At 44.0% G+C, this 233,399-nt stretch overlaps 8 protein-coding genes across 9 annotated transcripts; 7 read left to right on the top strand and 1 right to left on the bottom strand.

The window, feature by feature from the left end:
- The first annotated feature begins 9,352 nt into the window (after positions 1 to 9,352).
- Positions 9,353 to 141,140, top strand: slc8a3 (solute carrier family 8 member 3). Of its 2 annotated transcripts, none has more exons than XM_080480482.1 (7): positions 9,353 to 10,150; positions 16,630 to 18,496; positions 84,724 to 84,830; positions 134,731 to 134,855; positions 135,223 to 135,322; positions 138,133 to 138,402; positions 140,387 to 141,140. In XM_080480482.1, the coding sequence occupies exons 2-7, from the start codon at positions 16,716 to 16,718 to the stop codon at positions 140,761 to 140,763; spliced, it is 2,760 nt and encodes a 919-aa protein (XP_080336608.1). In that variant the 5' UTR covers positions 9,353 to 10,150; positions 16,630 to 16,715; the 3' UTR covers positions 140,764 to 141,140. The 2 variants fall into 2 exon arrangements, with proteins under 2 accessions (XP_080336608.1, XP_080336607.1); XM_080480481.1 differs by having other exon boundaries at positions 138,130 to 138,402.
- A 6,681-nt stretch (positions 141,141 to 147,821) lies between these two features.
- On the top strand, positions 147,822 to 161,198 carry map3k9 (mitogen-activated protein kinase kinase kinase 9; the record flags this gene model as incomplete). The annotated part of the gene is made up of 11 exons (XM_080479340.1): positions 147,822 to 148,224; positions 149,357 to 149,770; positions 153,633 to 153,813; positions 155,961 to 156,109; positions 156,357 to 156,532; positions 156,618 to 156,858; positions 157,964 to 158,086; positions 158,188 to 158,329; positions 158,401 to 158,513; positions 159,425 to 160,183; positions 160,735 to 161,198. 11 exons carry the CDS (start codon positions 147,822 to 147,824, stop codon positions 161,196 to 161,198), a joined length of 3,165 nt encoding a protein of 1,054 aa, XP_080335466.1.
- Positions 161,199 to 166,530: 5,332 nt separating this feature from the next.
- ttc9 (tetratricopeptide repeat domain 9) lies at positions 166,531 to 169,301 on the bottom strand (the record flags this gene model as incomplete). The annotated part of the gene is made up of 3 exons (XM_080480223.1): positions 166,531 to 166,642; positions 168,298 to 168,480; positions 168,806 to 169,301. 3 exons carry the CDS (start codon positions 169,299 to 169,301, stop codon positions 166,560 to 166,562), a joined length of 762 nt encoding a protein of 253 aa, XP_080336349.1. The 3' UTR covers positions 166,531 to 166,559.
- Positions 169,302 to 171,549: 2,248 nt separating this feature from the next.
- On the top strand, positions 171,550 to 174,885 carry med6 (mediator complex subunit 6). Its single transcript, XM_080480224.1, has 8 exons — positions 171,550 to 171,604; positions 172,995 to 173,154; positions 173,242 to 173,333; positions 173,501 to 173,583; positions 173,668 to 173,776; positions 173,914 to 174,029; positions 174,157 to 174,184; positions 174,379 to 174,885. The coding sequence occupies exons 1-8, from the start codon at positions 171,580 to 171,582 to the stop codon at positions 174,507 to 174,509; spliced, it is 744 nt and encodes a 247-aa protein (XP_080336350.1). The 5' UTR covers positions 171,550 to 171,579; the 3' UTR covers positions 174,510 to 174,885.
- A 2,485-nt stretch (positions 174,886 to 177,370) lies between these two features.
- Positions 177,371 to 180,534, top strand: LOC308119670 (pecanex-like protein 1; the record flags this gene model as incomplete). The annotated part of the gene is made up of 2 exons (XM_080479818.1): positions 177,371 to 177,606; positions 180,316 to 180,534. The coding sequence occupies exons 1-2, from the start codon at positions 177,454 to 177,456 to the stop codon at positions 180,532 to 180,534; spliced, it is 372 nt and encodes a 123-aa protein (XP_080335944.1). The 5' UTR covers positions 177,371 to 177,453.
- Positions 180,535 to 182,113: 1,579 nt separating this feature from the next.
- pcnx1 (pecanex 1) lies at positions 182,114 to 213,205 on the top strand (the record flags this gene model as incomplete). The annotated part of the gene is made up of 35 exons (XM_080479817.1): positions 182,114 to 182,217; positions 182,937 to 183,042; positions 184,496 to 184,523; positions 185,290 to 185,355; positions 185,451 to 187,169; positions 189,575 to 189,704; positions 191,153 to 191,346; positions 192,435 to 192,528; positions 193,774 to 193,831; positions 195,008 to 195,231; positions 195,882 to 196,035; positions 196,727 to 196,759; positions 198,985 to 199,156; positions 200,523 to 200,633; positions 200,776 to 200,867; positions 200,988 to 201,097; positions 201,957 to 202,062; positions 202,198 to 202,290; positions 202,893 to 203,043; positions 203,133 to 203,274; positions 203,945 to 204,122; positions 205,294 to 205,402; positions 205,656 to 205,785; positions 205,886 to 205,944; positions 206,490 to 206,705; positions 207,254 to 207,507; positions 207,586 to 207,816; positions 209,029 to 209,129; positions 209,447 to 209,597; positions 209,704 to 209,934; positions 210,550 to 210,824; positions 210,893 to 211,071; positions 211,164 to 211,597; positions 211,912 to 212,052; positions 212,180 to 213,205. 35 exons carry the CDS (start codon positions 182,114 to 182,116, stop codon positions 212,318 to 212,320), a joined length of 6,717 nt encoding a protein of 2,238 aa, XP_080335943.1. The 3' UTR covers positions 212,321 to 213,205.
- Positions 213,206 to 214,655: 1,450 nt separating this feature from the next.
- On the top strand, positions 214,656 to 225,064 carry lgmn (legumain). Its single transcript, XM_080480213.1, has 14 exons — positions 214,656 to 214,779; positions 214,959 to 215,188; positions 215,400 to 215,497; positions 218,839 to 218,920; positions 220,022 to 220,104; positions 220,192 to 220,267; positions 221,319 to 221,381; positions 221,458 to 221,524; positions 222,176 to 222,294; positions 223,325 to 223,414; positions 223,556 to 223,765; positions 223,866 to 224,036; positions 224,201 to 224,268; positions 224,592 to 225,064. Exons 2-14 carry the CDS (start codon positions 215,039 to 215,041, stop codon positions 224,635 to 224,637), a joined length of 1,323 nt encoding a protein of 440 aa, XP_080336339.1. The 5' UTR covers positions 214,656 to 214,779; positions 214,959 to 215,038; the 3' UTR covers positions 224,638 to 225,064.
- A 2,095-nt stretch (positions 225,065 to 227,159) lies between these two features.
- Positions 227,160 to 233,165, top strand: chp1 (calcineurin-like EF-hand protein 1). The gene is made up of 7 exons (XM_080480227.1): positions 227,160 to 227,532; positions 227,810 to 227,882; positions 229,145 to 229,225; positions 229,664 to 229,791; positions 229,898 to 229,959; positions 231,557 to 231,679; positions 232,359 to 233,165. The coding sequence occupies exons 1-7, from the start codon at positions 227,466 to 227,468 to the stop codon at positions 232,410 to 232,412; spliced, it is 588 nt and encodes a 195-aa protein (XP_080336353.1). The 5' UTR covers positions 227,160 to 227,465; the 3' UTR covers positions 232,413 to 233,165.
- The last annotated feature ends 234 nt before the right edge of the window (positions 233,166 to 233,399 follow it).

Here is a 233,399-nt window from a genome sequence, read left to right as displayed (position 1 = left end):
CTTTTTTAAGTAAACATCCCACTTAGCCTGTTCTCTTTATTTTTGCCCTTCAGTGTGCGTCACATTTTATTCGTCCCCCGCCGTGTGTGCTGAACCGTCCTGAACCTCTCTAATTGCACGAGGCCAGGCAGCGTCTCTGCCGAGCCCCTCGGAGGAGAGAAGAGAGGCAAACGGCATGTTACAGCCCACTCCACTCCTATTCTGGAGATGAGAGATTACACTGGAGGGGGGAGGGGGGTCAGTCATCGGAGGCTGAAATGGGTCAGCCTGGAGGGGCTCGCCGTCGTAAGCGAGCCGTCAGGAGCGATCTGCGAGGCCTAATTTGAAAAAAGAAAAAAGAAGATCCGCCCCTTCACGTGCTGTTCAATTTTTCATCTGAGAAAGCAAGAAAACCTAATTAAAGATTTATTCGGCGAGGCTAAGAAAAGAGGGGAAGTCAAATTCAATATTTACCATGTCGTTTTATGAGCGGGCGAACTAATGAAGTCTGCGGAACAAGAATCATGTAGCCCGATGAAATTCTGGGCGCCAACTGTGAGCTCTGCAACAGTAAATAATCCCGAGCATCTTCCAGCAGCAGCATCCAGCCCCCGTATCACTTAAACACCCCCACCCCACCCCCCCACCACCACCACTTAATCTGCAGCCCTGAGAGTTTGGGTTTCAATGAATCAAATCAAACAGGCTTGTGCCAGATCGCCGCCGCTCTGATGTGGAAACACTGAGCAGAAGCAAGTCACTTCTCAGTCCTTCTGGCTCGTGATGAATGAATAGCCCCCCCCCCCCCCCCCTCCTCAAACTCAACATGATGATGATTAATTACCACTGGTATTATCTCACCAGAAGACATTTCTTCAAAAGATTACAGGCGTGATCGTTCAGCTCCTCCAGAGAAATACAAAGTAAAGTATCTCGTTCTCTCTGGGGGGGTTGGGGGGGGGATTCCCTGGCTAATCCTCAAACCAGGCAGGCGTCCCAACTTCTGCTTTCCCCCGAGGGATGAAACCACAGAGAGCCACCAAATACACTTCTGTAGAGGAATATCTAATACTTCTACTGATACTACATCTACCACAACAGCTTCTACGGCCTCTGTTCCATCACTACTCAACTACTCTGATTCCTGCTGTTAGTACTACTCTTACTGCTCCTGCTTTCACTTCAACTGCTAATAATACTTCTCCTGTACTCCTACTGCAATAACTGACCCCGGTACTTTTGTTGCTACTGCTACTACTATAGTGTGACTATTAGTGGTGCTGTTACTAATACTACTATTGCTACTTTTAAAATGACTACTACCATCATTATTACCTTCGTCAATGGAAGTTCTGTTTTTGTCTGCGTGTATTTATTTATTAATTTGTATGTATTTTACCAACTTTTCGCAAAAACTATTAACCTGAATTGCACAAAACTTTCAGGACCGTTTCTTAATAAATCCCCCAAAACATGGCTAAAACTGATTTTTTTTTTTTAAATCACAAAGTAGCCTAAAATGAAAAAAAACAACGAGCAAAGAGGCTTTGTCAAACAGCTTAAACCCCACTGAATAAACAACAACAAAAAATTGTCTGATGCTCTAAATTATAGTCCTGAAACATCAGACATGTTTCTGGAACACTGCTACTGCACATGGGCGCCACATCCGTAGTAAATGGTTCTTCTGCACATGCTCAGTAGATGGACAGTCAAGACTTGGTAGTTTTATGTTGACAGTCACCGTAATAACAAGTCAACTTTGTCGTCTGTACATAAGAATGTCCGCGTTCTCCCATTGTTAAAGTTTACAGCATGTTGTTCTCTCAACGGCACCCACTAGTGTCCCGACATGAAAACTACATCGTTTTCAACGTTTCTATCAGTTTCTAATTGTTTTGATTGAACATTACGACTGCTGATACTGCTTATTGTACTACTACATTTACTGTTACTACCATTAGTACTTCTACTATCGTCACTATTATATTACTGTGGCTGCTGCTAATGCTAAAATGATTTATACTCTTAGCAATGCCACCGTTAATGCTCAGGTAACTTTGGTTAGTTACAGGGTAAGACTATCCTCTTGCACGACCTCCTGAAATGAGGATATTTTTAGAAACCCTGAAGTCAGATTGAGAAAGTATTCCTTCGTTTCTGTCATGAGATCTGAGGAAAGTAAAGCTTTAATGCATCTGCATGTGAAATGGATGAAGGAGTGATGCGGGCCGACGTGCAGCGTTTTATTGCGCTTTGAACGTCCCCCAGCGGTGCCTGGAGTCCACCTCCACTCCACCTCCACTCCACCTCCACTCCACCTGGGGAAGGTGGATGTTTTGGTTCCAAGCTGCCTGCTGGAGGGCCGGTGTGCTCGCCGCTCCACGCCGGACCGAGCGGCTCGCGGCAGTGCGCTCTGCCGGTGGACGCTCTGCCGGTGGACGCTCTGCCGGTCGACGCTCTCCTCTTCCGATGCTACAACTCCGAGCTGTCACAGTCAGAACCGCTCAGACGAGGCAGGCAGCGTAGCAGAGTTGACAGCGGATTACATAAACACACTTTCTTTTTTTTTCTTTTTTTCATTTTTTCCCCTCATAAGGATCCTTTCAGTTTGCTTTTTCAAGAGACGTGTCGAGGAGGATTTTATCACACCCGGAAAAGAAATTACTGAACTTCTCACCGAGGACACAAGACTGACACGTCTTATTTTGACAGTATTTTAATCGCTCACATCATCCAGCTTTTCAAAAAACTTTCCCTTGGTCTGGTCGGTCCAGAAACCTTCAGTATTCAAAGTTTGAATATTGGATCATAGGAGCTGCATTCAGAATCTGCTGTGTCTCTGTGAGCTGGACTGGCTCCGCCCACACATGCCCGTCTTGGGAAGAGGAGGAAGTACTTCCACTCGTGGTGCCATGTGCCAGAGCAGAGCTGCCTAATTGTGGGAGGAGTCAAAGGGAGGTCCTCCCTTGATTGGGATTGGCTAAACCCCCGATGACACTGCATAGGGTTTGATTTCTGATTGGCTGCTTGGAGCAATGGGGACAATTATTATGGTTGGAAAACCAGTAGAAAGTGAATTTTGCACAATATGATCCCTTGAATTACATGCTTGTTCACTTCACCTACGTATCCCGGTTAAAACATGGTCAAACTGGGAAATTCCCACTGTGACAGTTGGAATTTTCACCAGAATGCATTTGATGCTTCTCAACACGGTTTTGATGAAAGTTGAAAATGGTCAATTATTCTGTTATTAGTTATTGGAGATGTTTGAAAGTGTTTCCCTCAGATACAGTGATAACCGACAGGATGTGTTAAAAAAGAATCTGATTACATTAGAGGAGGAGAAACAATCCATAGAAAAACATAATTGATCATCTATTCAACTGTAATCAAAAGACCCTAATGAGGTGAATTAGAAATAATTAGAACCGGTCAACTCGTCCCAAAAACATGATTCTGAATAAAGTTGGTTACTTTGATAGTTTCAGAGATAAAACTTCTTTTTCCAGATCTGCAGTCCTCACAACACTTCAACCTTCATTTGTTCCTCCTAAATTTGGATTTTATGTTGTTCAGTCTGCTGTTGTCTTCCCATTAAAGCAGCAGGTAAACGGAAACAGGTCCGACTCATAAAAGTTACATAAAAACAGAACTTTTTCATTAGTTCTCTGCGTTAACATCCGTCTTCCCAACAACTGGACGGATTCAATCCTAAAGTGTGAAAATCACTTGGAAAAGACGAATCTGTTGCATATTAGTCGGTGAAATTCATACAAACAGATTAAACGACGATCCGGAGTCTAAATGGTTGTTATCCCCCAATTACTTCGGTTTTTTTCCTCTCAATTAGAACAATAGATATTTTTTTATTCATTTTTTATTTAAATGCTGTTTTAAAACGATTCTCACTTTAAAACAAAGAGTTAATAAAGAATGAAACAATTAAAAAAAAAAAAGTATAATGGTTTTTTTTTTGTATTTACTGTATGGATTAACAGGGCTCATAATTCTGTGTTTACAGGTATTATTATGGGATGGAGATCTTCTAAATGAAAAAGTATCTTTAATTTCAAACGATCTCGTCACTGGAGAAGTGAGAGAGGATTTGGTAGTTTCTTCATTTCTCACACTGATTTGGGGATATTGGATCTTTCATTCATTCATAGCAGAATGTGAATCATTGAATGATTTTATTGTTTTATCCCAAAACACATGAACGTCTTCTTCAGGGTTTCGTCCCTTTTTCTTTTCTTTTCTCTCGTTGTAAACATGATAGTGAATCCAGTGAGCGCTCACGACTGACTCACTGATATGTCACTAAAAAAAAAAAAAGAAAGGAGAAATGGTCCCTGTGCTTATTTTATTTAGTCTCTCTCTCTCTCTCTCTCTCTCTCTCTCTCTCTCTCGTTCATTTCATTTCTATAAATAGACGGAGGCTTGGCAGCTGAGGGGGAGTCCACGCAGAACAAATGCCCCCCCCGGCTGTTTCACTTCATTCCCCACATAATGAGCCAGACAGAGAGCGCACAGACCGCCGCCGTCACTTCCACTCTCGCCGTGTCCGAGGCCGGGGCCACACGTTGCCATGGAGACGTGGCTCCTGGGCAGGAGGTGGACGGGGGTGGGGGGGGGGTGGAGGGGTGGAGGGTCTCACCCAGGCTTCTTCCACCTTCATCTCCCTGTCCAGTGTCCCGCACCTCCTCTGAGGGGATGGAGTCAGTGTGGGTATCCCCCCATTCTCTCTCCTTTCTCTCCTCTGTTCTCTCTGTCCTCTCTCTGTCCTCTCTCTGTCCTCTCATCCCTCTATTTCATCTCTCTCTCTCTCCTCCCTTCCTTTTCCCTCTCTCCTTCATCTCTTTCTCTCTCTCTCTTTCACCCATCTTCCACTATAAATGTCTTCCATACCAGTGAGCGCTGAATGTTCTCTCTCTCTCTCTCTCTCTCTCTCTCTCTCTCTCTCTCTCTCTCTCTCTCTCTCTCTCCACTAAATGTGTTCAAACAGGAAGTCTCACTGGGTTCTATTTGAGTTGAAGGTACATACATTGTGAAAGCTCACAGCTGCCTGCTGGGGTTTTATTTGAGGAGGGGATTTATGAGTGCGGGGTTATGTTTATGTCACATGAAAAGCAAAGGGATCTTCCTCTGATTTTAATTGTTTGTCCCGGTCTGGTCAGTCCGGTCAGTCCGGTCCATGAGGGCCTGTGTGAGGAAGCGACTCCAGTTCAACAGTTTCAGTAAAATGTGCATCACCTGCTTTTCTCTGCAGCTAATACAGGTTGAGTTTCGGGAAAAACTTCTGCATGCAAATTCTTCATCCTGTATATTGTTGTTGCGATGACCTTTGGCCACTGGACGTCAAAGGTCATGCCTTAGGTTCACTGAGCTCCAGGCACAGAGGTGTATCATCAGTCCAGGACGGACAGCGTTGATGCTCAGCTTCATATCTTCTCTTGAAGTTGAGTGAGAGGATCTGAGGCGACCGAGCCTTCCCAGGCCTTCCCAGGCCTTCCCAGGCCTTCCTCCATGTGTCCCCCCCCCCCCCCACCCCCGTCTTCACGCCACTCTGCAAACGCACCCAGTGACGGGGAAGAAGCCCCCCAGCTCGCTGGATCCTGATGTGAGGCGACTCCTTACCTTTCTCATTTCACAACTTCACTATTCATTACTGACCGTCGTAAGTGGACGTCACCCGCGGTGGACGTCGGTGTTAACTCCCGATGACCCCTCCCTCCCTCCCTCCCTCCCTCCCTTCCTACCAGTTTCTCACCCCCCCTCAGTGTGACTGCCGGAGACTCTCTATTTTCCCCCCGCTGAAGTTGTTGAAACTCCAAAGTGATCATCGTGTGCGGAGTGCCGAGCGCAGCATGAAGGGAGCGAAAATACAAATGGCAAAAAGCAATGCAGCAGTATTGGTGCTGTGCTGAAACCTTCCTGCTCCACATTCGCCGCCGCCGCACTCTAATGAAAGTGATCCAGGGCAAGAACAAGAGGAGAAGATGGGCTGGAGTTGCTTTCCCTCGGAGGATCGATGCCACTAGTCGCCGTCAAGCCGCCCGCTCCTCACAAAACGCCGCTCCCCTCAGGAGGAGGCCTGCTGTGTCGATCACCAGTATAATCCATTAATCATCAGTGAATGCATGACGGGGCTTTGGTGAGCGCGGCGAGGAGCCACCATTGAATTCCAATCACGGGACGCAAGGCTGGCTGCAGGTACGCTCAAACAGTCCAGCTCCGCGTCCGACGTGTTCCCAGCCTCCGCCTTCCTCTTCTCCTGCAGATAAGGAAACTTCATTAAAAAGCCCGCCATATTCTCCATACTAATTACAGCATTACATGGAGGGGAGCAGAGGACGGCTGCTGCCGCTGCTGCTGCCCAACATCCATTTGGGAAGTGATTGTTTTGGAGTCTTATATTTGAATTTAACAGGCACGGAAATCTGAACAGGCTAATAAGATTCTGCGCCACAGAGCCGGACTATGTAATTAAAAATCGGATCCAATTGATTTTGCCTGCTTTGCATACAGGGCTCGGTCCCAGCAGAGCGGGATGCTGCACGCTGAGGCGGGACGGCCGCTCCACGACGCCTCCGCACCGATTCATGATTATTCATTATTGATTAACTGCTAATTATTTTTAAAAGACTTTAAAAGTCTTAATTAATTTTACATAGGGTTTCGGTTCGCTGTGGGAGATTTGGGACTCTCCCCTCGGTGCTCTGGGGCCTGAGCGAGGCTGTAATTAGAGCTGGTGGTGGTGTCAACACCCCCCTCCACCCCCTCCCCCACCTCGTCTTCTCTGGGGCTTCTCCTGTCTCGTCAGCAGGCTGATTTCTGCTGCATCGAGCTTTGTGCGATCAGCCGAGCTCACACCGGCTCCCTAACGCTTCTGACTGGAGATGGAAGATCACTGAGTCGTGCAACGATTGGCACAGAGAAGCACCAGAGGTGATGAGGAGGGTGGGCGGACTCGGAGCACATGAGCAGAAAGTCGGGGGTCAGGACGCGTCGAGATGGGGAATTGAACCTTTCATTTATGAAGTGCCTCCATTCTGGAAAACAGGTATCTCTCCTTTCTGCCTGGAGTCTGGAAGCTGTTGGTCAAATTCTCATTTCCATGAAGCTAAAAATACTCCGAATAACAAACTAACGGTTCGTCGAAAAACATTTTATTCTAAGTTTCTTAGGATCATAGGATCATAGGAGCTGCATTCAGAATCTGCTGTGTCTGTGTGAGCTGGACTGGCTCCGCCCACACATGCCCATCTTGGCAAGAGGAGGAAATACTTCCTCTCGTGGTGCCATGTGCCAGAGCAGAGCTGCTTAATTGTGGGAGGAGTCAAAGGGAGGAGCCTACCTTGATTGGGATTGGCTAAACCCCCGATGACACTATATAGGGTTTGATTTCTGATTGGCTGGTTGGAGCAACACACTTTTTAAAACCTGAAACAAGCCAGGGAGAGAGAGGACAGACTGTCTTCACTTCTGGGGCGTCAGTCCAGGTATGGGGACGATTAGTACTGCTGGAAAAAAACAATAGAAAGTGAATTTTACAGAATATGACCCCTTTAAACACGTATGTAGTTCGACGTCACCTACGTGTCCCGGTTAAAACATGATGAAACTCGGTTTGATGTTTCTCAACATGGTTTTGATGAAAGTTGGAAACGGTCAAACTGATCCTGTTTTTGGTTATTAGAGATGTTTGAAAGTGTTTGGAATCCCTCAGATACAGTGATAACCGACGGGATGTGTTCAAAAATAATCTGGCTAAATCTGACCCGAAATGGACCTAAAACACAAAAGTTTTCAGTTTCAGACAGTTTCAGACCATTTCTCTGCTTTCTGTATGCAACTAATCTCTACTGTGAAGCTTTTTTCTTTTTGGAGACAGTTTCCATGCTTCATCAGTTATACACAGTCGCACCGGAGGGTTTTCTGTGGTAGCAGCATTCTGTTGTCACACAGTGACACCTAGTGGTCACAGGTGGTTCGTATCTGTATTTTAACGTTGTTTCTAAAATATCACACCACGTGAGTTGCAGCTTGTTAAAACAGTTCTGACAACTATGCCCACCTTTTAAGTTTTTCTACAGTTTCATTCTTTTCTTTCCCTACATGGGACTTTATTCATGTGAACTGAAGTTATTTTGTTTTCATAAGATGAACGAGCAGCAAAACAACTAAAAAACGTGTATATATAGTGAGATTCCTAATTATCCCATGGTGCCATTAATCTTGCTCATAATATATTTCAAAAAAATTGTTAATTTCACGTAAATATTTGTATTTTCTTGCTCTATAGGCTACATTTGTTTCCTCCATCTTCTGTGATGCTTAATCCACCTGAAGGTTGCAGTTTTTATTTATTTTTTTTTTTTGCCAGAGGTTAAAATGATACTGAAACTTGATTATTACAATTAAAACCATCAATGTGGTAGCGTTAAAGAGACCAAATAGAGTTTAAATAATCCCACTTTTGTGCATTAGAGGGCAATGTTGAGTCACTTTAATGCCAGTGTTCTTTTCCTGACAGTTTTCTTATGATTGATATTTGCTTTGTCTTGAGGGGAAAGTTTTTTTTTTTGAGTATTTTGGAAACAAGCGTTTACGCCTCACAGTTAGCGGATGAAACCGGCTTAGTGTCGTCTTGCTCAAACAGGCGGAAGTGTAACTGCTTGTAATGTAGTAAAAAACCTTTAGCCCTCATTGTAGAGATTCTTCCATCTTCTTTGAATGACTCAATGCACCATCTTGTGGATTGAACTCGAATTGCATTTCGATAACTTGATTGACTTACCAGCAGCAAATCTCAAACTCATCTTTATGACAACATCTTATTAGTCTGATTAGTTTTGATTCCATTGATCCTCTTAAAGGAGAAAATGTTCCATATTGTACCACTTGAAGCTGAAATGCGCTGCTGGGCCACAGCTCATTAAAGATGCGCATAAATTGTCATGAGATTAGTGTCCTGCACTGTCTCCATCTCCACATCTGCTGAGCCTCCAGCATCGTCTCCTCCTGATATTTGTGGCATGTGGCCAGATTAAATGTCAATGACTCACTGAGTGATCGTCTTCCTGCTGTCACTTGTTTTAGTGACTGGTTGAGCAGCATCTGGGCTTTGTGCACGTTTGTGATTTCTTAATCATAATAACGATCCTCTCTCTCTCTCTCTCTCTCTCTCTCTCTCTCTCTCTCTCTCTCTCTCTCTCTCTCTCTCTCTCTCTCTCTGTCTTTTTACCCCCCCCCCCCCACCCCCCCCCCCCGCGCTCGGTTCGGAGCAGCAGTGGATGAGATTCATGGTTTGTGTTGCAGGTTTTCTTCTCTCAGCTGATGGTGGTGACGTCGTCGCGCGCGTTAACACACAGTCGGTCTGTGACTTTTAGAAACGGGGGTGCGCGTGCAGGGCGCAACCATTTCACACCTCCACCGCGTGGGAGTGCAGGCCTAATATTAATATTGCATTAATAGTCATCATCCGAGGGTGGCGGATCTGATGGAAGCTCTTCTCCAGGAGTCGAGGAGAAACTGAGAGTGGAGATAAATCGCGGCGATGCTGCGTAAAGTCCGTCTGTCGGCAACTTCAATGGAAAACGGCGTTTAATCTCAACTGCAGTGGAAGATTGGACTCCGAGGGTTAATTTAATGATAATAATAATAAAAACCTGCGGATCCGATTCAAGAAGAGCGACATCATAGATTTGCTGCGGAGGGAGGAAGAGGAGGAGGAGGAGGAGGAGAGCGCTGATTCACGGCTTGCAGGAGGAGGGAGAGCCGCCGTGCGGACGCGCTCAGGAGATCCATCTCTCCACAAGCTTAAAATACTGACCCCCTCCTCTTCCTCCCTCCCTCCTCCTCCTCCCTCGTCATTGACAGCTTTGCGACCCGGTCAATCCGTCAGACGGGGAGGATCTGGGGAGGAGGGCGCCGAGGCAGGAGAGGACGAGAGGCGATCACCTCTGGCCGGTTTGATCCAATCGCCAATACGGAGCCGGCTGGAGACCGGAGGACGACGCGGCAGCCTCGGCCACACTCCGGAGAGCCACGTTATTCCGAGACTGTTGGCAGGTTCATCCGCTCGGAGAAACAATAATAAAGGGGGCGGACGGGAGCTGTTTCGCAGTCTTGACATAAAAAAAACTCTCCGGAATACAAAATCCAGGTAAGCGGCTGAAGCATGACGCAAATTCACGGATCACGGAGAACAAACGTGGCACACATTTTGCCATGTGTAACGATATATATATATGCGTGAGGAGTGGGATGAGGGTGAAGGATGTGAATCCAGCCGGTGACTGAGAGCTGGATCTGGTCCACCACTCCGGACCACTTCCAGAATCTGCTCCGGTTCTTTCTCTCATCACAGATATGCAGAAATGATCCATCGCAAAAGGCTCGCAGTGGATTCGTGATACCGTCTAATGGGTGTGCCATTAGAATAATTGGCGTCTGTCAACGCAAGTAACGGATCCCGGTTGTTCCAGCCTGCCGAGCCCGTCTCGCTCCTGATTGGCTGAACACCTGGATTCCCAGTTACCCACCGATGGAGCGTTTCCTTCGGCTGTCGGTCGTTTCCCTGCTCGGCCTGGGAGTTGATTCGGGACTCCGGTGCCCCCTGGGGTCAGCCGGGTTTCTGAATCCGTGGAAACGCACGGGACAAGCGGGTTTGCGTTGCAGTTTGTGGTGCGTGCGGGCCTGCGTGCGCTCCAGCAGGGATTCCCCTCTCAGGTAGCTCCGGTCCGGCTCTGCCGGAGCGAGCCGAGCGGCCCTGCGATGATTAATCAGCGACAGCTGAGGCTCTGCGGCCGTGTGGCTGCTGAGTCCATGTTTACGCGCATCTCAAATAGCCTCCTTAAACCAGATCGTCCTCCCGAAATAGGGAAAGTGAAAGAGATCTGAGGGCAGAGCCTCGAGGATCTCCACCGCTGGAGGTGGAGGAGGGAGTGCGCACTGCTCTCTGGAGACTCCCACTTCACCCCATCCACTTATATATTGTTTGAGTCGTGAAATCAGGGGTGTTTCTAGACCACCAAAAGAAAACCACTAAATGCTCCTTTAGAGGCTCCTTTCCTTTTCAATGGCTTCAACTTTCAAGTGTTTCACAGCAGCAAGTGGCAAGCAGGGGGCCCCATGAGGGAGATTCTCCACATGTCACTGCACCTTAAGGGGGACTGAATGTCAGTATTTCTAGACACAGTGATATCTAGTAAGGGGCCCTATGAGGGGGGTTCTCCGACATGCTGTTCTTCATATTGTCATTGGTCGGATCAAGGATTCAAGGAGGTTCATTTGTCATTACTAGAATGAAAACTTGGTGGCTTTTTAGCAACAAAATCCCTGCAAGTCATTTATAATAATTAGTCCCATTGCCTCGTTATTCCTAAACAGTGTGTATTGCTTGTTTTATCTAACCGACACATCAGATCACATGAGAGTAAATAAAAGAAAAAGAAGTACTCCAGCTGACACGCTCACTTTCTCCATCATCACGCGCTGCAGTGTCTCAGGCTTCCTCCAGATCAGAGATATCAAACTCATTTGAGTCCAGGAGCCACGTGCAGACCAGTTTTAGCTTGAATGTCCCCAACCGGTAAAATAGTACTATAATAACCTTTAAATTTAAACTTTAAAAGTCTTTCTTTGTTGTGGCGCAGAGTATAACCAAATAATTACTACCGCGTGGAAACATAAAGACAATTTTAATGAAATCTTCTGCTGCATAAATACAGTGTAATATCCTTAAGTGTTGATTTATTTATGCCTTTTTAACAAACTCACCTTGACAGCACAGCTTTGAGGCTAATTTGATAGCAACGAGGTAGATTTATTAAAAAAAAAAATAAAATACCCTCATTGTTTTCTTAGAAATTTGCTTTATGGTTTGTCGGCCGGATAGAAGCCTCTAGTTGGTCAGTTCTGTTCCACAGGCCTCATGTTTGTATCAGTTCTACTCAAGATAACCAGTATAAATGATATTAACCTGAATTAGATTGAAAAAGTATGACAGAGTGTTTTAAAAGGCATCAAATCATCACGTTATTTGTTATATATTTAACACAGAACCATGAGCGAAGGACAGTTTGACATGAATCAAATGACATTTTCTTAACTTTTATCACCTTTTAGTATCCATATTTAATCAAAAGTAAATCCATACTTATTGATTTCCCAAGTTTAAGGTCAATGTTCACGACGGTCCCCTTTCGTCTGATGTTCAACCTGATAAGTATCAGTCACGTTGTCTTTTCTGGTGGGAGAAACGTGTAAAACGAGCTGAAGTGCTTTCACTCTCCACCATCTGTGGTTGTCATTGTTGTTGGACTTAATGGAAACATGTCAGAGCTGAACTTCACCTTGAATTTACTGACGTCAGGTGCATTCCGGGCTCAGTTTTCTTTTTTTTTGTCTCCTGGGTTAATTTCAGTACTTTCTCTGTGGCTTTCCGGGCCGTCTCCATTAAACGCGCTCGCGTTCACATTGCAAAAGTCAGATCCTTAAAACGGTAATTAGTATGCAAATTGTTTTGTGCCGCTCCTAAACCAGGGGGTCATGGTTCTTAACAGTGATGCGCGTAGAGGAGCGGGGCCCGGCTGCACCCCGATGTAATTTGCGCGGTGATGGAAAATCAATATTTCAAATACATAATGCCGGTGAGGTGACATACCTGAACGGCCGGTCTTAATGTGCTTAATGTAATTACTATAACGAACTACACCATGTGGGATTATGTATCTCCCAAATGGATTCTCAGTGGGTGAATCAGCCGATCGATCAATACTTTTACACAAAGACTTCAGCAAATACTGGAGTTTATAGTTTACGATCAGAAAATAAAGTATGTGTGCATGATTTTATTCAGTGTGATGGGATAATGCAGGAGGTCGTAACCTAACAGTCTGTCCTGGCTGTTATCGTGTGGCCTTCCATCTTTTAAAAGCCCTCTCTCAGCCCCGTTAGTTTGCTCGTGGATTCAGGGGTATTTGGCTTGTTTGCCATCTTGTTTTACCTCCTGTTTATTCCAGGCATGGCTGACTAAACAGCGTTTTATTTATTTTTTTATCACTTTGCCTTCGTCACGTTCGGAGCCATGAGCGTCTCCCACTGTGTTCAAAGCAAAGCTGCTTATTCAGATCCATCATTTATTATTTATTATTTACCATCGGGACTATTTTCACAAGTGGTGATGACCTGTGTTGGATTACAGGTGGACTCAGGGTAGGGAAAGTTAGTTAGCTGGAAGAAGATGCTCATCAATCTACATGTTAGTAGAGGAAGATGCTCTATAATCTGCATGTTAGTTGGTGGAAATTTGAATTAAAGACAACACAAGTTACATGAGTACAGGGTTTATCAAGACTTTAGCAGGCAGCAGATTAATAAAACAGCAGATTCCCCAGCTGGACTCCACATGGGAGGTAAACAAAGTTATCACGTATTATAATGTAGTGACTTGAAAAGTCTGATCTTTTATGAGTAGATTTTGATGCCTTGGATTTAACCTGCTGCTCCTCCACTATATCACCTAACAATTAAATGACCGTTGATTTAATCGCTCTCATCCCCGGGCCATAACATACCGAGAGGCCGTCCCCAGACTTTAAATCCTGGATGCCTCATTGCAGTTCCTCCATCCACCCCACCTTGCAATAAAAGAGACGGAGGGAAGCGAGCAGGTCAGCAGTGCTGATTTAACTCCAAACCACAAGAAGCTCCTCATCTTTCCTCCCTGCGTCTTCAACTCTATTTATTCCTTCAGCCATTATTTCAGTCGCTTCTAATCTAAAGTATATGGAATAAATACATGCTAATAAAGCTTTATGGCTTCACCTTGAGCAGAGCACACGTTTCTCCCATTTCTTTAAGTGGACTCATGTAAATGAGTCGCTGCATTACATTTAGTGAAAAAAAAAAAAAAATCCTCCTTTTCTAAAATCAGCTTTTCTGCCATTAAGATACAACTTTGTCACTCCATTATTTCCCGGTTGTTTTTGTTTGTGCTCAGCGCTGCCAGTTCTCGCAGGGATTGCATAGCTGGCCACCGTCCACAGAAACGGCTCTGCTGATTCAGTTAAATTCAAGTTCCTTGTCTCCAGCTTTTGCTGCCGTTTGCTGTCAACCCAGTTTCTCTCCTGCAGATCAGCGCGCCGCGCTGCAATCTTCTTTCATTCCGAGCTGAAATATCCTCCATCTCTGCTATTTGATCAGCTTCAAACGGCACTGCAGAGTCTGTGAATGTTACTGAGGTTATGATCTCTCTACAGACAAGATAATAGAGCCAGTGATGTAATTATTTGTACCTATGAACCATTAAATTAGAAATATTAAGGATAATTTATTCCAGAATAGATTAATTGGTTTTGTTACACTGACAGAAACTTTGCCAGCTTTTAAGTGTTGACCCAGCTCAGGTCCTGGAGAAAATGTTTGGCTTTTAAATTGGTGTGAATACTTCAAATATGCCACCTCCTGTTTGACTGTTCACACTTCCACTGAAGCTTCTGTCAGTTTTCCAGACTGGACAGTTCTCCACCTGTGTGATAGATATGGAGAAATAAAAATTAAAACAAAATTGTGAATATTGAAACACCCTTCAGATGTGATGTACTCAGTAAGAGTTAAATCAAATAAGACATCTGCATTACACAGCAGAACATATGCCATTTAATAGATGCTTTTATCCAGAGTGCTTGAAGTGCCATGAGCGTATGCTGAGCGTACATCTCTGCGAACGTCGGAGATATCAGGATAGACACTTTTAGAAATAATACCAGGGGTGTCTAACATAAGGCCGAGTGGCCAAACCTGGCACACAAGAGGCTCCGATGTGGCCCGTGAAGCCAACAAAAATATTGTCAAAGATTTAAAGAAAACAATTTTTTAAAATGCATTTCTTAAGAGTAACAGACACAACACAACACTGAGGTCCTGTCCACACGAGCCAGAATAAGTTTATCTTCCCGTCATTCTCTTTTTTTTTTCATGACTCAAAATGAAGTAGTAGATATGCCAGGCCTATAGAGGGCGGCGTAAATCTGCTGCCATAAAAATACACCAAAAACGGTGTAGAGCATGCAAAAATCCACGTATTGAAGAAATCTAACACGTCGCCATTTTAAACTAAACAGAATCAGTAGCTTCTGCAGCAGATCTGGAACATGTACTCCACCATTGTTGTTGTTTTTAAGCAACAAGAGGCGGGGCCATGGCATCATTATTTTTTATCAAATGTGTGCTTTTCCCATCCACATGTCAAAACAGAGGTGGCGTTTTTAAGTTTCTCCCCATCCCCCTCCCCAAACAAAAAACGCTGCGTCGTGTGGCTGATCGGCCAAAAACGGTTGCATGAATCAGCGTTGTCGTGTGGGCGGGGCTTCAATTGCCGGTCCGGCGCACTCAAGCTGAAATTGGGCTAAATGTGACCCCTGAGCTAAAATATGTTTGACACCCCTGAAGTAGATGGAGTAGCACTGTACTCAGCTCAACGAAAACAAAGGCAAACAGTGTCGGTCAAAGAAAAAAAAGAAAGAAAGCAATACGCCGGTGAATTCAGGGAGGAATGATTAACTCGCACAGTCTGTATTTCTCTGAAGAGATCATTTTAATTCAGAATAAACTGCTCGGAATCTTCAAGGCCCCGCAGGTGCTGTGCAGGATGCAGAGAGGCCCTGGCCTGGATTCTCCACTCGGAGGGCGCTTTTAGACGAAAGCCCTTGTGTTATATGGTCTAAGTTCGGGGTTGATGGTGCCTCTGCTGCCTCCAGCTTCCGCTCCCAGCATCAAAAGTATCGTCAAGCCCGATCTCGTAACGGCCAAAGAGGTGCGTGCGATGCTCTGCCCGAGCTTTCATGAATCTGCTCAGCGTCATTATTGTAACGTTGCTCTCTTGTGGAAGTCATAAGTGTGTGTTTAGAGTCGACTATGTAATGAATTTGGATGGGACATCTGTACCCTTTGTTCCAGTTTGCCTCTTGACAGCCTCCTGACTCCCGTCTGCTGTTTTTTTTTTTTTTTTTTTGCCAATGCAACATTTTGGACAGTGCTTAGTTTGGCAACATTGCACGCCTGCTGAGCGAGCTGTTTAGTTCAGAGCTGTGTATTACCCCCGAGATCTCCAACAATCACACTGAAGCCCACATTACTGGGCGGACGTATCCACATCTTCACTGAAAATAAGCTTCACGATTGGAAATGAGCCCACAGGCTATCCCCCTTATTCAACTAATGTTATCAAAATTGCTCACATAGTGGTTTAGTGACTAGAAAGGCTCATGAATTTGTAAGCGTGGGGATATGTTCTCCAGCCTGTCTTTCATAGATAGTGAAGGAGGAGGAGGAGGACGGCAGTGTTTGAGTCCTACTCAAGAAAAGATTTTAAGGTTTGAGAAAAATCACATTTTTCCTCCTGACAGTTTCAATGACGACCTCTCTAACACAAGCATTTTTAGAATCCTCTGAGGCCGGATATGCGTTCTATCACGTTCTATTCAAACAACCCTTCATTCATCTCAACATTGATCTGTCCAGTAAGAATCCAACATCACGACACTCTCTATCTTGCTGTGGTTGACAAGAGTCTTTTAATAAATGTTTGATCTCATTTAACGGTATTAACTCTGTTTGGTTTCTGTGTGGTGTGTTTAGGTGGTGGGCGGAGCAAAGCAGAGCTCAGTGCTGGATCCCAGAGGGACCGTCAGTGTGGTAAGGACCCTTGAGACGAAGAAGGGTGCATGGAGGGCTCCAGGCCTGTGAAGCCAGGGTGGTCGCCCTGCCTCTGGTTGGGGTTGGTGTCTGTGGCTGTAGCCTTCCTTTGCGCCGAGGCCCGGACCACCCCGAGCCCCTCGCTCAGCCCCAGCAATGCCACCTGCAGGGGGAACTCAAAGTGTCACACGGGGATCATCCTGCCCATCTGGTATCCCGAAGATCCCTCAATGGGTGACAAGATCGCCCGGGTCATCGTCTATTTTGTGGCGATGATCTACATGTTCCTCGGAGTTTCAATCATTGCCGATCGCTTCATGGCAGCCATCGAGGTCATCACATCCCAAGAGAAAGAAATTGTCATCAAGAGGCCCAATGGGGAAACAACCACGACCACGATCCGGGTGTGGAACGAAACGGTCTCCAATCTCACCCTCATGGCCTTGGGCTCGTCGGCCCCCGAGATCCTGCTCTCTGTGATCGAAGTTTGTGGACACGAGTTCAAATCTGGCGAACTTGGGCCCGCCACAATTGTCGGAAGTGCGGCCTTCAACATGTTTGTCATCATTGGCCTCTGCGTGTCCGTCATTCCCCAAGGAGAGGTCCGCAAAGTCAAGCACCTCCGGGTGTTCTTCGTCACGGCGGGCTGGAGTATCTTTGCCTACATCTGGCTCTACATGATCCTGGCTGTCTTCTCCCCGAATGAAGTCCAGGTCTGGGAAGGTTTGGTCACGCTGGCCTTCTTCCCCATATGTGTGATCCTCGCCTGGGTGGCGGACAGAAGACTGCTGTTCTACAAGTTCATGCACAAGAAGTATCGCACCGACAAACACAGGGGCGTCATGATTGAGACGGAGACCGAACGCTCCAAGGGAATCGAGATGGATGGCAAGATGGTCAACTCTCACTTCATGGATGGAGGCGCGTCAAGCAATCTGATTGGTTTGATCGAGAGTAAAGAGGTGGACGAGTCCAGGCGTGACATGATCCGCATCTTGAAAGACCTGAAGCAGAAGCATCCGGAGAAAGAGCTGGACCAGCTAGTGGAGATGGCGAACTACTACGCCCTCTCGCACCAGCAAAAGAGCCGTGCCTTTTATCGCATTCAGGCCACACGCATGATGACGGGCGCCGGAAACATCCTGAAGAAGCATGTGGCGGAGCAGGCGAAGAAGAGTGCCAGCGTGCAGGAAGTGCACGTGGAGGAACCGGAAGAGTACGTTTCCCGGATCGCATTTGACCCCGCTGTTTACCAGTGCCTGGAGAACTGCGGCGCCGCCATTCTGACCATCACCAGAAAGGGCGGCGACATCAACAAGACCATCTACGTGGATTATAAGACGGAGGACGGTTCGGCAAACGCCGGAGCCGATTATGAGTTCACGGAGGGCACCGTGGTGTTCAAACCGGGAGAGATGATCAAGGAAATAAGCATCGGCATCATCGACGACGACATCTTTGAAGAGGACGAGCACTTCTTTGTGCGCCTCAACAATCTGCGCGTCCTGGAAACGGAGGACGAGGTGCTGTCCCCCAACAGCCTCCCGTACCCGAAGGCCATGCTGGGATTCCCCACCGTTGCCACGGTGACCATCCTGGACGACGATCACTCGGGAATCTTCACCTTCGAGAGCGGCTCGGCCCACGTCAGCGAGAGCATTCGTATCATGGAGGTGAAAGTGCTGAGGACTTCTGGAGCAAGGGGGACGGTCATTGTGCCTTATCGCACCGTGGAGGGCCTGGCCAAGGGCGGCGGCGAGGACTTCGAAGACACCTACGGAGAACTTGAGTTCAAAAACGACGAGACCTGGTAGGGCTGCAGTTTTTCTCCTCTCACGCTTGTTTTCTTGACGGCTTCAGTTTGTTTGTGTGATTCTTCGTGTGCTAAGCCTCAAAGTGATCGTCACGAATAAGGGATTTTCTTTGTGTCGCGTGTTTGTTGTTGTTTCCTGTCGAGTTTAACACTATCAAACTTAGAATTCAAAAACAACCATATGGATGTGACACGAGCTTTTAAAGCTGCTCGGCAGCAAACCTCGTCATTCAGCGTTTGCTTGTGATATAAAGATGTTGTCATCCTTGCATACTTTGCAACACATCACTTTGTGAACTTTACACACTTTTTCTTTACGGGATTAGACGGCGTGAACTCGATATCCCCTTGTTTCCCTGTCAGGAGATTTTGCTCTCATCACGGCGCTTTGGAAGCAATCCTGTGTGTGTGTGTGTGTGTGTGTGTGTGTGTGTGTGTGTGTGTGTGTGTGTGTGTGTGTGTGTGTGTGTGTGTGTGTGTGTGTGTGTGTGTGTTGCATGCAGTAGGGATTCAACTTTGGGATTCGTCACACAGCCGTGGAAACAGGAAGTCCTTAAGTAACCCTTCCCCTTGCTTCTCTAATCCCCGCTGCTTTTGTTTTGTCAAACTCTGGATACTTGCTCTGTTGCTTCTTTTTGTGTCGTCTTCGAAGCAAGAGGGAAGGAAAGAAACAGATATTAACAAAGGTCAGAGGGCTGACCTTATGTCAGTCCGAGGACTGAAGGTACCGAGCGGCAATGTGGATGAGACAATGTTTGTAAGCCTCTGTGAGTAATGTCTTATGTGAATTGTGTATGTGATGATGTGTAGCTTTGTCAGCTGTGCCATCTGTGTACGATTCTGCACAAAAAAAAAAAAAAGAGCCCACACATATTCTTTCAACTGAGTGGGCATGCCTGGCAGTGTTGCAATAGCAGCGGCGTACTACGCTGGAGTACAAATAGTATCCGAGGCTATAGATCGACTGACGCGGTTGCACTTTGTCGATTGCATTGCGATTCTCTGGTATCCAGGCATGTACACAAAACAGGACCTGCTGAGGAATATTGATTTGTTTACTACACGGCTTGCATCTGCTTGCATCTTACACAGCGGTCTGCAGGCGCTGAATCGAAGTGACATGTGCTTGTGACACCCCCCCACCCCCACCCCTCCCCCAGCCATCTGACTGGCAGGGTCTGTTGTTTCCTAAAGGGGCTGAGGAAGCCCGGGAGACTGGCGGTGGGGGAATGAGAGTCGGAGTGATCAGCGAGCTCTTGGGGCCCGTCGAGCTCTCTGGTTTTTTTTTGGGTCGGACCCCGAAGGCTGCTTGGTAGAAGAGAGGAGAGAGAGGCGTGGAGGAATGGCGACCGGGCCGGCGTCATGTTGTTGGCGGTGCGAGACTGTTAGCGCATCGATCCGCTCGGCGTGGTGCAGCGGGTTAGCCTTTCTCGAGGCGCTACGAGTGCACGATCCGTCACGCTGTAAATTGATGAATCTCAGTGATCCGAGAAAAAAAAGCCATCAGATTGTTATCAATTAACTAACATTTCAATAAAACAGCTGGAATCCGTGTGAGAAGGACACAAATCTTAATCGTGTGCGTTTTGTAATGTCGTATTTTAGAGATGCAGCGTCTAAGATGATTTGATCTTGTTGCAGAAAAACCTTTGAACGTAAACAGGCGAACCAGTGAACCACAGTGTGATCAGGTTTCAACCGATCAAACAACAGAAGCAGCCACAGTCAATGTAGGAAACGGCAATCAATAGCTACTTTGACTTTAAATGACAGTGACTCACTACTGCTGCCAAGTGGATAAACATGACATTACTTAAAACCTGCATGCTGTACACTTTAAAGGAGATGAGCTCCAGAAGCAAAGTCGATTCTAAATACCAGAAATGCCAAAGTTTGATTGAAGCGCAGTGGTGTCAAATGGTGTCACACCCTCGGAAACCTGCGGCTTTGACAAACGGGTTAACGAGCGTCATTCCGCCAATACAGCGGTGATGCGTTCAGGTGCATCACGTAACTCCGACCTTTCTTTTTTTTCTTTTCTTTCTTTTTCGATTTCGTGGCTGCGGCTTACATTCAGGTGTGCTCAATAATCTGAAAATTACTGTATTATCCCCACACACTAAATTCAGTCCCTGTTCATATGACAACTACAGGAAATAACATTGACATCTTAGGTTTAACACCCCTTGTGTAAACAAACAACCAAACAACCAAAACACAAAGATATTTGGCAGTTTTAACATAAAAATGTTGTATTAACAAGCTCTAGCTCCAGTGGCCAAAAGGCACAAAGTTCCTGTGATTGCTCCTGCTACTCATTTGGGGACGAGTCCTGTTGTCAGACTGCAGCGACAGATAATATAATACTATGGAACTAGTGGAATTTAGTGTTTGGCCATTATCTTTGAACAGATACAATAATGGAGATATATTATGTGGATCTGTAAGCTAGACTTTTGTAAATAATTTTTATAGTAAATTAACGTATCCTCCCCATGTGCTTTATCTAATGTTCATATAGCAGATTCTTTTTTGAAGTACATTGTGTACTTCATTTGTGTATTTTCTCCACATGCAGCAGGGATGAGCAGATTTCTAATTCAATTAAAACGATGTACGTCAATGAATCGTCAGGTTGAAGTTTAAAGGTGGTGGAGTTCAACCTTTGATCCCTTCTGCAATAACTAAATTCATGCAGTGGCTCTTGGACCGCTTGTAAATGTAAACTGTGACATTTACAATGACAATGAAGAGAACAGGCCGTCCTGTATGTAGAAAGAATTAATATGACGTCTGGCATCTGGTGACGCCCCCCCCCCCCTTCCCCCCGACTGTGGAATAAATGTCACATACATTTATGTTTGTGTATTCGTGTAGAAAATATTGTGAATATCCGCACTGATACAGAGGAAACACAGTAGGATATGACGTTTATGTGTCGATGCTGGTTAATGCAGTTAATAGAAAGTGGTGATGGATGTGATGTGATGTACTGAAAACACACACACTACATTATTCAGCCGAAACAACGAAAGTGGTTCGTATGCACGAACACGCTTGCCCATTAAAATGAAAATCTTTGCCGCCGCCTTCAGAGACTTCTGGATCTTTTGTAGGAATGGCAGTCGGCGCTTAGCGGAGTCCCAACAAATCTCCAGAAATTTCCATAATTACTCTGGGATTGTGATGAATTAGATTCTGTGTGCATCTATAAAGAAAGACGGAGATGAGCGGTGGAAGTGACGGCTTCATCCAGGAACACACTGGAAGATTCATGAGGACATTTCCAGACACAAAACAAAAGGGAGGAATGTCTGGAATATTCACTCAAAGCATAATTACAATGATGCTTCTTCTGCTGGCCTGAAAGCCCTCCCCGGGGTCGTTCCCGCCATCACGACATGAGAAACTACTGAATTTATTTGCCTCCAGTGTTTTCACATTTATATTTGACAATGGAGAAGTTCTGTTTACTTCCACGGCGAAGGAGGATTCCCTGTTTAAAACAGACGAGTGAATGAGGGCGCTTCATGTCTAAAGAGCAGGCTGCTTTTGATGACCTTCAGGACAATTAGAAAGAAAAATATTTCCTCTCTCGTTCTATTTATTTATTTATTTTCGTCTGCTGACATTCTTTCCTCACATTTTTCTCAATTATTAATTTTATTATTATTATTATTAAATCCCAAAGATCATTAGCAGCTTTCGTGTCTTTTACTGTCACTTAGATTTAAAAAAAAAAAATTATTTAAGGAAAATACCTGTACTTCAATCACTACCACAAAGTAGAGAAATACAGTTTTGCATATATTTACTAGTCCTTCCAGCTTCTCCATGGACTTCTACAGTTCCACTGAGAAGACTTTATCTTTACTGTAAAACCCGTCAATCTCGTCATTAGACAGTTAAAATAAGAGGATGTATAGATTTTAGATCAAATGTTTTTCCGTTAAAGACCCAAAGTAAGAATTTCTTGGCTTCCCGGCACAAAGATTTCCATATAAACTCTGAATTTAAAATGTATATTAAAACAATTCATGACAACTAAAGTGTTTTCAAGTGAAAACGCAAAACTTCTGTTTTGTTTTTAGTGGGATTAGGTGCTCGGACCCACTGAAAAGGCAGTGTTTTGAAAACTGCACCCAAGGCAGAACTTTTCAAAAACGCCCGGGCTCTGTCTCCTTGTAAACGGCGGAAACGCTGCTACTGCGTCTGCATGCCGCGGCCGTAGTAAATAGTTCTCCTGCACACGAGTAGATGAACAGTAACAACAACGTTTGCCTCCAGAGTGACGCCCAGTTAATGTTTACTGCCACTGTGTGAGTGATTTCGTTACAAAAACAACCAACAGCACCACCTCATGGACCAACATGCAAACTACATAGTTTTCATAATGTTGCCGTGTAAACGCCAAACTTTCCCGTTTCAAATATTCTCGTTTCAAATATCTTTTATTGGGAAGTAGAAACAGGTCCAGTGCAGAATCAACAAATTGTTCAAAACAAGGCTTCCTTAAGTTTTTCTATTGAACAAAATAACAGATCTAGTGTATTTACAGGATAACAATACTGTAATCTACAATAGACTGAACGAAAAATAAAAGAGACAAAACAAAGCACAACAAACAAAAGGTGAAGAAAAGCTGCTCAGTAGGAATAAATTCTGTATGAGCGACAATCAATTTACTTTCCCTTTTAAAAAGCGATCATTGCCCACCGGATCGCCAAACTTTTCCGAAAGGAAAACGCCAAAAAAACGACACGTTTTCAGTTGAAATGCTGTCGCGGAAACGGTGCCTTGTAGAACTAAACCTTTTCCACAATATAGATCGGAATGAATTTCTCCTTCGTAGTTTTCACAAAAAGAAAAATATAGCAAATTCCACGTAGATGCAGCAGTGAATCAGAAGTGATTTTAATCTTTGTAACCCCTCATATTAATCTCAGATGGTACCTCCCAGGTGGGGGGGGGGGTGGAAGGAAAAGGTTCATGTCGCCTCTGACCCAGAGAAGCTTCTGGCAGCTGCGAGGTGGAGGACCTCCGTCCCCGGAGAGCCCATGTTTAACAAGGCGCTGATGGATTCATAAACAAACGAGTGGCTTGCAGCGGCTCATGCTTGTAAACCTGTCTTATATTTTTATATAAACAGCTTCGCTCCCTGCTTTGTGATAAAATGCACACATTCGTCCCTTTTTTTTTTTTTTTTTTTCCATTTCCCCCCTCGTCTTGCGGCAGAGGCCTCGTCCAGCCTTCTCCCTGCAGGAATGTGTCGCCGTCGCCCCTCCGGGGGTCGTGACTGACAGAACACATGTCCTCGCTGATCCTCATCCTGCTGACCACTCAGCTTCTGTCCCCGCCAGCACTTTTGCAGAGGCCCTGGAATAGACCCACGAGGTTTACCTTACCGCGCTCACACGGCCGGGGCCGTCCTCAGGCCGCCAATCCCGTCCACCGCCACGCCCTCCTCTTCTTTTATTCACACACTCTCTCTGTTCCCTCAATTACTGGAACGTGTGCTCGTATTCTTTATGCCAGCTCGGGGGGCAATATTACTTTGTTTCCTTTGGTAATTGTGTGTTGTTTTTTTTCCTTCATATATGCAGTTAATATTGAGTAAAAATTGTAGCAGGGTTTTTAAACAAACATCACACAAATGTACAAATATACAAAAATATATAAGGTGTATTATTATAAAATGCAGAACATTGTGATATGAAGTCAAACATTAGTCACAAAATATATTCACTCATAAAGAAATGTAGATAATAAACAGAATAATTAATAAACATTATGGCTACAATATTGAAAATGAAAAGGTTTGAATCTTAATTAAAACTTTGGGTATACTTGATAGTTACTCATGATTTTAAAAAGTGTAATGTCGTTCTTGGGTCGATATGAAATACAAGTAGAAGAAACAATATTTATGCAATAATGGGATCATTTTCACAATTTCTATGAATCTTATATAAAAAAAATGCCGCAATGCTTCAACATATAAACACTGTGTTTTACAGTCTGTTTCCTCTTCAAAAGAAACAACCTGCCGTCTGCTCCCAGCTGGATTGATGCTGTAAACTTTGAATAAATCCTGTTTCAGTTGTTGGGAGTGCTCGCTGGACAAAATGTTAATACTTTCCCGGATCCTCCGGAGACTCAGAACGCTGCATTTCAAACATCTCAGGTTTACACAGTGTGCATCGGCACTTAAAGGCATTAAAAATGAAATGTTTCAATAATTCAGCCGCATTAGTAGAATGTTTATTTACCTCAAGGTAACCTTTAGTTATGAATTATTTGCATCAGCTACGTACTTTTCGAGGAAAGTAAGACTGAAGTTCAAGACAGGGGATCAGGTCACCAGAATGAACTGAAAGAAAGGCAAGATCAGTGTTGTAGGTTCAGCTGAGTTGATTACTGCATATTTTGTGTATAAAACAACTTCACTAAGGGGGGGGTGGAAGCACTGTAGATAGCAGTGTGTAGTTGATTTCAGACATCGCTTCCAAAACGTTCCCGTGTAAATGCAAAACATTTCCGTGTCGTGAAAACGGGGCCTCAGTTGAGATGCCGGATTCTTATGGGAATGTTTGAGAAAACACTGAGCATCAGTGTTTGTTGTATAAAGGGAACAAAAAAACACAATATTAAGCAGATGGTCCTAATGTTATGGCTGATTATTGTATGTGAAATATTCCACCATTACAGATTTCTCATAATCATACATAACATCTAGAAAAATCTGAAAAAGAAGCAGAAACATACATTTTTTTGTACATTTCCTGACTATTCTGCCGCCATGAAGTCAAAAATAAAGCCAATAAATCGAGCAGTGAAAATGTTACACCCTCAGCTTCCGTGTAAATTTTGATGGATTTTGTTATTTGCTGGAAGTTTTTCCCTCTGAAAGCGCGAAGCCGCAACAACAGCTTCACAGCTGAGAGGTCACAGTGAACAACCCTGGGATCCGAGTGACATTTGAAACAATACAATGGACCTTAAAGTGGCGTCCAGTTTTGCTCACAGCTCACGCTGACATTTGTGACGGCCGGCTCGGGGACGCGATGATGGACGGCGGTCTCCACGCGAATCCTGGGACCAAACTTTCACAACTTTCACCGCGACGCTCTGCTCGCTGCAGGTGGTGTGAGAAAGTTCAGTCTATTACAGCTGGGAGCTGGAAAAGCACTTCAATTAAAATTAATAAGAACTACAGCTACACTCGGTTGAGCGCAGTTATTCGCCAACGCCACTTTTTTTGCGGAACCAAGTTAGCATCGCTAGTATGCTAGCTAGTATCATAAATTCTTTTGGAACTTTTGTGTGAAATGTGAACGCTTCTCAGCTCCAGTGTTTCTGTTCTGTCTAATGTTGCTGTGAGATTTCTATTGTCTGCGAGCTGAAACCTGCTGCCATCGGCTATTTTAACGTGAAAACCTTTTACACGAAAATGCGTTTTCATTTCTGAAAAGTTTTGAAAACACAAAAATGGCAGAAAAGCTGAATATGATGTAGTTAACATGCCGCCGGGCCATAAACAATGGAGAGTACACGGATGTTACGGGTGTTTGGAAAAAAAATTGCGTTTTCCTCCCGTTTCCATGGAGACGGAGCATTTTCAAAAAGTTTTCTGCGACTCTGAGTACCGTTGTCATGTAAACAAACTCTCAAAATGCTACGAAGGTTTCACTCTTTCACTTGTCGTGGCGTCAACGGGGCCTGATTGTAGTTCTCAGTGTTGTTTTATATGTTGATCTATTAAAACAGTGTAACTCCTAGTGGGCACATTTGGAACTGCAGGTCCACGTCCTCTGGTTTTGTTTTGAAAACCTGCTGGCAAACTTCAATATCCTCCACTTTCTAATGTAAAACACGAGCAAAACACAACCCCCCTGAAAACTTGGCGCGTGACACGGCTCACTCTGCGTGTTCACGTCCTGCGCTGCCCGAAACCCGAGAGCGCCGCGCTACTAGATATGTTTCTTTAATTAGTGCGAGCTGGTTTGTGAGTCGACGGCCGCGGTACTCTGATGCTGCCCTCAGTCATATCAGACCGGGGCCGTAAATAGGAACTGCCTGCTGGGAAAAACATTTCATGTGAGGTGACTGGGAGGATCTGCCGGAGCTTCTGATTGGCCGAGATGAATAGTTAAATATGGGGAGATTTCAGAGATCAGGTCATGATGTCAGCGGTGACTTAAAAAGGACAAAATAAAATGAAATGAAAAGTAAGAATGTTTGATCATCGCTCACTCTGAATGTAGAAATCACAAAATAGATTTAATGTAAGATATTTTCTTTGTTATTTTCTATGTCATCTTGGTCTCATTATGGATCAAACAGTTGTGATTTTTTATTAGAGAACAAGAAGTTGTTCTAAAAGCAGTGAAACATTGAACAGTTTTAGGTTTATCCTGAAATTTCACCAAGAAAGACGAATAATAAAGTTTCATGCAGGAGAAACCGTGTTGTTTGGTCTGCAGGTGTGAAATAGTCCTGATGGTCGTGGTTCGGTCTGGTTAAGTTAAGTTAAGTTGGCTCTAGGTAACTTAACTTAACTTAACTTAACTTTTAACTAGAAGATTTTCTAGTTTGAATCCCTCTTTGGTTTCTTTCCTGTTTGTTTCCCCGCAAAATCCAGTCCGCTTCGCAGGATGTCCCGTTTCATAGCAGCATCTTCACTATGTCCTTATGACATCATATAAAATGAAAAAATTTAAAGTGATGGTCATCCGCCAATCGCGACCCGAACATGAAAAAAAAGACTCGTCACCTGCAAACGTGTCTCGTTCTACTGGACTTCCTGACTGATAAATTGATGTGAGCTGCAATAAATCCAAACGTGTTATTCCCTCTTTATGTCCAGACCGGAGGCGTCTGCAGGCTGAGCTTCTTCCTCAGTAGTTTGCAGACGCAGCGTTGTGCTACTTGATACAGGTTCTTCCTCGCATTTCATTCCCTGCCTGCCGAGGTGCCGAGGTGACGACGGCGTACGATGCCAGTGGAGATGCCCCCCCCCCCCCCCCCCCCCCACCCCCCCAATGCCCCCTGCACCCTCTTCTTGCATCTGCATACTTTGATAAAGGTCAGTCCGGCTCCTCGGCATCTTCCTTGCTTCACGGCGCCGCGGCATGGCGGCGAGAAATCGATCGGGCTCACGCCGAGAGGAGCGAAGGTTGCAGGAGATGAGAGAAGCTGTCGGCTTTGAGGCTTTGAGATGTTTTATTCTTTCTCTCTCTCTCTCTCTCTCTGTTTTTTTTTTTTTTTTTTTTTTTTTACATCCCCGCAACAATAATAGAAAAGCATATGAAAGTGCGTGATGTGTTTGTAAATTTGGAAACGCAGGAAGGTGATTTGAATGTGCGAACTCGGCTTCCGGCTTCCCGGGTGTCTGACCAATATACAAAACGCTCCAGTGAGCAACCTTGAAGGCAGATGAGAGCCAGTAAAGCCGAATGTATGAATTCAAATGAGGATCAGTTTTCTCTTTTCTTTTTTTTTGTTTCTTTTGTTTTTACAAAACTCTTCTGAACCCCTTTATATCTTTTCCATAAAATAATAATCTGCCTCTCGTCCTTATCGCTCACACATGGCAGCTCCTCTGCTGCTGATCGCTGCAGCTTTTGGTTAAATTATTATTTTTTTGCTTCCTATATGTTGAATGTTCCAGATGTGCCGTCACATCTTTCAGTTTTTAAGTTTCTCTTTGTGGCAGCCCCCCCCCCCCCTCTGTTTAAATATGCAGCCAGTGAAGGATTCATTGAACAACTCTGAGTAAATATGAACACATTTGCTCTTTTGAGCCATGAAACAAATTGCGGCTTCACTTTTAATGCAAACATAGTTATTATACTATGTTTGCATTAAAATACTTTCACTATGCTGTTTGCATTTTGCACGTAATTCCCGATCCTCGGCAGATCGTGACGTCATGAAACGTTAATGAGCAGATGAATTTCTTGACGACAATGTGTAGAGAAACTGAGATACGTTTGTCTTTTTACAACACTTCTTTCTTTTCCAACTGTTAATGGGTTAAAAATTTAATTTACATGATGAATGGAGTTGGCTTCACAATAGATCGAACCCATCCATCCATCCACCCACCCATCCATCCCTACTAATTTTGTTGCATAAAAAGAAACAATATCATATATTGTGAAAGGAAAATGCAAAAACGATACGTTCTGACTCAAACTTGTGAAAATGGGTTGTGATTTAGTGAAACCCTCTCCTCACCGAGGTTTCCCATCTCAATAGTGACACATGAAGTAGATCTAGAATACATGTATTTTTTCCCCCACAGATTAAATGTCCATTAAACAAAATGCCGATTTACTGATTTTAATAAATTCTATCATCAAAAGGAGTTTTCCTTCCACCAGTGGCCGACGTTAATGTTCCTGTAGTGAAGGTTCTTTTCTGCCCCTTCCTGTCCGTCACTGCTGCAGCCGGTCGGTGAAAAGCCTCAGCTGCCTCCTGCTCTCGCTCTCTGACCCTCAGCGAGAGAGGAGTCCAGGCGATGCCCTGCTGCGTTTAGGGAAGCCCACATGGTGGACGAGAGAGAAACTCTGTTTGTCTGTACGGTTTTAGTATTTCCCAAAAAAAAGAAAAAGGAGTCCTTTTTTTTTTTTTTTTTGTATTTGTATGCAATTAAAAAGGTTACTCCACAGTCCCCCCCCCCCCCCCCCCCCCCCCCGCCGCCGCCGTGTGGCGGACCGAACCGGACCGGTCCAGGTCGCTCAGGGGATTTCCTTTTAGGAGGGGGAAACTCGCCTCTCCATAAAATTCCCCCGATGCTGCAGCAGAAAATGCGCCAGAGTGCATCAGTGCTGCCTCTCTGCTCTTGCCTTACCCCCCCCCCCCCCCCCCCCCCCCCCCCCCACACACACACACACACACCCCCACCCCATCCCCCCACCAACTCTTCCTCTCCTCTTCATCCTCCGTGGTGCAAAAGCAGACATGACCTCAACAGTCTCCTATCAGCTGGTTTTTTTTTCGAGAGAAAAAATGCTTGATTTGTGTTTCAAAACTAAAAACAAAAAAAAAAAAAGTTGGCAGTGTTTTGCAGAGCCAGCAGCATTTTTTTCTTTTTCCAGGCTTCTTTTATTTGCCTCCTATATTTAGATTGAAAAGCTGCGCACATGGATTCCTACTAAAAATATCTATTTTGGTTATTTGAACTGGACGTGTCGCGTTTCTGCTCTCATTTATGATGTTTAAACATCATTTCAGCTCAAAATGACGAACTTATAAGATTCATTTCATTACATATACACGTATAAAAACTAATAGCAATTTCAGAAATGTGTGCTTTTCATAGTTTACGCCACTTATTGATAATTAGCTTTGCTTTTGAAGATGAAACCGTTTCTTTCTTTTCATTGGAAGGGGAATCATTTCTTACCATGACACTGATAAATCTCATAGTGGAGTAAATCCTTGAGCGCGAAGAATAACTAAATCGGCGTGTAGGTTTTATGAGTCAATCCAGTGAATTAAATACATGAAGGTTCAAGGTATTTCGTGGTACGTGAGGACTGTTGTAAATCAGCTCCTGGGAGCAGGAGGAAGTTCCAGCGTCTCTTTGACTAATACAAGCAGGTGTATGAAGTTATGGAGCTAAATGTCAGGCGACTGTCTCTTCCTGTGACTCATCCATCCATCTTGTTCACTGCTTTATCCCGCCGAGGGTCGCCGGGCGGCGGAGATAATCCCAGCTGAGAGAAGTCGAGAGCATGACGTATCCGTATAGGGAGAACATGCAGTCTCTGCAAAGAAAGCAGAGTGTATACTCTTACTATGAAAGAAACAGAATGAAGCGTCTTTATATGCGTAATACACAAGAACAGTGTATTTCAAGTTAGTCTAGTGTATAAAAAAATAACTAATTCAAACTGTTGCAATGCATAGCTCCGACCATGGCTGCACAATATATCCCAAATGTATTATTGTGACGGCAATAATGTGGAATAAATATTGTTTCTATGCGCTGTGCATTCATGCTCCGAAAATTAAATCTGACACCATGTTAATGTAAAGTAATTAATGCAAATTAATTGAACAGATTTGTTTGATTAACTACAATGGGGGAAACAAACTGGAGGATTGGCGGGCCTGATGAGTTCATACCTGATGGCCACAGGGAAGGAATCAAAAGAAATAAATTTAAAATTTCCCCAAAAACAACAAACTGCTGATGGGGCCTGCAGACACACCTGATGGGAAATCAGGTCACGAGACAGAGCACTGGTGTGGGACGAAGAAATCTCAAACATTCTCAAATATTTACCCAGTATTGCTCTGAGCAACTTTAACTTATAGATCCACAGTAATACTCAAATCTTGAGTTTAATGAAATCTCTGCGGCCGGCTGGGAGCCTTTCTTCTACTTTATTTGATGTTTCTGTTCGGTGCTTCAGTAAAACGTTATAAAAAAAAAACACCACGCAGGACTTCCGTATGAGGCGTCGTAGCAACTTCAATCACCGGCCAACTGCTTGGCAATTAAAAAGGAGTAAATAAGCCGAGGGAGAAAAGCAAACAGCGGCTGCACGGTTCAGTCGCTTTCTTATCAGGGCCTGATTGAGTTTGTTGTGCGTCGTCGTCGTCGTCGTCGTCGTCTGTCCAAACATCCAAGCCGCCGATTTGGAGCCACTCGTCCTGTTTGTGCCGGTCGGACAGATGATTTGCAGGGAAAAGTGGGAAATCAGTGGCGGGGAAAGAAAAGACGAAAAAAAAAAAAGGCAATCCTTCATTTTGTATTACTTCCTCCCCCTGGAGGAGTGCGATCCCGGAGGCACGCCAAACCCCAGACTGGACGCTCGACACATATTAGACGCCTCTGAGCCATTTTTCCCCCCGGTGCATCTGCGCCGTTGGGCGGAAAGCGAACGGAAACGGATCTTGTGTTCCTCCTAATCCTCCTCGTTGGCACTTGAGTGGCAGACTTATTAGGCAACATATGCTCTCCACCGGGGGGGGGGGGGGGGGGGGCTGCTCTCCGGCTCTCCTCCGTGATCGTACTCGCGTCAAAGCAAAAGATAAAGGGAAAGGTACTTTATTGCCGAGTGCGCCGCGTCCCTGAAGAAATGAATGTGGTTTACGGCGAGGCGGTCCCGCCCACTTACGCTCACAATGGGGTGGGGGGAGGGGACGCTGTCTGATAACTCCGAGCCCCGAGGAGTTTTGGCAGGCGGCACAATACGAACGATGACAGAGGAAGTCGAGCGCAGGATGACGGCGGTGGCGTTTTGACAGGAGAGACGTAAGCGGAGGCCGCGGGGCGGCGTAAACAAGCCAAAGTTAAAGGTTACGTCCCACAAAACTCTGCAGAACAGAAGGAGGACGTCCAAACCCCGGCGACGTCGGGTCTTTGCTCTTTCTGAGCCCCTTCATCTTTTATCAATACTTTTTGCGGGCTGAGCTTGTATAGAGTTTTTATTTTAGTCTTGTTTTCGTCTCTCCCCGACTGAGCTGCTTTTTTTGTGATTCCTGCTAGGGATCTTTGGTTTTTTTTCTTCTCCAGTCTTACCTGTGGAGTTTATATTTATGTTTTTTTTGTTTTATGTGTTTTTAGCCTCCATTCATGAAAAAAAAAAAAAAAAAGCTTTTCCAGCTTTATCTCCTTCACCTGCCCTCGGTATCAGGCGTCTGCGTTCCGATGTGCTTTGGTGAGAGCAGACGTCTTCAGGTCTTCACTCAGCAGCACTTCAGTGTCTACAGAGATAAACTCTCCGTTTGTTCCTCCGTCTGCGCCGCCTCTTGACTCCTGATGTGTTTGTCATTTGTTTGCCACCTCTGTTTTCAGTCTATTCTCTTCTGGGATGTTGTTGTTGTCGCCGTCGTCTCTTCTGCTGTTTGTAGTCTCTGGGTTTTAGTTTAGACGGAGAGTTTGTTTCTCTTTTCCTCTCTCGTGTTTCATGTCAGAATTGAAGCGTTTGACAAGCTTGATTCACGTGTTTACAGAATTAAATGAAAGTTCATCATTCAAAAACAAACTCTTAGAGATCTTCTAAGTAGTTTATTGACTTATGCAATCTTTGTGCTAAAAACCAGCAATATCGTCAGTTTTTGTCAACAGTGTTGTCGCACCTTTACTCTTATTGTTTAAAGCTGCGCGAGTCAATATTGAAGCACAGCTAACACGAGTGAAAATGCAAAAATTTCTCAGTGTGAGCGGACAAAACACTGCTACTGCACATGTGCACCACGGCCGCAGTAAACATTTGTTCTGCACATGCTCAGGAGATGGACAGTAAGAACAATGGCGTCTCCCAGAGTGTCGTGACTCCCGGTCCCTCCCGGTCCCTCCCGGTCCCTCCCGGTCCATATTCTCCTGGGACTTGGTAGTTTTATTTTGACAGTCACCGTAATAACAATCCGACTTGGTCGTCTCTCAATACGAATGTTTGTGTTTTTAATGTTTATAACGTGTTGTTCTCTGCTTCGTCTGCGTGTGGTTTCATCACAAAAACAAACAACAGCCCCCCCCCCCCCCCCCAGTGGCCCAACATGAAAACTACATCAGTTTTTTGCGTTTCTTCAACTTTTGTGAAAATGAACATCGTTTTCAAAATATGTAAACACAGAACTCTCTGAAACGAAAATGCAAAAACGATGCGTTTTCCTTTGACACTAGCATTTTATCCACGCACAAGTCGCCATTTAACTGTCGTGAACTCGAACTCCACTCTCAAGGACAGAAGACCTCCACATGGCTGGATTCAAAAAGGAATTAAATATACCTCTTGAGAAAATGAATCTTCTTCTCGAAGATGAAACCAAGTCACTTTATCGGCTGTATCGCTAAACAACGGCCGCTAGCTAGCCACGGTAAGGCTAGTTCAACTTCTTTATCTTTACCGCTTCGAGACGAAAACGCAGCAGACCCCACAAGATCTACTTCCACATAACTTACATGAATGTAAGGTCTGCGGAAGTTATTACGTTAAGTCTGAAGATACCGCGCCAGGAATCTGAATGCTAACCTCCAGGATACCGCATGGTGCGTCAGCAGCGCTTAGAATCACATATGATTGTTGAAGACGGTCAATAAAGGGTTCAAATACCTGCTAGTACACACAACACAGTGCTTAAAACGCCTCCGTAGTTTTAATGAAAAGGTCACAGACAAATTGGTGTTTAGTGCATCATCATATCACCTTTAGACTACATGTACCTATATTAGACTGATAGGATTTCATAGTTCTGTCAAGATGGTGAAAAAGTTGAGCTAAAAAGTCGGCGTCAGAGTAAATAAAAAAACCTCAATAAAAATAGATTTTCTCGGTTATTATTTCATCAGTAAATGTCAGGTGCCCGTCTCCGTTCACCTGCTTTAACCCTCAGACCCGGTGAAGCCGGTTTGACGGCGGCGGGCGGCGGGTTTGGAGGGTCAGTTTGGCAAAACGAGCGCGGGCATTGCTTGCCCCTCTGGGGTCCGGAGATGGGCAGAGCTGTCGCGTCGAGGGAGCTGGCGAAAGATGAAGAGGTTACGCTGCTGGGATCACAGCTCTGCCAAAACCCCGCGGGACCTTTTTCCTCTTTACAACACTCGGCCTAATCTCCTCCACTATCTCCCCTTTCATCCCTCTCTCCGTTCCCCTCGTCTCATGTTCCTCTGCCTCTTATCATGTTGGGGGGGCCTTATGCTCTCTTTCCCCTCTTCTTACATTTTCTCTCTTTGGCTTTATCTCCCCAAGCCTATTTTCATGCCACCTCTCTTGGATTTTTCACCCTCGTTTCTATTTTTCTCCCCCATCCTCCTCCCCTCCATCGCTCCGTCTTTAATTTCTTTTCATTTGAACCGCTCTAATTCCATTTCATTTCTTCTCACCCTCCCACTGTTCGTATTTATTATTTAAGCCCTCAGCCGTGCCTCCGTATGTGGCTTCCCCTCTTTATAGATGCTGGCCTACTTCTGTCTCAACCTGTAATTGTGCTGTGGATTGAGAGCCGTTCAGACCGCCGTCCCTCAGAGTGTCACTTCACCGAGGCCCTGGTGTTAAACTTTAGGGGGAAACTAGTCAAGCGCATGAAATCACAATCACATATTTCCTTCATATCCTCATGTAGCTCCTTAAATGAATATCTGACTGGCTGGTTGTGAGGCTCTGGGTTGAATATTCTAGTGTTATCTTTACAATTGGCGTCAAAAAACATCAGAAAACACCAAAAAAAAAAGCTAATTTTAAGGTTCAGAGACGGTTGCTTGTCGTGTCTTTGAGTAAATGTCATGTTTGCAGACTGAACGCAGCAGATAATTGCAAGAAACTTTCACATTAAATCAGCTGAATCCAGAAAACATCTGCCTCAAATAGTGATGAACTCAATCTGGGATGTTAGTTAAGTCAGTGAAGCTCTTTTGTTTTGTTAAGAGAAATATAGTAGAACTGTTAATCAGGATGCTGAAATTTTCATTTGGATGGACATGAATAGATCCGAGGGAGACGTGGATTAACACAAGAGGTGGATTTGATTGTCTTTGGTGTCATTATAATTCACATTATTGCTCAATGGTTCAGCTCAGTGATGAGGCTCAACCCAAATCAAAGAAAGTTTCCAACTATTCAAACTCAGCAAGTGAAACTGAAGAATAGTTTGAAACTTAGGGAGAATACACATTCATTATGCCGACATAAAAGAAATCTAAATTTAATGTTAAACCACAGAGATAAGCGTCTGGAGATGCTACGGAAGGAAGAATTCCCTTTTACGCCTAATTAGCTGCATCTGAAGGAAAACTCTTCAATCCATAACTACGGCCTGTTTTTTAACAGACTGTCAAGGTTTCATGGACGAACATTAAACAAAACGGAGCTGTGATGTAGTTCCAAATGTCTCTTTGGTTTTTCGAGCTTCATGCTTTCATGTTCCAACACCTCAGAGCACAAACACTGAGCTTTTTATCCTGCTTTTCACTCAACATGTTAAAACTCTGAATAAGAAAATGTAAACAAACTGAGTGTTAAATGATGGTAGTCAACTCACATGAGGAATTTTATATATATATTATCTACTGTTAAGTGAGGATTCTACATATTTAACACAGGTAAAAAACCAGTGAGCCAGTTCTTACATTGAGGAATGAACATTTCAGTTTAATAATGTATGTGGCTTATAATAGGCATGTTAATGAATTCAGTTATTTACTGTTTAATGAGGTTTGTCGTCCTAAATACAGGAGGAGAGAGTTTCATATTTAAATGCAACACGACGCGCAGAGGCCCCATTTACACAACAACGTTTTTAAATAAAACCTGAAAAGTTTCGTTGCGTTTTGTTTGTCCGTTTACACAACAATGGTACTTAGATGCAATTTCCAAGGTGGAACTTTTTGAAAACGCTCTGATTCTGTCGTCGTGTAAACGGGGAAAACGTCACTTTCTGGAAACGCCATTAGTTCTTCTGCACATGCTCAGTAGACAATAAGAACAATGTTTGCTTCCAGAGCGTCATGACTCGGTATTCACCTGGGACTTAATACTTTTATTTTGACAGTCACCGTAATAACGATCCAACTTGGTGGTCTGTCCACTAATGTCGGTGCTCTACCATTTTTTATGTTTATAACGTATTTTTCTCTGCGTGTGTGTGTGTGGTTTCATTACAAAAACAAATAACTTGTGTAAACGGATTTGCATGTTCTCCCTGTGCATGCATTGATTTACTCTCCCAATGTCCCAAAACATTCGGCTAAATATTGTGGTTGAAATTACTTTTGTGTAGAAACAAAGTGGAACAATTGAGTACTGAAGCTATATGGTTGAAAGTATATATATTTAATATCTATATTCAGTATTAAGCTGCAATGTAAGCTCAAGTTAACATCAAATCTTCCACCGACCTTCTTGTTTCTACAGTTAAAGACACGAGAGGCACAAACAGCCAAACTTCATACATTTGGGATAATAACAGGAGGAAAACAAACAAACATTTATAACCTTCAGCTCAGTGTCCATGCAAATGAGAGGATGTTGGTCCTGGATGTAAACTTAAAAAATAAATAAATAAATACATTTGCCTCCTTGCGACAGTTGTGGCATCTGTCACGTTCGATCTCGTCCGACCGGGTGCAGCGGCGCTCTGCAACGCGCCGCCAACCGAACAGGACGGGGTGGGGGGAAATGAAACATGCAGGATACCCGAATAAAGAGAGAGCAAGAGAGAGAGAGAGAGAGAGAGAGAGAGAGAGAGAGAGAGAGAGAGAAAATGAGAGAGAGAGAGAAAGAGAGACGAGGCAGGTGCAAAATGATGGTGGAGAAAAGAGAAAGAGACGAGCCGGGAAAAAGCAGTGGACAAGGAGTGTGAGAGAAAATGAGAGCCGAGCTTCTGTCATGTTTCTGCGCCGCCCGTTGGCAGATTTGATGTGGCTTGACCAGGTGTGAGGAAGAGGAGGAGGAGGAGGAAGGCAGGGGCCTGCCTGCTGTAGATGGGATTAAGCATTGATGAGAGGAGGCAGGGCCGAAAATCTCCAGTCGTTAAGGAGATAAAAGAAGGAAGTGAGGGTCGTGTATATGTGTGTGTGTGTGTGTGTGTGTGTGTGTGTGTGTGTGTGTGTGTGTGTGTGTGTGTGTGTGTGTGTGTGTGTGTGTGTGTGTGTGTGCGCATGCGTGCGTGCGTGCGTGCGTTGTTTGGTTGCTCTCAAATGGAGGAAAACAAAGTTTCCTGCTCGCCACATTGATGCTGCGCTTGTTATTTATTCGCCGTTTCAACCTCGGCCGGCGTTTTTTCAGACGGTCGCACGCGAGAGGCCGCCTCCAAGACTAGAACACCTGAGAGAGACGAGGCAACGTGGGCAGCGTTTCTAAGATTTCCCCATCAGCCAGCTTCATACGAACACATCCTACATGCTCGGTATATGTAGAAACACCAAGTGAATTATCTCTATAATCTCCCCTTCTCACAGTTATTAAAGCTGATAAATTAATCTCACATCCTAAGTGGTTGGAAATGGATTAAAAACAAAACAGTGTAATGGCCTAACTTTTCATGAGCTTCTTTTTTTACAACCTGTTCTTGGAAACCGATCTCAGAAGTTGTCACACAGAAGGACAGAAAATATAAAACCGTGCAATAACGTGTTTTTAAATTCCTGTTTTCAAACTGTTGCTGTATAACGAACCATTTTCACATGAAACTTTGTGTAAACAGGCACATTTTAGCACTTCAGCACTCTCAATGCACTTTCATATGATGTTTCACGTTCACCCAGTCTCGCTCACATTCATACACCAACGGTGTTGAATAGTAAGAAGATTTTAGGAAGGCCTGGATGGGATTCAAACCCAGGTACAGATGTTACCCACTGCACCACCAGTGCAGTGGTTGAACGTGTTAGAACGAAAACAGTTTTAAACCTACGGCCAGTGTGCGTCAGGTTGGCTTCCTCTGAATCCGCTCAGTTTCTCGTGTTAATAGGTGCCGCTACCTAAAATCGCAGAACGGCGGGGGGGGGGGGGCGTTTCCCGCCAAACACTCGGGAAGCATGAAACCGGCGGCGCTCCAGAACAGATGTCATCAGCTCGACACTTAAATCCGCGGCGGCGCCCTGCGAGACCAGCGAATTAATTTGCACCACGAGCGGGAAAACGAAGGCCGACGCTCTTCACTGTTGAACTCCGCAGGACGGTGCTAAAGTGGGTGTCGGGAGGGAGCCGGCGCTTTGAAAAGCAGAAATAGACGAGGCAGCACGTATTTGTTCCCCGCTCGTCGTCGGAGAGCTCATAAAGAGAAGGCAGCGAGGCTTCAGACGCGCCTAATTAAAACTTCCAATAGTACGAATTGTCTTTGATCTGGCTGTTGGGTCCCGGCGGACGCGCCTCGCTGTCGCCCTTCCCTCTGTACTCCCGTCCTACAACCCACCGCGTCCTCTTCTTCGACTCCTCCTTCCCCTCTGTTGTCATCATCAGAAAAGCCCCCGTTTCGACCGTTTTCACGGGTGTGCATCACTCCATTCGTGTCTCTGGTTTGCGGGGGTTCTGATCACACCAGCGACTTTCAAAGGACGTACACGAGAGCCACAGAGAGTCAGTCGGGTCCCACACGTGTAAATACTCTTCTTCTATCAACTTCTTCACAGAAGTGCGTCTCCATTCTCCACCAGGAAAAGGACAAGAAAAAGAACCCCCGGGGGGGGGGACGCTCGAAACATCAAAGGACCGATCGTCAGTTAATTTCAGCTTCATCATTTTTCTCTCAGGAAACTTAAAGATCGGCATTGTGGGAAATGTGCCGATTCACAGAGTCAAACCAGAAGATCGTTGTCTGCCAAATAAAGAAATTACATCCAGCAGCTGAGATTTACTCCTCGTCCATTAATACATTAATATATATTCCTCTCTATTTGTGTCACATAAGAGTATTGCAATCCTTTAAAGTCTGTAAATCACTTCAATGGGCTATTCATACAGGATAAAACATGTTGAAAACAATTTAACTGACTTATAGTTCACCATTTCTGACATTCAAAGTCTCATAATTTGACATATTTATTACAGAATTCATTTGTAAGCATGTCTGCAAACTATTGAATCTCACAGTTTTACTGTATAATATACTATTAGCAGAAACAAGTGTAAATATGAATAAAAGCTATGGACATGGAAGTTAAATACATTAAATAGGTTTCATGTTTCAATATTAGTTTAAGATAAATGGCAAACAGATGTCAGCAGATATGCTCACTTCCCCGATACAGAGTTAAATGAAAAACACAACTTTAATTAAAACGATCACCGTACATCAGAGGAGAAAAACAAACACAGCAGGAGGTGATAAACTTTTATCATTTTATCGTATTAATATTACAATCGTACAATTGTTTATCGTCATTTAGGGTTTATATTTGTGTAACTGGACACGTCCCATTTAGTTTCTACAGACCATTACTGATACTGCGAATAAAATAAAATAAAAAAAACAGCTCACATGGCAAAAATAGAACAAAGTTCTGAGTTACGTTGTGAGTAGTAAGCCATTACACGTTAGAATCAATATAATAAGATTTGGGTTCCAGTCGGGTGCGGACTCCAACCTCGTTAAGGAGTGACAGATGGGATGTTTACGCACTTCTTCTTGCATGCTCATTAAAATAATCAATGGCCATGCACGAATCCAGCCGTCGTGACATTAATTCCCAAATGCTCTGTTTGACATGTGCGCGCACACAAAATATCAAATACATCTTTGTTTTCGGTCTCTGATAATGGCGCTCGAGTGAAAAACTGAGAATGACGTTGTTCCTCCAGTGAAGTCGGATCGTAAAACTGCAAAAGTTTCTCTTTGTCTCATGGGTTTTCTGCACTTTTGCAGCTCGTATCATCTTTTTTTTCCTCACCTGTCGCTCCTCCGGCGTCACGTTTTCACAAGCTCTTGGTGCTGATGCTAAAATACACGCTGCTCCCTACATGAGAAAGCAGATTATTTAACACAATAATTCTCTTTGTTGTCTTTACACTATGCAGTGGTGTCAAACGTACGACACGTGGGCCCCAACCTGCACGATAAGTGGAAACATTCAGGTTCCAGATTTTCCCGCCGATACTCGCGCTCCGAGGAAGGAACGGTCAAAATATAGAAAACATACTTCTTAAAATACCAGACAAGTGTTTAAAAACCCAAAGAGCAGAGTCCAGAACAATGAACGTGTTGTAAAATATGTAACTTTTCTCCTCTTTACATAACAAATTATTTCTTAATAGATTGATTGTAATAATTATTATAGAGATTTCAGAGTAGACGATCATTTCTCTCCAAAACTGCAAAGTGAGCCGAGTCCCACCAAACCAAAGTAATGAAGTAATTAGTTTTTACCGACTTATAAATGTGATTTTCTAATTAGATTCCAAACTTTGCATAACAGATCTGAAGGCAAAATCTTTTCTTCCTCTTTCTTCTTCTTCTTCTTCTTCTTCTTCTCTTTTTTTGCGTTTACATGAGCAGTGTCTTTATTGTGTCTGGTTCTTACCTTTCAAATAAGGAAAAAAAAAAGTGCGCATTGTTATTCCAAATAGCAAATTTTTCACGTCTACATCAAAGTGAGCAGAGACGGCGGCATCAGTCGTCCCCTAACATGACACTCGCTCTCGTTCTCCAGACTTTCGTTCCCCGCCCACGTCGTGTGCTTCGCTTTCGGAGACGAACGCTTGAACGTGGTTTGTTTTTTTTGTTTTTTTTAATTCATCTATTCTCTGGTGAAAATCCTCTCTCTGATGTTTTGACATCCTCAAAAATTGCTCTAATTCATTCCAGCACTATTTATGAAACTGTTAATTGAGCAATTACTCCGGTGTTGTTGGGTGGAAATTGCGAGCTGCGGCGCTATGCTTTATATATTCTTATTTTCGCTGCACTTCGTTGAGCTGAGATTGATCTGCTGCTTCAGATGAGGTGATTCGGTGTCGAGATGACACTTTTAATCTGCCGATGATTGAAGTTTGACCTGTTTTCAAGTCGACTGAGATTAAATATTGCATTTGTGTGTTATGTGGTTTTGTCTTTGTGTCTCTGTGGGGCCAAACGTCGGTTCCACACTGGGTAAGTTAAGTTACTGATCCTGTTTCATGAGATGGTTTCTGTGTGTTCGAGCTGCTGGTTGGTTAACCTCACCCGTACGTACAGTGTTGAGCAGTACAATGACCCAGGAGGGAGTTCAGACGCTAAAGGTGAAGACACCTGTTCATCTCACTGGGGCCATTAAATGAACCTGCAGGATAATAATTTTTTTTTCCCAAAATGTTTTCATTTCACAAAGGTCTTGCATTTACACTGCAACGTTTTGAAATTGGCCGAAACGCTGAAAGCGATGGTTAACATGCCAGGCCACTAGTTGGTGCCGTCGGTTGTTTTTGTAATGAAACTACAAACAAATGCATCAGAGAACGACACGCTGTGGACATTCTAGTGGACAGATGACCAAGTTGGATTGTTGTTCTGGTGACTGTCAAAATAAAACTCAGAAATCCCAGGAGAGTAATGGACTGGGAGTCATGACACCACGGAGGCAAACTTTGTTCATCTACTGAGCATGTGCAGGATAATATTGCCATTGTCTTGGTGTGCATGGACAGGAGCAGCATTTCCTGTAAGTTTCAAGAATTTTCTATTTTCCTCTGAGATGCTTTTTTATTTTTTTTTAAATCACGATTATCTTACTAAGAGGTGCATCGGAAAACATTTCAAACTACTGCACTTCTTCTGTCACCAGTGACGTTAAGAGTATTTCAAGGAGCCACTGCATGGGGCCAGGAGCAGCAGGTTGCAGCTCCTCTGGGTCAGACACTGGAGCGTGACGGTCCAGGTGACGGTCGTGGGCTTAGAGAACGCCACACAAACACTCTCAGTGTGTGTGTGTGTGTGTGTGTGTGTGTGTGTGTGTGTGTGTGTGTGTGTGTGTGTGTGTGTGTGTGTGTGTGTGTGTGAGGTGGAGGTGCTCGTCTGTCGACGGGTCCTGGTTAAACACTCGACATGATGGCGGCGGCGGCTAATGGGGAATCTGCTGCCTGTCAACTTGGGCCAACTCATTTCATCAGAATGTCAATAGCGGGGGGGTGGGGGGGGTAGTGTGGAGTTTCTGCAGCCTTTCTGATGAATGCAGCAGCGCCGGCCGGAGCTGAAGCAGAGAACAAATGTGGCGCCCGGAGGGGAGGGAAGGCCACGTCGGACTTGGGGGAGATATAGATTGATGAGGGATTGTTCACTGGGAATGAGATTTCATAAGAAGCTGTAGATTTTCTCCCTGCAGCTGCAGGAATGGAGCAGAGTTGTGTCACAAAGACTAGTATTACAACCTCCCACACACACACACACACACACACACACACACACACACACACACACACACACACACACACACACACACACACACACACACACACACACACACACACACACACACACACACACACACACACACACCATGTTTACCATTCAGCAACAACAGGAGAGTCCGGCTCCGGTTGACTCTCTCATATTTTACCGGCTGTGTGTTTGCAAGCTGATGGGAGCTTTTCTGCATACGAGTGTCTGATGAAAGCCTGTAAGAAGTGCCGCTGAATAATGGAGGCCTTATGTAATGATAATTGCAGCCCATAAATAGGGATTCACCTTTGGCAGCATGTCCCTGCGTCGTGAAGCCGAACAAACGTTTCCAGTCTGACATGGTTTTTTCTTTTTGGCCAGACTCTCCGTCGGCCCTTCATCTCCTCTTTATGTCTCTCAGAAGTTTTTTGTTTTTTTCCTTCCCCCGGTCCGTCTCGGTCTCTGTCGGATACGGACAGACAGAGAAGTGACAGTTTCAAAGCGGCGTCTTGTGGAGGAGCCGGTATTGAACAGGATGCTTTAATTGCTGTCAGAAGCAGGAGGGGCGGCGGCGGTGGCGGCGGCGGCGGCGGCGAGCTTCACCAGCCGAGAGGATTCTAAAAACTCTGCATGCACAAGGTTTAAATAAATATATCCGACTGAAACTGTTGCTGGAACGTGTTTCTCAGCCGGCTTATTTAACATAATCTCTATAAAGAGCCGATTCCAAATGACTCATTTTAAACCCAACCTGTGGTTCTCAGGTACTTTAATACTGCAGCAGGATATTTTATTAAAATACTGAGTCCTCACTGGCTGATTATATTATCTGTAAAATGGCTTAGCGGAGTGGATGACTTCATCTTGTATTCTTCCCTTCTTTAATAAGTGCTGTTTTTAGATACGATTATTACCTGTTTCCCGTCCGTCCGTTCATCTTATAGAGCAACTTTGTTCAGATTACAGTCACTATGAAAACTATCCCGTCACGCTGAGAGGCAGCTCCTGAATAAAGCTGCGTCATGCCAGTTAAACATGCGATATGGTCGAGTTTTATGATTGTCATTGTAAACCCCCCCCCCAATCACATGTCAATCTGCTTTTGTTTTAACACAGTAGAAATGAGAAATGTTCTCTCTAACAGATGCAGCTTTATAAAGAAACATCCCAAAGCAGGCTGTTATCATTATTATTTCCTTTTATTAAGACTGTTTGTTCCATTTGTCTTATTTAGGATTCGCTAGTTTTTAGGGCACGTTGGTGTAGTGGTTCGCACCGTCACTTCACAGTTAGAAAATCTCAAGTTTGATCCTTCTTTTTGGGTTTTCAAGCAGGAAGTGTCAGAAAAGTGACACGGATAAATAATGTCATAACAGGCGTTGATAGCGACGTCACATTTTAAGCTTTGGATCGGACTGACAGGTTCGTTTTACCCGACTGATCATGTGCTTTTGATGGAAAGACCCCGGTTTTCTCCCACCGTCCGAAAATATGAGTTTGAGTTCAGTTTCATGTCTTTAAATTGTCTCCGAATCCCGTCAAACTCTGTGGATCTGCCCTTTAACATGTGGTTTTGTAGTAGCAGCTCCTTTTGGCGGGCGCGTGCGACCGCGGGCCTGACGGGTCACGGGGTCTCTACCCATCATGCCCCACGTCTCTGGCACCGGGATGTTTCCTTCCCTTCCCTCCGCCGTCCTCCCGGCTCTCACCTTCCTGCCAAGAGGAAGACGAGGCGGCGCGTTGATGAATGTCTGGTTCATAACAGTGATGTGACTGAGGGACGGGGGGCGGGGGATAATGATTTAATCATCGGATAATGGATGGAGGACATCATCCGGGCTCGGATTAGTGCAGGTGTTTGCCACCCCAAGAATACGCCGGCTGATGAATCTGGCTGTCAGCGCTGGAAGTGATGGTGTGGTCTCGGTCTTTATGGCGAACTGCAAACACAAGTTATTTTTAAAGTGTCGATGATTCATCTCGGGCAGCAGAAGAAGAATTACATCAGGAGCTTATTGCTTCAGTTTGTCTTTTACGCTTTAATTTCCCTCTACTGCGCACATTGCTGCTTTTCATTATACAGTAATCTGACAGGCTTTGTGTTGATTGGTTGAATATTAGCCTGAAAAGAAATGTGCTTAATATATAGCTTCAGAAATTCTTAATTTCAAACCTGTTAAAAATGTCAATATTTGCATTTGGATGTGCCACTGACAGTGATTATCTGTAATCCAACCACCATTTTCTATGTTTTGAGTGTGTGTGTGTGAGTTAATCATGTGAGTTACTCTAAGTATTTAAGAACATTGATTTGTGTTTTTTCTGCTGGTCAAGTAGCTTTTAACCACTTTGCAGTGAGGACCGATTTAATTCCTTCCTGTAGTTAAAATAATCAATCAGAATCACAGCAAATCACATCCTGGTGATTCCAGTGTTCATATGAGAATGTATTTTTCAAAAAAAGCACTTTTTTGTATAAGAGCAGGAGCTAGAAATACAACGAAATTGCATCTGTTAAACTCTCGGTGAATAGAATGAAATCTCCTCAGGATGTGAGATTATCATGTAGTTCTAAATAGTCTGAAACATCAAAAACACTGAAAATATGATGCCAATGAGAACAATAAACTGTGGAAACTAAAGACAAATGCAGTGAATAAAATATGTTTGTAAACCATCATAAAAGACAACAATAAATAAAAATGACATTTGAAAAAAAAAATTGTTTTAATTTATTCTCAATTTCTAGTTTTCTACAATTTTTTACAGTGGAAATCTAAGAAATTAAAAATCATAAACTATTATTTAAAAATTTTGGCAATTCTCTTTTTTTTTCCAAGAATTCCTTCAAAAAAACAAAAAAACACGAAAAGCTGCATAACAGCAACCTTTCCTTCGTTTTCACACAGTGAAAAAACAAAGAAAAAGAATAAATCCAACATGTGAGAGTTTTATTCGATTCTCGCCGGAGTCGGTTCTGGCGAGAACGAACGGAAAGTGGAAGTGAAGAACGAGCTCTTGGCGACGGAGTCCAGTCTTTGAACGTGGTTATAATTGGAGAGCTTCACAGCGGCGGAGGAGAGCTTGTGGGACTCTCCGGTCTCTTGATCCGGTTCGGAGACGAGCTTTTTGTGACAAGTCCTGGAAACGTGGTGGGAGAGACGGAGGAGGCGAGTGTGAGATGTGGTGGATGCACACCGACGAGTGCAGACGGGGGGGGGGATGAGACCTGCTGGTGGCGTACAAGCTCACTCCGTGTATTTTTAGAGCGTCTGTGAATAAAAATCTGAGCCTTTTATTTTCTTTATTTTTGTCGGGCTGTCATGATGTCAGCCGAGCCGCCTTGTCAGTCGCACACAGCCGGCTGCCTGCGTCGTTCACAAGCTGTGAAGCAGCCTGAATGAGAAGCTTTGTAATGCTAACAGACGTAAAAACAGACGAGTTGCTGTATCGCTACGAGCACCTCGATGGATGGGTGTGTGTGTGTGTGTGTGTGTGTGTGTGTGTGTGTGTGTGTGTGTGTGTGTGTGTGTGTGTGTGTGTGTGTGTGTGTGTGTGTGTGTGTGTGTGTGTGTGTGTGTGTGTGTGTGTGTGTGCATGCCAGCAGTTTACGGACTGGAGAAGGTACTTTGGGATGAGTAGTAAAATGTGTAGATGGCTGGCCTTGTGAGAACACCCATTGGACGACATCCAGGTTTTTTTTTTTTTTTGTATTTTTCCAGAGAGAAATGTGATTCTTATCCAAGGTGAGCTCCACTGCTATAGATGGTGCGACCCTGTGAGAGGAGGAGACGTCTGTTAGTGCCGACAGCGACTCTGACTATGGAGATATCATCTGCATACGTGTGTGTGCCGAAGGGCCTCTTTACACGGCAACGATTTCAAGTGAAAACCTTCTGAAAACGCTCGCGGTTGATGGTCGAACCGCTGCTCCTGCTCAGCATGGCCGTAGTAAATCCTTCTTCTGCTCATGGACCGTTCAAATTCTCACTAAGCTGAGGAAAGGAGGCTCACTGCTTCCTTTAGAACCTCCTTTATCCGAGGAAACACTGATGCTTCCTTTACTAAAGGAGACCAGCTCATGTTCCCCCACAATTACTTAAAGGGACCGGCTCATCGGAGCGTTCAGAGAAACTCACAATGACTCAAAGCAGATCATGTTAAGTCACCAAAGCAATAATCTGCCTTGAACAACTTTAAATAATCTAGAACCCAGATCCCAACTCGGAATGTTCTGGATGTTATTGAACCAACACAGTAACGTTTCGGTGCAGCCTCTTCTCACTCTGATTGGTTCTTTATTCACCTGGCAGCCGTTAACCTTTAGTTCCTCTTTTCCTTTGATTTACAGTCAAACCTTGTGATACTTGAGATTAAATCAGTGGTTAGAGGAAAAGGGGGAAGTGGTAGAAATGCGCTTTTTGTACTCCATTTTCAGAAATTTGTAGTTTTGTCACGACGGCGGACGTCACTAACCTTCACCACCATTGGATTATTATCACGTCACCTAGTGGAAGTGCGGTCCGATTGTCAAAACAACGTGATCGACTTTCCTTAACTCCTTTCGGAAGTCTCCTAACACCTTTCCTTAACCCCATCAGGTAATCCATGGGGTTAGAGAAAAGTGGATAGGAAAGGAGATAGGAGGGACTATTCGAAAGCACCCCTAGTCTCTATTCTAGTTTTATAGACCATATTGGTCATTTTATTTTGATAGTCGCAGTCATAAAAATCCAACTTGGTCGTATGTCCCATTGTTAATGTTTACAGCGCCAACTTGTGGCCTGGCATGCTCACTGCTTTTCAATGTTTCTGCCGTTTTCACGTAAACCGCCGCCGTCCTATTCCCCCACCCCCTCCACTCCCTCCAACCCCCCACCCCCGTCGCCAAACGTCGATGAGTCCAGACTCTGAATTCATGCCAAGGCTTACTCATACCACCCAAGGTTACATTATACACCATGTGGTACGTGAGCAGTGGGCGATGCACGACGACATCGCAGCAGTGCCCCACATTGTCTTCTACATTAGTATGTTTGCTCATGGGAGGCCCTGCCCTAACGGTTCCTCTGGGAGCCATGACAAAGTTCCCCCAGTGGTTGGAAAGGATGTCCGTCTATGTCGGATTGTGTTTCTCAACTGAAGATGTGAAAAAAAGAGGAGAAAATTGTGTTTGACGTGAGTAATCTCAGTGCTGATTTAGCCAAGAGCCGATCACTTTGCTCCTGACACATGTGATCAGATATGATTTGATCATTCTGTCCTGTTAGCCATTTCCCCCCCCAATGAACTGGCCGACTGGTGTATACTTTGTTTTTTAATCGGCATTCCAATGTCGGCTTTTGCAAAAAAAATAACCAGCAAAAGGAAAAGTGTTCTGTGTTTATATTAGGTGTCTCATGAAGGTAAAATTATATGTCCATTTTGGTGTATTGTGGGTGTATAACAAGTGTGCGTTTGAGTGTGTATTGGGTGCACAGCCAATGTGTATAGTGGACATAATGGTTTTACATTGGTATCTGATGGGTTTGGTTGTATTATGAGACTATAATGGATGTATTCCATATATATTTAGTTTACCTCTGGAATACATCCATTATATGATTATGACAGTATAATGTATATTCAGGAAAACATGTTCAGCTCCTGCATATAGAGGTTGTATACAGTGTGTATTGGGTGCATATCACATTTATAAGTGTATAAGTGGTCTCAATCATGCTTATGAGTGTAATAATGTGTATTGGGTGTATAGCAAGTATATAAAGGTAGTATAACCAGTAAATATTGATTGAATAACAAGAGTTGAATGGGTGTATGAAGCAGTAAAATGGATTTATAATGGTCATGTACTGGCTTAATCAGTGTATAATAGGTGTATAGTGGACATATTACACATGTATATAAGGTGTATATGTAGGGTACAGTGAGTATCACATGAGAATGTGTAACAAATGTGTGATGGTACTTACTATAAGACATCTCAATTGTTGGTATAATTTCAATACTGTAGGTGTACTGTATATATAACAGGTATACATTTTATACATAACAGGTTATATTTTGTGTTATAACAGGTTATATTATGGCTGTATAGCAGGTGCATTTTGGGTGTGTAACAACTGTTGTATACTGGATGTATATTTTGGGTGTATATTCGGGCTCGGTGTGTAACAGGTTATTGTTGGGGTTTGTAACACAGGTTTATTTTGGTTTTATAAACAGGTGACTATGCTGGGTGTATAACAGTTGTATATAGGGTGCATAACACGTGTATATTGAGTCTATAAGAGATGTATAACAGTTGTGTATTGGGTATATAACAGGTATATATTGGGTGTCGAAAATGTGTAAATTGGGTTTATAACAGGTTATATTGTGTATATTAGATGTGCAAGAGGTTGATATTGAGTCTATAAGAAGTGTATATTGGGTGTAAAAGACATGGGTAACAGGTGTAAACTGGGTGTATAACAGGTGTATATTGGGTGTATAACAGTTGTATATTGGGTGTATACCAGTATATATAAATAAGGTGATTTTTCTGTGATTCCCTGTGACCTGTACTTTGTCAGTGTGTTTATGTTTAATATTGAAATGTGAGTCTTGTCATTGTCCTCAGTGTAACTGTCTGTTTCTCGTTTCCCTTTTTGTCTTTTCATTATGTTTCCCACTTTAGTTATGTGTCATCGTGGTTTGTTGTGGCCTCTTGTGAAACCAGTGCTGTGCCAGAAATATGCCTCCCTCCGATGTAGACGTGTTTTGTTTTTTTTCTAAGTACATCCACGTCTGCTGCGTTCCTCCACGGTGGCAGCAGTTGTTGCTAGGCACTCTGTGATGTAACGGCGAACCCTCGATAAAGTGTGTGTGTGTGTGTGTGTGTGTGTGTGTGTGTGTGTGTGTGTGTGTGTGTGTGTGTGTGTGTGTGTGTGTGTGTGTGTGTGTGTGTGTGTGTGTGTGTGTGTGTGTGTGTGAATACAGGCTGTGTGTGAGCGCCGGAGTGTGAGGAAAGATCTACTGTACTAGTTTCGCTGTTATTCTGGGGAACACTCGTGCAAAACAGCGTCTGTAGTGTTTTAATTAGTAACCGGGCGGCCGTGTGGAGGCACGTGTTCTCGTTTCAGAGAGCGAGGGGGAAAAAACCATCACCTGAGCTTGGCGATGGAGTTGTGGGTCGCTGCTCTTTTGCCACAGCTCCAAATGTCAGCTGGATGGATCACATGTTTCCAGTAACAGCTCCCTTCAACACTGAGCCTCTGCACACCTCGTTCCCCCCCCGGGCGTTCCTCCTGACGGGAGCTGATGTGATGTGGTCCTCGGCTGCAGGAGAGGCTCTGCTAAAACAGATGAAGCCGGTTTTAAGAGGCCCTCATCTCTCCTCCACACCTCCTGGCAGCTGCTCGCCGAGATGGATTGTGGGGGGGGGGGGGGGGGGGGGGGGCATCGCGGGCAGCACATGAGGAGATTACTGATGAAGCGGTGGACGGGATGAGCCCTCAGCGGCCTCATCCTGGATTCCTCTAGTGGCACAGCAGCTCCGGCCCACCTGGTGCCCGGCGGCGAGCCAGCGAGGCCTCTTCACAGGGCTCATGGGGGGCTTATGAGTGAGAGGGGCATAGGTGGGATCGAAGCAACACACACAGAGGAAAATAAGACAAGAGGAAGGGTTCTCGGGGGGGGAAATTCACACTGATTCAGCGCATTTCCAAAAAGTGTAGCTGGACAGGAAATGAGATCAGATGAACAGTTTTTACACAAACACCACAAGCTCATCGTCTGAAAGAATTCCCCGTGGCATGTTCACCAGTTTTTACCTTCGGCAATGAGCACTGGGGGAAGGTTACGTTTTTGTCTGCGTGGATTTATTGATTTATTTATTTGTATGTATGTATTTTACCAACTTTTCTCAAAAACTATTAACTCAAATCTTCAGGGATGATTTGTCATCATCCAAGGACCAATCATTTAGATTTTGGGATGTTAACGGTTAACCCTTTCCAAATAAATCCCCCAAAACGCTGAAAGAAAATGTCCCATCCAGAGCGGATGGGAGAGGCAAAGGAGCTTGAGATCAATGGAGATCAGCATCTGTTGCCATGGAGACGCTCCCTGCTCAGTGTTTCACGCAGTGATGTTGCTACCTGACTTGATGTTGAGATAGATAGATAGATAGATAGATAGATAGATAGATAGATAGATAGATAGATAGATAGATAGATAGATAGATAGATAAATAGATAGATATTCATCCCCATGAGGAATTTCAAAGAATAAATACATGCAGACAAAAATAAAACTTTCCCGGCCAGCTTTCGGCGACTGTAATGAACAGTAACTGCCAAGTTAAAGTTTATCCAACACAAAAGCTGTAGAACTGCTCTTTGGTTGCACATGTTTTGACATTTCTACAGCAATGGAATCAAAAAATGTCCAGATGAATATGATAACAATCGTCGTATTAGGGTTTGACACCCACTTAAGCAAACAGGCTAAAATAAAATAAATTCATTGTCATTGTAGACAACATGTAAAACACATATAATGGAAACAGCGGCCTGACGGGATGTGCTACAAAAAGGTTCCGCTAACATCTTGGTGCACGACACCACAGCACACCTTCAGAGGACGACTGCAGTCCACTGCCTCGACAAGACCGCAGCATAACGGGGGGCCAACACAGTGTGAGGGGGGGGGTCATAATGTAATGGTTGATCGGCGTAGCGGAGCAGAAGGAAAAGCAGAAGAAAGATCGAGGGCAGAGGGGGATGATGTGATGTGTGCCGGTGGTGGTGGTGGTGGTGGTGGTGGGAGAGCCTTTGCTCCACTCCATCCCTCCAGGAAGTCGTGTAGCTTCTCCTCTCCCGGTTTGAAGGAGGCTACGTCGCCATGGCAACCGGCGAGACTCTGCACCCGTCGTCTCCCGGCTCACCGGGCTGGGCCGTACGTGTGCATGCATGAATGTGTTCTGCGCAAAACACGTCGGCTCGTCGCCGCTCACCCGTGTGTGTGTGTGTGTGTGTGTGTGTGTGTGTGTGTGTGTGTGTGTGTGTGTGTGTGTGTGTGTGTGTGTGTGTGTGTGTGTGTGTGCGCCTCTGTTTGACGCGTGACTGTCGTCGTGTGTGTGTGCGTGTGTGTGTGTGTGTGTGTGTGTGTGTGTGTGTGTGTGTGTGTGTGTGTGTGTGTGTGTGTGTGTGTGTGTGTGTGTTTGTATGCGAGCATCAAGTGCAGGCATGCGTGTGTGAGAGTGGGATACACACATATATACACACACACCGAGCTTCACAATCACAGTTTGTACTGCAGGCTTTATTTTTAGCACGTGGCGCTTATATAATCAGGGTGACACTGGGGGAAAATAAAAGGAAGGGGAAAAAACATCTCCTGTATTTCCTTCACCCTCTGCCCGCTGCTTCTGCTCTCTCATTTTCACTCTTGTTTTCCTTTCCCTCTTTCTTCTCCAGCATTTTTCTTTTCCGTACCCCCCCCCCCCCCCCCCCCTCCTCTCTGGTCTGCCTCCTCTCCCCTCCTCATTATACGTTTGACTCCATGTCCTCTGTGTTTTGCCACTCTTCTCCTCCTGGTTTTCTGTCTGTTTCCCACACCTGTCATCTGCCTCCCTCTCCTCCAGACTCTCCCACATCTCCTCTGCCGTCGCTCTCGACAGCTATTAAAAGAAGGAAATCACAGGGCTTGTGTGCAAGCAGAATTATGTCGTCAAATGCATGTTTCTTGATTTGTGCTGGTGAAATGATATACTTGTCTCTATCAGACCTGTGAATGCCTCCGTCAAGCTGCAGGTTTTTACAAATGTATGTTTGTACTGGCCTGCTGTGACCGATTCATTCATATCGTGTTTTTTTTTTTTTGTCCCCTACCACAGGACTTGCAGGCTCACTCTGCCTCATTAGCTATACAACCTTCATAGCGACCGGCAGCACTGTGTAATAGTGCTCAGTGATTTCAAGCGTACCATGACAGGGACTGGATATTGAAATTGTGTTGTAATTGGTGGCTGATGGGGCCAGTGGTGTCGTGGTTTGCACTTTTGCTTCCCCTGGGGATAATCCCAGTTTGGGCCTTTCCATGAATACTGCAGTTTCACACCGGCTTAGTGTGCATGTGACTTTCTGAGGCCTTTCAACAGTTGGATAGTTTGGGACTCGGTTGGGACGGAGGGGAGCTGAGAATTTTCACACCTTCATTTGGTTCGAGTCAAGCTGCCAGGAAAACATCACGCAGTTACACCAGCTGCTGGTTTGGGGGCGCTATCGCCTGAAACAGACACTGACCAGAGAGGAAGTAAAGAAGAAACACGGCTCATTGATTGGTCCAGACCGAGAGAGGAAGTCCTGCCGCTTTAGCCCGTGGTGGCTAGGCTAGTTAGCTCGTGGCTAATCGGTAGCCACATACAAGCGAGTCTTCAGAGCAGTTATCTCTGAGAGTCTTCCTCTTCCTCTCTACTTCTTCCTCTCTGCTCCACGTCTCTCCACAATCCTTCTGATTCACACGGTTAGCTTTATTTGTTTACTACCCAGAATGCATTGCGCTCTATGTCACATCCTCTCCCCGCGCCCGCTAGAAAGATCGTTTGCAAACAAACAGAGACCGACGTTTTCCACGGGCACCAGCGATCTCTTGGTTGTTCCGGTTCAGAGTTTGTGGGCGTGTTCAGGTCACCCAAACAAAACGTTTCTTCTGGACCAAGCAGGAGAACGTGAACACGCCCGCGGTCTCCATGTTTGAGCTATGATGGACTACAACATGTTCGAGTCCACAAGGTCAGCTGGAATTGACTTGAAATGGGCTTCATGGCTTTTAATAAGTACGTTCCTGTGATTCAGTGCAGACCACAGTGCGTCAACAAATCACTGCAAAAAAAAAAAAAAAGAAGAAGAAGATCCTCCGAAGCTGAGGTGGAGGTGACAATAGAACATTTCCAGCCCTTGTAGCGTCGCTGAAATCTAAGTGTGCAAGCACAAAACGTTTCCACCGCGCACAAATCGTGCTGCTTATGCACACATCTCGCACGCAATCGGAAACTGGAAGACAAGAAAATGAGAAAGGCAGAGTGAGAAATGGGTGTGAAAGTAGAAACGGGAGGGTGGCGGAAAAGATCGTTCACAGCCGGGTTTAACCACGTGGGCTGGAGTCCCGGAGGTAAACGGAGACCGGACAACATTCCGGGGCTCGTGGGTGGTGACGGTGGGAATAACCCCGCTCGTTCAGGAAACTGCGGCTCGCCTCGTAAAACGGCCTCGTCGTGGATTTAACGCCACGGCTGGAGGTGGAAACGGCTGACATTGGCTGTATAGCCGGGGGTTCGTTTGATGTGATCAAGTGCCGCGGAGCCGAATGCCACTTCTGAGGAGTCATCAAAAACTAATGGCGCCTACTGTATGTACGTACAGCATCCTGTTACCGTACCTCTGTGCAGAACTGCTTACACCATCACCTCTAATTACTTCCACTTGACACGCAGTGCTGCCACTATCTCACACAAAGTGATTCAAGCAGGAGTTAGAGAAGCCGTGAGCAGCTGTGATTGTGGCGACATAAAGGACGTGACGGGGCGGCGCTCTGCGGCAACGTGGGTCGAATTCCTCCGAAGAGAGTCCGCTTGTTGATTCTTTCAGCTTTCAGTGTCTTCACGTCACGTTACGGTCACATTAGTGGAGTTTTGGTTGGTGAATTCCCGGACAACCGGCTGTGATAGCCCAGATAGGTTTCAAATTAAATCTTCGTTTGGATACTTAATATTTTCAAGCATAAATACTGTAATAGAATAATATGATAACCATAAGTCTGCATCGCTAATGCAGGAAGATGCTCTAAAATCTGGATGAATATTTCTTGAAGGGAATTACGAGCGCTGATGAATCTCAGGTAACTTATATTAAATGTTGTTAATATCAGAGGTTCTCTTGACACAGTGTCGATGGTACAATGTGACATTTAATAACCTGCTTCGCAACCAGTAAACAAGAGTTTAGCAAAAGAGACAGAAGCTCTAGTTTCATGCATTCCGTTGCTTTAAAAGGCAATGGGCAATATTCCTCACACTGTTGTCTCAATTATTACAAGCGACATGAAGCTGGACTCCACATAGCTGGTGAATTCTGTTTGCACAGTGGTTGTTTATAAAGTGTATCAGCAGTGCCAACATGGCTGCAGCGTGTTGTTTGGTGTGAATCCGGAGCAATTGATTCCAGTTCTGCTGCTCAGTGGTTCCGCGGTTGATCCTGAAGCAAAACACAGCACCTCGCACAAACGCACAACACAGATGTGCCGTTTCCCAAACTTTCTGCGGCCCGCCTAGATTTTCAGATCCACTAATCCGACCGTCTGTTGGCTTAATGCACGGACATGAGCGCGCCATCGATCTCCACATCTCGGCTTCTGGCAGGAACGCAACTGTTCCTATTATTTACTAAACTGTTCTGCTGACGCGAGCCTTTAAAAGGTTCAATCTAAAGTTAGTGCGAAGTCTAAATTTGTTTGTAAAGTGAAAATATTAAAATAAAGTGATGCATAGCCGTCGGTTTCGGATGCATATAAATTACTTTATGGAAATTTAAGGTGCGCCTCCATGTAATACTAAACGTCTTCTGACGTGCAGATCACTGCGAAGACGCTCAGGACGACCGTCCTCGTGCTGACGCGGCATGGAGCAACCTCTGTGTGTGAATGCAGATGTGGATTTCTCTTAAAGGGAAAATAATATATAATAATGATGGATGGATGGATGGATGGATGGATGGATGGATGGATGGGTTAAAGCAGTGGTCACCAAACTTTTTCAAGCCTAGATCACTTTTCATGTCAGACAAAAAGCAAAGATCGACCCTCCATTTTAGATTTACTCCACTACTTGTACATTCTGCAGTTTAGAAAAAGAGAAATCAATCCATGACTCACGCTGTATTGTTTTATTGCCCAAAAAAACATTTTGAGCACACATTTGACAGCTGACGTGTCAAGTAATATCAGAAATTCTCAAACGCTCCGAGTTTGAAGCTCCTCCAGTACAGTGATTGTATTTCTGTGTTCTTGAAAAGCTCATTCCTCATTGTTGTTTTGACCTTATCCAGTGTTAAAACCTTTCGGATCCATACCTCGAGTCTTCTGACCCGATAATATGACGGAGGGGGGGGGGGGGGGGGGGGGGGGGGGGGGGGGGGGGACCTCCAAACATCTCAGGTTAATCAGGAAATTACATCTGGAGCCCGTCCAGGCGTCCTTGTTGATCTTAGACTACAGGACGAGGCAGCGGAGCGATGACCCGTCGCGCCGCTGTTGAAACAGCTTTTCAGTAACGGCGGCTCCCGCTCTCTGGCCTCACAGTTAATTCACGGCGCTCGGTGTTTGTGGGGAGCTGAGGGGAGGCGGCGGTCGCCGCTCGCAGCCTGCCAGCGGGAAACCGAGGCCTCGCGCCTGAGCGAGCAGACAAGCGTGAGTGTGGATGTTTACGTCGGCGTGCAGGTGTGCGGCGGCACGGCTGTGTCCTTTTGGACGACTGACGCCTCCAGTGGGTGTCGTTGTGAGCCTGACGGCTCGGTGACACGTCATTACATATTGCTCCAGGCGGCGCGAGCAGCGGCAAACGCTGACCTTTTAGGATTCTGTAGTTTCCTGCACATACGTACTCACGTATAAGGACTGAGGTGAAAGATTAAATCCTCTGGATGGCTCATGTGCATGTATGTGGGCGCTTGTACTTCATTCCCCCCTTTAATAACGTCTATTTTCTAATCTCATTTCTGAGTTTTGCTCCTACTCTTTGACATTCACGAAGCGGTTTGACTCATCCTAGATTTTTCTTGGCACCTTAAACGCTCGAACCTTTGTGTCCTTTTGAAAAATATAAACACACACAGTGTGTTCTCATGCTTTAAAATATCACAGGGTGATGTTATTTTTAATCTGTTTATTGCCATCTGTCTTCAACACAGAGCAACAATACAAATAAAGAATAAGATAAACTGCAGAAAAATGCAGCTCGTCAGGATTTATACCGACCTTTGCAATAATCTACATACAAATGGGCTTAAATGACAAAAACATCTGAAAAAGCTAAAAACAGCGAAATAAGAAAAAACACCCCCAACATTTAAAAGATTAGAATGCTGCTAAAATTGATCAAAATAGGTTTTAAAAGGTAAAGATCAAACACCAGAAATAGCGACAAGAAAAGAAAAAAAAAAGAAGTAAAATAGCTAAAAAAGGCTTAAGCAGCTTAAACCACTAGAATCATTAATACAGAATAAGGAAATAAAACAAACTATGTAAATTAAAACTGCTTATTTAGTTAAATTAAAATAACTAAAGTCGCTTAAATGGCAAAAAAACCAACAACCCCAAAAGGTTAAATTTGCTAAAGTAGCTTAAACCACAAGAATATTAAATAATATATAATATAAAAAAGGACAAGCAAACTTGAAAAACTATTTCAAAAATTATCGAAACTGCTTCAATAGCAAAAATAGCCGAGCAGCTTGGGAAGATAAGGAATAAGGGGGAAAAATGCTTATTTAGCTAGAATTGATGGATAAATCAACAAAATTTACTGAAAATGGTGGAAAAAAACCACAACAAAAAGATAAAACCATCTAAAAGTGCTAAGACGGCAAATACTGTTGGAAAAAAGCAAACTAACTAAATGTTAATTGAACTTCAACCACAATAGTTAAAAGAGGTACAAAGACAAGCAGATTATATAGCAGATATACCTGAAAGTCAGCTGAGATAACGAGAAAGTTGCACTAAAAGCACATTATAGACATGAAATTAGCAAAAAGTTTAAAGTATTGTGCAGACACACTCATAAACCTTTGGAATAAATACAGAAACAGACATGAAGTTACAGTAAATGTGCTTTAGTAGCTATGAAGATGAGCAAAATGTTGCTGTGAATGTGCAGCCGCAGCCATAAAACGCATAAACAGTGACAGGAAGTGTGCAGGAATAAACAAATAACCACCAGGAAGTCACAGTAAATGTGGAGGCGGGGGATGTAAAATGAGCAAAGAGTTCTCGCTAATGTCCCAAAATATATATGAGCATTGGTGAAACGTACGGCGAAAGTATAAGAATAATTCTAAAAGTTCAAAAGAATGTTTTGTTGCATATTATGTTCAATCTGCAAAATCAGAGGATTCCAGGGCTCAAGTCACTGAGGTTTTGGTTTGTCTTTTCTCTGTAGGAATCCAAATATGTTGAAAATTGTTTTTGGTTCAGTAGGAAAAGAGAGAGAGAGAAAAGAAGAAGAGCTTGTGTAGGAAGCAGAGCGAAGAAGAAGCAAAAACGCAGAAGTGATGCAAAGAAATCTGCAGAACGGAGGATAGCGGCCGGGATAGTGAGATAGATGAGAGGAGGAGGGGAAGGAGGGGAGACCATAGGGAGGATAGAGTGTGTGTGTGTGTGTGTGTGTGTGTGTGTGTGTGTGTGTGTGTGTGTGTGTGTGTGTGTGTGTGTGTGTGTGTGTGTGTGTGTGTGTGTGTGTGTGTGTGTGTGTGTGTGTGTGTGTGTGTGTCACATAGCATCAGACTGGAATCAGGAGAAAGCAAATGAAGTACACGGCATTGCTTCCTGGATCCTGCATTATGCTAATGAGCCTTCTAATACTGCTGCAGCTTCACACACACGAGCATGCAAGTGGGCCAAAGTGTGTGTGTGTGTGTGTGTATACCTGCACGTGTATATGTGCAGATTGAAGCTCTTATATAAGCGTGCATGCACACCTTTCACATGGCTGCACAGAATTCGGTCGGAGTGTCCGCCCCCGCTCTGCTGTTTGGAAAGGCTTCTGATCTTCACGTTTGTTAATGGAAAAGTCACTTGTGATGACATCTTCCTCGTCCTCTTCCTCCTCCTCCTCCTCCTTACCATCTCGCTGTGGGTCACGTGACTCTGTGTCACCCTCTGAGTCAGGATGTGGAGTCCTGAGCCACAGTTGCTGCTGGTCAGATGGAAAAATAAAAGCTCATCTTACTTGGTGTGTAAGATTTATTTATTTATTTATTTATTTTTCCCCTCTATGCGATGACCTACATCACCTCAGCTCGACCGTCCATCTCGTTTCACCCACCTACTTTCTCCTTCTAAATGTTGGTCATTGAAATCCAAATTATTTAACATTTAAATGCGTTTTTAAAGTTTTTATTGTCTTGTTTACATGATGTTTATAAATACAGATGGATTGAATTTGATGGGACTTAATTACCGTAATATCTGAACTAGAGGTCACATCCGTTAACAAATGCACCTTGAAGAGGGAAAAAAACCCATATATAAAAAACACTATTTTATAAGTCACATTCATTTCATCATGCCCGGACATTTAGCCTACAATTAGCGTCTGTGTAGCTTTTTGTTTTTGGAGATAATCTTCTTGCACGGTCAGTGTGATACGGTACGAGTGGAGGCCTTATCCCAGCTGATCATTGCGCCATCTTCCTGTTGCTGTTAGCCAATGAATCTAAACATTAACATCAAGAATTTAGAGCATCTTCACCAAACTGAGCCACACAATGCTGACTCAGCAGTGTTTTACAGCAAGATGCTTGGCATATTTTCAAAATAAAAGCTTCATTCTTTGACCTTTCTGTTTGCATGCACAGGTTTTCCTCCCACGGTCCAAGAAACATGCCTGTTCTGTCGATCTGTGCTTGTAATGTGGGCTGAGTTGCGATGGGGTGTGTTTGGGGTAAAAGCGCCGACTGTTGCGTGCACAGAAGCATCTGGTGCGACTGATACTCTCCTCGACCTCCCCGGGCGCTTCGGAGCGGGCGGCGATGTGGAGGGAAGTGAGGTGAGCTGGTTCTTCATATCAGCTCAAAATACAATGGAAAGGTTCTTTAAAAAAAAAAAAAAAAAAAGTCTTCAAAAGTAATATAGAGCACAGAAGAAGAGCAGCCCCCGACGCCACTCTCCTCCCAGTCAAATTGCAATTTGGGCCATTTTTTTTGCGAGGCGAGCAGGAAAACACAAAAGTAATCTCCTCTTTGTTTTTTTCTTTTCAGTTGTGTCATAAAATGTGCAACTGAAAGAAGGAAATGCAGTTTGGATGATTTAGTATACATTTTATTTATGAGTCAAATGATGCAACCAAAACCTTTTTTTTTCGTGGTTTCTTCTTTGTTTAATTTCTTTGAGCGTTGGGACTCACTGGAACCAGCAGATGGCGGCAGTGCAACTTCACGAATGCCACGTGAAGAAGATAAAAAAGGGAAACAGTCATCAGGGATGAAAACGCTGTGGATAAGAGAGATGGGGAAACAGTCATCAGGGACAAAGAAAACGTGGGAAAGAAACACTGTAGATAGAAAGAACCAGTAGGTGGCAGTAATGCAACTTTATGGATGCAAACTGCCAGAATAAGAAGAGTTTCTGCTTATGCATTTTAATTTTCAAATTTTACATTTCAAATAGAATTATAGTAATTATTTGCTGGAGCATTTTTTTTTTCTCTTTTGCTTTAATTAAGTCACAGAATAAGCCGCATAATTTTATTTATAAGTCAAAAAAATGCAGTTTCATCCTGAAAATGAAAAGACATTTCTGTTTTTGATCCGGATCCTCTTCCATACAACTGTCGGCGCGGTATGAACAGCATCATCTGGGTCAGACTGTTTCCTGTGTGCGGCGGTCGGCCCGCTCAGTTTGTTGGTCATGTGGCCAGCAGTGTTTGTTCAGCTGTGAGAGACGGAGGCTCCCACTGAACGTTCATTCATATCTCATCACTTATATAAACAATTCATGTGGAAGTATTTTTGCGTTCCGGGGCTTTTACATGCATGTATCTAAAGACGATCCAGTCTGACTGCGGCCGCATCCCAGTGAAACAGCTGATATCTGAACGCTGCAAAACACGATCAGCGGGAAAATGTACGACTGATAAATGATCACGACGGAGAGATTAAAACACGCCTGACGATTGTTGTCATTTCCTCTGTTGTGTAATGAGAAGGTGCACCGATGGTTCGCAAATTGAACGATAAAACGAGGGTCTCCGAGTGTAAAAGATAATTTGATGCTTGATTGCGTGTGCTTGATTATATTTTACTTCATAAGGAAAGTAGTTTATACAAATGTGGGGTCTGGACGTGTCAGACGGAGATAACAATTCTTTAATAAAGTATAGAATGAGCTGACTTTTTTTTTTTTTTTTAGAAGCAAACTGTAGAAATGATGACTTCATTCAAGTTTAATTAGGAAACACAGACTGAGGTCTGGGAGGGAAGAATAAAATCCAGTGGGGGGGTTGTTGAAGGACAACGATCGGATGACACTCATTTAAAACATGTCATCCGGCTCCTCCTCCTCCCGTCGGCCATGTTTTTGCCTCCCATGTTCCCCTCTCATTTCTTTCCCCCACCTTGTCACATGTCATCCCCGTTTGTGCCGACTTGCATCAGCCTGTGTCTGGCGGCCTCGCCGCGCCGAGACAGACGGATAAATCTAATGGTAACTAACTAATGGCGTCTGGCTGCGGAAGCCGCCTCGGATCGAATGGGCGAGGGGTGTGATGAGGGCAGGAGGCGAGCGGCGGGCGCATGGCAGACGGGTCCGGCAGGCAGGCGAGTGTGTGCGGACCTCCTGAGCAGATTGGAAGTGGAGGTGGGGGTTTGGATGTGTGAACAGCTGGTGAAGGAGTAAAGAGTGTGGCGGGGATGAGACGGGGCAGGGAGGAAGGGCTGCTGGAGGTTTGATCTCGACGGCTGCAGACTCTAATTCTGGGCTCTGGTTCACCAGAAACCTGTGGACTCCCCAAAGCAGCTCCCGTCTTCTGAAAACTTTTAGAAACCATGACAACTTCGTCTCCGTGGAAACGGGGAGGGTCTTTTTGAAATGCTGCCATAGTAAATAATCCTTCTGCACATGCTCAGTAGATGGACAACAATGTTTTCTCTGTGGTGTCATGACTCCCGCGTGTCATGGTCGTTTTATTTTGACAGTCACCATAATAACAACTTCATTGTCTGTCCACTAGAATGCCCGTGTTGTCCCATTGTCCCATTGTTAAATGTTTACAGCGTATCATTCTCTACGTGTGTGTGTGTGTGTGTGTGTGGATTCATAATAAAAAAACAGCGCCGACTCATGGTCCAACGTGCTGACTCCTGTACATGGTTTCCAGCATTTCTGCCATCGCCATGTGAAACGTTTTCGAAACGTTGTTGTATGAACCGAAGTCTGAAATGAAAAAAATGAGAAAGAAAAGTGCGTGTCATGATTCTGAAGTCGTAGGAACTTGAGAAGTGACTGGTGAGAGCAGCGGCTCTGCAGATTGTCTGTCAGGAATAAAATCTGATCCACACCTTTATTTCCTGTCGGCTCAGCTGCTGACCCCCGTTTGGTGGAGGTCCTCCCCTCCGGCGAGACGTCGCCAGCTGAGCGGCAGGTTTCTCAGCGGGCAGGAGGACACACACTTCCTCCCCTGCTTCACAGCACTCCCTTTCCTCCGTCACACCACTTCCTTCCTCCACCTGCCCTGCCCCGAACAGGCGTTTTCTCCCAGTCGGGGGCCGCAGCCGAGGATGTTGGGAACGAAGCCGGCGTGGAGATGACGGAGATGAAATCAGCTACGCGACATCACGAGGGTCTAAGAATGCCGACGTCAGCGGCGGGGACGGGGACGGGACAATGAAGCGAATGAAAGCAGAAGCATTTTCTGGAGTGGAGGACGTGATGAGGTGGCCTGGAGAGAAGTAGATCTGGGGGCGAAGGTAGAAAACGACCATAACGAGGGAGGAAGCGGGAGAGCAGGCGAGGAGTAAATGAGACGGGTGATGAGGACGGAGACGGAGAAGCTGGCCGGACGGTTTGAAAACCACATCCACCATGATTGTCCCTGCCGTACCTTGTTAAGGCCTCCCGCTGCGTTTTCCCCTCCATCCCATCCCCTCCTCGCTTCCCAGGCACTGACGCTCTGTGTTTCTGACAAACGGGGGGGGGGGTGAGGATGAGGAACAAGGGCCGCAGGAGGCAGCGCCGCATTGTTCAGGCTGAATTACACGGTCACGCAGGGTGGGCAAAGGAAGAAACTCGACATAGAAGAGAAGAAAGGAGGAGACACACACAATACAGAGGGATTAGCTGACGCAGCGGGCGGTTTGGGGGGGTTTGAATATGAAACGGCGTCAGACCTGGGTTACATTACATTTGTAGGAAACTTCTCAGCTTTATCTTCGACTTGCCCGATGGGGTGGAGGCTGCTCAGGCACCGCCAGGATGGATTCATGTGGAAAAGAGCAACCGACCACTGCTGCAACTGAAACAATAAGCTTTTAACTTTTCTTTCCTCGGGAGTTTCTTTCCTGGAACACAGCAACCCTTTTTAGGAACTCCGGAGAAATGTCTGTGTTTCGTGTTGAGATGCAGAGCAGAGCATAGCTGCCAAACTCTGAAAGCTCCCTGTGGGGGGAGGTGGGGGAAGGGGGAGGGGGGGGCTCAGGAAGTGGAGGCCATGTTGGATGCAGCAGAGGTCACTGGTCAGATGCAACTTAAGAAACAGTCATTCCTTCCTTCCTTCCTTCCTTCCTTCCTTCCTTCCTTCCTTCCTTCCTTCCTTCCTTCCTTCCTTCCTTCCGTCCTGCCATCCATCCATCCATCCATGTTTTTGTCCATCCATCCATGTTTTTGTCCATCCATCCATCCATCCATCCATCCATCCATCCATCCATCCATCCATCCATCCATCCATCCATCCATCCATCCATCCATCCATCCATCCATCCATCCATCCATCCATCCATCCATCCACTTATTGAAGAGGCCTTTTAGCTCCAGAGTTCAGTCTCTGGACTTCATTGGCTAGAAAAGATGCAGGAGAGATAAACAGAGATAATTCCGGGACACGGAGATGAAGACGGGGTGCGTCGGGGGAAGAAAGAGAGGGGGATGAGAGCGTGGCATCAGACAGACAACATAATCGAATAGGCATGTACAGCTGTAGCGCCTGTCCTCCGGATGTTTTCAACAAATGTCACAGTGAATGAGGAGAGCGGCGGAGGACAGAATCGATCCTCTTTTTTTTTTTTTTTAAACTTCCCGCTGAGTCTTCTACCTCTCCTACCGTCCCAGCCTTCCCCTCTCTGTGTCCCACCGGCAGCACTGCTCTGCACTTCCTCCTCTGCTTCTTCTACATGGCTGACTGTTTTAGATGCACCGCTGCAAAAATGCTTGATCCGTTATAAAAAAGCAGCAAAGGCGGATTTCCTCATGTGCTGCTGTGGAATTAACAGATAATCTGCATTTAGGTTGAACTAATGTGTCTCCAGCAGGATCCTTACATTTCACGTAGTTCCAGTTTGGTTCCTTTAGAGGTGATGGAGTCACACTTGACGGAGGGTTTTGCCAATGACAACTTTCGTATCTATGATTCTTAGTTGCACAGAAAAGCTCGAAGTGTGTTTAAAGAGTAGAAGCTGACATCTGATTTCCACAAGAAAGTCAATAAACTGTTTGTTTGTTTGTTTGGACTAACAAGTTTGGATTTTACCAAGACTTGTTTAAACCAGCACATATTTATTAATATATCAATGGATATGCCGAGTGAGAATTTCTGTTCAATTTCCCAACTTTTTTCAAACTATAAGTTGTGAAGTATGAAAATTGTACATCAAATCTTCAGTAATAATATTTTGACCACTGTTGGCTAAAGACGTTTAATAGTATTTCAATGCCGGCCTTGTATCTCAGGTTCCTTTGTATTCAGTGTTTTTGGTGGAAATCATTTGTTTAGCTGAAGTGACACTGACATGACCTGGTGAGGAAGGCTCGTGATATGAACAGCTCGTCAAGCGGCTCCTTATTTTTAATCAGCTCAGTTTTTCTTTCTTTCTTTCTTTCTTTCTTTCTTTCTTTCTTTCTTTCTTTCTTTCTTTCTGGCTCCTCCAGTAATGTCTCTCAGCTGCCTTCACCTGCCAACGCTCCGTCCACAAAGAGACACTTCACCAAACAAGGGAAATGACTGAGTTCCACTCATTTCCACTGTGTGTGTTTGAGTGGACAGATTGCACGACTCCTGCGTCTGATCCGGTCTCGGGCGCCGTCGGCTCATGGTAATAATGACTATTCGGGGTGGACGGATGATGGCAACATGCTCCATGGGATAGAATTAGTGCTGAGCGTTTTCTTCTCTCCCTGCGAGGCACTGGCCCTTTTATCCCGTCATTATTGGCAGAGACAATGGTGTGGTTAATCTTTTTAAGACAACACGGCGGAGGTCCGGGGGGGAGGAGGGGCCGTCCAATAATCTCATCAGAGACCGGAGGACGTTCGCTGAGATGGAGAACCGTCCCTCCCTTACATGTTGAATCATCCTCCTCTCCTGGCTCATCTCTCGACGCCGTTACTCCTCCGCCCCCGGCTTCCCTGTCGCTGTGTGTGTGTGTGTGTGTGTGTGTGTGTGTGTGTGTGTGTGTGTGTGTGTGTGTGTGTGTGTGTGTGTGTGTGTGTGTGTGTGTGTGTGTGTGTGTGTGTGTGTGTGTGTGTGTGTGTGTGTGTGTGTGTGTGTGTGTGTGTGTGTGTGTGTGTGTGTGTGAGAATGAATGCAGCACAGAAAGGTGTACCATGCCAAGGGGGCAGTCAAATGGAAAGTGGACACGAAGGCGAACGCATGAAGGGAATTGAAGACGTGTCAGTGACATGTTGGATATGACACGACGGTGTGAAGACAGTGACCTGAAAGTCTGAAAACTTGTCTTCAACCTGCTCATTTTTTTTATAGTAATTACAGAAAAAATAATGCATGGAGAATTTTTTTTATTTATTTTTATTTTATGATGCTTTTTTTTTTCATCCTTCAACACAGAATGTTCCTTCCAGTTTCTGCACACTGTTCATATCGTCGCTACCCTATAATGTTTAATATGTACAGGTTACACGTCCCCCATAAAAAAAATAACACATTTTTTACATCCTGACAGTGTGTACGTCGTTGTAATGTGACTCATTATCCTTCAGCACTTTTGTTTGTTATTCTACTGACTGATTCTCTCATTAAGTTCATCTGAAGGTACATCAGTTAGTTGGAAGTCAAATGCTGCTGCGCTCCCATTATTTTTGGTATGATTACATTAATCGGTCATTTTTGAAGGTCAAATCACCAAGTGAGCGTGCTCCTGCAGGGGAACCTTCAGCAGAGATACTAAACCTGTTGAGAGAAACTCTTTAATAGTCAAACGACAATAATAAGAAGAACTACATCCATGTGGACGGCAGCTTGCTCTTGTAAAGGAGGGGGATTTTATTATTTACCTCACAGTCAACATGTTGTGTTTTCAGGTGAACTTGCAAATCCTTCGTTGACTTGTTTGGCAGCGTCGCTCGGAGCCACTGAAAACGCAACTTTTTGAAAACGGATTTAGTCGTCTGTCCATACGAGTGCCTGTTGACTGTCATTGTCTTGTTCTCTGTGCCTTGTGATGTGGAGAAAATGGTTCAGAAGATGTAGGGCTTCTTGTTGAAGTGGACTGGATGAAAATGTTCCAGCCGCAGCAGCAAATATACAAGAATGTAATTGCATTACACGAGGTGAAACTCCAGTAATGCTCCTGCAGCGCTTCCACTCTCAGGGACAAAAATCAGGACTTTGCAGCCTGGTCTCATCTCTCAGCACCTCCTGGGACAAGCATCTATATATTACAGCAGGGGAGGATTGATTCAGAGAAGGTTAACCTTGCTGTTAACACCCTATCCTTCCACCACAGCCCTCATGCACGCTGACAAAACCTTGCACCTGCTCGCCTCATGGGAGCTGCAGTGCACGCAGTGAACAGTGGGGGGCGCAAATTAACGTCACCCCCAAATCACAACCCGCCGTTTCGGCTTTGTGTTTGAGGCCTTTGACTGCGCTAACTGTGGAAAGACGGTGTTATGTTGATGGTGTGGAACTGAATCGAGCGGTGTTTTCAATCCTCCGCAGGACAGCAGGGATAAAGATGCTCTCTCGAGCTGGTCAATGGAAATTCAGTGGCGGGCGGCGTGACGTTGGTACGCCGCCCAGAGGCCAGTGGAAGACATTCGACAGCATAATTAGGAATCTATCAAGAGACTCATTTCAACATGAGAAGGCGCTGCATTTGGTTGCGAGCCCGGAGGAAACTGTGATGTACTGTAGAGAATCGTAGTGTAAAACCTCGCTATAGGCGTGTGTGTGTGTGTGTGTGTGTGTGTGTGTGTGTGTGTGTGTGTGTGTGTGTGTGTGTGTGTGTGTGTGTGTGTGTGTGTGTGGGAATGACCCCGGGCTGTGAATAGTGATCATAATTTCATGGTGTGTTTTCAAGTGTTTGTGTGTGTGTGTGGCTGTAGTATTACAGAGTGTATGTGTATAGCCTCTGAATGTCAGAGGAGCTGTGGGCTCTGGCTGACAACACACACACACACACACACACACTCACACACACACACACAGTCCTCTCAACCCCCTCTAGAGAAAATCCATGTCCCGGACTATTTTTAGAAGTGTATGCATCCTCCCTGTGCCATCCACTTCTCAATCAGTGTCTGCAGCAAATCAAATGAACCCCACGCTGCCAACCAATCACCACACACACACACTTAAACACTCATTGACATAAACTCCTCCCTGACAGATATTTCCACTTTTTTTCTGCCTCTCCAGTCTATTGATTGTATTTTGTTGAGGATTACAGATTGCACTACATTTAACAACAATAAGACAACGCCGCCGCCATCCTTCTGTCTGTATTTTTTACCAAGGAGCAATATTATCAGACGAGGGCAACCAAACGCGGGTCATAATATCTCTATTTGCACAGAAACTGGAGCCGACGGAGACGGTTGACTCCTTTTGTGTAAACTGTGGTTTTGTTTACATTGTGGCTCTGTGAGAAAGAGCAGAGTATCGCCAGTCAACAAGACTCGGTAATATCTGCTTCTTAATCACTCCAGATGGGGCTGTCATTATAACAGTGTTGTTTTCTAACGACACATCGTCACATTCATCCATTCACACGCCGAAGGCTGAAGCTGCTCAGCCTCCAGTGGGAGGAGTTTGGGGGTTTTGCACCCAGTAGTGTGTGTCAGGATTGTCCATCCTTCCATTGGTGCATCAGATCACCCATCTTGTAAACCTCTTTGTGCAACTCAAACACAGACAGATTTACACTTACAGAACAGGCATTTTAATTAATACTTATTACTTACTTTAATCCAGCTTCATCGTCCGTCCATTAAAACGTCTGTTTACTGCCATTGTTAATGTGTACAGGGTATTGTTTAGGGCTGGGCAATATGACACAGATGTCTCAGAACAAGTTTTTATTCTATTTCATCAAAATTAACAAAACGAACCCCTATTTACCTCCTGGAATCAACGTGCCAGCTGTTGTGGAAAAAAAAGGGATATAAGGCATAGCAAAAGAAGAAAAATAATCAAATTTCTTATTTTTTAAATCATCTGCAACAAAAAACTGGAATTAATCTAAGAAATGGATATATCGCCCAGGCCTAATATTGTTCTTCGTGTGTATGTGTGGTTTCATTACAGAAACAAACAGCGCCACCTTTTGGCCTGGCATACTAACTGCATTGATTTTATGTGATTCTACTATTTACGTGTTAGCAGACTTGATTTTCAAAGCGTTGCCGTGCAAACGGGGATCTCAGACTCACTATTTCACCTCCCAGAAATATGAGGAAGGAAACTGGAGTAACCACACAAAACACACATCCAGGGAGAAGACCCAAACTTCACACAGAATACTGCAATCATGAAGAATATCAACTCAACACAGTTGATATGTTTAAAAATACCCATGTGAATAAAATCCTGATGTGAAAGCATGATATCTTTCATCAGCTGTGTGTTTTCCTCCCGGTTCAAACTCCCATTAAAATTAGTGGCTCGTGCCAAACACTGTATCTGCACACAATCTCACATCTGCTCCGTCCACCGCACAGAAAGACGTCCACTCACAGATATTCATCCTCATAACTGGGCTTTCTGTTGCTTGATTAGGGACCCGCCGAGGCGTGACGGAGTGAAGTGCGTAGTTTGTTTGTTTTTTTTCTTTCCACAGCTCCCTCCTTCATTTCTATTTTTTTTCTTGCAAATGCAGAAATAACGGCAAGAATGCGTAGTAACACAATGAGCGGAGCGGAGCGGAGAGACGGCCGAGTAATGTGTGAACCGTGTGCTGTGGATGGGCGAGCTGCCCGGCCCACGCTGAGGCTGACGTGACGGGACAGGTGTGACGCAGACCTCTCATTTAGACATCGATGGGAGGGGTCGCTGTTTAACATGACGGGCTGAGACTCAGGGTGAAGAACCGGGTTTAAGATGACCATCTAATAAAGAGGAAACACACAACTACCGTAATTACCGGACTTTTGAGTGCACAAGAAAGGGGCGGAGTTACGTGATGCACCTGAACGCATCACCCATGTATTGGCAGCATGAAGCTTGTTCACCTGTAAGAATCCATAAATTCGCCACGTCGTTTTTTTTTCAGCCACATTGTTTAAAGCGTGTGAAAAAAGTAGTGACTTATAGTCTGGAAATTACGGTAATAACACTCCTCTAGTGTGCTGCAGGAGAAATCCTCAATCAAACTGTTGTGTTGTGATTTATTACAGTCGTGTGTCACAAGAATATCCCTGGTTCAAGTCTGGACTCGGTGATCTTCTGTTTTCATGTTCTCCCATGTTCTCGGTACCTTTCAAGACAATTCATGTTCCCAGCTTGAACAATTTAGACCACATTCATTTGCGTAACAAAGTACCACGATTACAACTTTTATATATAATTGATGATGTTCAAACTAATTATAGGAAAAAAAATCTGTCGATGTCATGCAAATGGCTAACATGCTAAAAGCTAACATGCTAACGGCTAACATGACAGTTTTCTGTTGGTTTTTCAGTTTTTCTTATTAGCGTTCACATGATTCCGAAGTGGTTTGACAGTTAGCGACGTCAGCTCCGTTAAAATGTTCCGTTTTGAAAACGTTAACTCTTGGCAATGTGCCAACGGGCCTGCGTTTGTGTAGAAACTCCAGCAGAGGATGTTTGACCTGAACTGGCTGCGGCGTTCGTCCATGTCGGACTCTTTTAAAGTCACGGCCGCTCCCTGTTTGCAACCGGCACAAATTTGTGTGTAAAGAAGTTCACCAGCTGAACTCGGCGCTTCCATTAAAACGAGGATGTGTCACTATGAATTTTCATGCCGGTGCTGCCAGGAGTTATGTATGTATGTATAATTAATTTGATGTGAAAAATTACATCTGTGGTGCAGTTTGACTTTTTTTTTTCTTTTAGTGCATAAATAGAAGCTTATTTAATGTTTCACCACATTTTTCTTCATAAGCAGAGAGATTTTCTCCTCCTGACAGCAGCGATGGAAGACTTTTTGCATCACATACAAAAGTTTTAGGTGTTTAGATTTGATATTTGAATGTCAGGAAGGTATATGTTTTACATCATTATATCAATTTAGAATGATAGATTATGTCACTAAAGCTATTATAATACATGTTTATATATCTCTGACATTTCTGATAGGAAATACAATTTTGAGAGAAATCATTTTTTGACTTCCTGGATTTTCAAGAGAAGTAATGTCATTTCAAACCCTAAACATTCATGGATGTAGTGAAGGATGACATGGAGATGTTTGTTGTAGCAGTAGAGGAGGCAGAGGACAGAGGGATATGAAGGCAGATGATCTGCTGTGGAGTAAAGGCCCATATAAACTTCCTTTATGCATTTCAAATGTCGTCACGCGTCCCTGACGTTGCCGTGGTTGTTAACACATCCAGCAGAGGGCAGTGTACGTCATTGTTTTAATGTGAAACAACAGTTCTAATCAAAACATTGATAAAGCGCGTTCATCATTCGTATTTGTGTCGAAACAGATCCACCGGAGAGCCGGTAAAATCCGACACCGACGGGGTTTCTATTCCTGGAGCTGCTTCGGTTTGCCTCTTTCCTACTACGCCACAAGAAGTGTTACGCGTTATTTTTTCAGCGCGCTACATTTCTAAGATTCACTTTTCCCCAGATGCACGGGGGAGTTTGTCGTTTTCCCAAGTCATTCATATGTGATGGTGTTTGTCATTTGGCTGCGGGCGGTTTGACTCGGCCGGCTCGGTCTCTCCAAGCTGTCACCGACTCACACCCGACACCCAGAATAGCCCTCGTGCATTTCTCGCCCTCAGCCCGGCCATCTCCTTCTCCCCTGCCCTCCCCCTCCCATCCTCCATGAGGAAGCCTCCATGACTTCCCTCTCCTCCTCCTCCTCCTCCTCCTCCTCCTCCTCCCCCTCCCCCTCCCCCTCCCCCTCCCCCTCCCCCTCCCCCTCCCTTGTCGGCCCCTATTAGATACTTCATCTCTGAGTGTTTTATTGCATTGTGTCCTTGTAGAGGAGGACCTTTGGGCCTGCTCCAGACATCCAAAAAAATATAGCTCACGTTCCTTCTTCTACCGCTCGCCTCGCTCTTGCCGCTCTGGTGTTTGACTTGCCCTCCTCGCCAGCCTGTCTTCTCCGTCCTCTCCCTTACTTTTGAGTGTCCTCTTCCCTTTTTCATCTCCTCCTCTCATCTTTTCTCTCCTTCAGCACTGGCAGTCAACATGTTTTTATGGAAGCCGGTGTTGCAGGAGTGCATGACAAGTGAAGCCGCCCGGCTCCACTCCTCTTCCTCCTCTCCCTCCTCTTCCTCCTCTCCCTCCTCTTCCTCCTGCAGCTCTGTTTAGATCACTGACAGTCTCTTGCCTTTCCAGAGAGTACGTTTTATTCTCAGCTATGACCATCGCGTCTTAAGTATTCACACTCACTAATCACTTGTTTCCTATGCTTATAGTCCCAAAGTCTTATTCTACGTTTACACAAGTTGTTCAAGTGAAAATGGAAAAACTTTTGTTGCGTTTTTAGGAATTGTTTACACGACAAGGGTGCAACTCTTTGGCTCCCAAGTTGGAGCTTTTATTCCCACTTGAAGCGTCGCATAAACGGGTTTTAATCTGTGTTTAATCTAAGAGTCCTGAATGAAACTGATTGTATAGATTTTTGAACAGCAACAAAGCACCTCGAATGAACGTCAAACCTCCAGACAGCATCCGTGTACACGAACATCTATGTTTAGATTGCCGCTGTGGTCACAGGGGAAAAAACAACAATGCTCAATGAAGATGAATGAAACACTAAAAATCTGATGACGTGAGGACGAAGGTGCATTTGGAGCATTCGGTTCTGCTCCTGCGTTGGACGATCTGCTCGCTGAATAAGCTGCTGCCCACAGATTCCCATGCTGAAGGATCATCCAGGATTGCACAGATTAACCTTCCTCTCAGCCTGTGTCTCCTGACTGTCCAGGTTTTATCCCACCTTAGAGTCAAGCTTGCTGCGAGAGCGTTGGCTTCACCATTCTTAATGCCAACGTTCTGGACTGGTTGAGGGTGTTGAAGAGTCGTTATAGACCTCAGAAAGCTCATCCTGCTCTGGCCTCTGCAGTGTTGTTATCATGTGGACTTCAGGGTACTTGAATGCATCATGTCCACCTCCTCACAGTTGAGTTGCTTCTGCTCCAAGTTAAATGTTTAATAAAACTAAAGATAGATATAAACACAGCAGATTTATAACTGTTAGTGTGGACGACAAAAGGGAAACTTTAGTTTTTTTTTTTTTAATGTGTTATTTCAAAATCCGATCCGTGCCTGTGGTGTTGCAGTTATACGACACATTCTGAGACGTCATTCCCAACATTGGACAAGATACAGGAAACGATCTTCCACCGTGTCATTGTCTCTTCCTCCAATTGCACGAGTGTGTGCGCGTGTGTGTGTGTGTGTGTGTGCGTGTGCGTGTGCGTGTGCGTGTGTGTGTGTGTGTGTGTGTGTGTGTGTGTGTGTGTGTGTGTGTGTGTGTGTGTGTGTGTGTGTGTGTGTGTGTGCGTGTGTGTTCACGTTGGAGGGGATGAAATAATGGAGTGTGTGTCAGCAGACAGAGGTAAACCTGTTAGGACTCTTTATTCCCTCCAGGGACAGTTTCATTGTGCGTTTCACTTCAGTGCAGCGGCATGAATAGGAATAAATGGAAAAGGTTGAAGTTTTACAGAAAGTGCTCGCGTGTCATGCGCTGCATTTAGAGAGGAGCCCGGCTGGCGAAAAGGGGTTTTGTATCCATGACAACAAGTGAGAGCGAGAGCGGCAAACGAGGGCGGGCCGGGTGCATTAGACATTCGATGCCCCGGCCATGAGAATGTAGGAGATCAACAGGATCAGAGAGGCGCTTTGTCACCGATGGGACACATTTAGGGTCTTTTTCCTAGTTAGGTTTTATTTTTGAAAACATCCACTAGTCATCTCAGGCACTTTCTAATTAAATTACATAGACAATCCTACATAAAGAAGCATATAGAAGAGTAGAGAGGGAAAACACTGTATAGTGGTTAGAGGATAGTATGTGGAGACAAAAACCCAACAAGCAAACAAGTAGAAAACAGACATTATCCACGTATTTAATTGGGATAGAAACTGTAGAACACAAAGTTTTAGAAGATACAGACCTGCAGGAAGGCAGAGAAAGAAGAGAGGTGAGAGCACAGACTGTATGAAAGAGATGGTCAAATTAATGATTTATATATATATATATATATAATGTTGACAGACAAAATGTATGGACAATAGATAGAGGGAAGATCTTCGTGCTTCGATTAGGGTCTCCAGCAGCTTAACTAAGAAAATGGTTCAGGTTTACTGCATCCAGATTTATAACTGTAGGATTTGTCAAATAGAAAAGTGGGAAACCCAATCTCAAAAATGTGTTTACATGTGAAAACGGGAAAAATTGATTATGCGCATCCACAAGTGGAACTTGATCTACTAATGGAATCTACTTCCTGTTCTAAAACATTTCACAGTGAAAACGCTTGGTTTTTGTTTGAGAAAATGTAGAGCTGTAGCAGAGTTTTGTAAAAGATGTCTGTTTACACAGAAACATAGAAATGTTGAAAATGGCGTAGTCAGCATGCCGGGCCACAAGTTGGCGCTGTCGGTTGTTTTTGTGATGAAACCTCACACACACACACACACACACGCTTCAAATATTAACAAATACTGCTCTGGTGCGACTATAAACGATAAAACTACCAGGAGAATATGGCCTGGGAGTCATGACACTCTGGAAAACTTTGTTCTTATTGATCATCTACTGAGCATGTGCAGAACAATGACTTACTACGACTGGTGCTCACGCGCAGTCGCAGCGTTTCAGAAAAGTTGTGTTCTCCACGGACCCTCGAAATACAACAAAAGTTTTAGTGTTTGAACTCATGTAAACATAAGAGCGTTGACACTGCTGACCTGGTGAAAATACACAAAATAAGTGAAATCTATGGAAGAGACAAGATGTTTCCTGCTTCTCCTCTCCTGAATCTTTCACACTGGTCTGACCAGCTGGCCACTCGGGAAGCTGAACGGGAGCTTTACTGTTCCCACGGAGATGGATGTGAGCGTCGAGGAAGCCGAGAAGCCCGAGGAGGACAGCTGCAGCCCTGCAGAGGAATTCTGATAACGCGGCTCCACCGGGCCGGCCTCCTTACTACCCATGACTCCTCTTGGCGGTCGTATTACTAAACCTGGCCGTGTTCTCGCCGCCGGCTCCCATCATGAGCTACACGTCCGTCAGGCACCGGAGCACGCACCTCGCTGCGAGGATTCATCTTTCCATCTGCTTCGGTACATTTGCGCGTTCGTGTGTGTGTGTGTGTGTGTGTGTGTGTGTGTGTGTGTGTGTGTGTGTGTGTGTGTGTGTGTGTGTGTGTGTGTGTGTGTGTCTTTTCCACTGATGAGACGCTCACTGCCCGCGTCCTCCAACTGATATTGTGAAGTCATATAATACTTTATTGATCAGTCTGTTGCCGTGACCCCTCCTCCTGACACTTCCTCCGGAGTCGAACACAGACCCCCGTCCCCGGAGCTCGCGGCCGCTCAGGGGTCGATTGCTCACGCCGAGTTCCTTCTGCTGACAGTAAATAATAGTGGACAAGGTTAATGTGACATCAGCCGCCAGTTTTGAACTGCTTGTTCTGAAGCCGTCGGAAAGTGTTTGTGTCGCCAAAGTGGAAGTCGTGCATACAAAGTTATAGAGCCGCGACAAATGAGTATTTTTCATTATCGGTCGATACATCAGACAATTCTCAAAAACGCCAATCACAGCTCCCCCGGGGGGCCAAGGTGACTGTTTCTTCTCGTTTTGTCCAAACCAGCATGCCAATAATGTCTTCGGTGAAAAGCCACTTTGCCTGTGAACGACCCCGTCGCCCAGAAATTACATTACGAAACGACTAAATTGTTTTCTCGATGATGTGTTGCTGCTGATTTATTCGCTGGCCGGATCATTTTCAGACGCAGACTTTCAGGAACTGTAGCATTTTTATTTTTTTTATTATTATTTTTTTTTTTATGAATGTCATGTATCAGCCGGACGTGGAGCTCTGGTGCCTGATGAGCGTTATTTGATGAAATCCAAACTTTTCTCGGAGGTTCGGGTTTCAAAGCAAGTTGGCGAAAGAATTGGTGCAGAACTTCTTAACGCTACTTTTACATGATATGATTGATTCAGTAAAATCACAACGGGAATGTTGAATCCACGTCCCAACGCTCACAGCTGACCTCCAAACGTCGGGAGTTCATCCAGCCTGACGTGCTCACGAGGTGGCAAAAATCTAGTTCCTCATAAACAGCGTTACCACAGTTACCTTGAAAAAAGTAATCCGAATACTGATTACAAGTTACTCCCCTTGAAGTATCTTAGTTACTTTGCCGATTACTTGTTTTTAAAAGTAACTAAGTTGGATTACAAGTACTATTTTTGGGGTTTCTTTCGGCAGCTGTCGACAACACCCCCGAACCGTCTCAACATGAAAATGACAAAACTCTGCTGGTCACTTCCTCCTGCTGGTACAAATTTAACCTTTGACCTTCATTCTGTGTTGTATTTATATGTGACTCACGCTTTTATTATCACATTTTTACTATTACTGGTATTTTTTTACCCGAGATGTCGTTGTAGTCTATTGTTGCACCATTTATCTATTTATTTATTTGCACTACCTGCTCTATGCGACCTTTTAATTGCTCCCCCTGGGACAAATGAAGTCTTTCATTGATTGATTGATTGAAAAGAAAAAGGGGGGGCCTCCTGTCAATCTATCTTTTTACTCAGAACAATTACAAAAGCAGTGTGACATCAATCTGCTAAGGTTTAGTGATGACGTTTGTTGGTTCCTATTCTTTTGTGTCACCTGAACGCACCGTTAGAGCGAGTTGGCCTGTGATTGGCTGAGAGAGGAGAAGGGGGCGGGTCAGATGAGCGTGCAGAGACTGCACTCTGTGTGTGTGTGTGTGTGTGTGTGTGTGTGTGTGTGTGTGTGTGTGTGTGTGTGTGTGTGTGTGTGTGTGTGTGTGTGGAGGAGAATGGAGGAGCGGCCTGGTTCTGTTCAGTAATAAAGCAGCTTTGCGGACAAGAAACTGGTCCTGCTGGACGCTACAAGAGTAACGCAAAGTGACTTGGATAAGTAACTGTAATCTGATTACTGGCTTGGAAATAGTGACGAGTTAGATTACTCTAAAAAGTGGTCATATGAGAGTAGCGCGTTACTAATTAACGAGTTATCGGCATCACTGTTCATGAATCGCCACACAGAACCGTTTGCATCTTGCAGAAGGAAGAAGAAAAAGTGTGAGCTGACATATTACTTCAACCTTCAGTTACATAAACTACTCACAAATCAATTCCTGTCTGAAAACAAGCAGCACACTTCTAAAAATGCTTCCAAAGTGATCGCACCCTTCATGAGCGGCTCAAGGACACTTCAGCGGAGAGGCCGCTCTCCACAACTGGAGCTTGAATTTGGGTCCTCCGGATGATTGACTGCCTCCTCCAGCCGGGGGTGGGGGTGGGGGGTAGGCGGGTGGGGTGGGGGGTAGGCGCGTGGGGTGGGGTTGTCTTGATAAATTTGGGTAAATTGGCGCTGGCTCCGTTCCTCCGTCTGCAGCGACCATTTAAGTCGGGACTCACTTTGAGCCATGTTTTATTCAAACTGCATCTGGCAGCGGCGCGCAGGCTCCTGCGCTCGTCTCTGAAGCGGCCCGTCGCCGTCGCCGTCGCCGTCGCCGTCGCCGTCGCCGTCGCCATCGCTGTCAGGTCCAGCTCGCGCTCGATTTGCAGGTGGGCGTGCGGAGAGTTTGCGTAATCGCGTGACTGGATTTTGTTTTGGTTTATGGAATATTGATGCGGGCCGGCCACCGCTCACTTGTCCGTCGGGGTTTTTGCACTTTGCGGCGCTTGTCAGTCGGTCGAGCGTGTGGCGATTGGTTTGTCTCGTGGGATGAAAAGAAATGAGGTGGAGAAGAGGAAGAGGAAGAGGAAGAGGAGGAGGGAGAAGCTTCACACAGACCAGAGGTGTCAAACTTTTGGCTCAAAATCTGCACGACCAGGGAATCCGATAGGGCCGGCAGGATGACTGTGCAAAGTGCAAGATGCATGAAGAAAGTTTTGACTGATAAGTCAGAAGGAATCCATCTTTTGGTCCATATCGATTTGATATCATCGCCCAGTTGCTGCAGATTAATTAGTCGCACGTCTCCTGGAGTCCACTGGAATACAGCTTCACAGTTTAGGAGGGAATTCTGTACATAATTCAACACTGAGACCAGAACAACAGCAATGAGATAGAAATAATGACACCTGACATGTTTACTCATGTCAGAATGAAACTTCCTGTTATATTCCGTCTTCTTCATCATGGTGATGCACACAGTCTTAGCGTTAGTGGGCTTATTTTTTCCTTCATTTAATGTAAAATTTGTCACCTTTAACTCCAGAATTTTATTGTCTTACACTCATTCAAATACAAAACAATGACCTAAATCGCATCTATGGAGAGAGATTGAAGTGTGTTAATTAGATTCCTCATATTCAGACAACTTCCATCTGATAAAGCAAATCGAATTCTATGGATGAATCCACAAACCGGACAGTGATCCAGTTTATTTCTGTGGCTTATTGATGCCACTGTAACAGCTTATTATCATCTCAGGACGGAGCGTCAGCCTGTAACCGATGCTCAGAAGTACAAAATGCAGCAGAAGTTGTTTGTTCTGAGAAGCTTCATGTCGTTTTGTTGCATTGTTGGATGCTACAAAAACTTTTTTTTTTTTTTTTTTTCAAGAATTGAAAACTAAAAAAACGACCCTTGTGTCACTTCAAGAAAGTTTACACGCCAACATTTTGAAAACGACGTCTGCTTCCGCGGAAACTGAAGTGTGCCCAGGGAGAACATGCAGACTCCACCCAGAAAGAGCCACAAGCTCAGATTCGAACGTCGTTATTGTCCGTCGACTCGCACATTTACTACGGCCGTGTTGCGCACGCAAAGTAGCAGCGTTTCACAAAGTTGCATTTTCAGTGTCTCCGAGCACCGTTGTCATGGAAACCGACCTAAAACGCAAGGGAGTTTTTACCATTTTCACTTGAAAGCGTCGTAGAAGCGGGCAGGAGGTTTTGTTTACGTTTCCTGAAAAGATATTCAGTCACAATTATCAGCCGTGTTTGCACTAAAACAAAAGGAAACATCTGAAATAACCCGTCACTGCGTGATCATTTCCTGTCCCGACCCACTCGTGATCAAATTCCCAACCAACCCCCCCTACCACCACCACCACCACCACCACCACCTCCGCCACCACACGGATCAGGAATATTAAATCTGAGGCGCGCTTGTCGTCAGACTGGCAAGAAATCATTGACGAATGTGTTTACTGGCGTTTTTCTGTGATTGCAAGGGAAAAGCAATAATCAGGCCTATAATGAGCGCGGCCCATAATCCCTGCGCTTGGTAGCAGAAAGCAGCTCTGCTTAATTAAGGCGCTGATTTCCCACGAGGAGCCGCGGACCTTTTTTTTTCTCTCTCTTCTCGTCCTCTTCCCGGGTTTATAGGCTCGACTTTATTTGGGATTACAAGTTGATAGGTCGCTCCGATCAGAGGAGGCAGTTAGAAATGATGGTTTATTTTCTATATTTTACCCTTTCGATCATCTTGATCTCACCTTCGTCCCTCGTTAATCTGGTGTTCATTGATTCTTTTATCAATTCCACTTCAATGTGTAATCTTCCTGTGTTGCAGGTTGTTCTTATCCAAAGTTTACCCACTAAAACGTTTAAATCTTTATTGATTACTGATTATTATTTTCTGCAAAGTGGTTATTGACGTAAAATAAAACTTTGGGAGCAGCTTTAGGGTCCTTATTAGCAGTTATGCACAACAAAATTCTCAAAATCCTTCTGAGATAATGTTTAAAGTTAAACGTAGCTTCATCTGTAGCCGCTCAAACTAAAACCATTCCCGTCCACAGCATTCTTTAATATTATTTGATGTCTTAAATGTTCAAGCGCATTGCCTGTGTTGCATAAAATCACTTAAAGTAATTTGAAAGCAAACGAAAAATGAAAATGAAATGAAAGCAAACAACACAATATTCACATAATTTGACTGTTTCTTCTTCCATAATGCTTCTTGTAGAGTCACAGCAACACTGGATAAAGTGATCTCTGCAAATATGAGCTTCCCTACGTCAACAACCAAGGCCCAAGATGCCTTAGAAATGGGAACGTTCATCCATTAAAAAAAGTCAAAGTTTTTTTAGTGTTCCACTTTCAAACATAGTTTTTATTATCATTAAGAAGAAAGAAGATTTAATTGGTACTTTGTCTTCTATCAGAGCTATTCAGTTCTATTTCTTCACTGAAAAAAACAGAAAATACACACATTTCTGGACTATAAGCCGTTATTTATTTATTTTTTTTAACCGGCGTTGAACCCTGCTGCTTAAACAATGACGTCGATCATTTATGGATTTTTACGATGCCGATACATGGGTGATGCGTTCAGGTGCCTCACGTAACTCTGAATTTTCTTTTTTTTCTTTTCAAATTAGGTGGGAGCGGTTTATATTCAGGTGCGGCTCAATAGTCCGGAAATTACAGTAGTTGGAAATAGTTCGATCAATTTAAGTGAATCGCTTCAAATGGTAACGTCTAAATAAATGAAGTTCTTCGGACTTTAAGTCTTTAACTTAAGTTCAAAGATCTTAATTCATTGAGACATTACTAATTGAAACAATTCATTTAAGTTGGTCCAACTATTTTTTTTTTTCAGTGTAAAGTGCCACTTATAATTCGGTCACCTCAAGGCACTTTTACCTTGAAAAACTGACGCAGAGTAGAAGGTGAAAATGAAAAACAGGAAGAAACCTGCACAACCAGGGTCAAATACTCGCAAAGTGAAACTTTCATGATCCACTGAGGTATTTTAAAAAAAGCTCCTGCACCAAAACAAAAGAAAAGAGCATCATCTCCTGTTCGTCCACCAGCTCAGGAAGGAACTTTTTAGGAACTCCTAGTGAGCCTGCAAACCACGACAGTGGAAGCAACGTGAATCTGCAGTCTTGCATAGCGGAAAGTCCTCTGTGGACGGAGGGAAGAGACGGAGGCCGAGGAAACTTTCCAGAGATTTTGGAAGCGTTCAAGCCCTGAAAAGCCCGGGGCTCCGGTTGTTGGCGGCAGGTAGTTTCATACCGGAGAAAGAATCAGAGAGAGAGAGGTCGCATCTAATTGCAGCACTTTTGGCTTCTGCTCTTTCTCTTGCCTCGAGTACCCGAGTCCTCGCCGCTTTTATTTTTGTGGAAATCGTAAAAAAAAAGAAAATCCCCCCCAAAAAAGGGAAAAGCTTTGCAGTGTGAGAGTTGAGGGTCAGACTGCACCAACAGGCGGAGATTGAATATCACACGTCTCACATATCGCCTCCTCTGATGTGTTACTCCACTCGCAGTGGTTTCACACCCCTGAAGGTTGTATTATTTAGTGTTTGTGGAGAAGAAGCCAGGGAGGAAACTCAAACAGTAAATCTGCTGTCGAAGAAGAGGCATCGGAGAGGAGAGGAGAGGAGAGGAGAGGAGAGGAGAGGAGAGGAGAGGAGAGGAGAGGAGAGGAGAGGAGAGGAGAGGAGGCCGGTGGGCGGCTAAAGCAAATCTCAGCCGCAGTGAGGCTTTTGGCTGCGGAACAGAGGGAGGAAAGAGACCTTCTGCATCTCTCTCTCTCTCTCTCTCTCTCTCTCTCTCTCTCTCTCTCCCTGCTCCACCTCCGTCCCTCCACTGCCTTCACCTCCGTTTTCCTCTCCTCTGCCGGCTGCAGCGCGGCGGAGGTGTGAACCCTCTAATCGCCCGTCATTACCCAGCGGCGCTTCCCACCACTCAACTTGAGGGTGCCGCGTCTCGCATGTTAACGTCTATAAATCATTATCGCATTAATTCTGACACATTAGTGTAATTCAATTCAAACGAACGGCGAGAAGAAGCGTCGTTCCCCCCTCCCGTGACTCTGGTCGTTTCCTCGCGGCACGAAGGAGACTCGCCTCCCGCCGTTCAGACTTGTGCGAGCCCGTTGTGTTGAATTACACCTCCGAGGTTTTGACGGCTCGTATTTAACGGCTTATTTTTGCCCTCCAAAGCAAATAGTCTCCGTCTCCAGAGGGACGGGCAACAATTTACCTGCAACTTTCTAAAAGGACTCGTGACCCTGAAATGAATCGTCCGAACGGCCCGGCGGACACAATGTGTGGATGTTCAAAACTGGTCGATGCAAAAGTATCGGGCGCTTCAGACACTTTGAGAATCAATTCTTGTGTTGAAAGATCGATCTTCAGAGAGTATTTATTAAAATACAGATGATTGGTGTAATTCATTCCAGATTAAAATGATTTATCTTTTTTTTCTCATCGGTTGAAGGAAACATCAGCTTTTCTGAATACAGACATATAAAAGCAGTCACATTCTCCAGCTTTTCAAAACTTTCTCATGGTCTCATTTGTCCAAAAATGTTGTATTCAATGTTTATTGCTTCTCCTTGATTTTCCTCCATTTGAATATTGGATCATAGGAGCTGCATTCAGAATCTGCTGTGTTTGTGTGAGCTGGACTGGCTCCGCCCACACATGCCCATCTTGGTAAGAGGAGGAAGTACTTCCTGTCGTGGTGCCATGTGCCGAAGCAGAGCTGCCTAATTGTGGGAGGAGTCAAAGGGAGGGCCTGCCTTGATTGGGATTGGCTAAACCCCCGATGACACTATATAGGCAATATATATTTAAGCTTGAACAGTCACAAAACAACCTGATTCTCATGGAATACAAGTTTATCCCAAAATCACACTCAGCAGCTCCGGAGGAGCAAGTTTGTTTAAATTTCTTTTTATTATTATTATTAATTTATTCATTTCAGGCACGTTACATTTCAAATACTTTGTGCAATCGCATTAAATAACCTAAATCCCTGTATACACACACACACACGCATTCAAAAATATATACATCATTTGATGAATTATAGCTTATTAAAATAGTTATATAAAATATATGATCTATCTTTAATTATACCCACACATGCTTATCAACATACATACATAAGCACGCAAACACACACACACACACACACACACACACACACACACACACACACACACACACACACACACACACACACACACACACACACACGCACACACACACACCTCATATATCAGATTAAAATGCCTGAAAAGGGGTAGGGGCAGTAAACTTATCGACTTCTACCCCTTCTCCAATTTTTGTTGGAAAACTGATGCAAGTGAAGAAATCTTTGGGGGAAAAAATAGAATTCAATGAATGAAATTGAATCTTTCCTGAAAAACCAGCTGAAACCATCATGTTTTCTTCCTTTTGTCAGAGAAATGCAAATACGTCCCCCCGTCCTGTCCCCGTCCAATTATCTAGAAGTTTAACAATCAGCAAAGTTACATCCTGCATCACTATATACATTAAATGGGTTTTTATTACTTACTTACTTGTTCTTGTCATATAATCCACAGTTAGGTTCATGTTATTTGAAGTATTGGCTTTGTTGGTTTGAAAGATGACATATTTTTTTTTAAAAAGTCGAACATCAAGATGTTTTACAGTTTCACTAACTGGTGAGGAGTTTAGACTTTTAAAGGATCAGTGACTGGTTTTTCTTCTTGAACTGTCTCTCCTCGCTCGCTTGAAGTCAAACGTAAAGAAAACAAGCACCCGCATGTGAGGTCGCTCCGTTCGTCTGATGCGTCGCTCTGTCACAGTTTGTTAAAAGTACAGAAAGCCTGTGATTCTCCTCGGCGTGTCAGGCGGATACCATGAGAACAAACTGCGGGTCGTTTGGTGCAGGTGAAGTGGAACAGAAGCGTGGGAAGTGTTTTTGACAGGTTAATTTATGTTGTCAACCTCACAAGAAAAAAAAAAGAAAGTCAGCGTTAAAGCTGCTCTGGTGTTTCTGATAAGATACGTTAACTTTCTGTCAAGTTTTTTTTATTTTTTTTTAATAATCACAATCTTACTGTTCTGCTCTCTGATCAGCGGACTGACACGGTGAGCTGTTAGTTTGCGGACACTGTGGAGCATTTAATGGCTAAAAAGACAAATATTTCCCTCTGGAGTTGGTTGAGGCCGATGCAGAGATTAAAGGGAAAATGAATTCAGGCCTGAACGGAATCAAACGCAGCCACATTTGTTATGTTGCTTCATGTCTTGAAAGACCAAAAATGTATTTTTTTCCCCCCCTTCAATCCTGATAATATGTCACTTCTGTGTTTATATTTCTGTGCTGCGATAAGACAGTCCGCCACATTTCAAAGGATCGTATCACTAGATTATGAAATATTTCTAACCGCGGTCGATTTTGTTCTGTTCCTCCTGCATGTTTCTGTTTAACCAGAGGATCCTGCAGCAAATCAGTGGCCAGAGAGCTTCCCTGCAAGTCATTACACAGAGAAAGTGAAGAATCTGGGCCCTGCAGCTCATTCCTACCCCCGAGTCCCTGGTGTCATTAAATATGTAGCTCTTTTGTACTTTTGCATGTGTGGATGGTTGTAGATTAATCTTGAGGCTGCATTCGTGGCTTCTCCCTGCCCGTGCCGACGTTAGGAAAGACGCAGGCAGCGTGTTTTGTGTTCGCTCGGTTCAAATGAGACTCTGGGTTTTTTAGTTGTTTTTTTTTTTTAGTTCTGGTGAAAAACACCGAGGCACTGCAGACATCTGGCCTAGCAATCTGAGGAAAGCCCTGCCAGTGGGATGCAAAGCGCCAGAGAGGGAAAGATGGATGTTCTGCTGTGCGCGGCGTGCTAACAGGCTCTTCGATTGTCTGCCACCGTTCCTCAGCCCTTCCACATCCGGAGCCGCGCGAGTCAGAAATACAAATATGTTCCTAATTCCTCTGTAGATGCTCCGACGGAGGGCGTTGTGTGCAGTATGCATGTGCGTGGGGTGGGGGGGGGGGGGGGGGGGGGGGTGTCGTACATAACTGGTAGTGTGAAGCGTGCGTCAGCGGTTTGACTGACACCAGCAGCGCCGCATGTCACGATGCTGGAAGCACATCAGTGGGATGTTTTTTTTTTGACTCCATACATGATACATGAGCAGCTATCCATAATAAATGTTGCCGTGCCACTTATCTTATTAGCTTTACCCCCCACCCCCCAAATAAACGCGTAGCAATTGTAGAAGAGCCGAAGCTTCCTCCCATGAGACGTCAGACGCATGATAAACTATGTCATTCCCTGTTTCAGGGGGAAGCTGCACCACTGTCGACTATTGTTGCCTCGTCTGTCGCTCGCAGGGAAAAGCTTCGCGAGGCCTCGGTGGGCGCCGAGGGGTTTGGTTCTTCCCGTTTCTCCAGCATCAGGTGTCTCCGCGATTAAATGGGATTCCTCCAGGAGCTCCCGCCGCAGCACGGCGCGGAGGCATCTCGGTACCGACTGACCTCTTAACTGCCTGCGCCCGTCGATAACTCTTTATAGAGATCAATTAGGGCGATCGGTGGCAGGAGCGCCGCCGGGGGTCCAGCTGCCATATTGAGCTGTCTCTGTGTGATGATGTCACCGGAGGAAGAGCGTCGCCCCGCCGGACTTTAGACTCCATTAAAGGGGTGTTTTCCTCAAACCAAAGCAATAAGCTCTTATCTGCTCCCGGGGGGGGGGGAGGAAAAAAAATAGAAACAAAAATCGATTCAGACAGTGACACTTTCTTTCATTTATCGCTCACTCACCTTTTCGCCCTTGCCCGTTTATGCATTTTACAGCCGGATTGATTATGTGCTGCTGTTTCCAGCGAGCTGCTTCGCCGCCGCCGCCGCCGCCCGCCGACAGACGGGCCGCTTCAGAGCCGCCTCACCTCTCACTCCTTCACCTTTCTCCCATGCTGATTATTAATCCTACTTACAGTGCACATCCTGTGTCCCTCCATCGCAAATTAACCTTTCTCTTCTTCTCTCTCTCCCCCCTCTCTGTCCTTCTCCTTTCACATCCCTTCCTGTTTCTTCCCGACTTCCTCCTGCAGCAAGCTTGTTCACGTGAAAATAATTGACGATGAGGAGTATGAGAAAAACAAGAACTTCTTCCTGGAGCTGGCCGAGCCTCGCATGGTAGACATGAGTCTGCAGAAAGGTGCGGTACTGAACCCTTTACGCTCTTTTTGTTTTTTTCTTCTCTTTCTCACTCTGTCTCTCGCTCTGGTGTTTGTGGGCTTTATCTCTCCTTTACCTCGGCTTTCATTCTGCTGCCTCTCCACCATGGCCACCCTTTGCTATACTCTCCCGCAGGAGTCTCTTTCTCATTGCAGAGCTTTCATATTACACCAGAAAGAAAAAAAAAAAAAGAAAAACTGCTGCTAAATCAAACCGGCTCCTCTGTAATGACAGCCTCCCCAGACGGCGTCGTCATCTGCATAAAAACAACGAGAGGAGTCTAGGAGCTGCTTTCATTTACCATCTCAAAGGAGCAAGTGGCCATTACCACGTAAAGGCACGTTTTTACCTGAAGCGGAGTGCAGTAGCTATTTTTAACCGGAAGCCTTCGCATGTGCTGCGGCGAAAAATGCAAACAAACTGCTGTCGGTGAATTGAGATTTATCTCCCGCTATGAGACAGAATGACTCGCCAGATACTTTGCATGAAAATCTAACTTTCTGTATCTGCAAAAGCTCATTTTTCTTGATAATATTTCGTGTGCAGCTCATCCATCTTCCACACCGTTTCATCCAACTCGAGGTTCTGGATTAGATCTAATTCAGGACAAACACACACACTCGTATTCAGGGCCCATCTAGATTTGGCATTAACATGCGTTTCGTGGGATCTGATTACATGTGGCGAGCTCTGACGCACACCGATTAGGGCTAAACACTTGAGATTTGATTGTAGTAATACTTCTATGTCACTTCCACTAAATGGCCCGACGCGCAGTTATAAGTCATCCAGCTGGTCGGTATCCTCTGCCCAGAATACTTGGGAAAGTTGGAAAGACTGTGTAACTGAGGCCCTCGCCACACGAGCCGGAATGATCTCTTTTCCTCCCCGTCGCTGTCAAAAAATTTCCCTTCAAAACAGGAAACATCTAAATGATGTAGTACATATGCCAGGCATATAGTTGGCGCTGTGACGCTGCCACAGAAATGACATGGAACATGTAAAAACAGAGAAACTGTCCTTATTAAAGGAAACAGCATCAGCAGCGTCTGCAGCAGACCTGGAGCACGTATTCCGCCATTGTTGTTGTTTAGTGGCGTTGTGGAGAGGGTCGAGAGGTGGGGCGATGACATCATCCGAACGTCAAAGCCAAGGCGGCTTTTTCAAATTTCTCCACTCTGAAACCCATTTTTAGACAAAAAAACATTTTCAGGCTCCTAAAACGCCGAGTCATGTGGATGATCAGATAAAAAGGAGGCGGTTATATGAAACAGCATTGTCGTCTGGACAGGGCGTCAAACCGGCGCGTTATCCTCAACCTTGGTTTTATTGACATGGAAAATATGCAAACTCCACACAGAAAACCCCTCAAACCTCCTCTGGACTCAAACCGAGAACCTGAGGAGGAGGAGGCAACGCTAAACCACTGTCGCTCATATTGAGGTCACCTGCAGGATCGTGCCGCTCTGCCTGTCTTTAAGCGGTTTTTTGTTTTGTTTTTCTTTTCCTGCCACGAGAATCCAAATCAAAGCAAGTTTTCATCCCAACTTTTTGTCTGTGTTCTTGTTTCCGGCGCGTCGTTGGTAATGTCAGCTGAAAGAAGCCAACAGGCATCTTCTTAAGATCCCCCCGTTATCTAATGCGGCGTTATCTAACCGCGCTCAAGGCGGCGACCGGCAGAGGCTGGCGAGCTGGTGCGGCGGGCGCAGGATGTAACAGTCGGCTGTTGCCTCTAAACACTCCGCCTCATTATGTTTACGTTATTGGGTCTGGCAGTGCTGCCGTCGGAGCGCCACCCCGCCACCCGCCCCGCCACCCCCCTCCTGCTCCCGTCGCTGTGACAAAGAGCAGCAACCACGCAGGTCGTCGTGAGTGACGGCCGCGTCGCTCCAAACACTCCCACTCCCGTGTTTTCCTTAAATTCCCTTTTAAGGTTTTAGCTTCACGAACACGCGCTGCCTGTCAAACGTCTCCTTTTAGATTGTAAAAACGCCGCCGCTCCCTTAACTGGAGTCGAACCTAATGCATGATGGGATACCTGTAAATATGCATGCAGCCGTCTCCTGAACCGCTTTATCAAACTCACAGGATGTTGTAATCCAGGACAAATACATAACAGGGGACACATATGGCGCCAAAATGTTGCTTAATTAAATATAGATTTTTTTGTGCAAAAAGTTATAAAAACTCAGCATTTTTGTCGTCTTATTTCTGCTCCTCTCATTGATGTAATGCAAATTACAAAGGAGTCGCTACTTTATTTATTAGAACGTTCAAGTTTATACGTCAAGCGGCGGGTTGTGTGTTTGTCTGTGGGAGGAAACCGAAGTACGAACAGGAAGAACATGCAGACTCAGCACTGAAAGAGCCACAAGCTCGGACTCGTATCCGGAACCTTCTTGTTAGGAGCTAAAATGTTCGCAAAAATGCATGTTTTTTTTGCGTTTTTGTTTCAGAAAAGTTTTACACGACAATGTTTTGAAAATGATGTTCATTCACAGAGAAACGCTGAAAACGATGCAGTTCGCGCCAGGCCACAAGCTGGCGCTGTAGTTTGTTTTTGTTATGAAACCACACACACACACACATGCAGCAGAGAACAATACACTCTGAACATTAAAAATACGAGAACACAGACATTCTAGTGGACACACCGGCAAGTTGGATTGTTATTACGGTGACTGTCAAAATAAAAGTACCAAGTCACAAGAGAAGATGGACTGGGAGTCTCGACACAATGCTCGTTCTGTTTGTCCATCTAATGACGATGTGCACATGCACAGTAGCAACGTTTCAGAAAAGTTGAGTTTTCCCCGTTTCCACGGAGACCGAGTTGGAGAATTTCCAATAAAATTTCAGTTTTCACTTGAAAACGTTTCGTAAATGTTTTGTCAACGTGGCCTTAAATGCACCTTTTCCCTACCATCATGTATTATTTGCACAATTTACTCAAAGTGTCAACTTTTTATTTCTGACCTGCAGCTTGAAACCGGTTAAATAACAAATAAAAACATTTACTTCCCATAACAGGTCTCACTTCTGCTCAGAGAATAAACCAACTCTAGCGAAAATATCAAAGTTTGACCGACTCAGCCTGAAAAAAAAGCCAAACTTTTCTCAAAGAAACGGTATTGAAGCCGCAAGAATAGTCTTAAATGTTCATCGTTTTTCCAGTTGCGAATCGAGATCCGGCGACATCGTCTACAAACGGGATCCTGCGCACACGACGAGTCGGGAATCTAGAAAAAAAAAAACATGTGGACCTTTTTTTTACGAAATTTCAATGCTGGAAATGCGTGTTTATATGAGAGTAATGAGGAAAGGTCTTGACAAGGTATTAGAGACGTACATCGACAACCAAATCTGGCTCCTAAATATTGTCACGTTCCTGGATTGTGGATCCTGGAAGAGGAACTGGAACTGATGTGAACAGATTTTCTCAGCAGTCACACGAGGCTTCGCTGCAGATTTCTGCGACCTGGTTTGACCTCGGCGGTGACTAACGCTCGTCCAAAAACGCACTCGGGCATAAATCACCCATGCAAACCAACAGTTTTCTAACATCCTGCATCACATCGGGACGTTTGATGTTTTTCACAGATTGTGGAAGAAGACAGTCAGCTGTGTGAATATTGAGGATATATTAGTATTAGTATTAGTATTAGTATTAGTATTAGTATTAGTATTAGCCTCTATTTTCATTGTGAGTTTTAAAAACTTTAATGGGATATAACAATTTTCATACTATGCATATTAATGATAGTTCATTATTCTTATTAGTTTTTAATAATAGAAAAATATTAATATTTGTATGTTCTTATGTGTTAAATGTCTTATTTTTTTATCATCGGGATTGACTAATTTTGTATGAATTTTGTGCAGCAATGAAAAAAGTTTTGTCAAACAATACTGAAATTAGAAAACAATAAATTTCTCAAATGTAGTTTGTATATTTAAATTAGCTTATTAAATCAATTGATCTTTATTTTAGCTTAAATCTTCAGATTTTTCCCGTTTTGTCTGTATAAACAATTGGAAATGAGGCCGTCAGTGTGCAAACTGGTGATTTAATGGCGAATTTCAGCTTTAATTGCCTTCGTATCCATTTGAATTTCTGACTGTAAATGAGTGATTTGCTTTATGAGTCACTGCTGCCTTAAAGTAAATAGATCCTATAATTCAATTAATTTTTTTTCCCCCCTTATTTGTTTAAAGATATCCAGTCATTTGCAGATAATAATCCTCCCAACACGACCTCTGAAGGAGGATTTGGATTGATAATGAGCCACGGTTGTTTTTCTCGTACTATTTTCCTTTGGCTTTTTTTCTTTGTTGACATAATTCTGCATATTTACAAACTAATTAAACGTTACAGTTACAAGAAACGGCACGCCAGGCGAGCCCCTAATGAAAGACTGCGACGACAAAGAGTAAAATGAGATGCATCTATTGCACTCTTTTCTTTCTAATGCACGAGGTAATGAATGTTTGATCAAGGGTAATAAATGTTTGATCTCTATATGACAAGGAGGTAATGAAAAAGCTTTTTTTTTTTTTTTTGTACTGCGTCCCGTGCAGGATCATCTTTTATGGATGTGAAACGTCTTTGATTCCAATCGAGAGTCGAGCGCGAGCCAGTTTTTTTTTTGTTGTTGTTGTTTTTCTTTTTTCTTTTTTCGAGGTTACTGATCCAGTGACTTTCCTGGTGCAGCTGGATCACTGCGGTGTGAATGATATGATAATTTCTCATTTTCCATCCATAATGCGGCGATTATACTGTTGCTCATAAGCGCTGATGTGGGGCTGATTGGGTTTGTTTTTCTCCTTATTAAAGCCGGAGTGAAGGAGCAGAACTGATGAATATTCTATGAGTCTTTGTTTTCTTTGCCTCTATTTGTTTTGTTTTTTTGTTTGTTTCATATGCAACAGCCTTGCTCCATTTTCCTGGCGGCCTTTGCACCAACTGTACTTTACAGTGACGACATGTTGTTTCCCTGTGATCAAACCGAGACGATCGTACTTCAGCTCTGTGATCTTTCTGCGACGTGTCCCCATGCGTTCGGGTCGGCTAATGGCAGAAGAGGTCGGGTTTCAGACTGTGTGTGAGTAACGAGGGAGATCCGGCCCGACCCGTCACTGTGGAGTTGTTTACCTCTGGCCGCCACAGCGCTTTTCTATAACCATTTCGCTCCTGCGGGGAGGCGGCAGGTCGAGCCGCGGCGCTTCCGGCACAGTCGATTCCTGCGTCGGGGACTATTTCTGTTGGGCTTTATTCCTTCTGTTTGGTTCATGTGGGCAGTTTATGGCCCCAGTTTACACGACAACGTTTCACGTGACGACACCTAATCCGTTAAAAAAAACAAGTGTTGCATTTCCACTGCAGCAGCAGACACACTGACAACGATGTGGTTAGTCTGCCGGGCCACTGGAGGGCGCTGTCGCTTGTCTTTGTAATGAAACCACACGGACATGTGTGCAGACTGAACAACATCATTGAATTGAGCAGATATAGTCGCTTTTAACATTATTTAACTGTGCACAGAATCTTCTTTGAGTGCTGCTCAAAACGTGTAAATTTAAGGACATGAAATCTGGTACAACTGAATTTTCTTCAAATTTCATTTCTAAAAAGGATCCCTTCAGCCTTCATTCATTTTACACGCCGCTCGTGAGCCACAGGACTTTTCCATTTCGGCAGCAACTGCCCTCAACTGCAAACATGCCCGCGTCCTTGTAGCGCGTCCGAGTGTCCGTCACACGTTTTAACGCCTCGGAAGTATTGATCATTTATAACAGACGACAGTCGACCAATCAGTGTGTGCGTGTCCCTAATGCAGGGCGACACACTGAGAAGCGACCCATGAACCACCAGAACAGAGTTCAAGCTAATCTGTCAGCAAGTATCAGGCTGCTGAAGTGCCCCTGAGCCACACAGCCCCCTCCCCACTGTGACCTCTGACCTCCCTGCTGGGTGAAGGAGACAACTGAAGGGCTCAAACTGTGCTGTGTTTTAATATGTTTCATCTTTTTCATTCAGTGTCGGGTCATCTAAGAGTGTTTTTGCGTCATTAAAACAACAAAAAGTCAAAACATGGATAATTTGTCCTCAGATTTCAATTAAACTTAAAATTAACTTGAAGAACTGTAGGAAAATTCTAATTATTTAACACTTTGAACCATTAAAGTTGTTTTAGCTGCGATGACGTTAGCCATTGTCGCTATTTTGGGCGTTCAGACAGTTTAGCTCTTTTAGCCGTTTAAGCAGTTTTACACTTTTTCACTGCTTGAACAAGTTTAACAGTTTTAGTTATTTTAGCAGTTTTGCTTTTGATGCCATTTTAGTTCATTTAACACTTTTAGTTGTTTTAGGTCTTTTGCATGTTTTAGCTGTTTTAGTTTGAGTTATTTTAGCATTTTAACTGTTTTTCTTATACAATTTTAGCTTTTTTAGACATTTTAGCAGTTTTGTTGTTGTTGTTTACCCTTTTAGCCATTTCAGCAGATTTCAGTTTTTGTTTGTTGTTGTTTTATTTACCATTTTAGCTCTTTTAGCTATGTCATCAGTTTTAACCTTTTGGCTCGTTTTTTTTAGCAGTTTAGTGGTTTTAGCCTCTTTAGCTCCCCGAGGTTTTTTAGCTGTTATTACCTTTTTAACTATTTAACATTTATTCTATCTATTCTACAAACTACTGAACCAAACTTTTATTGATTCTATTTAAGCGTCACACTTGTGTCCTCAAAATGTAAAATAATACTGTATATATAGGGATGAAATAAAGTTGAACTGACTGATATTCTGTTGTAAGTTACAGGAAGCCACTCAGAAGAGACTAAAGTGTCCTGGCTCTGTAATATTTATCTCACAGTGATCGACATCATGGGAAATTCTGTCTTTGGAAGCCTTTTTTTTTTCTTCTTTGTGACGGACTAAAACAGTTGATGACTTGTGAAACTTGTCACAACTTGACGTTTCAGTGATCAGTAAGCTCTTATAACCGAAAGGTCTTTTCAGCGGCGGTGACAGCTAGAAAACTGGCCGCGCTAATTTTTCCAGGATATTAACTGAAACGAAAGACGCGAAATAAATAAATGATGAGCGTTGGAGAGTTTTTCCCTGGGGCTAAAACTTGTCCTAGGAAGGTCTGAAGTACACTGTCTGGCCCTGCCGGCGTTATGAAGAGCGACAGTCGGAGGAATCAGACGGAGGGAGGAAGGGCAGGGCGGCCGCCGACCACGTCTGAAAAATAAAGCCAGTCGAAAAGGAGGAGCGGGAAGCTGGGACCTTCAAATGACACTGCAAGGAATGTGCTGCAAAGCAGCGCTTGGCAGAATCATCATTCACGTTCGCCGGTGGAGCTTCATGCACTCAAGTAGCTCTTCGCTTCAGGTTTTTTTTTTGTTTTTTTTCTCGCCGTGCATAAAAGCGAACGAGGAAAAACATTAAAGTGGGTGCATTAGCGTCTACGTGAAAGTATTAAATTATCATGTGCGGGTTTGAGCTGCATGACCTCAAGCGAACATGTGCTGCACAATAATGTCGTTGAGTATCGTGAAAACTGTGCTCTTATCTCTTGACCCGAATTTCTAGGAGAACGTGGACGAGGAGTCACGACACTCCAGAGGCAAACATTGTTCATCTACTGAGCATGTGCAGAAGAACTATTTAAATCTGTTTTTGTTTTATTAACTCCTGTTTCCATGGAGACAAGCAAAGTTACATTTTCTTCATCGACAGGGAGCCGGAGAGTTTTTTTAAAAAAAGTTCCACCTTGGGGGCCATTTTTAAAAAGTTGAGTTTTCAAGTGTCTCTGAGCGTCTTTGGACATCTGAAATGTGTGAAAACCCTGAGAGCCGTGTGGGCGGGGCTCATATTTACGTCCAAACGCCTCCAGGACTTCCTGCCAGTCATCACAGGGCGAACGCATCATCCAAAGACTTGCTGAAGTTAATATTCAGCAAGTAAAGCACATGTTTGGATTCCCAGGAGGACAAACAGAAAAAGACCCTGATCCAGAATCAAACCTCGATGATGTGAAGCCACCAAATTAACTTAGCAACGAGCTTCACTGCTAAGATAGCATTACAGGAGATCAGGTAAACATGAGGTATGCATTAATATGGTTTAACATTCTCATCATGGGCTTAAAACTGATAAATGAAAACACATATGCAGGTGATGTTGTGTTTAGAGATTTGTTTACCTACAAACAAAATGCTGTATAATGTATTTGGAGCAATGTTGCCTCCACTCCTCGTGACTATCAGTAAACTGCAGCTCCTATAGACGACAAATGAGATGTTTTCTTCTCATTCGCCCGTCGCATTAGCAACAGTAAATGACGTTGTCCGTGCAGAGAGGAGCATCACGTGCAATGCAGAAATATTGCTTCTTCAGCACCGATGAAAGTTTTATTAACCTTTCCTTTTAAGCTTCATTCACTTTCATAACCCCACGAAACCGAAGGAGACGTCATGTGAGCCTCCTCACGTCTCATCACATCATGAATAATACGCGTCTTCTCCTGCCTGATCGTTGACTTCCATTTTCAGGAGACCCAGGCTGCAAAAATCTTGAACCCACTCCAAGTTCAAGCTTATCAAAATATTTCACCGCAGATGAATCTTTTCCTTCAGAACAGCAAAGTTTTATCGTTCTGCAAATATCAAACGTCTTCATTCATGTTTACATGTGATTTGAGTCTTAATTCACTGCGTATGTTTAATCTGAAAGAATAATGTGGTCCACAACTGTCACACCTCTGCAGTGGTTTTCAGATTTTCATGGTCAAGTGAACAGGATCATCATCATTATTATTATTATGAGCCGCATTATTTTAGATTTGTGACTCATAAACACAAATATTTTAAGCCTTTTTTTCATGAATTTCAAAACAACACTGTCTGAAAATAATAGAAAACTTCACAAAGCCTTTTTTTTTAATCACCTAGAGGCTTTAATTATCACTCTTTGAGTGTAGAAAAAAACCCTGAGAAAACGATTCACTTTTTAAACCTTTTCCATCCAAATTATAATCTGCTCCCCCCAGGGGACCTCTGGTCAGATTAGAGGGCCGATTTGCTCCATCGCAGGCCTGCAGGAAGTCCAAATGGCTGCTATTGAATCAATTAGCTGCCTAATTGGGCCGAGATAAAGACTGGGTTCCCTTATCGCCGGCCACACCAGCCGTTACAGATGGGACGTCCCAGTAGATTTCACAGTAACAATGAGACGTGGCACACCGAGCGCCCGTCACAAACACTCCCTGCACGGCGTTAATCTTTATATTTAATGCACATTTGTAGATTCATTGATTTCAGGTTAAATAAACCACATAGGTAAAGCAGCACGATGTTGAACCAGACATTTAACTTACAAAAAAATTGCTCCAAAAACGGAATAAATCTGAAAAATTCAAACCTTAACGTTGCAGAATGCATGATAATATTTTATCAATGCTACAAGATTAAACTGGTTTTGGACTGAAGGCAACATTTCCGTCTTGAAATGACTTAAAAAGTAGAAAACTTTCAATCTGATGCCACTCAAAAAATAATGATGCATGACAGTGTATATATTCATTCATTTTTGACGTATCTAATGTTTGTGAAAGAAATCCACTGGCCTTCAACACGTTATATAGAAAATAGCTCATTTATCGCATCATTTCCTAGAAATCAGTTTAATCAAAGTGGCATTTAAAGGGTTAAAATCCGGAATATTTCTCAGCATTTGATAGTTTTGAACATCAATCAGAAAAAAATCATCTTACTATTTTGTTTTAGTAGTTCTGAGCAGTAGTTAAAAAGCTAGTAATTTGTTTTTGCAGCACAAAACTAATAATACATCAGTTTTGGCAATTCTTTGACATAACAACATATCTCATATGGAAAATAACCAATTTGGTGTTTTTCTTTATGAATAACAGTGAAAGTAATCAAACTGGCATTTAAATAGTTAAAACCTTCAAAATAGCTGAATAGTAGTTAGACTATTTTGGGAGATTTAAGTAGAAAAAGAAAAATTAAGTATTACTATGTGTACCTTTATAATGATTCGTGTTGGGTTAAGCTGCTCTGCAGGACCGGCGATGGAGTTTAAAGAAAATACCTTCATGTACTCTCCTTTTTTGTGTCATCAAGATTAAAAACAAAATCTCTTCTGGGGCACCAGCATGTCAGGACACATCTGCCTCCATGTTTCTCCAGTGGATTAAATATTTCTCCGGTTGGAGCAGCGGCGGCCGTCGTCACGAGGACTCACGCGGAGCGCTAATCTGAAGCTCTCTCGACGAAACGGCTTTCGCTCATCAAACAACACGTCTTTTTTTTAACGTTTATCTCAATTAAATCGCAGCCAACATCTGCGTAGGATGTACTTTAACGGGGGCTTGTGCCATCACAGGCATCGCTACACAACGGAACCCCCCACAAAGCGATCCATTATCACCGGCGCAAATGACGCACCGGAGCCGCTACTCTGCTAATACCTGCCGCTTTAGCTGAACCCCCCCCCCCCAGCTACCGCCATCACGCTTCCAGAGGCTCGCCCCGGCTCTGCCCTTGTTCCGGGAGCGGCGAGCGCTCGCTGAGTGAGCGATGGGGAACAGCTGCCGCTCCGTCGGGGAGCAGCAACCTCGCCACCTGTTGGTAGACGAGACCCGGACACCTCGGCCCGCTTCGTCCCCGCGCATACGATTTACCGGCAGGAAGGAGGATGAACTTTAAAGCACAGAAAGTTCTGCGCACAAAGCAAAGTCCACAAAGGCCTCAAGTCAATACCTTTGGGACGAACTGGAACTTAAACCACGTTAACACGGCTCAGAGGACAATACTCTGAACATCCTACAAATCCCAGGGATTAGTGACGCGCCGGTGAAGTTTAACGAACTCCAGCAAAACTCAGATTAGCGTCATAACCATGAGGGAGAGGTCAAGGCCCCCGTTTATAACATGTGCATTAGAAGAGTTTTTCCCATTTACACGGCGTTTTCAGAAAATCTGAATTGAGCCTCAAGGCCTGCGGTGTGAACCGAGCCTCAATATGTGTCTACTGCAATATTTTCCCAACTGTGCAGGTTTCTTCCTGAATGATAAACAAAGAAAACCATTGTTCTTCTTTCTTTCTTCTTCTTTCTTTTCTTTTTATTTGTTTATTTATTTATTTATCTAAACGGTGGGAATGGTATGGACAAGCTAGAACCAGCAGATGGCGGTGGTGCGACCTCACGGATGCGTGTAGAAGTGTAGAAGAAGAAGGGAAACAGTCATCAGGGATGAAAAAGCTGCTAATAAGCGAGCTGGGGAAACAGTCATCGGGGACGAAGAGAGCAGTGGGAAACAATGTAGATAGAAAGAACCAGCAGATGGCGGTAGTGCAACTTTATGGATGCAAACTGGCGTCAATCCCAAAAGTAAAAGGAGAAGAACCGTTCTGTGTTAAAATCCTCAATAATGATTCACATTCGACATCCACCAACATGTAAAAGATGTCAGTCCAAGGTTGTGAGCACAATCTAAAAAGGAAATAATGTAGATTTCATTACAATTGGCTTCAGCAACAGTAAACTAGACGCTCTGCAGTCAATGTGGATCTGGTGCTTCGGGATCAGAGGACATTAGCGTTGCTCTCCCTCGTCTTGTCTTTCCTCACATTGCACACCTGCCTCAGGAGCTTGCATCAGTCCTGTCGGGGGGAGGGGGGGGGGGGGGGGGGGTTCCACTGTTTGGTCCCGAGTCTAAAACCCGTTAAACTGCCTCTCTGTTGTCAGCAAAGTGCCTGAATTTGTTCTCGGCTTATTCTCCAAAGAGCACAGTGACGCCTTTGAATACAGATGACACAATTATGACCAAAATCTAAAGGGTGTTACCTTTTAATATGTCGAGAGACTTCCCAAAATAGAATAATGTGACACTGATGCGATTCCCCGGGCAAGGAATGGATTTAAGTAAAGATTATTATGCAATCAGGTAAAGGCCCAGAGGCTCGGTGTCACAGGTGACCTGCAGGATCAGTGGAGCCCGAAGCAGGTTCATTTCTGTGTCGGGTTTTTTTTTTGTGTTAAAAGCACTTCTTTTTCTTATTAATGAGGCACGTGTTTATGAATCCACAAGCAGACGTGGACAGATCAGCCTTCCTCTGCACGCCTCCTCTTATCTTTGTCATTCCAGCTTGTGTTTGGCGTCGGGTTCGATTCGGTGGTCAGGTATGCGGGCAGATGGGTGCTCACCTCCCCCGGCCGGCTCCACCAGCCATGGCACAAATGTCACGACTCACAGGGCCTCCGGCTGCCTCGGTACCACAGAGAAGCCACACTGGCACGGATGAATAGATTTAATTCAAATGGGAGCCCGGCGCTGTTCATGCATTCACACACCCTGACTTCATTAAAGCTTCACTTCTTTCTGGGGTCACGGGGACGAATGTCAGAGGCCGGGTATGACATGATAATGAAGGTGAGGGAGATGGAACGCAGCGGGCCGCCGTGAAATTTAAAAAAAAAATCTATATATTTTTAAAGTCGAGCACAGGAGGAAGTAGAGGGTTAGAGTTATATCAGAAAAAACTAAAATTAAGTAAAAATATTTGGCACATTTGTTCTTTTTGCACAGTATTGCATTTGGATGTGTTGTAACATGCTTTAGCAGTGAACATGCTTTTTAGATACTTTCCAACCCCAACAATACTCCATTATGTGTACAGCTAATGGCTGTAATTAGTTTCCATGAATAGTTGTCATTTATTTTAAAGGACAGATGTCTGGTGTCGCAGTGCCAGTTCCATCACAGTGAAGAAAAACACTTTTTTTTTTTTTCTTTCCCCGCCGTTTCGCTGGAGCCGAGCAAACTGTCAAAGTAGTATTGATTGTATCAACATGCAATTAAATGGTGATTCAGCGATGCGGCGCTATTATGGAACGCATCGCATGAACAGTCTCTTTAATTATCTCTGATTGTGATTATAACCTTGTGTATTTTCATTTTGCATCTTTATCGTCCGTGTACATTGTTGGCCCAACTTCCCGCGGGGAGGGACAATAGCGGCGTATATTTACGGCGCCGTCTTTGAAGTGACGAGGTCGAAGCGGGAGGGGTTCCTGTGTTGTGATTACCGCGGCGTCGTGCGGCGGTTGCCGTTGGATGCGAGACGACGTTTCGGTGATTTACTGTGCCTTTACTCTTCCCTTCAAGGACGGAGGCTCAAGGCGGGCCAATCTCCGGCCGCCGCTGCCGTCTTATCCACATTTCCCCCCTCAGCCCGAGCAGATAGCAGGGTCACAGGGCGCAGCCGGGCTCGGGGAATCGCAATGGACGGTGGAGCTGTACTGTTATCACATCAGAATCACGCCTCTCCTTCCAGTCGTCACGCTGCCGCTTTTTAAACAAATATGTTTCGTTCTGTCGGCGTGATTAATGTGGGGATCGCTTCCCGTCCCGGGCTGGGGTTTGCTGTTGAAAGGACGGGACCCGTCACTTAGCAGATGACACCAGCATTTACATTATATTTTAAAATGCCACACACGCCCTCTGCTTGCCACTGGCGGCCTCGCCCGAGTCACAGCGCGACCGTTGTCTGGGAGCGGGTAGCGAGGATGCCCCGGTGTAATGGATTTAAATTGAACTGTTGAATCTGGAGCTGGGAGAGGCAGAGAGGCAAAGCGTGGAAACAGAAAGGAGGAGGGAGCGACGGAAATAGCGTGAAGAGACGGAGAGGTGGAGGGAGACAGACACAGTCAAGCAGAGAGACAATGAGGCAGCGATAGGGGAGGGGAGTCGCTCTGAAAGCCCTCGCCATCTGTGATGAGGAGCTGGAAGAGCAGTAATTGTTCCTGAGTGGTGTGTGTGTGTGTGTGTGTGTGTGGGGGGGGGGCTCTCGGCGGCGGAGGTATGGATGAGCGCCACCCCTACCTGCCACGGCGTGGCACGCCGCGGCACGCCGCGGCACGCCGCGGCACGCCGCAGTGCCGGGGCCTGTCGTAACGCACAGGAGAAGGCCAGCAGGGGCACCGGCTTTCTGCGTGTGCTCTCATTAATGTTGGTGTCAGCGATGACCTTCTCAAATCCCCCCCCCCCCCCCCTCAACCACACCACCATCTATGCTTCACACTAACACACCAATGCAGCTCTGGTGTTATGTAGGAGTCTCCACACCTGAGGTTTGGTCTGAAGCTCGGAAAATAAAAGTCAAAAATTAGCTTTTGACTTGATGTTAACATTGACTTTTATAATGTGGGACTAAAAAGGTAATTAAAATACATACTGGACAGTAATTACAACATCCATCAATCAGTCCATCCATCCAGGCAAACAACAAACAATCACAGCTCAGTTGTACATATTTATTGATTCCTTGGTGGAAGATAAGCTCTGCATCCGACCCCGTCCTCTCCAGACTAACATGAGCGACACATTTTTGGATCAGTGGTTTGCAGTTGAGGGTTCCGGGGCCTCGATCAAGGACCTTCAGTAGTGCTGATGAGACATTACAACACCAGCATTGACCAGAGACGTAAACAATGCTAAAGATGCTATTGAATGGTCTCAACATCCATCACTATACAGACGTCTTGGTTTATATTTGTAGTATTGGGTAAGAGGTACCTTGGGGGACCTTTTTCATCCTTCTAGTCACTACAATGCAACATCAAATAAGGGGCCCCGTTGGGGGGATTCCCACCATATTTGTCATTGTGCAGACAGTCTCTCAGTAAAGGTTTTCCAGCATATTACCACTGACATAGGCCAATTCCTACCCTTCCAGCTGGGGAACATACATATTCCAACCCCTCTAGGTATTGGCCTTATGATGCACAGGCAACGTGTTCTCGGTGTTCCTTGTAGATCTTCTCCATAAAGCAGGTAGAAGATGAATGAGTAGATGGAGCTTCTTCCCAAACAAGTCGAAATGGCAGCTTTCACACTTCCTCAAATGAGCGTGGCTCACACCCTCAGCCACACCGCGGTTCATTCTAATCAGAATAATTTAAAGTGTGAACACTGGAAGTCTGTTGACTTTGTCGGTTCATCTGTCGTCTTTCATTTTTTTCATCCAGCCTATTTCCGAGTTGTATTTTTAACACTAACTGGTTTTGTTTTGGGGGGTAGTGACGGGGTTCGCGCTGTCGCTTCACATTAAGAGTGTTGCTCAGTTGAGTGGAGTTGGCATGTTCTTCCTGTGCCTGCGTGAGCTTTTTTTCTGGGGACTTGGTTAAAAGGATTCATAGATTGTGTGCTTGACGGCTGAATGAGGCTGCAGCCCGCCATGCTAATCTGAAGCAGGTTTAGAAGATGGCAAGCTTTTTATTTGATCTCTGTTGTTGCCTCCTGGATTTGGATTTCCTCCCGAAAACAACTTTTTTTTGAGTAACAACTCTGCATGAATTACAGACCTAACCTTTCACCTGCGAGCATGCTGCGCTGCAGCGTATTTTGGTCCCGTCTCCTTTGTTTTGCCCTCAGTTGTGACAATGGCTGCCAGTGATGGTTTGAGTTGTTTTGGCCATACTGCCGCAGTCACCTGGGAGGGATGCGGAAGTGTGTGTGTGTGTGTGTGTGCGTCTTGTACATCCCGGCTCCATGCTGGAATCCCACAAAAAAAATTGTAACCTATTTCAGTCACAGCATCTTTATGTACGAAAACGATTTAAAAAGTAGCGTCATAACTGTATGACAGAACTTACAATGGAATTGGAATCTTACGGAAACAAACCAATGGTGTAGTGCCAGCAGTAGCCAGGAGGGGCAGTGTTGAGATTGGAAGCGAACAACAATCGAGTGAGCGGGAGCGATTTCTTTCTTTTTTAACAGTTGCACAGATCTTTTTCTGAAGTAATTATCTTTGATTTCCTTCTTCTTCTCTCTTAAAAAATAATCATTCAACACTTTTTCTTTGTATTTGCTCAGTATTTTGATTTAGAGCAGCGCCCTCTGATGGAACTATAAAAGCAGTCAAATTTACACTGTTAAATATTCATCAATTAACTTAAGCAGACGTGTGTGTTTTTATATTGTACTGGTGGATCGCAGGACTCAAGGCAGGATTGTTTGTTTCTACTCCTTAACAGCAGGTGGCATTAAATTCTTGTAATGCGAGTTGTACTGTAGAAGAAAACCCTGCAGAGGTAGTGTACAGTGCATCAAGAAACACCTTTTTATTTCATATTCGTGCATAAATACATGATTGAGTCTTTCCAAAAAAGACAGGGGATCCTGGAGTCAGGCCAGTTGAGAAGCACTGAGCTGAAGTACCCGGTTATAATCCAGACATACGCAGGAAGAACATGCAGCTTCACATTAGAAATAGAAGTTTTTTACTGAACTGACTCTGTGGTCCTTGTTCGTTTTTTGTCATCAGTTTGTGTTTCTTTGTCGTGTCTCATTGTTTATGTTTTTAATCATCACTTTTAGTTTCTCTCTACATATCCTAACTTTTATTGGGTCATTTGTGTATTTTTATTCTTCTTTGTGCCAGCTAATGCAAAAAAAAAAAAAAAAAAAGGCTTTACACTGTATTTTCTGGAGTGTAAGTCACCTCTGTCAAAACAAAACGCATCATAAAGAGAATTAAAAAAAACATATATAAGTTGCACTTTTTTTTTTTCCGTGCTCACATGTAACTGCACCGTTATTAAGCTTTGACCAGCAGCTGCTCTTCCAGAAACATCTGTGATTATGTGCCTCAGGTCTGGCCTGTCTTTTTGTTTTCTTTCATCACAGATTCTCTGCTTTTCTCCAGTCAAGTTTCTCACGCACTCTGAACTCTTTCTGATGCTCTAATTCTATTTATGGCTGCATATTTTGTCATTTTCAGTTTAGATTCTGCAGTTTAGTGATGTTGTTCTCACTCTAAGAACAATATAGTGGTAATAGAAGGTTTTTTAGGGTTTTTTTTAGGTGGTACTGTACTCATACAGTGCCATCCTGTGGTGCAATATAGTATGTACTACATTTATATATATACACACAAAACATCCACAAAACAAAAAAAGTGACTTATGGTCGGGAAAGTACAGTATCAGTCACTTCAAAATGGCTGTGTAGGTCGCCCCATGAGGAATTTACAGATTTAATAAAAAAAGAACACAAAAGCATTGGATATCAAAACAGTAAAAAAAAAAAAAAAAAAAAAGTAGTTCTGTTGAATAACTGGAACCCGTTTCTGAGTCTTTTTCATGCAGCAGTTCAGGTGCAGTTCACAGTCAACAGAAGCCCCCTCGAGGGCCCCGGAAATGTCACCGCACAACTGCAAACAATACATTGATGTTTTGTTCCTCTTCCGACTGAGTCAGGGAAGCTCCAGTATGTCTTCACCCAGCAGGCCTTTGTTTGATTGTGAGTTTTAATGTTTAAAAAAGATGAATAAATAAGTGTATTTTCCCAATTCAACCTGCAGATTGAACAGTCTGGTAAACAGAGCTTTTCGTCTCAAACAAAATAGTCACACTGCCGAATCATTAGTTTTAATTGTGTGGTGCCGGTCTGAAGGATGTCTCATTTAGGAAACAAAATTCTTTAAATACACATGATAAAATATTCATGCCCAGGCTGTCTCGTACCCAGAAGGGACCACATGAAAGTATTTACAAAAAAAAAAAAATCCCTTCCACCGCGGCCCTCAGTGAGGACTGGATGATAATGTTGCAGATATTAATGTTGTGTATCTTAAGTGGATATTTTGTTCTCTGGAGGGATCCTGCCAGCTTTGTCTCTGTGGAAAGCCGATGAGACGACTTAGCGGCGGCTCTCAGGGTTACTCCAGCGAGCGTCACAATCCGGGCGGATCTGTGCAAGAGGCTAATTCAGAATGACGACTTCAGAGCGACGGCTGAACTTAAGTTGGCTCTCTGAGTCGTCATTCGGATCTTGACTGTGGTCATTTAGGGGCTGTAACGTTTCCCAACCAACAGCAGGTGAGAGGACACGAGTCCATCAAAGTGCTCAAACACAGAACCTGAAAATGCACTGATCTGTTTCGGAGGCTGCGAGTGAACACGTGAGATAGAAGGATATATATGCATTAGGTCAAGTGCAGGTATTTACTGTAAAATCAGCTTCACGTGGGATGAAAAGGAATTTTCTCTGACGTATAAAGGCTTCAATTGAAAAAAGAGCAGCACAGAAAGACGATGCAAACCTCAAACATTGGAAACAAGAAAGGAGACACTTTGCTTTTGCATTTTCACTTGGAGACGTTGTGGCGTAAAGGTGGCCTAATTCATGTAGAGTCGTTACTCCTCAAACAAATATAAGGAAACAACCAAAAATTCCTCCATCCTCCATGCTTGTTTCATACCCATTAGCACTGTGTGGTTAAGTTAATCTAACAAGAAGAAAAGCATCTCACGCTCTGCACAGGGGATTCAAGTGTCACATTTATAAAGAAATAGTTTACTTCTAATGTGCAACAGTAATAACTGACTTCAATTAATTGCACGTTTTACTAAGAGTAGTTCCTGAGGCCGAGTGAAGCAGCAGAGAAGGTGAACACTGAGAAGTAACAAGCTTCTGCAGAAGCCAGAAGAGAAACATCAGAATATGTAGAAATGAGATTACCGACGTTGTCTGAATTTGTTTTCCCCCGCAGAAGTTAAAACCAAAGAAAAACAATTCGAGTTGTGATCAAATTGTAGTTTTTGGTTTTTTTGTGGCCGCTGCACCCGGATAAGTGTAACAGACCTTCCTGACCTCAGTTTTACCACAAAGCACAACTGAATCCACGGATTTCTGCAACACAAATCTGAGCAAACTAGGTGGACTCTCACACTTAACTTACTGCATTAATCACGTTCAGGCGCAGAGAAACCATGAAAGCGTATCAGTATTAGTACAGGGGGGAGAAGAAAAGAAAGAGGCGTGTGTCACACAGGTAGAGGATTTGACAGACTGCGGTGGAAAATCCAGAAAAACACGAGTCGCTCCTCCACAGTGTTTTAGCATCTGCTTGTCAGTTTGACAAACATTTCCCGTCTCTCACACGCGGCAGACTGAGGTAACCAGCAGAGTGTGACAGCAGCAGCAAAGAAACACAGTTTGGATCTCGTGTTTCTGTGGGATTTTATGTGGTGCAACAGCAATAATCTGGCGTGGCGACGGAAAGGGAAAGATATGGCTCAAAGTATGAGATGGAGGTTGTGTAATCAGCTCCACATTCTGTACGATTATCATGCGTTTTGGAACGTGAAATCCTAATGTGCAGATTGACGGGTAACGCCAGCTGTCATCGCCACACTGCCTGCTGAAGTGGAGATTTACTTAAACACACTTCGTAGTTTCTTCCCTCTCCTGCTGTGAGTGCGGGTGTGAACACTCTGCACACGTCGCTGAGTGAACTTATGAACTGCAGTCTTTTTGTTGTTGTTGTTGTTGTTTGTTGGTGTGTGTGTGTGTGTGTGTGTGTGTGTGTGTGTGTGTGTGTGTGTGTGTGTGTGTGTGTGTGTGTGTGTGTGTGTGTGTGTGTGTGTGTGTGTGTGTGTGTGTGTGTGTGTGTGTGTGTGTGTGTGTGTGTGTGTGTGTAAGGCTCGGTCTGATGACATTATCAGAGCTGGTAATCTGCTCTGTAATTGCCTGCTGCTGACACGGCAGAGAGGCTGCAGAATAAACAGGCTGTTAACAAGTAGAGGGAGCTCGTCTTCACTTGATCCGCACGGCTCAGCGTGACATCTGGACCGGACAGATCAGGGAGGAGAGAGAGGAGAGGGAGGAGAGAGAGGAGAGGGAGGAGAGGGAGGAGAGAGAGGAGAGGCAGGAGAGAGAGGAGAGGGAGGAGAGGGAGGAGAGGCAGGAGAGGGAGGAGAGAGAGGAGAGAGAGGAGGGAGAGGAGAGGGAGGAGAGGGAGGAGAGAGAGGAGAGAGAGGAGAGAGAGGAGAGGGAGGAGAGGGAGGAGAAGCAGGAGAGGGAGGAGAGAGAGGAGAGGGAGGAGAGGGAGGAGAGGGAGGAGAGGGAGGAGAGAGAGGAGAGGGAGGAGAGGGAGGAGAGAGAGGAGAGAGAGGAGAGAGAGGAGAGAGAGGAGAGAGAGCAGGGAGAGGAGAGGGAGGAGAGAGAGGAGAGGGAGGAGAGAGAGGAGAGAGAGGAGAGGGAGGAGAGGCAGGAGAGGGAGGAGAGAGAGGAGAGGGAGGAGAGGGAGGAGAGAGAGGAGGGAGAGGAGAGGGAGGAGAGGGAGGAGAGAGAGGAGAGGGAGGAGAGAGAGGAGAGGGAGGAGAGGGAGGAGAAGCAGGAGAGGGAGGAGAGAGAGGAGAGGGAGGAGAGGGAGGAGAGAGAGGAGAGGGAGGAGAGGGAGGAGAGAGAGGAGAGGCAGGAGAGAGAGGAGAGGCAGGAGAGGGAGGAGAGAGAGGAGAGAGAGGAGAGAGAGCAGGGAGAGGAGAGGGAGGAGAGAGAGGAGAGGGAGGAGAGAGAGGAGAGAGAGGAGAGAGAGGAGAGGGAGGAGCGGGAGGAGAGGCAGGAGAGGGAGGAGAGGGAGGAGAGGGAGGAGAGAGAGGAGAGGGAGGAGAGGGAGGAGAGGCAGGAGAGGGAGGAGAGAGAGGAGAGAGAGGAGAGGCAGGAGAGGGAGGAGAGAGAGGAGAGAGAGGAGAGAGAGGAGAGGCAGGAGAGGGAGGAGAGAGAGGAGAGGCAGGAGAGGGAGGAGAGAGAGGAGAGAGAGGAGAGAGAGGAGAGAGAGGAGAGAGAAGAGAGAGAGGAGAGGGAGGAGAGAGAGTGGGGGATGCATAAAAAACATCAGCTGAAACATGGAGGCATGAGAGGACGGACGGACAGACGTATTATTATATAAGTCATTAGTCAGTTAGTAAATGTTAGTATTTTTTCATAATATTACATTATATTATATTATTAGATCTTTTTCTTCCTTCTTTCTTTCCTTTCTTCCATTTCCTTGTTGGTATTATACAGTAACTACTGTTATTATTACAGTATATTCATGTTTGTTTGTTCATTGTACTATCTCTATATTCTATATTACACTACTATTGTCTATACTGCTGCAACACAAGAATTTCCCAACACATGATCAATAAATTTCCATCCATCCATCCATCCATCCATCCATCCATCCATCCATCCATCCATCCATCCATTTCTGTTATTATAACTTAAGTGGTGATTCTCTCAGAATCAACTTTTCTCTCCTTTGTCCTTTGAGACTCAAACACTTGTTTTTGGACTAAAAGAGGAAGTGAGAATATTAATCCCAATCCGACAAGAACTGTGGATTTTCTGTCATACGAGTACGCTGGCCCGCCGTGCAGCCGTTTGGACAACTTGGGTTATAATTTTAGATTTAATTTAATTTAAATTTTAGATCTGTTCACACAGCCTTGAAGCTTCATCTGATCAGCAGTTTAAAACAGGTTTAATGTTCATACAGCCTGTTTGTATTTATTCAGCTTCAGACACATCATGCAGTTTATTTGTTGTTTCAGCAGATCAGATGCAGATGTATCGGCTGCTCCCCGCTGTTTGGGGACAATGAGCGCTAAACTTCATTCAGTATTCACTTGTCATGAAAAGTCGCTGCATTTTCATCTTTGATCAGACGACACAGGAGGAGGAACAGGACTCGAGCTCCCATGTGAAATGCAGCATATGGGCCGATTAGGAGCGTCTCTGGTGTGTCCTCAGGCTGTCTGTGGTTCGCAGGCAAATATGCAACGGCGGACTGATTGTCACTGATTTATTTCCCTATAATGGGTTTCACTTATATAGTGCGTTTTCACCGCCTGGGCGGTTCACAGAGCGCTGTTAATCACATTCACAGACACACACACACACACACCAATAGAGGCACTCAGTCCATCCATTGGGAAGTTTCAAAGCTCAAGGACACTTCGGCATGGGTGGATGGACGGGGAATCGAACCAGCAACCTTTCCGATTGAGAGACCGAGCCACAGCCTTGTCACTGTGCACATGCGTTTCAATGGAGACGGGGTTAAACTGTTTCCAACAAGTTCCAGCTTGGGAGCCATTTTCCAAAAGCTCCCCGTTGTCGTGGAAACAGATCCCCCAAAACGCGACAGACTTTTTTCTGTTTTCACTCGAAAAACGTTGAAAACTGGAGTGGAGTCATGCAGCTTTGGCTTAAATGATCCGTCCATCCGGTGCAGCGGCGCCGCCTCCGAGGATGAGGTATGGCTCGCACTCAGTATTTTGACTCCTTCCGATTCCCCGCCGTCAGAAACATGGATATAGCATCACAAGATGATGGACACGTTACACCGGCTGCATATTGAAGGATAATAAAGGCAGCTGAGGCATCTGTCTTTGTCATGCGGCTCATCTCGCGGGCCGACAGCTCGCGCTGTTCGGAGCGGAGACGCAGGTTATTGTTTAACACATCAGTCCCTGAGCTGCAGGAAACCGTCGGACTGTCTGCTGCTTGTTTGCGAGTGTCGCCGTATCCGTGGGCGAATGTACAGTAAGGGGAGTGAGTCTGTTCTTAAAATGCAAATGTGGGCCTGATGAAGACTGATGACTCATCTTTTGTACAGTAGATTGTGTCTGTTCATGATTAGACAGTGGGAAAGACAGAGCAGCGTCACTGATCCCCTCCTCCTCCTCCTCCTCCTCCTCCTCCTCCTCCTCCTCCTCCTCCTCTTCCTCCTCCTCCTCCTCCTCTTCCTCCTCCTCCGACTGTATCCCCACATGAAATTTTCCCCATCCTGACAGTTTCCCTTTTTATCTGCACTTCCAGCGTGATTGTACTTGATTACTGTGGCTCGAACATCATAAAACCCCACGACTTCATTGATTCCTGCATCTTCTTTTTCCACCCTGATGTCGAATGTCTCCCCCGATGATGCAGAGAATTCTGTACTTGACGTTAGGGCTGTGCAGTATGTTGGATATTTGTCATAATCGTCATATCAACAATATCCACGTGCTAAACGATTCCTCTTCTGGAAGTTCAAACTGACAGCATGCTAAATGTGAAAAGAGAAATTAAATCGTGAAAATTGCGCGATGAACTAATGAAAACATTTTAATCTCTTGAAAGCACATATGATTTCATGCTCGGTGGGAGCAGGCAGAAGCTTCAAAGTCGAGGAAAAACGACAAACTGCTCCTGTTCTGAATCTCTGAAGGACAAAGAATGTGATGGAAGAAAACGATAAACAAGAAAAAATAATAGGAGCTTGGAAGCCAAATGTCATCGGAATACATAGGATAGTTGGGAATGTGTGGATTTTCTTCTTTCTTTCTTTCTTTCTTTCTTTCTTTCTTTCTTTCTTTCTTTGGTATGGAATGGTATTCGACCAGCTGAAACCAGCAGATGGCGGTAGTGCTACTTCATGGATGCAAACTGTCTTTAAACCCAAGTGAAGAAGAAGAAGAAGAAGAAGAAGAAGAAGAAGAAGAAGAAGAAGAAGAAGAAGAAGAAGAAGAAGAAGAAGAAGAAGAAGAAGAAGAAGAAGAAGAAGAAGAAGAAGAAGAAGAAGAAGAAGAAGAAGAAGAAGAAGAAGAAGAAGAAGAAGAAGAAGAAGAAGAAGAAGAAGAAGAAGAAGAAGAAGAAGAAGAAGAAGAAGAAGGGAAACAGTCATCAGGGACGACGAGAGCTGTGGGAAGCAATGTAGATAGCACCAGCAGATGGCGGTAATGCAACTTTATGAATGCAAACTGCCATTAAACCCAGAGAAGAAGAAGGAGAAGGAGAAGAAATATTTACTGCCGTCGTAGTACACGTGCAAAGTAGTTGCGTTTCAGAAAAGTTCTTTCCACAGGGTCGGAGCGTTTTCGAAAAGTTCCACTTCGGGAGCCGTTTTCAAAAAGCTTTCAGTGGCTCGGCGCACCGTTGTCGTGTAAACAAATACACTGAGGCATGTTTATCTCCGCTCCGCTTCGTTTATCCTCCAGAAACCTCGTTGCTGAGAGCAGGTTTACTGTTCTCTTCATCCATTCATTCATCTCTCGGGGTCCGTCTGCACTTTAATGTTTTCGTAAATCATCTCACTCGTCCCGTCACCTGGTGTCTGTCCCCCATCGTCCTCTCGTCTTCCACCATAACTTTATGCCTCATCATTAAAATGTGTCCTTCATCTTTTCCTGTAAGCTGAGCTCCCTTCATCATCGTGAATCTCGTCTTTCAGGGTTTTTTTTAGGCTCTGCTTGAAACGTCGTCGTGTCAACGGGGCCTTGTAGCGCCGCATCATGTAACCATGGTGAAATATGTAATAAATGTTCACCTCGTTATGGAATAATGCTGCATTTTGTAAAAAAAAGAATAAAGAATCATGAATACAGATGAAGGGGAAATAAATGTACATAATGCAACAAATTATTACTTTTTCACCCACAATTTGTAAAAACTGTTGCAATATGTAACAAGTTATTACAAAATGTGGCATTCTTACATAATGAGTTTATTATTACATATTGCACCATGCTCACAGGTTTTCTCGTACTACGGTCCTTATCTCCTCATCTGCTAAGATCCTGTATGAAGTCACCGACATTTCACACTTTGTATTGGAGGATTTACATTCATTCTGCAGATGATGAACTCAGAATAACTCTGAGTATTATCACAAACATGGTTTTAAATAAAGAACTGTGACATTGTATTCTTTTTTTTTTTTTTTTTTACTTTTTACAATCATTTGGCACCGCTTGAGAAGAAATGGCTTCACTGCTCTACAAACGAAGGTTAGAATAATGAAAAAGTGTATCTTTGACTTCATGGGAACTTTATATTAAGACAAATCTGCTTTTGAAAGTTTCACATTGTCCATCTTTACCACTTCATTCCAACTGAAGAGTCGTGGTCCAGCCACATGCCAGGGACATTTTCAAATCAACCATTTGTGTATTTTGTTATTCATGAACACAATAAGAATTTTTGTGCAAATATATACACACAAGCTTCACCAGGTTGTGATTCTCTTCATCATCAGAAGAAGAATAAGATGTGTTGCAAAACACTCTATCTTCCTCTTTATAGGCCTGCATGACTTCCATTCCTTACCGTTACCGTCCCTCCTCTCATACCATTACCTCCGTCCTCACATCGATCAGTCGTCCGTCCATATTGCTGTTCTTCGATCCCTCCATAAATTTTGTTCCCATAATTCCGCCTCAATCGCACGCGTTCATTCTCCATACCTCCTTCATGCTTTCCTGTTCCTGCCGCCATCTCTCTGTTTTCCCGGCCCTCCATAGATCTATTCATCAGTTCATTTTCTTGTACTTTCATGCATTAACTAGATTCTCCCTCGTACGTGGGCCTTCTTCCTCCCTCCATCCATCCATCCATCCATCCATCCATCCATTCATCCATACATACATACATACATACATACATACATCCTTCATTCCAGATCTAATCCTTTCATACCCTACCTCCCTCTCCGTACTTCCCCTCTCTTCCTCCTCCGTTTTCCACTCGTTTTTTCTTTATTGCTCTATAATAAATCCATTCAGTCGTCTCTTCTTCCTTCTCACTCCCACGTTTCCTCCTTTTCCTCTGATAAGTCAAAACATGACTCAGCCTTAATGAGCGGTGGAGAGAGAAGGTGTCCATTAGTGAGCCGCGGAAGATCTGATGAGGCAGGGCAAAAAGACACACACACACACACACACACACACACACACACACACACACACACACACACACACGCACACACGCACACACGCACACACGCACACACGCACACACGCACACACACACACACGCACACACACACACACCTCCAATTACGTCTCTCTGGTTAATCTCCCACATGATACTGGAGAGGAGAATATTTCCTTTTACAATTAGCTGCAATTTAAAATAAAAAATCTGCCCCTTTCATTAGACTCTAATGTGTTTTCATGAACTTCAAAATGCTGCTTCAGTTGACACAGATTCATTCTTCCACGTTCCACTCGGGGTTTTGCTTAGTCCTCAATGTAAATACTATATGATATTACCTCATGTCTTATATACCTCGTCTCATATGCATTATACCTGTGTTTCACTTTCGTTCAGTGAAAGTTAAAAAAAACAAACAACAAAAACATGCAGGTTTTATATGATATGAATTGGCTCTTAACGACTAAATATTATTTACATGTAAGAAAAATGATTTGGGAAGTGTGAAACTGACCAAAATGACATTGTATTGCACAAATCTGATATTTAAAAAATCTCAAAATGGCCTAAAAATCATCACTGAATGTTTCATCCTGATCCCCACATGGTACAAGCAGACATGCTTCCATCAGAAAAGTGATGTTATTCAAGTGTTTTTAACTCATAACAGTTTGAGTTACAGAAACAAGATACACCTTATATGATGAGTTCATATCTTCACCATCCCATTCCAGCCCTCACATGCTGTTTGGGTCCAAACTGATGTGTTTTTGCATTTAACAGCAGTAGAAACAACCTAAATAGAATTTTTCGTTTACCTTTATATTTGATGACATTTACCCAAGTGAGTGAATGAAAGAGGCTGTTGTGTATCTGTGACGATAGATTTTAGACTCATGAGTGCCTCAAATCTGACAAATGTTGTTTATGGATCTTTTTCTAAAGAAATAAATGTTGTAATTAATTAAATTATTATTAGATTGTTATTTCAAATAAATTTTATTAAAATCAGGTGCTGTTTGAACCCAAATAGAATATTACAAAATAATAAATGTATGACAAAATGAGCAACGAGAGGGGAAGTAGAAATTCAACTTATCTGCATTTGAATCGAAATCAAAACTCTGCATTTTAGTAAATCAGTGAAATCTGTTTTCATGCGTAAAAATGAAATAAGGTGATTATTGGGATGTAATTTCAGTTTTAATGTCTTCGGAATGTTTGTCTTTTGTCCTCCATATAATAAAATCCAACATAAAAAAACCTGTTTCCATCCAGAAAACATGCAAATGAGCTCAAATGTCAAAAGGGTTTTCAACCAAAACATCAGTGAAATCACTAAATTCAGGTATAAAAACGGGTTAATTGTAATTGAAACTTCATGCAACTTAAGAAGTGTGTGTTTCCAGATGTGTGTGTTGACGTGTGCTTGGTAGGGATGCGTGGAGCGTGTGCTCTGTGGACACTCAGACGCACCACAGCCGGCTTCGGCTGCCCACTTGGCTTCAGATCGGCGCCGCTGGGCGACGGCTAATGATAATGAAGCAAGTCACCCACAGCAATTAATGCACTTAGCCACTAATGATGATTAACTGTGGACTGCGTTTGATCCGGGAAGCTGATAAGCCGAGTGCGAAACACAAACAGGTTAATTACGACCACGTCTCCGCCAGAGAGGGTTCCAGTTCGGAGGTTCCAGTAAGTCACCCGACGACGATGACGGCTTTTGTTTTGTCCCTCGGATCCTCTGATCTTCCCGGGAAGAATCAAAATGTTGTCCTTGTTTAATGAATGTGAGCCGAATTGGCAATAAAGATGTCAAAGGAAGAGTTGTCAGTGTGATTCCCTCGGGGGCCGCGAGGCTTTCTTCTCTCTTTTCATCCACTAATGGCAGATTCTGTCATGTAATTATCTTTCGAGTCGGGTGACTTTTGAAACTTCTTCTCTCTCTCTCTCTCTCTCTCTCTCTCTCTCGCTCTCTTTTTTTTTAATGATTTCATTTGTTATGGTTTACACTTTGCCAAGGGCGTCTGAGCGTGTGTGTGTGTGTGTGTGTGTGTGTGTGTGTGTGTGTGTGTGTGTGTGTGTGTGTGTGTGTGTGTGTGTGTGTGTGTGTGTGACCGATCTGCAGCTAGATAAACAATTAAGGCAATGCTGGATTATGAGGCAAACAAGAGGAGAAGGAAAGCAGAGCAGAAAGAAAAACTCAAGTCGCCTGGAAAGCTTGTTTCTGGACTGTGGGAGGATAAAAGGTGAAAAGCTTCACCTGCACAGGGAGAACATGCAAACTCCTCACAGAAAGTTCTCGAACCAGAAACCCTCCGGCTGTGAGACCTAACATTATGTTAATTCCGTCCATTCATGGTTGATTGAAGAGTAAAGCCTGGACAGTTATTCTGTCCTGTACAAGACAAACTCAGAGAGACAGACAACCTCATTGTTATTTACATCTACATGCAATTTAATGTCACCAATTACCAACAGATGTATGAGTTTCTTTGGACGGCTGTTGGAAAACTGAAGGAGTATCATTAGAACGTCTTTGTAAGCCTCCCTCACCCGCTTTGTATGGGATGTTTTTTTTCGTAGTTTTTGAGGATTTGTTCAGAAACGGTTTGCCGCTAACATCTCAAAATCTAATCGATTGGTCCATGGATGATGACAAATCATCCCTGAAGATTTTATGCAATTCGGGTTAATAGTCTTTGCGAAAAGTTGTTCAAATGCATAAATACAAACCAATATAGAAGTCGGTTGAGGGCCCGTCAGATGCCCTTGGCGGCTCCTCCTCGATGGTGTTCGACAGCAGAGGATTGATGTTACGGAGCTCTGTGACATCCTGGCTGTTCGCCACAGCATAGACAGACACACACACACACACACACACACACACACACACACACACACACACACACACACACACACACACACACACACACACACACACACACACACACGTGTGCTTGAATGTGGAATTTCCAGATGTCCATGAACGTAGCACAGCAACATCTTCTTCAGTCTATTTCTAGCACTCATCACATAATTATTTAAAACTATTTAAAAACTTCACACGCACGCACGCACGCACGCACACACACACACACACACACACACACACACACACACACACACACACACACACACACACACACACACACACACACACACACACACGCACACACACATACACATGTATATAGTTGTTTCTTGTTGGGTTTTTTTTTTTACTGGAAAACTTCCCTACAGCACCCATTACCACAATACCTGGTAATTCTTTTCATTTTCATCACTTCTTTTTTTTTTTTTTTTATAGTTCACAAAATACATAAATAATCGGGACCACGCACTCTGGCCTCTGGCCAATCAGAGTCGATCCATTCATGGTGTCTGTCCCATTTAAATATTGATAAAACATACAGTGGTGTGAAAAAGTGTTTGCCCCCCTTCCTGATTTCTTTTTTGCATGTTTTCCCACACTTAAATGTTTCAGATCGTCAAACAAATTTAAACATTAGTCAAAGATAACACAAGTAAACACAAAATGTAGTTTTTAAATGAAGGGTTTTATTAATGAGGAAGAAAAAATTCCAAAGCTACATGGCCCAATCATACGCAAAACAAATTAATCCAATCAAAGAATCGGAATTGAGCATCAAGACCTGTGGTTTAAACGTAGCATTAGGAACGAGGCCTGGTTCTGGTATGCAAAAATCGGAATTGGAGCTGTCACACGGCCACAAAACAAGTTGGATATGAGTCACTTTATCAGGTCTGTGTCTGCCTGTGTGTGTCTCACCTCGTGTTTTCAATTAACCAATTGAATTCTCCCTCTGTGTGCACCCTCTTTTTTTGCCCCTGTGCCTTCCGAGTTCCCCGTGCCTTCCGAGTTCCTCGAGGCCCCGTGGCCCCCGTGGCCCCCATACCTTCCGAGTTCCCCGTGGCTTCAGGGTTCCCCGTGGCCCCCGTACCTTCCGAGTTCCCCGTGGCCCCCGTGCCTTCTGAGTTCCCCGTGCCTTCCAAGTTTCGTTTTTTTGCCCCCGTGCCTTCCGAGTTCCTCAAGTCCCCCGTGCCTTCCGAGTCCCCCGTGGCCCCCATACCTTCCGGGTTCCCCGTGCCTTCAGGGTTCCCCCGTGGCCCCCGTGCCTTCCGGGTTCCCCATGGCCCCCGTGCCTTCCGAGTCCCCCGTGGCCCCCATACCTTCCGGGTTCCCCGTGCCTCCTGGGTTCCCCCGTGGCCCCCATGCCTTCCGGGTTCCCCATGGCCCCCGTGCCTTCCGAGTCCCCCGTGGCCCCCATACCTTCCGAGTTCCCCGTGCCTTCAGGGTTCCCCGTGGCCTCCGTGCCTTCTGAGTTCCCCGTGCCTTCCAAGTTTCGTTTTTTTGCCCCCGTGCCTTCCAAGTTCCTCGAGGCCCCCGTGCCTTCCGGGTTCCCCCGTGGCCCCCGTGCCTTCCGGGTTCCCCATGGCCCCCATGCCTTCCGGGTCCCCCGTGGCCCCCATAGCTTCCGAGTTCCCCATGCCTTCAGGGTTCCCTGTGGCCCCCGTACCTTCCGAGTTCCCCGTGGCCCCCGTGCCTTCCGAGGTCCCTGTGCCTTCCGAGCCACTTGTGTCCACCCCCTCCTTGTGTATTTAATTCAATTCAACATTATTTATATAGCACCAAACACAACACAGTCATCTCTAGGTGCTTTTAACAGAGAAAAGAGAAAAAAACCAACAAATCCAAATGAGCAAGCAGATTCATTTGCAACTGTGGAAAGGAAAAGCTCCCTCTAACAGGAAGAAACCTTTGCAGAAACCAGACTCAGGCTTTCTGCTGGCCGGTTGGGGTGAGGGGATAGAGGAGAGGAAAGGATAGAATAGACAGAGAGATAGATTGGGGGGGAGACACAAACCTTGGAAACACACCCTGGTTCTGGTAGGGGAGAGAGACAGAGCCAGCACTCTGAGTGTTCTTCTGAGGAGATATGGGACTAAGAGTTCTTTGAGATATGATGGAGCCTGGTTGTTAAGAGCTTTATAAGTTAGGAGGATTTTAAATTCTTTTCTAGATTTAACTTGAGCCAATGAAGAGAGGTTAGCATTGGAGTGATGTGATCTCTGACGCTGGTTCTTGTCAGGACTCTCGCTGCAGCATTTTGAATCAATTGAAGACTTTTTAAGCAGTTATTTGGACACCCTGATAATAGGGAGTTACCCCCATTTAAACTCCTCTCCCTCTGTTGTCCTTGTTGGATCGTCTCACCTCATGTCATCGTGTCGCTCCTGTGTCCCTGCGTTTTCCTCGTGTTCCCTGGACTTTGTGTGAGTAAACCTGGTTTTTGCAGAACTTCCTGAGTCTGCGTTTGAGTCCACCCTGCATAACCCTGACACACTTGTGAGCAAAAAAATCTGAATTGGGTCACATTTCCCTGCAGTGTGAATGATCCCTAGATGTCATGTGTCCTCAGTCACTCCTTCCCCTGCTCATTTAGACTGTAAATCAATACCTTTTTTTTAACTCCATACTCCCTGTTTAACTGACATTAAATTATATTTTAACTCTCCACATTTTTATGATTTCCCTTGAACATTCTCCCAAACATTCTGATGATTGAAGGAAGCCGGCTTCTTTTCTGCTCATTTGCAGACTGCAGGGCAGATTTCTCTTCATATGCAGACTGCAGGGCAGATTTCTCTTCAGCTGCCTCCTCCAGCTTAGTGACCACCATCGTCTCCTGGTTGGTCCTGATGGGTTTCACATCGTCATTCATTTTTTCCAGTTTGTTTTGGAGTTTGTCACACTCAGCCTCCTTAAGTTCCAAGTTCTCAGTGAGGGATGGCACTTCAAATCCAAGGTTGCGGGTTTGGTTCTCACAGTCGTTCACGTGGTCATGGTACTTTTCAACCTGATTTTGAGAGGCATGCAAGAGCTCACCGATTTGCTCGGCTCTCTCTTGCAATTTCCTCTCAGTCTTCACTTTGTGACTGAAGATTCTTTTCCAAGGCCTGAACCTCTCCTCCTTGTCTCTCAGCTGTTGGTCTTTCTCATAGAGCTCAGGGTCCAACTGTCCTTGTTTGGACTCCAGATCTCTGACCCTGCTGCTCAATTCATTCTTTTCTTTCACCACTTTCTCATTGTCTTTTCCCAAACTGCTGACGACTGAAGTGAGCTGAGTGACTTTCTGCTGATATGCAGACTGCAGGGCAGATTTCTCTTCAGCTGCCTCCTCCAGCTTAGTGACCACCATCGTCTCCTGGTTGGTCCTGATGGTTTTTACATCGTCACTCATTTCTTGCAGTTCCTTTAGGACTTTGCCACACTCGGCCTCCTTAAGGTTCGAGTCATGTGTGAAGGATGACACTTCAAATCCAAGGTCGCGGGTTTGGTTCTCACAGTCGTTCACGTGGTCATGGTACTTTTGTACCTGATTATTATAGGCATGGAAGAGCTCACCGATTTGCTCGGCTCTCTCTTGCAATTTCCTCTCAGAGTCTTCACTTTGTGACTGAAGATTCTTTTCCAAGGCCTGAACCACCTCCTCCTTGTCTCTCAGCTGTTGGTCTTTCTCATGGAGCTTAGAGTCCAACTGTCCTTGTTTGGACTCCAGATCTCTGACCCTGCTGCTAAATTCATTCTTTTCTTTCACCACTTTCTCATTGTCTTTTCCCAAACTGCTGACGACTGAAGTGAGCTGGCTGATTTTCTGCTCATATGCAGACTGCAGGGTAGATTTCTCTTCATATGCAGACTGCAGGGTAGATCTAACTTCAGCTGCCTCTTTCAGTTTAGCCACAATGATTGTCTCCAGGTTGGTCCTGATGGTGTTTACATCGTCACTCATTTCTTGCAGTTCCTTTAGGAGTTTGCCACACTCGGCCTCCTTAAGGTTTAAGTCATGTGTGAGGGATGACACTTCAAATTCAAGGTTGCGGGTTTGGTTCTCACAGTCGTTCATGTGGTCATGGTACTTTTCAACCTGATTATTATAAGCATGCAAGAGCTCACCGATTTGCTCGGCTCTCTCTTGCAATTTCCTCTCAGAGTCTTCACTTTGTGACTGAAGATTCTTTTCCAAGGCCTGAACCACCTCCTCCTTGTCTCTCAGCTGTTGATCTTTCTCATGGAGCTCAGAGTCCAACTGTCCTTGTTTGGACTCCAGATCTCTGACCCTGCTGCTCAATTCATTCTTTTCTTTCACCACTTTCTCATTGTCTTTTCCCAAACTGCTGACGACAGAAGTGAGCTGGCTGATTTTCTGCTCATATGCAGACTGCAGGGCAGATTTCTCTTCAGCTGCCTCCTCCAGCTTAGTGACCACCATCGTCTCCTGGTTGGTCCTGATGGTTTTTACATTGTCAGTCATTTCTTGCAGTTCCTTGAGGAGTTTGTCACACTCAGCCTCCTTAAGTTCCAAGTCCTCAGTGAGGGTCGACACTTCAAATTCAAGGTCGCGGGTTTTGATCGCACAGTCGCCCATGTGCTCAAGGTGCTTATCTACCTGATAATGATAGGCTTTTAAGAGGTCATCGATTTTGTTGATTCTCTCCTTTGATTTCCTCTCAGAGTCTTCACTTTGCGACTGAAGATTCTTTTCCAAGGCCTGAACCACCTCCTCCTTGTCTCTCAGCTGTTGGTCTTTCTCATGGAGCTTAGAGTCCAACTGTCCTTGTTTGGACTCCAGATCTCTGACCCTGCTGCTCAATTCATTCTTTTCTTTCACCACTTTCTCATTGTCTTTTCCCAAACTGCTGACGACAGAAGTGAGCTGGCTGATTTTCTGCTCATATGCAGACTGCAGGGCAGATTTCTCTTCCGCTGCCTCCTCCAGCTTAGTGACCACCGTCATCTCCTGGTTGGTCCTAATGGTTTTTACATTGTCAGTCATTTCTTGCAGTTCCTTGAGGAGTTTGTCACACTCAGCCTCCTTAAGTTCCAAGTCCTCAGTGAGGGTCGACACTTCAAATTCAAGGTCGCGGGTTTTGATCGCACAGTCGCCCATGTGCTCAAGGTGCTTATCTACCTGATAATGATAGGCTTTAAAGAGGTCATCGATTTTGTTGATTCTCTCCTTCGATTTCCTCTCAGAGTCTTCACTTTGCGACTGAAGATTCTTTTCCAAGGCCTGAACCACCTCCTCCTTGTCTCTCAGCTGTTGATCTTTCTCATGGAGCTCAGAGTCCAACTGTTCTTGTTTGGACTCCAGATCTCTGACCCTGCTGCACAATTCATTCTTTTCTTTCACCACTTTCTCATTGTCTTTTCCCAAACTGCTGACGACTGAAGTGAGCTGAGTGACTTTCTGCTGATATGCAGACTGCAGGGCAGATTTCTCTTCATATGCAGACTGCAGGGCAGATCTAACTTCAGCTGCCTCTTTCAGTTTAGCCACAATGATTGTCTCCAGGTTGGTCCTGATGGGTTTCACATCGTCATTCATTTTTTCCAGTTTGTTTTGGAGTTTGTCACACTCGGCCTCCTTAAGGTTTAAGTCATGTGTAAGGGATGACACTTCAAATCCAAGGTTGCGGGTTTGGTTCTCACAGTCGTTCATGTGGTCATGGTACTTTTCAACCTGATTATTATAAGCATGCAAGAGCTCACCGATTTGCTCGGCTCTCTCTTGCAATTTCCTCTCAGAGTCTTCACTTTGTGACTGAAGATTCTTTTCCAAGGCCTGAACCACCTCCTCCTTGTCTCTCAGCTGTTGATCTTTCTCATGGAGCTCAGAGTCCAACTGTCCTTGTTTGGACTCCAGATCTCTGACCCTGCTGCTCAATTCATTCTTTTCTTTCACCACTTTCTCATTGTCTTTTCCCAAACTGCTGACGACAGAAGTGAGCTGGCTGATTTTCTGCTCATATGCAGACTGCAGGGCAGATTTCTCTTCAGCTGCCTCCTCCAGCTTAGTGACCACCATCGTCTCCTGGTTGGTCCTGATGGTGTTTAAATCGTCACTCATTTCTTGCAGTTCCTTTAGGAGTTTGCCACACTCGGCCTCCTTAAGGTTTAAGTCATGTGTGAGGGATGACACTTCAAATCCAAGGTTGCGGGTTTGGTTCTCACAGTCGTTCATGTGGTCATGGTACTTTTCAACCTGATTATTATAAGCATGCAAGAGCTCACCGATTTGCTCGGCTCCCTCTTGCAATTTCCTCTCAGAGTCTTCACTTTGTGACTGAAGATTCTTTTCCAAGGCCTGAACCACCTCCTCCTTGTCTCTCAGCTGTTGGTCTTTCTCATGGAGCTCAGAGTCCAACTGTCCTTGTTTGGACTCCAGATCTCTGACCCTGCTGCTCAATTCATTCTTTTCTTTCACCACTTTCTCATTGTCTTTTCCCAAACTGTTGACGACTGAAGTGAGCTGGCTGATTTTCTGCTCATATGCAGACTGCAGGGCAGATTTCTCTTCAGCTGCCTCCTCCAGCTTAGTAACCAATTCTTCCTTCTCTTTCATCAGTTTCTTATTGTCTTCTTCCCAACTGCTGACTTCTGATGTAAGGTGGCTGAGATTGTTCTTGCACTGGCAGTGCAGTGCACATCCTCTCTTCTCTCTTCTCCCTTCCGGCTGAGTGGCCTTTATACTCTCCAGGTCAGCCTGAGACCTCCCCAGAGGTCTTGCCAAATAATTTTCTTCCAGCTGTTTGTTTTTGTCTTCCACTCTTCTGAGAAGACGCCAGACTTCGGCGCATTCCTCAATCCGGTCATTGCTAAAGTTTCGGTAAAATTTCAGTTCAGTCCGCAATTTCTCCATTGTGTCAGAAGTAGATTCTCTTGTTTGCTGTGTGCTCATCATTTTGACAGTAAAATATTGCGACAACGTTTCACTGTGAAATCGTACGTCTTGTAATTGAGACATATGTATCTGTAACCTCTCAGTTTAACATCAGTCTTTCATGTTCGATGGCATCAGTCTTTGATGTTTAGCCTTGAAAAGTTCAACATCAAAGGCTTTCATGTTCGATGGCATCAGTCTTTGATGTTTAGCCTTGAAAGGTTCAACATCAAAGGCTTTCATGTTCAAAGTGAACCTGTATGTTCTGATGTTGCCGTGGTAACAGGTACCATGGCAACTGTAAACAAAGTGTGAAAACTACATTGTTTTCAGCATTTCTGCTGTTTCCATGTAAACGGACATCATTCTCAAAATGTTGCCATGGGAAACGTGTGTGTGTGTGTGTGTGTGTGTGTGTGTGTGTGTGTGTGTGTGTGTGTGTGTGTGTGTGTGTGTGTGTGTGTGTGTGTGTGTGTGTGTGTGTGTGTGTGTGTGTCACCGATCTGCAGCTAGATAAACAATTAAGGCAATGCTGGATTATGAGGCAAACGAGGAGAAGGAAAGCAGAGCAGAAAGAAAAACTCAAGTCACCTCGAAAGCTTGTTTCTGGGCTGTGGGAGGTGAAGGAAATGCAGTCATTAATGTGTTTTTTAAATTGATGAAGGAACAGAAATGATATTGATCACACTGGGTTTATTGATAATTACCTTCGGGCAGAATACATGGAATACAGCGAGATCTCGGGCTCAATCATCAGAGAGCCCCGAGATCCCAAAAACAGCAGTTTACATACAGTTTTTAGGGCGTCAGCATGTGGTTTTACAAGGTACATATCCTTATTTTAGTTTCACAGAATTGCGGATGTCACAGAGACGTTATAATAATAGAACAATAGCAAGTTGTTGTGCACAGCGCATAAGCTTCTCTATTGGAGACGCACCTCCATATAAGGGCATTTCCTTGTGACAGTTGCTGCAGCTGCATGAAAGAGCGGATCACCAGACAGGCACATCTTGTACCGAAACTACTGACACCTATGTCTGGGTTTATCAGACATCTGCACTGAACTTTGTTTGCACCAGGCCTGAGCCTGATGGGAGCATCATATATTCTTTAGAGGATAAAAGGTGAAAAGCTTCACCTGCACAGGGAAAACATGCAAACTCCTCACAGAAAGTTCTCGAACCAGAAACCCTCCGGATGTGAGACCTAACATTATGTTAATTCCGTCCATTCATGGTTGATTGAAGAGTAAAGCCTGGACAGTTATTCTGTCCTGTACAAGACAAACTCAGAGAGACAGACAACCTCATTGTTATTTACATCTACATGCAATTTAATGTCACCAATTACCAACAGATGTATGAGTTTCTTTGGACGGCTGTTGGAAAACTGAAGGAGTATCATTAGAACGTCTTTGTAAGCACAGGAAGAAAATGCAAATCCCACAGAGAAATATCTATATAACTAACTGCACTTGAATGTAGACTTGGAAAACAAGTTTGTTGTGTTTCTGTTTTCAGCTCCTGTTCCTGATCTATATTCAATCAGAAATAATACACTGAGGCCCCCGGCTAGCTCAGTTGGTAGAGCATGAGATTCCCAATCTCAGGGTAGTGGGTTCCCACGCCGGGCGCCACCTTCCCGTGGGCTCACCACCTGCAAGAAGGTTCTTAAATCTCTGTTATGTGATCTGGGTGACAGTGCTCAGACCCGGAAACGGATAAGCAGAAGAAAATGGATGGATGGATGGATGGAATAATACACTGGCATCATGTGTTCATTCAGGGCGCCACACATGGCTTTTCACAAACCCACGATGTTAATTCTGCTCGTAATAATAGATATAAGATAAATAATAGATATAAGATATCCTCCTCTGTCACGTCGCTGAGCCTTGTTGCCATCTGATGTTGTGTTGTGTATTTCACTTCGACTGAAGCCGCCCGCAGTCGCTTTTGATTGAGAAACGGTCGATTTCGGCCCTCGGCGTCTTTAAACGGGTAGATAATAGAGCTAATGGAGTTTGCTTCAGCTGCTCGGACTTCTTTCACCTGATGAGAGAGGTTTGTGTTCCGGGTGAGACGAGGACGCCGGCGATCCGAAGCCTCGCTCACGGTCGCTCCTCGCTCACGTTGTTTGAGGATTGAAGCCCGAGACACTTGCAGCCATAACTTAGCCGCTGAGCACCAACGAGCAGAAACACAGTTGGATCGAGCGCAGCGAAGCATTTAGCGTCTAAACAGCCACATATTTTTTTTCTCCCGGAAGCCGGTGATGTCTACCCTGGAAGAAAAAAAATGCCCCTCACAAAATAATAATAATATAAAAACTTTTAAAGGTAGTTTGACCTTAAATTATGAGAAATAATCACACAATAGAGCGAGTGAAAATTGTCTTCTAATAAGACGATATTTAGAATATTGAGATCTAAAAACTTAATTGAAGCTATATTTTCCAGCATTTTCAAGCTTTCTGTATTGTAATAAGACACAAATGCTAAAAAAAAGTATACGTTTTCACTAAAAATTGATTTTTGCTTCATAATTTTTTTATATCAACGTCTCCATTTAAGATATATTCTTTTGAGTTGTATTATAGTGGCACTTCTCTAGATTTAAGACTGTCTTGTACGTAAAATAAGATTGCAATGATTTAATTAAGCATTTTGACGTCACAATATGAGCCGCATTTAGAAGCAATGTGTTTTAAGATAAGCCACATATGCCTAAAAGTAGGTGTTTTTAACCTCAAAAGTAGACATTTGCTTTCTTTCAGTTATAATCTTGTCCTTGAAATAACACTGAAAAGTGTTAACCATACTCATCCAGCAGACAGTTGTCTCATCCTTTAAAACAAACGTGTCTTCATTTTATCATTGTCGCTGTTTTCTCATGAATTTGTGGTTTTCAAATAAAATGCGTTTACTTCAATCAAGTAAAGTGTGTTTCATAAATCAAGATAATTAAGCTCTATCTTATACAAATCACACCTCAGCTTCACAAATGTATGAAATGTCAAATAAATCTTGTTTCTTCTAAAAGACTCAAAACAAGATGACTTCAAGATCTTTTGACTTTACAAGATTTTTGAGATGCATTGTCTTAAAACAAGAACCTCTGTCTTGCTGAAATATGACTTGTTGGGTACGTTTATCTTAAGTCAAGTGGGATGAGACATTTTGACTTAAAACGAGACAAATATATTTTGCAGTGTAAAAGTAAAAGCCTCCATGGAAAGTAACTGGACTTAAATCTCCCAATTATCCTGCGACACAAAGACAAATCAGTGCTAATGCTGCAACCCGTCTGCCTGGCTGATGATTCATCAGCGTCGCCTGCTCAGCGTCTCTCGCCGAGCCCGAGTGGCCAAATATCAATTAAAGCCGGCGCCAGTTGCCAAACACTAAAATGTTTTTGCAGGTATTTCATGCTCGGCTTTTTCCAATCCGCCGGGTTTTTTTTTTTGGTTTTTATTAATGTGACCATATTCATTAGATTTTACAAGGAGCGTAACGCTCCTCTGCGGAAGAGAAAAGGCCTCTGAGGCGGCAACACACTAAAACTCTCTTGAACAAGGTTTTAAGGCTGGCTGGCGGCTTCTCCGTGACGAGTTGACGCAGGTTTTTGTTGTCGTTCATTCGCCGCCTGGATCCACGAACACGAGCTGCCAAATGAAATCCCGTCATCCTCCCTGACACCATATTGACCGTTGCAACCAGGGCAGGAAATATTCCACCGATGGCTACGTTTTAAGATTTGCCAAAAATATTTCAGAAAAGTTTCACATTTACACGGCAACGTTTTGAAACTGATGGCGGTCCACGGAAACATTGAAAACGATGTAGTTGGCCACGAGTTGGCGCTGGCACGCAGAGAACAATTAAACATTAACAATGGGAGTAGACGGACATTTGTATGGACGGACGACCAAGTTGGATTATATTCGGTGACTGTCAACTATAGACTTAGAACTACACTCGGTAGAGCGCAGACTTTTGCCAACGCCACATTTGTTTGCGGACCCGAGTTAGCATAGCTAGCATGTTAGCCGATAGCTCATATCGATGCTCAACGGCCTGTCAGGTAGCCACATCACTGTGTGAAACACCAAGCATGGAGCGTCTCCATGGCAACAGACGCTGATCTCCTTTGTTCTCCTCCACAAGGTGCCTCCCTCATCCGCTTTGTATGGGATGGTTTCTTTCGCAGTTTTTGAGGATTTGTTCAGAAACGGTTTGCCTCTAACCTCTCAAAATCTAATCGATTGGTCCGTGGATGATGACAAATCATCCCTGAAGATTTTATGCAATTCGGGTTAATAGTTTTTGCGAAAAGTTGTTCAAATGCATACATACAAACCAATATAGAAATACACGCAGATGAAAAACATAATATTCCCCCAACTTTGGTTGGCGAAGGTAACTACCACGTCCCAGGAGAATATGACACTCTGGAGGAAACGTTGTTGTTGTCCGTCTACTGAGCATGTGCAGTGTTTCCGGTGTTAAGAAAGTTGCCTTTTTGCATTTCTGGGCCGTTTTCAAAAACTTGCATCTTCAGTGTCTCCGAGTATTGTTGCCTTGTAAGCGGACAGACAGAAAACGATGAAAGTTTTGTGTTTGCACTTGCGTTGTCAAATTTTAAACTTTAAAATCAATAAGCCATTCTCTGAGGCCATCTCTTTCCCTTCCTTTTTTTTTTCCTGCCTTCTTTTTCCATTTCTTTCACACACTTCTGTTGCTCATTGCATTTTCTGTTTTCTTCATCCCCCTTCGTCATCCTCCTGTCTCCTGCACACAGCCCTGTTGTTAGCGGACGGTAAGTTCCTCGTTTCTAAGCATCCACACTAACGTCACCTCTCCTCCGTGTGGTTCAACCTCAAAAAGTACGCTCAAAGTAAACTGCATGACGACTCTCTTATAAACAATACGTTTTTGTTTTTCTCAGCTCCATCGTGCTTTATGGTGGATTTTGCACACTGATTTGGAGCATTAATTAATCACTAATGTATTCCTGTCACCCGGAAGATGCAAACACTTGAAAGCTGTCAAGGTCTTTTTTTTTTTCTTTTTTCTTTTTTTTTTTCTTTTTTCTTTTTTTTTTTAAAGAAAAAAGAGAGAAATTTAATTGCCTTTGTGTGACTGTGGTATTATATTTCCCTCACTTGTCAAAGAAATTGTGTCATGTAGCGTCGCGGCACCGAGCCTGGGAACGGCTGCATAATCAAATTTTAAACACCAGCAACAGAAATCCTGTCAGGACTTGAGGGTACACACTGTCTTGGGTGTGTAATTGATTTAGCCTAACAGTGTGTGTGTGTGTGTGTGCATGCTTGCACTCTGACATATTATGCATGCATGTGCCTCTGTGTGTGTGTGTGTGTGTGTGTGTGTGTGTGTGTGTGTGTGTGTGTGTGTGTGTGTGTGTGTGTGTGTGTGTGTGTGTGTGTGTGTGTGTGTGTGTGTGTGTGTGTGTGTGTGCAGACACGCCCTCATATCAAAAGGGACTTGGCTGTGATCTTTAATGGCAATGTTAATATTTAATGGTAAGCGTGTTGTCAGCAAAGAGCAGCCGGCTGGGACTTGGGGACTCGTACAAAAAGATGACAAGGCCTCTGCACCAGGTGGCGCAGTGGGGGGGGGGGGGGGGGGGGTCGCACTCAAAGTGGGTTGAGGGCCCGTCAGATGCCCTTGGCGGCTCCTCCTCGATGGTGTTCGACAGCAGAGGATTGATGTTACGGAGCTCTGTGACATCCTGGCTGTTCGCCACAGCATAGACACACACACACACACACACACACACACACACGTGTGCTTGAATGTGGAATTTCCAGATGTCCATGAACGTAGCACAGCAACATCTTCTTCAGTCTATTTCTAGCACTTATCACATCATTATTTAAAACTATTTAAAAACTTCCCACAAACGCGCGCCCGCACGCACGCACGCACGCACGCACGCACGCACGCACGCACGCACGCACGCACGCACACACACACACACACACACACACACACACACACACACACGCATGTATATAGTTGTTTCTTGTTGGGGGTTTTTTTTACTGGAAAACTTTCCTACAGCAACCATTACCATAATACCTGGTAATTCTTTTCATTTTCATCACTTCTTTTTTTTTTTTTATAGTTCACGTTCACAAAATACCTAAATAATCGGGACCACGCACTCTGGCCTCTGGCCAATCAGAGTCGATCCATTCATGGTGTCTGTCCCATTTAAATATTGATAAAACATACAGTGGTGTGAAAAAGTGTTTGCCCCCCTTCCTGATTTCTTTTTTGCATGTTTTCCCACACTTAAATGTTTCAGATCGTCAAACAAATTTAAACATTAGTCAAAGATAACACAAGTAAACACAAAATGTAGTTTTTAAATGAAGGGTTTTATTAATGAGGAAGAAAAAATTCCAAAGCTACATGGCCCAATCATACGCAAAACAAATGAATCCAATCAAAAAATCTGAATTGAGCATCAAGACCTGTGGTTTGAACGTAGCATTAGAAACGAGGCCTGGTTCTGGTATGAAAAAATCGGAATTGGAGCTGTCACACGGCCACAAAACAAGTTGGATATGAGTCACTTTATCAGGTCTGTGTCTGCCAGTGTGTGTCTCACCTCGTGTTTTCAATTAACCAATTGAATTCTCCCTCTGTGTGCACCCTCTTTTTTTGCCCCTGTGCCTTCCGAGTTCCCCGTGCCTTCCGAGTTCCTCGAGGCCCCGTGGCCCCCGTGGCCCCCATACCTTCCGAGTTCCCCGTGGCTTCAGGGTTCCCCGTGGCCCCCGTACCTTCCGAGTTCCCCGTGGCCCCCGTGCCTTCTGAGTTCCCCGTGCCTTCCAAGTTTCGTTTTTTTGCCCCCGTGCCTTCCGAGTTCCTCAAGTCCCCCGTGCCTTCCGAGTCCCCCGTGGCCCCCATACCTTCCGGGTTCCCCGTGCCTTCAGGGTTCCCCCGTGGCCCCCGTGCCTTCCGGGTTCCCCATGGCCCCCGTGCCTTCCGAGTCCCCCGTGGCCCCCATACCTTCCGGGTTCCCCGTGCCTCCTGGGTTCCCCCGTGGCCCCCATGCCTTCCGGGTTCCCCATGGCCCCCGTGCCTTCCGAGTCCCCCGTGGCCCCCATACCTTCCGAGTTCCCCGTGCCTTCAGGGTTCCCCGTGGCCTCCGTGCCTTCTGAGTTCCCCGTGCCTTCCAAGTTTCGTTTTTTTGCCCCCGTGCCTTGCAAGTTCCTCGAGGCCCCCGTGCCTTCCGGGTTCCCCCGTGGCCCCCGTGCCTTCCGGGTTCCCCATGGCCCCCGTGCCTTCCGGGTCCCCCGTGGCCCCCATAGCTTCCGAGTTCCCCATGCCTTCAGGGTTCCCTGTGGCCCCCGTACCTTCCGAGTTCCCCGTGGCCCCCGTGCCTTCCGAGGTCCCTGTGCCTTCCGAGCCACTTGTGTCCACCCCCTCCTTGTGTATTTAATTCAATTCAACATTATTTATATAGCACCAAACACAACACAGTCATCTCTAGGTGCTTTTAACAGAGAAAAGAGAAAAAAACCAACAAATCCAAATGAGCAAGCAGATTCATTTGCAACTGTGGAAAGGAAAAGCTCCCTCTAACAGGAAGAAACCTTTGCAGAAACCAGACTCAGGCTTTCTGCTGGCCGGTTGGGGTGAGGGGATAGAGGAGAGGAAAGGATAGAATAGACAGAGAGATAGATTGGGGGGGAGACACAAACCTTGGAAACACACCCTGGTTCTGGTAGGGGAGAGAGACAGAGCCAGCACTCTGAGTGTTCTTCTGAGGAGATATGGGACTAAGAGTAGTTTGAGATATGATGGAGCCTGGTTGTTAAGAGCTTTATAAGTTAGGAGGATTTTAAATTCTTTTCTAGATTTAACTTGAGCCAATGAAGAGAGGTTAGCATTGGAGTGATGTGATCTCTGACGCTGGTTCTTGTCAGGACTCTCGCTGCAGCATTTTGAATCAATTGAAGACTTTTTAAGCAGTTATTTGGACACCCTGATAATAGGGAGTTACCCCCATTTAAACTCCTCTCCCTCTGTTGTCCTTGTTGGATCGTCTCACCTCATGTCATCGTGTCGCTCCTGTGTCCCTGCGTTTTCCTCGTGTTCCCTGGACTTTGTGTGAGTAAACCTGGTTTTTGCAGAACTTCCTGAGTCTGCGTTTGAGTCCACCGTGCATAACCCTGACACACTTGTGAGCAAAAAAATCTGAATTGGGTCACATTTCCCTGCAGTGTGAAGGAGGCCTAGATGTCATGTGTCCTCAGTCACTCCTTCCCCTGCTCATTTAGACTGTAAATCAATACCTTTTTTTTAACTCCATACTCCCTGTTTAACTGACATTAAATTATATTTTAACTCTCCACATTTTTATGATTTCCCTTGAACATTCTCCCAAACATTCTGATGATTGAAGGAAGCCGGCTTCTTTTCTGCTCATTTGCAGACTGCAGGGCAGATTTCTCTTCATATGCAGACTGCAGGGCAGATTTCTCTTCAGCTGCCTCCTCCAGCTTAGTGACCACCATCGTCTCCTGGTTGGTCCTGATGGGTTTCACATCGTCATTCATTTTTTCCAGTTTGTTTTGGAGTTTGTCACACTCAGCCTCCTTAAGTTCCAAGTTCTCAGTGAGGGATGGCACTTCAAATCCAAGGTTGCGGGTTTGGTTCTCACAGTCCTTCACGTGGTCATGGTACTTTTCAACCTGATTTTGAGAGGCATGCAAGAGCTCACCGATTTGCTCGGCTCTCTCTTGCAATTTCCTCTCAGTCTTCACTTTGGTACTGAAGATTCTTTTCCAAGGCCTGAACCTCTCCTCCTTGTCTCTCAGCTGTTGGTCTTTCTCATGGAGCTCAGGGTCCAACTGTCCTTGTTTCGACTCCAGATCTCTGACCCTGCTGCTCAATTCATTCTTTTCTTTCACCACTTTCTCATTGTCTTTTCCCAAACTGCTGACGACTGAAGTGAGCTGAGTGACTTTCTGCTGATATGCAGACTGCAGGGCAGATTTCTCTTCAGCTGCCTCCTCCAGCTTAGTGACCACCATCGTCTCCTGGTTGGTCCTGATGGTTTTTACATCGTCAGTCATTTCTTGCAGTTCCTTTAGGACTTTGCCACACTCGGCCTCCTTAAGGTTCGAGTCATGTGTGAGGGATGACACTTCAAATCCAAGGTCGCGGGTTTGGTTCTCACAGTCGTTCACGTGGTCATGGTACTTTTGTACCTGATTATTATAGGCATGCAAGAGCTCACCGATTTGCTCGGCTCTCTCTTGCAATTTCCTCTCAGAGTCTTCACTTTGTGAATGAAGATTCTTTTCCAAGGCCTGAACCACCTCCTCCTTGTCTCTCAGCTGTTGATCTTTCTCATGGAGCTCAGAGTCCAACTGTCCTTGTTTGGACTCCAGATCTCTAACCCTGCTGCTCAATTCATTCTTTTCTTTCATCACTTTCTCATTGTCTTTTCCCAAACTGCTGACGACTGAAGTGAGCTGAGTGACTTTCTGCTGATATGCAGACTGCAGGGCAGATTTCTCATCATATGCAGACCGCAGGGCAGATCTAACTTCAGCTGCCTCTTTCAGTTTAGCCACAATGATTGTCTCCAGGTTGGTCCTGATGGGTTTCACATCGTCATTCATTTTTTCCAGTTTGTTTTGGAGTTTGTCACACTCAGCCTCCTTAAGTTCCAAGTTCTCAGTGAGGGATGGCACTTCAAATCCAAGGTTGCGGGTTTGGTTCTCACAGTCGTTCACGTGGTCATGGTACTTTTCAACCTGATTTTGAGAGGCATGCAAGAGCTCACGGATTTGCTCGGCTCTCTCTTGCAATTTCCTCTCAGAGTCTTCACTTTGTGACTGAAGATTCTTTTCCAAGGCCTGAACCACCTCCTCCTTGTCTCTCAGCTGTTGGTCTTTCTCATGGAGCTTAGAGTCCAACTGTCCTTGTTTGGACTCCAGATCTCTGACCCTGCTGCTCAATTCATTCTTTTCTTTCACCACTTTCTCATTGTCTTTTCCCAAACTGCTGACGACTGAAGTGAGCTGAGTGACTTTCTGCTGATATGCAGACTGCAGGGCAGATTTCTCTTCATATGCAGACTGCAGGGCAGATCTAACTTCAGCTGCCTCTTTCAGTTTAGCCACAATGATTGTCTCCAGGTTGGTCCTGATGGGTTTCACATCGTCATTCATTTTTTCCAGTTTGTTTTGGAGTTTGTCACACTCGGCCTCCTTAAGGTTTAAGTCATGTGTGAGGGATGACACTTCAAATCCAAGGTTGCGGGTTTGGTTCTCACAGTCGTTCATGTGGTCATGGTACTTTTCAACCTGATTATTATAAGCATTCAAGAGCTCACCGATTTGCTCGGCTCTCTCTTGCAATTTCCTCTCAGAGTCTTCACTTTGTGAATGAAGATTCTTTTCCAAGGCCTGAACCACCTCCTCCTTGTCTCTCAGCTGCTGGTCTTTCTCATGGAGCTCAGAGTCCAACTGTCCTTGTTTGGACTCCAGATCTCTGACCCTGCTGCTCAATTCATTCTTTTCTTTCACCACTTTCTCATTGTCTTTTCCCAAACTGCTGACGACTGAAGTGAGCTGGCTGATTTTCTGCTCATATGCAGACTGCAGGGCAGATTTCTCTTCAGCTGTCTCCTCCAGCTTAGTGACCACCATCATCTCCTGGTTGGTCCTGATGGTTTTTACATTGTCAGTCATTTCTTGCAGTTCCTTGAGGAGTTTGTCACACTTAGCCTCCTTAAGTTCCAAGTCATGTGTGAGGGATGACACTTCAAATCCAAGGTTGCGGGTTTGGTTCTCACAGTCGTTCACGTGGTCATGGTACTTTTGTACCTGATTATTATAAGCATGCAAGAGCTCACCGATTTGCTCAGCTCTCTCTTGCAATTTCCTCTCAGAGTCTTCACTTTGTGACTGAAGATTCTTTTCCAAGGCCTGAACCACCTCCTCCTTGTCTCTCAGCTGTTGGTCTTTCTCATGGAGCTCAGAGTCCAACTGTCCTTGTTTGGACTCCAGATCTCTGACCCTGCTGCTCAATTCATTCTTTTCTTTCACCACTTTCTCATTGTCTTTTCCCAAACTGCTGACGACTGAAGTGAGCTGGCTGATTTTCTGCTCATATGCAGACTGCAGGGCAGATTTCTCTTCAGCTGTCTCCTCCAGCTTAGTGACCACCATCATCTCCTGGTTGGTCCTGATGGTTTTTACATTGTCAGTCATTTCTTGCAGTTCCTTGAGGAGTTTGTCACACTCAGCCTCCTTAAGTTCCAAGTCATGTGTGAGGGATGACACTTCAAATCCAAGGTTGCGGGTTTGGTTCTCACAGTCGTTCACGTGGTCATGGTACTTTTGTACCTGATTATTATAAGCATGCAAGAGCTCACCGATTTGCTCAGCTCTCTCTTGCAATTTCCTCTCAGAGTCTTCACTTTGTGACTGAAGATTCTTTTCCAAGGCCTGAACCACCTCCTCCTTGTCTCTCAGCTGTTGGTCTTTCTCATGGAGCTCAGAGTCCAACTGTCCTTGTTTGGACTCCAGATCTCTGACCCTGCTGCTCAATTCATTCTTTTCTTTCACCACTTTCTCATTGTCTTTTCCCAAACTGCTGACGACTGAAGTGAGCTGGCTGATTTTCTGCTCATATGCAGACTGCAGGGCAGATTTCTCTTCATATGCAGACTGCAGGGCAGATTTCTCTTCAGCTGCCTCCTCCAGCTTAGTAACCAATTCTTCCTTCTCTTTCATCAGTTTCTTATTGTCTTCTTCCCAACTGCTGACTTCTGATGTAAGGTGGCTGAGATTGTTCTTGCACTGGCAGTGCAGTGCACATCCTCTCTTCTCTCTTCTCCCTTCCGGCTGAGTGGCCTTTATACTCTCCAGGTCAGCCTGAGACCTCTCCAGAGGTCTTGCCAAATAATTTTCTTCCAGCTGTTTGTTTTTTTCTTCCACTCTCCTGAGAAGACGCCAGACTTCGGCGCATTCCTCAATCCGGTCATTGCTAAAGTTTCGGTAAAATTTCAGTTCAGTCCGCAATTTCTCCATTGTGTCAGAAGTAGATTCTCTTGTTTGCTGTGTGCTCATCATTTTGACAGTAAAATATTGCTTCAACGTTTCACTGTGAAATCGTACGTCTTGTAATTGAGACATATGTATCTGTAACCTCTCAGTTTAACATCAGTCTTTCATGTTCGATGGCATCAGTCTTTGATGTTTAGCCTTGAAAGGTTCAACATCAAAGGCTTTCATGTTCGATGGCATCAGTCTTTGATGTTTAGCCTTGAAAGGTTCAACATCAAAGGCTTTCATGTTCAAAGTGAACCTGTATGTTCTGATGTTGCCATGGTAACAGGTACCATGGCAACTGTAAACAAAGTGTGAAAACTACATTGTTTTCAGCATTTCTGCTGTTTCCATGTAAACGGACATCATTCTCAAAATGTTGCCATGGGAAACGTGTGTGTGTGTGTGTGTGTGTGTGTGTGTGTGTGTGTGTGTGTGTGTGTGTGTGTGTGTGTGTGTGTGTGTGTGTGTGTGTGTGTGTGTGTGTGTGTGTGTGTGTGTGTGTGTGTGTGTGTGTGTGTGTGTGTGTGTGGTCCTTTCACCTATCTCATCTCAACAGGGAATCTGCATTAGCTGTGACACTGAGAGAGACAGATCCCAGCTGACACGAACCTCCCGAACAAGTCATTGTGAATCGAGAACCATTTAAAAGAAAGACAAAAGTACCCCCTCATTAAAAGCGCAAGACCTGTCACTACGTTTTGATGTAATGTCACCAACATTTGAGCGTGTTAAGTGGGTAAAATTTGGGCTCAAAGCCGCGGCCAGGAGGCAGGATTTGGCGTTGGGAACTTTCACAGCTAATAAAAACAAAACCGCTCAACTAATCAAAAAGTCGTTCTGGATTATTCAAGAGGAGAGTCTCCTGTCATTTAATGGTGTTTTGAAGCCGACACGATATTCACGCTGAGTGGAGGAAGCGTTTTGCAAATCTTATTTTGAAAAGCAAATTGCAGACTTCCTGTTTGATTTAGTTCGAGGTTTGGTTTGATCTCCCTACGACATTCCTACGGGCCGTGGTGGTCATTTTGGTTTTTCTAGGTGGCGCTAGAGAGACATTTTTGCACTGTGGGGGTTCATTTTTACATTCGCTTAATTTTTTCGCCAGCCTTGAAGAGCGTGCCAAATTTGATCAACATTTGAGGGTGTTTAGTGGGGCAAATTTGGGCTCAAAGCCGCCCCCAGGAGTGCAAAAAACGAAGACGAAAGAAGAAGAAACCTTACAAATACAATCGGGTCCTTGCCTCCAGGTCCAGGCTTCGGCCTTTTGCTCGGTCCCTAAATATGCTAAACATTAAGATAGTTGTTGCTTTTGTGTTGTTGCTCCTGAATTTGTCAAATTATGAGATTTTATTATGAATTATGAGACTTATCATTATTATGACACTCTTTTCAGGTCATAATACCATGAACGTTATTTTTTCCATTTATTTTTATTTGATGTAGATAATACACCAAATGCATCTAACAATCCCTCTTTATTGCCAAATAACTCATTTACTTGGAGAATATAAGTACTCTATACTCTTTCACATATATCCTGTCAGACATTTATAGCATTAAGAGATTCTTAAACCAGAAATGGTGACATTTTGTTCAGTTTTACCTTATCAACAGATGTGATTGTACTTAAATCTTGAAATAAATACTTTACAACTTTGTATGGTTAAAACCTTCAATGATGATTTTTAAAGCAGTAGTATTGTTCAAAACAAAGCATTTTTATTAGACAGTTTAAAGTTTATTCGATAGCAGTTGAGAAAAATCTAAAATTCAGTGTAAATCTGCACATTTTTCTCAAAGACAGACAGTTCATGTGTTCACGAGCAGCTAGCTTTAGTTTCTCCCATTTTTGGAAGTTTGATTGATGCTTTGTCTTCGTTTTTCAACACTTCTTTATCATTTTCCCACTTAAATTTGTGTCACATATCCAATCAGACTTCATTCTGATGTTTGAATCATTTTTCAGCTTTACGTTGGGAGTGAGAAAAACTCAGAAACGACGCAACGTAACGTAGCTTTGTTAAATTAAAACAAAAACGATAATGAAAGTAAAAGTCCAATTTAATTGTGACGAGGAGGCGACTTTAAATAAAACATTGCCTGTGTGAGTAACAATCTTCCTTTGATGAGACTGTTTTCAGCTTTTTCATGAGAGAAACTGTATTTTATCCTCGAACACTTTATAAGCTCTGAATCATGAAATGTTGGTGATTTTGCTCATTTTCACAGATTTTTTTCATTGTTGATTTAAACGATTAGCACATAACCGGGTTAATTCTTTCTTTTTGTGACTTTAAAATGTCCTAAGACAAAGGTTACCCCCTGATGGTTGACTTTTTATACTTTCCAGTGTTTTGTTTATTTGTTTATTTGTGGTGGTTACTGGAGAGGGGCTGAAGGATTAGTTGTGATTGTGGGAATCTACATAGTTTCCTTCCTCACTGTGGCTTCTCGTTTCCTTCTGCCCAGATGTGCCGGAGAGGAAGCTGACATCAGACGAGGAGGAGGCCAGGCGCATCGCCGAGATGGGGAAGCCGGTCCTCGGCGAGCACTCCAAGCTGGAAGTCATTATTGAAGAATCCTACGAGTTTAAGGTGGGAAACAGACACTTCTGATGGTTTCACAGGAAAACCAAGATCACCGCAAACCAATCCAGCCGCTTCGTCTCACGAAAGGACATATTTTAATTTCATTGGAGGAGCCTTTTCTCCTCAGAGGCTCCTTACAAACCCACACACGTTTATTTCTGGATGATATGCTTCCTCTAACCTCCTCAACCAAAACAAATCTACCCACCATGTTTGTTTCTGCTGTGTGGTTTTTTTTCTTTCTTTTTTTTCCCCATCATCCTCATACTTCTATTAAAGTGATTCGTTCCCTCCAGGAACTGGATGCCACTGCCATCGTGTGGCGGAGCTCATGTATTTCAATTTTTGTTTGTTTTTGTTTCTTGTGTTGTAGAGCACAGTGGACAAGCTGATCAAGAAAACCAACCTGGCTCTGGTGGTGGGAACAAACTCCTGGAGAGAACAGTTCATGGAGGCCATCACTGTCAGTGCAGGTAATGTTTTCTGCTCCCGCGTCTTCTGAAATATGTGCTTCAAAAATAAGTCAAACGTCATGACGGGAGATTGTTTTGTTCACTCGTGTTAAACCAAAACTTAAAAATTAAACTGACCTTAGAATGGAGAAACATTCATTGTTCTCTAGAGTCACTCAAATGACTCTATCAAGCCACAACTGATCATAAAATTATCTACAAAAGTCATTATGGGCAGTTTTTTTTTTCCAACATTAGAAAATAAATGCATCTAAGTTTTGCCATTTCTTAAAAATTAATGGTATTCTAAAAAAAAAAAAAAGTAGGATTCAGTATGAAGAAAAGCTCCCTTTGAACCCTGTGCTCAGTATTTAAGAGATGAACCCATGTGACCCTGCAAAACTTTTATATTTCATCGTTTTAGTGTTTGACTGAGGTGAGCCTCAGCCGGGAGTTGAACCCAGGTCTCACTCCTGAGGACGTATTTGTTACTGAACCACTGTTCGTATCCAGTGGATGTGCAGCGAACTTCAGTTGGTTCCAGTTTGTTTGAGCAGATTACACGCTAAACCGGTCACAATATTACTGAGAAACAACACACACACACACACACACACACACACACACACACACATTGACACCTGTCAGGGAAGAAACACTAATTAACCTTGTGGTCACACACACAGGGAGAACATGCAAACTCCACAGAGGAAGACCCCCAATCGGACTGATCAGAGGAATTTTCCCGGAATTTTCTTGTCCCAGAAAGTGCTATTATATAGTAATTTTATAAGTGATGTAATAAATAAATAAATAAAGATAGATCCATCCATCCATCCATCCAAAATTATATTACTATTGAATTGAAAAAATTTTAAACTTCCAATAAAAATGTTCCAGTTGCAGAATCTAAAAATAATCTCTAAATGCAGAAACATAAAAGAAATATCAGTTCTATCCAGAATATATGAGAGCAGCATTATCTGATGCTAAGGAACTTATCATAAAAAGACACACGATGGAGTCCAGCTGACCTCATTTGATTTACTTTGAAAGTTTTCTTTTTTCCTTTTTGTAAACTGTCACTTCACTTTAAAAATACTGCTGCCAGTCTGCATCTTCAGAAACACGGAACTCCTCACAGACAAAAGCTCTCGAAGTTGTGGAATAATCTTCACTCCGTCACATAAACCTCATTCATCATGTGGAGCAGCAGCAGCAGCAGCAGCAGCATGCAGCATGCAGCATGCAGCATGCAGCATGCAGCAGCAGCAGCAGCAGCAGCAGCAGCAGCAGCAGCAGCAGCAGCAGCAGCAGCAGCAGCGTCACGTCTTCATCCCGCAGCCGGAGCCGCTGAGCACTGAGCGCCGTCAAGGCCTCGCTTTGTCACTCCGCTGCTGAAATATTAAATCCGCCGGTGCTTTTTTTATATTCATTTATATATATATATTTTTTTTTCATGATCCACCTGAGGCTGCAAAATGCATGCGGCTCACATGGCCTGACTCTTTGAATCATGGCGGCATCCGCCTGAAGCCGTGTTCCCTTCGACGGCCTCCACCTGAGGAGAGCCGCCACGTGCGGGTTCAGCCGTCAGGTGGTGCAGCTTCCATCCACCGGAGCTCACGGTGACTCCACACAGAGCAAACAGGCAGGGTGGAGACGGAATTTGAACTGGAGACCAAACACAACACAGTAATAACAACATAATAGACACAATAACAAAAACAAATCAATTCTATATATGTACAAGTCACCTATTTGATATGATATGATATATGATCAATGCCAGTGTGGCCGAGTGTGACGGTGCTTTTAAAAGAGGTGGTGCTATTGGCAACAATGGAAACGGGAAAGTGACTTTACCAGGAAGAAGCAGATGGAGAAAGTGTTCCTGGTTTTCTGTCTGTGGCTCAAGAGCAAAGAACACCCAATAACAAATAGATTGATATCATTTTTATTCTATTCTTTTTTATGATTAATCGATCTGTGATAACTTATGTTGGGATCTATTCATATATATATATATATATATATATATATATATATATATATATGTATGTGATAAATAGGTTTGTGCAATAGATTTGTATTGGTAGAACTTGTATTTATCTATTTATTCTAAATTTATACAGTATTTGTGTACAATTTTGTGTTTTTAATTTTTCACTATAATGTCATAATTTCATATTATTTATGTTTATATTATTATTATAATTTTTATAAAAAAAAATTATGAGGACCACAACAGAAATAAGTCTTATTTGTGACTTTTTGGTGTCATCCTCAGGTTTTTTACATGTCATCAAAATGATCAATATATATTTGTACATTTTATTTTGTATACACGTAGACATGTTATTCATTCAGCATAGATTCTGGGTAGAAAAGATGCCAGGCCTTTTTAAATAATTAAATATTGGTGAAAGCCCGTGGCGTGGCTGCGTGTCAAAGACGCCTGTAACCTCATGCTGACGTGGTCGGACGTCTCACGCTGGAAAATAAGTCGGCTTGTCGTTTTAAGTGAATGTTTTTATCTCCCTCCCCTCTCTGTCATCCCTCATCTCCTTTATGGATCTTTTATCTCGCTGCTGTTTTTCCAACTCTTCCCCACTCTCTCTCTCTCTCTCTCTCTCTCTCTCTCTCTCTCTCTCTCTCGCTCTCTGAACTTCATCTTTCCTCTTTTTGCCACTTCTCTCTCGCTTCCTTCCCGCCTCCCTCACTTAATGCACCCTCCTCTCTTCCTCCTCTCTTTATCTGTCCATCCACCCCCCCCCCCCCACCCCCCACCCCCACCCCCACCCCCGCTCGGCCTCACTTCTGACCAGGAGATGAGGACGAGGACGACACGGGGGAAGAACGGCTGCCCTCCTGCTTCGACTACGTCATGCACTTCCTCACCGTCTTCTGGAAGGTCCTGTTCGCCTGCGTCCCGCCCACTGACTACCTGAACGGCTGGGCCTGCTTCGTCGTCTCCATCATCATCATCGGCCTGCTCACGGCCGTGATCGGCGACCTGGCGTCCCACTTCGGCTGCACCATCGGCCTCAAGGACTCGGTGACCGCCGTGGTGTTCGTGGCGCTCGGCACGTCGGTCCCAGGTGAGGCAGAACGGAGTTCAGGATCTTGACTGGACCGGATCGGGAATACAGTGTGAAAATAACCTTTAAAGGTCCCACAACATTAAAAATTCACTTTCTAATGTTTTTCCATCAGTAATCTGTGTCCCTGCAGCCTGTATTAGGCTCCAGAAGCGAAGAAAATCTGTCCTCTTCCTCACTTGCTCCAACTTTTATCTAATATGTGCTCATACAAGCAAATCAGAGATTATCCCTTCATGACATCACCTGGGGAAATAGCCACTCCCCCTGGTAGTGGATACTCACTTTGACCCTCCCTCAGGTAGATGAGTTCTACCATCTAAAATCATGAGCTGGTACCATTTTTTTCCACCGGAAAACAGACATGGAGTAGGCGTGGACAGACACAGCTCATTAGCATTTAAAGGTACAGACACAGAACCAGCCTGTTCTCAAGAGGGACTCTTAAGGCCCCTGTATACTCCCTTTTGAACCCATAAGAACAAGAAGAAAATTCGGCAGTGACGTCAGCCAGCAGCAGAAAAAAAAAGCTGTTTCGGCAGGACTGTTCATACTCCGATAAGAAGCTGCCGAACTCGCAGGCCACGCCCCCTCACAGCAGGCCACGCCCCCTCGCAGCAGGCACAAGTCTGTGAAGCGGCGTTTAAACTTTTCAACTGCACAGTTTATTTCTGGCCTCCAGTGCTTTCAGAAATACATTTCTCTGAACTTTTTCAGTTATAAAAAAGTTTTTGTCCGAGCGCGATGTTAGTCCAGTTTTAACTCCAGGAGCTGACAGCTGCTCGTGATGCGTTCAGGTGCATCACGTCAGCCTACACTCCGACATTTTAACGAGCTGCGGCGCTCGTACAGTAGCGCTGCTACAAGCTAAATATGATTAAAATATTATCGATAGTCATGAGCGAACTAGAACACGCATGCGCAGCACACGGCAGTGCAGAAGTTTCGGAAGTGCGGCTCCCACATAGTTCGGCCAGGGCGGTTGGCACAGCCCAAACTAATTTGTTCGGCCAGAAGGAGCTGGCCGAAGGAAATGACGTCATTTTGTTCGACAGGACCCCGCACTGCCGAACCTTCGTCTTGTTCTTATGGAGTATGAAGAGGCCTTTAGACTGGCTGAAGTTCTGGACCAAGGCTGGATTTGGGGGAAATACACTTACAGTAAAATGTTGTTGGATCTCTGATAACTAAACTGTATGATATGGGACCTTTAAATTTAAAACTTTCTTTTTTGTGGTGACAGTATAGGTGATCCCAACATAAACACAATTTTAATGAGACTTTCTGGTTTAAAATATAGTGAAGTGTGCAAAAAAAAAAAAAAAGAAAAGATAAAAAAAACTTCTATAGTTGTTGCATTATGGGTGTTTTTACAAACTCACCCTGACAGCACGAGGCTAATGCTAGTTTTCATGACAGCGTCACCGACATTTCAGCGCAGGTCTCAGCGTCTTAAGAAACGTAATCAAAAACAAAATTGTGGTTTCTTTAAAATGTTTACTATTTGCTTGGTGGTTTGGAGGACGGATTAGTTTCGGTTGGGATGATGATGACGATGATGATGATGATGATCACCTGCCAAAGAATCAATGAAATTATGGATTTATATGCAAACTGGAACATTTTTCCAAATTACACTAATAACAAATTGTTAATTTTTTTTTTTGGGGGGGGGTGCTTGTAATTTAATTTTTTTAAATTTATAAATGTAAAATTTCTCAAATTTGTAAAAATTTTTAGTTTAGAAATTTAAATATATATTTTTTAATTTAAAAATATTTTTCTGTTCTAGTTTATTTCTTCTGATGTTATTTGATTATTTTGGTGTCAACTCTTTGTTTTATGTATGATTTTGCCATGACGTGGTAAGAAAGTATGTGGCTCATAAATCCAGTTGAATTTCAATCTCTTTCTCAAAGTTACCCGCCATCACCAGTAACTAAAAAGTACTTTATCATAATAAAATGGCTTCCTCTCTCCACAGACACCTTTGCCAGTAAGGTGGCAGCGGTCCAGGACACCTACGCCGACGCCTCCATCGGGAACGTGACGGGCAGCAACGCCGTCAACGTCTTCCTGGGGATCGGCATGGCCTGGTCGGTGGCGGCCATCTACTGGCGCACGAAAGGGAAGCCGTTCGTGGTGGAGGCCGGCTCGCTGGCCTTCTCCGTCACCCTCTTCACCATCTTTGCCTTCCTGGCCGTGTCGGTGCTGCTGTACCGGCGCCGGGCCCACATCGGGGGGGAACTGGGCGGGCCCCGGGGACACAGACTGGCCACGTCAGCCTTCTTTTTCGGCCTCTGGTTCCTTTACATCCTCTTCTCCAGTCTGGAGTCCTACTGTCATATAGAGGGCTTCTAACGGGAGGCGGCAAACTCCGCCTGTGGACTTGAGTCGGTCGACGGAAAAGGACGGGAGAGGAGTAAACCCCGGGGTTTTACCAAGACGCCTCCCTCTCCCTCTCCCTCTCTCTCTCTCTCTCCTTCTCTCTCTCCCCCTCAACCCCTCCTGTAAGGACGCTCGGAGGTGTGTGTCCTCAGGCCCGACGTGTTTACAGCCGGGGTTGAGTCGCCGCCGACTCCAGGAGACGCCGAGACGTCGTCCTCATTCCGCTGGAAGAGACCGCAGTCTCATATCCGGGGGAGAGAGGGAGCTGAGTCAATCAGAGGTCTATATTTTTCTCAACCACTGACGAGAACAACTTTTTTTTAAGAAAAAAAAAAAAGTATTTTGGGGATAAAAACACAAAAAAGAAATGAAACAAAAAAAAAAGGAAAGAAACACACGCACACACGCACACACACACACACACACACACACACACACACACACACACACACACACACACACACACACACACACACACACAGAGGAATCAAAGAACTATTTTCTGATCTATCGTTGAGGAATATTAAATGCTTATATGGAAAATGGGAATATGTTACAGAGGGACAGCAGGGATGGATTCATAGAATTTATTTTTGTTTGCATAGTTTCCTGGAGGAGGAGGAGGGGGAGGAGGGGGAGGAGGGGGAGGGGGAGGCGACGACACAGTGACAGTCGATGCAGGCGGACGAACCTCCACCAGGTGGACTCGGTCAAACTGCCCTGGACATTACTTCCGTACTCTTAAACGTAATCTATATATAATATATTTCCATATTTTCTGTATATTTTGAATATTTGTTTAAATGTGGTCACCTTCTGCTGGGATTGCTGTGAGTTAAAGGGGGGAGGTGGGGTGGGGGGGGTGAATCTATATCCTGGAACGATGTCTTCACATTTATAACAGTCATGTATTTTGCCTCGGAAACAAACAAAAAAAAAAAAAAAATATGACATTGTATTTTATTTATCGGTCTCACTCAGAGTTTTCACCTTTTCAATCAGAAATTTAAAACAAAACAAAAAAAGGACACACACACACACAAAAAAAAAAAAAAATGAAACCAGGGGAAGTAGTGTTCCTGCAGAGATAAATCCAGAGGTATTTTTTCTACTCTTCCTTCCAGGCACTTTGCTGTGTAGTTCTGAAACTTCCTCTTGTACGTGTGCAAGAGCCCGAGGAGTCGTGGTGGAGGAGGGAGGGAAGGGGGGAGGGAAGGAGGGAGGGAGGGAGGAAGAGGAGCTCAGCTGGAAAACATACAGCAGGTAAAATACGTATTGAACCATTTCTCTCAGGAGGCGTCTCGCATCACCAAACAAAGTATGAAATAAATCTCACTCAGCGTGTTCAGTACTTTCTCCCTGCGTCATTTCACATTGTTGCGCATCATTTTTTTTTTTGGACCGCAAACGGTTTGATTTCTTCGCATGCGAGGGTTTACACGGGTCGTTCCCAACGTCTGGTGAAAGTTTCATAACGAGAAAACCATTCACTGAGAGAAAAGGAGACTTGTTTTACCCGCTGTGTTTTATTCCCAAAACGATGAGTAGGCATTTTCTCAAAGCTGCATTCATAGACATGTTTTATCTTTCGTGTTGACCAGGATGCAGATCTGAAACAGAAAGTGTTAATGGACTTCTTTTCCTGGTATTTATCATTTCTTACACTCTTTATATCACTCGTTTACCTTTTTATCTTCAACCCCAAACACCCCACCTTTAATTCATTAAAGAGAACAAGTTGATAAATGCAGCTTTAAGAATCCTCATATAATTAATATTGTGTTTTATTAGTAGTATTTTCATTGTGTTCACATATTTATTGGAACATCTTTTGGGTTTTTTGTTTTTCCAGATTTGATTGACGTCTTCAGCAGTCAATCAAAGTCCCACCAGGGTGCAACTTACAAATAGAGAATTTAATATGAAATTATATAAAAAGATTATTTGGTACAGATCGAGAAAAACATATTTGTAACTTCTATGGGGCCTTTAAATGTCATATAAAGTGTGTGTGTGTGTGTGTGTGTGTGTGTGTGTGTGTGTGTGTGTGTGTGTGTGTGTGTGTGTGTGTGTGTGTGTGTGTGTGTGTGTGTGTGTGTGTGTGTGTGTGTGTGTGTGTAAAACACACGACTGGTGCTTTGTTTCTAAAATGAGGGAGAAAAAAAAAGGTTTCTGATCTTAAAAACACAGAAAAAGTGTTTATTTTTCCTAATTGATGAGCATAAAGTGTTTGTTGTAATCAGTCACATCCTGGATTATTTTCAAAAATCCCCCCCTGAGATTACCAAAGATATGGAACAACATGTCTTTTAAACCGATTAAGTTTTAACCCTTTGTGGGGGAATTGTTAAATTACAGATTTGAAATAGGATTTTTCATATTTAAAAAAAGAAAAGCCATTTTAGGCCAATTATATTTATGAATATAAAAAATGGCCAAACACAGTAAAGTTAGTTGTTGGTTTCTTGCTGGAATTTTTCATATATTTATTTTTAACCATTAAGGCATTTTGCAAAAGTATTTTCCTCTTTTTTTTTTCTCCAGATTTTAAAGTAATTAAGAGACACTTAAGTCAAAGCAAATGTGAAGATTTCAGGACATTACCAATCATAAAGAGTTTTTAAAAAAGCAAAAAAAAAAACTAAAGAGAAAATAAACGAATATATAATATGACAGACAACCGCAGTTACACTATATGTCCACAAGGGGGGTGTAAAAACTCCAGTCAACTGTGGTTGCCCCTCTTTCCACTTCTTGGCCCTCTTCCTCCTCTTCTTTCTGCTCTTCCACGTCTTCCTCTTCCTTCTCCTCTTCCTCTTCCTCATGATCTTCCTTCTCCTCTTCCTCCTCAGTGTTCTTCCTCTGAGCAGTGATGTTGTAAATGTGTAAACACACACACACACACACACACACACACACACACACACACACACACACACACACACACACACACACACACACACACACACACACACACACACACACACACACACACACCCACACACATGGACACTACATGGACACTGTGTGTGTGTGTGTGTGTGTGTGTGTGTGTGTGTGTGTGTGTGTGTGTGTGTGTGTGTGTGTGTGTGTGTGTGTGTGTGTGTGTGTGTGTGTTCATCTGAACCAGTGGAAGTCTGAAGCTTTTATCCCTTTTTTGTTTTTCTTTTCTAGTTTTCCTTCAGTTTGTTTAGTTAAAATCCTGCAATGGGAAACATTTCAGCAGGTATTCCTTCTTCTGTCATTACATCTCAGCGCCTCATGTTTATTTATTTGTGGTTTTGGGGGTGTGGGGGCGGGGGGGGGGGGTGTCTGGAGTGTGTGTTTGTCTGCTATGCATGTTGGCTGCGCACACAGGCGGTGGTGGTCTTCACGTGGGCACGACTCTTAAAGGTTATTTCATTATATCTTGAAAATACATGTCTTAATTCTGTGGAAAATATATATTTATCATCTGCATCTCTTCTCCAGGGGCGGAGCTACAGAATCTAGAGAATCTAGAGAATCGAGAGAATCTTCGCTGTGGCGAAAACCAGATGTCTCTCTTCACATTTAGACTATGTTAAGTGGGAATAAAAACAATTTAGTTGTTCAGTTTGTGCATTTAATTCTTCTTTTTTGTAAAGATCTCTTCATTTTTGCACCACAAACATAAACAATAGTTTGGGCATGTTCTCTTAGTTTCACTGTTTTCTTCAACATCTGTTCTGAAATGGTGCAACAGCAGAAAAACACTTAACATTCAGTTCTGGGTTGTTGTTGTTGTTGTTGTTGTTTTTTTGTTTTTTTGTTTTTTACAGTGCCACCATGAAAACTGCCACTTTTTCAAGTGATTCTAAGTTCTGGGACTCGTGGTTGGTGATGTTGTGAGACTTTGAAGGACGTTTCAGTTTACTTTCGGGGCTGTAACAGGAACAGAAGAGGCACATTTTTACTAGAATGGGGATGTGTGTTTCTCCTTCCTGGCCTGCATTGAGATGTCATAATAAATAGCAAATTTCCAAAGTTGATGGTTATTTGAAATCAACCTGTTTTCATTCTTTTTTTCTCTGTGTGTGTGTGTGTGTGTGTGTGTGTGTGTGTGTGTGTGTGTGTGTGTGTGTGTGTGTGTGTGTGTGTGTGTGTGTGTGTGTGTGTGTGTGTGTGTGTGTGTGTGTGTGTGTGTGTGTGTGTGTGTCACTTAAATCACACTCTATGTGAATTATGTTTACTCCGCACACACATAACTTTACAATCTTTTAACATTAGAAAAAGCCTCAAATTAGATAGAAAATCACTTTTTTTTTCTACCTCTGCTTTATAATAAAGTTCAAATGAGGTCACTGTTTCCCACTTGTCCAAAGTGAAAAATCTAAAATTTAATTAAAACGTGAATAAATGTGGTGGAAAAGCACAATTGTGTCATCCCAAAGTGGAAATAATTATTTTTTAATCTTGAAGTATGAAAAATCTCACGAGGTCATTTACATTTTTACGTGTTTTTTTAGTTCAACAAGCAGCAGAAGAGTAAGTGGGTCCTCCCCTCACATCTCTGAGTTAAATCTATTTTTAGTTTATTCTTTTAAATTCACAACATTATTCACGTCATGACTTTCAATTTTGTCTAATGTGCTCATTTAAAAAGCTTAAATATAAAGTTTTCATAATAAAAGTGGACTGTCACAAACGGTTAATGTAATTTAAGCTTTTTGGACAAATTAACACACAAGTATAAATTTTCACTTTTCGACGTAGTTTTTTGTAGAATTCCAACTGAATACCTGACGAGTTGAACTGATTCCAAGGTTTTCATACACGATTAGTGAGCTGCTAACTCGTTATTTTTCCTTCAGGATGTTGATTCTGATGACTTCTGCTGAAAGTTGTCAAAAGTTTGACTTTTTGCAACAGTAAATTTTATGGTTTGGTCATTTTGCCTCATTTCAGCCAAAATAAGAGCCTCTATTGCAGGATGGTCGATGAACTGGCTTTATGTTGAATTTATATTTTGTTCATTCAGCTTGCAATGTGCATTTTTACCTTCATCATAAAGGAGTTGTTTTCTTTGTTCTTTCCAGTATAAAATGCCCTTCCTTGCATGTCATTTAGCCTGTTTTCACCTCTCCAGATTATTTCTTATTTCCTTATTAACACAAGTTGAATGAAATATCTTGTATCGGTGGGATTTCAAATTACCAAATGTGCAGAACTGCTCCTCATGAGGTGTGTCAGGAAGTGGGCTGGAGAAGGTTCTGTGTTGATGGTTTTCAGTCGTGGAAACTGTTTGTTACCTGAACCGTTGCAGGCGTCCTCGAGCTCACCGTTTATACTTGATGTCTTAAGCTTGAGAGTAGTTTTATAGTTATTTTTGTCGATGAGTTTGAATTTAGTCAACACTGAGATGCTCTGAATCCCTTGAGATGCTGTTTTAGTTTGTATTTTTAACCCGTGGGAAAGTCATTTTAATTTACTGTTACCCACACGCACACACACACACACACACACACACACACACCTTAAAATAGTGGAAGTTGTTTCTGTTGACTGTTTTTTACACCTTGCTATGAATCATCTTTATTTCAGGGAATTGTGCATGGATTTGAAATCTAAGTTGAGTATTTTTTTGTTTTGCTTAATATGTTTTATTCGGGGGTCGAAACCAAAATAAAGAAGACAATTTCAAGGAAAAAAAACTGCACATGTGGGTGTGGTTTTATTACAAAAATAAACAACTGCACCGACTAGTGGCCCTACATGACAACTACATCGTTTTCAGTCTTTCTTCTTCTTCTTCTTCTTCTTCTTCTTCTTCTTCTTCTTCTTCTTCTTCTTCTTCTTCTTCTTCTTCTTCTTCTTCTTCTTCTTCTTCTTCTGGGTTTAACAGCAGTTTGCATCCATAAAGTTGCACTACCGCCATCTGCTGGTTGAAGCTAGTCCACACATTCCCACCACTTTAAAAAAAAAAAAAAAAGAAAAATGGAAAAAAAGACAGAAGCAATCAAAAAGAAAGAAGAAAGAAAGGAAGAAGAAAGAAGGAAAGAAAGAAAGCCATTTAACACAGGTCATTTTCAAAATGCTGCCGCGTGAACGAAAGACTTTTCTGAAAGAAAATCACAGCAGCGATGCGTTTTCACGTGTGTCATCGTCAGTAAACAAGGTCTGAGAAATGGAGCAAACAGGAAGCAGATTGATTAAAACAAGAACATTTTAAAAGGCATAAAGTATTAGTTTTCTGGTTATGTCTCCCTGTTTGTGTCTGATTGGGAAAAGGAAATATTTCATGATTATTAGGGCCCCGCAAAAAAACTTCCCTTCCATCCCTGGATATTGATAAAAACAACAGAGCTATATACATTACACAATGCCTTGTTAGTTGTTTTTTTTTTTTTATTACAGTCAATCTGTAATCCGTCCATCATCCAGTGTTTGTTAATCCATAATGAAGTTCACATTTGCAACCAATCAGACTGGGAGATTAAAGTACACCAGGTATCATCAAAGTGAAAGTGAAAATATGTTCATTAATAATAATAATAATAATAATAATAATAATAATAATAATAATAATAATAATAATAATAATAATTCATTAAACGTTTGGAAACGTTGTCATGCCGGGGTCGCGTTGTGTCCGGATCAGTTCAGGTGACCCACGTCTGACGTCAGGAGGAAGAAGGCGGGAATAAACCGTTGATTGACGTGCGCGCGCGCCACTGAGCGCGCCTGCGCTGAACAGCACATTGGCGGAGCGGCGCGTGCGGCAGGTTGCGGCGGTGATTGGATGCGGGTTTGTGCGTAAGGAAACCATCGAGCCGGAGCTGTGTGTGTGTGTGTGTGAGTGTGTGTGTGTGTGTGTGTGTTCAGTGAAAGGCGGACGATGCAGCAGCCGCAGCGGGATGGTGCCTCCGCTTCCCCGCAGTGTTTGTGTGCGGGATTAGCCGCTACTTAAGCGCGTTTGCTTTGCGCGTGTCGCGGGGCGCAGGGCACGCGGAGCCGCCGCGTCAGGTGGATGCGCCCGCAGTGATCCAGGTCGCCCTTATGGATCCGCGTCCATGGATGTCTTCAAACCCGCTTTGGACGGTAGTTTGAGTCCCAAGGCGTCGGAAGAAGCGGATGTTTTCCGCTGGCCCACGCCTGAGGATGGAACCACCACCACCACCACCACCAGCAGCGGCGGCGGCGGCGCGCAGGACGCGGGACCCGCCGCTCCGGGATTCTGGACCGCGGTGTTCGACTATGAGGCGACTGCGGAGGACGAGCTCAGCCTGCGCAGGGGCGACCTGGTGGAGGTCCTGTCCAAGGACTCGCTGGTGTCCGGGGACGAGGGCTGGTGGACCGGTATGATCGCAGACCGGGTCGGCATCTTCCCGTCCAACTATGTGAGCGAGGGGAGCCGCATCCCGGAGGAGATGCGGGACAGCGCCGAGCAGCAGTACCCGGTGCCTCCCCTGCACCGTGAGTATCTCTCATTGTGCAGCCTCACACCGTCACCAAGTCGCGCCGATCTTTTGTTTTGCGCTGCGGATTGAGAAAATGCCACGCTGGGAGTGCTGTGTCATGGTGGGCGCAGTGCTCTCTCTCTCGCTCTCTCTCTCTCTCTCTCTCTCTCTCTCTCTCTCTCTCTCTCTCTCTCTCTCTCTCTCTCTCTCTCTCCGGCCTGCAAAACAAGCTGGCCACAGCATCCTCTCAGCATCAGGACCATCATCCATCACTCACTGCCTGCGCGTCATGTCATGCTGCTCCGATTACAATGTGATCAGTCTGTCCTCCGCAGAAAGATGCACTTCTTCACATTAAACTGTTGTTATCGGTGGAGCGGTTCACAGTTTCGCCCCCACAGAGAGATTATTTCTGGTTCATATTCAGGTTGAAGTTGGACTGGTCTCCCTCTGGTTTCAGGAGAGTAAATAAAAGAGTGCATGCCCAAACTTTTTTTCTTTTTTTTTTTAATATATATATATATATATATATATATATAGCGTTTGCAGCAAAGTTTTCACAGGAGGTGCAGGAAGAGTCAAAAGCAGCTCAAAGTACCTTCTCATAGACGAGTACAACATATATAATACAAACCAGACCGACGGCTGCTGATGGCACATCTGCATGTGAAGCAGATGTTTGACGCCAGACGAGGCCAGATTGTGTCGGGCGGATCACGCCGGCTCTCCGCTCTTTGTTCGCTGCCTCCTTCCCTGTCGGCTTTCATCTCCTGCTGCTGAGACAGCTGGCCTACTTTTCCCCACCTGAAATATTCATCAAGGTCAGCCTGCTCAGTAGGAATCCAGCCTCCGACGCAAACACACATTTCACTGAGACTCGGCCAAGACTCAGATTTTCAGGTCAGACGTCGACGCTTGTGTAATAGCGAGAGACGCTTCTTGTATTTGGGGCAGCCGGCGGGCTTAGTGCTTGGAGAAAGCATCCTTGAACCGAATGACCCGGTTCTGATCCTTGCCGGCAAGTATCCGGCCTTTTCTAAGAATTCAACTCCTCCGGAGCCGCCCGACCTCTAATGACCTTGAAGGACCGCCAGCGTCGTCGTGGTCGCCTCGCAGGATGTGATCCTAACAACCGTTTCTCTCCCCAGTCCTGGAAATCGATTTCTCCGAGCTCAACCTGGAGGAAATCATCGGCGTGGGCGGCTTCGGGAAAGTGTACCGCGCGGTGTGGCGCGGCGCCGAGGTGGCGGTGAAGGCGGCGCGGCGGGACCCGGACGAGGACCCGGAGCAGACCCTGGAGAGCGTGCGGCAGGAGGCCAAGCTCTTCGCCATGCTCAACCACCCCAACATCATGGGCCTGCTGGGCGTGTGTCTGCAGGAGCCCAACCTGTGCCTGGTCATGGAGTACGCCCGGGGGGGCCCGCTCAACCGCGCCCTGGCGGGGAAACGCATCCCGCCGTGCACGCTGGTGGACTGGGCGGTGCAGATCGCCCGGGGCATGCGCTACCTGCACAGCCAGGCCATCGTGCCGATCATCCACCGGGACCTCAAGTCCAGCAACAGTAAGACGCTCCCATTTTATTGTGACTCGTTTTGTAGGACTGGTGCCGGAAAATAGACGGAAAAAATACTAACATGTCTTGTTTTTGTTTTTTTACATTATTTTATTCAGGACAGAATCAGTTCTACAATTCAATTCAACTTTATTTATATAGCATCAAATACAACAGTCATTTCTAGGTGCTTTTAACGACTCCACATGAGCAAGCAGGTTTATAAGGCAGTTACAAGACAGTCTGGGTGCTGTCAATTACTTAATGTCCCAGTTTAAAGAATAAATAAATAAATAAAGAAAATAAGGATATATTGGGTTAACAGAACAAAGCAAAGGGACGTAAAAACAAAAGAAGCAAACTTTTCTAAGAACAATTGGGATCAATGTAGTTCCGGAGAGGAAACTGTGCAGCAGAGCGGCTTTGTTGCTCCACGTTGAATCATAATAATGATAACTTTATTTAAATAGCATTTTTAAGAACTTTGTTACACAAAATGTTCTAATGTGAAAAACATTCAGTCGAGACGGAGGAGACGTTCCGTCGTAAAGGAAAATTAGAGACGGAAATCACAGGCGTCAAACCATCAGCGAGGTTTTAGTTTCAACAAAGTCTTTTTATATATTTTAGCCATTTAGTCCAGTTGTAGGTGAATTTATTGGTTTGGAGATGAAGCATGAACGTTATCGCTGCCATCCTGAACATTTCATTAACGTCCTTCCATCATTGCCTGTCTTTTTTTTTTTGTTTTTTTAAATGCAATAGGAAAAATCTAAGAATTTTTATTTTCTTTATTGAAAACCGTTTAGTATTGTAGTGTTTTTTCATTATATTTCATTTGAATGTATTTAGTTCCAGTTACTTTATTTGATTTAATTTACTTGTACATTGTACACCTTATGTCAATTTGTTAAAATGATATCACACCCCATGAATATTTCACCCTGAAATACTCGTTAGTGTATTTGTATTTCCTTCATTGACAAACAAACAAAACAAAATCTTTCAAGTTATGAATATAAGGGAGCAGAAGGAAGAACTTCTGATGTATTCTGCTCCTTTAAAGACTCAATAGACGTCAATCAGGACAATTAATGGACTTCAGACTCACTTTTGTGGTAAAAACGAATTGTGTCCCGCAATAAACTTTTATATAAGAATGAAAGGTCGGATCATCTGGGGTAAAATCAATAGTTTGGATGCAGAAACGAAAGGTCGCGTTCACATTTAGTTGAGTGCAGAGAGGCTTGGTTCTCACTGCAACCTTGAATTAACAAAGCCAGAAGGCAGATTTTAATAATTTAACATTCATTCCTGGTCAATAATAATAACATTACATGCAGCAGAACAAGATGAAGATCATAATATATATTCTGATTTAGGCCATTGAATGCACCTGCAAAGTAGGATGAATAACATGAGAATGAAATCAAACCGTGGGACTCGCACTGCTTGCAATTAATTCAGAAAAGGAAAAAGAGAAAAGGAGCAGAAATGAAAAGGCGTTTGCACGGTTGTGGAGCGGTTTGTAATCCCGCATTTTACCCAACTGGATCCCCTAAATCCCAAGCCTATTACTGAGGATTTGCCCGACGCTCTGCCCCGCTCTGCCCATTGGAGGACGCCGCCGTGCTCCTCGTCCGCCATTGGTCCGTCCGGCGGTGACCAGCTCAGGCGTCTCACTTCCAGTACGTTGCTTTAAAGTGCCGAAAGTCACTCTGAAGAAGTCGGCATGCCGTCGGCACGCTTCTCTGCATTCAAACACAACGTGCGGACAGATTGGAGGCGTCAGGAAGCGGCTGGAAATTAAATGAAAAACATTCATGTGGCTGAGATTCGACTTGCAAAGGCGATTTTAAACTACTTTGTGAACAATTTCTACATTGATTCATGTTTTTTAAAGCCAAGTTCCTGCGCTGTGGCCAGTTCTACCTTCATATGTCGTCCTCTCTGGACAGTTTTAGATTTTATTCCAGCTTGCTTTGACTTTATTCTTTCTGCTGGGCGTGATCAGTGAACTGAAATCAGCCACACGGTGTGAGAATATCCACCGTCTGAGGCCTCAGGTTTCCTCCCGCAGTCCAAACACGCGTGTTTAAATATCTCTTAGGTGTGTCTGTGTTTAACCTTTGACCTTTGACCTGTCCATGAGCTCACACGTCCACTTCATTCTTTTGAGGCTCTTTCTTCAGCCCTCTCTGTAGTTTAAGCTTTTATGTAAATGAAATTCAGCTCCTCACTTTGATTTATTCACAAAGTGCAACTTTTTCATGCATTATGCAGATTTTTCGGGGGCTTCTGTTCACGTCTATTTAGGTCGTTTGAGGTCACGGAATCCCTGGCGAGTGTATTTCTGTCTGACGCACGTCTTTGTGGGGGTCCCGGCTAATAAGTAGTTACAGAAGTGAGAAGTGAGCCTCCACCCGGTGACACGTCACCCGGTGACACGTCGCTGTGGTGACACACTGAATTACTCGGCGCGGGCTGCAGAAAGCTCACGTTCCTTTCTTTCTTTCTCCTCCAGTGCAGATATTCCCTGTGACGGCAACAACGGGCAAAAATCCATTCTGCTTTACAATATTAAGTCGGATTTAGTTCGTCCCCACTGACGGTCCACTAGTTTTCCTTTAGTTTGCATTTGTCATATCATTTGCATTATGTACATCATTATTTTTAGGACAAAAACAATTGTTTCCAAGTTATTCTAAAGACGATGTGATTAAATCTGTTACCTACTAATCAGCTAGAATGAACAGGAATAAACCCCTGATGACACTATATAGGGTTTGATTTCTGATTGGCTGGTTGGAGCAACACACTTTTTAAAACCTGAAACAAGCCGGGGAGAGAGAGGACAGACTGTCTTCACTTCCGTCAGTCCATGTATGGGGACGATTAGTACTGCTGGAAAATCTTTAGGAAGTGAAGTTTACATAATATGACCCCTTTAATAAAATATAAATGTAATAAATTGACTCTTTTTGCTCATTCCTAGAGCATAAGATGCAAATCTATTTTGAACAACATTTTCTTGATAAAAATGCCTGAAACAGAAACTTAAAGTCTTTTTTTCTTAGTTTAAAGTATTTTTCTTCTCAGAACTTGGTCTTTCAGCAGCCTGTTGCCGGTTTTCTCTCATTTATCCTAATATGATATTAATTTGAAAGGATTACCTTCATTGAAATAACTGCATGTAATGTAATTTTTGTGTAGTATCCAGATTACATCCTTGGGCAGGCCGGATTGAACCCTGGGTGTTTGGGTGTTTCCTGTGTGCCACAGCCTGCAGACACACCCGGGCTGCAGCAGATGGCCTGGCACTGTGTGTGTGTGTGTGTGTGTGTGTGTGTGTGTGTGTGTGTGTGTGTGTGTGTGTGTGTGTGTGTGTGTGTGTGTGTGTGTGTGTGTGTGTGTGTGTGTGTGTGTGTGTGTGTGTGTGTGTGTTACCGACTATTTCAGTTGTCTGACTGTCCCGTCAGTCGTTGCCTTCAGAAGTCTCACACACAGTAAAACCATTAGATCAAAGGGGTTGGGGGTGGGGGGGGGGGGGGGGGCGGTTGGGGTGGGGGGGATTGGTTGTCTCTGTGAGTAGTAGCTCACTGTCTTTTACTTTGTTTCTTCTCTTTCTCTTCTTTCGTCCCTTCAATCGTCTCATCACGGCCTCCCACCAACCCTGTTTTGTCTATTATTTTTCCTCTGCATTGTGTCGTATTGTGGGACTCCTGCTGCCCCCCCCCCCCCCCCCCCCCGCCCCCCCAACACCTCCAATCCTCCAAACCGGTTTATTTTTTTTTTCTCTAACCACCACCCACCAATCTGCACAAACTCCCCGCCCTTCCACCTCCTCTCCTCCTCACCATCCAACCTCCAGTCCTAATCCTCGAGAGGGTGGAGTTGGAGGACCTCAGCAACAAGACTCTGAAGATCACGGACTTCGGTCTGGCCCGAGAGTGGCACCGCACCACCAAGATGAGCGCCGCCGGCACCTACGCCTGGATGGCGCCCGAAGTCATCCGCTCGTCCACGTTCTCCAAGGGTAGCGACGTTTGGAGGTGGGCGGAGGAGGAGGAGGAGAAGGAGGAGGAGGAGGAGGGCAAAAAACTACAGTATAACTAACAGTATACCGTCAACAGCAGACGAGAGGATCTTGAGCGTCTCATTAAAACATCCAGCTTCTGAGTCTTATAATCAGAGCACAGCTAAATGAAAGAGCACATATCAACGTCTTTGAAACAAGCAGAAAGACAGAAAACGAGTCTCAGAGCTGTGAGTTTGTAGAAACATGCATAATACACCAACTTGACGAGAAGATTTCGGGACATTTCACTCTATTTCTAGTCATTTTCAGAAGTAAGTGTTTTGAGAAAATAAACATTTTCATCACGTAAAGTCTGCACCACAACAACGAAAGACTTTTTAATTTGAAAGGTTATTATGGCACTATTTTCACTTGAGACGAATGGGCTCCATGTCGCCTCTGAACTAAAACGTGTCAGACCTTTAGATAGATCATTTCATCATACTTATTGCCTTTCAAACACAATTTCTCCATAAAATGTACAAAAACATGCAACAACTTCCCTTTGGTTTCTCCACAAATCACAATACTTTTCTATGTAATCAGTCTGACGTGTTAATTCTTTTAATTTCAACGACTCATCAATTTAGCATCAGTTTGGTTGTCAGAACACATTCATCCATTTCCTGGCTTCTCAAAGCTAATAAATATGAAACACATGGACAGAAAAATGTAAATAAAATACAAATCTGAAAGTACTGGTCTATCTATGTGATGTATACTTATGTCAAACAACTGATGAGTTAAATAAATAAGTTATAAACATAACATTTTGAGAGAATTAATAAGCCCAAATAAACAAAACAATGCACATATGCATAATGAATGGAGATAATTTTGTTTTCATGCCGTCTCACAACTCTTTTTCTTTTTTTTTTAACACTCTGCTCTGTCGTCTTTCTACATGCTGCAGCGTTCTCTTCCCTCCTTTACTCCTCCCGCCTGCATGTGGCGTTTCTTTAATCTAAAACCAGTCGGATCCGTGAGGGAAACGAACACTGAGATTGTGCATTAAACCAGTAATGAGAGGAAGAGAAATGAGCGGCGAGCCGGGAGGGAGTCTCCTGACCGTCACTAATCGATGCCTCCGTGCTGCTGTGGCGGCGGGATGCTTGGTCAAGTCGACACGGATGATTGCAGTGGCTTGTTTTCACCGTAACATTATGACCGAATATTATTGTTTGTTTTCCCTTTTTGCTACCAAAACGTCCTCGGTCACGGGAAGGTCAGAAACGTAGTTTTGTCATAACGCGGTCAGTTTTTAATCCCCGTCCTCTGATATGCCACATGATGCGGTGACGTCATTACCAGTTGGGGGTCAAAGGTCAGGAGGTATTTTCGTCATAACACGGTCAAGATAGGGAACTGAAAACGGGACGTTTTGGCCTTGGTTTGACATCAATCGGTGTAACACTGACCACATTTCGGTCACCTTGACCTTTGCCCTAATCGCTCTCAAAATGTAGTGGAGAAAACGGTCATTCGGCTGCGAGAACAGACATTTCTCTCGTGGTCAATGTGAAAAAAGTGAACATTGTAATATCTGCACTAGTTTTTCATTACTTATAAGTCATCACAGACTTTGAATTTGATGACGGGAACCTTCAAGAAGAGAAAAATCAATGTTATTCGCTTCACATGGTCTTAATGTTGTGGCTGACCGGTGGACGTGAGCGTGCAGTTTGATCCAGGTCACATCTTCAAATGACATGAGAGCAGCTCGCCATGCAGAGTTGTTAATCCTGGTTTTTCATTTGTCGGGTAATTACCCGCCGCCGCCGCCATCCCGCCATTCAGTCACATGGATCTGTGAGCCACTCGGCTCGTCTGCTGGTATTTTCTCAGTTTGACCTTTTCAGTCTCACCTTGGTATTTACATGAGCGGGGTGCAAAATAGTGCCAGTCTAATCCCTCCCTTCATTTTTAATTTTTTTTATTTTTTGACATTTATTCAAAAGTCTGCCGAGCGCTGGCAGGTCTCCCTCAGCAAACATCCTGCTTAGTATTCATGTATTCATTGGCTCCAGGTCTCTCCTCTTGCGGAGAAGAGTTTCCCAAGGTGTTTATCCAAAGTGCATATCTACAGATTCACTGGGCTCTCGCTCTCTTTGTCTTTTGAAGCTACGGCGTGCTCTTGTGGGAGCTGCTGACCGGCGAGGTCCCGTTCCGAGGCATCGACGGTCTGGCTGTGGCGTACGGCGTGGCCATGAACAAACTGGCCCTGCCCGTCCCCTCCACCTGTCCCGAGCCTTTTGCACGTCTCATGGAGGGTAAGAGAAGCTCGCGTTCTGCTCAAACTGAGACGTTTTCCCCCTCGAATCAGGAGGAGAATGACCACGTGGCTGTTTGAGGAACATCTGACAGGCGGAGGTTAAAGTCCCTTAGAGATACGAGCGAACCTTCGTAACGTCACCGAATGTTTCATTGCTTCCTGAATGCGTTTGAGGGGCCAGATATGATGTTTGCTTGAGACAGAATATTCCCAAATGGAAGAGAGTGTTTCATCTCCCACCACAGACTGCTGGAGCGCCGACCCCCACTGTCGACCTCACTTCACCGGCGTCCTGGACCATCTGACGGCCATCGAGGAGTCGGGCTTCTTCGAAATGCCGGCGGAGTCTTTTCACTCGTTGCAGGACGACTGGAAGCTGGAGATCCAGGAGATGTTTGATCAGCTGAGGACCAAGGAGAAGGTAAACCACCGGTTGGCTTTCGGCTTGTTGTTTTTTTTTTTTAATCCGATCCTCGACGCTTTTTTCACTTGGGCTTCCTCGGCAGGAGCTGCGGTCGTGGGAGGAGGAGCTGACCCAGGCGGCGCTGCAGCAGAAGTGTCAGGAGGAGGCGCTGCGGAGGCGCGAGCAGGAGCTGGCCGAGCGGGAGATCCACATCCTGGAGCGCGAGCTCAACATCATCATCCACCAGCTCTACCAGGAGAAGCCTCACGTGGAGAGCCGGCAGGGGAAGTTCCGTCGCAACCGCCTTAAACTGAAGGACGGGAACCGCATCAGCTTGCCCTCAGGTGCTTCCAGCAAACTGCACGCTTCTGCAAGGTTCCGTCTGGATGTTCTCCATGGGTTTCCTCCAAGTTCTCTGACCTTCTGACCCTTGTGGTTCTAGAATGATTTACTAATTTTGAAATACTGGACGAACACACCGGACCTAAAACTGCAAAAATAAATAAATAAATGGATAAAATTCGAGTTGGAAAATACTGAATACATTTTATACTGAAAGCCTCAAACTTGTGTAATGAAACATTTTCACAACTTAGAAAGCATATAGAATTTGTATAAGTACAAACCAATGAACAAATATATCCAAAAAACACATTTAAATACAATTGTTTACATAACAATACAAGATAGGCGTTTTTGTACAAAACCAAGCTGGCACAATTATATAACTAACACTTTGCATTGTTAAAGCAGCCAATACAACAAATTATATATATATATATATATATATATATATAGCATTGCTCTACACAACAATTTCTATATTTACTTTGGAATTGCAGCGTTATAATGAGACATAAGACAGTGAAACCTGAGCTGTGGCAGTGAAAGCATTAATTAACCACTAGAATCAAATCCATACCGAAATCATCCTGGATGTTGTAAAATACCACATATTTAGAACTTCTTTCACTGTATTATGCATCACGAGGCATCATTATTATTATTAAATGATGAAATCACTCTTGTTCCAAAACTTCAAGCCATTCAGGGTTTTCAAAACAAATGTTATCACAGAAAATCTGAACATTTTCTTCATGTATTCTTTTGTCTTCACCCTGAAAATAATAAGAAAAATCTGGAGTGGATCAAAAATTTGTATTAAAAGTTGATTAAATTGGGCTGTATGAGTCTAACGCCGCTCCTATAGCCCATTGTACCGTTTCAGTTAGTCTGCTTTACATTTACATTCACATGGGAAAGTTTGTCTTTTTAAAGTAAAACTAGTTTTAAATTCACGTTATTTCAATGATATCATGGATTTTTGTCAAAAACTGGGTGAAGAACTCCCTCATGTGTCCTTGGTGTTTTTGCTCGTTAAACATCGGCCTTATTAACTTCAGTTTATGTGCTTTTTATTTATTTATTTTCCCCCAAAATCCTTTTCAGACTTTCAGCACAAAATCACGGTGCAGGCGTCGCCCTCTCATGACCGGCGGAGGAGTTTGCTCAGCAGCTGTTCGAGTCCCCCGACCAGCCCACCGATGCTTCCCCGCCTGAGAGCCATCCAGCGTAAGAACACTGACCCGTTCTACCGGGCCTCAGGTTATTGTTCTTCACCCAACCCTGGGATTTTAACCGGACGTGGGTTTGACTCCTGTGTGGTTTGGCAGTGACTCCAGCGGAGGGCTGCGCCGCCTGGGGCCGCGGCGCCGGCCTTCAGCCGGACGAGGAGGAGTGCGAGAGGAAGGGCTCCAGGAAGAAGGGCCGGTCCCGAGGATGCGGCCCGTACAGGGAGCACAGCGCCGACGCCAGGTGCGGCAGCCGCAGACGAAGCCCAGCTTCCGGGCGCTTGGCGGTACTGACGTGTGACGTGTTGTTTGCAGCGTGAAGCCCCCCCACGAGGGCAGCAGGCAGCGGTCCTGCAGCGCCCCCAACCTCCGCAGATCTCCGAGACACAGTCCGGCCGTGCCCGGCGTGCCGAGCCTGGTGGAGATGGGTGAGCAGCCCTGCTTTTCTCTAGTGTGTGTGTGTGTGTGTGTGTGTGTGTGTGTGTGTGTGTGTGTGTGTGTGTGTGTGTGTGTGTGTGTGTGTGTGTGTGTGTGTGTGTGTGTGTGTGCGTGTGCGTGTGTGTGCGTGTGTGTGTGTGTGTGTGTGTGTTGGCCCCGGGAAGCCGACAGATGTGCATGTTTGCAAGCTGCACGAGTGGAAACCAGCTGCTGCGGGGGGGGCGAAGATTGCGCACGCTCGGCAAAACAGATTTAGGAGGTTGGAAATTAAGTCGTTATTGTACAGTGGTCTGAAATTACTTCATGCTTCAAGACGTCATGACTGATTATTTGCAGTTCATTTCCACTGATGGAGCCGTGACATTTCTGTCGTTATAATAATTGTGCTCTGGCTTCTTTATGCTGCCAAAACAGAACGGGACAATTGATACATAGAAAAAAAAACATGTTTAATGGTTTATTGGGTGCATATATAAGGAGACATAACAGTTCTGAGTCATCAAGAATGAAAATTCCTATATTTTTGTGCATTCATGACCAGTTCTTCTCTTGAAATCCAAGTAGATGGCCTCTCTGTATTATCCTCTGTCCATTATCTTTCACTGCCATAGGATTGGCTCCACCCACCACTCAACCTTCAGTTAGATGATGCAGGTTTATTACAATCTGATTAATGTCATTTAATTATGGAAGAGATCTTTGAATGTATAACGTCTGCTCAAATATTTGATCAAACATTGATTTTTCTCTTTGTTTTTCCTTAAATCTTCCAACTCTTCTTGAGATTTTTGAGCAGCAGTCGTTTGGTTCTGCTCATTGCTGAAGTTAAAACAAAGAATCTCCAAGTAGGTCGGCTCGAGATGATAAATACAAATTTTAAATGCCTTTTTTGTCTTTTCAGAAAATGAAGATTGCTGCTTTACTACTGAGCCAGGAGCGGCTCCTGGTCAGTCCTACCTCTGTATTCCTTTCCACAAGGAGGCCCACCTGGCCACCGCCGCCGCCGCCGAGGCCGAAGTGGATGAGTACTGCATCAGCAGCCAGGTTCCCGGGACGCCCCCCTGCAGGAAGAGCCCGGGAGGGGGCCGGCGCTCCGAGCTGGTCCTGCTGGGCTGCGGCGCTCTGCTGGCGGCAGTCGGACTCGGCTACAACCTCCTGGCGTTGGCTCAACCGGGGGAGAACGTTAAACCGCGATGGGAGGGCTTCTTCCACAAGACGGGGGGCCAGAGACGGACCTCCAGCCCCCCGGCGCGCAGACTGTTCCGCCGGGAAAGCCCTCTGAAGGCGCCGGCGCCCTCCCTCCCCGAGCGAGGCCTCCCCTCCTCCTACACGCTGCTCTCCCTGTCGTCGGTGTCCGACTGCAACTCCACGCGCTCGCTGCTGCGCTCCGACAGCGAGGAGCTGCTGGTCTGCCGCCCGGCCACCCCGCCGCCGCCGCCGCCGCCGCCGCCGCCGCCGCCAGCCCACATCAACCCGCTGGTCAACACTCACCTGGAGAGCTTCAAGCGGAACCCCCGCCAGTCGCTCACGCCCACACACGTGCCCTCCGCCCCCGCTTCCACCCGGAGCCTCCGCCGGACGCCGTCGGACGGAGCGATCAAGAAGAGCTGCGCCCCGAGTCTGGAACCGTTACCGGAGAAAACCCCTCTGGAGAACACAGGTAACGCCTGGAGGGTGATTTACTCCTCTTTTTATTATTCAGTGCTTTGTCAGGGGAAGTTACTGACTTAAGAAGATCAAACTTTACAATCAAAATGTCAATAAACAAACCAAACCTCTGAGACATCCGCAGACACTCGCCGTCTTTCTGGCTTCTGACTTAATCGTGTCATTTTCTTTGCATTTTGACCTTTGGATTGAAGTTTGGGATTTTGCTTTGGTCTTCTACCTTTTGCATTCATTTATTTAACTTCTGGATTTTTCTTGTGGCTTTTGTTGCATGTTTGGTTTTTTTTTGTATTGGTGTCATGACTTTTGCTTTTCGTGTTTGTTTTGCATCCATGTTGTTGCTTTTGCCTTCATTCATTTGGCTTTATGTGGCCGTTGCTTGCATGTGTACAGTTTGCTTTCCTTGTTGTGTCTTTTGAGGTCATGATTCTATTTGTAATTGGACAGACATTTCTGCGAGACACATTGAATGGGGTCAAAATGCGACAAGTTTATTTATGATATTTAAGTTTATAGTTTTTTTTCTATTCATTTGTATTTCAGCTGTAACGGGCATCTTCAAAAGTTTGAAAGAAGACTGCTCTGAGGTCCCCCGTCTCCCGGATCCCAATGTGGTCTTCCCCCCAACGCCGCGCCGCCGCTGTGCCCCCGAACGCCCCAAAACTCTGGACTTCGTTGCCCGGCCTCGGCCGTCGCCCCGGGCGCGCTCCGATGTGTTCTGGGCGGAGACGAGGCCCCGGGGTAACGGCCAGATCCTGGGCAGCGGCGAGTCCCCCGCCAACACCTCCAGCACAGAGACTCCGCCCACTGTGGAGTTCGGGAGAGACCCGGCGGTGCCGCCGACCCCCTTGGAGGCCCCGACGCCGTACTCCCCCCACAGGAACCTGAACCTGCTGGACCGGCAGGACGAGGGCCAGTGTCGCGACGGCACCGTCCCGCTCTGCAGGCCCGAGAGCAGACTCTCCAAAGACTCGCCGTACCGCTACAAACCGGGCTTCTGGTCCTAACTCGGCCTTCGGACTGCCACGACGGACTCACTTAGTATGTCTGAAATGAATCTTTGACCAGTTCAGTGAATCACTGAGCGGGTCACTGAATCACGTTTACTGTGAATATTTCACCTTTCTGTTATTTTGTTTGTAAACCTTTGAATTTGTTATCGAGACAAACAAAAAAAAGAGAGCGAATGACGCTGGAACCTCTCCAGGTCTATGTTAGAGGACGAATGTGACGAGACGCTCGTTCATCTTTCATTTCAATACTTGAAAAGCGGCTTCATAGCAGAATGGCATTACCACTCGCAAAGCTTTACACACGTTTGTTGTGTTGTGCATTAATTGAAGTGCACTTTTGGAAAGCGTCATGAATGTAAAGCGTAGAGGTTTTTTTATTTGTTTGTTTTTTTTTAATTGTATGAAAATGATTAATTTGTCCATGAAAGAGTTCCATGTTTCACTCTGATCACCGATCACTGTTTCTGCAGAGTAATATCCCTGCAATGTGGGATTCTCTGCACGATATGAGCACTTCTTTGCATTAGCAAGCCACAACATTTGAAACGTCAGTAGAATAATGTCTGACATTGCCTCGAGCCCCCCTGCAGTGAACTGCACCACCAAACTAAACTGTCAAAAACAAACAGTCTATCAAACATCGGCATTGATTCTCCAATTTTGCTTCACCAAAAAAAAAGGGAACATTGTTTTTCTAACTTTGGAAATCAAACTGATTAAAACACAAATGTAATGAAGATGGTTCTCAAACCATAAACACTCCATCAGGGGTGTCAAACACATTGTAGTTCAGGCCCAGTTTCATCGAGCGGTAAAATAGTGCCATAATAACCTTTAAATTCAAACTCTAGAGTTTTTCTTCTTTGTTGTGGCCTAGAGTATACGTGATGGAAATATTTGTATTCGTATTGTTGTGGGTGTTTTTTTTTTTTTTTACAAACTCACCCTGACAGCTTCTCTGGACTGTTAGGATCGTAGCCTTGTCCAAAAGGTCTTGGGATTCACCAACACATTAACAAACAGTGGCAGAATGTTTTTGTACTTGCAGGGTCTAATCTACGTCCAAAAAACTGGTGCAAACTTGATATTGTCGCGGGGAAGCTGACCTCACGGGATCCACTGAGGACCCCGACTGATAGACATGCAAAACAACACGCTGTTGATTTAGCATGTTTACCTTCATGATAATAAACTGGGAGGAGTTTGTGGATGAATGAACGTTACTTAAAGATCTTACATCCTAATATGAATGCCTAGTTTATGTCTGTTTGAGCCACAACTTTTGTTTGCAGACTTTTTGACTTTGTATTTTTTTTGTTTTCTTCATGCCAAATTCAGATGTTATTTGCCGTGAGAGTATGATGGTATTGTATTTTTGTGCAGGTGGGGATCAGAACTTTAATCATAGCAAGCAAATGGAGAGCTTAAACGGCCTAAAGCACTCAAATTTAAAGGCTCATTTTTGCACATCATGCTATTTTTTTTGGTAAATTCCTCCAAACTGAAAGCGCAGTCGAGTTACGTCGGCGTGCAACTTAGCACAGTTTATGCAGGATCGTAGTAAATCAACCGGGCCTCCTAGTGTGTGAAGATTTGCACTCTGGTTCTGTGATGACGGCTCATTTTCACACTTTGAATGCTTCATTTGACTGATGAAACCTGGCGTGTGAAACGAGCCCTGGCGGCTCGCGCCCGCTCACACGTGTCTGTAGTTTGTGTTTCTAAAGGTTCCGTTATCCGTTGACTTATTTATTAATTTATTTTTATACTCTGTGTCTTTCGCCTTGAAATTCTTTGGGATGGTTGCTTCTGAGAGTCCATGAGAGTTTTCAGTGTTTTGCAGCGCTGATTGTGTAACACTCACTCACGACGACAGCCTCGTCTCACTTCTGATCGATTTTAACTGCAATTTAGAACATTTTCAGCTCTTTTTGTCCTCAGGTAAAAAGAAAGAAAAAATAGCTTAAGCAAACAGGTTTCACTTTTATAGGTTTTTGTGCATTTATTGAAACTATATTTGAAAATGTATGAAGCCAGAAATAACACATTGCTTAAGTTACATTTCTTTATTTTACATTTTCAAAGTGATTTATTTATTTATTCTTCCTTTTTCAACCGGTTCAATAACATAACTCGTAACATCTCGACGTGCATCTAGAAAATCTACCTTAGAGTTGCAAGAAATAATGAAAAGAAAATTCTTTCCTGCTTTGTTTTAATGCTTTATTTTCTCATTTTTAAACGGCGAGTGACCTCCAATATGTGATCTGTCTTTATCCTATGCGTGGCCCGATATTAATGTAAATGTGAATGCTTTTTTTCTCTTGAGGACTGTGCAGAATGTGGCCATACTTCAGGTGTTTCAGCTGAAACGAAGCTGAGGTGCTGTTGTAATCCGACTGAAGCGTTGAACCACGAATAAGCTGAAGCATTAAATATAAAAAGGAGGCTGTTCAGGTTCGCGGGGGGGGGGGGGGGGCTGTTACTGACGGACTGGCTTGTATTTGCACTGGAACACACCTGTTTGAGTAAAACTATGGTAAACTATTCGACTGCTGCAGCGTTTTCCTTCGAGTCCGTGCTTTGGGAGTCCGTTTCATGAGGAGTTTGCATGTTCTCCCTGTGTGCGTTCGTGGCTTCGGCTCCAGCCAATTGTGATGAAATGATATAGAACAGGGGTCACATGCGGCCCACAGTGGGACAACCTGTTATCATTTTGAAGATAAACGTAACTCCTCAGGTCCACACTCACCTGTCAATCACATCTAATGCAACAGAAGATAACAACAACCCCTTGATTGGGAAGTAGAAAAATGGAGCGGGCACACTGACAACGATGTAGTTAGTCTGCCGGGTCATTGGAGGGCGCTGCTGCTTGATTTTGTACTGAAACCCCACAGACGTGTGCAGAGAAGAATACGCTATTAACGTGAAGAAAATGGAGAGATCCCGACATCCGTATGGGCTGATGACGAATCGGTTGCGATCAGGGGAGAGTCTCAACTACAAAACTAATGATCTGGACGTTAAACTAGAATACAGACTGCGAGTCAAACCACTACGGGTCGGCCATGTTTGTTTATAAGTGGATGAGCAGAAGGAAGGGGGGGGAGAGGAGAGATGCGCATGCGCGGCGCTCTATAGCCTCCATCAATTTCTGCAGGAGGGAATAGCGACCGTGAAAGAATCTTTCCACCTTGAGCGCCGGATTAAAAACTTGTCGGGTCCATTGGATCCGCACAATGGTGCCGTGTAAACTCATCCTATTGTAGGATGTAAGGAGCCACATCACGTCGCTGAAGGAGGTCAAGGGTCATGCTCAGGATTCAAACCTGTGAACTTCTGAATCTCAAGTCTGCTTCTCTCACCTTTAGGCCGCCGACAGACGACCTGCATTGAATTTCACCTTGTTTATTGGCTGAAATCGTTTTTCTGGATGAAGAACGTAAACATTATCAAAGACGGTCCAGTTCACCAAATATACTCCTTCTGTTCTCTTTGCACCTTTTAGCCAAAGCAGATGGATGTTTAACTGCAGTAGAGACCAAAAACAGCTGAAAAACTCAAAATATTAGACTTTTACTCACCAAAACATGAATACAAGTAAACACAAATGCTGTTAATATGCTGCCAACATTAAAAGACCAAAGCATCAATTCTAACATCTCAAAAACGACGCGTCAAATATTTAGTTAGTTCAAGAAGAGTAAAAAAAACTAAACTTCGTGTCAGTTTGGTCTTTATCAGGTTTGATTCTGTTTATACTCGCAATTGTTTTGTGACTGTTGTGCAACATTTGCATCGTGTGTGATTTTATCTGGAGAATGTGAATCTCACACGGGTATCTTGTCATGTGATTTTACTTAAATCTGACGAGTTCTCGGTGATTCCATGTTGAAAATTGTCTTTTCTTTTCTCTTCTTTCTCACATTTTTTTTTGTCTCAAACTACTCACCTAAAGTTGTCACAGGCCAGTGAGTCTGAGGACAAGTTTACATGAAAATGAAAAACACTCTGGGGGGGGGGGGCTCTGTTTCCACGACAACGGTGCCACTCGGAGCCACTGAAAATTCAACCTTTTCAAAAAGGCTCCCAAGGTAGAACTTCTGTAAAACGCCCAATCTCTGTGGAAACGGGGGGGAAGTGTCCTGGCTCCCAGTCCATATTCTCCTGGGTACTTTTATTTTGACAGTCACCGTAATAACAAGCCTGAGCAATTCCTGAAAGTTGCTCCCCCCCCACCCCCCCACCCCTGTTTACACGGAGACTTTTCCCAGAAAAGTTCCACCTTTCGAAAAAGTGGCGCTTTCACTTGAAAACGTTTTCTTCGAATATGAAATATCATTAATTGATTTTTCTGCACAAACTGGACGGTATATACGAACAAACGTCTTGACAAAGGGAACCAGCTTGTTGCCTCTTTCAGCTGCATGAGTTTATTTCAACATGTGCTTTCAGTCGGCGTCGTTGTCCGTCCATTTATTCGGCCTATAGGTAAAGTCCAACACTGCAGCACCGCACGACACTTCAATCAACACACACGTTTATTACACGCATACCTTTACATAAACACATGGTATTTGCAGATACAGTTAAATCGCCGTGAATGAAGTGCTTTGTTTTGGCATTAATAAACACAAATATCTTGCCTCTTCTCTGTATTTTCTTGAGATTTCTTTTTTACAAAGTAGCCTATTTACATTTTGTGATATGTCTCTTGAGTTGGAACTGCAATCAGCACCCGTGTGCTCCTGATGTCCTTTTTCATATTTCTTAAATGCATTTTGAATTAGAAACCTCCCTACTCGAAAGCACCTTTTCACTTCGGAAAATAATCGAAAGTATTTAGAAAAAAATAAAAATAAATACAAAATTGTGACTTTTGTCGCCTGGCGGCGGCGGGAGTGTAGGTGGCTGTTACTCGCTCGCCCGCTCTACGGCGTTCAGAAGACATCTTGAGCGAAGGCAGGTGCTAAATTACAGTCGCACTCTGCAGCCTGCAGACATGCTGGATTCCCTCTGAGGACCTTTGCGGCTCCTGTCTCTATCACAAGTGTTGGCCTGTATGTGCAATGTTTGGACTGGCAGTGCATCAGTTTGGAATGGTTCAAACAGACTCACAATGGCAGATTTGGGGGCGGCGGGTTGGGGGGGGGGGGGGGGGGGCATTTCTGGTTCGATTCCCAACAAATAAAAAATCACTTCAAGCACACGATAGTGAAGTTCAATCACAAAAACTGGCAACCAGATGCTGCGCAAAGCGAACACACATCTGTCGACACCAAGACGTCCGACTGGCGGCCTGGGGGGGGGGGGGGGGGGGGGGGGGGGGTCAAGTCGCCACACAGCCGGAGCTTATGTCGCTTCTTTCTTTTCCCTTTGGGCGTTCCGGCGAATCTTCATTTCTGTCAGCTGGATGTAACGGATCACGTTGGTATCTGGAAAACAAAAAGCAGGAAGGCACCGATTTACTTCCTGCTCAGACAGGAAGTGGCGCATCGATTAAATCTCCCAGGTTATCTAATCTCCAGCCAGCAGATGTTTACCAGAAGTTTTCAGATTTTGTTTTATTGTATTTCTTCTAAATTTCAGGTCATTTAGAGAAACAAATGTTTCTCCGGAGAACAAATTAACGACAAATCAGCTTCTGTTTTGTAGCTGAATATTGGTATTAATTTGTTTCCTCCTACTCTCTGATGATCAATGAAACTTTATTACTGTTTTGATTAATGTCTCTATCGTTAATTTCGTCCACATAATCACACCACAGCAGATGTACACAAATATATGCAATCACATATTAACATTTTCTGCCTTTGTTGCTGGATTTCCTAATCTATGTAATCCCATATATTATTTATACACGACATATTGATATGAACTGAGGTGATCATGGCAATAAGAAACCATGATTTTTGTGCTACTTATTGGCTTTTAAGTTGAATTATCTGAGAAGTCTTTATATGTAGTCTCCTACTGTTGTTGCACTCATGGTTTTTAATTTATTTCAATTCATCTTCATGACACAGCAAATTCGGTCATATAAATTTGCATTTTAATTAGATAATTGACAAATTTATCCTCCAGGTCTTTCTTTTTATGAGGATGCCTTTTCAAAAATATGTAAATAATGTTTTTAATAGATGTATGATATGATTTGTAGTGTAAGCAAAGGGAGGGATTGTTTTCTACATATTAGAAGTATAAGGTAGGAAATCAGATGTAGATCTTGGTAAAGTAATAATTTCATTGGAACACACATCTTTACAACTTAAGAAATAATATAGATCATACTTCAAGTAAAAATGTCTTTTTTACTCATCGAATAATTTGATCATTATTTGACAATCCGCTCCAGAAAATGCTTGAATAATTCTTATGCACAATAACTTTCTACATGTCAGGTTTGTTTCTTTGTGAGATTATACATTTAAAGACTATAGCTTTAAAGTTTGGCCTCTAAAGCAGATATTTTATTATATTTATCATGTATTTGTCCTTTCAAATTGTGACAAATAGGCACAAACATAATTCATAATGACAGTGATAAACCTACACCACACAGTAAAAGAAAATGTCTAAATAATTTTTGCATTCGTTTTTTTTTCTGCAGCAAATTTCTAATTTCTAAGATTAATTCTCTGCAATAGAATAATTTACAGTCCAGCTAACCTCTTCCCATATGTCACAGCCGAGGAGTCTTACGTAAGAGTCTATATTCTGTGTTAATTAGTGGCTAAATCATCATATCTGCAACCAACTCTTCATATTTTTCCACCATCAGTCCAGTGGCGGTCCCAGCGCTTCACGCCTGCAGTCACTAGCTGATACTCGGTCTACCTGTGCGCCTGTTATTTCCTCCTAATGAGCTCCAGAGAGTACGTGTTTATCGCTGCATCGCTCCCTTGTGACCCGGCCAGGCCTCGCTCATGGAACACGATCATACGCCTCACCGTTCAAAAGTCATCTACCTTTTCCTTGAACCCCGCGAGAGCCGTGAGAGGCTCAAGACTGACTTTGCTTTATGATTTCATCCCGATATCGACATTGGAAAGTGCCGGCGGTGTGGCGCCGTGGCGGCGTGACCTCTGACCTGACGGCTCCTGCTTGTGCGACTCCTTCAGGTAGTACAGGGCCTTCTGGAAGTCTCCCAGGTGGTAGTATGCCACTCCGGATCGGTACAGAGCTTTGAAGTTCTTTCCCTCCTTGAGAAGCACTTTCAGGCAATATTCCTTCACGCGTTCGTAGTTCACCAGCTCCATTTGCAAAAGGCAAGCTGGGGTGAAGAGAGAGAGGGGAAAGAGGGAATCAGTGGTTGGATTTCATCATATAACATCAGGACGAGCTCCACTGGGCACCAAATCTGACTCGATTCTTCTGGTTTAAGTAAAAAATTGTGATTCCTTTTGTCAGCATGGGTGAATAAATGTGAGATTCTCATAAAAGTGGCAGTCAAAAGAAAGTGAGGCAGATCGTGGGGGTAAGCCTGAGATGACTCATACTGGTTATGAATCATTCATTAGTATTCCCGGACTCTTTCCTTTTCACAAAAAGATAAGGGACAAGAGGGTGAAATGTGTGAGAGAGGAGCGTCTTCCTACCAGCCAGGCTGTTGTAACACTCCAGCTCTGCGTTCTCCATCGCGCCCTTCTGCTCGTCCGTCAGCGTGCTGGACTTGCTGATGGTCGGCAGGAGGGAGGACGGGGACTTGGAGCTGGCGTCCGGGTCCCCCAGCACCCTGCACAGCCCCTTGATCTCCAGCAAGGCGCGGTGGTACTTACCGATCGCCTCCCGGTACTTCTTATCCTTGTAGCACTGCGTGCCCTGGCACTTAAAGTCCAGCGCGCGCCTCACGACGTCCGCCGGCTCGTTGTGCGACGGCTGCTTGAGCATGGAGCCTCCGTGGTGCCTCTGCTGGAGGAGCTGCTGCTGGTGTCTGCTGTCTCTGGTCCGGCTGCTGCTGCTGCTGCTGCTGCTGCTGCTGTGGGGAGGCTGCGCGCACTGCTGGAGCCTCGGGGAGCCCCCGCCGCTGTCGGTGCGGCTCTCCCGGCCGCCGCTCTCCGCCCGGCCGTCCGGTCCAGCTTTCACCGCGCTCATCTTCGACGTCATATATCTAATAATATATAAATCAGAAAGGAAATGCTCTTTTTTTTTTTTTTTCCTTCAAATTATTCTAATGTTTTTCAATGCATCCTCTCGGCCGTGGTCGCGTCTCCGCCTGGCCAGTGTCGCAGCTTCTTCTTCTTCTCTGTGCGCAATTCTGCGCGAGCGATGCGCGCACAGCAGTCGGAACCAGCACTTGTGTTTTTCCCGTCAGACGAGCCGATTGGTGGATGAAATACAGGGCGAGTGGTCCCGGGGGGGGGGGGTCCACCAGCAGGAAGAGCAGCTCTGGTTTCATTATCAGGTTATCGTGAAATAATTCCATTCTCAGGTTATTTACAAGAGACACTGCAATCATGCACGTTTCAGACATGTGTGCTGTGAAGCAGTACAAAATAAGCAGTAATCTCCCTTCATTTGGAATCTATTCCGTGACCCTGTCTCATCCCATCAGTCTAATTAGCACTAATATCTGAGGGTATAGAACAGTGCGTCAACGCCATCCTTCCATTCGATTCCATTTTCTTATCTCAAACTGCAGGAATGCAGCCCTGTCTGCTCAGATGAATAAGCAGATAACGATCATCCAGATTGCCACTTTAAGCAGACTCCTGACAGACTCCTTTCCCCCCAATGACAGCCTCTGACGTCATCCGAACAGGGTTTGTTCTGGGTAATGGTGTTATGAGCATTTTGTAAAAGGGATGAATAAGGTTTTCCCCCTATGCAGTATGCACAGCCACCAGAGGCTTGTTTTACTATATTTTATTTTGGGTCCGTGGTGTTTGAATCACAGTGTGTCCTGTTGCTCTTACAGTGCTGTGAACTCAGCTGTCTGGGTGTGTCTCTGGAATTTCAACACTGTGGAACAAATGCTGCACATCAGAAATAAAAGGCCGTGAACTGTTAAAGCCATTGAATACGACCGGTTGCGAAACTGGTGATCTTCTTGTGTAGTTATGCGGCTTCATAACATTTTGTCCAAAAGTGCACAATCATACACACATGATCTATCAAAACATGAGTACAAGATCACGAAGATACAATAAATAAAGAGATAGTAACTATCTCAACTTATTTGATATTGTATTTATATTGTGCCAATTGCAACCATCTTAGAATAAACTCAACAATAAGCAAGCACATGGAGCTATTTGTACACACACAAAAACATACAAATTGTCAACATTTTGAGAACTTCAAAACTAAATGTCATACTGTCATACATAAATGGAACAGCTGGTTTTTACATGTTGCCTCTCTACATTTTACTTTATTTGATCAAACTCTGGAACAACATGAAGTTAGTTGTGTGCGCTGTTGTTTGATCTGTTGGATCATTCATGCACATTTGGCTCCTAATGTCATAATTTCTCCTGTTCACATACTTTCACACTGATAATGTAAATAAGAAGTTAAACATCTGAAATAAACTCAAACTGAACTGAAACTGAACTATTTGAAAAAGTTTTGTTTATTTTATGTTTTTAGGTGAAGACATTGGAAAAGACAATTATCAATCAGCATGTGTTTAAAATGTTGTTTTTTGGATTTGTTTGGTTGTTTTAGATATGAATAATTTAAACAAAATCCACTTCAAGGAATCTACACCCCAAAAGTGAAATAGGTTCACTTTAAAACACTTAATAATACATCTTCTGCTGAATTTTTTAGATTTATTTTTGACGAAGACACTGAAAAACTGAGCATCTATATTTTAACTGCTTTTGGGTATAGGCTTGCTGGTTGCTCTGCAAACCTGACAATCTTTCTGACTTAAAAACGAACAACTTTTATTTGGTATAGCTTTTCATGATTTGGTCATTAATCCAATTTTAATTACTGGAATATTCTATATACACAAAAATATATATATAAAAACAATTTCAGGTTTTTCATAAGGAACAATGTCACAATTGTTTCATCTTTGAACTGTATAGAGGAAAATAATGCTGTGGAACTTTGACTTTAACATTACAGAGAAACCCTAGCCTTTGTTTTCACTTAATCTTGTATTAATTTGTATATTCTATCTTCGTCTTTTCTGTATTTTACATCTTTTAATCATTCTAGACTATTACCACGTATTTTGTGACGCTTTTCTATTTCCTAACAAAACGTCAAACAGTGTTTTTGTGCCATAAATATTTTGTAAATTGCAATGTTCAATTAAAATATTTTCAGTCAAATGTGCGCATGCGTACTATGGAAATACGTCATCAAACTACGACTCAAGGAAAGTGCAACGTCATCTTCCTGAGACTTTGTTTACATGATGGCGGCGGTGGATTTCAGAGGTAGCTTTGTCCAATGTTTTCTTTCTGTAGTTATTTCGGTGTTGTTCATTCCATCAAGACGAGGCCGAATAAGTCTTAAGATGATGTATTGTATTTAATCCATTAAATTTGATGTGTATTTGCCGTCGGTTGTTTCTGAATGCCAAAGCTTGATGCTAATGTTAGCCTCTTAGCATCCTTTGCGCTTTGACTCCGCTAAAATTAAGAAATTAAAATGACACTAAACCCAAATCAAACAAAGGCTATCGTGGGGTTAAGGGTTTATCCGTTCAGTGAAAGACGTCTTGAACGATTTTATGGTATAACTGTTTAACGTGACAACTAACGCGAGCACTACTCGTTTACAGCAAGTAGTACAACAAGCAAACAAACGAAAATGATTTAATCAATCTTTACTTCTAAAATGATTCCATTTGCTATTTTCGGACAAGCATATTCAAGAAACTTTCCTGTCTTAGGTTTAATCAAAATACTGAGAAAAAAACCTTTACAGAAGGGTGAAAAGGGATGCAACTCTTCAAATGTATTGAATATATAAACTACATAATTCATGATAATAATTAAGAGTACTGGTATGAGCTCTGTTTTGAGGGACATTTTTCTGTCGAGGTTTGAGTCATTCTGGGATGGAAGGATCAATAAAAATCAGGACAAATTAGTTTGGTTATTTTTTTATCAGGAAGCAAAAAAATCATAAAATGTGAATATTCAATATTGGAGAAGAAGAAGGATTTAAAATGTTTTACTTCTTCCTTCCATTTTTCAAACAAGATATGTTTTATATATGTATATGAATATCTATGTTTATGTATAGTCTCTTTGTATGTTCGTCTATATAGAGATGTACATTATATACATGTATATGTGTGTATATAAGATAAGATATCCCTTTATTTATCTCGCATGTGGAGAAATTTGTATATTGTAAATTAGTGGAGAAACTAATATATATATATATATTAGTGTATATTTTTTCTTTTCTTATTTGCATTTGTATTTAGTTTCATACCATGGTTTTGAAATGTCTGGAAGAAAATTAATAATAAAAATGTTTGATCATCTTAATCAGTGAGTAAGTCAACAAGCTCGTGGACAGAAAGTTGATAAATGGATCATCACAAAAATCAAAGTATTTGCTTCTATTTGAGTATTTTTTTCAATAGATATGAAGATGTTTTAGTGGCACTAGGTATTTACGAGTTTTTTCCTTGTTTTGAATAGCTGTTTTTGTCCTGCTTTCGTTCAGTCAGTTTGTTTCTCTCTCTCAACTTGTTCATTTCATTTGTATCACTGTTTAACTGGTGTCTTTACTTTGTCTATTTGCTTCCCGTCTTTGTTTCTATTGGCGTTTTGAATCATTTCAAATCTATTTGCTTGCTTTAATCTGCAGACAACCTTCTTGGGATATCCTGGGTTGACAGTGGTTGGGTACCAATTCTCAATCCTGGAAATGTGCTGGACTATTTCTCCGAGAGAAGCAACCCTTTCTATGACCGAACCTGTAACAATGAGGTAGTGAAGATGCAGCGGCTCACTCTGGAGCATCTGAAGTAAGCTCTTTCACGGTTGTTCAGCTCTTGCATTGACGGACACTCGTGAAAACCTGAACGTGATCATTGTCTCGGTCTCACTTGCAGCCAGATGGTGGGAGTGGAGTACATTCTTCTTCATGCTCAGGAGCCAATTCTTTACATAATCCGTAAACAACAGAGGCAGTCACCAACACAAGGTGAGCTCCACAATGTCTGACTGAATTGCTGTTGAAGAATTTAGCTGCGGGAAGCCGCTCAGTCAGTGGACCGACTGGGGAAGTTTGCAGATTGGTGTCACTCTATTCTGCTTTACATTGCATATGAACTTCATTTAAGTTCCCACGTCTGTGTTTCTGTCCCGTAGTGATTCCTATGGCGGACTATTACATCATAGCAGGAGTGGTGTATCAGGCTCCCGACCTGGGAACGGTTATCAGCTCCAGAGCGGTAAAAACATCAAACTGCTATAATTGTTTTGAGAGACGTTTTTGGACGTGAGATCATTCAGTAATTAAAGTGAATTTATTCCAGCTTTCAGCAGTTCATGGAATTCAGTCTGCGTTTGATGAGGCCATGTCGTACTGCCGCTATCACCCTTCAAAGGGATATTGGTGGCATTTTAAGGACCAGGAGGAGCGAGGTGAGTTTCTGGGCTGTTTCTACCTAAAGATTGAAGTTCTCCCGTGAGCCACGGAGGATTGGAGGATGATCTCATTCGATTTCCAGTTTAAGGTATTTGCCTTGGAAAAAGCTGAATGACACAATTTGTATTTACAGAAAAAACCAAGCCTAAATCGAAGAAGAAAGAAGAGCCAAGTTCTCTGTTCCAGAGGCATCGTGTTGACACACTGCTTTTGGACCTGAGGACTAAATTTCCACCAACTTTCTACCAGGTACATTTCACACGGTCTCTACTCTGCCACCAATCACACGCAGATTTTACACCCAAAACTTTAAACAATTGCTCAGGATTTCAAGTTTTACTCTTCTTTTTGTTTTGTCTTTTTTTTACCTTCCCAGCCCAAGCCTGGTGAGAAGCCTATTCCAGGTAAGGATGCAAAACTATTATTTATTTATTTTTCTATTTGTTGTCTATCTCTCATAAGAACATCTTAAATCCTGTTCTGTGTGTGTATAAGTTGTTGCTGCATTTTACTTTTACATTTAAAACAACGTCGCCCTTCTTTTCAACTGTTAATATGCTTTTCGAACCAGACGTGAGTTTTCCCTCGTGTTTTGCAGTTGAGGTGAAGAAGGAGCCGGAACCTCCCGCAGAAGCAGTGAAACAAGAGGAGAGGGAGCCGGCGGCCAAGTCCTCCGCCCCGGCTCCACCCAGTAAACCTCCTCCTGAGAAGAGGGCAAGACTACAGTAACACCCCCCCCACCCCCCGGAATTTGGGAGCGTGGAATAATGCCGTGCAGGAACGACGCCCTGTCGGCTTGGCATCACGGATATTTCAGTGGAACTGGAGTTAGTCTCCCGGTGTCAGCAGGCATTTTGCAGAGGACGAGGGTTTTTTCCTTGATGAGCTGACGTCAGCAGCAGTGTCATCTTACTGTTCTCATCAGCAAGAATGTTTCAGAGGACAGTTTCATCTCCAGCAGCCGTAACGAGGCTGCAAAAAATCACAGAATCTCATGACCTCAGCGTGTTTCCTTTAGTTGTGTACACTTTCATCGTTTTCTTTTTTAAACAGTTGTGTTTCTTTAATAATAAAAACAAGTGGATGTTTTGTTATATATAACTTTAATTGTTCTTGTTTGTGTTTTCATTGCCTGAACCCGCAATCAAAAGCTCATTCTTCAAACCCTGTAAACACTATTTAAAATCCCCTTTCAGCTCCCGTGTGTTTAAATGAAGCGTCCAAAATATCCGTTTAATTGAGTTTCAACTCGGCACTTAAAAACACAAAATGAATTAAGAATGACAATTTAAACTGAACAATTTAGCTTTAATAGACGATTGAGTGGCAGGAGGGTAACACTTTTAATAGTACAAGTACACTTAATCCTTAAACTGTGGATATTTTTAGGTTTTCTTAAATTATATATATATATATTTTAGTGAGGTAATTCATTTATCGGTATGGAAGTTGTATTTGTAGCATGTAATGGCTTATGCTTATTCAATTTGATGTTTTTAACTTTTTTACTTGGTTAGTGCTGTTCTTGTCACACATTATAAATTGTGCTGTAATCAGGTGGGCTATTTTAAAGCAACAACATCTCACTTCTTGCTTTATAAAGCTTTGAATGATCTCAAGTCTGAATACATCTCAGATTTACTTGTAGATTATGAACCATCCAGACCCCGGAGGTCGGCAGGAAGAAGTTTGATAAATGTTCCTAGAGACGGAAGAAACAAGGTGAAGCCGCTTTTAGTTCCCGCGCTCCTCACCTCTGGAGCAAGTTTCCTCCTGACATACGATTCTTTTAAATCGGGAATCAAAACACGAACTTACTCAGGCTTTCCATTAAACAATAGATTTTACTTAATGTATTACCTTTTCTTAATCAGGTTTTTACTCGATTTATTCTCTTTATGAAAAATTTAAACTTTCCAGTGTACAGGATGAAAATGTCCATATTTTTTGTGTAACCAAACAATTACTACAGATAATGACTACAATCTCAACATATAGACAATTTTCAGGAAACCTTCTGGTGCTGAATTGTGATATGTCTGTAAATCTTCTCCTATAGCTTCAGTGTAACCTCCTCTCTTGGTGGTTTGGCCAGATTGGAGCGTCATGCAGGCCGGTGTGGGCCTGAGGGCCTCATGTTTAACACCCATAGTTTTATTATCTCCTTGTAAAGCACTGCGAAGTGTGTCTTAATTATTTTGTTTTGCCAAGGAAATCTGATACGTTGTCCTACACTTATTCATTTATTTGTTCATTTAAGAATAAATGCTAGATGGAACCAATAGAATAGAATAGAATAGAATTGAATTGAATAGAAATAAATTTAAATTAAATTAAATTAAATTAAATCAAATTAAATTAAATTGAAATAGAAATACTTTATTGTTCCGAGAGATAAATTCATTGTAGTGCTGCCCCACACAGAAAAAATATGTTAGATATAAAATACGACAGGAAAAAAATTTAATAAGTAATAATATTGTAGTAATAATTATATAGGAAGCGGCTGGTACTGTTGACATGTGCAAGATTTCATTTTTTACGCGATTGTTATACTTCCATTTCCACACCAGCTGCTTTAAAACATATTTTGCACATTTTACTTATTGTTATATTGTTTATATGTTTCCTAGTGGAGTGTTTATCTTTTTTTGTTAAAGTATATTGTACATTTTGCTATTGTGTGTTTAGCCTCTTTTACCTCCTCGTTGCTGTGACAATGTGAATTTCCCAGTTGTGGGAAGAATAAAGTACAATCTAATCAGATCTCATCTAAGCATAGAAAGGATTAAATTAAAGAAAACACAGCAAACGCTATTTATAAGGGAATGTTATAGAGTCATCAGTTATCTTTTCTTTTTTTTTCTTTTTTTTTTCAAAATCCAGCTTCTTCTTGATTTTACTCCAATTGAATATTGGATCATAGGAGCTGCATTCAGAATCTGCTGTGTCTGTGTGAGCTGGACTGGCACCGCCCACACATGCCCATCTTGGGAAGAGGAGGAAGTACTGGTGCCATGTGCCAGAGTAGATTGTGATTGGCTAAACCCCTGATGACTCTATATAGGGTTTGATTTCTGATTGGCTGGTTGGAGCAACACACGTTATAAAAACTGAAAAAAGCCAGAGAGAGAGAGGACAGACTGTCTTCACTTCTGGGTCGTCATTCCAGGTATGGGAAAGATTATTACTGCTGGAAAACCTTTAGAAACTGAATACGACCCCTTTAATCAAATTAGGACAATGTGCAGTTTGACCAGCAGGTGGCGACATTTGGTCACATATCCTGATCGCTGTTATATTGAATTTTTTGTTTGTTTGTCTTTTTTTTATTCGTTATGCAGCGTCATTCCAGCTGTTTAATAATTTAAAAAAATAAAAAGAGTATGTGTATAAAAAAATAAAAAAATAAAAAAAACCCAGTGATGGTTGGTGTGTGAGCAGCAGGCAGGAAGGAGACGCCTCTCAGGGCGTGGTGTGATCCGGGAGGCCCCGGACTCGGAGCGGAGCTGCCCGGCTGCTGCTGCCTGCTGCCCGCTCGCCTCACTGGCTACTAGCTGCTCGGGAAAACATGGCTGCGGAGGGGATATTCAGGCCACCGTCGGGAACCGCGGAGCCGCGTGCGATGCTCCGGCACTAGCACCCCCGGTGGATCCGTCGGTGAGAAGCGGCCATGGGGTCCCAGACCCTGCAGATCCTCCGACAGGGGGTCTGGGCTTCGGTCACAGGCGGCTGGTTCTACGACCCCGACCAGAACACGTTCGTCAACGCGCTGCACCTCTACATCTGGCTCTTTCTGCTGTGTTTCCCCTTCACCCTGTACATGGTGAGCCTCCGTGGTTTTATTGATATTATTATTATTATTATTATCCCGTGTTGTTTTGAAGGGGTGACCGCGGAGCCCCGGTGTCCGTTAGGTTCCGCCGCCCCGCTGGCGAGACTAACGGTCGGACTCGGTCTATTCTCTGGCGCGCGGACAACGGAACGCTCCGGTTAAAGTCGCCAAAGCGACCCGTCACGTTCATGTACACCCCGAACGCTCCACAGAACAACAACATCATCTTGTTTACCTTCATTTATACCAGAATCACGGAGAGGAAAACAACCGTATTTCCCCCTCTCAGTTTTTACGCGATTCTCTCCACCAACTAGACGGGACCGGGAGGCTCTTTTGTTTGGATTCTGGAGCTCCTCAGGTCCGTTCGTGTTCCAGTGACTGGATCACAATGTGGCAGGCTGTAATCAGTGAATTTGATTTCCCTCCCCCTCCCTCGTTATCTGCTTGTTCTCCTGCTGTCGGTAGTGATTTGCGGTGTCACCGGATTTCCAGAGGCTCCCAGCTGGGACTGCAGGAGCACATCTGACCAGGATGCTGCTGGTTTTGTGTTTACATCGTCTAAAGTGACACCAGGATGACCCCAGGCAGCCGCAGACACCACCAGCAGAGCCACTGGTGACTGAAGTTAGAGGGACATCCACACATCTGAGTCACCTGGACGGGTCCCCAGACCCTCACTGGACATGTATAGATGACCACTCACTTTCCCATCAATGGCAAATTGAACTAAAGTTGCGCCGATCCAGCTCTTTCACTCCCGATCTGATATGTGGTCGGCCTAAAAAGCTATATACCTTTACGTGTAGAGAAGTAAAGCGCCTATATTTACTTTGTGGAAGAAAAACTTCCACTCAGCAGATTCTGTCCTTCGCTCCAAGACGTATTGACATAGCTCCGGCAGCAATAGATTGAAAGGGGAAAGGATTGTTTTTAGGTATAGGTTGCATCGATCCATTCTATTTTGAGGATATCGGACCGATATTGGACCCAGATATCTGATCGGTGCGTCTCTGAACTGAAAAGTTTCAAAGATTGATTAATGTTACCTGCTGTGACCTTAAACACTCACATCTTATCAATGTCTTTGTCTGCTGAAGTTACCGTTCTAACCTTGTAATACTACTTTGTACCACCAGATGATGTAGTGAGTCACTTTTTTTATGATGGTATATGAAGTTAGGAAAATATCTGGAAGAAACGTGAAAAAGGCTGGCCATAAGTCTGACCTCTGAACTAAAATTTGTTTGTAGTATAACTTAAACATTGAATAAGTAATGTATAATAGGAAATTGCCAATTATTAGATGCAATTAAAGGGATTAAAATTCACACAGTGGCATTTAAATGTACAGTATTTGATACTCTTGTGATGTTTGTATGTATGTGTGCATTTCAAGTACTGGAGTAACCGAGCTGAGCACATAGAAAAAAAACAGTAGATTCTAGTGGAACAGAACTTTTAGTCGATGTCCTGCACACGGGTCATTCTTCTTATCTTCACAAGTGAAAGGTCATCATCACCTGGGAGGAGCGCCGTGCAACAAACGAAACGCGAGGGACTGTGGAAAGAAATTCAAGTATTAACATTATTGAGGATTCGAAAATAAGCAGACGAATATTGGACAGGAAACTCGTCGTAGTTCTTTTCTACACATTGAAAGCTGCCTGTCTTTGACTACACTCAGATTTCTATTCAAACGAACCAAAATAGAAACGTTACCTGAAGAGAGACGTTACAAGCGACGAGATGTTTAGTTCAAACTAAAGTTTTTAAAGGTTTCAGCGCCTCCGGCTGACCCCAGACTGGCTTTTAATGGGGCTAGAAGCGTAAAGATTCCTCCCTGAACTCTTGGAAACAACAGATTTCTGGTTGCAGAAGTGACGGGTCACGTTAACTCGTACAGCCAAAGCCAGCGGGTCAGATGTTCCAGTGAAAGACTATAAAATACTCCAGGAAAACAAATAAATGACGTAAAGCCTGCTCCAGAAACTCGGTTAAAACCAGCATTTTAACCCTTTGACTTCGCCCCTGACAGGACTTGGCCTGTATTATATCTTAATGCTAAATCAAAAATCACAACTGCAGTGGATCAGTAGAAGTTCAGCTGTTTTACGACGCGTATTAACTTCTATATTCAGGCGCCGACGTTTCAAATCGGTTTGTGGTTTCCGTTCTATTTCTGGAGTGGAAATGCGTCAGTCAGTCCCACGTTTTGTGTCGCTGCTGTTTGTGATGAACTGCAGACAGATGCAGGAGGAGAACAGAGACGCAGAAGACGCCGCCAGACGCCGCCGCCACGCTTTTCAAGACGGGTTTAATTGATCGCAGCAAAACAAAAGAAACGTGGCTAATGTGTGTCGCGGAAGAATCGGCACAATGGGTCCAGCAGGGCAATGCTTTGTCTCTCAGTTGTGTTCAGTGGATTAGCCGTGTCGCGTCACTGAGATACTTTGACTCTGACTGGGATTCGAACCGACAACATCAGGGTTGTAGGACGACCCACTGAACCACTGCAGTATTATGTGACAACGTCTCTTTTTGTTTCGTACCATTTTTGCACTGAAAGCCTCCTGCTGATTCAACAGGGGTTCAAAAGCGATCGGTGTGACGGTGACTTTAATCCATGTAGAATTTCGAAGTATTCCTCCAAGTACAGTCATAGTTTTGCCGTCCTGCCTCTCTGTTTATTAAAACCAGGCCCTGCCGCCGACCATGGTGATCGTGGGAATCTACTGCGGTGTGATCGCTGCCATGTTCCTGCTGCTGAAGACGGTGAACTACCGCCTCCACCACGCCCTGGACGAGGGCGAGGTGGTGGAGCATCAGGCCAAGGAGAGTCAGGGGGGCAAAGGTGGCACGGAGGGGGCAAGCGACGGAGGCGGCACCCGCCGGCAGGACAGCAACGGCCCGGGGTGAGTTCATGTCCCACGCAGCCATTTTTAGTTTGGGTTCCGTGAGCGCGAGTGAGACGATGGAACGGAGTGAGAGAAGACGCTCCGGCGCCCGATCGATGGCGGCGAAGGGTCGTTTAGAGGTAATGCAATCTGCAGTTATCTGAGGGAGCCGAGGTCAAAGGTCGGGTTATCTTGTGACGGCAAAACGTCTAAAACCAGCTGCAACAAGGGAAAACCTCCGTTGTTGATTTGAAGCGGCGCTGAAAGAACAATGTTTTTTTGGGATTGTTACTATTTTTACGTTCCAAAGTCACATTGACCTAATTTCTCTCTCACACACACACACACACACACACACACACACACACACACACACACACACACACACACACACACACACACACACACACACACACACACACACACACACACACACACACACACACACACACACACACACTACACTAATTTTTAGACATTCATTCACCAAGAGCTTGTTTTGATTCTGAAACTTCCTCTTTTTTTCTATAAAGGACACAACTAACCTGCGGGGTTCTCCTCATACAAAGCTACGTTGTTATTCCATGTTTTGTTGTTGTTCCTCTCTTAAACATATTTTGAGTTCCTCTGGTGGCTGATGATCGTGTGCAGGGCGTTTCCTGCATAAAGTCTTGGAACATCAGCGCCCGTCAACATGTTTAACCCTGAAAGCATCTTCAAGCGGTTTGTGTGTCTGTGTATTCCGTAACGTGTTCAGAATATACAGACGCGTCGGTCGTGACTCAAAGGTTTTGAAACTTGTAATATCTGCTGCAGGTTAGAAATTGCAAATTGTTGATAGGTTTTCTCTGCAGCACACATGAATCATAAATCAGGTATTTAACACGGGCTACATTAATCAGACTTTCTATGTCTTTTATTAGTTTTAACTCTTTTTGTGACGTAATTTCACATCATCTTGGAATGACTAGCCAGTTTTCTCTGTGTGTGAAGTTATCATCACAGTCAAGTGTGTTTTAAGATCAAATATGTACAAATGAATGCTTCCATTTCATGTTTTTTTTAATGTATTGACTTTTTCTTATGTGTTTTATTTGCCTGTTTTTTTCTGGAGCCTTAATATACTGATACCTGTCTTGGCCATGACACTCTTGAAAAAGAGATTTTTAATCCCAACGAGGTGTTTCTTTGGCAAAATAAAGAATTAGAATATAATAATAATAGAATTAAACTTTCACGGATGTGTGAAAGCAGGAGCCCCTGGACACCAGTTCATCACTGGGAAAACACTCATATACACACCAAATGAGCTCGAATACATGTTTTTGACGTCAAAAAGAGCAGAAAGGAGCTCACTATGAATGAAAAGTGCCAAGTCTCATGAGGTGAAACTGCAGTTATTAAAAAGTGAAATAATCTCGCAGGGTAAAAGAAATCACTGGAACGCAAAGCGTTTTTTCCTTCTTTTTTGTTCTCAGTAACGACTTGCCGCTCTGGTTCCGAGGGAACAAAAGCCAGAGAGCTTTTAGCCTTTTACTGCCCGTGACGTGAAGAAGTGACTCATATATTCACATTCCAGAGAGAGCAGAGCGCCTAGCAGGATGCTGAGCGAGGGGGAAAGGCGGCGAGAGGAGTCGCGAGCTCACCACCACAGGGCCGGTTGCAGCGTCGCAGCTTTGCCCGCACATCTGGAGCAGCATTCCAGGTTGTCTGACTTTTGCAGCAGGAAGAGGACCAGCCGAGCTGAAGTTGACGAAAGTGTCTTATTTTTTTATTTTTTTTGCTCCACCACCCACTCGTTCTCCCCTTGCCTGCCTCGTTTTCCAGCCGCCGTTCAGCGGCGCTGCACCATGAAGTTCATTACTCGGGAGTGTTTGTTTTGTAGCCCGAACCGTCATGAAACATTTTTCTGGCCGATGGAGATGATTTATATTCCTGACAAGCTGTTTGTTTCAACATGCCAACCCATTAAACAAGCATGTCTGGGTCTAAATATAGGCCTGGGAAACATCGAGACGGATTCTTCTATCCGTTTTTGATCCGTCAGTTTCAGAAAACACACAAGGGAATTTTTAAAAAGTTTATGATGAAAGACTGTTGTTGCACCTCACAGCAACAAAAAGCCCCTCAACAGTTCAATTCCACGAGGCCTTACTATGAGGAGTTTGCATGTTCTCTCTATCTACTCTAGTTTCCTCACACATTCCCAAAATGTGTAAAACACCAGTAGGTGTGAATGAGTCTGGAGCTGACCCGTCTCAGCAGAGGAAGACTTTTTGAAGATGGATTCATGTGTGGAACCTTAAATTAGACTATAAAGAGCATTCGGGACGTTCTGCCTTTTTCACGTTCTAATTAGAGAGTCCTGCTCTGTACTCGTTGGCCGTCATGCGAGTGTGTGCGTGTCTGTGTGTTTCCATGAAGGGACCCGGGAGGGGGCATCGAGATGGCCGACTTCATCCGACAAGAGACTCCACCAGTGGACTGCAGCTCCAGGAACTCCTACATCGGGATGGAGTCTAACCAGCAGGTCTGCAGCACACCACATTCATCAGCAGCTCAATTTACTCCTCTCATACACAAAGTATGTATTCATCACTCCAGGAGTTTATGACCATTACATCTCTTCCCTCGTGCTTTTTTGCTTCCTTTATATATTTTACTGTGGATTTGGTTTTGTTCAAAAGTAGGAAAAAGTGTTGACATACAACATATTTCAGATTTTTGTCAAGGAAATGCAGGTGGCATAACCCAGTTTCTTAACGGCTGGGAACAAATGCAGGAAATGGGAATAAGATGCAAAAATGTGCAGCATATAACTATAGAGAGCACGTCTGTAAAGTCCAGTCAGAACATGAGTCCACATGTGAACACACACGTGACATGTTAAACCTCCTAATTTAATGTTTGGACTGATTGTTAGATCAGTACTTTAAAGAAACTGACAAAAGGTACCAAAGAAGTAATAGATTGATTCTCAACGGTCTTCATTGTCTTCTATTTCAAATGTTCACGTGCATCCACGTGTATTGGAAAATCAATTACTGCATCTGAACACGATCTAACTGGAAACTTTCCTCTGACAAAGTGGAAATTTTCCCAGAAACTAAAGTGACAGAAAATGGCAGCGCGCGTGCTTCACTTTGATTAATAACATTTCCAATTCATGCAGTTAAACTTTACTGCCGTTAGCAGTTAATTTATTGATTTATGCATTTATTTATTGGTTTGTTATCGTGTGATCGCTCAAAGTAACAAATTGTTCTTCAACTTTCCAAGTTTCCTGTTGCACAAATAACTTATAAATTCTACCTTCTGGTTTCGTTTGCATCTCACATCACAACCATCAGCTGTTTCACATGATGTCGCCGTTTATTTTGTACATACATCACGGCGGTATAATATCAGACCCCGTGCACGCATCATTAGTGTGCAGGCTAATATCTGTGTACTCAGCTGCATGTGTGCACCGCAAATGAGCTGAAGTGATCAAATAAAAACCTCAGGGAGAGAAGTCCAATTTAAATGATCTGCTGCGCTGGAGGATGCAATTAGTGTGTGTGTGTGTGTCTCAGCGCAATTACATTAGGACCGATGCTCACGTCGCTTGCTGTCAGCAGATATCTCTTTTATTATTCAAAGTTTTTATTTGTTATTTTTAGCTGTTTTATTCTGTGAGATCCATGTAACCTCTGAATCCCCACGGGTGCTGTGTTGTGCGTCTTTGCACTGCGTGTCCTTGAGTCACTAATCAGGCAGCTCGCTCCGCTCGGCTGCTGCAGAGCCAGAACTTTTCTCTTGTCATGTCGGCGAGGAGGAGACGCCGGCTGTTTCTATTACTCTGATACTGTCTTTAGTTGTCGTCCGCTGTGAGGCTCTGGACCTGTCAGTTTGCTTTTGAGCGCAGGAATGAGCTTTTAATATTCTCACCACCTGTTTTCAAAAAACAAATAACCTGACTTGTCTTTTCATTCCACTTTCAGACACATGGAAGAGCAACAGTTGCCAAAGGTAATTACAGCTGCTCGTTGTCGTTTTAAATCAATCGCTCGTTCCTTTCTCTCCGTGCTTATTTTCCCCCCCTCTGTGGTATAAACCACATCCTTGACCATGATCACCCCCCTGCCGGGGGATGAAGCCTGACTCAGCGTTACAGTGACCTCAGCAGTCACACTGAGATGAGGCATCTTTGTTCAGCCACTGCAGAGCGAACGCACTGTAACACCCAGCGCAGGAGTCACTCACCCGGAACGCTTTACCTGAACACAGAGACAATAAACCGCCGTGTAGCGTTGCTTCAGGTCCTTTATTCTGAGGGTTGGACTGAAGCCACAGCGTCATCTCGATAATTCAGCCGGTCTATTCGATGACTTTCTAATTAGCGACTTGCTGATGACAGGAAATACTTTCAACTGGGACGAGGAATTGAGGGTTGAGCGTTTTAATCTCGTTCTCTTCCTCGTCTGCTGCTCACAAACTCCCAGGAAGTCACAGGCGCTCTGTTTTGTTTTGAGAAGCCCTGCTTGGAAAGCCTAATCTAAATAGTTGTGTCTTCTGTTAAAAAATGTGTTTTTGTGGATCCAGAGCAGCTTGTGTCTTTATCCTTTTTGGCACGTTGAGTTACGACCACCCAAGAAGCGTTCCAGAGTTAAAATTTGGCGTCAGAGTGTTTAATTTTGCGAGTTAAGAGGTCAGTTCTCCGGGACAGTCGATGCGTACATATTGATTATTGATGAAATCTGTCATCTCCTAATTGCGTTCCTCCTCCGTGTTCCAGGAGATGTGGGAAAGACCTCAGATGACATCAGTTTGACTCTCGTCGAGAGCTGCAGCCATGATCACGGTAAATATCCCTTGAACTCGCATTTAAACAAAGGTTTTTTAAAAAAAACTGTAAAGGCTTGTTTTGACACATTTCTTTTCTCTGTGCTCTTGTAGATCTGCTCTCAGACACAAAGATGTACTGCCTTGTTCCCAACGACTCCTTCGCCTCCTTGCAGCCATCAACCTCCTTGTGTCCTTCAGAGCTGTCCAGGGAGGCAGCTGATCTCTGTAACTCTGCTGCTTATCACTTCAGCCTGTCGCACTCGTCCTGCGACACAGAGGTGACCGCCCATGCATCCATGCAGTCCCAGGCCTATCGCAAGGAGCTCCGGTCTCGAGGCCTGCCCAGGACCTCCAGCTCAGCGGGTTCTGCGTTCCCTGACCCCTGCCTGCCAGACTTCACTCTTTATCCTCCACCCAGGAGAGGGGGCCTTGACCCTGTGTCTGAGCTGGAGACGGCCCGGTCGCTCAGGGCCGGGGTGTCCGACAAAGACGGCACAGAACGGCTGTACCATCAGGACCCAGCTGTGCCCTCGACCTCCGGAGTGGAGTGTTACAGGCACAAAGACCCACGCAGAGTCGCGCGCTCGGCCTCCAGGGAGGCGGGGGAAGGCAGCTCGGGACTCTACCAGGTGGAGGCAGGTGGCAGTGGGAAAGGTGGTGGAGGCAGAAAGTCCCACAGAGGAGAGCGAAGTGTCGACAGCCTGAGGAGCCTGAGCACTCGCAGCAGTGGCTCCACTGAAAGCTACTGCAGCGGCACAGACAGGGACACCAACAGCACAGTGAGCAGCTTCCACAGTGAACAGACCAGCTCCACGCACGTGGAGAGCCTGCTCTCGCTTTCAGGGGACGAACGCACACGGGACAGAGGCGAGGCGGCGTCTGCCCCTGCAGACGGGAGGACTCCTAGCCTCGGTAGTATTAGCTCTCGAGGCCTCGGCAACCTTCCCTCCAGGGAGGCCAATAAAAACCCTCACGCCAATGAGCTGACTGCGAAACAGACTGCCGACACGGCGTCCTCCGCAAACCAAGAGCTGGCGGAGACGAGCAGGTGCCCGGACGAGCCCGGCGTCCGGACCAACGCCGACGGCTCCACGGGTGCAGCTGCCACCGAGCAACAGCAGGCGAAAGATGACGTGCAACCGAAGTCGGCTAACAATGTGCAGAGGACTTCTTCTCTGTCGGCAGGACGCAGCGGACGGCGGCGAACTGGCAAGAAAAGAGCGAGCAGCTTTGACGCCAGCCGCCACCGGGACTACGTGTCTCTGCGCGGGATGGCCAAGCCCTGCAGTGCCGTCTTTACTGGGGGTGGAGAGGATGACTCCAGTGATCAGAGTGAACTCAGCTGTGCCTCCAGTCTCCACTCCACCCACCATCTCAGTACGGACAGCTCGTCCAGCACCTCCCGCTCCTGCCACTCACCAGAGGGCAACTTCAGGGCCCTGAAAGCCAAGCACGCCGCCGCCAATGCAGCCTCCTCCTCCTCCTCCGCCACGGCCAAAACTGAGGCCGGACTGCGGAGTGGAGGGAAGCGACGCGCCTCCCGCCGGACCCCCAGCACAGGCAGTGCCAAAACGCACGCTCGGGTGTTGAGTTTGGACAGCGGGACGGCTGCCTGCCTTAACGATCCCAGCCGCCTGGGAGCTCCAGCTGGGCCTCGGCCCCTAACCACCTCCAAGTCGGACTTGGAAGCCAAAGAGGGGGAAGTCCTGGACGCGGCGTCCCTGCTCGGCCGGGCCTCCCAGCTGGAGTCGGTCACCCGCTCCAGAAACAGTTTGCCCAACCAGGCAGTTTTCTCTGAGCCTCAGGACGCCACCGCTGCTTCCCTGCGGGGTAGGTACCACATCCAGTGCTCTGGCATACTGTACACATTACACTGTCACCGCTAGCGCTGGATGACTAGTCCACATTTCTCTGTGACTGAACCGCCGCGTTACACCGAGGGGTGAACATCTTCTGTGTCTGTGAAATGTGCTTGTTCTGTGACTCGGTTGGAAATGTTGTTTATTTTGTGAATTACTGACAGAACGGTTTACGTTGTTATGGTCCTGCACATAAATCTACATGATGTTATGTTTTTGTCCATCTTGTCAGATTGAGATTCTTCAGTATAATTTCTCTCCATTAATCAATTATTGCCTGAATGAGAGGAAACCAAGTGTCGGTGCTCCCGATGTGTTAACGGGAACAGCCGATACATGTGATAAGCTTGAGTCTGTTTTGGGTGTAATTCTCCAGGCTTGCTTCTATTATAAGCTTTGAGTCTATTCTTGTTCTTTACTGCCGAGGACATCAAGCTGCTCGCACTCACATCGCCGTGGGGACTTTGGGGTCTCCAGAGTGAAAAATCATGACAATGTGTAGGTGAGAAAATGTTTTAAGGTTCAACAAAAGTCCAGATCAGGATTTAATTAATAAATGTAATGTCCCAGGAAGGTAGGAAAACCTACACGGTGTGTGTGTTTGTGCGCGAGACGTTGTCTGTCTCGCTGGCTCAGGGTAACCATGGTGAGTTTCCATGGAGTGACAATTCTGACCGAGCACGGCGCTGCCTGTGCACTTCACCGTTATGATGGCACAGTGTGTGCTTTGTGCTGAGGTTAGACAAACGGCAGCTCTCTTATTAGTGTCATACACACGGAGGGTAATACACATGCCCTCCCCCACATTCAAGCTTAAAAGCTCATGTTTTTTCCCCCCTGACTTCTTCTTGGTCCTCGGCTTGTGTGTGCTGTGATATTTTGGATGATGTTGGCGCTGTCGTAGCTGTCTGGAGTTCACCCCTCCTGGGATATGCAATATTAGGAGCAGGATATGCTTAGACGTATCATGTGAAGTGACATTTCATTGGTCCTCTCTTCATTTGAGTCGTGGTGTCAGGATTTTTTTTATTAACGTGACTCTGCACGGATACTGACTGTGACCTTTCTGCCACTCGTTGGGTTTTACAGTCCAGCACAGCAATTGCGGTTTCAAGTCCTCTTTGTCTGGACTTGTAGTGGTCAGTGGCAGTTTTTCATGTCGCTGCGTCGAGCATCAGGTCCTTTGGCTAAAGATTGTATTTATTTTAATTGTGAATTGCTAATTTAATTAAATTTTATTCATATAGCGTCAATTAGGACACTCATTTTAAGGCAAAACCCCAATAATTCCACATGAACACGAATATGAGAGGGTGGAAAGAAAAAACTCCTTTTTAACAGGGAGAAACCTGCAGATCCAGATTCAGAGGTGGAGAGGTTCTGCTGTTCCGGTTGAGGTCGCAGGATAGAAAGCGAGTGAGAGAGAAAAGCCACTCAGTGCAGTAAAGGTCTCCCAGACGTCTTTTAATTTCTCTCACAGATGTTTTGGGCCAAATATAATAACTTTGGATTTATCTGAGTTCAAGAGCAGAAGATTACAGCTCATCCAGGACTTTTATGTCTTTAAGACAGACTTGTAGTTTGACAAGTTGATCAGTATCATCTGATTTTATGGAGAAATGGATTAGCGTATCATATGCATAACAATAGAAATGTATAAAGGGTTTCCTGGTAATATTCCCTACAGGAAGCATGCAGAATTTAAAAACTCTGGGTCCTAATCCAGAACCCTGTGGAACTCCATGTCATTATTTGGCCTCTTGTCACCTTCTGTTCCACCACATGAGATGAGCTTTACTGTCTTTAAGAGTATGAAATAAGTAAAAACACTCATGAGCAGCAGAAATACTCGCATAAAAGAGTTCTTTCTAAATTTAGGTGTAACCACTAACTTCTGAATACCTTGTGTTGCTTGTGTAGTGGGAAGCACTCGCTGTCACAAAACCAGAGGAAACCCAGTTTTCTCTTTGTATTTTGCGTGTGTTTTCTCCCGCGGTCCAAAAACATGCTTCTGAAGGTAATTGTTAATGCTGCTTTGCACCGACATGTGTGTGCTTGTCTGTCTCTCATGTGTGGATCCTGTGATGGAGGGTGAATGTCCAGTGTTAACCCATAGTCAGCTGGGATCGGCTCCAAGTGGAAGTCTGTATAGAAGAGTGAAGTTGCATATATGTAATGAAGGGAAACATCTCGGTAATATTCTGGTTGATGTCTTGTTTTTGAGTTGTGAGTTTTAATTTTGAATCTTCTCTTCAATAGTGTGACTTTTGTAACAGTTTCTTCTACTTTCACCATAAAGCTCTTAAGACTGGGGTAACAAAACAAAACAAAAAACGTCAAATCCTAATTGGCCGATGATATCTCTCACTGTGACAGCCCCAGGAAATGAGGAGACGGTCATATTTCGCCGTGAACGTAGCACATTTCGTCGACAGGCAGTGCGACGGCGACACAACGCGGGGAGTAACCCCACCCCGCCCACCTCCCTCATTGGATCTCCTCTCAGGTACGCCGGCGCACGGAGCCGGAGGACATTTCAGTCAAGCATGTTGCCAGGCGGTTCCTCTCCTGCCCCACTTCCACTCCAATCTGCCCCCGCCGCCGTGCATGAACCCAAACAGGAAGTCATCAGTCACAGGACTGGTGTCTCCCTCTCTGCATGTGATCGTCTCTCATCCTGTCTTTTAGTTCCCACATGTTGAACTTGGACCAGAAAGTTGAGCTCTCCCAAATTCAGACTCCACAATATCTGATTCATCTGCATGTCTGATACACCATCTCTGATTCGCTGCACGAGTTGTGTCACGTGGCTTTGCCCCTTTTCAAAGGCCTTTCTGTGCAGATGTGAAAACTGAAAAAACATCTGAGATTTTACATTTGTCTTTAGGTGTTAATGTCCCTACATGCCCCTCAACAGATTTCAGAAGTGAACTTTTTCACCTCCAGAAATCTCAACTCTTAAGTTTCAATGTATAATTAGATAAATTCTTGCTCTCTAGATCTATATATTCTCTCATTTTAATGTTGTTGCTCTCCTAATCACATCATTATTTCATTCTTATTTGAAGATCCAGATCAGCTGGCCACGCCACGTCAGTGCGGCGTCAGACTGCAGCCTTATCTTACTTAATGTGGCGCGTCACATAGAGTAATGTGTTAATCCTCCCTGTCCTGACATGATTGACTCCTCCACTGCAGAGTAGGCTGTCACTCCTAAAGGCCTGATTACTGAGGATGCAGCCTGTAGGTACCTTTTTATTGAAGAAAGCAAAAAAAAAATTTTCTACATTTTCTATTGAGATATAATTCTATATCCGCGTCCAATCAAGTAACTTCTGTAATATTTAAATAGCTCTGGCAAGTTTGTTGCTCAGCAGCTATTCACATTTTGGGGGAAAAAGGCCCTGTGTTTTCCTGCATCTGTCTTACAAGGTCACATTTGTAAATGCTGAGCCCTGAAAACGTTAACAGAGAAAAACAAGTCTGCAGCGTGCCAGAGGTCAATAAACTTTGTTTTCTGCTGCCATTGATTCCCTCAACTCTCCCGTCAGACTGTCGAGAATTTCCAGTGCTCTTAATGTGCAGCACCTCTTCTCTTAATATGAAGAACTACACAGCTCAAGAAATTTTGTCAGCTTTGTCACAAATCCCCTCCCTGTCAGGCGTCATCATAGATTTAAGTAATAATTTATAGGCTGATCAACTATAAAAACAAAGTCATGCATGATGAGACTGTAGCTTGAATTTCAGATCTATAAGATGTGACTTGATGGTGATGATTAAACTACAATGGCTCCTTTCAGGTGTAAAAAGTTTAAATATTGCCCCCAGCATGTCCATCACACCCTCTCCTATCCCTCCTTCCAGTCTGTTGTTTGTATGATCAGAAAAAAATCCTCCTTCCCTCCACCACGTTTCATCTCATCCCCTCTCCCTCTCCTTCTCCCCCCACAGTCTTCAGGAGGCCCTCAGCCAGGCCTCCCAGCCTTCCACCTCCCAGACGAAAAGTCAGCCATCCAGAACCCCGTCCCAGGTGACGGTGCTGAGCGCGAGCGCCTCCCTGCTGGCCAGGAATGGAAGCACGCATCTGGAGGGTTCTCAGGACAAGGCTTCCACTGTTGGCGCCACCAGCCTGCAGGACGACTTCGGTATGAAGCTGTTGGAAGAGCGGCGGCGGCGGCTCACAGAATGACCGCTGCGGGCGGTCTTAGCGCAGCGCCGTTATCCTCGGTCGCTGGATTGTCGTAATCAGTCAAAGCCCTGCGCCATTATTCATGCTCCATTTATCTGTGTGATGTTGTGTCTGTAGTCAGGACTTGACCTCACTGGGATGTTGACGTCAGCCTTCGGTTGAACACGCAGCGCTGACATCACATTCATGCATGGACGTCGGCCTGTTTGGCCGGCGTCAATGAGCATTTTTTAGGAAAGAAAAAGTAGGACTTGTGTAAGAGCTGTTCCGTCCCCTTTCGCTCCATCACTGATTACTGGATTACTACTCGTGCTCCCAATTTGACAAGAAGTAGATTTTCGTGTCAAGAGACACAGGACGGTCTGAGTGTTCACACCCCCACTGCTTCTGCATAGGGATAAACCTCCACGTCTGATATTTTAAGTGAAATATCCTGGAGTTTTAACTTCAACACCTGTCATCATGTCTAGAATGATTTCAGAGAAGGTATCTGATCATAGCTCACTGAGGATTTCATCTTGTATACCCACTTTCTCCAGCTGAAGCTGATCCCAGCTGACAGAGGAAAGTACTCATCCTGTACTTAAGAGTACAGATACTTGTCAATTTTCTTCTTCTACCACTTAATTTTCTTTCCTTTTTTACAGAGAAATCAAAGTAATAAATGCCCAAATATATTCAAGCCCAATGCCACTCGTCCATCTTTCGCTTTCTGTATTTCTTTTAACTAATATGACTGACTTTGTGTGTGACAAGTGAAATCTTCAGCTTCTATTTCCAAACATTTTAAATAAGCACATTTCCACGTTTGGGTCACAGTGGAGGTTTCATTAGCGACAGGAGAAACTGTGTTGCCATGGCAGCGTGTTCATTTTTCCACCTGGACTGTGAGAAATTTGCAGTATCGTAGGGATTCTCATTGTCTCATGTACACTTATTATGGATCTTGGAGACGCTATTGAAGCCTGCAGAAGAAGCCCCGTCCTGCTTGTGATTTTTATAATCTGAATCTTATTTTTTTTATTTGTTTGTGTGTTTCTCCAGGAAAGCTCACTCCCTCCTTGTACGAGGGCGGAGGATGTGACATGTCCCTGGTCAACTTTGAACCTGCGACGAGACGAGCCTCCAACAACATATGGTTCGTGTTGAATCTTATTAAGCTCCTGTTCTCGAGAAAGACTTGTTCGTTGCGTATGTCGCAGTGCCGTCCGGAGCCTCGATTCCGGTTTTGACATTTCGATATGAATCTATAGAATTTGCTTAATGAGCTTCTGGATGAAAAAACCACATGAATCAGAAACATTTCTAATGTGTTCAGCGAGTGAAATTCATTTGATTTGCAACGGTTCAACCTTGACACGATACGTTAAAATGTTACTGTCCGTGTTTCTACAAGTACATGTCGTTTTCGCTAGTAATTGTTTGGTTTTGTGAATATATTGACATGTTACTCACATTTATTCTGCGCCACAACACAGAGAAACTTTAAAGTTCAAATTTAAAGGTTGTTATGGCTCTAATTTACCGTTCCATTCCACTTGAGAGGAAATTGGGCTGAATGTGACCCCGGAACTAAAATGAGTTTGACAGGCCTGATCAATGTGGAGTACCACAAGGTTCTATGTTGGGTCTCATTTCCTTTTGGTTGAATTAGCAACAGTTTTGAAATGGAATCACCAGCTTCTTTGTTGACAATTCGACCAAACTGTGTTCTTTACTGAATCAGTGATCATCCTCTCTTTTAATGGAACTAACACATGTTGTTCTTTGAGATCGTCTTGATTTCATTTTTGATAAAATAACGATCAATCATTCTTCCCATTGAAAGGAAAGTATTTAGGCGAATACTTGAATTCGGTGAGGCGAGGTTTAGAGGACAGGTTTGTGTGCCCGGGTTTCTGTTTTCATCCCGACCAGATTGTCTTTCTGCTGGCAGTAATCTCATATTTAATAAGGAATTACTTTGCATCAAACTTTCCTGAGAGGTCAAACGTGTTCGTAAACGATTCCGACACGAGCGGAATTTTTATTGAGAATGTGGCAGCATTAGTGGTTGTTGATGTTTCTTCTAAAAAAACAACAACAAAAGTCAATTCATTTGACTTAAAAGTGACGAAACTTTCCTCATCTGGGTTTTTATAGTTTTATTGAATTTGTGTTGCCGGATTCTCCTCGTGGCTCTAATGGTGATTTGATGAGAGGTTTTATATGACGCTTAGGCTTTTATTAAAAAAACAGTGCAAAGCAAAGATCTGATTGGCTGTTCAGTTTGAGGTCACCAGGAAATGAATCATGATTTATTACAGTAAGTGCAGCACATGCTTTTCTTTTTTTTTTTTTTTGTCTCCTCATCGGCGTTCTCATTTTGTCTAATGCCCTGCAGGGACACCGACTCCCACCTCTCCAGTTCTACCTCAGTTCGCTTTTACCCTCATGACCTGGTGAGTACCCAGCCGGTGAGAGACGCAAACAACGTCGCCGCTTCTAATTGTTCAGTTTAGTTCATTTCTACTGATTATTGTTGCTCCTCATCACAGTTTTCTGCAGCTTTCTCTCTGCTGCTTCCCTTTCACTTTTCGGGGTATCTGCCTGTAATCATAACAGCCTTTACACACCACAATAAAGGCTAATGCAGCATTTTAATCATCTCATTGCACTTTACATTCAGATAAAATTCAGAGAAAATAGGTGCAGATCAAGGTGGCAGCGTCTGAGAAAAGAGTCAGGCTGAAGACAACAAACAGGTTAATATCAGAGAGCGAGCTTCTCAACACGCTCCAGACTCTGTGGGGGAACGAAGCCGATCGAAAACCTCCATTTAGCTTCCAGGAAGGTAGACGAAGAGGAGAGAGAGCGCGGACTGCAGGAGAGAGGCTCAGGAGGTCAAAGAGGAGGGAAACTCCAGCAACCCAAAGTAAATCATCCAGAGTGACCATAACCTTTTGTTTTTATTTTTATTTTATTAAACCTTTATTTAACCAGGTGAGTCCCATTGAGATTGGAGAATGTCTCTTTCAAGGGAGCCCTGGCCAAGACGGCAGCAGCGCCAAGTTACAGTTACACATAATAAACAATAGAAAATACATACATTAAGAAAAATAGAGCAATAATTTCAGATTACTTAAACTTCATAAATTACCTGTTCTTACTACACAAGTAAGGATATTGAAGCTCAGGTAAAAGACATGAACGGATCCTTAGACCCTGAGTTTGTTGCTCACAGTTAAATGAACGACCTGTTAGGGCTGCTTTTTCAAAGGTTTGCTCTGTGCTGCACACTTTACTGGCGGATCCCAAATATCGATAAAAATCCAGGCGTGTTTGAGTCCGTCAGTAAATGTTTGTGGCTTTGAGTTTGTATGCTGATTATTATTTTACAGTGTCGCAGCAGCGTGATCTGCATATAATTAACATAATCTCTGTGTCCTGAACTGACCAGAGGTAAAAAAAAACAACAACTCAGTTTGACCTGTTGCCATCTGTTTGTACCTGTATCTGTTCTTATTTTGAACTAGAATTAGTGAGGATTTACGTCCTTTCAAAATGAAATGTTCCTATTCGGGCACTAAAGTGGAGGTGAAGTTTGACTGACGGTGGGGCAGATCTCCCTCCCTCAGATCCGTCTGAACCGTCTGCTGACGATGGACCCGGAGCTGCTGGAGCAGCAGGACGGAGACTTGAGCCCGGAGCTCCAGGACGCCCCGCTGGGACGAGAGGACGCCGCCGCTGCCGCCGCCGCCGCCGCCGGCAAAGCCAAGCAATATTACCGCCTGTGGCTTCTCCCCTACCTGTGGGTCGGCCTGCACTTCGACCGGCTCACGCTGCTGGCTCTGTTCGACAGGTGAGATCTGTTTCACTAAGGAACGCCACATTCAGGATTAGTAATCCCAATAATACTTCCTTTTGCCCTGCAGGTTCTCGGCGTCCTCTAGACGCTCACATTTTCCCATGTTGTCAATTGCGCTTTAACATTCTTAACACATGAATAACCAAAGATCTATTTCACGTGAGTGAATCTCATTGAAACAGGCTTGAGAGTCTAACGGCTGGTGAGCAGATCGACCCTGTTGTTAGGTCTATTGCAAAATTGAAATGTGTTTCTCTTGTTGGGGCTTTTAGAGGCTGTGCTTTTGTCTCCTCTCATCTTAATTACTGTAATTTCTCTTTAGGTGGGAGTCAATCAATCAGTCATTCTCGCTTCAGCTGCAGCTCATTCAGAATGCAGCTGGAGGCTTTTCACCAGCAGGAGAAAGAAAGAGGAAAATAGAACTGGTTAATATGATGAGATCCTGAATTTATTGTTGAAGCCCTGCACATTGGGCTGCAGGCGGTTCTCCATGCTGGTTACTGAGCGATTAATCACATTTCACTCAGTTCTTCCTCATCAAATGTTCTCTTTCAGTCATGATTATCTTTGATCTTCTCATGCGTTCTCCAGTTGAGCGTCTCACGCCGGTTGAAGGTACTGACAGGTTGGCGTCTTGGTTACAGGAACAGGGAGGTTTTGGAGAACGTGCTGGCCGTGGTGCTGGCCGTCCTGGTGGCCTTCCTGGGTTCGGTGCTGCTGGTCCACGGCTTCTTCACGGACATCTGGGTCTTTCAGTTCTGCCTTGTCATTGCAAGTTGCCAATACTCCTTATTGAAGGTGCGTACTCGCGTTAACAGCGCGGCTGCTTGTTGGAGTTGACCTTAAAAAGCGGATCTTCATAGAGCGGCTGCTACAAAGGCCGGATTCAAGAGCTGCAGTCATGTGTCTCAGACCCACAGTTACAAACAAGAAATCAAGACGGATTCTTCTGCCTTCCGGGAAATTCTTCATGTTTAAAAATGATTTATGTCATAAGATGTGTTGCACAGCATGTCTGAAAGGGTTTGTAATATATTTACTATCTGTCTGTTTGGGATGCACAATACATATATATAAATATATATATATATATATATATACACACACACAGGTCCATATAGAACAAGAATAAACATACAAGTACATAGAGAAAGTAGAAAAAAAAACCTAAAAGAATTATTAAAGATACAACAAACTAAACTGCATGTAAAAAAAAATGTTTTAAGTTATTAAAAAATTTAAATGAATCCAGCTATCACACAAATGTCTGCATGTTAAAATTTATATAGACTATTGCACCAATGCCGTCTTAGTTTAGAGGTAATTCTGTCGCAGCTTTTCAATGAGCTGACGAGGACTTGTCCAGTCGACACGTAATTTAGATATTTATAAACTAAGACAGCTATATATGATGTATTTATATGTAATTTACATGTTTAATAATGGTATTTATACAGAATAATTGAGCTTTTTATTTCCCTCATTTCAGAGCGTCCAGCCAGACTCCTCTTCCCCTCGACATGTAAGTTATTAACATTTATAAACCTTTTTGCATCATCTCAGTGGATCATCAATCATCACTTTTAACCCTATATCATGTCTTCATTGAAAAATCAAATTCCACGTTGTATCCGAGCATATTTCAGTATTTTTACACATGATGGAATATGTTGAAAAGGATCACACTGGCAAAAATTACACATTTTTATCCATTTTCTTTTTTATGAAAAGCCTTTAAAGTAGCTGAATTTCCCACTGGATCTCTGTTAACGACGGACTGCATCCTGTTGAAAACTATTACCAAGCTGTATAATATGTATTTTTAAATTAAATACCTTTGATATGAGTTTTTAAAAGTAGCTTGGAGTCTCATGTTTGACACCCCTGATTTACATGTTTTTTTAAATCCGATGCAACAGTCTGGTAAATGACGGGAAGGACAAAAAGAGAAAGGAAGTGAAACCGTCGTCTCTATGTTTGGCCTAACGGTGTTTTATATGATGGCTTGAAAGAATTAGGAACAAATTCAGAAGTTTCCAAACATGGTAAAAATGGTGAAAGGGTTCAAATTCAGGATAAATTGCGTTTTATATTCGACACTTCAGATGAAACGGGGAATCCTTTTCTTTCGTGTTTTACTTGACCTGCAGTTTCTCTTCAGGAGGTTTTTTCTTCTTGCCTCGCCGAAGTCCTGGAAAATGATGTTGCTTTTTCCCTTCTGTGTTACCCCGTCCTCCCTCCCCCCGTCCTCCCTCCCCCATCCTTCCCTCCCCCGTCCTCCCTCCCCCATCCTTCCCTCCCCCCGTCCTCCCTCCCCCATTCTTCCCTCCCCCCGTCCTCCCCTCCCCCCGTCCTTCCCTCCCCCCGTCCTTCCCTCCCCCCGTCCTTCCCTCCCCCCGTCCATCCTCCCCCCGTCGTCCCTCCTCCTCCCTTGCGTCAGTAGCTGCTCTGAAACGGCGTCTTTTATTAATGCAGCTCTTACTCAGCTGCAGGCACAAGCTTTAAATAGCTGGTTGGAGTTTAGACCACAGCTCTCTCTCTCTCTCTCTCTCTCTCTCTCTCTCTCTCTCTCTCTCTCTCTCTCTCTCCCCCGTTAAGTCGTACCCTCACCTCACCTCACAGACTTTATTTTCCTCTTATTTTTACCATTAAAAAGTAAAGTCCCTTTACCGTCATTGTCAGTTTGTCCTCATTCAAACTAGATTCCATTCCTGTGCAAACCTTCATGACGACACTCTCAACTCTGAATTAAAGCTTTCTTTATGTTGTTGGAATGAATAATGTATTATATTTACTCTATATTTGCTGTCAGTCGTAGTTTATGGGGAATTCAACACTGTCATATCTTTATCAAAACTACAATTTTGCATAAAATATTAAATATAATCCCAAAGGCAAAACTACACAAACAATAATGTAATAATGACCAATACAATAATTGTTTTAACTCAATTAAATGTACCAGAGCCAACAACAGAATAACGTGACAATAGTGGATGACATTGTTGAGCAATATCATAATCTAAAGTCTTTTACATTATTGGTTCATTATAACATTATTTTAAGATCAATAAGAAAATCCTTTGAATATGTGATACCTGCAGCCACTAACTTAATAACTATTATTTCATTAAAATTGTTTGTTTATTAATAAGATATTACTCATCAAAAATCATTCTATTTGATGGCATGGTCACCAAATTCATTCATTCAAGAAACTATTCAGCACTGACTCTGAATTATTGTTGTGGTTTTCCATTTTACCATTTTATTACATTTGTGGCTCAGTTATTTTTTCATTTAAAACGGTGCGGCACGGCTCGGTTGGTAGAGTGGTCGTCTCCCAATCGGCCGAAGTGTCCTTGGGCAAGACACTGAACCCCAAACTCCTCCTATTGGAGTGACAGCGCCTTGCACGGCTGCAGCCTCCATTGGTGTGTGAGTGAATGGGTGAATGTGATGATCGATGTAAAGCACTTTGGAGCTGCTCTCACAACTGTAATCCGCTATACAAGTGAAACTATTTACTATTTAAAATGGACTGAATTATGAGCACATTGGCAGGTGTTGTTATTGTTAAATACTGCTATGATATATCATTTGAAGTTTCTTTTTTTTTCTTTTTTTTTTAAACCAACCAAGGGAGTATAACTCTCACTCCTCTGAGCTTTTACTGAGACAAACCCAGCTTCCTCTGTCATCTGTTTAATGGTGGTCTCCTCTTCCTCCTCCTCCTCCTCCCTGCAGGGCCATAACCGCATCATCGCGTACAGCCGGCCGGTCTACTTCTGCCTGTGCTGCGGCCTCATTTGGCTGCTCCACTACGGCAGTCTGAGGAGCACTTCATCACGCTTCACTCTGTACGGAGTGGCACTCACCAGCTCCTTGGTGCTCACCTCAGCCAGGGACCTCGTCATCGGTAAAGGCCACTTTCTCATTGCATCTCTACTAAGATTACAGAAAAAAATCGTCTTTTTTTTTTTTTTTCAACTGAAGCCTTTTAGTGACTCACGTAGGAGTGAAAAATATTGGGATAATTTGAAAAAAAAAGAAAGTTAAAAGGGCACAGAACAAAACGCATTATGCAAAAAAACATGTAATGTTATAAATGTCAGTGTTTTGTGGAGACTTTCATGGGCGGCAGTGGGAAGCAGGTGTGACGTGCGCTGCCGCTCACAAACCAACCCAGGACTGTTCAGTGGTTTAAAAGTAAAGAGGGAGACTTCCACAGGCCCGGGAACCTCAATGTCAATCACAACTCCTTCTACATATATTCACCAAGTGAGCAGAAACGTCTAAAGTCTCCCTCATCAGCAGTCACAGATGTCCTCCTCCAGGACTGAGTGGGTGTGGTTTGATCACTTTGACTGGCGGGATCCAAACAAGCTGCCAGCCGTCGTCCAGTCCCTCATTCACAACCAGTCTGCTGCTCATGAGTCTGTGACATGACATTATTTCTTATCGACACGCACATCAACCTACACCAACACAGAAAGATCTCTTCTTACGTGGTTTGGAATCTTCCGAGTGTCGGTTCACCACGAAATAGTCACGCTCTTCCAATCTTTGAAGTACTTGAATGTTCATTTCCTGACACAGCGTTGGCCATTAGAGCATCTCAGAAGCGGCAGCTCTTGTTTCCAGTCTGCCGTGGTCGATATCTGTTTGTTTTGTTCATGATCCATCTACATCCGGGATGTCAAACATCAGGCCCGTGGGCCAAAACCGGCCCGCAAGAGGCTCCAGTCCGGCCAAACCCCCAAGCAAATCGCAAAAAGTTCAAGGAAAACGTAAAAGATTAAAACAACATTCTTAAAGATTAACGACACGACGCTGAGACCTGAGCTGACGATGATGCTGCCATGTAACTCAAACATTAGCCTCAATGCTGCCATGCTGTCGGGGCGAGTTTGTGAAAACTTAATGCAACGGCTATGAGTGACATTTCAACGTGTTCAGCACCAAAAAATGTCATTAAAATGGATTTATGTTGAGGTTGGAGTCATTGTCAGTAGGAATTTTGTGAAAATATAGTTATTCTAAAACTATATTACCAGTCTGGCCTAGGCAAGGTGGAATGTATGTGGCCCCTGAATTGAAATGTGGACACTCCTGTCATAGACCATAGTCCTGGAGAGGTCCCACTGCACACCAGTGTGAGGTAGTAATACTTTGTAGTAAACGTCGTTCACTGTCTGAAAGCTTATCTTTTCAAAAGGGCCATAAGATAAACCCTTTGTTTGTGTTTAATCAGGCTGCTTTCTCTCTCCACCGTCTCCCTGCAGTCTTCACTCTGTGTTTTCCCATCATCTTCTTCGTGGGTCTGCTGCCACAAGTCAACACGTTCGTCATGTACCTCTTCGAGCAGCTGGACATCCACGTGTTCGGGGGCAACGGTGAGCGAGCGTCTGACTCCGATCCTCTACGAGTTGTAATGTTGCTGCTCAGCGTCCTGCCTCGGCGTGGCTCGGGTCAGTTTGAGTTCTCTCAACGTGGCGTCCTGTTTTTTTTTTTTTTTGCTTTTCTTTTTCTCTGCAGCGTCCACGAGCCTCCTGTCGGCGCTGTACAGCGTCCTGCGCAGCGTCGTCACCGTCGCTCTGCTCTACGGTTTCTGCTTCGGAGCTCTGAAGGTGAGAGCAAACTTCATATCAACACCTTTATTTACCTCGATGGCTCCACACACACTTGATCACAGCAGTATGAGATGAGACGTGTTACAGCCTTCTGTTGTTCTGCTGCTCTGTCTTCAGGAGACCTGGGAGCCGCACCACATCCCCGTGTTGTTTTCCGTCTTCTGTGGCCTCTTGGTGGCAGTGTCGTACCACCTCAGCCGGCAGAGCGGCGATCCCTCTGTGCTGCTGTGAGTTCCGCCTCCCCGCCGCCACAGACCTCGGTCACATGCCTCACACCGCAGACCAGGGAGTTTTACTCTCCTTCCATGTTCACCTCTGTCTGCAATAACATAAGAACTGATTAAAAACAAAGCTGCTTAATAAAAATGAGAAAAACATCTCATTTCAATGGATACATGATCATTTTGAGCAACTGTAGTTTTAATTTTACTGAATTAAAAGCTATAAAAAAGTGATCGCAATTAAAAGTATAGCATATAAGGAAAGAACTATAAGAATAGTATCACTGTAGAAAGGATTGAATTCAGATGGAAAAAACTACATCCATAAAGGAAAATAGGAAACAAGATTCAAGTAAAAACTGCAGATGAAGTTTGGTCCAATATGTGGTAAATACACCAGAATTCTCCTTCAGGAATCTGGTTGGAAATGTCAAAATATGTTTTCTGGGGAAGTGCAAGTGAAGACTAAAGACAAATATTTGGATATTTGGATTCGGTCCTATAACAAAATATCTGAGAAAAATGTTGTTTCTGACAAACGAGAAAGTAATGACAAAAGATTGTGGAAGAAATCTTCTGAAAGGAAACATGTGTTCACGTGTTTTATGTGTTTTTAATCCAGGTTAACAGGAAGACAAATCCAGAGCGGGTTTGGTTCTTGTATTAGAGAAACTTGTTTTCAAACTGTTTATTTAATCGATGTAGAATATTTAGAAGTTTCACAACGTCTCTTATTTTTTTCCATTTTCTTCTTCGGCTGTTTCTTAACAGACGCTGATTTAATACATTTCCTCTGACGTGAATGACCCCCTGAAAGACGAGGGACTTTTGAATCTGTTCATGTTTTTTCCTTCCGCTGTCTCAGCTCGCTGATCCAGTCGAAGCTTTTACCCAACGTGAGAGACAAGAATCCAGAGGACCCCCTGGCGGAGGTGCAGGACCCGCTGCCGGAGAAGCTCCGGGCCTCGGTGGTCAGTTCAAACTTTTTTCTAATTAGAGGCAGAAATAATTCCCTGGAAAGTCATTTAATCTGTTAAATGGTGAAGTTGATGGTCTTTCTTTGTATCCCAGCCACAATATGTTAATTCTTTTTTAATGAAATGTAGAATGAGCGCCTGCAGTCCGACCTGATCGTCTGCGTCGTCATCGCCGTCCTTTACTTCGCCATCCACGTCAGCACCGTGTTCATCGCTCTACAGGTACGCGCCATGTTTTCTCTCTTTAAACATAAATGAAAGGTGAAAAGCATGAAGAGCTTAAACATTTTCACATTTATGAGGAACATTTTCTTAATGGTGATAAAAATGTTATTTTTGTTTGTACTGAAATGTGTATTTATTGTGTTTTTTATTTAATAATATTCAGACTGAGATTAAGAATTTCACCTCCAAGGGAATTCCTGTTCTTGACCAGTAACAACTGTGATCACAGCACAACTTAATACTATTATGAATAGAAATATAAAGACAAAGATTGATAAACTTACTCAAAATAGTCCCACTAAAGTAAGAAATAGATTAAAACATTCTCCCTCTTGTACGGAATCTTTAAAATGACCGAAGAGACCAAATCTTTCAAATTCCAAACTTAATGCAGTTGATTGTTTTTCCTGATGGAACAGCAGAATGACATTAATTTCACCAAGTAGTTAATAAACTGAATCCCTCCTGGATTTGTCGCCAGTGTAGAACGGGAAATGAGAGTTAAGCAGATAGAACTTCAGCGAACTTCTGAACAAGAGTCTTCAAGTACTCTTGAAGTAGCAGACGGACGCTCATGAGAGGATGTTTGTGTTCCCCAGCCTTTCCTCAGTTACGTCCTGTACGCTCTGCTGGGGACGGTGGGCCTGCTCACGCACTACCTGCTGCCTCAGGTCCGAAAGCAGCTGCCGTGGTACTGCTTCTCTCACCCTCTGCTCAAGACCAAGGAGTACTACCAGTTCGAAGTCAGAGGTACGTCGTCTCTTCCGACTCGGCCTGAGATTTCTTTTTTAAAGACTCTCAAGCCGGATGGATTTGTTGATTTGTCTCCGCCCCGTCAGACGCAGCTCACGTCATGTGGTTCGAGAAGCTTCACGTTTGGCTGCTGTTTGTGGAGAAGAACGTCCTCTATCCGCTCGTCATCCTCAACGAGCTGAGCGGCAGCGCCAGAGAGCTCGCCAGCCCCAAGCGGCTCGACACCGAGTGAGGACCCTCAATGATTCACAGCTTTCTCCAACCATTTTAAAATACCTATTTCATCTTCGCTGCTGGTTGTTACATCACTTTACGTCAGTCTCTTATTTGGTTAATGACCAGCTCTCTAAATATTTCCAGTTTTACAGATATTTTTGTGTATTTAAAATATACAAATACAAAACCATCATTTTCATGTTTGTTTTGTTCAAATCAGATATCTCACATTATTTATGTCCAAATCTAAGTTTCCCTTTTTTTTTTTTAAATGGTAGGTTTTATGCATTTCTTGAATACCAGGAGAGTTCCTGACTCTTGTGTTCTATAAACTACTTCCTGTCACTGTGACACTTCGTTCCATTGCTTTGGAATTGAACCAGTTTTTTTTTAAAGATGTCTGTTCCTTTCAAAGTAAAGTGACTTTCTCTTTTTTTCAAGCCTTTCTTGGATGTTGTTCATTGGCAATATGTTTTTATTGACTTTATATAAAACCTGAAGAATATAATAATCAACTATATCATAACATTTTCGTGACTTACATTTAATAAATAGTGGGTTTGATGGATCTCTATATCTAATATTTTATATTGTTTTCAGAGCATTTTTTTGTAAAAGTTTTGGTCCGTTCTTTCCATATCCCCCGGCTCAAAATCTATATTTTTTCCACTTCCTGTTCCAGGGTGGGCGCTCTGATGATCACAGTGGCGGGCCTGAAGCTGCTCCGGTCCTCCTACAGCAGTCCCACCTACCAGTATGTGACCATCCTCTTCACCGTCCTCTTCTTCACCTTCGACTACCGTCACCTCTCGGAGACGCTGCTGCTCGACCTCTTTCTCATGTCCATCGTTTTCAGCAAGGTGAGCGGGGGATTACGATCCAGGTGTCTGTATTCTCGTCGTTTGTGGTGTGCGTGTTGCTTTTCATCACATCTTGAAGACAGACGCACAAACCCTGACAGGGAACTGACACAACTATTCACAAAGCATTTATCTTTGTAGATTGGCAAACATGAAAGAACTGTTTCTTGGTGGAACCTGAAGAGCAAGTCAAACAATAATAATTCACTCACATTCTCCAATATCTGATCGTATATGACCAGGATTGTAGTAAACTGCACTTTTCTTGAACTGGTTGTAGAGTTTTATTCCACAATGTTGTTGCTCGGGCGTACAGATGAAGCAATAGTGTGTCAGTTTAAAAAAAACATGCACTGTGTGGAGGAAGTTAACCTCCTACAGTGAAGAGAGACTGACAGCGCAGCAAAAAGTTCTTACATAATTAAACAAAACAAAAAAAACAGTCGGCAGGATCTTCCCAGGTCCAATCTGCTCTCGTAAACAAGCTTCTCCGTCTCGGCTGTGATCGTTGGTGTTGGAGGAAAAGACTCCGGGGAGGGAGTGAGAACAGGCTTACTCACACACACACATGATTTATGGCTCAAAAGGCAAAAGGATCCGTGACAAATCCAAACAATTGTTGGAGGAGGTGCAGACAAACCTGTTTAAAAAGATAAATAAATAAAAGATGCTGGATTCTGTGTTTTTTCTTGAGGCGGCTGCATTTTGAAGGTTGTGTGACGATTCTATGGAAAGTAATGAACAATGTGACTGTACGTTGTAATACTATTTCAGTTTGGGGAGAATTTAGTGAAATGGTTCAATGTTCAGTGTTTGTGTTGGTGGGAGATTCCTTATTTGAGAATATGTGTCATTAAGTCAGTGGTGATCAAGTATCTGATTACAAATGCTTATAGTTCTGTAATTGCTCATGCTGTTTTCTCAGTGTTAAGTTGCTCAGACTCTGTTACTGCGTGACAAATTGTGACTGAATATGCTCAGAAACTAAATTATTTAAATTTGTTCTTTTTATGTTGCTATTTTCATCGATAACAATACATTCATAGGAATGTTGTAAAGTTTAATCTGGTGGTTTATTTAGATTCACGCATCACGGCTGTGTCGTTTTCTGTACCGGAGTTCAGTGAAGATTCATTCCTGTGCTCCCGTCTTGGTGTTTCTGTGACTGCAGATGTGGGAGCTGTTCTACAAGCTGCACTTCGTCTACACCTACATCGCTCCCTGGCAGATCACATGGGGCTCGGCCTTCCACGCCTTCGCTCAGCCCTTCGCTGTGCCTCGTATCCTTCCGCCGCACGCATCACACACACACACACACACACACACACACACACACACACACACACACACACACACACACACACACACACACACACACACACACACACACACACACATACACCGAGTCCCCGGGACTGAATAATGATCTCTGTTTGTGTTGATACACAGGTGTATTAGTTTTTATAAAGCTTGTTTGAAACGCACACAAAATGCCAAAACCTTCCAAAGAGGCCTTGACCCGAGCGCCTCCAGACTCCGCCATGCTCTTCGTCCAGGCAGTCGTTTCGGCCGTCTTCTCCACTCCCCTCAACCCTTTCCTGGGCAGCGCCATCTTCATCACCTCCTACGTCCGCCCGGTCAAGTTCTGGGAGAGAGACTACAAGTAATAACAAATTAGAAAGCAAGAAAAGAAAAAAGACTTTAAGCACAAAGGGTGAATCGTCTCCTTCCTTTTAAATATTAGTATTTTTCTGTTTGTGCAGCACGAAGCGAGTGGATCACTCCAACACCCGGCTGGCCTCTCAGCTGGACAGAAACCCAGGTGAGACCATGTCATTGAAATCACACACCGATTTATATATAGTTTATTGAAGAAGAAAAAATGTAAATAAATTACTGAGGTTAGTTAAGGCCGGCTTTAACCCTTTAATGAATCGATCGCCTGGGTTTATTTAGCGTATTTGGCTATAAAATTAAAATGAAATGAGTTGAATGCTCTGCTCCTTTTCCTAAGATGACGTCTTCACTGGGGATTTTATGTGTGACACACTTGGCATTCTTGCCTCTGATTGGCCGGTCGTTGGTAGAAGTCCAGTAATCCACCATAATGACTAATATATGAACACAAAGCTGTTTTTCCTTTCTTTCTGATCATTTTTGAATGTTGTCTCTATCAAGAGTGTTCTGGGAGTCACTTTTGTAAGAGGAACACGTCTGAACAGGGCCACCTTGCCACCTTGCCGAACTTCTCAGATGTTTCCTCATTGCAAACGGCTTCATGTACAGTTTATTCAGCTCTATAATCACATGAATCGCATTTGGAAATGCAGCAGAGTTACCTCCTCACCTCTCCTCCTCCTCCAACAGGCTCCGACGACAACAACCTGAACTCCATCTTCTACGAGCACCTGACCCGCTCGCTGCAGCACAGCCTGTGCGGCGACCTCCTGCTGGGCCGCTGGGGAAACTTCAGCACGGGGGATTGCTTCATCCTGGCCTCCGACTACCTGAACGCCCTGGTTCACCTCATCGAGATCGGCAACGGCCTGGTGACCTTCCAGCTGCGGGGGCTGGAGTTCAGAGGTGAGGAGAACATAAAACACACCAGCCGATGGCCCAGATAGATTAAAAAAAAAGAAATAAATCATTTGGTTACAACAGAAGTGAAATGATGTCACACTTCCTGTTTTCGCTGGCAGGTTTTACTAAACCTGAGATCTTTCAGTGACATTGGATCTTCAATATCAGAATGTTACATGATTCAGTCTTTATCTTCAGCACACCTGGTCGCGTGTCACCACCGAGGTTTAATTGACTCAGAAAAGCCAGCTGAGATCATGTGACACAGTGAACTTTCTACGGTATGAGAGACACTCCTCACAGTGTGTCAATGAGCAACTCTGGCTGGAGATGGAAAATGTTCCTACAGCTTCTGTCAACTCAGCAGTTAAACGTAGTTCGGCTCCAAAGGTTTTCACAGTCACAGTGGTGCTTGTTTTCATGTCGCCCTCTCTGCTCTGCTGTGTCCAGGACATTGAATCCTCATATTAAAGAGTTTCAGGGCCTGTTTGTTATGATTCAGTGTCCGTCCCTCTTCAGTAAGCTCCATCATGAGTCTTGTCCCTTTCTAGGAACTTACTGCCAGCAGAGGGAAGTGGAGGCCATTACTGAAGGCGTGGAGGAAGATGAGGGCTGCTGCTGCTGTGAACCGGGCCACCTTCCCCACATCCTGTCCTTTAACGCTGCCTTTGGGCAGCGCTGGTTGGCCTGGGAGGTGTTGGTCACTAAATATGTCCTGGAGGGCTACAGCATCACCGACAACAGCGCCGCGTCCATGCTGCAGGTGTTCGATCTGCGACGCATCCTCACCACCTACTATGTCAAGGTTCGTTGAAACAGATGAGACTTTATAGGAAAGATTCTGTTTGGGTTTTTATAGTTTGTGATAATTCTCCTCCATCAGGGCATCATCTATTACGTGATCGCTTCACCGAAACTGGAGGAGTGGCTGGCTAACGAGACCATGAAGGACGGCCTGCGGGGGTGTGGAGAGAGGAACTACGTGGACCTGGATCCCACCTTCAATCCAAACATCGACGAGGACTACGACCATCGGCTCGCCGGCATCTCCAGGGACAGCTTCTGCGGAGTCTATCTGGGCTGGATCCAGTACTGCAACTCCAGAAGGGCCAAGGTAATGCTGACCTTAAGAAATCTACGGCTCATCATTCTCATGGCTTTAGGCAGAAATCGGTGTCGGGGGGTGGGGGCAATTAAAAAAAAAATAATAATTACAATCTAATGCATTCTGGACGAGTAAATACTAAATACTACATCGTGACATGAAGATTTTGCTTCTTACCAGTAATGTATTTCCTTTTCTCCTTGACATCTTTTCTCATGCATTCAATATACTTTCTTCTTGTTAAAAAGTGTTTTTTCTTTTAAGGTGATGGCTTGTTTTCATTGGTGAGGATTGTCAATACTTATATCAAAATCAGCATTTTCACAGCAAAAAATACTTTATTCTTCAGTGAAAAGCATGAATGATGTGCAGTTATCCAAACATGTGTCAACATTTCGGAAATGAAAAATTAGATCCATCATAGGTTCAAAGATTTAGTCCCACCTGTGTGGATTCTGCAGATATACGTAATCCCTCAGCATATTGGAAAGAAAATTAGTCCGAATTCCTCTGCTTTGCCCCGGCGTTTGAACGCACCAGGACGAGTCCGAGAAACACGAACCAATCAGAGGCCGCCTTTCAAAACGTATAGACCAGGTGGTATCATTTGACCAATCACGTTGCTCGTTACTGGGCGTAATACAAACCGGAAGTCAGTTGTGAACTCGAGACGAGAATTTGCTGAATTTTCGCGGAAAAAGATGAATTTTGGCAAAATTAGACGGTGACAAGTAGTGACGGCCATTATACACAGATTTTAGACGCTTTGAGCAACACGTCCGCTATTTTTTCGGCCGTCTGTTCCGAAAATTGACCGTCCGAATGACGACTGGCTGCCTAAAACCATTGATCATCCCACACTTCAGTCCTTCAAGCTATTTATTTCAGTTACACGTAACGCTTGGCGGTTGCTTTTTGTGCACAAAAACACACATCTTGACATTAACAGCTCAAACTTCAAACGATTTAAAGATCACACACGTCCTTTAGCACTTTGACTTTATCTAAAAAGACTCTGTTCTGCTCCCTGAGGGACGCTCCAGTCAGAAGACACCAGTTTAATAAGTGGAGACTTGTCGGGGTCGACTCTTCAGACGCATTCAAAAAGCGAGATTTTCAGATGATTAAAAAAAAAAAAAAAAAAAATGATAAAGATAAAAGTCCAAATGTAATTGGAGTTTCATGAGTCTTCTGTGTCTGTGTTGTTTTTGTGTTTTGTAGCCTCTGGAGAGCGAGAAAGACTCTGCTCTGGTGCTGCTCTGCTTCGGTCTGTGTGTGTTGGGAAGAAGAGCTCTGGGAACCGCAGCACATCACATGTCCAGGTTATTTAGGCTTTTTTATTCTAAATCAGTTTTTCATGTGTTCATCATGTTATGTAACACAACAAAAAGTAGTTTTTCCTTTAATACCGCTTTTTATTTAATCTTTGATTCTTTTAAATCATTTTTTTATTTGTTTGTATTTATTTTGGGAAAAAAATGTTTATTTAACATGTTTAGTTTTTGTCTTAAAATTTTAAAGCCGTTAAAATTAAACTTGAAACTTAAAGCTGAAGGTGTTTTCTCCCCTTGTCCTTTCTGTCTGTGCTTTTGATGAGTGAAATAGTTCATAACTGTTGTTTCCTCTCTTTTCCACACAGTAACCTGGAGTCGTTCCTTTACGGACTTCATGCCTTGTTTAAGGGAGATTTCCGGATCTCTTCGATAAGAGACGAGTGGATCTTCGCCGACATGGAGCTGCTCAGGAAAGTCGTGGTTCCCGGAATCCGAATGTCCCTCAAACTCCACCAGGTGGGATTCCAGGTGTCACTACACCCACATCACCCACCGCTCCCACCACCTTCTGGGGTTAAAGTGCTTTTGTTTGTTTGTTTGTTTGTTTGTTTTTCTCTGTCAGGACCACTTCACTTCCCCCGACGAGTACGACGAGCCGGCGGTTCTTTTCGAGGCCATCTCCTCCCACCAGCAGAACCTGGTCATCGCCCACGAGGGCGACCCGGCCTGGCGGAGCGCCGTGCTGTCCAACGCCCCGTCGCTGCTCGCGCTGCGCCACGTCCTGGACGAAGGCACCAACGAGTACAAGATCATCATGCTCAATCGCAGATACCTCAGCTTCCGGGTCATCAAGGTGACGAGGACTCAAATATGACAAAATCATCCGGTTTCCACAACCAGAAATACGTACATGTTTGGGACGATGTGCATAATGTGAAGAAAACTTTTTTTTTAAATCAAGCTGGAGTGATTTTAAACCCGCGTGTCTTCATAATACAACCAATCAGATGTGGAAAACAAGAGATTGGATTATATGAAAACTATCGGGTCAACTTGAATTTGATGGCTGCAGCACATCTCAAAGAAATTGGGACATTAGAGACAGAAAAGCAAGAAAATACCAACTTGTTGAGTTTGTTGAGTAGCTAGAATCAGACTGACGTTCATCTGCTTAAAATGTCTCAGCTGATCGTCTCACTCCCACATGTTCACACATGGGAAAGGGATTCTACACATTAATCACATTTGTTTTAAATATGTTGCAATAAAATTCGAGATGAGTTGATCGAATTTCTTAGAAACCTAAAATTGCTTAAATCAAATTGTTTCCATCCTGAACATCGTCCAAACGTTTATAGACTTGTGGTAGTAGAATGTGATATTTCTCCTCTCTGTTCTCCAGTTCAATCTGACTTCACTACAACTGAATACGAGTGTTTATGGATGAATTTCCCCACCTGTGCTGCAGGTGAACAAAGAGTGTGTCCGAGGCCTTTGGGCAGGGCAGCAGCAGGAGCTGGTGTTCCTCAGGAACAGGAACCCGGAGCGCGGGAGCATCCAGAACGCCAAGCAGGCTCTGCGCAACATGATCAACTCCTCCTGCGACCAGCCCATCGGCTACCCCATCTACGTCTCCCCGCTGACCACCTCCTACTGCAACTCGCACCCGCAGCTCGGACACATCCTGGGAGGCCCCATCAGCATCGGAAACATCCGGAACTTTGTGGTCAGCACCTGGCACAGGTCTGTTTGCAGCAGGGAAAGCTTGTTGGAGATTGAGCCCAAAGTGACGCGGGTGTTGTCTTCTCCAGGTTACGGAAAGGCTGCGGTGCCGGCTGTAACAGCGGAGGAAACATCGAGGATTCGGACGCAGGCGGTTTGTCGTGCGGCAGCGGAAACGGCACCGGGGGAGACTCCCAGCAGAGCTCGGTGTCGCACGGAGGCACCTCCGGACCTGCTCCGCCTCACTCGTATCAGCCCCATTCTCTGGGTGAGAACTCTTTCAGGGCAGCCGCTGTGGCTCTGACGTTACCCGGAAGCGTCCGTTGATCTGAACTTCCTGTTGTCCTCCCCCGCGTCCAGGCACCAGTCAGAGCTCCCACTCCGTTCAGTCGGGTTTGGTGCGCCACTCGCCGGCCCGGGCCTCCGTGGCCAGCCAGTCCTCGTCGTACCGCTACAGCAGCAGCCGCCACTCGTCCCTGCGCACGTCCACCACGGGCCTGGAGCCCTGCCGGCGCTCCTCCACCAGCCAGCTGTCCCTGCGCACGCTCCCCACGTCCCTGCAGCTCCGGCTGGGCTCCACCTCCGACCCCGCCGGCCCCTCCGCCTCGCTCTCCAGCCAAAGCATCCCGCCCTGCAAACGCCACACGCTGGTGGGCCTCCTGGGCAACGACGGCCTGTGCAGCGTGGTGACGGACCCGCTCAGCCAGCACCACCACCACCACCACCACTACCCACAGCAGCACAACCCCACCATCTCCACCGTGCGGCGAGACGACATCTCCTACAGAGTGCAGGTCTGTGCACATTCTCCCAAAGCAGGGTCAAATGGCCCCCAATCCCTGCACAGTTCAGCCTGAGTCAGGGTTTGTCCCTGTGTGCGGTAGGTTTTAGTGATATCGAAACAGATTTCCTCATATTTCCCTTCTCTATCCTTTATTCCACTGACTTTTTGATAGTTTATTACAGCTTTATCTGCGCAGTTACATCAGCAAGCTTCTCTTTCTCGCAGTCCCAGTGCACCATTTCTCTTTTAGATGTTTGAAGAAGAAGAAAAAAACTCTAGAAGTCATTAAATTAATCATTTCTTTCGCCCATGAATGATCTGCAGATTGTGGACGTCAGTCAGGTGCTGGAGAATATCAACCTATCGAAGCGGAAAGAGCTGCAGTGGCCTGACGAGACGGCGAGACTGAGGGCAGGACGGACCTGCTGGAGAGAGTGGAGCCCTGTGGAGGGCATGGAGGGACATGTGAGTATTTCACAACTGTGTTTTAACCGTTAACTCATCTTCACGAGTGAGTGCATTGATGGCAGAAGGATAATCAGCACAATGTCTCAACACATCCACTTCTATATGTGTGTGTGTGTGTGTGCAGGTGATTCACCGGTGGGTGCCTTGTAGCCGAGACGCAGCCAATCGCTCCCATATCGACAAGACCATCCTGCTGGTACAGGTGGACGATAAGCTAGTGCCCATCATTGAGACTGGGGTCATTGAATTGGGCGCCGAGGTTTGACAGAAAGCACACACACACACACACACTGTGTGGAGACGAAGCCAGCGGCCCTCGGCGGGACGCTCGCGGACAAACAGGAAGCGGGAGCTCTCCCCCCTCCCCCGTTCCTGCTCGCTGAGGGGGAGAGGAAGCCAGGGAAAAAAAAAAGTGCAAGCACAGGCGGAGCGGACAATTTACCCGACATGCTTTGCTGCTGCGCCCACAGACATCCACAGTATCTGCCTTGCTTCGCGTCTCAGAAATGCTGCATGACGGTGAACGGCCCTTAAGTTAAGCGATTGATTTCTATGCATTTCATCAACGATTCTGTTGGAGATTTCCCGACCGAGCTGAGTGTACGGAGCACGCCGAGATTATTTTTCATCTGTCGTCGTTTGTCCTTAAAAAGATAATTTGCCAAATAAGTCTATTAAATATCTGCCATGGTTTCAAACACATTAAAAAGCTTTTTTTTTTTTTCTTTTTCTTTTTCTTTTTCTTGCTGCCATGACTGCAGAGTCGACGGCGCAGGGCGGCCGTCGGAGCCTCGGCGCCGCCGCCGCCGCCGCCCTCGACAAACTCTGCTCCATTGTTCTCATTCCTTTAGATTGGTTTGAAATTTGCAGGATTAATTTGCGCAAAAAAAAAGAAAAGAACTTGCACTATGTTTTTTTTTTTTCTAATTATTATTATTAATTCACAGTGATGCACTACAATCTTTAGATGATATCACAGTTTTATTTATTACAGACTCTGAATGGCCATGGTTACCGATGCCTTGGGAATGAAAAAAAAAATGCAATCATTATTCTGTTTTCTGCCATTTTTTTTTTTTTATTTTGTGTTTGATAAACTTGAAAATAACTTTTTACTGTATATGATTATATCTAAATATATATATCTATAAATATATATATATTTACACAAATATATATATATATAACGGCGATGTATAAAGGTTTTTGTTTTCAATATTTATTACTGTGAATATAGTATTTACACTTTGTTAAATCTTTTTTTTTTTTTTTTTCTTTTTCATTTTGGGACAAAGGTTAATGTATTAAGGACCATTGGTTAAAAATGAGATTCCGCTTTTTTGATGATGGGACTTTCACTATTTAACTTAATTTTTTTCTATATGGAGAAATAAAAGTTTGATTTATTGCTGTTTAAATATCCTCATGTCTTGTTATTTTTTGTTTGTTTGTTGATTTTACGAATTGCTACCAATGTTTAAAGCTGCAGTTACACACCAAGCTGACAGGGGGCAGCATAACACTGAAGATCTGCTGCACAGCTGAACAGAAATACACATCCCGATGCAAGAGGATACACCAAACTAGGTTGAAGTGATGTTGATAATGGTAGTTTTACTAGTTAATATTTGCAGTGTTTTTAATTTACCTTCTTCTGCTGCCGCCTCTGAAATGTTCACGAGTTCGTCTTCCACCACTCCGTGGCACCACCCAGTGGTCAGAAGCGGTAGTGCGAGCTCCTGTTGCGACGTCCGTCCACCCTGAGTTGGATTAAACGATGTTGAAAACGTTTGCACCGAAGGTTTGAATCCATCCCGCCATCGTTTTGGAATAATGCAAAGAGCAGCATGAACACCAAATTAAAAGACATGCTGGTCAATAACAAAACGACAAACTTTAAATGTTACTACATCATGAGGAATTAGGTCAAAACGGTTCATCAGGCAAACCTGTTTCTTCATGCACGTTCAAAGTTTTCAGTAAGTTAAAGTGGTGATAAAAATAGCTTGTGTAGGATTTTTAGAAGTGGTGAGAATTAATGAACACTTTCTCATGACATCCACCAAACTATCATATATATTGTGTACATCAAACTAGTGAAAGTTTAAAAATATCTATATTTTACATTAATATTGTAAGAGTTTGAGTGCCCTGTAATGACACATTTTTAACTGTGTTCACCTTGAAGATTAGATGTAGAATACCATGACAGGCCTTTTAAAAAAAAATAATTTTAAAGATTTCAGGCTGCACATTTCTTCACCTGCAATAATCCGTCAGAAAAGTGTGTTTGAAACCAGGGAAAATAGAATGAAGCCAAGCATGTCTACATTATTATTATTATTATGTACTTCTATTAATGTGGTTCATGTCTGACACACTTGGACTCTGGATGATCGCCACAATAAAAGTAGAAAAAGTAGATCACAGTTTTCACAAAGTGTCCCGGTTGTTAGAATCCCGTCATGTGATTTAAGAAGAAAAACGCTGATGAAATCCACTTTGAACGTTTCCAGCGAAATCAGACGATCCCCACCCCGGCCCCCCTTATCTAATCACATGACCGTGTACAGTGAAGCCCCGCCCCCCGCGCGCGCACTGCGCCGCTCTGATTGGCTGCCGAGGCAGAATCCCTGTTTTTCCAGACCTCATATATAAACGTGGATGTCCATGTAGCTGCGTCTCTCCTGTCCCTCCAGCTCCACAAAACCCCGGGGGAAAAAGGTAATAAAGACACTTTATCTGCCGCTTTTCACTCTGAATATTACCTATAATCCTGGAGGTTATTCCTGCGGTTAATAACCCGGTTGTTCCGTCAGCTCGTGGCGGTGAGCTTCCCGGAATGGACTTCGTCATGTGACCTGGTTCCACTTTGTTTACATGTTTGTTTTGTTCCCTCGCAGTCCGGACAGTTTCATCCTCAGGCTGAAAGGGGAGAAGTGTTATCACCAGACCCACCAAACGCACACAGGACTCCTGCGGGATGTGTCGGAGCGTCCTCCTCGCCCTGCTCGGCCTCGGCCTCGGGCTGGCTATCGGCTTCCCCTCGCCGGAGGCGGAGGCGACAGGCCCGGGCAAGAACTGGGCGGTGATCGTGGCTGGATCCAACGGATGGTACAACTATAGACACCAGGTGAGAGGACACACACACACACACACACACGCGCGCACACACACAGGGGAAAGTACAATCCCACGTGCGAGTGAAGGACTCAGTTGTTTGCACGTCTGGATTTACTGCACTTGCTTCCTCTTCCTGCACACCCTGCATGGTTATTCCCGTTCTAAAGGTGTTTCATGGTCCCAGAGAAACTGTCTCAGCCCTTTTAATTCCCTCTCCCCAGGCCGATGCCTGCCATGCCTACCAGATCCTGCACAAGAATGGCATCCCAGATGAGCAGATCGTGGTCATGATGTATGACGACCTGGCCAACAATGAGGAGTGAGTGCAGATAACAGCCACGCCAGTCAATAGTTTATTATTACCAGAAGTAATTACACAGTACTTTACCAGTACAACAGTTCTCTTTCTTTATTCAAATCTTTTCGTGCAGAAAATGAATGAGGAAGTGGAAAAACTGACTAAAACAGGTGCCGGCAACCTTTTTCAAACTGAGAGCGACAGTAAGAATAGCCTGCTACTTGTTATAAACTTCCTAAATATTCACAGTTGTACACTTCACCTTCAACACTAATAAATGCTAGAAGACTTCTGAAAGTTAATTTACTACAGCAGGAGAATGTATAATATGGCTATGGTTGCATTCAGGACACTGAGATTGATCATTTTTCCCTCTTTCTTGACTTCTTCGTACATTTCTGTGGCTAAAATATAAATAACAAACATTTCATGAACAACTTCCATCCTCCAACTTTGCTCGTTATTTACAGCCTTTATTACAATGTAGAAAATAAAGTGCCGCTGAATGTTTTTACAGTAGTTATTTATCTACAACATGTCACAAAGTATGTGATAACCTGTCATAATTAACTGTAATGATTAAATAACAGGCACTTCAATGAGCGTTACCCCTCACAAAATCCACCGTGAAGGATTTAGGTCACTTGGGTTTTCTAAACAAAAATAGATTCTCGCCCTAAAAGCAATTAAATGTACAAAAAAATAGACAAACACTGTTAATTTGTATGTTGATATTTTTCCCAGTTACTATTCTTGAAGTCTATAAATTAAATGTTTCACAAGTGGTTTAATCTCTAGATGGAAATATTTTAATTGATTATTGGTATTTATGATTATTAAATAAATAGTCTGACATGTTGATCATCATGTCGGTCACAGTGCAAGTTTAATGAATAGTTAAATAAATCATGCATTTATTTAAAAAGCCTTTTTACTGCCTAATTATATTGTCTTTACACTTTTATATAATTTATGAATGACAAACCATCTGCATGATGTCTGACAGGGCGTCTTCATTTAGTATATTTTGTCCAGGAAACAGTTAAAAACATGGAAGGTTTTGGTTTATTATGACGATAAAAGAAGGAACTTTAGTTACTTCTCACTTTCAGATGCTTCGGTCATCAAATCTGCAGCGTTTCGTCTTGAGAAATGATGTGTTGTGTCATTTGAGAGACATTTCCAGGATTGTTTTGTCGTGGTTGGATCAGTTGTTTCCTGAAAAGTCGCTCCAGCCCCACAATGATTGAAGAGATCAGAATTCACCGTAACTAGTTAATCTCACGCAGTCTAGTTTGTGAATTGTTGATCTCAATGAGGTAAATTAATAATATAAGAGCTTCAGTAACACAATTAACAGTGAAAATGTTCTTTTATAAGGTTTTTTTTCTTCCATCCAAGACTGTTTGAAGTCACCTACATTTGATATTAACTCATTTTGTGGCTTTTCGTAAAATAAATGGAGGAAAGTGTCAAACTCACCAAAACTGCGTTTATTTACCGATTCGTTACTGTTGTGATGTTCGTTTTCCCTGCGTTTCTACACACAGTAACAAATATTCATCTCCACAATGGGATGTGTTATCTGTAATTTAAACATCAAAGTTTGCTCAGCATGCGACAGGTAAGATCATTAAATTAAATATAAATACGCCACAAATTTTCATGTTTAATCAGATTCAAGTAAAAAGGCGCTTTTCTGGGACGAAGGGACAAAACACACCAGCGTCGGTGTGATTCCACCACGAGTTCAAAGCAGGAGTGTCCTGTTCTGTTGAGTCACATGACTATTCTTCTGCGTCTCCTGTGAATCTTGCCGACTCACTCTTTTGATTAAAAGAAACAAGGAAGTTACCAGATGTGGGTTTTTTTTTTAATCTTTTTTTAAAATCTGATTAAAAGGGTTGGAGCTAATCTGATAAGACACTCGGGACTCTCGGTGGTCGACGGCGGTCGTGAAAAGTCCGACCACGTTTGAGTCACATGACTATTCTTCTGCGTCTCCTGTGATTCTTGCCGACTCACTCTTTTGATTAAAAGAAACAAAGAAGTTACCAGATGTGGTTTTTCTTTTATCTTTTTTTAAAATCTGATTAAAAGGGTTGGAGCTAATCTGATAAGACACTCGGGACTCTCGGTGGTCGACGGCAGTCGTGAAAAGTCCGACCACGTTTGAGTCACACTGGGAAAAAAAAGACAAACCCCCCCCACCGTCTTCGCGAGTCGCTGCGACACGCCGGCTGTGCGAACGAACCGAGACGAGTCACAAGGAAGCAATTTAAAAGAGCCGCAGTGGAAGGAGATCCGCCTGAGTTCAACTGTGCGGATCCACTCGCAGCTTTCAGTCACTTTAAATATTCACTGGGGCAACTTTTTACAGGAAAAGTTAATACGACGCTGCGGGAAATGGATTTAAAAAAGTTTTACTGAATCACCTTTGTTGAAGAAGTTGAGTTTACGACAAGGATTTCTACTCTCGCGGTCGAATAAAAAGATAAAATCGTTTAGAAACAAACAAAGTGAGACGAAGACTGAGTTGCTCAGTGTGGAGGCGAAGCCAGATAAAGACAGTGAGGACTCATCACTGCCGCAGTAATACGACCCCAAATACAACTACACGTGTAGAAAGTACTCTTCTCAGAGTATCTTGTTACTTCACAAGTGCGTTTAATTATGTTCTCGTTTCATTAATTTCACCCTGTAAAATATCCAAATTTCAATATGATGAACAAAGTGACCTTTGAAATGCGAACGAGAGCTTTGAATGTTGTTTAAATAAGATTCTATATCCAGTATATCGCCACATCAGAGAAAAGTTTAACCTCTACCGTCGTTATTTTAAAGGTTAAATATGTTTTCTGACTCATGATTTGGCGTCGGGGAGTGAAAATGGCTGCTTTGCAGAACAGAAAGTGTTTGACACTCGTCTGTCTTCAGACAGTTTCACCCGCTCTTTGCCTTGTTCCTTTGTTAAACCCTTTTAAAAAAGCTTAATCTAGTGTTTCTCTTCCTTAAAATCTGACCTGCAGTTTATCCACCTGGTCTTTGAGGTGAACGGAAAGTCACCGCTTGTTTGTGGTGAAACCTGTTTGTCACGGGGGTTGTCGGTTCAAATTCCCAGCTTCGTCATGTGATCAAGTGAGAAAATACAAACGTGAGTCGCTGAACTCCGCCGCTTCTCGTCAGACTCTCGTGTGAAGAAGTAGGTCGAGCTCCACGGGGATTTTAACGTTGTGGTGAAAGTCGCCGCGTCACCTGGTCTGTGAATTATTAACTAATTTGTGGGGGGTTGTTTTTTTTTTTTTTGTTTTGTCAGCCGGTTACACTTCCTCATATGATTGGTGTGATTCACTCCTCCGCAGTAACCCCACTCCCGGCATCGTGATCAACAGGCCCAACGGCACCGACGTCTACAAGGGCGTGGTGAAGGACTACACCGGAGAGGTGAGCGTCCATCGCAGCTCCGGGTTCAACCACACTAAAGGTCAAAGTCTCACCACTTAGTTTGCACCATATCTGCTATTGTCTGTGAATTCTGGATATTCTAAACGGCGGATCCACAGAAATTTTATTAAAAATCACAACAAGAGGAGTTTTAAAAGGAAAACTTTACTGTTGCGACATCAGTTACTTTCACTTTATCAGTAGGCGATTAAATTAAAACAAAAAGCGTTTAAACATCCAGGAATATGAGAATAAACACCAAGATCAGTAAACAAAGTCAAATAAAATCCTACATTAGTGTGTGATCAGTGGCTGATTTAATCCATTTATTGGATTTGTTGCTAAAAATTATTTTTATTTTGCAAATTCAAGTTTGTTTTCTCCGCCACAGTTTTTCAACATTTGTCTCGTTCCGTTCTCTCATTCCTTCTGGATTTCCATAGTCGCTGTTTGATTGAAACTGGTTTAAAGCTTGAATCGATTGAACGACTGAGCCTCGTTTACTTTTTATTTTGGGATCGTTTACATGCATTGTAACTCTGAGGAGGATCACTTTAGACAATATATCTGATGTCTGCAGTCATTTCTAAGTGCATTGAGAGAGAAAAATTAAATGGAAACTCACATTTTTATAAAAAAAAAATTATTTTATTTATTTATTTATTTATTTATTTATTTATTTATTTATTTTTATTTATTTTTATTTATTTATTTATTTTTTGGGGGGGTTGTCCTAACGTGTAATTCTTCCCCCCAAAAAGTTATTTCCTCAACAACAGAGTCGGGAACAAAGTGTGTTTTTTTATCTCTTTTTTTTAAGACTTTTATTTCTTTTGTAATTTTTTTCCTTCTTTCGATCATCATGCATGAACGTACGAGACATTTGAGGGCGAGGATATTTACGACAGTAAAACAAAACGCAGACTGGAGTAGAGCGGAGGTTTACGCTAGAGTAGATACTCGGGTCTTTAAGCAGTTTCATGGTGGCCGGTTCTGGTTTTACTTCACTGACAGGACGGTTTGGAATCTCTTCATCTTTGAACTTTCATTTATTTATTTTTTTCGTCTCGAAGTGAAAAAATGTGGTCCGATCTCCTGCAGGATGTGACTCCACAAAACTTCCTGGCGGTGCTGAAGGGAAACGCCGCCGGGGTGAAAGGCGGCTCTGGGAAAGTGCTGAAGAGGTGAGAGTCGGACTGAAACCAGGATCTTGATTAAAATCCCGTCTTATCTTCGCCCCTTCTTCACCTCGTTCTCCTCGTCTTTGGCAGCGGCCCCGACGATCACGTCTTCGTCTACTTCACCGATCACGGCGCGCCGGGGATTCTGGCTTTTCCCAACGACGATGTGAGGACAAAGAAGTTACACGCTTGATACTTTAGAGACACTTAATATTCAGAAGTGGCGAATAACAAAGACTTGCTGCCCTTGAGTGTGTATTTTTTATTTATTTTTTTTACTCCCAAAAACTTTTAACAGTTTCTTCTCCTCACAATCTTCAAACTGCCTCAGTTGTAACTTTCATGTAGGAGAAATGAAATGAGCGTCTTTGATCTTTGCGGAGGATCAAAAGAAGTTGTGGCCGAGCATGTCGGGTAAAAAAGTTAATTATATGTAGTTAGATTTAACTAACTAAGTCACACGCTTTAGATTTTCACCCGTCGGGATCAGGTCAAAGTGATAACCCGTTCAAATCCAGGGCCCGTTTCCACGGCAACGTTTCAGGTGGCCTCGCATTGTTTTTGTTTCGGAAAGGTTTCTCATTTACACTGCAGCGTTTTGAAAATGACGTCCGTTGACACAGAAACGGCAGAAATGTGTAGTTTTCATGTTGGGCCACTAGTGGGTGCTGTTTGTTTGTTTGTTTGTTTGTAATGACAGCACACACACACACACACACAGCAGAGAACAATACGCTACAAACATTAACAACGGGAGAACACCGACGTTCTAGTAAACATATGAAGAAGTTGGAATTTTTATTACGGTGACTGTCAAAATAAAAGTACCATTTTCAGCGACGTGGAAATAAAGGACCAAATTGCGATGAAAGTTTTTGTGTTTTTCACTTGAAAAGTTTAAGTTTCAGTGAAAGTATGAAGGCGGCTGACGGTAACGTTTATCCACGCTCAAACTGCCGAAGGGGGAAGAGTTTAAGAATCATCGTTAAGCTTCCTCTCTCCATTACAGTAACTAGTTACCATGAGCGTGAGAGTTTGTTTTTGTTTATTAAACTCGTCACACGACAAGACAAGAACAAGAACAAGGCAGAGTGTATAAATGAAGTAAAAATATTTACTTTGACTTTTCAGAGTCAATACTTTGCCACCTCCGACCAATATCTCATCAAAATAAAAGCTTGTCTGAAGTTGTAACGTGGCTCCGTCTTTGTTTGCAGCTCAGCGTTAAAGACCTTCAGGACACCATCAAATACATGCGCGACAATAAGAAGTACAAGAAGGTAAAGGGCATCGTGTGTCTGGACGTGAGACGGTGGTATCTGTGCGGCGAGGTGACTCAGCGTCTTTTCCCCCCAGATGGTGTTCTACATCGAGGCCTGTGAGTCCGGCTCCATGATGAAGCAGCTGCCCGTCGACATTGACGGTGAGTTGAACTTTACCTTCGTGTTCCAGAGGAGATCAGGAGTCGGACCTGAAACAAACCCCCCCCCCCACTGTGTTCTCTGGAGCGCAGGTGCTGACTCTTCGGAGGACTCTTTATCGTTGTTGTTGGGTTTTTCGCTCTAAAAGTGCCGTGAAATGACAGTTTGCATGTTTTTACTGTGTGTTTGGAGGTTTTCTTCCACTTTAATACGTCAGGAATAATGAAGTACTTTTCTTTGGAGGGGGATATTTGTGCTTCCGCTGACGTTTTCCTTTCAGTGTGCAGCTTTTATTTTATATATCTGGGTGCATTTTAAACTTAAAACCATGAGTTACTACTGAGCGCTTCTACAATTTTAATGGATATTCCAACTTTTAATCTGCATTTTAGTAGCCAACGTTCTTTTATTGGAGGAATTTCCTCTTCAATTTCAAAAGAATTGAATTAAGAGTAGTAATTTTAATGAATTGGAAATGTAAATGTAGATCTTTTATTCATGTCTATTTAATTAAATTCCTCCTATTGACCGTAAAATAAAACATCAAATGGTTGAGCGGTTGGTGCTTTTCATGCTGTGGGTCTCAGGTGAGCTGAATCATGTTGGGGGTATACGTCACGGTAATTTGTCTGTATATTTTGTTTTGGTTGCAGTTTTTGCCACCACAGCGGCAAACTCCCACGAGTCGTCCTACGCCTGCTACTACGACGAGGCCAGGGACACCTACCTGGGCGACTGGTACAGCGTCAACTGGATGGAGGACTCCGACGTGGTGGGTGTTTCATTCCACCGCCACACCTCAAGTGTTCAAATGCTGCATTCCAGAGACATCAGTGATGTGCAACTTACTGAGAGTGACTGACTTTATTGAGAGGCGCCAACAAAACGGGTGGGACACGGCAGAGTGTGTCCAGAAAGTTGTCGGTCTCATATATGACCTCGTGTAAAAGTGTGTCTGGGCAAGATACTGAACCTGAATGTGATGTGGACCAGTAACGTAGTAAAATAGTAAAAGATCCCATCTACTCCACCTATTTTTGATGAGAAAACTGCACAAAACCTGCAGCGATACAACCATATTTATGTATTATTACATTTATTTGTTGCAGTTTTTACATTATCAAATGATTTATAATTCTACTTCATATTTGATTTCATTTATTTATATTATATATTATTATTTTCTTATTATTATATTATATATTATAATTTAATACATTATATATATATATTATTTTCATTTTGATTAAAATTATTTATTTTAATTTATATTATATACTATATTATTATTTTCTTATAATTATATTATATATTATAATTTGATATATTATATTATAGATTTATTTTATTTTCATTTTAATTCTACTTCATGTTTTATTTCATTTATTTATATTATATATTATATAATTATTTTCTTATTATTATATTATATATTATAATTTAATACAATATATATATATTATTTTCATGAAATAATTTTTCTTATTTGTATTACATACTATATTCTTATTTTGTTATTATATTATATATTATAATTTTATATATTATATAATTATTTTCATTTTAATTCAACTTCATGTTTTATTTCATTTATTTATATTATATAATTTTCTTTTTATTATAATTTTATAATTATAAACGCCGGTTTATAAACCGAGGGTCACTCGGAAATATTCTCAAACTCAATCTGGAGACGGATCGCTGCGTCTCTCATGCCGTCAGAACATGAAATAAATAGATTTAGTGTGTGACTGATGGAGGAATGGTGCAGGTGAACGCTGTCCGTGTCTTTGTGCTGCCAGGAGGACCTCGGGAAAGAAACCTTGATGAAGCAGTTCAAGATTGTGAAGAGTCACACCAACACCAGCCACGTCCAGCAGTTCGGGAACAAGGTGAGGCAGGAGCAGTGAGGTCGCCTTCTGCTCTACCGGACGCCGGATCATCGAGACGCATCAGATCATCGGCTACCGAGTTCTTGTAAATCTCTCTCTCTCTCTCTCTCTCTCTCTCTCTCTCTCTCTCTCTCTCTGCAGACGATGGGCCACATGAAGGTCAAAGCCTTCCAGGGCAGCGGCATGACGGATGCGCCGGCTCCTCCTCCCGCGGCGCTGCCGCCGGTGAAGAACCCCGACCTCATCCCGAGCCCCGACGTCCCCCTGGACATCCTCAAGAGGAAGCTGATGGCCACCAACGACATTGTGACGGCCAGAGCTCTGCTGGCGGAGATCCAAGCTCACTACCTGGTGAGAAGAGTTGAAGATCCCATCACTCCGGGGGAGGGGGGGGGGGGGGGGGGTGGGGTGTTCCTTTGCCGTGTCAGTGTTTGTGACTCTGTGTGTTCAGGTGAGGGAGACGATGTCCGGCGCCATGCGGCGGGTCGTCCAGGCGGTGACCGGGGACAAGGTGAAAGCGGAGGAGGTGCTGGCGGAGAGGGCCGACCTGTCGCAGCACGACTGCTACATGGCCGCGCTCACCCACTTCAAACACAACTGCTTCAACTGGCACAAGGCCGAGGTAGAGCCGCACGCCACACGCCGCCGCCGCCGCCACTTCCTGTTACTCCCCGCGTCCATGTGACTGAAACTCACCCGCGGGAGGAAGCGCGTCGTCTGTGTCTCGTGAGAATTTGTTCGCTGACGTCACGAGAAATGAGAGTGACCACGAGTTGTGTGTTTCAGTACGAGTACGCCCTCCGACACCTCTACGCTCTGGTCAACCTGTGTGAGAGGAGATATCCTGCAGACAGGTAACGTGTGTGTGTGTGTGTGTGTGTGTGTGTGTGTGTGTGTGTGTGTGTGTGTGTGTGTGTGTGTGTGTGTGTGTGTGTGTGTGTGTGTGTGTGTGTGTGTGTGTGTGTGTGTGTGTGTGTGTGTGTGTGTGTGTGTGTGTGTGTGTCCGTGCACAGCCCTGAACTCGTGTCTCCAATTATAAAATTCAGTGATTGTAGATTAGGTGGAAACGTCTCTGATACTTTAATCAACGACCTTGTAGATTAATGAGGATAACGTGCCGACGGACTCCGCTGGTGTGGTTTGACACTAAAATCCTGTTTTGTGCGTCTCTGTGCAGCATCCAGAAGGCCATGGACTCTGTGTGCCTCCAGTTAAACTACTGAAAACACTTCGGCGCCTCAGAGAAGAGTTCAGAAGAGTTCTGAACCAGGAGCTTCACTTTGCACCACCTAGGAATCAATCAGCCTGACCTATTGTGGAAAAAAACACTTATTTTTTTTAAACCCGTTTTCTGATTTTACCGAGAATTTTTAAACTTGATGAGTTGCACTATCACTGTAAAGACTTTGTGGATGACGTTTTACTGCTTCTGATTGTGTGTGTGTTGTTATTTCTTGTTTATTTTAGGACATATTACAATGGTAACTTGGATTGATGTGAATTAGTTTTCGTTTGTTTTTTGCTCTCAGCTTTAATTGAGTGCCTGCCACGAGTGATCGATTGTAAAGGACAAACTGTGGAACAGTGAATGTTGGTCGGGTTTCGGGAGACTCGTGCAGAGGTCTTGAAATAAAAAGCCGACAGACCGTGTCATGTGACGTGTTTTATTAAGAGCTCAGAAAGCTGCTCTTGGGGGGGGGTTTCTACAGGGTTCTACAGGGTTCTACAGGGTTCTACTGGAGTCTGGTTACAGATGATCTGACACTCTGTCAATACGAACCTGATGCATCACATCGACGTTTTGGTCTGTGATGACCTTAAATAGGCTTATCATCACGTGCCACTAGAGGGAGCTCGCACACCTCGAATCATTTAGTTGTGAGCTGCTGTCTCTCTGAGCTGAAACCTTAACAGTCACTGTTTCAACAAACTCACAGTAGCCTTATTATTTCATCCTGAACTTACAGCAACATCACAGAATGTACAACAGTAAGTCATTTACCAACATCTAGTGAGAAATAATAGCAAAACAAACATTTATTTATCACGATTTCACAACGAAATACTGCGTGGCAGCTTTTATTTGGCTTTTAAAAATGAATACAATTAAATATATACTCAAGTGATTGGTGATTATTGAAGCTCAGGTATTTAATTATTTAAGTTGGAAACTGTCAAATACACAATTTTACAGGAGCTGAATTTAAATAAACAGAAATCGAACATATCTGTCACACGATTATGGATATTTAAATATCAGAACAAGTTCTAAAACCTTCAGGAATGCAGAATCTCTGTGTTTAACACACCTGATGCCTCCTAAAGTCTGTGACTGTCATCAAACCATCAGTGTGAGTTTGAAATAAGAAAAAAATAAGTTTCCAGATATGGTTGCTTCCAGATAAAGGTTTAATTCAGAGACACATATTGAGTATATTTAATTACAGGCTCAACTTCCCTCAGACCCTGGTGATAGAAGTGCTTGATCATCATTAATTTGGCTCTTCGAACATCAGGATTAAATTCAAGATCAAAGTTTACCATCAATAATGTGCAAATTGTTGAGAGACATCTAAGTGAGGGAGACTATCCAAAGTTACTTTCTCAGTTAACTGGTCACTTTCAATAAGTACAGAGATAATTCCATCACTCGGAAAAAGAAATTAGTGACTTCTGTCAGTAACTTGCACTAATGTGCTGAACTTAGATATCAGAGAAAAAGGACAGACTTGCCATTATTACCTAACAGGTAATTAGTGCACAAACTCAGGGGCCATAGCGCCCCCTAGTGTCCATCAGAACTGTGAAGCCAGAATATTTTGTTGACTCAATCTAGTGATTGTGTGTGTGTGTGTGTGTGTGTGTGTGTGTGTGTGTGTGTGTGTGTGTGTGTGTGTGTGTGTGTGTGTGTGTGTGTGTTCAAATATCTCTATTAATATATATCTAACAACAACATGTTGACCCTAAAACGTTTCCTGCGGTGCCACAAACAGCTGGACATCCTATGAAGGAAGTCAAGAATGTTATCTATATCAGTCGCAGCAGTTATTATCGTTTATCTTTCGTGTGCCTACATTTTCTTATTTTTTATTAATATTAATGTAATTTTGTGTGTTATTTTGTGGGATATTTTCTTTATATGTGCTTAGGATTTTTATTTCTATATTTCCATCCCATAAAAAATGTTGTTTTGATGCGGAACAGGTACATAAAACATTTCACTGCACATTATACTAAGTATAATTGTTTGTGACTAATAAAGGATTTAACTTGACTTAGTTATAAAGTGCATCGTCACTGATGCTTCTCATTTTGTGTGCCATCATCCTCATCATCACCACCACCACCACCACCACCACAACAACAACGATAATAATAATAATTAATAATAATAATAATAATAATAATAATAATAATAATAATAATAATAATAATAATAATACTTTTAGAAAAGTTTTCCTTGAATTTTCAACCAATTGCAATTGAACGTTACGGTTTAAACGGTAACCCTAACAACATTATGTCTTGCCTCTGCGTAGTTCTCTTTTCTTCCTAATCGGATTTTTTTTTTTTTTTTTAAGTAGATACCACTAGGTTAGTTATAGTACTAATTATAAATAACTAGTAATTACTCAATTTTCTCAGCAGGGTTTAATTTTAAATGTAATATTGTCGAACAATTGTTTTTCTAAGCAGGCACAACAGAGGGCCACCTGAGTTTGCAGAGACCATCCTGCTGGGAGGCGGCGTCCTCCGTTGCACCTCCCTCATTAAACAGGAAGATAACCTGACCAGAAACCGTGCTGGTACCATGAGAAAAACCTCCAAGACCGTGACGAAAGGACGGATACTTGACTGAGTCGCTTCAACGGGAGGACGGGAAACGGCCTGTTCGGTTTGACCTCGGGCCGTGTTTGTCCACAGAGCGGGCGGCGCAGGTTCTTTTAGCCCGTCGCGTTAGCCTGTTAGCTCCCTTGACCCGCTGCTGGTCCGGGTGGAGATTCTTCCACAGCTGCTCGGGATTGTTTTAAGCCTTTTTAACCGGTCAAACATGGGATCCAGGGCGTCCACGTTACTCCGAGAGGAGGAGATCGAGGAGATCAAGAAGGAGACCGGCTGTAAGTTGACCTTCTTTTATTATTATTTTTTTTAGATGAAAGGTGATGGATATTGAGCAACACTGACTTTACTGGTACAGTTCAACTGTTGCACCATCACTCTCAGCTGGGCTTCGTTCACACTGACAACAACACTTCTGTCCTTTTCTATCCATCCACCCTGAGGTGGCAGGTCACGAATGCCTGTGCTAGACGTTGCCCTTCCTGAATCACTGCATATTTTCCAAGGTTTTTGTTGCATGGGAGTAAGATGTGTGCCTCCTTTGCTGCCCTGCAGTCTCCCACAGTCAGATCACCCGCCTGTACAGCCGCTTCACCAGCCTGGATAAAGGAGAGAACGGGACCCTGAGGTAAGCTGCACCACCTTCCACTTCCAAATAAAGGATTAAAACATCAGCCAGACACTGTGGATCACCGATTCCCGACGTTTATTCCCCATTGTTCCCCCCATTGTGAACATTCCACCACACCCTGTAGAATACCAAACAAAAGCTGAAAGAGCTCCATAACACACTATATGAGACATACATTTTAACTTCTCCAGTTGGGCCGAGAAGTTTATGTTTTCGTCTTTATTTTTTTATTTATTTATTGGTTTGCGTTTATGTATTTTACCAACTTTTCGCAAAACTCCTCTCCAGAATTGCACGACATCTTCAGGGATGATTTGTCGTCATCATCTGAGGACCGTTTGATTTGAACAGTTTATTTGTATAGCGCCAAATAGAACACTGCCATTTCAAAACCCAACATTTGCACACATGAGCAAATCTAAAAGACAGTAGGAAGGAATAAAACTGTCCTTTTACCGGAGGAAAACCTGCAGAACCAGGCTCAGAGCTGGAGGCGTTCTGCGGTTCTGGTTGGAGTTGGAGGATAGAAGGAGATCTTTAACCACTTTCAGATTCTTCTAAATAAATGATGGACTTTTAATGTAAATGCTTAAATGTAGTATTTCTCAGCTCAGTAGGTTATATGTAGTAGTGGTTCAATACAAACAGAATTACTCTATTGGATTTGCTTTTGCAGTTTTGTATCTGCCTCCTAAGATAGGTTTGACACATTTGCATAAAGTGGAGTTGTTCATTCTATTTCTTCTGGCTCACTTGAATTGACAGGTTGAAGCGAAGGGTAATCATTCAGTAACTAAAGCGTCGGCCTTGTTTCGACACGGTCCTCTGGCTTCAGGATGCGCGGTTCCTCTCAAGGACAAAGCGGGAAATGAGAATGTGTGCGTGTTTTCATGGGAGTCAGTCCTTTGAAAGATGTTTGTGTTTACACATAACAAGTTCTCCGTCGTACCCAGTGCTTTTGGTCACAGCAGAGGTCGGGTTTGTTCTCGTTTATTTCCCCGCAGTGTGACTCCCTTATCGTCCGGCCCGTTGCCATAACATTAAGTTTTCACATATATCACAGCAGGATGATGTTGGATCAAGACAACGGGATTCACTTGATTTATTTCACCTGCAACAAAATCTTGTCATTTTTACATAATCATTGAGTTGCGGAACGTATTTATTATATAGGTTCGTCGTCCATATGAACTTGAAGTAATATTCTCAAACCGCCGCGTGTGGAGTTGAATTAATTTACCGTCCCTTGATGTTTGCAGTCGAGAAGACTTCCAGAGGATCCCAGAGCTGGCCATCAATCCTCTGGGAGACAGAATCATCAATGCATTTTTTCCTGAAGGGTGAGTAATTACTTGTTGGATGATCTGGTTTTTGGTTTGAGTCACTGCCACGAGGTTTTAACGTGGCTCCTGGAGACGCCCGGCCTCCTCCGCCACGGCCGCAGTGATGTCAATTAAATTATTACTGTTTTTGTGTGGAGGTTGGAGTCCAGATGTTGTTTGGATATATGATTTGAATCCCAGAACGTTCAGCTGTGTGGAGGTTTTAATCTCAGATGGAGTCTTGTTCCTCTGGTTTGGGCCTGTTTGTTTTGGAGTGACTTGGGAATGGCAGTGGAGTCTATATAATGGTGTCGGGTTACTGCAGGCTGGAGTTTTCATTGTGCTTCCTTCACCCGTTCAATTAAAAGTAAAATGAACCAGCTTTAAAAAAAAAAAAAAAAAAAGGTTTACTCCTGTGTTGTCCACCCTCTCACAGCTCTAACTCTCTGCCTGCAGGGAGGACCAGGTGAACTTCAGGGGCTTCATGCGGACTTTGGCTCACTTCAGACCGATCGAGGACAACGAGAAGAGCAAGAACCAGGCGGCCAGCGAGCCGCTCAACAGCAGGACGAACAAGCTGCTCTGTGAGTGTCGCGCTCGGGTCACACGGGCGTGGTCAGGCGGCGCGCCGTCGCTGAGGATCCACAGGATTTCACCACCGCGGCTCACATGCTCTTCTCTCCTTTGCAGTCGCTTTTCGCCTTTACGACCTGGACCGGGACGACAAAATCTCTCGGGACGAGCTGCTGCAGGTGAGCTTGTGTTTCACACACACACACACACACACACACACACACACACACACACACACACACACACTGATTCAGACTCCAAACATTCATTGTCATTCTTTTGTCACTCCGTTATCGTTTGTGGCGGGGGAAGAATTGCCACTCCCTCCCGAGTGACAAAAGCTGTCATGTAATATCTGTTTTAGTGCCGTATTGGGCAAAGTCTCGTCTTCGTGGAAACCCTCTCGTGTGCTGATAAATGGTGTGACGGCTCGTCTTAACGACAGATTGGTTTTCCTCAGACGGTTTAATTACCTGTGTTTGAGCTCCCTCTGTGTTATTTGTTGCCCCTCGGCCGAGCCCGCTGGGTTTTCGGTGACATTGTGTGACCTGTGGTTGGTGTAAGCTCCAGGTTAAATGACTCAGACGCATCTCTTGTTTTGCGCAAAACATTTGTGTGTCACCTGCTGCACGAGCCTGCGCCGCCGAGTGTGACTCAAAGGCTTGTTTTCCACCAAACGTGTGCTGGTGTGTAAAAACCGCTTTGGAACACACTTAATATTTCTGTGTTTCTCCTTAAGTGTCTGAGTAAGACAAGTTTGGAAAAAGTTCCAGGTCTGCTTACGAGACTTTCAAAACTTTCTCCTTGTTTCCTTCAGCTTCCCCAGGCTCACGCTGTTAGCTTTGTTTATTTTATTTTTCTACTCAAAATCTCAACTTGATCAATATTTAATGATTGCAGACCCATATCAAATCTCGAGTTTTCACCTCCGATGCCTTTCTCTCAGGTTTTAGTCCACGGCACAGGGATGTTGTTAAAGTCTTGAATGACATACGACTGAACACAGACGTCTCCGCCGCACCACTAAAGTGTTTAAATCCCGTCTAAAGAGCATGAGTGTGTTGCGTCACCTGGTCATTTCAAGTCTGGCTGAACATAATGTCATTTGGAGTTCCTCAGGGCTCCGTCCTGAGCCCACTTCTGTCTTAACAGTCACAGATTTACGCCGCTGTTTCACCAGGAGATGACAGCCCAAACTCTGTGAGGGAACTGAGCCTGTCAACATCTGAGAGTCCTTAGATTTTCTACAAGAGAGAGAAAAGCAGCAGTATTGGAGTCAAATATGAGACGTTAAAAGTTCTCTTGGCCTGTGAGGTTGAAATACGCAGACAGAAGCCAGAAGTCTTTGGTGTGATCATGAACTGTGACCCATTTCTAACCAGCCATATTAAAATGATTACAAATGCAACCTACTATCATTTGAAGTACACGGTGAGGTTTAAAGTACTGCTGTGTCAGCAGAGATTAGAGAAGCTAATCTGAGTTTGTCTTGGGTCCATTTGGAGTACTGTATCATGGTCTGGTTCGATCTTTTCACTGGCTTCCTGCCACACAGATGATAGATTTCTAAGTATTACTACTCGTCTGCGAAGCGCCGAATGCAGAAGCATCATTTTTTCTTCACCAGTGTGAATGTTTGTTTATGGAAATCTGTTCCTGAAATGTGTTAAACTGAGTGGCCTTGCTTACTGTCGCTGAGCCTCAAGATGTAATAAACAGACAAAGGAAAGAATCATCCTCATTAACTATACGGGGACGGTTTGTTTATTCTCTCAGGTCTTGCGGATGATGGTTGGCGTGAACATCTCGGATGAACAGCTTGGCAGTATTGCCGATCGGACAATCCAGGAAGCTGACACCAATGGAGACAACTCCATTTCCTTCAATGAATTTATCAAGGCACGTTATTTTTATTTAATTTTTTTCTCATCCTTGCCTAAATTGCTCCCCGATCTACTTGCCGTGATTTCCGGACTATAAGCAGCTACCTTACCCCGCGACAATGACGCGACTGATTTATGGATTTTTACAGGTTAACGAGCTTCGTGCCACTAATACACGAGTGATGCGTTCAGGTGCATCATGTAACTCTGGACTTTATCTGTTTCTTTTTTAAATTTGGGGGTGGGGCTTATATTCAGGTGCGCTCAATAGTCAGGAATTCACTATTTATTTTCCTGTATGTGTGAAGTATGCACTGACTACCGGCTGTAACATGATAGAAGTTATTTGAAAATGCAACTTTCTGAAAACATTTCTAGCACATCTGAACTCATTATGCACATTCACAATTCCCTCTGTTTTAGAAAAGGACTACAGCCTTTGTTGTGGCTATATGTGACTATAGGATACATCTCATTAAAAAAAAAAAACCTGCAGTCGGTTTGAGAATCAAAGTGCGACCTGCAGCCCCAGCGATTTGAAATGAACTCTCTGTTTTGTCAGAACCGAGTTAAACTGTCTCCAACTTTGTCTTCCTGAGTTTGGAGTAAATCATTTCCGTCAGCTTTCAAACATTACACACCTTCATCTGGATTATTCCGTTTCCTGGAGTTAACTCTTTGTTTTCCTTTCACAGGTCCTGGAAAAAGTGGATGTGGAGCAGAAAATGAGCATCCGATTCCTGCACTAAAGCTAACCCCACCCCCCCACACCCCCCCCCACGGTTTTTTTTTTTCTCTCTCTCTCCTTTATTCTGAGTTTGAACTTGAACATGTCAGTCGATGTCGCACCACAGCCTCACTCAGCTTGTCGCCTCGATAGAGAACGCCGTAGATCTGGGAGTTTCTGCCTTTTCGCGCCGCTCTGTGAACAAAGGGAAAAGTTGCGTGCCTTGGTGTTCTTTTATGCAACGTCACTGTGTGTTGTCATTTTTTATTTTTCTTTCCCTTTTCTTCACTATTGGTAAATTATTTATTAGAAACTTTGTTGTAGAATGTTCCGCCACTGGTTCACCTCTCACATGAAACATTATTTTGAACACGGTACTATAAAGCTTTTTTGCAGTAAGTCTGTCGCTGCTCCGTCGACATTCACTTCGTCTTTTTTGAATAAGCAACGTTGCTGCCAGTCGTGAGCTTTTACTGTAGAAGTCTTGTTTTTTTTAAAGCAAACAGGATCTTAGGAATCGTCCTCTCAGCTTTGTGTTCGTTCCTTCACGGCCAACGGGATCTTAATGTTTGACTCTCACGTGCCATGGCCCAGGTTCCCCTCGGAAAACTCCTTATCTGAACTGTAAGCAGGAGCCCAAAGCCATGTTTATGTTGAGTTATCACGCGGATTAACCGAGCTACTGCCAAATCCACTGAAATTTCGTGCTTCAAACGTGAGACTTGCGCAAAAAAAAAAAAGTTTGACCTTTTTTAAAAGCTTGTGAGCGCCGGGGGCCACTGCCGCTTGTGACATTCACTTAAAATGTTGAAAGGAGGAAATCCAGCAGAAGATGCTGTTATCTAAAAAAAAAATAAAAACAACTTATTAGCGTCTGTGGAAATCAGCCTCAGGATTAATTAGTTCGTAGACGCTTATTTATTTAGTCTCCTGACGGCTGAGACGAGACTTATTCCTTATTCTTTTCCTCACGGACGCTGAAGAAAATCAATAACTTGTGGTCTTAAGT

This window comes from Lipophrys pholis, assembly GCF_963383615.2.
Source record: "Lipophrys pholis genome assembly, chromosome: 14".
Lineage (NCBI taxonomy): Eukaryota > Metazoa > Chordata > Actinopteri > Blenniiformes > Blenniidae > Lipophrys > Lipophrys pholis.
This window is presented reverse-complemented; position numbering and strand designations above follow the sequence as displayed.

What these genes read in the sequence shown, in the direction of transcription:
- slc8a3 (XM_080480481.1), top strand. Translation starts at nt 16,716, where the DNA reads ATGGAGGGCTCCAGGCCTGTGAAGCCAGGGTGGTCGCCCTGCCTCTGG. An exon ending in GGCCATCACTGTCAGTGCAG is followed by an intron (nt 135,323 to 138,129) that starts GTAATGTTTTCT and finishes ACTTCTGACCAG; the next exon opens with GAGATGAGGACGAGGACGAC. An exon ending in GCTCGGCACGTCGGTCCCAG is followed by an intron (nt 138,403 to 140,386) that starts GTGAGGCAGAAC and finishes CTCTCTCCACAG; the next exon opens with ACACCTTTGCCAGTAAGGTG.
- med6 (XM_080480224.1), top strand. Translation starts at nt 171,580, where the DNA reads ATGATGGCGGCGGTGGATTTCAGAG. An exon ending in CTCACTCTGGAGCATCTGAA is followed by an intron (nt 173,155 to 173,241) that starts GTAAGCTCTTTC and finishes TCTCACTTGCAG; the next exon opens with CCAGATGGTGGGAGTGGAGT. An exon ending in CGGTTATCAGCTCCAGAGCG is followed by an intron (nt 173,584 to 173,667) that starts GTAAAAACATCA and finishes AATTTATTCCAG; the next exon opens with CTTTCAGCAGTTCATGGAAT.
- lgmn (XM_080480213.1), top strand. Translation starts at nt 215,039, where the DNA reads ATGTGTCGGAGCGTCCTCCTCGCCCTGCTCGGCCTCGGCCTCGGGCTG. An exon ending in TCCAGCAGTTCGGGAACAAG is followed by an intron (nt 223,415 to 223,555) that starts GTGAGGCAGGAG and finishes CTCTCTCTGCAG; the next exon opens with ACGATGGGCCACATGAAGGT. An exon ending in TCAACTGGCACAAGGCCGAG is followed by an intron (nt 224,037 to 224,200) that starts GTAGAGCCGCAC and finishes TGTGTGTTTCAG; the next exon opens with TACGAGTACGCCCTCCGACA.
- chp1 (XM_080480227.1), top strand. Translation starts at nt 227,466, where the DNA reads ATGGGATCCAGGGCGTCCACGTTACTCCGAGAGGAGGAGATCGAGGAG. An exon ending in CAGGACGAACAAGCTGCTCT is followed by an intron (nt 229,792 to 229,897) that starts GTGAGTGTCGCG and finishes TCTCCTTTGCAG; the next exon opens with TCGCTTTTCGCCTTTACGAC. An exon ending in CCTTCAATGAATTTATCAAG is followed by an intron (nt 231,680 to 232,358) that starts GCACGTTATTTT and finishes TTCCTTTCACAG; the next exon opens with GTCCTGGAAAAAGTGGATGT.